This window comes from Varanus komodoensis, unplaced genomic scaffold (genome assembly GCF_004798865.1).
Source record: "Varanus komodoensis strain SLA01 unplaced genomic scaffold, ASM479886v1 scaffold2, whole genome shotgun sequence".
In the NCBI taxonomy this organism is placed as follows: domain Eukaryota; kingdom Metazoa; phylum Chordata; class Lepidosauria; order Squamata; family Varanidae; genus Varanus; species Varanus komodoensis.
Genome location: NW_025335568.1, coordinates 57578333 through 57866690, shown reverse-complemented (window position 1 = coordinate 57866690; position 288358 = coordinate 57578333). Strand labels below are relative to the sequence as shown.

Sequence of the window (288358 nt, the reverse complement as noted above, 5' to 3'; positions counted from 1 at the left end):
CCCCTGAAAGCTTCCCCTTGTGCACACAGGGGTACCCCTCCTGGGTGGGTCTTGTGTGTGTGGGGGGGGGATTATGACTACATCTTATTATTATTGATATTATTCATTGTATCATGAATTACATTGTATTATGTATTGATATTATGTATTGCATTTTGTATTATATTATTGTAATAAGGTTTGTTTGATTTGGTATTGTTTACAATTAAATCTTGTATTGCTTGGTTGTATTGCTCTAATATATGATTGTATTTTTATGGAATATGTTTGGGGGTTTTTGTTCTATTGTAAGCTGCCCAGAGCGCCCTATGGGGTGGCATACAAATGTAATAAATGAAATGAAAATGATGACATTTTAGCTACTTGGAGAACTCAATTTCCTACCAGTATAAGGTGGGGGGGGGCAGTTGAACATTTTTCATGTCAATGCCCACATGCCCTCAGAGGTCGTCCATCAGAGGCCGCCTGCTGGGCAACCTGATTCCTGACCCAAAAGCAAGCAGGGGTTCTGCTGCTCCCATTTCTTCTCCCGTATTGCCCAGCAGGATGTTGGGAGACAGTTCCCTCTTGCCACTGCCCTGAGCTGATAGCCAAGGGCCAATTACAGGCCTAGGGCAGGAATCTACTAGGTACTTAAATGATTCAGGTGTTGCTTTATCTCTATTTATACACTTTTAGAAATAATTTCGAAGATTTCACAGGGGGAAAAGCCAGCCAATTAATTTCCCATCCAAATTATATCAAGCAAAATGCATTCTTCAGTTTATTTATACCCTGACCCAGATCCTCCTAATCAACCTTTTTCCTAAGCTTAACTGCCATGCAAGAAAAGAAGGGTTTTTTTGGGGGGGGGGTAAATTGGGGTGTTGCAACACATGGGATTGAGAGTGTTAACCCTCCATTAGCATGAATTGACACTCAGGGCTCTCTGGAACAGAGATGGTTGTTGCCCACCCTGATTCTAGCAACTAGCCAAATGCAGGCAACAAAACCAAAGGAAGAGAATATCAATGTAAATACAACAACAGATATTCTCAGTCCTATTTCCACCATCTCCTGTTCCCTCTTTCTCAGACTTTTCAAGGTCAAATCCCACTGGGCCACTTAACTCAATGTTAAAATTGTGATTATTTCTAGACTCTTGTTGAATTGGGCACCATAATTTTTAGTCTTGGCTTCAGGCTGCCTAGTTTCCAATACAGCTGAGAAGGCAGTCGCCCCTGTCCAGTTTACCTTGTGCCACTAGAAGCATGTTTTGCTAATCCTCAGCATGCCAGGGAAAGGCCACACAGAAGGTAAAACATCCTCTTGCCTTGAAAACAACGTTATCGAGAGAAAGGTCTGAGTGGCAGGCTTGTGAGCTCTGCTTCAAGCTATCCAAACTGAGAAAAGACTAGATCTCCAAAAATGTAAATAAAGGCATTTCAAAATAAACAGGGCAGGGGGAAAGAGAAGAAAAAAATGTGCTCTGAAAATGTTCCCTTCCTAGCTCGGAGAAAGTTACTAATATTAAGCAGCAGCAGAACAAACAGCGGAAGAAAGACCGATGAAGGGTGTGCCTGGAGGTGCTTTAAGGACATCTCCTACTCTGCCCAAGCACAGGGTTTCATCAAGGCTAGGCACTGAATAGGCTTCAAGAATAAACAGAAGGACATTTATTGATGGATTATTAAACAGATGTTTCCAGAGCCATGTTAGTCTGTAGGAGCAGAAACAAGCAAAGATCGTGGAGTACCTTCATTTTAATATAGTAAATGTTTTCAGGAATGAAGTGGACTGTAATTCATGAAAGCTTATGCAATCATGCAATTATTCCTTTTTAAAGTGCCACAGGACTCTTCTCTGCTTTTACAGTGTAACAGATCTCCTTTCCATGGTACAAAACCCCTGTGTAAGGCAACATACAATTAATTAGTAGCTTTCCAAGTTCCTACCCTCAGGGAACCATTTCCACACTAAAAGTGGGTACCAATGATGTGCAGCACCAGAACTGGAGACAAGGAATGAAAGTGTTATTGCAATGTTATCTTTGTCAGCCAGTTTGTGGATTCTTGGGATTAAGAGATACGGTATAAATATTATGGATAAATTGCTTCTGCTATGCCATGAGTTATCAAATTCTGCCAAGTCCATTCTGAGAGCTTTGGAAATGGGTCCTAAAGGTACTAAAAAGCTATTTCCAGCTGTCAGAATTCTAACACACATTCTTCCCAGCAGAAAATGTTCTAGTCCATTTTTTCCTGCAGAAAATTTTCCATTTCATAAGTTCATTAGTAACAATGAATGGATGCCAGCTGCAAAAACATTAGGAAAGCTTGGCATTTTCAGAGTTGTAATTAATATTTTTGGGTGATTACCCTTAGTAGTAAGCATGTGAGAGACCAGACAAAATGAAACACAAAATGAAACATGCTGCTGTTTCTCCATGTGAAACAGCAGCGACGGAAAACTGAAGGCGCCCCAACAGTCTCAGTGAAGAGAGCTGAATTCTGTTAAAATATAGGATATGCTGTCCACTTACTAGGGTTCCTAAAATTTGTTAATGTGTCAACATTTCAGTGTCATTGTTTTTGTTTTTTAAATTATTACAAGTATTCCAATAAAAATGTCTACATAATAGAACATTTAAATCACCTTTTTCCTCTGAAATATTTCAAGCCAAATCCTTGTGTTGTGTTAGGATAAAAGATTAAGATCGGGTTTTATTTTAGACTTGTTTTCTATATAAAAGTAAAGCAAAAGTACTTAACTAAATCATTCTCTAGGGCATCAGAACATTTTCCCATGCACACTAAATATTTCCTGATGCATATTGTTACTGCTTTACATCTCTGGCTTATGGGAACCCTCGGTATGAATGCCTTCCAAAGTGTTCTGCCTTTGACAGCCCTGCTCAGCTCTTGCACATGAAGCATGTTAGTCTACGCAAACAGGAAAAACGTCAATTTTTTCAGAAAATCCACATCACTATTTGTTGTGCTCTTATGACACCCAAAATAAGTTTCCTGTTGCAGCTGCCTCATCCTACCTAATGGTAGGACTGGTCCTGTGGAAGCACGCATTCAGTTCACTGGAGCGCTAGCTGCGCATGTTGGTCTCCACTGATTCCCTCTAGAACATGCTCGATGCTCTCCTGACATGGAGAGATTTTGCTTTGAGGGGAAATATTCAAAAGAGGGAGAGTACAGTAGAATTTTCTGCCCGAGATTTTCTTCGGAAAAAAATTCTACTCGGCATTCAGTGTCAGCTTTTTTAAAGAAATCAGTCAACTGGTTTATGGGGCAGTCCTATGGCCCTTGAGGCATTGGTTGAGAGGTGATAGAATAGCAGGGCTTCTCTGCCAGCAAGACTGAAGACAGAGCTTCAACCTCCGCAGGGGGAGCTGGTGATCTGAGTCCCCTTCATCTTCACAGCCAGCATCAAAAGACCTGAGACAGCTGGCCACTGAGGCTGGGGATGCAAACTTGTTGTGGGGGAAATGTGACTATTCCAGTAGGTAGAGTGGGTAAGCTGGAAAGGTCTGAGTATGAGCCATACTGACCTCTTCCAGCCTCTTTCCCCCAGAAGTGCTGTCACTAAATGGGAAAAACCCGTAGTGATTGGAGAACGAGGCGTCTTCCGCCAGTTCCCCCTTGGTGCTGGCTTCAGCCCAGCAAAGCACTGGGTGCACCGAAGCACCTAATTCCGGTGGCTTCCACCCTGCAGGGGGGCAACCAGTCAGCTGCATCAGGACCACACCAGAAGCAACGTGGAGTTTGCTATGCTGCTGTCGCTCAAGGCATCCATGGGAGGGGATGCAGTTTGGATTGGGGCCGCAGCACGGCACGGGGTAGATACAATGCTTTTTTCCGGTCCAAAGGATGCTCTGAAACCATTATTAGCCAGGGAGCTGAACAATGCGGACACCCATCTTTTCTCCACACCCACTTGTGCAGCTGATTTAGAGGAAGGGTGATTTAAGTGGGATTAATGGCACAGGGGGGAGGCTTAAGCTCCTCCCCCCACCCACCCACACATCAACTGTTTGGTGCAAGAAAAAGGTATAACCAATCAGAGGTCTCCCTGTGTCAGGTCAAGAGTTTTGCCTTATGATAGAGCAGCTCTAGCCTCTGATTTTCATGTGACTTACTACCATGCAAGTATATTGAAGGTTACAGACGTGTGATTAGAAACCCCTTATATACGCACCATGACGGCACTTGCTATTGTGGTATATTCTCTTGCTATTTCAAATGCTGCTTGTTTGCTTGTTTTTGGATTGTAATTTTATCTTATTTTGCTTCTCTACTGATTTTATATAAGTATTGTTTTTACTTTGAGCAAAAATGTATGGTATACATTAATATAAACAAAATACATAACTATAAATTATTAGTTTGTCATTATAATCTTCAGCTCTCTCTAGCTCAGAGATTCATTGAGCACAAACTGGCCAAGTATATGAAAATTCTGAGTTGCTTTGACATGATATTTGAATTACACAGAAATAAATATACTGCTTTCTCATTACGCCTGTTTTGCACGCACACATGCATTCGTGATGCACATGCGTGCACACACACTCATGTAATGAAACCGTCTCTAAGCCACATTAAAGATGAGTCACAGTTTGCTATTAAATTTTCTCAGACCATTCAAAAAATGTCTGCTTAAAATAGAATTCATCAAACAATAGTGCTATTAGTGCGGGAAAGACACCCTGGGGCAGACATTTCAGCAGAAAGAAGAACCCCCAAATTCAGTGGGGCAGGCCTACCACATTGTTTAGGAAATGAAGTAATACACATTACCCTCTAAAGAGTTCTTCCCACACAGCCCTTAAGTCCAGAATCTGGAATTACACAACTCTACCAATTCTGTTAAGCAATTCTTTGGAAAACAGCTTTCCACGCATTAAAGGCAACCACCATATTTCAAACCATACAAGCAAGACTTATGCACTTGAAGCCAGTTTGCAGCTCAGAAAAGAAACCCGAAATTCCTGCTACGTGCACGTCCAATATCATCTCGACTGTGTTTTCGTATCACTCGTTATAACAATTCCTGTCTGGCTTACCATAGATTCGCTAATCAGGAGGAGGAGGAGAGCTTCTTCAACATTGTCTCGGGGGCTGTAGATGCTGCAAGACAAGCAAACTCTTTTTAAATATATATTTAAGCAACATCAAGAATTAGGCTCATAGAACACACTTGTTAACACTACTGCAGGACTAGTAACTTGAAACATCTCGTGCATTATTCATTTGTTATATAATAGTTTCTTCAGACCAGGATGACTAAAAGCTGTGTAGTGTATCTTAGGAGAAAACTCGGTTAGGACTTTAGTGATTTGCAGATGATGGGCAGAGAAAGCCACATTTCTGCTGGGCAAAACAGATCTAAGAATTCCCAATGTGGAGTGAGGTTTTTGCAGCCTGAGAGCTAATTCTCAATGGTTTGGCAGCCAGCACTCATAAAAGAGGATTTCTTGCAAGTCATGTCTTTACAATTTCTGTGGTATAATAATAAAGCGCCTCCCAGATTTTAAACAAGTGTTGCTACACATTCTTCCTCTTGAAAAAATTCCATCATCAAAGCAGCCTTAATGTTTATTAGACTCACACAGGGCAATTCATACTTCTTGGTACTGTTATCCCAGAGAGTAAAGAAACAGACAATAAAAAGATGAACAGCAGAAATGGCATAATGGACACCTTGCAACTTTTTGTTATGTTTTTGTCTTACTTTGTTTATACTTACCGGTTAAATGTCAATTTTTTCAAAAAATAGAAAAACAAAGGTAAGATTAAATTATATCGTGCACAGAGACTGGCAAGCAATGGGATGCCTGTTGTTTTGAATGAAGATCTGAAACACAGCCTACTTCACACCCGTTTGCTCAGCCTCACAGCCTGGCCATTACTTCCCCATCTAGATGTTTAACAGCTGCTGCCTGAAGTACTTCAGACCCACCAGTAACATGACTTTCTTTTTTCCATCTCAGTCAAAACCATCTTCACTGTGCCTTTAGCACCTAGACCGGATTGTCGGAAATCCGCGAGGGCCTCTTGCCTTTCAGAAAGTAAAATATTCTAAAGAATATTTTAATTTCTGAAAGGCATGGTCTCACGCCAACTCAGCCCATGGCTGGCTAGAGAGAGCCTGCAGACAGCATGCGACAATTGGTATTAACCAGACCCGGAAACCCCTGCTCCCAAACTGTACATACTTATCTCCAGTGTGTAGCTGTAGTCCTCGACGCAGAGAAGTGCAAATATAAGAACTATCCTCTTTGTTCATGAACTCAGGAAGAGGATCAGATAAGGGGCTCCAATAACAGTCCTCACTCAGAGAGTGAAGAAGCAGCTCAGCCAACTGTTTGGCTGCCGTCTGGAGAAAATGAAAAGAAAATGGGGGAAGGCGGAATGAAAAACCAACCAAGGCCCACTTGTTCTTTCCCAGTATCAATAATTCCCTCTTGCTCCATTCCATCCTTCTGTCAGGGAAGCACAATGCCTTATCAACTGTCTCAGGTACCCAGATGTGGCCCAGCCCAAATGCAGAGGTGATAATTAGTTCGAAGAATATGAGACTGTTGGGACATGTTGGGAATTGTTGGCTGCTTTCTGTCAAAATGTGCATAGGATAATTCGTCAGATTACTCAATTTACAAGACGTTTAGTTGACCGAAAGGGTTCTCCAAATTAATCAGGGAGTGTGCATGTGTGTAATTACATATATAAAAATACTATGTATAAAATTATGACATACCAGTTTTATATACAGTATTATAAAATGTTTATTATATATACAGTGTGTGTGATATATATATAAAACTATATTTACAGATAGAGAGAGAATATTATATGATTTTATTTATTTATTTGCTTGTATTCATAGGCTGCCTATAATTGCCGAGGCCTTCCTAGGAGGCTTACAATGCAAAACATACCGACAGTAAAAACACATTAAAAACCAATTAAAACATAATAAATTAGACATCCATAAAAAAATTAAAATTTTATTTATTTGTTATTTGTTATATCTATATCTCATCTTTTTTCCTGCATAGAATTACACAATTCTCCTCCTCCTCTCCATTTTATTCCCACGAAAGCCCTGGGAGGTAGGTTAGGCTGAGAGTCAACACTCACCCTAGGAGCATCATGGCCCAGTGGGGACTAGGACCTGGCCTTCCCTCGTTCATAGCCCAACATTCTAGCCAGTAGCAACACTGGCTCTCAGTGAATAAATAACTGTAGTTTATTCATCTCTGTGTGTAGTTTAATAGATTTATAGCATGCTTTTCAGGATCCAAATCCTGAAAAAATACACAAGAGTTATTAAAAAGTTATTTTATTTTCCTGGGCTCCAAGATCACTGCAGATGGGGACTGCAGCCAAGAAACTAAAAGACGCTTGCTCCTGAGGGGGAAAGCTATGGCAAATCTAGACAGCATACAAAAAAGCAGAGACATCACCCTGCCAACAAAAGTGCGTATAGTCAAGGCTATGGTTTTCCCAGTTGCAATGTATGATGGCTGTGAAAGCTGGACCATAAGGAAGGCTGAGCGCCAAAGGATGGAGGCCTTTGAATTGTGGTGCTGGAGGAGACTCCTGCGAGTCCCTTGAACCGCAAGGCGATCAAACCGGTCAGTCCTAGAGGAGATCAACCCTGACTGCTCTTTCGAAGGCCAGATACTGAAGATGAAACTGAAATACTTTGGCCACCTAATGAGAAGGAAGGACTCCCTGGAGAAGAGCCTAATGCTGGGATCAATAGATGGCAAAAGAAGAAGGGGACGGCAGAGGATGAGGTGGCTAGATGGAGTCACTGAAGCAGTTGGTGTGAGCTTGAGTGGACTCCGGTGGATGGTGGAGGACAGGAAGGCCTGGAGGAATGTTGTCCATGGGGTCGCGATGGGTTGGACACGACTTCACAACTAACAACAACACCATTAAAAACACACATACCAGGGTCCCTTGATTTACAAAGTTTTCCCATGGGAACCATTCCCATTGCTATTCCTATGAGAGCCAGTAAGTGTGCTGGGTTGAGATGCAGAAGATCCAGTTTCTAGTCCCTGCTCAGCCATGAAACTCCCTGGTTGACTTTGGGCCAGTCAGACTCTCAGCCTAGCCTGCCTCACAGGGTCATTGAGATGATAAAAGGAAAGTAATAGGAGAATTACGAAGACTGCCCTGGGTTACTTGCATGCAACAAGCTAGGAGAGCAATAAATAAATATCTGCACTAGAGGCATAAATAATAAATATTTATCATCATGGTTCTGCAAAATGTCAACAGTTTGTGTGGATTTTTCATTTTCATTGAAAATAAATCTCTTTAATGAAAAGTCCTACTTCCTGAGAGAGAGAGAGAGAGAGAGAGAGAGAGAGAGAGGATGTTCTCTTTACTGCAGAATTTGCTAGCTATGTCAATTAATTCCACTTTTGTTAGGAATAAAATAAAGCAGACCTGAATAGCCCTAGCCTTGGATTTATATTTTAGCAGCTTTTGGCCAAACAAAGAAAAGAGCGTTATTCTGCTTGGAATACATGTTGTGGCCGCAAGTAAAATGTACTCACATGTTGCCATTCAGTGTTCCAAATTAATTAAATTACATGTCCTGTATGTTAATCCTAGTGCCCAAAATGCTGTTTCGGCACTGATTTTTAATTATTTTTTTATTTTTTATTTATTTATTAAAACATTTTTATGCCGCCCCATTCGCCGAAGTCTCGGGGCGGCTTACAATTAAAAATATTAAAAATATTGATATTATAAGACTAAAACCCAGGTCTTTGCCATCAAAGGTATTCTAAAACTTCAAATGCAATTGTATCATCAGCAGTTTGCATTAGTGGCTGTGTCCGAAAGTCATGATAAACCTTCGGCTGACATACATTCTCCCTGCTGTTTTCTCATCCTGCAGCATGATTCCAGGGAGATCAATTTTTTCCCTTTTGTTTTAGATTACCCTCAGTTTAGTGTTAATATAACATCTTAACTATGATTTGTTGAAACAAACCACTTTCAAATTCTATGGTTTGAAGTTGGCTTGTTCCAAGCAAATCATAGTTAGATGAACCATAGCTTTTTAGGGTCAGACAAAATAACAAGCTATGTTTAATCAAAATCAAATGTTTCTGAGCTCTTCCTCAAATGCACACTGAGGTTTATTATGGCATCCAAATGCAGCTAGTGCTTTTTCATATTTACCTTCCCACTGATTAAGATCAGGCAATAACAAACTTTGGGTAGTCCTTCCCTCTTTTAAACCAGTGTCAAGAGCTAAATGAACCTTTTTGGTGGCAGCCCCTAAGTTTTGGAATCAGCTTCTTAGTACTATGTAGCAAATCTCTAAGTTTGCATCTTTATGGCTAAAACAATGAAGTGATTAAGAGTTTAAAGTAAGATGAGAGAATTGTCAAATGGTGAACCAGCACCCTCCCTGTTGCCTGCACCCAAAGCTCGTTGCATCCCTTTACCAAACTATGGGGGTGGAGTGGAATGCTAGATTCAGAACTTAAATACTGCTATAAGCATACACATCAGCATCTAAGGCATACTGGGAACTACAAAGCAGTTAGTCCACAACGCATGGAGCCATGACCGCATTCTGGGACACTAAAAACCATGGGAAATTTAATTCATTTTGTAGCCTCTGACCTTGAACACTGAAGCTAGGATTCTACTCACTACGGCAGCTATATCACCTGCGGATCCTGGAATACCAGGCTACTGCTGCAGAATCATGTTGGAACTGAAGGACCTGCCAAGAGGTCCGTCATCTCTACTCCAGCCCACCTTGGTAAATTTGGAGAAAGGGGGCAAAGCAACATTCCAATAAGGGTGCCTTTAAGTCTCGGAGGATTACCAGCATCCTACACAGGGCATGAGGAACAGGGAGAGTGGAGCACCGTCTGGATACATCATACCCTGGCAGACTCAGTCTCTCCCTGCCCCTCTGAAATATCCTCTTCCCCTCTTCTCTGGGGCTGCTCTTACAACTTCAGAGAAGTGGCTGGCATGGATCCTTCCACAAAGATAGGAGGAGGGGGATCCAGGCACAGCTCCCCAGCTAGGAGGTCAAAACTCTTTTCCGACCCTGGATCTGGGAATCCAGTGCAACTTATCACACCTTAGATTCTGTCTAAGAGGATATAGGATTACTCTACTCATGGGGAGGGTTACCACTGAGCTCCATAGCCAAAAGGAATCTATTTCACATCAGGACTAGGCGTTGAACCCCAACACACATACCTCTTTTTCCTAGTTCTCTTTTCCAGCTCTCTCTCTATTACCACAATCTGTTTCCCCAGAATTACAACACCCACATAGCTCTATGCAGCTAAGTGAGACAAGCCTAGAGAAAACAAGTTTGCATTAGCCTGAAGGGTGTCAGTTAAAAGGAACCTCGTGAATCTCCTTAGTCTTGCATTTGCTGCCATGTGGGGGGAAATCTATACAGAAAAAAGAGATGCAGAAGCGTTTCTCATTCCAAACACTGTTAAGGGCTTTTATCTGAATTAAACTCTATTAGATTTGACCTTGCCAGCCAAGGATTAGCAAATGAGCAATTGTAAGGCTCTGCTCCCACTCCATGTCAAAGATGCAGCAAGGGAAGGGAAACAAATGTCCAACAACCCCCCAAAATTTTCTCTCGACCTTTCCAGCTACAAAAAAATAAGGGGGGGGGGGTCCTGCATCTTCTGATGAATTGGCCTTACCATTCTGAAGCTCTGCGTGGCCTTCGTTTCCATGGTCCGTAAAAATTCCCGGAGGTTTCTTATTCCTTTAACAATGTTGCTGAGAGGAAGGAAAGGCAAGATGGGTTTAATCATAAACTAACACTGTGAAGAGGGGAGGAGGAAAGGAAGAACATCTCCGACATTAAAACAACGCACACTCAAGTTAGGCTAATGGCAATAATACAAGCCAATGAGACCTTCACAAGATAGCTTCTCATGTGCCTTATTCCAGATGGTGGCCTATGAGAAGATCGCTGATGAATACAGGGGACATATGGAAGCTTTTTATGGATCGTATATTAAAGCTTTGTTAAATGACTGCATGTTTTTTTCTCTATGCATGGCCGGAAGAGCCAGTGTGCTGGAAGAGCAACAGCAGACTTCCAAATGTGCTGGCCTGCAATTCCAACCTGTCATTCCCGACCAGCGTGGGAATACAAGCCAGAAATGATGGGAATTGCAGTTCAACATATTTCAAGTGCACCCTGTTGGGGAAGCCTGGATTAAGATAACTGAACTGGGGCTGGGGAGATCTGGGTGCAAATCTGCCCTTAGCCATGAACCCACTGGGTGACTCTGGAGATAAAAATTGGTGGGGAGGGGGCAGATCCTGGATCTCACGATAGGTTCCTTGGAGAAGCGTAGGATCTAAATATAACGATAACATTCTAGGCTGCGAAATGCTTTTGACTCGTTTCTCCTTGAGCACAGGATCCTCTACAGTCCAGTTTTCTAAACACATGCGGCACCACATAACAAGCAACCCTGCATGGTTCCCACGGTGCATGGTTTGTTTCCATAAACTACCCACCAAATGATTAAGTGGTTTCTAGGCTGTTGCAGTTTCTATTCTCTCCGCTCAGGCCTCCTACTGTTGGCATGTATCCCATCAGCCACTGCACCTTCATTCAACCTCAGTGGGCATCACTCACTGCTTGTGTCACCTGCCTTTCGCTCACTGGTCTGTACACAGAGGCTGGATGGCCGGAGCAGCTCCTGTAGTTGCTGTTCTTTCCAGGAACTCTGTGGCAGTGGCATACCGGGAACATGGAAACTACAATCCTGGGTTCAGACAACAAAACAAGCCATGGTGGTAACATAGAATAAACCATTATTTCAAAAGACCAATCTTACTGTGGCGAAATACCATGAATGGGTTTGGTCAGCACAACAGAACAATGATGCTGTAAATGTTTTTATGATTGCACGCTGTCTTGAGATTTTCTGCAAAAATAATAGATGGTATAGGAAAAAATTAAATAAAACAAACACACAATGGTAGAAAACCACCATGGCTTGTCATGTTCTCTGAATCCAGCCAGTGAAAGCATGAGCCCGGTAGATATGAATGGGTAGATTCCTGCTAAGCATAAGAAGAGACTTCCTGCGGGTAAGAGCTGCTTAGCAGCAGAACAGAGCATCTCGGGAAAGGGCAGGCTTGGCTTGAATGCAGGCGTTTAAGCAGAGGCTGGGCAGCCATCTGGTAGGGAAGCTGCAGCCTCCAGGGAGTGGACGGCCTCAGTCACATGATCCTCCCCTGAAGTCCCTCCACCCCCCCCATTCCCAAACTAAGGGTCACCTAATCCTTTGTTTGCTTATTTATTATTGGATTTTTATTCCTGAATGGGTTACAAAGTTAAAAAATATACACTAAAAGTAAAATTAAATGTAACAGATAATAGTACAATAAAATCCAACAAGTGCAAACAAGAACCATTATAAAACTTCACAAGAGTGCAGTTCTGTCTAAACAGAGACCTAATAAAAGGCACAGCAGGAGATTATAAAACAAGATGTAAGATGTAAAGTCATCTTAACAATTCAATTGTCAGGAGAATAAAAAGGTCTTTGCCTGGTGCCAGAAAGAGAACGGGGAAGCCACCAGGCGAACCTTTCTGGGGAGCTGATTCCAGAGTTGGGGTGCCACTGCCAAGAGGGCCGTTTTCCTTGCGGCCACCCTCCTTATTTCCAGAGGAGGAGACACCTTGGGAAGGCCCTCTGATGATGATGTCAAGTGCTAGGTAGGCACACAGGGGAAGGAGTACTCCATTGAATACCCCGGTCCCAAGCCATTCAGGGCTTTAAACACGAGTGTTAGCCTTTTGAACTGGGCCCAGATATCAAGTAACAACCGATGGAGATGGCACAGGACTGGTGTTATACGATCATATCCACCAGTCCTCGGCCACGGCATCACTAGTCCACGCTCCTGGACCATCTCCAAAGGAAGAGAGTGTTGCAAAGGAGAGAGCGTTACTAGTGCGGGAATAACCATTGCAAGGTTCTGCCTGTCCAGACAGGCTGTCTGCTTGATGAAGTAGGCTGATGCAGCCAAAGTGCCAACATGCAGAAGAACAGACGCATGGAAGCATGTTATTAAGAAGCATTTGGAATGTGAGGAGCTGCCTTTGGCTGAGCCAGACCACTGGGCCACCCAGCCCAGCACTGTTGAGACTGATGAACAGGAGCTCTTCAGGATCTCAGTGGGAACCTTTCCTGCCCTGCCTGCAGATGGGATCTCAGACTTTCTGCATCCCGAATATGTGCTCTACCACTGAGCCATGGCCACTAATGTTCTAGATTAACAGTCCACTAGCTTGAAAGGTTCCTAGATACCTCCACCAATCACACCCAGAATAAGAACCTTTCTAGAAACCCTGCGACTTCTGGAACCACTCACAGAATCACAGCCAGGATCAAGCTTTCTTCCCCACTTTCAAGACGTTAGATATATGACTTATTAAGAGATCTGTTTCTGCCCCCTCGTGGCAGAAAAAGAAACTCCCCACATGTGTGGCTGCCACTGACACTTTTATGTTGAAAACCAATTATTTTGAATCAGCCCAGATAGGACCAAAATACTTGTGGGTGGTCTGCCTGATTAAGTGGAGTTCAACCTATTCTGGAGGGGGTTATAGTCACCCTAAAGAAGTAGGGTGAATTCATGAATTGAAGGAATTCTTAGATCTATCATTATTGTTTGGCGTTCAGGTGGACAGGCCAGCCAGAAACACCTTTGATTAGCTTAGACCAATATACCAGCTGCAGCCCTACCCGGAGAGGGCTGGCCTTATTTACACTCTGGTGACTTCCTATCTGGATTATTGCAAAGCATTGCATATGGCACTGCCTTTGAAAATGGTTCAGAAACTTCAGTTAGTCTAGCCAAAATGGTCAACCCAAAATAGGATGGCTAGACCGCTAACTGGACTGGCCATGGTGATTCTAGTAAGCCACCTGCACTGGGTACAGTCAGCTTCTGGGGCCCAATTCACGGTAGCTTAAAGCCCTAAATAACTTGGGACCAGGTTACCTGGATGCCTCATACATACCTACCCAGACCCCTCCTCCAGGTGCCCTGGAGAATGAAAGACAAGTTGAAAGACAAGTTGCTACAAGAGAGAAGGCCTTTTTGGGAGGCCAGCTCAGGGGCCACAGGGCAGGTGGGGCGTGCAGCTCTGCCTCCACCTGTGGGAACATCTGGAAAAGGTAGTAGGAACAGCCCAGCATCTGGACCCAGACGCAACTGCTGCACCTGCCTAATGGTAGGACTGGAACTGAATCACACTGGACCCAAGGCTGACACAGGAGCTGGGGTGCTCAGTGCGGGTTCCCAGCTGGATGGAGGAGCCCTACACACAGAAAGCTGTGTGCGCACAGAGCATCTTCCTCACTAATGACAACAATGCTGCTGTAGTGGGTCCCATCCTCCCCCCCCCCACACACACACATTTTAATTGAATGTGTGCATGCTAAGCTGAGGGGTGGTTTGAGCACCCCTTCCTTCGGGTACACATGTTCCCTGCATACCTTGTTCTGTGCCTACCATTTGGTTTGCACGGGGCTGCATCAGAGGCCTCTTCTGCGAAATGCCATTCAACATGAATCATCTGGAACTGCAGACAAATAAGATCCACCTACCCCCGTTTTAAATGAGCCACGTAGGCGCTCTGCACAGCCGCTTCCAGGAAGTAAGGAAGTTCAAAGTCGGAAGAAGATGCTTGGCCACCTTTTATGCCTCTTGCATGTGTGTTGCCAAAGCTCTGGTGGTGGGAGGTTGGGAAGGGCAGTGGGAGAAAAATGAGGCATCGTTGATACAGAGGAACAATAATAGCAATTACAAGTGCCCCATCATGCCCGCTTTTGACACTGGCCCTAACACCTGCTCTGGCTCCTACATAGGCTATGAGACCTACACCTTCCCAGGGGGCCAAATGAAATGCACTTAAAAGCTGGCCTTGCATAAAGCAGAGCGGAAATGAAACACCTTTTCACCTGCCCATCTCCCCCTGCTTCCTGAACCTGAAGTTTGACCTCTAAAGTTTTAAATGCTTTTGAAATCAGCTCCTTATGAGAGCCGTTCCACAGAGGGCTAGGGGCGTGAGATCTGGAAGACCCCAATTTAAAATCCAAGCTAGTCAGGCTCATGACACTCAACTGGGCATTGCTGGTCTGCTTAGTCATATTCCACCACACCTGCCTCACAGAGTCATTGTATGGGTAGATTGGAGGCAGCATCTGGCCAACTTGGAGAAAGAACAGCATAAACCATGTGCTTAGGGCATGGTCCAGAGGGACATCATCTGGCAACTTTGCTGAAACTAAGCAGGTTATCTTCCTGGCATCTTAAAAACGAAGGGCTGGATCCAGGTTTGGTCATCTCTACAGGTGACCCCCTGAAATTATTAGAGCTTAGAAACATAGAAACAGAGTGAGTCAGAAGGGGTCTCCTGGGCCATCTAGTCTGACCCCTGGCTTGAGTCAGTTATCACAATCAACAGTTCTGCTCCAAGTATGTCTAATATGTACTCAACCTTAACAGCACTCTAGTTGTCCCCCAACTTGGTTTCATCCAGAGGTGCTGGATTACAATCCTCATCAACCCCAACCAGCATGCAGGGAGCCAGGCTGGGAAAGGCTGGACCAATCCATGCATAATACCAATAATACCTCAGTGAGTACTGTTGATTTTATGTCAGTAAAAATAATCATAACAATACTACCACTAGCAACAACGGCCAAAGGACCAGCAGGGCTATCAGGTCCCTCCATCCCCCAGCACTTCGGACATACCTCAGGGCCTTTCAGATAGCTTGCATTTACCTTCTCAAGCTCTTGCAGGAACAGCTGAGCAGTCACACAAGCCCTTTCAAAGCAAGCCATGACTTCCTCTTTTTCTGACAGGCGGGCCCGGGAAGCGATAGAATTGGGGGCACGCTCCAGCGCCAGGCCTGCAAGGAGAAGAACAGCTCCCTTTCAGTGAGAGGCTGACCAGCAGCCCGCGAGCGATCAGCTGTCTCCTACTGCATCAGGAGACCTTCCCTCCACCCACCTTCCATTTTCATACATGGCCCTGCCCTGCAGTTTCCCAAGCAGTCCTCTCTTGGCCTGGGCTTGGTTTGAGCTGGATTGGCACAACTTCCCCACGGTTCTTAAAATTATAGCAAAGGATCTATCCCTCCTCTCTTCGTCCTCATGAATGCCACTGGAGGAACTTCAGGGTGTTCTGCAGTTTAGGGATTGCAGGACACAAGTGTTTGTGTGTGACTCAGACATTCTGAAAATCACTGGTTTTGAGTCAACCCCCCACCCCATCCATGCATACATGCCCATGCACAGATGCATGTTTCTAGCTCTCAAGGCTCAGAAGTCAAGCCTGGAAACGTGTTAGCAATGCTTAATGGACTCTCTGGAACCAGGTGGTGCGGCTCAGAAAAGATCCAGGCCAAGAGATGCAGAGGTAGGAGGAGGCCTGGGTAATCTGTGTAGCTCCTTGCCCCTCTCCAGGACTAAAGAAGGAGATGCAATTGGCCACAGAGGAAAATCAAGCACATGCATGTGCGCGCATGCACACACACACACACACGATTGTAAGCTCTTTGGGGCAACAACTTGTTTTTTCTTTGTTTGGTTGTTTGGTCCCATATGCTGCTCTGTAAAAGTATGGATACATTGGTGCCAATGGATAAATAACATGCAAGTGAGAATGATTTGTCCTGGCTACATAATTCAGTGGTTTTGCCTGCACCTATGTGGAATCATATATACATATATACATACATACATTGTTTTTATTTCTGACTTTAAGGATGGGATAGGCACAGGACCACAAGTAAGGCCATTTACGCATCATCCTTTTTGGTCCATTTAACTCAAGTTAGGAACACAGAAACAGAGTGAGTCAGAAGGGAACTCCCGGGCCATCTAGACTGACCCCCAGCTCCAGCCGGCTCCGCTCATGACATGCCTACCATGTGCATGTCTAATCTTGTGTTTCTTTGTTCAATGGCTAAATCACCTGTTCACCTTCTCTTTAAGGAGGAAGGAGAATAGCTCAGTGTATGCACACTGAAGGTCTCCAGATCAAGCCGCACCTTTTCCAGGTAGGCCTGAGCAGGAGTTTGCATGAACAACCCGCCCCCAAATACCACCCACCACCGAGCCACGCAGATGGTAACAGGCCAGATGGACAAAGGGTCTAATTCAAAGTAAGACACCACCGCTCAGCCATTCACACACAGGCTTTCTTCCTCCATCATGTGTCCTCACTTAACTACTGCACAGGATGTACAGAGGCGGTTTTGGGAATGGGGAAAAAGCCCTCCCATTAATTGTTGCCGTCCTTGCAAGGGCCGGTTTCTGCAAAAAAGCACTACCCAAGTGCTGGGGGCAAGGCGTTCCCAGGTCATCCATCTCTGATTCTCACATTTGAAGACAGGTACGTCACAGGCGTGCAAGCCTACACATATGCAGTCCATATGCAGTCCATGGAAAGTGGAAGACCGCAAGGGATGCTCCGAGACCTCGTTTCCCTGCAGCTTCAGAGCTTCAGCAGGAGAGAAGTGGGTAAGAGCAATCTGCATCACATTGAGCTAAAACGCCCGCTGGAAAGGTTCTTTTTTGCCCATGTTTTAAGATGAATTAAATAGGCCATTAGGAATGAAATGGATCTCTAGCTGGACTAAAACAGGGGTGGGCAGACTTCCTGCTAGAGCCACTGAGCCAAATGCAGGCTCAGGTAGGCAGGCATGTGGTAAGAATAGCAAGCAGGGTACCTTGGTTGATACATGCCCAGCCTAGCAATTTGCTCTCCGTTATCCCAGCCATGTTCTTTCACAATTCCTGGGTTTTTTACCCAGGCGTTCTTTTCAGCAACCAAAGAGTCGGGGCAGGAGGGGAGGAAGCTTTTTTTTCTATTGTTGGATTACTCAGTCAGGAAAACCTGCAGATCAACTGCAAATCACCCCCCAAAACTGCTGTTAGATTCCGATCTACCTGCTGCCCGGCCCTGCACTAAAACATCCACAGGGAAGTTCTCCCGCATTCGCATCCATACACATGCTCTGGCATTCTCCCAAATGTGCGCAACATACAGTGTCGTTCACAATGGTCCAATTACACAGAGCTGCGAAGGCACAGAGAAGCGCATTTTGGGAGCTACCAAAGCTAGAACTGTGAATGAAGATTCAGTTCTCCGGACATGACACAACTGCAGCTTTCAATATAGACCACAGACTCCAGATTGGCTCTGCCCCCACAAGCTGGCTGCTGAGTCTTCCTGCATGGACGGGCTATAAAAAGCCTTCCTGCTTAGATGGATACCTTGGCTGAGCAACCGTGGCTTCTCTCCATGCCAGCTCCAAGTTCCTGTGGGCCGTTGGCCAAGGCAACCTCAATGGGCTCCACCATTTAGTGAGCTGACCTTCTTGCCGCCATTGTCGTGTCCTGCACTTGCTCCTCCTCTCCCCTTTCATTAATGCGACCACTTCCTCGCTTGGCAGGCGGCCGGAGCACATGGGCCATGGCATCCATCACCCCTCCCCCTCCCCCTGGGTTGGATGGGGAGGCAGGCAAGCAAGCAGACTGCAAGGAAGAAGGAGAGGAGCAGCTTCCAGCGGATTTTTTGCCAGTGGGCCCCTGGCAAGCACCCAGCCATGCAGGCTCTCTTTTGGTGTGCCCCTAGTCTCTGACCCATTTCTGCCTTCAACCACCAGCAGCAGAATGGACCAAAAGCAAACCTTCTTCTCTGTTAGGCAGGTCAAAGCGGTGCAAGGAGCCGGATGGACCACCATCTGCATCCCACCCTCAAATAACCTGTAAGGCCGGCCCAAGACATCCTGCTACCTGAGGAGGAGCAGCAAAGGGTTCTTCCTCCCCACCAGCCCCACGTCAAGGTGCATAATACCCAAAATCAAGCAAGTTATTTTGGCAACTACAGCAGAAAACCTCTCACACACCCCTCCCTTGGTCTCCTTGGTAACAGTCCCAAATGAAATGCAACAATAGCATACCAAAATAGTTAACCATTTGCTACCTTTTCATTGCACCAAATGAAAATGCTGCTCTGTCTCAGGGCACGACTGGCCCCGAGTAGTTATCTTTTTGAACAGAACTTAGAAAGCACCCACCAGCTCACCGTGTCTCTGGGGGGTTGTGTCTTCATTTGCGGAAACAGGAGCCAAGCTATTCCAGGATCTAGCCAGTCTCTTAATACTACCCCCCATGTTCCCCTCCCCACCAGGTAGGCTCTCCCACATGGTAGATGCCACCTATACCTAAGAAATACTACTTTGCCTCTGACTGACAAGGCCCATGGGGTAGAGCTAGACCTTACAAAAGATGGAGCTCAAAGTAATCTCACAGCGTGAAAAACAATGGAACGAGGGCTTGATTGAACCCACAGGCCTGGCACTCCTTTTCTTCATGCTACAGGATATGGTCCCTTCACAACTTTGGGGACTCAGTGCCACTACAGTTTCTGCCAAAGGCTGATCCCTGAGAATGTAATCTACCAGTGAGCCAGATGCCAGGGTGAGCAAGGGCTGAAGCCATCCCAAGTGCTCAGGGCCACCCCAAACTCTCTCTTTGGGCCTCTCCTTTCTCTCTCTCTCTTTCGGATACCTCCATTTTTCCTTCCCTCTCTTTCTCCCTGTCCAGCGGACTGCCAAAGGAGGGCCAGGTTACTCCTGCAGAGGTCTGAACGGACTGCTTTGAGAGGCTCCATTATGAGGATGAGGCCTGCAGCCAGAGTCAGATTCGCAGATTAGGCTAGTCTAGGGAGCTGCTCCCTAGACAGTGCCTGAGAGGAGACAGGATACTTCAGATTCCCAGCTCTGAGGCCGGAGACAGCACCCCAGCCCTGAAGGGGGGATCCATGATCCATCCCCTCTTGCCTTTGAGTTCACATGGAAAGAACCACGCCAGCTGCCTCTTTGAGGTTGGGAATGCAACCTCAGAGAGTGGGAAAACAGGTGTTTCAGTGGGCAGGGAGGAGAGGAGACTAAAGATACCAGGAGATGAGCTGCAGAGACACCTCTCCAGCCTCCTTCCCTCCCCCTCTGATGTGCCTTAGCTAGAAGGGAGGGAAGACAGGAAGGCAAACCTGCCTTCACTACTCCCTCAAACATGCACAGGATGAGAGTCAGCCCCCAAGCCTGGCACGTATGATCTTCACTGTAGGATTGCACCCTTAAGGAATTACGCCTTCTGCCACAACATCCGACACCTGTGTCTCTCCCTCGAGATCAGCTATTTTTTCCGCTGCTTGTTTGTTGTGCTGGTCAGGATGGTGCCGTTCCCCAGAGAACCTTACAGGATGAAAGCAGGGCAACCGACCATAACTGGTCCAAGAGCTCCAGTCTTTCTGCATATACATGGTCAATGACTACCAGTCCCAGCTTAAATCAGTCCATCTTGTCTTAAGAGTCTCAGACCAATGACCGACACTGTAAGCCTAAGCAAGAGCAACTGAGTTTTTAGGGACTTACCCCACAGTGGACTCTAGTTCACAGAGACACATGCTGGAAAAATGTGTCAATGTAAAACAGATGAACATGGATACTACTCTGGAACGCTAGTAAGTGTGTTTAGGATTGCAAGTCTATCATTCCAAGAATCACGTCCCTCCACTGCAGTCTCATGAACTTGCCCAAATATTGTATGCTCCATTTCTGAGATCTTTCTCTGAGACCTTCTGTCATTACAGGTAGAGCAGGTAGGCCTTTCCAACACTTTTTATGAGTTGTATTGTGTATGTGCATATTTTGGACCCAGATGTACCTACCCAAGAGTAAGCAGGGGAGTGAGGATCAACACAACTGACCTCACATTTCTTGAAGAGCAGGCACAACCCTGTGCAGAATTCAGGGAAGGGCACCTTTGGGATTTCAACAACCCAGTTAAGTTGGAAGCCCATGTCATAAAAGGCTCCCTCCTTAGTCTTCAGGTTTATTTTGCCACCTGGTCATAATGTAACATTTTAGGGGACTGGACTGTTTCCTGCTGCTTTGAAAGCAGAGGACTGCAGTATCCGGATGTGGATGAGGATGGCCCTTTATGCTGTCTATTTTTATTGCTTTTGGATTCGAGGTCACAACCCTATAGAAGAGAACATGCTGTGCATGCAGGAACATTTAATTGCGGCATCTCCAGAAGGCCATATGAAAGGCCCGCTGCTTGACATCCTGAAAAGCCTCTGCTAGTGAGAGCAGCAACTATCTGGCTAGATTCAGGGTGATACATCTCTTTCAGCCTCAAGGGCTGAACTACAGTTTGGAGAAGCTCTCAAATCCAGCTACGGAATGGGCAGAAGGCAAAAGGGGTTAAGACTGAAGGCAAAAGGAACCAATATTTTTAAAACCCCTGTGCTTTACATCACAGATTTTTGTTGTGAATGGCTTTGGACTTTTTAGAATTTTAATTCTGGATTTTTATGTTGCATTTCATATTTGTTTTCTGTTTTATCCTTATGTAATCTACTCTGGAAAGATAGCTGAAGGGCAGTATATAAATCTCTATATATTGGAAGCCAGTGTGCTGCAGTGGCTAGAATGCCAGATTGGGCACCTGGGAGATGTGGGTTCTAGTCCCCGCTCAGCCACAGAGCCCACTGGGTGGCTTTGAGCCAAGCACTCCCGCTCAGCCCAACCTACCTCGCAGGGTTGTTGTCGTGAGGATAAAGCAGAGCTATGCAAGCTGTCTTGGGTTCCTCACAAGAGGAAAAAAGGCAGTATATAAGCATGATATAATAATACGTAAAATCATCATGATCATCATCTATATAAAAATAAAATAAATGCATGCTTTAAACTCTAAGTGGCCAGAGCACCTTGAAATTCTACATACACACACACCTGAGATGCAGAGGCTTCCATGTTCTTTTTTCCAACAAACTCACAAACAAAGCTTGTGCTGCTTCTTCCGCAGCAACCTCAGCCATTCCTCAAGAGCCGCCTCCAGAGCCAGCAGGGAAGCAGACAGATCACACATGTCAAAAGCGCAAAGCTGTGCACTTAATTGAGGGTACGTGTGGCATTTTAGTGTTGATCTTTACATACCAGTTGAAGGTATCTGATCATCCCAGAGTTCCCATCCACCTAACAAGCTGGTAGGCATGCTGAAAAGGAGTAGAAGAGGGTAGAGAGATAGATGGCAACTATGTCAGCAACATTTATAAGAAGCATTGAAAGCAAACTGAAGATGAAGCTTGAAGGAGAGTTTTTTAAAACCCAGGAAAACAGCTAGACATTGCCCCAGCATCCCTGTGACCACCCCCTCCACCCCGAGAAATCACATGCACTGGAAAGGCAACTTCCTACCATGATGCCTGGAACAGAGGATGGCCATAAAGTGTTATAAAGAGGAAAGGAAGACCAAATGCTTCAGGTCACTGGCTAGGCACTACTAAGAATGATTAGAGGCTATAGCGGAGCGCTAACCACTGGATGCTACAGCGCAAAAAGGCAAAGTCATTTTATACTGCATGGAAAGGAAGCAATGAGCCAAGCAACAGTGTGACTCCTGCACCATGCGAGGAAGTCATTCACCAAAAGCAGCTGTCTTCAGACGCTTCAGATCGCCAGCCCCAACCCCAGCTTGGGACCCAGTTGCTACTACATTGACATTGCCCTCCTTCTGCTTCTCATCGCCTCTCTCCAGCTTTCTTGGGACAGAGCCACATTGCAGAAATAGTTATTTAATAGTCATTTCTTCTTCCTTTGGGACACTTAAATAAGTATTGAACACATAAAACTTTGCATAATGGACTTCGTTCATTTTGCTCATTCTCTTCCCCTTCACATTTTCCTATGTTCTAATAATAATAATAGTAATAATAATAATATTTGCTCTTGCTGTCGCTTAAGTAAGCAGTAGAACCATTGTCGTGACCCAGGTGAAATCCACCAGCTGAAGAAGACAGCTGATCTAAAGTGTTGTGTTGAGTGCTGCTGCTTAATTGCTTCAGAAAACAAAAAGGATCCAAGAGGATTACAAGGACCTTCAAGAATCTAAATTTCAAATTATAGGAAAGAAGACCAGTGAGGATACACACAGGGCCTTGCAGAAATTTTCACCACCCCTTTGACTTCTCGGCTTTTTGTTGCATTGCAACCTGGAACCGACATGGATTTAGCTGGCAAGATTACCACTTGGTGTACACAAGGCATTCAACACTGTGAAGGTATACAATATGTCACACACAGGTCAGGTCAACCAGAGTCTAGCACTTGTTGGCTGCATAAGCATATACTTCCCAAGCCAACATTTGCCAGCAATCACAGCTGCAAACCTTCTTGGGCAGTCCCTACCATCTCTGCACTTTGTATTCATGCAACATCTGCCCAGTCTTCCTGGCAACGCTGGTCTGGCTTGGTCAGGTTGACTGGAGCCTCTGGTGAAGAACAGCTTTCAAGACTTGCCAGAGCAAAATGTGGAGCAGCCAAAGGGGGGGTGAATGCTTCCACAGTGCCTCTGCTCCAACATCCTCAGCCTTTTTATCCAGTCTCATGAACAATACATGTATTAAAAACTGGCATACTTATATACAGGGATTAGCCAACTTTTCAGAAGTGATTAAAGTCCAATACAGCACCCTCTAAAATCTGTAAGAAAATGTTTCCAACTTCAGAAAGGACAAATCTTAGGTTTAGGCAAGTCAGTTTTTGCAAATCACCGTAACGAAATATAGGAACAACTCCGGCCAGATGAAGAAATAGTTCCAACAAAGCCATTACCTTTGATGACAAAAGCTTCTGTTAGCAGGCGCAGCATATACAGAGGCTTCTTTTCTACCACGATGTCATCAAGACCAGCTCTTGCATACATGCTGACGGCGTCCCTGTACGAGCCCTCCACGTAATGGAGCTTCGCTAGGATGAGCATTGCTTCTGTCATATCTTTTGGCTGGAAAAAATAACATCTTTGTCAGTAATAAAAAGAGTTGAGCACAATACTGCTTCAGGTGCTCCCATATTTGGGCCCAGGTAGAATCAAGTGCCTCGATTCACCTCCCTTGCGAGCTTGGATGCATGCACTGGCAAAGACCTTTCCATTCACTGACTGAAACACACACACAGATCTCCCTGTTCCATTGCAACTAATGAGGCAGCCATTAAGATCAGGAGAGTTTGATGGACAGGAGCTCCTGCTAGAATAGCAATGATAGGGGATCACTCCAAGAAAGGTGCAGGCGAAGGGTTAATTTGTCCTCTGAGTTTTAAAGGCAGTAGTAGGCATAGTAACAAGGGTTAATGAAACTGTGTGGCTAATTAATAGTGTTAGGTGCAAAAGAAAGCCTTGGGTACAAACGGAAACCACAGTGGGGGTGTGGATGTTTTCTAGCACCCAGATAGAGCCAAGTAAGTTTCCTTCTCAGTCTGTACTTTTTATGTGTAAAAGGACTAGAATGTTCATTCTGTTCTGCAGTAGTTACGGTTTTATTCATTGCAAGCCAGATGTGGCTTGCTCTACTGGTTTATTCCCTGGGCTGTTTGTAATGCAGTGATGTTTGCTTCACCAGTCAGTGTTTGGCTTCAAATACTGGATTCAGTCTATTCTATTCAGCCACTTTAGCTAAAACCTCCTATACATTTGTTACTGGCTAGTGGGAGCATTTTTTTTTACAAAACAAAGAATCGACTTACATTATATGCACAGCAAACTCCCACTAAGTTGTTTTAAGAATCAAAACAGAGGATTGCTCACAGTTCATCCACACAAAAAACCTACTCCTACTTCCCCTAAGCTTTCTTCTTTTCGATGCAATTAATATTCAGGGCCAGGGGGTGAGGAAATATTGCTGCTATTGTTGCTGCTATTGTTAACCGGTTGGGAGCAAAAATTTGTCCTGATATATTGTAAATAACCCAGTAGATCCACATCTACCTCCTGCCCACAACTGCTGCACCAGAACTGGAGGCTGCACACAAGCTCTGTTCTCCACCCCACCTCCACCCACCTGTTCCCACAGCATCTGCTTGCCTGAAACAGCTGCCTCAGTCTGTCTCATGACTGGGCCATACCTTGCACAATATGGTAATTTCCCCAGTTTGCCACACAGACCCACACGGATAAGCACCGGAGCAGATCGAGGGCTCAGAAAGTTGGCAATGCTTAGAATGGAAAAGGAGGGCAACATTCAGCTATGCTGAAATGATAACTGTGGCCCTGGGCAAAATGATCGTATGTAGAAATTAGAAACATAGAAACAGAGCGAGTCAGAAGGGGTCTCCCTGGCCATCTAGTCTGACCCCCGGCTCCAGCTGGCTCCACTCATGACATGCCTACCATGTGCATGTCCAGCCTATCCTTGAACAATTGTCTAACATAAAAGCCAAACTGTGGTGGCCACAATATAGCATTTCATTATTCTTTTTTAATGCAGGGGTCTGAACCATCAGTTTCTAGCGCCTTTAAAAAAAGATCTGTAGAATCTGAGAGAGGTTTGCACTAAAATGAAGTAGCGTAAAACACAACCGTTTCAGGCTCCAGCCAGCCAGCCAGCCATGCCTTTCTCTAGGGCGCTCCATTCCATTCCATTTCCTAGAGCATCCTCCCCCTGGTTTTCTGGGCCTGTCCCCATTCTGTCACCTCTCAGCATGCCCAATCTACACGGAGCTTTTTGGGGGTCCCCCTTATTTAGGGCTTTTCCTTTACATTGTTTTTGTATGCCTGGAAAGCGTGAGGCTCTCTCCCTTGTGTTTTGCGTGGATGGTGATACCGCTTCCGGCTGCATAAGGAGCACCTGGAAGGCTAATGTATCAAACCTAATCAGGTTATATATGTATTTTTTGTATTTTTGTATTTAATGGTAATTTATTATGTTCTATTGTATTTCAATGTATTTTATTGTGTTGTAACCCGCCCCGAGGTTTCGGCAAGGGGCGGCATAGAAATGTTAATAATAATAATAATAATAATAATAATAATAATAATAATTTCTTTCCAGGAATGAAAAATAGTGCAAAGAGAAGACAAATGGCACATTTACCGCTGTCATTAAGAATCACAGGGCTGGTGCAGAAAAAACAGGTGTGACTGAAGGGCTATCCGATCTGTATCATTAGTGGCACCTTAACTGTTCATGTTTTATGTCTCTTGAGAATGCTTACCAGCAACTTCCCTCGGTTTAGAATACCAGTCAAATGCTTTTTGGCATCACTCATTTTGGGCTCGTTTTTTTCCATTAATGGGATGGCATCCTTGATTTTGGCAAAGTTCTCTTTCAAGCATAGCTCCAGCAATGCCTCGGCGACAAGCAGATTCCCATAATCTTCTGCAAGATATAGTGGGATGGAATAAGAGAAGTCACTTACAATGTCAGGTTCCCATATATAGAAAGCCACGAAGATAAACACAGAACTGTAGCCATCCCAGTATAAACATTCCCTTGCCCAAGGAAGTTCTAACACTCAATACAAAAGTTATTTGTCTAAGAAGCAGCTCACTTAGATGCTTCTCTCATTTGGAAAAAAAATAATGCTTCCATTTTTCACCTAAAGATGTTGCCAATCTTGTGCACAATGGGTTCCATCCTTGTTGTTTTCTTAAAATCATTAGAAAAAGAAACTTGTTTGGTACTGTAAGTTCAGTTACCATGCAAGAGAGGACAAAACAGTTTATTTATTATTTATTTACAATATTATTATCCCATCCTACACAATCCAGTCATCCCAGGACGACTTACAATATAAATAAGTAATAAGTAAACATCAAAAAATACAATAACAAAATGCAACTGAGAATATTGATAAAACCAAATTAAAAATTTTTAAACCTTAAAATGTTGGGCAAATAAAAAGGTTTTTAACTAGCGCCGAAAAGCATATAGAGTCAGTGCCAGGCGAACCTCCCTGGGGAGCACATTCCACAGTCGGGGCGCCACCACAGAGAAGGCCCTCCTCCGGGTGTTCACTCTCCTAACCTCCTTCAAGGAAGGTTCCCGGAGCAGGGCCTCTGCTGCAGATCTTAGGGGGCGGGAGGGTGAATAGGGAAGAAGATGTACCTTCAAATATCCTGGCAATGCTAAACAAAGTACTGGAAATAAAGAATGTTCTAGCTGTGCCACGATTCAATCGCCTAAGCCAGTATCAAACGTATAGTTCAGTTCCAGATTTGCACCACTCCCCTATGGACGGTGACGTTGGTGTGCATCAGTGAATACAGTGGGGCAGATCTCCGCAATCTGCATACAATTGCATTGTATGTCAGTTAACATCAAAGAGCTCAGCTGCATCAGACCAAGGGTCCATCTAGTCAAACATTGTGATCACAGTGACCAAGCGTTTCTCAACAGAAACCCACAATCAGGACTGGAAAACAACTGCACCTTCTGGCCCATGTTCCCCAGCAATGGATGTACATAGGCAAAATGCCTCTGATATGGCAGGTAACATACAGTCATCCACAGTAGCAGCCATTGATAGCCTGCTCCTCCATGAAATTGTCCAATCGCCCTTTCAAGTTCTTCTAACTGGTGGCCAAGCATCTGTGCCACCTCCAGTGGAAGCTCCTTTCAGTTCCACCCTGCGTCCTGGTGTGAGGAAACTCTGCCTTTTCTCTGTCCTGAATCACCAGCCAGGTTCATAGGATGACCTCAGGGTCTACCATTACAGGAGGGCAGATGTGGATCTACTGGGAAAAGGTCTCCCGAGCCACTCTTTCCACAGTGGGCATCACATTGTGCGCCTCTATCATGGCTCTCCTCACTCGCCTCCATTCCAAGCTAATCGATCCCAACAATTGTGACCTTTCCTCACAGGGGATCTGCTCCAGCCCCTCGAACATTTAACTGCCCTTTCCCCAACTCAGCAGTGTCTGGTTTGAGGTGCATGGCCACGGATTGGTACACGGGGAGTACAGATGGGGATGGCAGGGAGCAGCTAGGAGCATCTGCCACCTCATCCCCAGCCCAACCAAAGTGGGCAGGCAGCTCTGCCAGTGTTTTCAGCACAGTGCCACAAATCCAATATGACAATCCCCCACCTCACATTGTCAGCAGCAGTGAGCAGAAGCAGCAACGGCAGGTTCTAGGATGGGGGAGCTTACAGACTTGCATCAGGTCAGTCTGGGAGAGCAGCATGAGTCATGATCCCAAGCCAGCTCCTTTCCATCCTACCCATGGAACGCTCCATTTGGGGACCTGCTGTCTGCTGCCGCTGGTGTCTGCGTCCCACCATCCCAGGGACCAGTGGGACCTCTGGTGCAGGGAAGTCTCCCCACTAGTCCTCCCTCTGTTTGCAGGGGAGGGGGGTGCCAACAAGTCATCCAAAATCCCTACGGTCACCAACTCCAAAGAGTTAGAATTACACTCTTAGTTACTATTGAAAGCAATGGTATTGAAATCTCAACTAACTTGTCCAGTTCATTTTAAGAGATGCAATCACAACTAACTTCTCGAGGTTCGATTTTCTGACCCCTGCCTAGCTTGCTCAAAGGGTCTCATGCTAGCTTAAATAACCAAAAATAAGAAACAATCTTACTAACAAAAATAGTAGTGATTTTTGGAATTGATCCAAATTCCAAAAACAGCATCAGTCAGCAGGAAAGTCTTCCTCAAAGCAAGGATGTTTTTACAATTTTATAAAAGTCTCAAACAAGCAAATTAGGTAGGTTTCTCTCAAAAGGGAATTCCAATTTCTAAGCAAGCAAGTAACACATAATGCATTTTTAGTCTGAATGATCAGCAATTTGATCCAAATCATCAAAACAAATTGTAGATCCTAAATAACATTCCATTTTTTAAAGTGTTTAAGCTCCATATATTGCCAGTATACCATTCTGGCCAAAGACATCTTATTGCTGGTTCTGATAAAGGATTAAACTTGGTTTAAATTACATGAGAAGATGTTCCGACTTAATGCAATCTTACATTTTTATTTATTTATTTATTTATTAAAACATTTTATGCCGCCCCATTCGCCGAAGCCTCGGGGCGGCTTACAACAAAAAAATAAAATAACATTTTAAAATACATACAATAAAATACAAATATATAATATAAAACATACACTATAAAACAAGCCGCCCTGGCCAAATAAAATTCAATAATATTAACATTTAAAATACTGCTTAAATAAAAAGGTCTTCGCCTGGCGCCGAAAAACAAATAACGACGGCGCCAGGCGGACCTCTCTGGGGAGCGCATTCCATAACTTAGGCGCCACCGCAGAGAAAGCCCTCCTCCGAGTAACCACCCTCCTAACTTCTTCCATGGAGGGCTCCCGGAGAAGGGCCTCTCCCGCCGATCTCAGGGGGCGGCTGGGCATATAAGGACATCCTACTTAGAGTTGCACTGTCAAATTAATTCCTACACTGGGACCACTTTTGTTCAAATTCCAGAAATGTATCCATGCCAGATTTGGTTCAAGCATGCAGAAGAGGCGCTTGGTATAGTCCTTAAATGCCTATACCACAGTGTACTGTATACTTTAATGCCTTCCCCTCTCCCAGCAATGGAATGCTTGCCCAGCAGGAAGAAACGTTCAGGTCTGCTGGGAGAATGTTCTCCTGTAAAGAGTTTTCCTTTAAAACAAGTGCGCCAGGCATGCATTGGCCCTTCCATTGGGAGTGGTACAGTCTTTCCTGGAGTGCTTCTGCTGCATATTTTAATTGCTCCTCCAGTCTGTACCACTGAGAAACCAAGGAATGCTGGAATGCCTTTAGTGACTATCTGAGTCATTGAGCTTGCGTAGGCAGCAATCCTATTTCATCAGCTGCTTCAGCACAGTCAAATCTAATAAGGGTTCAGATTTGAGCTACCCTGGGGGGAAAATTCTATAAATAAAAGTAGGAAGGAGAGGTGAAAATACATACCTCCCTCCCTACCTCCTTCCCTGTGTGTGTGTGTGTCCTTTTTACAGAAATACCTCTGCTCCAATAGAATTACCTGAGTAAATTCAGAGTGATTTATTGTAGACTCAAGGAGCTATTTAGCCTGCAAGAGACATTCGCAGTGGAACAGACAAGCATGAAACAGTACGCAAGCATCGAGCTTCCGCCTCTGCTGAGGCAAACGGGGATCTTCTTCTGACTCACGCAGCTGTTTCAGGCCCATCTGTCAGGGGTGACGATGAACCACTGAACAGCTGGAGGCAGCTCTCCAAGTGGGGTCGCTTCAGGCCCTGGGCGGCCTCTGCCCAGCTAGGCTGACAGGGCTGGCCCTGACATCAGGTGAACTCCTGCTGCAGGTGACAGATGTTGGGAGGGGCTGTAGGGATGAACTGTGACCCCAACAGCCTGCCCTGGGCCCCTTGGGCTGGCCTGCTCCCTTCAGGTGCTGTGGAGGATGCTGTCCTATCACCAGTGTTGAAGAAATAGTCCAAAAGGCTTCTCTGAACCGAAGAAGAGGAGGGGATACCTTGTTCTTCTGATTAGGCAGCAAAATGTCTGGTTGCCCCTCTGATCCTTCATGGCAGGAAGGAATCTAAGGAGCTTTCTACTTCAGTTGCTACTGCTTGAGCGATGTCTTCCTGGGCTCCTCCACAGGCCTGACTCTTGCTTTTTCCTTTGGACTTGACTAGCTCTTAGGTGCCAGCTCCTGGCTTGTTCCTCAGCCCTGTCTCTTGTTTGGAGTACCAGTCCTCATGACTATAGGCTTGTCCCATGGCTTCCAGTTTTTTTTTTTTTTTAATTTTTAGCCGAGAATGCACTGAGGTTTTATTGAGGTTTTATTGCACTAGGGTTTTATTGTATGGTTATTTATTGATGTTTTGTGAGCCGCCCCGAGGCTTTATTGCAATGGGGCGGCATAGAATGTTTTAAATAAATAAATAAAATAAATAAAGTCCTGGCTTGCCTCAGACTGCTCTCCAAGGCCAGCCCTGACTGTAACTGGAGTGCATGAGAAGCTCTGTGCGTGGTGACCGGTTATCTGGGGGAATGTCTCCTTCCATATGGGCGTGCCCGGACCCTAATGCATCGATACAAGATAGGGAATACGTGGCTCAACAAAACTGACGAAGAAAAAGATCTCGGAGTAATTGTGGACAACAGGCTAAATACGAGCCAACAATGCGATGCAGCCGCCAAAAGGGCAAATGCTATTTTGGGATGTAAATATGTGGGGAAGGCTGTTAGAAGGAGAAGAGTCTTTTCTGTGATAGCGCCCCGATTATGGAACTCACTCCCCAAAAAGGGGTGCCCGGCACCAACGCTTTACTCATTCTAGCACCAGGTGAAAACTTTATTTACCCAGTTTGTTAATTGGTATTTTAATTATTTGGTATCAAATACTGGCACTGGGGACTGCAGGTGGCGCAGTGGTTTAAACCGCTGTGTTGCTGGGCTGGTTGATCGAAAGGTCGCAGGTTCGAATATGCACAACGGGGTGAGTTCCCATTGCTCCATCCCAGCTCCTGCCAACCTTGCAGTTCGAAAGCATGCAAATGCAAGTAGATGAAAAGGTACCCCTTCGGTGGGCAGGTAACAGCGTTCCGTGCACCTCGGTGTTTAGTCACGCCGGCCACACGAGCACGGAGACTGTCTGCGGACAAACGCTGGCTCCCTCGGCTAGGAAACGAGAAATGAGCACCGCCCCCTAGTGTCAGGCAAGGGGAAACCTTTACCTTACTGGCACTGGGGAGTTTTTAATTGTTTTACTGTAGATGTAATTGTTTTTTAAGTCTTTTTGTGTAAACTGTCATGAGATTTTAATGAATGACAGTATAGAAAAGTATTAAATAAATAAATTTAGAGCATGTTGTGGACGGGGCCGACCAGAGACAGTGTTTACTTTGACTTTCAAAAGGCTTTGGACAAAGACTTCTGAGCAAACTTGACAGTCAGAGTAAAAGAGCAGAGGTCTTCTTATAGATGGACAACCAGTTAAAGAACAGAGCAATAGAGGGATATGCACAGCGCAGTTCTCCAAGGAGCGATAGCACGCTCAAACACTAAGTAGGCCGAAACTGGTTAATATCTCCCCTTTCTGGACAAACTGGAAAGTCAGCAAAGTGTTAAAAAGGTGCTGAGATGTGTCAGTTCAATGCTAAGGGGGAGAGATCTTCCCCACCCCTTTTGGTGTACCGTTCTCCCATTTTACTGGTACATTTCAACTGTTATCTTGACACTTGGCCCCTGGGAAATTAACATACATACAGTCTTATATTTCCCCCCTTTGAACAATTTTCAGGGACAAAAATGAGGCTACACGTGTTTTTTAAGGCTCTGTAAAAAAACAAACTAACTTGGCACTGAATTAAGAAAAGGTAGCAATCAGAGCAGAGAAGGGAAGACAAGACGGGTTCTGCCATGAGCTACCAGCTGGAGGACCAAGGGGAAGAGGGGGGAAAACAAGCCACAGCGAGCCCCGTTGTCTTTTGACTGCACCTCAGGTGTCCAATGAACAACCAACCCATCATGACTTATTTATGGGATGGCTTAGTATGACATGAAAACCCAAGGGCTGTCTGCATTACTGATTATTCTCTTTGTGAAATGCGGGATAATCTTTCAGAAAATCCAAAAGTTGATTGGACCACAGTTTGAGAACTGATGAAACATGGAAACTGAAGCAGTTTCCTAGCTGACCAAAGCATTTTCTTTGCAACAATAGGAAGTAAATAGCAAGGGAATGGAGAATGAACACACTATTTACAATACATTAGCCATGTACACATAGTGACTGGGAACAGAGAAGCAACAGATAAGCTTAAAAACAGGGAATGCTTTACACAAGGAAGCCTCAATTCACCCACTGCAAAACTAAATCCAGGGACAGAGATTCCTGAATACCCATGGATTTAGTCCACTACAGGGCGACTGAAATTAAATCAAGATGACAAAAACTGTCCGTCACTTGCATGTAGGTCTGAATCACTTTCAGGCCAGGGGCTGAATTCCACGTCAGACGGGTTTCCGTGGAGGTCCCATTCTAGTGGTTGACAGAGCTGAAGACAAAGTGGGATTGGGCCAGAAATACGGATTTCAGCTTAGAAGCTCTTACCATCAGTACCTAAGCCTTTTGAGGCATTTTAAGGTTGAGGCATTTCTCCCTTTCAGAATGGGGGGGGGGGAAGGGGCACAAACCCAGGAAAACAGCAAGTAGTCAGGCGAAAGGGGGCACGACCCTTTGCAAAATCCCAGAGAGCGGGATTGAAACCCCAGGGGGGGCGGATTATGACCCCAGCATTGAGGTTCTGCCCCCTAATGCAAGAGTGGTCATCCTTGAGATAACTTGCCCCTGTACCATTTAGAGCTTTAGCAGGAATAAGAGCACTTCGGAATGGGCCTGGAGCTCAGCTGGGAGCTAGTGAAGGAGGTGCAAGCTGGGTGGCGTATGTGGCAGGGGTTTAGTGAGTAAGACCATCGCTGCCGCATTCTGGATCAACTGTAGCTCCTGACCCTGTTTCAACGGAGCACGTTGCAAGAGCCCATCCAAGAAGCCAGAAGTGTGTCGCAGACCTTGACTAGAGAACCAGGTCCAAATCCCCACTCAGCCACGCGCCCACTCCCCCCACTTTGGAAAGATCATTGCAAGGATAGAAATGGGGGCGGGGGCTGAGCGGGGTGTTTGCACTGCCCGGAGCTCCTCGGAGGGCATCATAAAAAAGCACGCAAGAAGATTTGTTCTGGTCAGATCAAAGGCCTATGAAGCCCAGCATCCTGTTCCCAGAGCGGCCAACCAAATTACCCAGGGGAAACTCACAGCAGGACGCGAGGCTCCCAGTGCTTTTTCCCAGCAACTGGAACCAAGATGCCCAGTGCCTCTCTTGCTGGTAATAAAGGGCCATCATGGCTAGCAGTCATTAATAGTGATCTCCTCAATAATGGATTTCTGCATCTTGTGAGAATTCCATAATTTAATTAGGTGTCGTATGAAGTAGCACTTCCTTTTGTCTATCCTGAATCTCCCACTTCACAGAATGATTTGGATTCTAGCATTATGGGGGAGGGGGCCACTTTCCCTATTCACTTCCTCCGCAACATACACAGTGGTACCTCGGCTCACGAATGCCTCAGTTCACAACCAAATCGGGTCACGAACAGAAATTTTGGGAAAAAATTGCCTGAGATGGCAAATTCCGCATCAGGTGGTGATCACGATTGCGCCCGTCTTCCCTGCATGAGCACGATCGCGATCGCGGCCATCCCCCCCCCCCCCGCCCACCGAGGTTCGCATTCTCCACTGTACTGTACTTGGTTCCTCTGTTGTTCTTTGTTACTTTGTTTCAAATTTTTGTGATAAAAAATATTTGCAGAACAGATTAACCTTATTTACATTGAACCTTAAGGGGGGATTTGACTTGGCTCACGACCAGTTCAGGTCACGACCAGAGTCCTGGAACGGATAAAGTTCATGAGCCGAGCTACCACTGTAACTTTATACACTTTAAACATTTCTCATCAGATAATATATTATACAGTATGGATGGGCAGCTGGGTGTCCTCCCAATGTTCTGGACTGCAGTTCCCACAACGAATAACCATGGCCCATGCTAGGTGGGGATGATGGGAGTTGACATCTAGCACATCTGGCGAGCCCTGTTATAGGTCCTACTTCCTCTTTGTGAGCACCAGCCCGAGGCATTGCCGCTTCTCCCCTTCCCCACCATTTCTGCCACTCTTCGATGCTGCCCTTCTCTCCCTTCGGCTCAGTCTTTCTGCTCTCCCTTTCCAGGCCCACTAGCAACCACAGCTGCTTGCGAGAGAGAGCGAGCGGCTGAGTGTGCATGCCAGCGTCTACATGCGTGGTGTGTGAGCACACTTGCTCTTGGGCGGGGCCCGCTCGCCAATTTAAAATTGGCAGTGCCGTCCCTCCAGGGAAACAAAATGGCTCCCCGGCCCAGGGTTGAGGCTGCAATTTCAAAAGGAAAAGCTAGTGAGTAATTTCCTCCTCTTTATCCCAGGCCATTATTTTGTACAGAAAGTCTCTCTTTTCAGTGATGTGTAAGACATGACCAAGATAAACATAGCTGCACATTGATTGTCAAAGCTGGACACCACAAACATCTCTCCCCTCCTTTCCTTTCTACCCCAGGGTGCTGCTGGGCAGACAATTCTTCTCCAGATGTGAAAGCTTGAATCACCTCCAGTCTCTCTAATTGCCTCCCTGCTGAGATCAACAGTCTACAGAAGACGAACACAAAAAAATTAAAAAGACACACACTTCCGTAACTAACCTATCTATACACTACAGAGTGAAAAATAGGGATGGCACTGGCTTTAACATGGTGTCCCCCAGAGAGCGCCAAGGACTGAGCATGTAAAGGTGGGGCTGAGAAGATGACCGCTGTCAGGTCGCCATGGAGGGGGTCCTCGCCTGGGGACAGCAGAGGCCACTGAGGAGCAGCATCTGTAGCGATGGGCTCGTCTGAGGAGGGGGTGACTTAAGCACCAGTGCCAGCGCCTTGCTCCAATGGCCCACCCCGTCCCCCGCCACCAACCCTGCAGAGCAAGCCTCCGTTAGAGCCTACACGATAAGACTATAGGAGTAGCAAGACACCCAGAGAGAAGCAGGAGCCTCAGTAGCTGGGATACTGCTAGGCTGAGCCGTGGGCCGAAGTTTAGGACCACATGGTCTGGGGTGAGCGGGAGGGGCGCAAATAACTGTGGCAAGGGAAAAGGACAGCAGACTTTTATTCCTGTAACCATGATACATACTGGTATGCCCTGAGCTTAAAATGCAAAACCTGATTTTATTTTAATTTAAAATCCGGTCGGGGGAACAGTTTTGTTGTCTGACATCTCAGGAACACAGAAGCAATTGGAAAACAGGATGGTGTTTTTAGAGGGAGAGAGAAATCCGCTGTGTGGTTTGCGGCAGCTGAGCCCAGCCCCCCCACCCCCCGCCATGACATCTGCCCTCAAATGCACCCACAGCAGCATCGCCGGGGCGGGCAGCCACAGAGCAGAAGCCCTGCGGGCTCCAGGGGCCGCCCTTTCGCCAGCGCGGGCGCCGCCAGCCTTGCTTTGTCCGTGCAAAGCGGAAGCACCGGTCGGTGCTCAAGGAACGAGGAGAGCCCCTCTGCCACGAGCAGTGGGTGCGAGAACAAGCCGGGAGCGCTTCCCACATCGTCCCAGCGCCACCGGGCGATGGAGCCAGGAAAGCGCCTTCCCGCAGCACGGTGGACCCTGACGCGCTCGGCAAACGGTCCGGGCAAGGCGCCCGCTGCAGTCCTGAATCCTTACGCCCGATCAGAAGGAAGCTCCACTAAGTTCAGTGGAATTTACTTCCAGGTACGTGCGCGCTCCGCACACACTATGGAATCGCAGCTCTGCGAGAGATCGCGCGCCCACGGAGACTTTCTCCCAGGAATCGTGCACCGGATTGCCCGGTTGGTCTCCTCTGGGGCTTCCCTGCCGGCTTGGAGAGCGAGATTCGTGATTTCCCCGTCGGGCTTGCGTGGGCAGGAGCGAGCCTGCGTGTGTCTGTCAAGAGCCACAGACACAGCATCAAAAAGGAAATGACAGGTAGCTGAGAAGCCAGGGGAGAAGGGAGGTTCTCTCCGCAAGAAGTTTGCACGTACGCCCACGTGCATTGTTTAGGGCGGGGGGGTCACGAATTCAGTGGCTCCCACTGCAGCAAAACAGAGGAAAGCCCCAAAATGACCCGCAGCAAAGAGGCGGCAAGAGGGTAAGAGAGAAATGGCCAGCTGTCGCGGTGAGAAACAGAAATGTATGCTGCTCGCTTGCAGCGGCTGACTTGGTGGTGCAAGGCTAGGAGGAAGGGAGCTCCGGGGAGGACGCGCTAGGGCAGCCAGGAACAGATTTTGCAACCCGCCCGTCCCTGCGCGTTTCACTTGGGGAAAGCAAAGGGCAGAGCCCGGCTAGAGGCAGGCAGGCAGGCGCCGCCGCGCCCGCGTCCACTTCCTAGCGATGGTGAGCCTGAAGCCGGTGCGGGGCAATCGTGGCTTACCGGACTTGAGCGACTCGGAGCCAGCTCCTTTGGCCCCCTTGTGCCGGGGGCTGGACGCCCGCGCCCTCATCTGCTCCACCACCGCGAGCTGCATCTCCCACTGGCAGTCCGCCCGGTACCTCTCGACCGCCTCTTCCATTTTCAGGTGAAAATACAAGCCCTTCGCAGCCATCTTAGCGTGGCTGGGTGTCTCAGCATGCAACAGGGAAGTCCCCGACAGGCGGGCGTACGGGCGGGCGGGCAGCCGCGCGCCTGGGGAACAGCCGGGTTCCCCTCCCCTCCCTGAGCATGTGCAGAATCGCGATTTCCCGCGTGCATGTTGGGAAGTGAAGTTCGGGTAGCTTCAGTCGCCGGCCAGCTGTGCAAGCACACGTGGTCCAGCGGCTGAACCGTGGTCCAGCTGTGGAGAACCATGGACAAGCCATGTCCGGAGCACCACCGGGACAGATGGCTGGTAAAGCTATGACGCGCGAGAGATTGGCAAGGTAGGGGTTAAGAGGGCTCCCCCATTAAAAGGCTGGGGCGGGGGCTCCTCTACAGTCCCAGGCAAGGAAATCTTCCTCCACCCGCCCCCCCCCCCCAGAAAGATTGGCTATGCTGGCTGGAGCTGATGGGGGTTGCTGACCAAAACATCTGGAGGGCCAGAAGCTGCTCACTCTTACTTACTTACTTATTTAAGACATTTGTATGCAGTCCTTTGCGAGAGCCTCAGGACAGCTTACACGAATAAAATTCCAAAATACATAACTCTTGCCCTAAACCCCCAGGTTCCTTCATTTTTCCTCTGCTTGATCTGCCCAGTACCTCCCTTTGAGGGGGTCCTTCCTTCCTCCACCCTGAGCCCCAGAGTCTGAGCTCTGGACACTTGGCATTACTGCCCCCTTAGGCTCACCACAAAGGCCCTCTCTGTGCTGAAGATTCCTAACAAGGCCTTTTCTGGCACCAGGAAGAGGAACTCCCTGTCACAGGAGGTTAGGTTGTTGGCTTCTGTCCAGGTATTCTGTTCTTGTTTGAATACCTTCATTTTTCAGCAAGCTTTTGTTTTTGTTTCTTCTGCTGTATAGGTTTTTTAAAAATCTGGCTTTCTAGTTAGTTAATCCGGTTACCCGTTTTTCTTGGTTTAATTGTGTTGTATATTTCTTCCCCTTCTTGTAGATTTCTCCCATGATGTGACTTTCAGTGTTTGTGTGTCAGGGTGACAAAAAAAATAAAAAAGGCAACTTGCTGTTCCCATTGTTTGCACATCTTTAAGAACTCTACCTGGCTCCTCACCATTAACTTTTTCATTTCACTGAAGGCTAAAGTATATGTGAGAATAGTTGCCTCTGCCCTTCAAGAAAGATCCATAGTACACAGTCAGTGAAGGCACATTGTGATGCCTATCCGAACACAGAATATTATGGACATTCCTGCAATGCCAATCCAATATTCATCTCCCTCTGAGGCCTCCAGGTGCAGGCAGAAAGACAACTCAAAGTCTGCGTATGTGTTTCAGAGAAAGAAGCAAAAGCAAGCAACACGAAATAGCAGCAAAACTTCATCAAGTTCCAGAAAAGTATTTGGTGTATGTTCATTACTGAGTTCTATGTAGTGTGATAGGAATTCAGGCAAATGCATTGTAGCAGTACACATGACTGTAGAAAAGAAAGATGCAGGCAGAGTGAAATATGTTTGTGGAATAAGCCAGGATGTTTTCACTCACGTGGATTAAAATTTTTTGTTTGCTTATTTCAGTCTTTATTGCAGATATGAAACTTAGATTAGCTGGAATGTAAATGGCTCTCCTTCACCTGCTGTCTTGCATTAATCATGATTGCATGGACACTAATATTGCAAGAGAAGCTCAAAGGTACTTTTGAGGTCATGTGAGAAAACAGAGAGTCCACACCATTTCAATTTCAAAACCAAAAGACAACCTTTGCACAGTGGTGTCCGAAACAAGGTGTATCCCTTATGCCCTGTGGAACTACAGGGTTATATTATTCAATGCTTAAAACTTTGAACATGCAAAATGAGGGCCAAAGTATAAGTGATGTTAAATGAATCTTTGAACTTAACAAACATTTTAAAAAAATGCAAGTAGCATTAACCGGGAATATTGATAATTATTGGGAGCCTCGAGAGTATTCTTCTCCTTTCCTGCCACAGTCCTGAGGGAAAACCCTTTCAGAGGTTTGTCCACCAAGTCAATTCCAGGTTAAGGAAGATCTGTCCAAGGTCAGACCAAGGGTCCATCCAGTCCATCTGCCCATGGATCTCACAGGCACAATATGATTATAAAAGTGCCCTCCTGCCCATGTTCCACAGCAACTGCTGTACATAAGCATACTGCCTCTGATACAGGCATAGGGACTAGGAACTATGGATTGCATCTTCCTCCATGAATTTGCCCTTTCCTCTTTGAAAGCCATCCAAAGTGGTGGCCATCGTTCCCTCTGGTGGAAGTGAATTCCATGGTTTGTGCTGTATGAAGCCGTCTTTCCTTTCATCTGTCAAGAATCTCTCACCCATCAGCTTCACGGAATGACCCCAGGTTCTAATACTATGGAGAGGGAGAAACCTGTCTCTTTCACATTATGCATAGTTCTGCTCACCTCTATCATATCTTCCCTTACTTTGCTTGGATCGTTTCTAATCCGGACAGTCGCCATTCTTCAGAGGAAGGATTTTCCCGAGGACCCCAGAAGGAGAAAAATGGATTTATTTCTGGCTCTCTTCCTGCTGCCATTTTGATAATTATCAGCCCTGTGTCGTTACTATTTGCTAAATGCAAACACAAAGAGGTGCTTCAGCTCACCTCATATGTAAGTACTCTTAATTGCTAGGCTGTGTTCGTACATAATGACAAGCCACACTGGAAACTGTACAAGCAGGGCTTGTCATTATGTGCAAACTCAGCACCCATGGGGAAGCGTGCCATGCTTGGTTTCCATGAATCCCCACAGAGAGTCAACAGTTTGTTGTAAGCTTGCCGCAGTTCACCATTGCTTGTGTGAATCCAGTTACAATTTTTTGGGATTTCCACATTTCCACTGCCAAGAGCCCTGGAGGCAGCAGATGCTCCAGCCTCCATTTTCATTGTCCTGTTCTGCCTAGTAACTGCAGAAGCAGCTGCACCTGTGCTCTGATGGGCTGCCTTGTGCCACCTTCTCTCTCTGTCCCAGGGTGCCCAGGTGTAGCTTTGCAGCGTCAGTGGCAGGGGGGCCTCGTGCCAGCCCTTTCCACCCACAGCAACTGTGGAAGCAGCCATGCTTGGCACTCCTGGTTGTGCCGTTTGCTGTACCTGGAAATGGCTGTAAATTTCTTCTGCTTGGGGGGTTGTGTATGGACATCGTCATCAAGGCACTTGCCCCAAGAAGCCCAGTCTCCCTCTCTCCACGCTCCCCAACATGCCTATCTTGTCCCTGGCATACCCAAGGGCTGATCACAACATAGAAACAGAGTGAGTCAGAAGGGGCCTCCCGGGCCATCTAGTCAGACCTCCAGCTCCAGCCGGCTCCGCTCATGACATGCCCACCATGTGCATGTCTAACCTATCCGTGAACATCCTCACCAATGGGGCCTCAGCCACCTCCCATGGAAGCCCATTCCATACCCTTGGGGTGCTGTCGGGAAGTACTTCCTGCATCCAAGTTGCACCTTGGTTCCTTGAGCCTGGCTCCGTTGGAGCATGTCCTGCCCTCCTCTGCAGGGGAGAACAGGTCTTCATGAGCCCCACCGCTGCTCCACCACCATTCCTGCATGACACATTCTTTGCGGCCAGCCAGAAAACTTTTCCAGGCAGATAAAGTCATTCCAGGAGGACACACTCCACCTGTCCCTGGCACAGCCGGCCTGTGCAGGTGCCCTTCGTATGCCTGGCTGCTGGAGGAGGCAGCCCCTGGCAGCACGCTCAGTTCTGCACACAGGTGAGGGTAGAAAGGATGCATATGCAGCGAGGGAGGGAAGACAGGTGTGTGGGTGGGTGTGCTTGCACATTGGTGCAGAGAAGGCAATCCTGCAACGCTCCTCTAGAGCAGTGGTGCTTCTCTAGCACATAGACCCCTGCTTTGTGGAGCAGCAGCAGAAAGTAACACAGGGGGCCGGCTGAGGCCACGTCCAGGGGAGCATATGGGCTGCTGAGGCAGAAGCAGGCCGTGGTGCACCCTGAGGCTGATTCTGAGGCTTGGGTGCTGATGGGAGGCATGGTGTCATTTGGAGGCGAGGTGGAAGAGCACAGAAGCCATGTGTGCGTAGGATCTCCATGAAGATGTAAACCCAGGACACAAGGCGAGATACCGTGCCGTGCAGGAACTGCAGGGCATTTCTTTGTATTATGTGCAAACACAACCCTGGAGTTGGAAGTTCATATTATCCCTCTTTTAATTAAGAACCAAAGCTGGAAGATAAGTAAATTTGCCCACATCGCAGAATAAATTAATGCACAGGACTCCAAAGGTGGCTGGTCCTCTCAGGGTCCACCATCTTATTTCCTCATGCCCTGCCCTGCTGCTTGCCAGATCTGGGACTTATCTAACACAATCAATTAAGTACCATGTAGAAACTTTACCTACACCGATAGCACTAGGTAATGTGAAAGGCTACTCCTAATGATAAAATAGGAGTAAGCATAAAGCAAGCAATACTATGCCTTATTAAGAAGCTTGTTTTTAATTTAGGTATGTATTCCCATATGTATGCGTTATTTTTCAAAAAGTGTTGATTGGCCCAATTAAGCAGGCTTCTCTCGTCTTAAAAAGAATTGTGTAGAATACAGGGCAAACCTAGCTGGATACATGTGCTTACTTTCCAAATTGGTAAATTCTACCTTTCCATTGTTGAATTCTATATAACCTGTGTTTTCCAGATCCTATTCAAGGACAGCCCCTCATACAGCACATTGCAGCAGCCCTAATGAGAGATGCCCAGAGCGTGACTAACTATGCTCAGACTATCTTTGTCTAAGGGATTCTGTAGCTGGTGCAGCAGCCTTGGCTAGCTATTCATCCATTCTTGCTGTTCTGTTACTTTAATTACCCTGGAATGTCCTGCAATTTTAAATTAAATGACTCAATTAATTACCTAGAGGAAGACACACATGGGCAGATGGAGCTCTGATGGACAGGGCTATTCATTTTCTGTAATTATAATTGGATGGAAATAGGAACATGGTATTAATTCAGGAGAATCTCAGCTTTAATTCTGTATTTTCCCTTAAAGCAAATATCTTACTCTAAGGCCAGCAAATAGTCTGAATAGTAGCAGGCACTGCCTGGAAATGGCTCCAGCGTTTAAAAAAAACCTCCCACATACACACAGAGCATCCAACCTTCTTTGAGCTATATTATTCTATTTATGGTACATCCTCCACTTTATCTTTATCTTTGTTCTGATTGTCAAGAAAAATCTAGCATCAAACTGTTTTAAATTTATTTCTTTAGGCATTTCTATACTGTTTGATTAGCATGGCACTCTCAGAATGGTGTACAGGATCCTATTAGAACAGTGTACAATGTAACACTCCATTTAAAAGCAAATTTAAAACACAAGGCCTAATGCTCATCTGCAGGGAAAAAGTTGGCTTTTACAAAGCACACTTGTGCATTTAAATCACAATTCATTTTGGACCTGTTTTCTGCAACGGAAGACAGGCTTCATGAATTTTGTGTTGGAATATAAAAACTCGAGAGGTTGCATCATTGTCCTAATTCTGAATTCCAGTGACACATTTTGCACCACTTCCAACCACTTTTCCTTTTGTTTGTTACGGCTCCTGATAGCACATGTCAGGTTTATCCGTGTTGAACACTGCCCAGGACACTCAGGGCACTGTCCAGTCAGAATGGTTGTAAGCCTCCAAACTCTCTCTCTCGTCCTCCAAAATGCTTCAGACAGCACGTTTTGGCCAACCAAGTGTTTTTTACCTGCTTGCGAGGATAGGCCAAAGCCAAATTAGGATCTGTCATATCCTGGCAGAACCTCACTCCTCCCCATCCACCCCCTAATTGCCCCCCAACATGGGGAGACTTGGAGCTGCAGCTGGCCCTCTGCCTTCCCCCAGGGCCATCCAGGTAGCATCTAGTGATCACTAGATTGTGCCATAATTAATCAGAAAGCGCTAACAATGTAATGGTTGCTTATAGAACCCAAATGACTGAGCCTACGGTCCTTACAGTCCTGGAAAAAAACTTGAAGTGATGTGTCATCTTGTAAACAAAAGGGAGTTAAAGAAAAATATGACCTCAGTACAAGATCAGAAATTATGTGGGAACTGCCAGATTGTATTTAATATTAGTTTCATTAATTTCAAAGGGGCTAGTTGAAGTACAATGAGCACTGAATACAACCAGAATACAATTCTGACATTTCAAATGTGCCACTGAAAGTTTAATGCAATGGACACAGAGTTTCACAGGTTGGTTCCCATTCAGGCTGCAACCAAAGCAGTTTTCTGCATGCTACATGTAAATGTTTGCAATAAAGCAGTATTTTTAACACTGAAAAACATCGTTTACCCTTCAGACCTTTCTCAGGAGGAAATCAAGAGCAAGGCTAATAAAATATACAACACTATTCTTGTATGGCAAATTACATTTATCCAGCCCTCTATGATTTTCATGAACTAAAAGTAGAAAAGATGAAGTTAAGAGAAGGACAGTATTAAACAGGTTAAGGTTCAAGTATGTTGGTGTCTGCCATCCTGAGGCATAGCACTAGTAAAATTCAGACTATAGTTGGAAGTAACTTTCAGTATCATCAGTGATTTAAAAGTACAACCTTTGCACGCAAGCTGTACTGAAAACCATAGGATCTATTTCTATTATTATTATATGATAAAATAGAATTGTTGTTGTTGTTGTGTTGCATTTATATCTTGCCTTTTCTCTCTGGCAAGTAACCCAAAGCAGTTTGCATTATCTGGTCTCCATTTTATCCTGACAACGGCCCTTTGAAGTAGGTTAGGCTTAGGCTGAGCGTGAGGACCTGGCCCAAAGGCACCCAGTGAGCCTGGATCTCGCAGGTTCCCATCCCGACCCGACCCTCTCCCCACCACTCCTTCTCTCCAAAGCGCTTATGGATTGGTGCATGGCTCACAGTCCCATTTTCCTTCCAAACAACTCTTGAGAGCAGTGCTGAGGTCATGAGCATCCCAAAGCCGTGCAGCGAGGCTCAAGACTGAGAGGGTGGCCTGGGACACGCAAGTCCCAAGAATCGCTCAGGATGCGACCCCTTCTTCTGTGTAGGATTGCATAGGATTGCGCCTTCAAAGAAAGGTGGTTTTGAGGATACGAGCCTCATTCACACGCAGGCAGCAGCGTGGAGGACCTCGAAGCGGTTCTCGGTTGTGGGGACGGGGCGTGGGCTGACCCAGAGTCGTCAGCATCACACCCAATCACGCCATTCAAACTAACGACCACCGCCCAGAAATCACTTCGCTGCCAGCCCTTACAGTGATTCGCTAGCTCTGTTGGGTAGCTAACGATTGACAGGGAGCGGGCCCTATCAGCGTGAGCGGAAGGAGGGCAGGAGGCTGCTCTCCCCAGCTCCGTTAGGAGGGGGATGAGGCCACGTCATGAGCGGAGAAGAGGCGTGGCAGTTCAGCAGCACACTTCCTCCCCTCTCCGGCCGTGGTGTTCTTCCCCGACTTGTTAAACAGTAGATGTCCCAAGCGGCCAGCCAATAGCCGAGGAGGGGGGCGTGGCAAGGGGCACGCGCGGAAGGTTCAGAGGTGACCGGGCGATAAGGGGTGTGGAAGGTGGCCGAGTAGGTCCAATACTCTGCACGATTCCCTCTTGCTGAGGGGCGTCGTTATCTTGGCAGCCGCCGCCGCCGCCGCCGCGGGTACAGTCGGGGGCTGGCGAGGCGCCCCGGCGGTTCGGGGCGAGCACCTCCGGTTTGCCAAGAGAGGGCGCCTGCCGCCCCTGAAGGTACGTGTCGTGCTTCCCTCCAGATCTCCTCTCCCTCATCCCCTCCTTGCTGCCTGGTTGCCTGCCCAGCAGGGGCTCCTCGCTGCGGTGTGGCTGAGCAGAGCGACGTTATTGGAGGGAGCCGGTGTGGTCCGCGGGCCCTTTTTGGACTGGGGGTCTGGAGATCTGGGTTCCAGGCCCCGCTCGGCCATGCGCCTCCCTGAGTGAAGTGACATTGGGCCAGTCACTGATTCCCACCCTGACCTACCTCGCAGGCTTGTTGGGAGGATAACCTAAACCGTGTGGGTTCCTCGCAGGAGCCAAATATACAGATAAGTTGCCAATCCCTATACCCATTTGATTGAACTCGAGTGGAATGAGTAGACATGTCCAGGACTGTGCTGCTATTACAGGGTTGCACCGAGATTTAGCCGGACTTTGGGTAGACCCTTTGCGGTCGGTGAGACTTAGTGATGACTCAGAAGTTTCACTTAATTTGAATGGGTCTGCTTTGACTATGAATAAATCTGCGTCCCAACCAATATTTCAACTGCTGTGCATAGATTTAGATGGATATCATTATATTTAAGGATGCAAACCATGAACAATAGGACAAATATTTTGAATTTTGGAGTGTTTGCATCAAAACACTTCTGATACATTAAAAGTGCAGTCCTATGCATTCTTAAAGAGAGAGAAGCTGGCTGCGGAATGCTGGATTGGTAGGGGGTTTTTTTAGCCTGTGTAGGATTGTGCACTTAAACCTTCTTGTTAAAACCCGTAAGCAAATTTACCCACATTTTAAAGATTGTCTTGTTATAATGCTTTTTCTTAAGATACTGTAAGCTCCCTCAAGTGTGTGGGCCTTCTGAAATTGTGGGGCTTAAATTTTGATAGATATTTTAAAATTGAGCTGGGATTGTATTAAGGAAGATTGAAATAAAAGCAAATATGTTTTCTTACTAGTTTTAGAGGGCGTCTCCCCTTTAACTTTATATTATATGGGTATATTGTGTTGTCTTTTGGCTGCAATAGTAAGCTGTGTTGATTCTATCAGTAAAAAGCAGGCTAGAAACGAAATAAAAGTTCCACTCTTACAAGTAGACTAAAAATAATTATCTTAAAATAGGGGAGCGATCCTACATGGCTTGCTGAAGGGTTCCTGAGAGTTGTGGTAGGTATTACATCTAAACAGATATAGATCTCAATCTAAATAATATGATTTTGGGCACAATCCAGTGCCCCCAGACTATATGCACTTAACCCTCTGAACTTAGAAACTTGCGTGAATCCCATGACTGCTGCCACACCTCACCCTGTGCATTTTCTCTAGGCAGTCATTTCTCACTATCTAGACGAAGCAACAGGGAGGAAGGCAGCTGGAACAACAATAGGGATTGGTATAATGGGCAGCACTAGCCTCCCCCCCCCCCGCCTCCCAGCACATGCTCCCCCGCCTGCAGGTGCATTTGCAGTTTGGTGAGGCAACTCGTGTGGTTCTTTCCATACTAGCAATGAAGAGGGCAGGGGCTTGGTTGTCAGAGTCCCAGCACTGAGGTTGCAGGGTCTCAGTACTAGAACTCTGAAAAATTCTCATGTCTTCCAGATGATGTTGGGGGGCCACGCGATTGTGCCCTTAGGGTTCATAAAAATAAGTGAGAGAATTGTTTGTTTGTTTATTTATTTATTTATTTATTAAAACATTTCTATGCCGCCCCATTCGCTGAAGCCTCGGGGCGGCTCACAACATAATATAATACAAAAATAACAATATAAAACTAAAAATATAAAATAAATAACAATATAAAAGAGGTTTGTCAATATGTATTGCAAAATCATCTTTCATACCTGCTTTCATATATTAGCCAAATAGTTAGACGGAATTTTATTGAAGAAAACACAATGTGATTTAAGTCCAAAACCATTTGAAGTGGGTGTTCGTTACTTTTTCTTATTTAATATTATGTTACCATTCTAGCTCTTCATAAGATCAGTGCTTGGGCATGTTAGCCAGCCAAAGCTGGAGGGAGGATGCAGGGTTGGTTATAAGCAATTTATGGTTGATAACATTCTGAAGAAGTATGAAACAATATGGTAGAAAGTAAAATAAGCTGATGAGGAGCGTTTACCCTTGGAAGTGAGGCCAGTGAACAAATAGTTTTCAGAAGTTTGCAATTGTGCTTCCAGGTCTAAAGGTTTATTGACAAGCCTTGCAAAATGACAACTCTGGGTTTGAATAATTGAGAAATACTAGTAGTCCTGAGATTTGGCATGCCTTTATCACTTGTCACATGTTGGGTCTTTCCCACCAACTTTTACACAACCTTTTATGTCCTCTCTATTAAAGTGTTTAGACATTTAGCATTCACCATACCTACTAGCCAGTTTTGAGGCCCATTTCTGAATGAGCATAAATCGAGGTATATTTTGCTCAAATATGAATGGCTGAAGTAATACTGGTGAGCTCCTTATTGAGCGTGAAGCCATATGCAGCAGGAGCCCTTCACATAACGAGAATAAATTGGGCACCTTTCATTGAAACTCAGTTTGGGTATTGGAAAACAAAAAAGTAAGAGGCAGAGGAGATCTTTCATATTTGAAAGACTGGTTTGCTACACCTGTTTTTTGCTTACTTTTATATTTCTTTTATGTATTTAACTATTAGCTTTTCATGGTGGATTTGAAGAGGAAGGAAAGCCTGGCCTTGAGTGTGATGTTGTAATACCAGCTAAATGCACATGTTGATCTTTTATTCATACGCTGTCATTGAGTAATCTTTTTCCACTTAACCTTGGCTGATGTGCTTCAGGATAATTGGTGGTTATTAATAAGAGCAATATTTAGAGTCAGGGAAAAAGAACACCTGTAGGCTCACTGTTAAGAGATTAACTGCAATTTAAAGGCCAAATCTGCCCTGGACTTGCCAGCATACCCTCGTCAGCATGAGCAGAAATAGTGGTTAGCCAGCTGGCTTTAATGCTTCTATAAATGTTTGCCGAAGATGCAGTCATCAATTTATACTGCTGAACAATTTCTAATTGCCATCTTTCACTAAAACTCAGTTTGGGTATTGGAAAACAAAAATGCAAGAGCCAGAAGAGAAAAGACCTTTCATATTTGACATGCTGTTTTGCTACCAACATCGTTTTTTATTTTTGTATTTCTTTTTATGTATTTATGTAAGTTAACTAATAGTTATTTATTAACTTCTAATGGTTGCTTGGTAAAAACAGGAGGGATGGAGTGTTCTGTCCCTTCCAGCATAGAAACCAATTAGAAACCCCTCCTCCACATTCTCCTTGTTCAGCCCCCAGCAGGGTAATTTTTAAAAAGTTAGCAGGCTGTAATTGCATATAACACTGGATGAACTGCAAGGCCCGCCTTCTCCCATACCAGCCTGTCCAAAGTCTGAGATCATCAACAAAGGCTCTTCTTAGCTGTCTGCAACCAGGCGCACTTAGGCTGGTGAGTACAGGGCATTTTCACTGGTGGCCTCGTGCTTGTGGGATCATCCTGCACCTGAGGTTCTTCAGGCTGCTGCTCTGTAGGTCTCCACAAAGGTTCTGAAGAGCTACTTGTTTTTGCCGGCCTTTTTATTATCTCGAGATGATCATTTTCATGGGTGTCATTTGTTTTAGTAGTATTTTATAATATTCTTATTTTTAATGTATTGCCTATTTGTATACTTTTGTATTGAGTTTTATTTTGAATGCCACCTTGAAAGGGTTCCACCCTTAATGGTGGCCTAACTTTTTAAATAAATTTTAAAAAATGCATTCCTATTGCCTTGACAAAGAAGGCCAGCACCTCTTGTTTTGTTGTGCTGCAGCAACGCAACTGCCGTAACATCCCGGAATGGTAAGCGTTGCGCAGGGTGTGCATTTCCCCATTGTTAGTGGTACAGTCACTAGGTCTGAGCAACCCCTGGGTTGCCATGACCAAGCAGGAGCAAGCGAATTGGTTCCTGGCTACTTGCCACCCAAGGGTGCCTCATCCCTGCATTGTTTATCCTGATGTCTGAACCCAAAACTTTGGATTATGAGGTATTCCAGAGATTGAACCGTGGGCTGTTTATCACAGCAGGGGTGGTCATCCAGGAACCAGCATGCTTACTTGATTGTTGCAGAAATGGTGGGGTTTATGCTAAATTATTTGTTGGACAATCCCTTTGGGATACCCATAATCCTCCAGATTCAGAGGATGACAGGAGTCCTATGCAGAGCAGAAGGGAGTGACCTTCTCTTCTGCACTCCTCCTGCCCTGCAAGGCAGTTAGATGGCCTATTTTGGCTGCCTAAGTGCCTCACTTCAGTGTGTAAAGGAAGGAGACGGGGTGTTGGCAAGGTACTGTAGTGGTGGTTGTGTCCTCACCCCCAAGACTGCCTAAACAAGCCCTCCTCTGAGCTTGTGCTTGCGACCGCAAAGAAGCAACAGGTGTGGTTCTCTCTGCTTTAAGTTTCTGAGCTTGACGCTAGGACTCCAAAATCCTATGGCCATTGAAATGCTGCCTAGCAGACACACAAGGACATTGTTGGTCCCCATTCCAGTGTTGCTTTATAAATACATGAAAGAAGACTTTTCTTTCATGTGGTCTTTACCCCATTAGAGATGTCTTGTATTTTAAATATATGATTTTATCTATAATTGTTTGTCTGTTGGTTTCTCTCTAGGAGCATGGCTATAATAACACATCTGAGGATCTGTAGGACATATTTTCTCTGCTGCCTTGTCCTTGCATCCTCGGTTGTCTCTTCTGCAGAGGAGCATGCAGGTGGGAGTCATCACTCCAACGCACACCTTGATAAGAAAATGGTGCAAGATAAGGAGTATGTATGCCGTGCATTTGCTGTTTGCAATGTTTATGAATTGCTTATGTTACAAAAATGCAAGTGATATACAAGTATACAGTATAAGATCATAATTAAATATTGTATAGTATTACTGTATGCAGAAGAAAATAATTCCTTTCTGCACCTGCTTGTTAGAAAAAGGATGCTTTCAGTGGGTACCAGAAACACGGGTTCATGCATCTCCTATTTATTTATTTATTTATTTAAAACATTTGTATGCTGCCCAATTGTGCCACAGCACCTCTGGGTGGCTCACAATCACAACATAAAACATAATAAGAACCAACTACCACATATTAAAAATATGATATCGATAAAATATGGGCAAAAATACTAGAGAAAGGTCAAATGGCATTCACTATTAAAATATTTTTTAAAAAAGAAAGGTATTTTCCTGGTGGCAAAAAGAATATAGGGAAGGCACCAGGCGAATCTCCTTGGGGAGAGCATTCCAGATATGGGGAGCAGCTGCAGAAAAGGCCCTTCTCCTAGCAGCCACCCCTTCACCTTCTTAAGGGATGGCTCACACAGGAGGGTCCCCGGCGTAGATCTCAGGTCGGGTAGGCACATACGGGTGCAGGCGCTCCTTCAGATAACCAGGGCATAAGCCATTTAGGGCTGGCTTTATATGTCAGCTCAAGCACCTTGAATTCTACGTGGGCCACAATTGGTAACCAGTTGAGATCTTTCAGGATGGGTGTTATGTGGACTGCTCTAGGGGCTCCCATCACCAACCGAGAGACCCTATTCTGTACCAGTTGTAATTGCTGGATCATCTTTAAGCGCAGTCCCATGTAGAATGCACTGCAGTAATCTGTTTTGGATGCTACGAGTGCATGGGTTACTGTTTTCAGGCTCTGTCAGTCCAGGTGGGGACGAAGCTGGTATATCCTCCGTAGCTGGAGGAAAACACCCCTGGTCACTGAGCTCACCTCATGTTCCAGGGACAAACCTGGGTCCAGGAGCACCCCTTGACTACAGACCCTGTCCCTTAGGGGGAGTGCGACCCCATCAAGGACAGAGCAGTGCCCCTTCAACTTGTCAGATGACCGCCCCCCCCCCCTACTAGCAGCACCTCCATCTTGTCAGGATTGAGCCTCAGTTTAACCTCATCCAATCCATTATCAAGCTCAGACCCCAGTTCAGGATGGCGACAGCCTCACCTGGATGAGATTGAAAGAGAGGTAAAGCTGAGTCCTCAGCCCAAACCTCTGCATGACCTCTCCCAGCAGCTTCACACGCATGTTAAAGAGCATGGGGGACAGCACTGAGCCCTTCAGTTCCCCATGACCACCACCACCACGGTGCAGAGCAACTGTCCCCCAGGACTACTTTCTGGATCTGGCCAGCCAGGTAGGAGTGGACCCACCAGAAAGCAGTGCCTCCAACCCCAACCTGTCCAGAAAGACACCATGGTTGATGGTGTTGAAGGCCACCGAGAGGTCGTGAAGAACCAACAGGGTCGCAAACCCCTGTCCCGCTTCCTGCGCAGGTCATTATTCAAAGTGACCAAGGCTGTCTCCATTCCAAACCCAGGCCTAAAGCCCGACTGAAATGAATCCAGGTAATCTGTGTCCTCCAAGAGTGCCTGCAGCTGCCTGGCCACCACCTGCTCTGACACCTTCCCCAAAAAGGGGAGATTAACAATGGGCCCGTAGTTATCCAGTAACCTTGGATCCAGGCCTGGCCTTCTTAGGCGTGGTCTCACTACTGCCTCCTTTAGTAGGGCAGGGACCACTCCCCCTCTTAATGAGGCATTGACAGCCTCCTGCACCCAGGAACAAACCCCTTCAACCAGGATGGGCACCAGGTAGTGTTAGTGGGTTCCCGAGAGTGGGCACGAGGAAGTTAAAAACCCTCTGACCCTTTGAAAATGTTGGGTTTGACCTCCTCCTTTTTCTGACGCCTGTCAAAGTGGTGCAGATTAAGTATGGACAGCCTGTGAGCTGCACAACTACATTTGGCTCTCTAATGTCCACAGAACACATACTCACTGATTCTTCTAATCAGGGGTAGAACTCAGGATCGTCCACTGAAATGGGCTGGATTGTACTTAAAGGAGGTACTTACTTCATGGAGGACTAGTGCATATACTGGTATATAAGGTGACTCGCATATAAGACAAGGGTGATATTTTGGACTGTTTTTCTGGTGTTTGGCATGTAAGAAGACCCCCCATTTTTGTGTTGCTATTTTCAGTTTCAGGGGGCTCCTATACACCAGTATTTACAGGTATTTGTCCGCTTGAAAGGTTCTAGACTCTTGTAATGTGGTGTTGCCATATTCTAGTAGCTCTGTTCCCACTCTGATTTCATGCAAGGTTTTGTAAAGTTGCAGGGCAGTGGCAGCCTGCAGGGGGGCTGGCTGGTGCCAGTGTTGCGGACAGGCGAGAGGGAGGCGGCCCGCCTGGGCAGGGCTGTGCCTTTGCACAGACAGCCACATGGAGAACACTCCCCTTCCCAGCGGCCGCTGCCACGGCCGGCATGGAATGGTGTGCTGCCTCCCCCGGTGAGGGTGGGGTGGGCACCAGCCTTGGGACCAGCCTTGCAGCTGTGCACAGAGCTTCCAGTGCAGGATGAGCTCCCCTGGTACCAGTAAGATTCTTTTTTTTATGATTGTTAATAAAAATGAGCTTGTAAAGACAATTGTCGTTCTTATCTATCCCATTAAAAAAACAATGAATGTAATACGATGAACATTTTTCACCTGGTGTGTAAGACAACCCCCAATTTCTGCCTCCTTATTTCCAGTTTCAAGGGGCATCTTATATGCCAGGACATAGGGTAATCATCAGTGGCGGTAGCGATGATAGCCAGTTTCCACTTTTGTGGTCAGCAGCTGTAGTTTGCTGAATACCAAAGGCTGGGAAAAATGCAGGAGGACTGATGCTTCTGCTCCCAGCTTGTGAGCTGCTTCAGAACATCTGCTCTGGGGAGAATTTAGTGTTGCATTTGCCATAGCAGTGAGCAAGTTCTTACATCTGGAATAATAATATCCAGATGAAAACGCACCCAGGCCTCTTGGGTTGGGGGTGGATTTTTTCCTAGATTATTTTCCACCATTATTGCCTCTGAACCTGCCCAGGAAGTTCTCTGTCCTGGCTTTAGGGGGGACTAAACTGTTCTGCTCCTTCTGGAAGTACAAAGGCCCTGGCAGTTCAAGGAGAGACCCTGACATGTAAACGGCTCCATCAGGAAGCGGTGTCTGAACCAGCAGGGAGAGAGTTAAGCTCCTCCTTTCCATGGTCCCAAGGATGTGCCAACTTCCCCTGTGGCTGCTGCTTATGTAACACAAATGTGCACACTGTCTGCGTCCGAGCAATTCGTGGTGGTGTCTGATTGGCTCCTTGCAGCAGCACGAGGAGCCGGTGTGCGGAGTGGAGTTGTGGGGAGTGGAGTCATTGCACCAACCCTGCTGAAACTGCACTGACTTTTCCCTCACCCCTTTTCCCGGTTGTGCCATGTCCATTCAGTCCATTATTGGCCCGTGAGTAGGGACTGTTCAGTCTGTACTGATTCTGCGTAAGCTGCTCTGGCTGCAGGGTAGGGCAAAAATATTTTAAGTGGTTAGAAATACAGTTTATTTATGTATTATTTATTTATTTAGGAGACTTCTATGCCGCCCCATTTGCCGAAGCGTCGGGGTGGCTCACAACCATAAATAAACTTCAAAAAAAAATAATATAAATTAACAATATAAATTATAAATAATTATATTTATTTAAATATACATTAAGTCGCCCTTAATGTATTATGTATTCATTTAAAACCACATCATGTGGGGTTGAGTGTTTTGAAGAGTGTGCCATTCTTTTTCTGTAGCCACATCATGGAACATTTAGAAGGTGTCATTGACAAGCCAGAATCCGAGATGTCGCCACAAGAGCTGCAGCTTCATTACTTCAAAATGCACGATTACGACGGCAATAACTTGCTTGACGGACTAGAGCTTGCCACTGCAATAACACACGTGCATAAAGAGGTGGGTGCTGCCTGTTTTGTATGATTGCCTGTAGCGTTTTGCATTTTACAGTGTTTTACAGTGCTAGTCACACCAAAAACTATCATTTTAGGATCGGTTCTCCAGAACAAACCACCCTAAACTGAACTCTACATAACCTGCACATTTCTGGTCTGTGTGGAGAGGGTTTGAGAGGAGGAGTTCATACCAACAGTGGTGCATCGTGGCTTTTTAGTCCGGATCTGCTTGGCCCACTTAACTTTTTCTGCCCTTCATTATCTGTTTTCTAGCAAAGAATGGTATCCAATCAGACATTGCCACTACAATAAGCCACATTGTACTAGTGTAGCAGTCCTTGACAGCCTTAGCGGGTGCAATAGGTTTTCCAGGAATTTCCTTCACACCCACTGAGGCTATCGGCATGATGCTAGTGGTCCCTCATGGTAACACAACTGAATTTACATGAGCGGTACTGTCCAGCTGGATACTCCCAAAGTTAATGCACTCCTAAAGCAACCATCAAGAACAAAATATTGTAAGCGGTATTCTAATTTCCATGCTTTCCGAAGCCTGCTGCTTTACTGAAATCCACCCGTCCTTTTTCACTGCAGGAAGGTGGTGAACACACTCAGCTGATGAAAGAAGATGAGCTCATTAGCTTGATAGATGGAGTCTTGCGAGATGATGATAAGAATAACGATGGATACATTGATTATGCTGAGTTTGCCAAGTCACTGGAATAATATTTTAGTTTATATTTTAGTTCATATGACCCAGTACAATGTGATTCTTTACTCCATTGGTCTGTCTGTTCTACCTTTTGGTTTGCAAAATTGGTAAGGAAATGTATCAGTCAGAAAGCTGCACTTTTATTTCCTAAAAGTTGAGGAGCAAAGGTGGTTATACTGAGAGCTGTTACTTGATGTGATCTTGCTGGCTAACAATGTTGAGTAATGCTGTACATTGTCCCATTAATTATCTAACGGTTGGTGCAAAGTCTTGTTTCAAAGGCTGTTGTCAAAGTCTTTCAACACAGAATAACATTTGGAAAATTCCCATAAACATTATGTATAATGTTTGCAGCCTGTCACAGTGGGTCATTTCATGCTTATGCTAACTCATGTTTTTTAGTTCACCACTCAGTGTTTCTCAAAAAATAGGGACACTCCAGGAAAACGTAAGTATTCTCAAGATCTATTGATGTCAGTGAGATAGTGATGTGTTTAAGTATATAATTCAGCAACACACTCAAGAGGTCCCCCTCAATAGAAATGGGTACCATTGCCCTGTAAATCTCAGTTAAAACTGATGTGATTTAAAAACAGTGTGGCTGCAACTGTACCCTAACATTTCAATTCATGCTTATCAGTGTTGCTGCTTTCTCTGCCCTTTGGTTGTTTACTAGGTTTTGCGCTGTCCTAAATTATCCTTTCAAAGTAACTTTTCAAAGTATATAAACCTATATACTTTGTGTGTACATGCATGAGGGAGATCATCAATACAGTATTTTTCTTCAAAATTCATTTTCAGATAGTTGTTAATTATTCTCTTTATTAAAGCCCTTTACCAATAACTGTTCCTACATTAGCTAATAGCATTTATAGTAAAATGATGCCTTGTCAAGGTTTATACCAATGTACCTTGTCATGAATATATAGTATTAGCTAGGAAGTTATTTTTTGTTTTTTCTAGAAACAACTCTTCAAAAAGTGTTTTAAATACTTGAATAGGCTGCTAATTTAAAATTGTGGTTCTAGAATTATACACAGGTTTTGGTTCCACATTGAACAGTCTTTTTGCAGATTGAAAGTATTTGTAACAGTCTTGATGTTTGCCCTATTGTATAAACCAGATTGGAAAGTGTACTATTATTCAGTAAAAAGCACTATATTCACAAGAAACAAAAACCTCAGAATGTCCTGTGTAAATTATAGAGACCTATTTTCTGTATAAAAATATTCTTATATGAAGTGCATTTGTAAAAACAAGCATCCTTTGTTAATTGTGTAATAAAAAGCACTTGTACTATATTGTTGTAATATCTGAATTATTGGACAGACTTTTAAAATAGTAGTTTATGCTAAACAGAACACAGTACGATCAGATGCTGCAAGTTACTCCTCAAATTCAGGAAAATAAAGTCATGAATATTTTTTTCTGCAAGAAAGAGAAGAACATTTTGTGTCATTTTACAATAATGCACCTATTCGCTCTTGGGACCCACTGATTTAGGGTATGATCGGCTTCCCCACATAGCTGCTTCACACAATGCTTATTTGGCACGTTGCATCCAGGGCGAAAATGTCGTAAAAGCCCACCATAGTGTGATTTATCCATGGGGGCTGTCACACTGTGCCATGTGGGGAGGTGCCTGGGAACTAGGCAAGCCGCACCTTAACATTAAAACAAGCCCTGGGTTATTTGAGAGCTGTCTGACTTACCCAACCCCTGCAGTGTGGGCTTGTGGGACACAGCATGCCAGCTGCCATATAAAAATGCCAGCTGTGAGTAGCTGGTGTCCCATGATAGTCCTCACAGCTCAGCCAAGACCCTGGGCTTGCATGGGGCGAAAACCCGCTCAAGCTGGGGAGAGGACGTTATTTGGCTATTCTCTGCATTGTTGTTTTTCAGGATCCTTCCCAACTCCCCTATCCAGATTCCCTAAATGCTAATAATTGCACTTTGGATGAGACCCTGGGAATGGAGCTCTCCAGTTTTCAAGTTTCTTCATTTAAACAGGCATGAGGAAAGTGTTCTGCCAAGGCTCACATTCCTTCAGGGGAAATCTAGGTGGAGATGCTGCCAAACCCTGCAGGAGGAGGAGCACCCCAGAACAGCTTTGCCAGGGTGCAAACTGATCGCTTGCAGAGGGTTCTTGAAATCGGTCAAGAGTTGTCCAAGCATGATTACTGGTAATGTTAGTATTCCTGAAAAAAAGTGCAAATATCCTTCTAAATTTGATTTAATAAAGGATGCACAACCATGACAACACAGAAAAAGAATGAAGTAAAGCTCTTTAAAACCAGATTTTGTTAAGCTTACACAGAATATCAACACAGCATGGTTTAGCAAAAATTTCCTCTCCCATCACAGCAAATTTGAGCAGAGGTCCCACCCGACTTCCTAAACCTGTTAAATCATTTAAAATGTATCAGTCATGGGGAGTATTGGGAATTGGTGCTCTCTCCTACAAGCAGAAGGTGCCAGAAGAGGCTTTCTTGCTGCCTCCTGAAGAGAAGGGGTGGTCTGAAGTCGGTAGAGCCATCTCTGCTGGGCAAACTTCCTTGACCCCAAGTACAGATTGCTTCTGCCTGATGTGAGCAAAGTACTAGACCAACTCTGCCCAGTGATGAACTGGATACACCTGTGTGTTAAGTGGAATCTGAACAAACAACATGTTTTAGTTACTCTGACCTGAAAGGATGGCATCAGTTTTATACAGTCCTCATCTATGGCAAGATGTGATCATGATGGTTGGAACAGCACAGTAGCAATACAGACGTGGCGAGAGGAAAGGAAAGGGTGAAATGCACGCGGGCCCTTTGGAGATCCAAAGTCGGATAGACGTATGATTGGTTTAAAGTATTTTTATCCCACGCTTCAGTCAAGGAACATTCCCAGAGCAGCCCTATCAGTAAGCAAGACAGTCTGTTTCTGCAGGCTGCAAACCTAAAAGACCAGATGCATCAGGGAAAAGGGACGGGAGGGATGAGGGGAAAGGTGGGTGTTCAGCTGGGCTCGTGGAATGGCCGGTTATCCTCTCTTCTCCCAGTGGGCAGGGCAGGGCAGGGCAGGGCAATCCCTTGGCTTACTCCTTACTCCCTGCCCCCAGGGCGATGCCCATCAGCTTCCTCATCTGACTCAGATGGCAACAGCATTTTCGCTTATCTCCTTAATCTTCATTCCAAATTGTATCCAGGGTTTGCTAGCAGCATTGGCATGCTTTCCTCCTGCTCTTGTCTCTTTCCTCCCTCTTCTGGCCCATGTTAGTGAGGTCCTCCCAAGACACTTCTAAGGTAACACTTCTGTACTATTAAACAGCAGCAGGTGTATGTATGCAACTTATTCCTAACCTTGTGCATTCTCAGGCTAGAGAGCCGAATCTACTGCAAATCATGCAGAGATTTGCCATTACTTCCAGGGCTACATTTGCCCACCCCTGGTGTAGATCACCACAGGGATTAAGGTATATGATACCTTGATCTAGTAAGGGAGATCCATGCCTAGAAATGGTTTCTGTTCATAAATGCTTTTCCTGGAAGTGGAAAAAGCAGGTGTGCATTCAGACGCAAGAAGGCATGTGATGCCTCTTCCCTTGGTGTTTGAAATAAGTGCTTCTTCTCTGCATTGCAGTAGAGATGGAAAGGTTCATTGCCCAAGTATTCGCCTGTGTGCTGCTCTGTGTATCCTCATGGATGCCATGCAAGGAAGGCATGGGAAATTGTGTACATCAGTGAGATGAGTTGACATCATGCAAACATGCCTCTAGCCACCAGAGGGCGCGGGAGTTCACTTTAAACATGCATTGGAACTACTCCGAAAAACAGCTTTTAAACGCAACTTGAAGGAGGACTCAGTTTTATCACCTGTCAGTATTATAGCAAGGCAAATTAATCTTAATCTAACCCAGGTTTCTCCAGATGGGTGTTCTCCAGATGGGTTGGGGAATTATGGGAGTTGCTGTCTGACCCATCTGGAGGGCGCCAGGTTGGGGACAGTTGATCTACTCTAAGCCTGATCAGCCAAAATTTCTCCGATTATGAAAGTGTATGCCCTCACACCAGCCAAAGGGCATTCAGAACACCACATACAGCCCCACAGAACACTCGCACCCCTCTTTCATTAACTTAATAATTCTGTCATTAAACAGGCCAAAAACTCTTCAAAATCACCTCTCCTTGCCAAGACCAATAGATGAAACTGAGCATTTTGTCCCCAGTCCAAAGCACTTGAGTTATGACAAGCCAAAGAAATGTTTAAAAAATGTGCAAGATGACCTCATTTTTCCCCTTTCCCTTGAATCTCTTCGATACGTCGTCCAACTTTCCACAGCACTTAACCACCCCTACTTGAATTACCTGGAATACGATTTCATTCCAAGATTCATGGTGACATTTTGCAAAGTTATGAATGAAGCTTGCTTTAAATTAAACCACTGAAGCACGAGTGAGCAAAAAGCAACCATTTCTCCATAAAATACTCAGCGTGTAAATTGCACTTTAGAAGGTTCCACAGGCATCACATACATTATTTTGACAATCATGCTGAGCGCCCTGTATAAGAGAGATGTCCTCAAGTGGTGGCACCATGAAAACCTCTGGGGACAGAGGACACGGAAGCATCAAAATGCATTTCGGGAAGCGCCGACACCAAACTAGTCTTACGGTGTGACTCAACACAAATCTGCCTAGTTACTTTACTCTCACAAGGTCAGGATCCAAGCTCAAGAAGACAAACTGTGCAGCTTTAAAGTACAAAATATACCTGGCCAAAAAAAAGAGATATCCCTTGAATAAGACTTGCATTCCTCATTGTCACTGAACACACCTTTAGAACATAAAAATATGCTCAGAGGTTACCTTGTAGCACAAATACCACCATTCTTTAATGGGCACACAGGACCAAAATTCCCCTCTCATGGCACATACCTTTTTTAGAGTTGTGTTATTTAAATATTTCCAGTCCAGTAAAAGTGCCTTTTACCATAGTGGTCCAGGGATGTGATGGGGGGGGCAGATGGGGGTGAGTTACTTGTTTGGAAGAGGCTCTGCTTGCCCCCCTTCAGTGGAACCTATAGCCCACAGTGGTGGCAGAAAGTGCAACAGCAGCAAGGCTGAGGTTGTTATCCCATCCACGCCCACCTGGGAGAAAATCCAACTGAACAGACTCAAATGAGCCTCAGTCATGCAAACCTCTTAAGTAGACACATCTAGGTTTGCATTGTCAAAGACTAGCAGCTTGCTGAAGGCCAGCTAGAGAGCAATCTGAAACCTGGTTCAGACTGAAAACATGCCCTTTGACTCCCAGAATTCCTGTGCCAGCCATGTTGCTGGGGAATGCTGGGCTTTTAGGCCATTCTTCCGAGGCCAAAACAATTTCTCTGGCTTTGTGCACAGGTCTGAATCTGCATTCCCCAAATGTCTGTACTGCCCACCGTTATCACTAAGCTGCCTGTGTCTAAAGGATTTGGGTTGTGTGCTAAAATAAGTAGTCTTCAAGCCACTGGTTGGAGTGGTGTGGGGAGCAGTCTTGTGTCTTTCAGATTTTTTGGACTACAACTCCCATAAGCCCCAGGATTGTGGGCGGTGTCATCTAAAACACCCTGAGGATATCAAGTACCTTTTCCTGGTTTGGAGTAGAGACCTTTGCCAATTATCAATGGATTGTCCATGCCTGCTTTGAACAAAAGTATCTTTTCCCTTTATGGTTTTTTCTATGTCTCTCTCATATCAAATTGCAGCCACTGGTCAGGATTCAAAGTGGGCACCTCCCTCTGTGGAGTCGAACTGAACCGCTAACTGTCCCTTGGCTGCATTGCCCACCGCTGAAGAGACTGGCCACCTTTCAATTAGAGAGCCGACGGCTAGTTTCTTCCACAGCAGGAGAAATGCTAGAGAAGCAACACACAGCGATCCCCGCTTGCGTGGGCCGCCTTGCCTTTGACCCACGCCCAGGTGCCCTTTGGTTTTACCGTTAGGAGGCAGTGGAATTTAATCTGGGCACAGTTGCTCAGTCTCAGTACCATCTGAGCAGCGTCGCTTCAAGGGGCCGGGTGCGCTTCCTTGGGGCCCTTCCTGCCAACGGAGAAGTCTGTGGTCACCGGGCCAGGCTCGCGCCATTGCAAGCTCTGGCTGGGGGAGCATGTCAGGTCCTCCCGCGAGATGTTCCACAACCACAGGCATTCTCAACGGCTGCAAAAGCCATTCGGTTCTAAAGCAGTTGGCCTTCGCAACTGCTACAGGACTTAGTCTGAGTTCTTGATCTGTGGCCAAAGCCGGGGCTGCGCTCCAGAAGCTCTGGCAGCGTTATGGGAGGAAATGGAGAACTCTCCCACCTAGCCTGATACCCGGCTAGAAATAGGCGGAAACTTCTGGTTCTCCAGCAGCAGGAGTGGGGCATCTTCAAGTGGTTCCTCAGAGGGCCACTTTCAGGAAACGCAGCTCCCCCTGGAGGCCTGCTAGAGAAGGCAGCCTGGCTTGCTTTGCAAATACTTGCAGGATTAGCACTGGACCTGTAGTTCCTTGCAGGATTAGGGCCAGTGCAATCAAGCAGCCCAGATGGGGAGCCAGCCCTGCTCCGCACGGGGTGCTGCTTGGGGTCAGGGGGGCTCCCTGTGATCCTGCCCTCTCCTCACTCAAGTCTTTCTCACTCTTGCCTCTGCTTTTGCCAGTTTACAGACCTCGCTTCTTCCTGACTTCGCCTTCCTCTCCAGTTCTGCCATGTCTTTGCAGGCATCTGGCGCCTGCCTCCTCCAGCCCAGCTTTGGCCTCTGGCCCTGCTTCATCCCCTCCAGCATCCTCTCCTTGCTGAGTAAGCCGGAGTTCTACTTCCGCCTCCGTCGCTCCAGCTCCGATGGTCCGGCTGAGGATATCCGCTGTTCCTGGAGCTGACAGCTGTGTTCCCTCCCGGATAATCTGCTGGGGTGGGGCTGAAGCCAAAAGTGGGTGGGTCACTCCTCTCTTTCTGGCACTCCACTCTTTTGCTCTTTCTCTTTCCCACACTGATTCATCCCTTTCCCTTCCTACTCAATGTTCTGCCAGGGAAGGGACTGAGAATTCCTCCCAGGAACTCCAGCAGATCGTGTGTCATCTCAAAATCAGGTCAAGGACGGCTTCTGGCATGGTTGGCTGCAGGTTGCCAGCACCTTCACCTGTGGGGTATCTCCTTTCTCTCTCTGCCTGAAGAACAGGCATGATTAATGAAAATAAGGAGCTGCTCTAGCAGGGAAAACTGATGGCAGTGGCCTGCTCTCTCCTCCTCCAGGGCAGCCCCCCCCCCCCCCCCGATGGCTAGCAGTTTCCAAATAAAGCAATGCAAAGAGAGCTTTTAAAAAGCATACTGACAGGGCCTGGTGGGAGCAGAAGGCTGAAACACCTGTAGGGCACCAGGTTGGGGAAAACACGCACTGATGGTGAGGTGCTTTCATCCAGATGCAACAGCAGATGTGCAGATGGGAGATGTTCAGGCAGTAATTTGGGGGAGGCAAACAGACTCCATATTGGAAAGTGCATTTTGTATGTGCAATCTAATACCAAATGACTGAACTGAAAAACACGCTCCAAACATGGAATAACAAACTGGAGGGCGAGACGTTATTGGGCCCTGTTGAGATCAATGGCTGTGCAGTGACAGCCCTGCTTTTCCCCTCAGAGCAGTTCCACTGAATTCTGCAGGGATCCCTTCCGAGGGACCTGAGAGCGATCGCGCGCGAAGCCTGTGTAATGCTGCCCTGGACGGCGGCCAAGGCCTTTCTTCTGTTCTCTCTATGGTGCGGTTGCGGCTACACATGTCTTTTCGTCTCCTGATTATACTGAGCGCCTTTCCATGCTGCTGCCGGTGCCAGACTTCAAGCCAGGCTTTCGCTGGAAGACATTCAGTCCTCTTTGGAAGCATGACAGGAAGGGCAAGGCCGTGTGGGTTGACACCTGGCTGATCGTATTTATTAGCTTGGCTGCTCTGGCCGACTGGAAGCCGGTGGCCGCTGAGGACCGAAGCCAGTTGCAATTGTTGGGTTTTCTTACTGCCATTAATAAAAATGATATTGCCCAGACATGCAAGTCAAATACCCTGGCTGGATGACTGTACCTCTTTCAAGGTTAGCAGCTGCCAGGAAGGAAAGAGCCAACATTTCTTTGGGGGAAGGAAAAAAGAATCCAGCTTCAGAGATTTTCTGAAACACTCTCCTGGGTCCTACGAAAGGACTACCAGGTGTCTTTTGAATACCTCGCAAAGCTTCGTGCCTCCCGGCCATATTGTGCCATTCCGCCCTGAAATTCTTGGGCAGTGCAAGGGCATTGCCCCCCCCCCCCCCCCCGCCGCCGCTCTTCATCTTGGGGAGACGATCAGCCAAGTGTGGTGTTTCATTGCTCCACATCTGGAGCCCCTGCTGAGCACGGAAGAGGCCGGCTCCTGAAGGGACGGTGCCGTGCAGGCAGGCTGCGTGTCGCACAGCCCTGCTCTCGGATTCCTGCTGCTCCCTCCCAGCAGAGGCTGCCTCAGATAAATGCCTCGCTCAGCATCATGGTGGGGCCAGCCTTGCATGCAGAAGACCCCGGCTCGGTCCAGGACAACCCCAAGTGCGGCTGGGGAAGAACTTGGCCCCAAACACTCCATCCAAGCCAGATAAGCTCGTGGTCAGCCGCAGCTGAAGGCAGAGCCTGTGTTCTAATGCACCAACTAATCCAGCCCTTGCTTTGGGAGTCCTCTTTCCCTAAGAGGAAGAGCATGCCAGGCAATGTTTCCAGAGATGATTTTCCTCTAAACATAAAGGAGAACTAGTTGCAAGACTTTTTTTTTCCTTGGGTAGTACAGGTTTATTGGAAAATATATGGAACAGGCAGGCACACAAGCATCTATCATCCCTAATACTGCTTGCTTGTTTTTAATTTGGCCAGGAAAATACTCACATGAGAAAACTATTCTGTGTTTTTGGAGCAATAGCAATAGTTGTAAGGCCCAAAACTGGCTAGACTGAGGGAGGGAGGGAGGGAGATTGTGTTTCCCAGCCCACCTTCCAACCAAAGGTTTAAAAATGTAATATGGTTTTCAGCCCCTTCAGATCAGTGCCCTAAACTAGTTTCTCATTTCATTCCCATGTTCTCATCGTGATCAATTTCCCAAGAGTCTGGGAAAGCCATCTTTCTATCAAGATCCATGAAAAGCAACCTCCTTGTTTGATACCAGAAATATCAGAGTATGCAAAATTGAAAGCAGGAGGCGAGGCGGAGCGGGGGGGGGGCTTCTTTAAAGGGGACAGACCACTCTTTGGAGGACTGCCCAGTTGAAGAGTTTTTCTCTTGTCTGCTCCGCGTCCCCTCCTCACAGCTATTAATGGGTTCTTTAGAAGAGCATGTGACTCCTCAGCTTTGTTTCTGCATGTAAACAGCACTTAACTTGAGTTTTATTTAGAGGAGGGAAAATGGGGTGTTGTTTCTGACTGGTGAAAGAAAGCACCATTTCCTCTTCTGTACTTGTGCTCTTCTGCTCTTCCACGGTGCTAAGGATTATGCAGTGGAAGAGCAGGAGAGGAAAGGTGACTTGCTATAATACTCAGAACTCAGTTCTGCAACAAAAACAGGTGTGCTCTGAAGGGAAAGGAGCACAAGGAGGCAGGGCCTCGGACTCTGAGCTGCTTCCTATTGTCTCAGGGAAGAAGCCTGACTCTAAGCCACTGCTTAAGAATTAAGCCCAGGGAGGAATTTAAGGTGGCAAGAGATGGGGCAAGATTTTTAGAGGAAGAAAAGCACCCACATGGAGAAACACACCTCCCCGACCCTTTTGCACAAAATATTCCTGGCATATTTCATTCAGAGATTTTGCCCTACCTTGATCCCAGGCCTGAGAGTAGCTCCGTGTCCTACTCCAGAGCAGGTTGTCTGCTATTTAAAGGCTCCTTCTATTTAATAGGCTGTCCCAGGTTGAGGAAAAGATACAGGACCCTAAAAAGAATGGGGGAGCGCACAATGAAGAGGACAGAGCTAGCAAAGTTAGAGCAAGAGGGCAGGAGAATAAATTTATAGGGAAATTGTGTTTGCTTCCACCTTATTGGGTTAATAGCATTCAAGGTAGCTTATAACCAAGCCCAATGCCTGCTTAGGGGATTTTTTTATTTTATAAAATATTATAAGTATCCTAGGCACAATCCTATGACCTCCCAGCACCATCTGGGAAGCCTTAGGATCCTTTCAGTTTGCAGCCCTGGCATCATACGAAGGCTGGGCCTTCACAGCTGTTGCAGGAAGAATTACACAGGCAGCCTGTCCTAGCTAGGTCCTAGCTAGGTCTCAGATGGGGGACAGGAACATGCTGGGGGCAGGAGGCTGGGGAGGAGGCCTTGGGGTTCCTATCCCCTCCCTGGTGCTAAGCACAGACTGCGGGGTGGGAGGAAAGCAGGGGGCAGCCGTAGCCAAGGCAGCTGGCGCCGTACCTCACCTTATGCTCTTGAAGCATGCAAGTCCCCTGATGGGAGCAGCTGGTGGCACAGGTGGAAGCTTGCTTTTCCTTAGGCATAGAAGGTTTGGGAGCAATGCTCTTTGGGGCTCAACTCAGAGGGATTCAGGCATGCCAGCTTCCTGTTGTGCTACACACATGCACACACAGAGCAGAGAAGGCTCACATGTCACACTAACCCACCCTGGCAATAAGCCACAGCCAGTTGGGTTCCCCCCGGAGCCCCTTTCCTTAGTCCTCCGGCGTCATCCCAGAGAAGTCTGTGGCGGGGCTGGTGAGCCCCCCCCCCCTCCACCCCCACGACCGCAAGCCCTTTTGGCCACCACAGCTTTGTCACCCATTGCCCTTTTCGCCCCCAGGGGCTGTTTCTCACAGTCCCTGAATTAACAGCCAGGGACAGCTGCTCCAAAGTGCCCAAGCGACGCATCACAGCGGCCGGGCGTTGCTGCTTAGCTTCCCTTTCCAGTGCTATCCTGAAAGATTTGTGAATGCTGCTCCCTGTTCTGGACTGGGCTCCAGAACATGGACGGAGAGCTCCAAAGCAGTGGGAGTCTTTTCTGACCCAGGGCAACATGGCAAATGCACGATTCAAAGACGGATTCCCACCCGGTCAATCATAACCCTTGGGAACAAGGTGCCTCCTCGCTCGTTTCCCCCTGGGCCCCGTCCCTGACCCAGCACCCAGGCCTCTGTTTTGATCTTCAAGGAACTTTTATCTCTCGCCCACCTTTTCTTTGTGATTCCATGCGTAAAGAACATCTCGTTCCTAAGCTTTGTCCAGTCAACATTTGGCACATCCTGAGACACGAAGTGACGCTGGCCTGAACATGCCTGTCTCATCACTCATGTCGGAAGCCTGCCTGGAACCAGCGGCTCAGTCCAAAGTATGCACAGCTATCAGTTCCGAAAATGCAGCCTGTGTCATTTGCAGAACCCACACAGTACAAGCCTGCTTGATTGCGGGAGAAATCTAGTGCATCTAAAACTCAAAGAAGCCCTACGAGGCCCAGCATTCCCGAGGCAGCCAAGCCGGCTCAGGGATGCTGGGAACTGTGGGGCTTTTTTCTGTCTAAACTGCTGAGGATTCATAAGGGCACAATCCTGTCACCTCATGGCAAAGCCTACTCATGTGGGGTTTAAGCGCATCCGAGTCTAAGACATGAAGTGAAGCAGTGGGAATCGTTCCACAGCTCACACCCTGCATCTTCTTTACCAGGCCCTCTGGGGAAGGCAAGGAAGAAACTGGGGCACAATCGGGGGAAATCTGCAGCCCCAGGCTCCTCCCTTCCTGCCCCCTAACCCCCTCTTTCCCCCTCTGACACCCAGCTGTGAGCAGGTGGAGGGAAGCCACCAATGCAGTTCCTTCTGTGCTGCCTGCTGGCGATGCAGCAGGAGCTTGGCCTTCTGAGTCCCAGGATCTTGGAGGCTTGTGGGATCCTGGAGCTGGGACTCTGAAGAATCCTGTGCCCCATCCCAATGACACTGAGAGGCCCAAGGATCCTGCCCTTCTCCATTTTTTGTCATCGTCTCCTTTCTCAAATTAATAGAAATGAAAGTTACTTGGTCTTCTTGGCAAGCTGAGACCACCAAGGTTCGGATCTAGTCATAGCGTAGAACTACCTATGTGATATTTATGAAACTTGAACTAAAGCTGACCCTTCAATCTGTCAGAAGCATTCGGATAAAAACCATGAAATCTAATCTTCTGACATTTACCATCTGTTGTAAAAGGAGTCACTCACCCCATCCCATCGAGTTGTATATTCTTGAGGTTTCCTAAGTTTATTTAAAATAAAGATTGCGTAGCACTTTATGGCCTAGTAAAAGCCACATTTGTTTTCCTTATCCAGTAAGGCCTTCCCAAAAGAGAACTGAAAGAAAGAAAGGAAGATAAGTCTGATTAAATTCTTCAAATTGTACACAGATGAAGAGAGCGCGGGGACAGTTCTGTTCAGTGACACAATCCATTGAACAGACAGACGAACGGTTCATTATCAAGCGGTTGCATTGGGTGCTTCATCCTGAAGTCTTGACTGAGGGCCAAGCTCAAGGATGGCCCTTATAGAATGCTGGGAACCTTTTCATAAGTTTTAATACGATCTATCTTTTGCCGTTATTTTTAATGTGCTGTTGTGGGCCATCCAGAGAGCTTCAGCTGTTGGACGGGATCACCATTAAATAAATTTTTAAAAAGCAATGAATAAATTGTACTTGAGGGGTTGCCAGGGGACAGTCCTCTGTTTCACATGCTTCTTCTCTTTGCAGGGTTCTTGGGGTACCCATAAGAAGGGAGTGCAGCCAGAGCATTGCAGCAGCCTTCGCCTTCTTTCCTACAATGGGTGTGGTGAGAAGTGTTGCATTTCTGTTTAAACCATTGTGTTCACTTCTTAAGGGGGGGGGTGTGTCTACAGCAAGATATGAAGAGCTGCCTCTTCTTATGTCCGGACAGTCGTCTGAGTGGGATGGTGTGACTTGGCGTTGGACCTGATGGCCTTCTTGGGCTCTTCTGACCCTGCTATTACATGAGTCTACGGATCTGTGTCCTCCCTTTGTGGGCGACGCATGAGTGGCCGTCCTGCTTATTGCACAGCACTGGTTCTTTTTATTTATCGGTTTGTTTAAACAAATGTTAATATGCCATCCCAAAGCTGAAAGTTTCTGGACGGCTTACAAAAAATAAAAAATAAAACAACCATATACAACTAACAACATACAACCCACTGCATCCAATAATGATGAAAAAACAGGAATGAAACCAATCAACTGTTAAAAGTAACAGTTTTTCTTTAGCCAATCTACAAGACTGGCAGCAGGCTGGACCAGGGCCAAGGCATGGGGAGGGGGCCACAGTCCTGTTCGGCATCAGGAAACCACCCCCCCACACACACACACACAATGGGTGCTTCCAGTGGGAGGAAAGCTGCTGTTGTCCTCGTGGCACAGATGGGAACTTCCCTTCCATTGTCCATGGAAGTGCTGGACCAGTTACAGAGGCATTCAGACATGCTGGCTTTCTGCACATACGCAGTTGTGCCACACGTACAGTGCACACATGCACAAAGCACCCAGAGGCAGATCTGCATGCCTCCCAACCCGCAGTCGGCCGGGTCCACAGTGGGTTGTTCCCCCATATTCCCCTGATCCTCCTGCAGATGTGCAAGGGAGCTCCGTGGCAGGACTGACTTGTCTCTTCTTCCTGCACCACAACGGAGAGCCCCTTTTGCTCACCGAAGTGGTTTCCCATCAACCCTTTTCCCCCAGAGACTGCTTTTTGCAGTCTCTGAATGGACAACCAGTGACAGTTCCCCCATAGTGTCCAAGCAGCACCCCGGAGGGGCTGCTGCAGGTGAACATTTCTTTTGTACCTCAAAGTGTATGCAAAAGTCAGGCTTCCATTTCAAACCAGTTATTTGATGGGACTAATTGGGGCCTTTCACACACACACACACACACACACCCCAAGTGCAGGGGGAGGGAGAGAGATGCATATGCCCTTGTCAAAATCCTTATTTTTAAAAGGAAGCTTGAGCTACGACAGCTGTCAAAGTTCTGCGCTTGGACAAAAGAGGTGGCTTGCACACTTCTACTTTCTTCAGCAATTCAAGTCTCAGGAAAGGCTGGGAAAGTTGCAGGACACTGAGAGGAATCTGGTGCAGCCAAAAAAGTAGAGAATCTCAATGCAAAGAAGATTAGCTATGGGTGATCTTGTTTTGTGAGCTAAGAGCATTCAAGGCTTTAGTTTCCCTTGACAGCTCCCATTTTGACAGCTGTTGGGGAAAAGCAAAGCCAAGCCAATGTTATGCAACCTTTCTGCTTCAATGTCCAATATGGATGGGTACTGCAGTGTGACAGCCCACAGTTGTCCAGGCAAGGCTGCCCAGTACACACATGTGCTTGCACAAGTCTAACTTTGCACACATTTTGGGCAAAACATGTTTTAAACACCAGTGGCAAACCATTAACAAGCTCTGCAATGTGCCAGTCGTGCATTTCGGAGGAGTTGTCACTGGCTGCCAACTTGGAGATTGCAAAATGTGATCTCCAGAAAAAATGAGGGGCAAAGGGGGCGTAAAAGCTGCATTGAGCAGGACGGGACGCACAACTGTGGCACGGAAAAGGGACAAGTTCCCTGGGACAGCAGCTGGGGCAACTCATGGGGAGCCCAGGTGCTCACTGGGCAAACCACGGACCGCTTCATGGACGACCCTCCCTGCGTTGCGTATCCACAGAGCGGGCTGCCATGTCGTGCAGACTCTCCCAGAGAGAGAATTAGAGAAGGATCGAGGCGGCTGCTTGTGGTTTCAGACGCTCCTTGGGGCCATGGCTGCGCAGACCAAGTGCTTACACTTCACAGCTACCGCTGCACCACCGTAAAAAAGGGTTAGACTAACTCATGGAGGAGAAGGTGATCAGTGGCTCCTCGTCCTCCAGCATCAGAGGTATCATGCTCCCAGTTGCTGGGGGACCCTGCAGGAGGCAAGCATCACTCTGCTGTCCTGCTGGTGGGCTTCCCACTGGGGTATTTGGTTGGCCGCTGTGGGAAACAGGAAGCTGGGCTGGCTAGGTCCGGGTTGAGGGGGGCCCTGGCAGCGCATCATTTGGTGGGCTTTCTCCTTACCTGGCAACATGTGGCTCGAAAACTCCTGGGTTTATTTTCCCACAGTGCCCTGGAACACTCAATGTGGTGTCACTCCAGGGCATTGTGGGAAACTGAAAATGGCACTTTTCAAAGCCCTAGCGACTTGGAATATGGCGGGGGAGGGGCAGATAGTGTGGGGGGAATCTGTGGGGACCGCAGCAACTGCCCAAGGACTTTTGGTCTAATCCAGCACAACATTTCCTAAGCCTTTGTGTTTATGTTGGCTATGTTCTTAGGGATCAGCACTGCAGTTGGGACATGTGCTACATGTGAGCCTAGTCACTCTTGGTGCAAATTCCAGACCCCGGGTGCCGAAGGCAACCCAGCCTCATCCTCCAAGTGGGCCAACATGTGGGATGGAGAGTGGCTAAACCGCAGTCATCAAATGCCAAATGATTGCCTGATGTTTGGCACTAACAATCCCATGAGCTGTCGCACCACTTCCCTTTGGGCCTCGTCAGAGAAGACTCAATAGCCTCTATGACACAGAGGGGAAACATTTTCTTAGAGGATATTCCCCACCCCCATTTGCTTTGCTTTGAACTCTTCAGAGCACTCGCGAAATAGATGGAGCCACGGAAATGACATGACTGATTGTGCAAGCCAAGGGTGGTTTTCTTTTTAAATGAAGCATCCTTGTTACGAATTAAACTTACACAAGAAAATGAGGCAGAAGAAAAGGCAGGCAGTTCCCTCTCTAAAGCTCCCTGTTTTAATCCCAGGGGCCTGGTCCAGCCATGGCACCTCATTTAAATCTGAGGACACTTTAGAAGAAATGAAACCACTTGAGTCAAGGGTGGCATATCATTTACTGAAAACATATAGGAATGACAAATAGATTCAGATCATCCTTAAACAAACAGAACCGCCACTTACAGCATCCCTTAGCCCAGAGAAACAGTTACCTGGTCAGTGGCTCACTTCTGGTTCCAAGTGGAAAGCCAAAGGGCAGCTCCCCTTGCTGCAGATTTTATGCGTTTCTCCTCTCCCACTGTTTCTGAGGCTGTCAGTCCACACAAGCGCTCCCCTGTCGCTGGAAGAGAGGGAAAGGAGGGCGAGAGAAGGCCCAGCAAAACCCCGCTGGTAGCTGGTGATCATACAATTTCCCCGAGGCCTGACCCCTTTCTCACATCAGTTAATTGGAACAGATATCTGTAGCCTGTGCTGGATGCTGGGCAGAGTCCCCGGTTAATGCCTTGTCATAGTGGCTTCCAGCTACTGCTCCCACTGTAATCCCTAAACATCAATCCTTGGACCTTGTCCAGAAGAGGCACCAATTTGTTTTCCCCTACCTTTAGGTTCTTTTGACAGCTGTTCCACTCCCCCAGTCAGTCCACATGCTGCAAAGGTGCACCCCTGCCTTTTTTCTAGGGAAAAGTTTTACAGACAGCTGTCAAAACTCAGGGTCCCTTTAAAGAGGGATTCTTCTGTCTGGGCTGCTTGTTTGTTTGCTTGTTTATTTATTTAAAGTATTTATATGCCGTCCTGTCACGAAAGCCTCAGGACGGCTCACATGGATAAAATACAATAAAATATAACATAAATAAAATTATCGACTCACACTGGCTGCAATAAAAACATATAGGTCATAATATTGAAACTTATTAAAATATTGCTGAAATAAAAAGGTCTTAACCTGGTGCCAAAAAACGTATAATGACGGCACCAGGCGGACCTTTCTGGGGAGCGCATTCCATAGGCGGGGCGCCACCGCAGAGAAGGCCCTACTCCGGGTACTTTGCCTCCTAATAGCTTTCACGGAGGGTTCCCGGAGGAGGGCCTCTGCTGCCAATCTCAGGGGGCGGGAGGGCAAATAGGGAAGAAGGCGTTCCTTTAGGTATCCAGGTTCCAAGCCATTAAGGGCTTTATAGGTAATGACCAGTACCTTGAATTGAGCCCGGACTTCGATGGGAAGCCAGTGAAGCTGGTAGAGGACTGGGGTTATATGAGAATAATGCCCAGTCCCCATCAGCAACCTGGCCGCTCTGTTTTCCACCATCTGAAGTGTCCGGACTGTCTTCAAGGGCAGCCCCACGTAGAGCGCGTTGCAGAAATCCAACCGGGAAGTAACCAAGGCATGTGTCACTGGTTTGTCTGTTTTGCAGCCACACGTCCCTATCAAAAGCCCCCCCATTGCTCTGTCAAAAGCCCTTTTTAAAGAAACCTGGAGTTTTGGCAGGGAGTCAAAGGCACAGACGTTGCCCCTTCCAAGGATTCCAATTGCCACTTACATATTTGTGAAGCTTTGCAATCGTGCAAGTGTAGCTAAGAATATTAAATGTGCTTCATGCATGTTTCAGAGGAAGGTTCTGGTCCAGCCATGGACAGCCACTCCAAGGAATCAGGCGTCTGAACAGAGCTGCCAGTGGCTGTCCCTGCAGGGCTCGTGAAAGCCTCTTCTAGGCCAGGCTGCAGAATCTCGGAGGGAAGGGGGGCATGGGGGAAGCCTGAAATGGCTTTTAATCACCGTGGCGAGTCTTGGAGCCATTCTGTAAAAGCTGCAAAGGCTTTCTGCTCTTCTTGCCAAGGGTTCGGTAGCTGGTCCCCCCTACACACCGTGGGGTTAGTCTCGTGGGTTCAGATGACTCAAGAAGCAATTCATGGGAACAATACTTCCTGCAACAGCCTGTGGGGTGTCAGGGTGACGTGTTGCCCACGGACGAGCGACCCTGAGGAAATCGATCTGGGTTCGCACAACTGGGCAATGCACTGTGGGGAGCCGCCATGCACACGGACGCTGCTTCAGCCAACAGCTCTTCTAATTAACAGCTCTCAGGTTGCAAGTTGTGGGAAAGTCATTTGAGATTGAGCCATGTGGTCAGTTTAAAAAGATGAGCCCATGGTCACACTCAGGATAAGGCTGGCTGTAGCATTTGATACTTGATAGGGAACAATGTTTCGGTTTTGACTCTGTTTATCATAGCGTTTGATAGATGTCATGCAATGTATGTGCTATTTGACAGAAGCCATCAGCTAACAGCTTATGAGATTTTATTTTTGATTCTTGCTAAAAGTATCAAGAGATGCAAACAAGTTTAAAGCACTTGGATTTCAAATGTCAAATTACACTGTGAGAGACAAAATTGAATGTTTCTGCAAAATCCAAATATTTTCAAATATTAAAATCTGCTCCTGATGTAGTCCTTCAGGTATTTTTCAAACCATGCATAATATATTCTGAATGTCAGATCCAGGAGAAGTGTATCAGGGTTAGGTGCATGTTACCAATTGTACATGCAACCATACAGATAAAATGACATTTTTATTCTTTGCTTTGAGAAGTTCCTTTCTCTTTGTACACCGTCACCGCAAGCCTGGGTGTTAGGTTTCAGACAACCTTCTTGCACAGAAATCCTTCCATGGCACAACTGCAAAATACAATGACTACTATACATTTTCTGTTTATGTGACATAAACGTAGGACAAGGTATCTGTGATTAATTAAAATCCATTGATTCCAGTGACCTGAAAAACTGATATGGCTTGTTCTTAACAGAGGTTTGATTTGTAGAAATCCAAGTAAGATTTATGATCATATGGAGATTAAAACATCTAACCCTCTGCAAGGTCTCTGTACAAGCTGCTGCAAAAGGCACAGCTATGAAGACCAGAGGAAAAGTTGGCAACTTTCATTTGGGCAGACCTTGCGTTTTGTGACCGCAATCCTATTACTCGGCATCACTGAGGGAATCAACTCTCCGGAGCAATCCTCAGTTTGGAGTTATTCAAAACGATCAGCTGATCTTTTAGAAAAATAAAACAAATCAAGAGCATGGATCTTGCATCAAAAACTCCATTTAAGAATGAAGCCAGCAAGCAAATGAAACCAGCCTTCACAGATTAGGTGCTTTGCCTGGAAACGTGTCTTCTGAGCTGCTCAGCCAGAGAATATCATGTGTGCTTGATGGGGTCTTCCTTACCCGGATCCCGTGCATAAAGAACAGAATTTGTGCGGACGGTGCCAGCGCCCTGGAGGCAGGTGGGGGCGGTGGAATGAAGGATCCAAATCCCAGCAGTTCAGGCAACGAGCCACTGGGTGCCGGCATGAAGATGTGGCTGAGTGGGGATCTAGGTAGGCAACCTGTGCACGAAACCAGGTGCCCCTCATCACCTCAGCCTTAAAGTATTCGTCCCAAACTGCTCCACAGCACAGAGCAACAGGAGGACACAACGGGGGCCTTGCACAGAAGGCTGCAGTCGGGCAGGCTGGGGACTCTTTGGTCAGCGGGGCTCCTCATTCGGTGCAGCTTTTGTTTTGAGCTTCACAGGAGATATCCGTGGTGCCCATGGTGAGGATCCTATTTTGTGGGTGGAGTTCAGGAGTGGTGTGGATAGGTCCTATGCAGTGCAAAGCGGTGGAGGCAATGGAGGGGAAGCCCCACTGACATAGGGGCCCCGGGCCTCCCCTTGTTCTAGTGTACCGTCTGCTCCTGGTCAGGGTTGCCGCCGGCCGACCTGGCCTTTCTCTGTCCAGGATGCTTTAAAATGGAAGACGCCCGAGCAGGGCCAGCCACGGCCTGCCCACCCCTTCAGGACCCCACTTTGCCTTTCCAGCGGATGCACGCCTTGCCCTGGCTGCATGCTCGGTCTTCATTTGGTTGTTTGCGGTCCCCGCCTGGTCTGCTAGTCCTCTCACAGCACAGGAACTCCCCCAAGGAGGCTAAGAGCCCTCCTGGTTGCACAGGGGCACCCGCATTCTCTACAATTTACTATTTATTTTATTTAACTTCTTTTATACCGTCTGACTATTATAAAAACTGGGACGCGAGGTGGCATTGTGGGTTAAGCCACTGAGTTGCTGAGCTTGCTGATCAGAAAGCTGGCAGTTCAAATCCATGTGACGGGGTGAACTTCCGCTGCATTGTTCCAGCTCCTACCTGCCCAGCAGTTTGAAAGTGTGTAACAGATAGATGCGTATCCACCTCAGTGGGGAGCTGGCGACCTGCGTGGAAGTGAAAAGACCAGCCCACGTTGGACCTGCAGCAGCAGCGGTGGAGAAAGATTCTGGAAAGCCACCAGCGCTCCCACGGACTAACGCTGGCTGCTCTGTGTGCAAGCTGGCTTGCCCCTCGCGGTGCACCATGGAGAGCGCGTGGGCATGAACTGAAGACCTAGCAATCTTAGGCAGCCAAACTACTCTGCATTAGCACTGAGGACTTCCTGACTAATTGTGCCAACGCCATACAAAATAAATAATAAAGGTCATCATGTCCAGCCCCCTTCTGTTGCTGGAAACCAAGTCACACCATCCCACTCAGATGGCTGTCCAGTTTCTTTTTGAATGTCTCTTGTGTGGGAGAGCCTACCACCTCTCTAGGCAGCTGGTTCCACTGCCGTATTGCTCTGACAGCGAGGAAGCTTTTCCTGATGTCCAGCCTGAATCTGGGTTGTTGCAGCTTGACTTGAGTCTTCCATGCCCTGCACTCTCGTATCAGCAAGACGAGATCTTGACCTTCCTCTCTGTGACAGCCTTTGAGGTACACAGGTTCTGTCAAAATGCATTTCTCCCTTTTTTCCCTTTTGGAATAATGCTTTTGTGAACGAAGAATTTTTAAAACTTTGTGTTGTTAAGCCACCTTGAAGAGTCTTCAGAGCGGAAAGTGCAGCATATAAATATTTTAATAAGCAACAAAAATCCCACCGAGTCCAATGGGATTTATTTGCAGGTAAGCTTGCCGAGGGTTCCGGCCTTTCTGTGCTATTCTTATTCTCCCAAGCTGTTCTTCCTTCTCAGCTCAGCTGGTGTGTATAAATACTTCATGCAAGTGTCTGGGTTGAATTTTACAGCTGAGTCTAATAAATTAAGACAATGGACACTCACAGGCCTCGCTGTGAAGTCTTTCTACCCACGGCTGAACTTGACGTGCAGCCCACGGTGGCCCAAGCAACATGCAAATAAAGCTAAAGCGGAGCTGCCTTCCCCAGCCAGAGGAACCTTCCAGAGGCGCTGGCAGAAGTGCAGGGTCCAATTTTGAACTGCAGAAATCACAAGTGCCCTAAAATGCAGAAAGATGCCGGATCCATGTGAACAAACCGATTGCTGCAGCTCTCCTCTCACTTGGTTGCAAGTCTTTTGCAACACTCAAGGGTCTAAATTGCCCATTCGGGACCAGACCACCCCACCCCCAAATACTTCGCATTTCCAGAGACACAAATCACATTATTTTATTGCTGTGGAAGTCCACGCTCCCGCTCCGCCAGCAGCTGCTATGGGAATTGCAGCTGAGATGAGAGGTGGGATGGAGAGTGGAGGGGCTTCAACCCTGAGACCTCCAGACCTCCCCCCCCCCCCCCAGAATGGGAGAGACAAGCCACTGCACACTGGGCTTCCAAGCCAAGCCCAGGGTAGCCCATTCCGCTGCCTGGCTGCAGCCCTTCTTGCCCTCTGGCCAAGGGGTTCGCTAGGTTTGCAGCTTGACCATCGGCTTGGATATTTATTATTATTTATTAAAGATTTTTATGCACCATTCTCTCAGCATATTGCTTTCAGTATGGTTCACAGCAGGTTATAAACATTAGAACAATATAATGTCTCCATAAAATTTGATACCAGAATACAAATGAATGCCAAAAAATGAACAGCCATTACACAGAATAAAATAATAACATTTTGAACCAGTGGAACCGATCATTATAATAAAAACCACTTTAAAAACACACCTCTAAACAACAGTCAAAATAATGGGGAAACAAAAAGTTCTTGACCTGATACCAAAATGTATAAAGACTTGGTGCCAGGCACACCTCACGAGGGAGCTGGTTCCATAAATGGGGCGCCACCACAGAACAGGCCCTTCCCCTCACTGCCTCCTTCCTTGCTTCCTTTAAAGGTGGCTCTCAGAGAAGGCCACCACTGAAGATCTTAGTTTCCAGGTAGATATATATGGGAAGATGTGTTCCTTAAGACATCCCGGTCCCAAACCATTTAGGGCTTTATATATTTTATATATTTTTTTTATTTTATTTATTAAAACATTTTTGTGCCGCCCCATTCGCCGAAGCCTCGGGGCGGCTTACAACAATTATATTAGTATGAGCAACTTAAAGTGGGCCTGGACTTCAACTGGTAGTCAGTGTAATCGGCAGAGAACAGGCTTATGTGTTCGTATGGGCCACTTCCAGCCAACAGATGGCTGTCCCTGTTTGACACCCACTGAAGTTTCCAAACTGCTTTCAAGGGCAGCCCCATGTATAGCACACTTCAGTAGTCTAGACGTGAGGTTACCAGTGTGTGGATCTCCATTGCTAGATGCTGCTCACCCAGATAGATGCGCAGCTGATATATCAGCTGCAGCTGAGAAAAGGTCCACCTGGTGTTCCTGGGACAATTCTGGGTCCAAGAGCACCCCCAAAGTCCACACTCTGTTCTTTGGGGGAATGCAACTCCATCCAGGGCAGGGTGGAGACCTTCCTTCTGGACTGAGGTTCTACCTCACCTCTGTCTTGTCTAGATTAAGTTGCATCCCTCATCCAGTCCAGCATCCCAGACTGGCACTGGTTTAGAGTCAAAACCGCCTCTCCTGGATCAGATGTAAATGGCAGGTAGAGATGAGTGTCACCAGCGTACTGGTGACGCCTCAGCCCAGCCTCTGGATGTCCTCTCACAGCAGTTCCATGCAGAGATTAAGCAGCATGGGGGATAGGATAGAGCCCTGTGGCACTCCATGGCGTGATGGGCGCATAAGAGGTGCTTCCCCTGGAATCAGCCGGTCAGGTAGTGCCTTCAACTCCTAACCCAGCCAGCCTATCCAGAAGGATAGGATACCATGGTTGATGGTATCACGAGCCGCTGAGAGGTCCAGGAGAACGAGCAGGGATGCACTCCCCGTCTTTCTCCCGGCAAAGGTCACACCACAGGGCAACCAGGGCTGTCCCTGTCCCATAACCAGGCCTGAATCCAGACTGAAATGGACCCAGATGGATGACATGCTGAGCCATGGAGGGTTCACTGAGCCCCCTACAAGGCATAGCTAGTGGGGTGGCTTATTAGCCGCCCCATGTTGGCTGATAAAAGCCCTGGGAAGCAAAGAGGACATAGATGACACATGAAGCCACCCGCCACCCCTGTGGCTTAGCCTGTTCCGCAAACTCAGTCCCCAACCAGCGTGGCCGGTTGTGGAAGGGCAGCGGAGACGTCTTGGCGGCTTTCCAAGGTTAGAGCTCCGCTTCCAAGGTTGGCCCTCTCTTCCGCTGCCCTCTGAGAGGGGGGCCCAAGCATATGGTGCCAGGGACACCTTCTCAGAGGCCGTGGGGCTGCAGCCATGCTTTCCCAAGAGGGGGCTGCCATAACGCAAGTCCCCCCAGGAGAATTGTGTTCTGCCATGGAAGCGCAGCCCACCCACTGGTAGCAGTCCAGAAAATCCATGCTTTGTTCGCTCTTTTTCCTTAGCTGCCTCCCCCTGCCACCTTTCTCTCCTCTTTTTTTTTTTAACAGAAGAGCATTTTATTTTCAGAATTTGAAAACCAGCAGCATCCACACAGTGCTTGAAATTGCAAACTGATGCTCATCAGTAAGACCACACAAACTTCTGATGGGAAAAGAGAATTGCAATGTTTCTGGGCAATGCGGACCCAAAGCACTGTGCTTTGAAGTCCCCTGCTGCATCGGAGGACCGTAACTCCTGAGGACCGGAATCAGCGGGGCTGGATGCTGGCCTCAGTGTCGTTCCTGCGTGCCGCGGGGCTCCCTTCACAGAGCCATTTTTACTTGGGTCGACACTGAGGGGAAAGCCACTTCAGGGTGTCTGTTCCAGCTCAAAAAACGACTAGGTGAACCAAGTGAACCCGTGCCAGCCAAGCGACTTCAAGAGGCAGGCCATTAATCTTCCACTTTCTATCAGTAACTCCCATTAAGATGGGAAGCACATTGTAGGCTTAGCTATAACCTTATATGAATTGCAAACTCTGGAAGGCATGTCTTGACCTCAGAAAAAGATAAACGCTAAAATCCAGCTTTGCAGCACCCCTTGAATTTTGTTTTTATGAACATAAACAAGGTGTCCGTGATTAACAGGTTGTCACATGTAGGTGTTCATTAAAGGCGAAGCTTTTTTCTCTCTCAAGCAAATGCCCCACATTACACAACACCTCCTCTTTAAATAAAAATGCATTATTATTGACAATACATTCCTACAATATTTAGGGCAGGATCCGAGGCCTCGTGGCCAGATGCACGCGAGCACCGGGACTTCTGTGCGCCTGACGCTGGCGCCAAGTGCAGCAGCAGCTGCCTCCACATGGACCACGGCTCACGCCGGGTAGTTTTTTGACAGCTGTTTTCCCTCATCTGGATAAACTGGAGGGGAGGAGGCTGGGACACCCTATGGATCGGCAGAGGCCCTCAGCCCCAGCCGCCTCCCTCTTTGCCCCCAGGCACACGGGCCCCTCCTGGGGGCTCAGTGGGAACCTCCATGAGGGGCAGCCAGAGTGGCTCTTGCACCAGCTGCATGGGGAGGGGGAAAGGGGCTGTGCCTTAGAAGTCCCTGTTCTGAGAGCCAAGATCTCAGGCCTGGGGCCACAAGCAATCCCATGACTTCCCGGGTGATTTTGGAAGAATGCAGGATTGTGCCTTTGGTGATTTTCTTGGGGTGGGGAGAGCTTGTAGGCAGGAGGAGTCCTAAAAGCAAATTGGAATACCAAAAATCAAAGCCGGAGTAGCATGGCCTGGGGGTGCAAAGATGAGGCTGCATTCTTGCACTCGCTGGAGTCTTTCCCGCACCCTGTCCTGTCCAGGAAGCGAGCCGGACTGAGATCGAGTTCTCAAACGCTCCGGCACACCAGCAGCTTCTCTGAGCAGAGTACACAAAGCGCACAAGGCACGTGTGCAGAAACCGGACTCTGTGTGCACAGCCGACGTGCGGTGGTGTGTGTGCAGGCCGGCCTCACGGACTTGCTTGAACTCACCTCCTGCTGGATGGCCCCACAAACGGTCGGTCGGCGTGAGGCAGCCCAAGGGCAGCGAGAAAGCGGGCTGGAGCCCGAGAAGCCGAGCCAAGAAAATCGGACGGATTCCCACCCCCAGGCCAGGTTCCTCGCACAGGAGCAGCATGGCTGCGCGCATCGTAATAATATCCCTTCAAGCTGTCAGCTAGGGGGCATCTCTCGCAGACACCTTCTTCGAGTCCTTCTGGATAGAAAGGTTAACACAGTAACTCTTTCGGTTGTTCGCTGCTCTCTGTCACTCCCTCGATCTTCGCCAAACTTAGCGTCTCCTCAACAGTCCGTTCATCAGTGGGTTGCGGGGGGCACAGCAGTACCTTTCCAGGGATCCACGAGTCATCCGTATCTTAAGTACACCTTTAAGGGTTTAGCATCCTATGGCATCCGCGCTGATGAAATTCCCCAGGACTGAGTTCACTCTTGCGCCTGCCTTCAGCCACGCTCAAAGGCCAGTCTCAGGTGCTCGGTTGGCTGGGAATGACTGGAGCTGTAGGAGTTTTTCTGTCTGAACAGGCATCGGATCATGCTCTTCCCATTCTTCATGGAGATGCCTGACTCCGGAGTTTCATAGTTACTGGAGAAAGGCAGATGGAGACCTTCTCTAGATGAGGCGCTTGCCGTGCCCTGGTGATCACCTGCTCTCCAAAGCGTGCAGTGCCTTTTCGTGCTGAGGCTGTCTTCCAGAACCTCTCCTATGCTTTCCAGCTATTCTTATAACGAGAGAGAATTCATGCTTAAAGTTAAACCCACCCAAATGCCCCGGGGATGTGCACAGATCCGCCATAGTGCAGCTGGTCTCCAGTGCCACCTTGGGGTTGGCTAGCAGAATATAAAGACGGGCAGAGAAAAACAAACCCCAGGAAACCAAACACGAATAAAGGGTGCATGTTGACTCCCACAACAACACTGGAAGGAGAGGCCACGGTAAAGCCGCAGCTTAAACCCCTCGTGTAGAGAAGCCCAAAGCAGCTCTTGAAAAATGAGGGGCAGGCTGAGCGTTGTTTCTGTTTGTACTGTCCGATTCAGAGAGGGCCACTACATCAGGGCAGAGCAGCAGAAAAAGCAGAAGAAGCGGATCCGGTCCCATCATCTCCAGATAAGGGCATAAGAGGAACCATGATGACCCACTGTTCACAAGAAACCCACAAGCAGAACGGGAGTGCCACAGCCTCCTCCCGACCGAGTTCCCCAGGAACGGGTGCCTGTCGGTCTATTGCCTTTGATAGCCTCCTCACCCATGAATTTGTCCAGGCCCCCTTTAAAGCCACCCAGATAGGCGGCCATCACTACACCTGTGAGTCCACATTTTGATCATGTCCTGTGACCTCAGGCAACCTGATGCAGCAAGGCAACCCTACCCCTACCCCTGACCCTCCTTCTTCATGTAAGAGTCGGTCCCACTACAAACAGGAAGGATGTGTCATCCCTGCAGGGACTGATCATAGCTCAGTCGTCCAGCAACTGAAGTAAGAAGAGCCAGGCTGGATCAGAGGAACAGTCCACCTAATGCAACATCCTCCCATCCAGGTTCGCCAGTAAAACTTGTGGAGTGCATTGCTGCTGCCGGAAGTAGCATATAACCATCAGGACTAGTAGCCATGATACGCTTTTCCTCTATGAGTTAAAGCCATCCAAAATTGGTGACCATCTTTAGAAGTTAGGGCAGCAAGTTCCGTAGTTTAACTGTATGCTGCATGAAGAGGTTGTGCGAAGGGGCCCTTTCCTTGTTTGTCCTGAATCTCCAAACAGCTCCATTGGATGAGTTCTTTGGGATCAAGTTTTATGAAAGAGGGAGAAAAATGCCTCCCTCCCCACTTTCTCCACAACACGTATATCTTTATCCAGATCTATCAGGTCTCCTCTTACTTGCTTTTTTTCCAAATGCTATCGTCCCAGATTTTTTTAATGTTCCCAACAGGGGAGTTGCTCCAGCAACCCGATCATTCTAGCTGCTCTTTTCTGCATGTCACCCAGTTCCAAAATATCCTTTTGAGGTGCAGGGACCCCAACTCCATGCAGTATTCCAAGGGGCTGCACCACAGACCTGGACAAGCCGAGAACTCTGGCGCGATGTAGTGCAGACAAGGAACAGGGAAGCCGTGGCCCTGAAGACGTTGGGCTCAAACTCCCATCAGCTTCAGCCAGGACAAGCAATGGTTGGGGATGATGGGACATACCGGTCAACAACACCTCAAGGGTCAACGATTCCCCAGCCATGTGCAGACAATACACAAACAGACTCATTGAAGGGCCCCACTGCTCTGTTCTCAATGTTCAAACCTCAGGAAGGTCTCCCCCAACCTGGAGCTCTTCAGAAGTGCTGGACTGCGACTCCCAGCATCCCCAGGCAATGGCCATGCAGGCCGGGGGTGTGGGGAGCTGCTGCCTCACACACCTGGAGGGCCCCAGGTTGGATGCCTTCAGCTCTATTGTCGTGGGAGGTCACCGGTTTGCCGTTGAGGGTGCCAGTGCCCGTACTGCTTTGACAGCTCCATCTGCTCCCAAAATCGGCGCTCCCTTGTTCTCTCTTCACCAGAGCCGCCGGGAGGCTGAGCCCCGGGTCAGAGCAACAGCCCCCATGCGCGCCCTGCCTCATTCAAGGCCAGCAAAGAAGCACACGGATTCTTGCCAAAAAGTGGAGACCGGCAGAAAAGCGCCATCTTCCCCACCCCAAGGGCCCTCCCTGCGGCCAGGAAGTGGCAGCCCTTCCCAGAGCGCTTGGGTCGACTCGTGGGATGATAGTGCTGGTGACTCGAGAGGGCTGTTTTGGGAACGAGGCGGCAGGAAGCCTGCAAGGCCGCCTCCGTTCTCCAGCGGCCAGCCAGAATGTTTGAACTGTCAACCTCGCAGCAGCAGCAGCAGCAGCCTCTCGGTGCTTTCCAAACAGTGCAGGATGTTCTTATTAGCCTGCAATCCCATAAGTGTACTTTGCAGAACTCATGATGCTGCGGTTTAAGTGATCAAGAGAACCATTGTTCCCCCGACTCTTGTCTGCCCTTGCTAAAGAGCCAGTTGTGTAACTTTCTTCCCTTGGCTGCTGCTTACACAAGAGAGAGAGAGAGAGAGAGAGAGAGAGAGAGAGAGAGAGAGAGAGAGAGAGAGAGAGAGAGATCCCAGTCTGAACCAACAGTCATTTACAAATCCAGGGGAATCCTTTGCTTTTGTCACAGCTCCCCCAAAATGTCTAAAAGTATGCCTCACATGCCCTGAAATCCCAGATATGAAGGGTGGTTATAGATGGCCATTCTTGAAGCTAGCAGAAAGAGATAGAAATCTACCAGGTGAGTGAGGTACTTACTCCCTGGGCTGGCTTGCCTCTCGCAAGAACACACACGGTTTAATTAACCCACAGGGCTCTCTAGGCCCTCCACCTTGGTGGCTTTTAGGAAGACCCTGAAAACTTACATCTTTTCTCCAGCCTTTTAGGCTTTAGTGGACCGTTCTAGTTGGGGTCTGCATTTGTGCGGTAGGTTTTTGGTACTGCCTAGGTCAGATATTGCTGTTCTTTGTTTTCTTGATTTTTTTGTTCTTTTATCACCATATCCATCTATTTAATTGCAGCAAGATGCCTTGGGAGAGCTGCTACCCTATAAGGAGGCCTAGAAAGATTATACATAAATAGATAAATGGGTGGGTAGGTGGGTGATGGACAGGGCCACCTCCTCTTCTCTGCCATTCCCTTCTCTCTTGCTCCCTTTCCCCTCCTTCCCCACAGGCTGTCAGGGGAGGGAGTGGTCACTTTTGCCAGATGTCTGAACAGATTGCCAGCAGATAATTTTTAAAATTAGAGCATGGACTATGAAGCTGCACGAAACCTGCACCCACCTCCATTAAATCTGGCCTGAAGTTCTCCTAACTTGCATGGCACTGATGGGTCAGGTTGCCGGGTCTGAGAAAGTAAGTTCTCCTCTCCGTCTCTCTCTGTTTTTCATGAGGCTAAAACCAGCCTTTGAGCCTTGCTCGTGTTTCTTTGTTTGCTCGTTTCACCAATGAATAATGCGTCAGAAAGTTCCAGAAGATTAATTGAAAGAGCCTTGTGGATAAGTCGACTTTCCACTTGCATCAGAATCTAACCCAAAGGCAATTGAAGCCTCATACACGCCAGCGCCGAGAAAGGATGCATGCCCCGACATGTGTAAGCAGGCATTCTTTGGTGAGTCTGTGAGAGATGAAGGCAAGGGTCATGTGTGGCTTACGATGCAAGTCGCTGGCTAATTTAAATGTTGGCAATACAGATCCCAAACAAAACATGATTCACCACTTCTGGTTTAAAGATTTTTCTTTTCCATTCTTTTTCTTTTGCAGAATGCTATTTAAGAAATGCAAATAAAAAGGGGAAGGAGGCTGTGAATGAACACTGTATGTTACACCACTTCTAGAGTCCAAGGGATAAGTTTATAGGCCTTCTACCCTGTACTCTTTGCCCATCCACCCTAACATAGAAGGTGGTGGGAAATAAATCTGGGCTGTGGGTCACAGGAAGCTGGGACAGAACAATTCTTTTTCTTTCATTTTTAAAGCATTCTGTTCACTTAGCCTCTGTGTGGTTCCCACTGCCGGAGCCAAGTTTTTTTGCAGAAAAATAGAAGTTCATCAGACAGAAACAAAATGAAAAATATGCAGCCTGCCGTCTCTGAGAAAAAGGCTGCCAATTTGTGTCAGTCAATCATAGGCTGCCACTTAAAAGAAGACATTCACCCTAATCCCCACTTTCAAGAGCAGCCGGACTCTCCAAAATTCAGCAGTTCAGTCTTCATTTCCCCCCATTCATTTGCTTCCTTGTGCACTTTGTGCCAGCTAGGAACTTGTTAAAGGTGTAGGAACACAGCACCCCTTCAAACATCAGGAGTGCGATGGTGCTTTCCAGATGCGTTGAACTGCGGCTCCCACAATGCTTAGCCATGGTGGCCCAGAATTGTGGGGAGTGCAGGCCAACACACCTGGAGGCCTCCAGCTAGGAGAAAGATGGGCTGTGATGGATGTCCCCTAGGCAACTAGCTGTCCTTTTTATGTTACATACCTTTCTGTTTGTGCATGCCTACCACTTGCATGGGCCACACTGGTGGTCTGAATCTGCTGCAGGACACCCGGTTTGTTCAGTGGAAGAAATGATTATTGTGTCCTTCAAGGAAACAGTGGTCCCCACTGCCATGGAGGTCACAGAAACCTTGCTCTGAAAGCAACCTTCTCTTGATGCCTCTGACTTAAGTAAGTTTGGGGTCATTTCTAATACATCGTTCTTGGCCAGTTTGGGGAGGGTTGTTGGGATGCTTGGGAAGCCAACCCCAAAGCATGCTGGCCAGTGAGTGTTGGAAGTTGTAGGACTTTTTTTGCCTAGGATTGAACCATTAATAACTTACGTAAGTTTGGATCAACCCAGAGCTTATGCTTCTGAAGAGGAGAAAAGGAAAGGGAAGCCAGTGGAGCAGGGTCTGGTTCTTCTCTACATAGCTGCCCAGTGCCTGATGGGCTTGTCACATCATAATGCCCAGAGCTTCTGCCATTTTTTAAAAGTGATGCTTCTGTAGGAACAGCAACAAAAAGATCCAAATGCTTAGTTTCTTTGTGACCCCAAGAAAGGCTCTCTGGAAAGTCCAAGGCAAAAAAATGAGCCAGTATAACAGAATCAAGACCTTGCTGGTCTTTTGGCTTGATCCCTCATAGCAACTCCTCCTGCTGAAAGCAGCGTGTTCCCTGGCTGAATCAGAGCTGCCAAACTTCTGTAAAACTGCTTGAATTCCCAGTGGGGCTGGCATAAAACATTCTGTCGAAACCCGCGGGGGGATGTCGCATCGCAGGCCTCTTTGGTTCGTCAGTCTGGCCGGACTCGTCTGAGCATGGCTAAGAGCTCACTAGCGAGCCTGTTCCACAGGAATAAAAGTGGTAAAATGCCAGTATTTTGCCACTTCTACTGTGACTTAGCAGTGCTGTCCAGCTGAACTTTTCTGAGTCGTTTGGCGTCTCCTTCCGATGGAAAATCAAGCGAGACCACTGAACTCTCGGTGCTTCACTGTGATGGAGTTGCTTACCACTTTGAGGTAAAAATCATTTGAATCCACTGCAGTTTGGACTTCCCAGTTGACTTCATGCCATCGAGAGGCGTCCAAAGAACCATCTTATCCAACTTTGATGGATGGGCTTTGATGGTTGTGGTCTAATGATGAGGCCAAGGTTCTTGGTCTGTCCATACCACCAGTTGTTTACTTGACTCGTGCCCATCTTGGCTCTTCAAGAAACCTAGCAAGGGGGTTTGCGCCTGGATCCAGGAGGCTGTCAATGCCTCGCTGAGAGAGGGGGCTGGGACCACTCCTGAAAAAGCCACACCTGGACCCAGGGACCGTGGCCTGTTGTGAACATCCCAGTTTTGGGCAAGGTGCTTGAGCAGGTGATGGCTGAGCAGCTCCCGGTTCTCTTGGATGAAATGGATTATCTATATCCTTTTCAATCAGGCTTTAGGCCCGAGTTCAGGATGGAGACTGAACCCTGGGAGAGGGGGAGGGGGAGGGGGAGTATGACCCTGTTGGTTCTCTTGGACCACTTAGCCGCTTTTGACACCATCAGCCATGGTGTCTTTCTGGACAGGCTGGCTGGGTTAGGAGCTGGGGACACCATTTTGCCGTGGTTCCGCTCCTAGTTGGCCAACTGTGTCTGGAAGGTGGTGCTGGGGAACAGCTGCTCTGCCTCATGGCAGTTGCACTATGGGATTCCTTGGGGCTCTATTCTGTCCCCCGTGATGTTTAACATACACTAGAAACTGCTGGGAGAGTTCATTTGGAGGTGGGGCCAAGGTGTTACCAGTACCCCGACACCCAGCTTTACATCTCATTTTCATCAAACCCAGGCGAGGTGGGTTCCATCCTGAAGCCTGATAATCGACTGGATAGGGCCAATCAATTGCACCGTGGAAACTGAAGCAGAGGGCCTTGTTTAGGGTTTAGACAGCCATCAAATAACTGTAGAAGAAGCCAGTGGGCAAAGTCAGACACAGCGGGCTGCCGTGTTGCGCAAACCAGGTCAGAGGTAGAAATATGCAAATGCCCACAAGCAGCCACATTATAGCTCCTGCTTGCCTGGTTTTGGCTGCTCATTTTTTACTGTGTTTTTTCCAGTTGACTTTCAATCTTTTTTTCTTTTTAAGTGTGTGGGCTTTTGTATTTGAACTTGAATTCTTATCATGCCCTTCCTGTGTTGTTGTGCTCTTCAATCCTTGCTCACATGCTATTGCATCATTTCTTTATTCTTAATTAATGATACCAGGCCTTAAAAACCTGTTTTATAGGTGTCTTAGGAATGCACATCAGTGCCTGAGCAGGTGCTTTAGCTGTAAATGTGACTGCCTTTTAAAACAAGTGTTGTTTTGCTATTTACTGAGGCAAGGCTGGAGTTCCATTTCATCTTCCCATCAATTTGTTCTCTTCCAGGGCCTCTCCTGTGTTTTGCAGTTGCTTCTGGCTTTGTTTGGAGTGAGTTTGCAATAAGATGCTATGAGAATCTCAGGTATTTTTTGCAAATCCACTACAGCACAGCTAAACCATTGCACTGCCTTGTTGTTGTGCGATGGACTATATAAAAAGACAGAGAAAGAAAACTCCGGGGCAGCAGGGTGGCAGGGACATGTGGAAAGGAGCTGCTCTTATCCTGCAGAGAAGACGGAAGCAGAAGCCTTGGGAAAGGGGCAGATCAAAAGCGTGACGGAACGGAGCCCCCGGTGTTCCTGGAATGATGCTACGGGCACTGGGTTGCTCCCAGGGGCTTGAGGGGTGGGCAGAGATGCAGCAAGAGCCACTGGGGCCTGCATGGTTTCCTGAAGCCCCTTTGGAAAGATGCTTTTGGGGGCTACTGTTCAGTGCTAATTCCAAAGAACTCTGTTGTGGCTGCAACCACAGAAAGTGCTAAAAAAAATTCCAAGGAGAACCCATTGCCGCAGGAGTCACACATCCTTGGGCAAAACCCTCCCTCCCCCTTAAAAAAACTTCCCCTGTCCCAATTGTAGTATCCCTTTCTTACTCCTCCAGTCCTTAAGGTGAACATTCCCACGCAAAAAATGCCCGTTTCATCAGCAGGAAAGGGCCTCTTGGTTTTGGTTCATTGACATCATTTTAAATTTCTTTCCCATTTGAGTGTGGGTGTTCTGCTGTCTGAAATCTGGTCCCTCACTTGTAGTGGCTTTCAAGAAAGAGACTTTCCCAGGCCTCCTGAAGGTGCTGGACTGAGCCGGGAAGATTCTGCATGTGGGAGATTCCTGGAAAATTAGGTGCTGCACTTTACTGCCATAGATGAGTCTGTGCAAAGTGAAATCAAATGCACACCAACTTGCTCATGATTCTCCTTTCTTGGAAGAGGACCTGATCCAGTCTTGCCCAATGCAGGGCCTTCCAGATGCACTAGACTGCAAATTCCATCCTCTGCCACCTTCAAAGGTGGATGATGGAAGTTGTAGTTCAACACATCCAGGAAGCCCTGGGTTGGGGAAGGCTGGATTACATTCCATAGCACTGCAACTGTTTTACACAAGGGATGAGTTTTCCTTTCCATTTTTAAGGCTGCCTTGTCTTTTTTGCTGCCAAAGTCAAAGGGCGTATTTAGCTATGAAGATCAGAAGAAAACACACATATTTCTCCCCAGACAAAACTAATCCCTTTGTTTGTATTTGTGACACTGCATGAAACTTCTCAGCATTCGACCGAATTGCAGGGATTGCCAAACGGAAAGGCCAGAGTGTCACTCTGACAAAATTATGATAACTGCCAGGTTTATTAATGCGTATGGAAAATTACCGAGGGCTCAGCAAATTCTTGAGTTTGGAGAATGTTCCGGTGGAGAGAGAAGAATGGAGAAAGAAAGACAGAGCAGGCAGGGTGCTGGGAGAGAAGTGCAAAAGTAATAATGCTCAGACTATGAATGACTGTTGGCAGATGGAGTCCATATTTCGAGATGTCCTTGCATCCAGCTTTACTCAACAGCGTTATCTTTGCACTGCTCTTTCTCCAACATCCTCCAGAACTCCTTTTGACCCTAAAGCAGAAGTGACAGTGTGGCCTAGTTGTGCCTACACCAGGCTTCCTCGATGTGGCACTCGCCACAGCTTTTAGACCACGACTCCCATCAGTCCTGGGCAGCATGTCCAATGGTCCATGATGGATTGTTGTTGTTGTTAGTCATGAAGTCGTGTCCGATCCATCGCGACCCCATGGACAACACTCCTCCAGGCCTTCCTGTCCTCCACCATCCCCCGGAGTCCACCCAAGCTCACACCAACTGCTTCAGTGACTCCATCTAGCCACCTCATCCTCTGCCGTCCCCTTCTTCTTTTGCCCTCAATTGTTCCCAGCATTAGGCTCTTCTCCAGGGAGTCCTTCCTTCTCATTAGGTGGCCAAAGTATTTGACTTTCATCTTCAGTATGTGGCCTTCTAAAGAGCAGTCAGGGTTGATCTCCTCTAGGACTGACCGGTTTGATCGCTTAGCAGTCCAAGGGACTCACAGGAGTCTCCTCCAGCACCACAGTTCAAAGGCCTCAGTCCTTCAGCGCTCAGCCTTCCTTATGGTCCAGCTTTCATAGCCATACATTGCAACTGGGAAAACCATAGCCTTGACTATACGCACTTTTGTTGGCAGGGTGATGTCTCTGCTTTTTAGTATGCTGTATAGATTTGCCATGGCTTTCCTCCCCAGGAGCAAGCGTCTTTTAATTTCTTGGCTGCAGTCCCCATCTGCGGTGATCGTGGAGCCCAGGAAAATAAAATCTGTCACTGCCTCCATTTCTTCCCTATCTGTTTGCCAGGAAGTGAGAGGACTGGATGCCATGATCTTAGTTTTCTTAATGTTGAGTTTCAAGCCAACTTTTGCACTCTCCTCCTTCACCCGCATCAAGAGGCTCTTTAGTTCCTCTTCACTTTCTGCCATGAGAGTGGTATCATCTGCATATCTGAGGTTGTTGATATTTCTCCCAGTAATCTTAATTCCAACTGGTGATTCATCTAGGCCCGCCTTTCTCGTGATGTGCTCTGCATATAAGTTAAATAGGCAGGACAACAGTATACAGCCTTGCCGAACTCCTTTCTCAATTTTGAACCAATCAGTGGTTCTGTGTCCAGTTCTCACTGTTGCTTCTTGACCTGCATATAGGTATCTCAGGAGACAAATAAGATGGTCTGGTACTCCCATCTCTTTAAGAACTTGCCACAATTTGTTGTGATCCACAGAATCAAAGGCTTTAGCATAGTCAATGAAGCAGAAGTAGATGTTTTTCTGGAACTCCCTTGCTTTCTCCATGACCCAGCATATGTTGGCAATTTGATCTCTAGTTCCTCTCCCTCTTCGATATCCTGCCTGTACTTCTGGTAGTTCTCGGTCCACATACTGCTGGAAACTAGCTTGTAGGATTTTGAGCATAACTTTGCTAGCATGTGAAATGAGTGCAATGGGGCGGTAGTTTGAACATTCTTTGGCATTGCCCTTCCATGATGGATACTGTAGTGCAAACCATCTGGAGGAAGCCAGGCTGATTCTGTGGTCCAAGGCCGCAGTCCTATTGCTCTTGCGACAGATTCTGGCCAGCTTCTGAACTTGGAAGCTCATTTGCATCCAGAGCGAGGTGTAGCACAGGGCACAGCACAGGAATCTGCACCTCTGCGCCTTCCTAGATGGCCACACTCAGCCCTCTGGCGTTAGGGCTAGCAATAAGGCGTACACTGTGGGGAGGCAAGAAAGCGAAGGCTGATGGGCACTGACAGGGAAAGCATCAGGGTGGCCATGTATCCTATTTCATGCAGGGCATCCTTCTTCCTGAAGGGATTCAGAAACAACCCTCTGCCTAAAGGCCTCCCAGCTTAAAGGGAGAAGAGGAATGCCAGCCCCCAGGAAGTCCCATCAGCAGATGGCCGTGTGACAGAAGACCATGCCCACGGTTCTGGGCATTTTCTCTATGGCCCGATGGATTGCATTTCTATTTAAAGTACAGAAATTGCTTCTAAATATGCACAGATACATATAAATCAGCACGCACGCATCTTATGAGAACCGTGTCCTCTTTCCTGATGACAAAATGCAATGCCTCTATTTGCTGGCAGTGCATGACACGGTCCCGAAGCAGTCTGGATTCTTGCAATAAGTCCCCAGAGCTGTCTGTACAGTCTTCTTGTCCAAGAGGAGAAGATGTTGGAGATTTCCAGATCTTCCCCAGAGCTGAACCCAGATGCCACCGTGGGCTTAGGAACAGCCAATCGCATGCATTCCCTTGCTGCAGCGCAAGTGTCTTTTCCCAGCCTTTGGAATGCAGCTGCATCAGCCCTGGGGGAAGGGGGGGGGGGGAGAGAATGAGAGAGAGAGAGAGAGAGAGCAAGACACAGTGTGTCTTTGACCCAGTTTAAGGGGCTACAGACAGAAGTACAGAGCGGTGAGTTTTGCTGGAGTGGCAGTGGCTGTGGAGGTGCCCGTTGCCGGCATTGATCAGTTGCTTTCTTTACAGGCCCTTTCACACAGCTGCAAACTTAGCAATTCATAACATTGCGGCCGCTCCTCACATTACCCAGACCTGGCAAGCATCGCTTGCTGACGTGGTTAACAGCCAAGCTCAGGACCCTGCAGCAGACTGTGGGTCCTGGCTGGTTTGCCAACTCCTGGTAGCACCAGCTACTACACCAGCCAGGAACAGAACAGCAGAACACGGCTTGGATCCTGGCTTTAGACACTAGTCCAAGATGGTCCGCCGGCTCCAGTGCAGAACAGGCAGCCTTCAGCACAGGAATGGTGGCAGCTTTCTTATGCCCTGTCTCCTTGCCAGGCCTGGATAACATGAGAAGCCGCTGTGAGTCACTGTCTTTGCAATTGCAGGCTCCTCCACTCGCAAGTGAGCCCAGTGGGCTCCACTGATGGAACAAGCCAAAAGCCAGATTTCGGCAAGCTTGCTAGCTGCATGCATTGCCAGCCATCCTAGAGGGGAAGTGCTGTCCCACCTGAAATACTGGGAATGGTAAAACTCCTTGGCCAGTCATGTGACGTCGATCTCAAGTATATTTTCCACTGACAACCCTAACCCTCTGCATTTAAGGTTGCGCTTCTGTCTCCAAATCAGGATCGCACGGCAGTTGATGGCAGCAGCGAGACATTGTGTGGCACTTGCTGCTGACGCTGCAGGGCGGTCCATTCTGTTCAAATGGTTTAATGGAAGGGCCAGTAATCGCATCCGGGAATATCAGGGCTGTTTGGATAAGAAAAGACTTGATGCTCAGGGCAAGGGATGCAAGCCTCGTTCTTACAAACCTTCCGTAAGCTACAGGAGCCCTTTTGCTGACCATGCACAAAGCGTCCACCCATAAACTGAACCCGAGCCCTGATAAAACATGATAGCACAGATTAAAGCCCCAATGAAACAGGTAAATCACGGGAACAAGGAGCATCGCAGTCCTTCCTACAGAGCTGGAGGAATGAATCAGTTCTTTACCCAAAGTTAAGCCCTACTAAGCAGTGCAGGTAGGTGGTTCCTAGGTCTAAGAATTGGGGTTTACCTGTTCCCCTTCTGAAGAAGGGGCACATGGCTGGGGGTGCTCCTAGATTCAGCATTGTCATTAGAAGCCCAAGGAGCTGCCACGGCATGGAGCAGCTTTTACAAACTTTGGCTGGTCTGTCAACGGCACCTGGCCAGGGACGGCTTGGGTGCTGGATTATGGTAATGCTCTCTGCCAGGCTGCCCGGGAGGCTGCTGGGGAAGGCAGCCAGTGCAAAATGCGGCAGCCAGGCTGAGCCCACCTCCCCCACCCACCCAACCTGGTGCAGGAAATCTGGAGGCAGCATCCCATCCCTGGCCTCTGCTGGAAGGCATTTGTTGGCAGAGCATCACTGCGCCCTGAGTCGGGGTCTGGACCTTTTCTCAGCCCATGGGTCAAATCCTGCTTTCCAGTGGGCACTACATGCCTTGTGGTGTACAGGGGCCAAAAGCAAATGGGGTAAATCTAGAAGCAAAGGGGCAGGGCCAAAAGGACCCAAGGGGTGGTGGGGGGGCTCAACTTAAAGCTCTTACTGCCGGTAACTAACACTTAGAAGAGGCACTTTAACCAAGGAGAACGGGGGTGGGGGATTGTACAAAAGCCAGCAAACCACCCACTATCACTGCTGGGAGGGGAACTGGGGCAGGGGGGTCAGCGAAAGGTGGATGGTCACATGGGGAGCCCCAAAGGGCTAGACTGGGACTTCAGGCAGGCCAGATGTGACACAGGCCTGAGCTCCTACTGCTGTCCTCTAAGGAGCTCCAGTGTTGCAGGGCTCTTACAGCCAAGTTATTTCTCCTGCTGCTAATCTACAGACTCTCCTCCAATAAGTTAAGCCCATTAGATCCAGTTCTCCTCCCTGAGGCAGCAGAAAGCCAGCTTCTGCCCTCTTCTGTGTGGCAGCACTCGGTCCTTGGAAAGGCGCTCTCAGGAGCCTCCTCCCAGTGCCCAGTCACTGTTTCTTCCGGCTTTGCGCTTGGGACATGTTCTTCATACGCCGGACTGATCATGTTTCAGACTGGCGCCCCAGCAGGAGCGCTCCACCAACGACTACTTTGAAAAATCGGCTGCTCAGGAAGCCAAACTCCTGTCCAGGACAACAGACATAATCTGTAACGTCAGATGACATTCTGACACGGTCGGGGGCGCTGGTTAACAATTGGGCTCAGCCAGGATGTGGCTTTACAGGTCTTGCTCAAGAACCATCATGAAAAAGTGTCCTCTTTCCACGGTCTAAGACATTGCTGTGCCATCCTTGTTGGACTTGGAGAGATGCCGCAGGGTGAGAACATTTTTCCAGCAGGTAGCTGACTTCATCAGAACGCCTGGAATAACACAAGTTGGCTTTGGGACGGGGAGTGACTTTACACTCTCTAATGAATTAATTAGGCAGTGTGTTTCCTTATTAATATTGGCCTCGTGGGGGGGGTGTTCTGTGCATGAGTCCTCGCTTTATAAATCAGTGGCAGATTTGTGTCACGCACGGGCTTCTTTTGGAGTTGTTTCTGTCATTTGATTTCAAAGAAACAGTAGTTAACAGAGAAAAATAGAGCTGGTGCTGAGGTCACGGCTCTGCTGTTGGGTTGTGATCCAGAATAAGCAGCCATAATTCATCCGCCTTGAGTTAAGCACATTCGCGTCGCACTGATGCGCACTTTGGTCTGCACTTTAAGCATGCCTGGTAATAGCCGAATACCCTTGGGCAGGACCAGCGCGACTCCAACGGCAGAGCGAAGCAGCTGCTCCAGGTGGCAGATGCCAAGGGCCGTGAAGGCCACTGAAATACTGCAGGATGGGCCTGTGGGTGCTGTACACCCCCTGCATCCCCGAAGCTGCAGACAACACACGAGAGCTGAAGCAAGCTTTAGCGACCGCTCTGAGCCACTCCTGCTCGTGGAATAAGAGGGGGCAGGTTTTACCTTCACTTTGTCGGGAAGCCTCAATGGCAGCCACGAGACTGGATACCCAGGTTCAATCAGGAAAGACCCCTTTCACCTTGAACCTCAACAATTTATTGAAAGATCACTCAGGACCCCTGCAGTCGCTTCCAACAGCATGCTACCGGGTAGTGGTTCCCTCTGCCAACAATCAGCTTTTAGAACGTACGCAGAGTGTTTTATAGATTCTGAGTCACATGGGCCCAGCAGCTGGGAAGCTGATGATGAAATAAGGGGAACACAGTCAGAAGAAGGTGAGAGGTCTGCAGAGGGGGCTCGACATAATGGCATTTGATAGCAGAATAGTAACATAATGATCACTGAGGCACAGGGATTATTGTGGGTCTTGGCATGCAAACGAGGGTGATTGCAACACTGTTAACCGGGCAGCCTTAGCTGCTCTTCCTGGTCTGCAAAAACAATAGCCCTGGCCGCTTCTCGGGCAAGCTATCAGTTCCCACTTCTTAAAGTAACAGCAAATGCTAAACAGTAATCTGGCTTGGAATTCAGGTGCTTTCTGAGAAAGGGGTGCAGGTATTTTTATAACACTATAAATGCATTTTCCCAACCACTTCCAGCAGCAAAATGTCTTGGCCCAGCTCTGCCCTTGGCTTGCACTGGATCCTGTCCACGGACGACACCTAGGGTGCTCCATGGGTCTATGTCTGGTTCCCTGCTTTGAAGGACAGAGAGATTACTGTCCCAAGCAACAAACATCAGGAGAGGAGCTGCATAGAATGGGAAAGGTCAGGGACATTTCCTAAGCTGGAGGCCTTTTGACTAAAATCCTACCATAGTCACATGGAAAAGTCAACAGCATGGCAGACACGGCAACCCCTGTTCCTCCCTCCCTCTCTCTCTCTCTCTCTCTCTCTCTCTCTCTCTCTCTCTCTCTCTCTCAGGGGAGTGGGCTTGCCCCACATGCATGAGGATTTTCTTCACACCCCACTTGTGCATCACCTTCTGCCACTTCGCCCTCCTATAGAAACCAACGCTTTCGCACAGGGGTGTTGAACCACTCTCAGCCCAACAGCCAAACTACATTTTGGAGTGGAGGAACTGCATTCCTCTGGCAGGTTGGGCCAAAGGGCCAAAATTACCAGGACTTTTTAGCCCAAAGCTCCTCTTGCCTAAGCCTTCTAAGAGGTACTTCCTTCCCCCTCCAGCAGTCCCCAGCCCCTCACTGTCCTTCTTTCTTTTCCCAGAGGTTCAACAGAGCATTTGGTATAAATAAACTTCATCAAGTTACTTTTAAACATGCTCCTTTTCCCATTTCAGGTTTGATGTCATCTGTTCTAGACAGAAATCAGCACAACGTTGCTTCATTGTGTGATGACATTTCTGCTATGTGCTGTCAGGTCATCTCCAACGTATGGCAGCACTGTGAATAACCCCCCCCCCCCCGCCCCGGAATGTACTGCCCTTGACAGCCCGTCTCAGCTCTTGTAAACTCGAGCCTGTGGCTTCCTTCATGGAATCAATCTATCTCAGTGTTGGTCTTCCTTCTCCTCTGCCTTTAGCTATCCTTAGCAGGATTGTCTTCCCCAGTGAGAGGGGCCTTCTTGTGATGTGCCAGAAATTTGATAGCCTCAGTTTTGTTATTCTTGCTTCCAGGGAAAGTTCTGGCTTGATTTGATCTAGGACCCCCTTGTTGTGTGGGTCCAGGCTGTTTGTAAAGCTCTCCTCCAGCACCATGTTTCAAACACGTCCCTTTTATACTTGTCAGTTTTCCTCACTGTCCAGCTTGTGCACCCCTACATAGTGACTGGAAAGAGATGACATTACCAAGCACTCTAAGCACTGCAGACCTTATAAACAATATCACCACTATAAATAACAGTGAAAGCTGGAAGCCGACTGGGTGAGCAAAGATGCGGCTTGGCCCAGGGCATTATTTATCTTAGAACTACCCTTCTGTGCACTCCCTAAAGGCACTCGGTTGGCCACTGTGGAAAACAGTGCTGTGCGATTTAGGCCTTTGGTTTGATTCTGCCCAGCACTCTGTGTTCTTCTAGCTGACTCACTGGGAGCTGCCTTATACCACATGGGTTTCAACTGGTATTGCCTCCTCCAGCTTTCCCCATTTTAACTTTCAGCTCTCATCAGCTCTAATTAGCATGGTCAATGGTCAGGAATTTGGGAGATTTTAGTCCAAAGCTCCTAGTGGGTGCCAAAATGGGGAAGGCTGGTCTCTAATTAGCTGTCGCTCTCCAGCATCTCAGGTAGTTGTCTTTCACACAGGCTGGGTTCAGAAAACACAACAAGCAGTCCTGCATGGTTACCGTGGTTCATGGTTTTTTACCATGATCTACCTGAGGGATGATCAAGTGGTTTCTATGTCATCGCGGTTTCCATCCTCCCTACTCAGTCCTCCAGCTGTTGTCATGTATCCCATCAGCCTGAAATGCAATCCCAAGGTGCATTGCTCCCTGTCCATGTTGCCTGCTTCTTCCTGATTGGTCTGCACATAGAGGCTGGATGGCTGGGGTGGCTCCTGCAGTTGCCACTCTTTGCAATGGACTCTGGCAGTTACATACCAGTGCCATGGAAACCATGATCCTGGGTTCAGACAACACATCAAGCCATGGTGATACAGAGAAACCATAGGACACACAGTTCTTTCTTATTGTGGTATCTAAAGTCCAAATTTACCATGAGGAAATGCCAAAACTGGTATCAGACAACAAGACCAATAATGGTTGAAAAATATCACCATGGCTTGTTGTGTTGTCTGAACCCAGCCACAGACGACTGAACCAGGGCTGTTCAACATGCAAGGTATGTGTCCTAGGATGGCATTCTGTGGTTGCTTGCCATGGAGGGACTTGACTCAAATGAAATTCCAAAATGCTGTAATGCAGACGACATGTGAGGACACCTTGGAATTTGTACACAAGTGTGGACCCAAGCCTTGCACAAGTAAACAGTCACTTGTAGTCAGTGGCAACTTCTCCAGCCGTTCCTTCTGCTGTCGTGCAGCCTCCCACACACGCTGCAAACCTGCCCCAGAGGGTCTCCCAGCCACTGACAGTGGATGCGGACTGTAGGCAGGAGCAACAGAGAGGAAGGCAAACCCATCCTGGAAGAATAGCATTATTGGTTACAATACATGAGGTGCAGACTGGTGGCTGAACATGTCCAGCCAAAGACCATTCCTTTGTCTTTCCTACATATTTTAATTGGGAATGATGATGTCCTACCTTGCTTATGTGGGTAGCCCACAGGAGACTTACAGAAAACCAACACGCCCTGCTAAATAATGACGTGTGAACCACTTTCCCATTTATTTATTCGTTTATTAGAAAGTTCATCTGTGGTTCCAAAAACAGATTCATGTTCTGTGACTAAGAGTCACCTCCGCTTGGAAACGATGCATTCCCAAAATAGATGCAGAGCAAAGTTTTGCCATTTGAGATTTTTTTCAAGGATAGTATGCCTTCTGGAACATCTCCTGGCAAAAGAGCGCCTCACAGCAAGGTTTCTCCACCAGCGGGGGTTGGGGCAGGAAGTATGTGCACATTTCCTGGGGAGAAAATGTCATCTTTTCCCTGGAGGACTTGGTGCAGTTTTCCATATGGAAAACATTGCTTTCCTTTTTCATTACGTTAAACCTCAACCTTTAACTTACAGGTGTCTGCAAAGATGGGACATCTATTTGTGGTGGTGGTAGTGAAGGAAATGTTAAGCAGGGATCCCTGTTAGTGGGCATTGTTGAAGATAAAGCTGTGATCACCATCAGGTTTTAATAGTTTAAATGCTTGTGTGAGTAGAAAGGATGGGAAAGGAAGAGACACTACGAGGGCAAGAACTGTTTAAGAACTTAAGAACGCTAGACGTGACAAGCTGCATCAGAGTGAAAACTCCAGCATTCTGCCCCCACACAGTGGCCAATCAGATGCTCCAATGGGAAGCCCCCCCCCCCTTGACAAAAACCCAGAGAGGAGACCCTCCCACTGGCATTCTCCACCAACCAGAATTGCCTTATACTGTGTCACTTCTTGGTCCATCTAGTCAGCACTGTTCACGCCACCAGACCCTGGTTCTGCAGGGTCCCAGGCAGGGGTCTTTCTGACAATGCTCTGCCACAGATTGCAGCCTGGACCTTCTCCATGCAAAGCAGGTGCCCTGCCATTGTGTGTGGGCCCTTCTATATGGCATCCTCCACCACAGCCGAGGACCAAATGTTTCAGGCTCCTGCCAAAACTGGAGAGAAGATAGGAAAATACTCTAAAAAACAATTGCAAACCCTGTTGTAATAAAAAGAGTTTCTGACCCTACACAGTCTTGCAGGAAGAACTCTCATTGGTGGCCTCTAGGCCAAACTGCTTCCTTTGTAAGGAGAGAGAAAATGCTGGAAACTTACAATGCCTTAAGGGAAGCAGATTCCTAAAGCAGCCCTGTATCTGAGCAACACCTGTTTTGGCCAGTGTAAGCTAAAAATCCTGCTTTCTACTTGTATAGAAAATGGCAAGAGTTTCTCTGCCTCTCCCATTGGATGATGGCTGTGGTAAAGATCCCCAGTCATTACAAGTAACTGTTGAAACACATGCCAGAATTATTCTCTCCCTAACGTAAAAGAGAAGGTGGTCCAAGAGAGAATCTCAGGGAGTTGCCAGAAAGGAGACTTAAACCTTCGCCCTGGCTCAACATTGTAGCCCCTGACATTGTGCAGACAGACTTAAGCCACGGGGAATAGGACTTCCCCTCACATCTGTTCCAAAAGGTCTCCCAAACCTCTGGAGCTGGTCTGAGACGCACACAAGGAGCTGCAAAGGGAGGCAGTGCTGGGGTGACCACAAATGCAAAGACGAGGCGTGCAAAGAAGGAAGTTTTAGTGCTACATCGGTGTCAGAAGGAGTTACACAGCACTGCACTGACATGCTGAGAATGGCACTCCTGCTCGGGGTACAGACAGTTCTTTGCCAGAAGTGCGGAAGAGAAGGTCCCAGGCTGACGGTCGCTAGCAAGGCCTTTTATGTGGGCAGCAAACCTCCAGCCCATCAGAGGCAGGATGGCAGGGAGATGCAGGTGGAGGAGACGGTGCAGGTGCCCCGGCAGGCAGAAGCGCTGAAACACGACAGCACCGTGAAGGGAGGAAGGCCGCCTTAAGACTTGCCTGACAAAGCATCCTATAATCATGCCATTGATTAACGGGGTGAGAGCCATTCATCTTCAATCCATCCAATTTCCCATAATGAATAGCTTACACAGAGCGGTATAAAAGGAGAAGTCCACCAGAAATGTAGGTTGCAGTCTGGAGAGCTGAGCAGAGGGGTCAGGAGCCACGGGGGTTTCCAGATCTCCTCTTCCAAGGGCAGAACATGACACTGGGCACTGGAGAGGGCAATCCAGCCTCGCAAGCCTCCTCTCTCAGGCTGCCGGATGGACTTCCATGGACGCTCCTCTGATGTCTGGACCCCAACATCAGAAAGGGCAAAACTGGTAATATTTCAGAGGCATTCCAGGAGAACCAGTGAATCCACAGGATCCAAAGGGGCAATATCCAGCGGCACCCCAGTGTTGGCCCTGTTGATGCTGCACCAGCAAGAACCAGTCCATGCCCAGCATAACCAGTGCAGTGGGGCAAAGGGGTGATTTGCTGTCCAACGTCAGTGCCCCCAGCAAGCTTTGGGGGGAAATTGCCATTTCTCCCTGTTGTGCTAATTGTATTGGACAAGTGTGTATCTGGACTAGTGCAACATCATTAGTGCTAGTGCTGGGACAACTTTGGGTACTAACCTTTGGAGCCGGTGTCATTTATTTCCCTCCCCTTATTCCAAAAACACTAAACAAAAAAGAGAGAGAAAAGAAAATGAGAAGAGGAGGAAGAGGAAAACACGCCTCCATCCACCCACATGGAGAGAACATAGCATGGCATAGGAAGAGATGACTTCTGGCTCATGCTTCTCTTTCTCCCATCCCATATTACTCTATCTGTGAATGCCAAGTGGTTACATATATTAAAAATATTTTAAAATATCCAGAAGCATTCAAATTATAATTGAGTCTCTGTGTGCATTTATGTGCAGCTTGAATTTCTAGGTACTGATACATGTCATTTAAGCACGGGGACACATTAAGCACTTTTAAAAGACGACCTGGGCAGGCTGTTACCAACCCTGCAGCAGATGCATGGAAGCCTCCAAACCTGACAGCTTACATGGATTTCGTTCCTGGTGCAAGGCAAGCGTCAGGGGCGGCAATCGTTGCCAGATATTTTCTCCAGGCAGCCATTTTTGATGTCTGGATTTAGGACCAGGGAAGGGAAGGCGGCTGGGGTGCGGATTGGCACTGGCTAAATGGAACTGCAGCCCAGCCCCTTCTCCTCCCTGGCTTGGGCAGATCTTCTCCCCGCACTCCAAGGCCCAGTTGCAACTCTGGGCATGGGGTAACAGGCCTGGGTCTTTCTGAGTTGGCTGCCCCCCCCCCCCGGCCCTCCCTCCTTTCCAATGGTCAACATCTCCCAGCCACTGAGCAGCTTCCCCCACAATTTAAAAGGCTGGCGTGTCTCTCCTAAAGCTTAGTAGCTGCCAGTAGTGTTTAAGCTACAGCAGCCTTGCATTCTTGCCCTCCCGTCTTTGCCTTCAGCACCTGCCAGCACTGGAAGCTCCCAAGAGCCTCTCCAAACCTGAATTCAGCTCTTGGGCTGAGAGATGCTTTGCATTCCTGTCCTAGACTCACTCTTACTGCCCTAGGTCAGCATCCCCCGGTCATGTCAAGAGGACGGAGTGTCAAATGATACTGAAACCACGGAGGGTGCCCTGCCGCACTGAAGTGGGATCCCAGTTCTGGAGAAGCCCTTCCCCTCCCCGAACTCATTTGCATGAGCAGCTACACGAAGGATCAAGCCCAGCAGCCACCACTAGCAGGGCGATGTGGGTCATTCCGGGTTGCCATGAAGGCTATTCCTAGCCTGGGGTGCACCAGTGCATCCAAGGCCCATCAGCCCACGCATCTCCACCCTCCCATCTGCACAGCAGATGTGGAAAGTCCTGGGCCATGCGGCGGTGCCACTCTGACACACGGAGGGCTGCAGTCACGAGGCGCGAGCGGGAGCGATCCTGCGCTGCATCACGGCTCCTTTTCCATGACACCGCCTCCGACGGGGAGAGCTAGCGATGTGCTAATGCATGAACAAGGCCCCAGGAATCTTCCTCCGTGCAGATCCCCTCGGGGCCTGTGCTGCTGTGATCCATAGGAATTTGCCTGGGAAAGGCTCTAGCTGAGGTTAAGGCACACAACACCACAAGAGCAACAAGAAAAATGCAAGCATCCATGGAGCAGCGACATGATTTCATTCCCTCGCAGCAGGCGCAAAGCCCTTTGTCGAGAGTTATTTAAAACTTGTCGGGCTGGCAGGTTTAACAACCTTAGCGTGAGGACAGTTTGTCCTGCCAAGAGCAACATTAAAACGAAACTCGCACATGCCTAAGAAGAACCTCAACATGTGTAAATGATTTAGATGCACGCAGCACAGCTTTTACCCCTGCCTTGCCTTTTGCTTTGGATCTGCGAGCGATCGCAAGCGGCCCTTGGAGATAGCGGAAGCGCTTAACTCTTTGGTGAGCACACACAATTGGGGGCGGAGGAGATGCTGTCAAGTTTGACTCCCAGAGGACGACACAATTGCTGCATTGTTCCCTGGCGTGAGGCTCGCTGTCGCTAGAAGGGAGGGGCCCGGCAAACTCAAGTTCCCTCGACGTGCAGACAGCCATATGCACAGTTGTTTGGTCCCATGGGACCAAGTGCCTGGTCCCTTAAGTGGCTAACATCAAGGCTGATCTCGTACCCTGGGCAGCATAACCTTCAGCTTGCAGGATATACTTAGCCGTTTTCTTTAAGCTGAAATCCTAAAGTTCATCAGCTGTAACCAGGGGCAAAATACTGACCCAGACAGACGGACAGATCCTTAGAATTATAGAGCAGGGTTCCTCTGTGCAAATCCTCCTTCCAAGGACTTGTTATCAGTACCAGAACCAAATTTACAGACCCTTTAAAAGAACATGAAAGACCATCTCTGGATCCCCTGCCCAGCATTCCTTTCCCAGCCTGGGTCACAGCTGGTCTTGATGTTTTCAGAAATGGGGTCAAGTGCAGCTTCTTTGTGCTAGAATGCTAGATGCTCTTTGACCACCCCACACCTTGCAGCGGCTCACTCGTTCTGCATCATGTAATCGCCATTCTGGAAAGGAGCCCACACCACAGAGCTCATAGCCACAAAGTTGGGACTAACTTTTTAAAAAAGCGTTGTTACTTTCCCCATCCGAGCAACTCAGCCCAATGAAGAATTCTGGGGAACCGTAAAGCTTGCAACAGTCGCTCGTGGCATTCGCCTGGCCGTAAAAAAAATGCTGCCTGTGAAGCCACCACCTCGATTTTAGAAGAGCTAAGCGGGGATGGTACTTTTGGAGGGTGTTCATTCAAAGGGTCACCCTAAGTCGGGGACGACTTGACAGCACACAGCAACAACCAAGTATATTAAAGGAATATCTTATGTTCCCATTGGGTGTTGCTGGGATCCTTGCAAAGCAACGGGCTATGCAATGCTTGGCCCAATCTTGCAAGCGATGCAGTTTTAGGGAAAAGTATTTTAGGCAAGATTGGCTGATACAGCTCACTTCTGCTTTAACAGCTAAGAGATGCTGAGCATGCATTCTTTGTCTGCAAATTTAGCATGTATCAGTGGCATATGGGGATTCTTGTAAAAGAGGGAAGGAAGACCACCAAGATTCAAGTCTTATTCTGACCGAAGTGCTTGCTCAGGCACAACACGGTACCACTATTCTTGGAAACCCCTTTCCTTTCTGTGCTAAAGATGCTCAGAAGCTTGGGTGGCCACTCTTACAAAGCCCCAAAAGAGAAACTGCATCAGCCAAAGAGAGGACAAAAAAGACACCAAATTACCTTTATAAATGTATGTGTAAAGCTTCACATTGAGAAATAGTAACTATAATTTCAGTGAAAACAAAGGTATTTGTGTGCTTGCACAGTTCTCTGCCCAGCTGCTAACTGAGCAGGGGAAGGATAAAAGCATCTTCACTTCTTTTGGTTCCTTGATGTGAATTCCGATCAGAACAGGACAGTACATCAAATGGAGTACCTTCAAACAGAGACCTGCTGCTCAGTCGGGTTGACCACCTGGCCACTCTACCAGAAGCTGTTAGCAATGGACAAAAAGGAGGTTACAATCACACACAGAACGGGTTGTGCAGAAGCGCCATTGATGCCAGTGGTCCTGAAGAGTGAAGTTGTGTGCACAATTTGTATTACTTCAGATCACATACTGTCTATTTCTTCTTAACCAAAGTAGCTTTCCGTGACTGTTCTGCTGCAGGTTTTAGAAGTGTAGATGAAGACCTGTTCTTCAAATTCTAGTTTCTCTCTTTTCCTCCACATGCTGAAACTTTTGCCTCTTCCTGTTCTTCTCCTGCCGACTTAGCTCTTGTAAATCCAAGACTGTGGCGTCTTTGATGGAGTCAATCCATTTCCAATTTGGTTTCCCTTTTCTTTTTCTCCCTTCCACTCTCCCTAGCATGACTGCAAGGAGTAATTAGCAATCATGTAATTACCATAAATGCCAGGTGCACACACGTGTTTGACGGGGCTGTGCGATTGTGGTTAGCACTGCAGCATGGGGCCAGGGCCAAAGGCTTCCCTCCCTGCCATGATCTTAGGAAAAAAATGTCTCCCGTTCAGCATGACCAGAACAGTGGGGTGGGGGAAGCTTCCATGTGTATCCGCGGGAGTTTTTTTTCTGAACCCAATTGCCATGCAAGTGTTGGTAGTGATGGAGGGGATTTTCACAAAGAGTGTGGCCGGGGATGGAAGCCTTCTGCGTCTGTTCTCCGTGCACTGCGGTGTCTGGCCGCTTGTGTGGTATTTGTTCATTAAACTGCGCGACACAATTGCTAATTCCATGATTAAGGTGACACAGTTAGTGGTTCAGAGATGTCCTCTGACTCTTTCCTAGGTTTTCTTCAGCTTGGCTTTCTATGATATTTGTCATATCAAATCAAATGTTTTTCGTATATTGTGACGGAAAGCCTCTGAAAGTGAGCCATTTGGGGCTTTGGCATGAGCAAGGCAAGTGGATGGATGAAGAGAAAAGAATGGCATTGGATTCCCAAGGTCATTTCATATTATGGGCTGCAATTAAGAGAAAATTGATCACAGAGCCATAGACGTGCTGAGCTGGAAGGGGACAAGAAGGCCATCAGGCCCTAGCGCCTGCTCAGTGCAGACTCTCAGTTAAGGAATTCCTCCAGGATGGGTGTCCAGCAGCATCTTTAATGCCCCCCGTGTGACCGACCCACAACCTCTCTAGGTCATGGCTCCAGGGTTGCACTGCTCAATCTGGAAGGTTTTCCTGATGTCCAGCTTGACTCTGGCTCCCTGTAACTCGAGACCATTATTCTGTTCCTGCACACCGGGATGATCAAGAAGAGATCCTGGCCTTCTTCTGCGTGACAACCTTCCAAGTACTCAAAGAGTGCTATCATATCTCCCCTCTCTTATGCTGAAGCTCCACTGAGAAATCCATAGAGCAGCTTACTTGTCACTCAAGGAATTTCTCCGAGTTTCAATGGAACTGTGGCAAGTGAACACTCTTTGGCTCTGCACCAAACATTCCACGTGGAAACTAGCACTGAATCTGGACCAAGAATATCTGAGAGCAAGTCCAAATATTCATGAAAGCACAGGCTGGATCCTCCTGGGCCAGGCAGCACCATCTCCAGTCACTCTGCCAGCACATGACACAGCCTTTCCCTACCAAGTGTGCTCAGGATGCATTGCACTAAAGCTCTGAAGCCAGACTGCCCCTTGGCCATGACGGCTGGGGAGCTGGAGTCCAACACATACATTGGGCACCAGATGAGGGAGGCTGACCTGGAGAAACAAATATAATCTCACCTTATTCCGACTGCCATGTGGACTACAGCTAAGACATAGACACCGCACCTGTCTTGGCTCAAAGGGAGTTTGCATTGGCGGTGGAAAATTCCAAGTGCAGAATCGTCCGGCGCTTTCCATCACAAGACGGCTTTCAGTAATGAAACAAAATACAGCCATAAGTGACTGGAAAGGAAATGACTCTTCCTCTTTGTTGAGTCTGCCAGTCATGTAGAGAGGAAATTAGGTCAGATGGAGGAGGAAAAGAGGCAAGCATGTGCAGATCTTTTGGCCTTTAAAAACACCGGCATGAAAAGCTCACTCTGTTGCAGGCGTAAGAGCCTGTTTAAATGGACGTAAAGAAGGAAAATGCAAAAGTACCAATTTTATGAGATGGTGACATTCAATCTCTCTCTCTCTCTCTCTCTCTCTCTCTCTCTCTCTCTCTCTCTCTCTCTCTCTCTCTCTCTCACACACACACACACACACACACACACACACACACACACACACACACACAATATTATTTCCATGCCTTTGACTTGATATGGCTGAATTGCTTTAGAACATTTATGCGAAGCTTTTGTTTCCCTCTACTTTTAGTGCATGTAGGAGGATATGGAAGCAATTTTGGTGATGAAATGGCCGTCAGCCACTCTTGGAAATTTTAGCTGTGACTGCTTCAGAAGCTGCTACTAATGCAGAATCAACAGATAGGATGTTCAGCAGAACACCCAGCAATACCTGCATTGCACCTGTGTAAAAAGAACAGCATTGTCTGTCTATGCACTACTGAGTCACATTCAGGGTTATGTTGTTGACACACCAAGTCCTTAATAACTGGAAACCAAAATAACTAGCTGGACACCTTCTTCCATAGGCACACAGTCGACCCATGAGATTTTCCAAGCAGAGCTTACTGGTTCTTCTGCAACCAACACAGTAACACCAGGTAGCAACCTGTGGAGCTGAGGACCACTTCACACTCCCCTTGTCCTCAAAAATACTTAGATGGCCGATTTCAGACATCTACGTTTCTCACCTCCTTGTGAGGGGAGGCTGAGGGATTTCCTGGATTCCACAGGTGAAGGTGGTATCTCACCTCTCCCCATTCCCTAGGACAGGGACTGCCCCAAAGACTATCTTCCATCTTCAGGGCCTCAAATGGTACAGAAAGGATTGTGCCAGTTGAGATGGCAAGGGGCGCTCCCAAAGGGAAGTCTCCACTACCACCTCAGAAGGCTTTTCCAAGGTCACAACAGGACCTGCTTTGCTCAAGAGGCAGAAACTGCGGTGAGCTGAAACACCACCAGGAGATGTGCTTGCTCACACAGGTTTCCTTGCCTTGCAATGGACTATGACACTGTCTCCCTTATAATGCTTTGAATGAATGCTTATTGTTCTTGTACAGTTTTTACTTGTTGCATGTTAGTATATTGTCATATATATGCATTGTCAACCACTTAGCAGTATAAAAGCAGTATTGAGCCTTATAAAACAGTGTGCATGTAAAAATAAATCAGTCAGTGTGACCAGCCCATTTGGCATGGACAGAGGGCTGACCCCTGACATTTTGAGGCACTTGCCAGATAATTCTTTACTGGGCTGGCATCTGGGTGGCCTGCATCTGAGACATCTGGGCTGCTAGCTAGAACTTTAGGGAAGTTGACTATCGGTGGCCTCTGGGGACAGAAAGACATCTCTTTGGAAATGCTCTACCATGAAAGAGCCTACCTGCTGAATCGAGGAGAGAGCTACGTCTAGGCTATTCACCTCGACAGACTGAATTACTACATGGAGAGAGTTCTTTGCATGGGGGAGCTTTCCAAAATATGACCATCCCCCTTGAGTCACAGCTGATGAGTCCAGCATTCAATTCATCTGATCTAGTTTTTGAGTGAACTCAATGGCTCAGGAACAGAACAGGGAATATATGGTGGGACAGGAATACAGCCCAGGAGGAGAGTTTTCCTTGGGCTTTCAGGTCCATGCCAGCAAGCTCGTTGGAAGAACAGAATATACCTGGTCAAAAGGGCCACCCACAGGAAGGACCTCTGCTTCGGGGCCTTTAATAGTGGATCGAGCATCAGCTGTCAACAAGCCATAACAGGACGACATGCTGATTTCAGTATATCAACTTACTGGAAAAGACACAGGAGATAATTTCCCTTGGCATTTGGGTTCCTTACCAGTCTCACCAGTTATCTGCTTGCCAGCATAAATGCTGACATGAATGGCTTTAAAGAACTGGACACAGTCCAGCCCAAATCAAACCCTTCCTGGTCCTTTCCAATGGGCAACAGGTATCCTGCTGATACTGATGCAGCATGAAAGTGCTCTGTCTTGGTCAGATGGTGTGCATCATCTGTCCAAAGAATCCCCAGGAAAGCTCAGAAAGCAATACTTTTTCTACCACAGCTACAGACACGCAGGATCGACACTTCCCTTGCAGAGAGAGATCCAGATTCCTGCCTAAAGCATTCCCAACACAATGCCCAGACACAGCCCAATGTGTCTTCTTAAATGCATCATGATTCATTTGCTTTGGCTCAGACAGACAGGCATGTGATGCAGCAGGTGGTTTCTTGGCAGTCCAAGGTACAAGAGCCCTTTCTATAATCCTTAGACCAGGAGATACACTTGACAGCAGACTGATGGTTCTTGAACCACAATTCCATGGGCTGAAGGGTAGGGCACACAAACACGACTGTTCAATTCAGATCCAGCCAGAATGCAATGCTATGCATGTTTGGGCAGAGAAAAAGCCCTATGGCTCCAGGTGTTCCCCAGCAAGCATAAGAGTTGGAGGCCCTTCTGTTTAAACATGCATGGGATGGAGCCCTTTCTCGTAAAGCTGCCAGGCTGAACTCATGGGACCATTATACTGATCCATTCACAAGGTGGTCCCAGGCTGCTCCTCCCTCAGGGAGGCAGTTGAGGAGCATCTGGATGCTGTCACCAGACCTGCTCCCACAGGTCTCGCAGTGGCATAAAGCTTGACTAGTCTCACACATCCTCCGTTTCAGCTCAGACAGCGGTAAGGGAGGAAAGGATGAGTTGGGGTGGATTGGCAAGGATGTGGATTTGCCAGAACCAGAGGCCCTCCCTATTCCCCTGGCACAACCCTGGAGAGGACAAACTGCAGTGATGACCACATGGCCCAGGTGCTTCGCTTCCTTCCCACCGAAATTAATGGGAGGGGCACTTTCAGCAATGAACATCCAAACTTACCTTGCACCCTGGGCAACACGAGCTCAAGCAAGGATTTGGAAGTGGTGGAGCCATCACCACAGAGTCTCCTCACCCATGCCAATAGGATCGCTACGTTTTTATAAAAGAACTAACTAAATTGAGGACTAACCAATGGACTCAAGCAGCATTTTAAAAAAATATTATTTTTGATTTTCGGATCTTGTAAAAACTGCTGGTGGGCTGTGGGAAACGCACAAGCAGGCACATGGGGCACCGCACAGTCTTCCACTCGTGTTCCCCAGCAATTGATGTTGCCTCCAATGCTGGAGTTCAGAAATAGCCATCCTGACCAGCAGTTGTTGATGGGTTTTCTAATCCCCCTTTAAAGCCATCCAAGTTGATAGACATCACTAGATCTCGTGGCAGCAAATTCCATAGCTTAACTGTGCACGGTGTGAAGGAGGACTTCCTTTGATCTGTCCTGGATCTTTCGCCAAGCAGCTTCATTAGATGACCCCAGGAGTCTGTTTATATACTTTCCCTACACCATGCATAATTTTATATATGCCTATCATATTTATTTATTTAGAAAGCTTCTATGCCACCCCATTCGCCGAAGCCTCGGGGCGGTTCATATCCCCTCTTACTCAGCTTTGGTCTAAGCTTAAGATTGCCGGCTATTGTACTCCTCTTGTTCCAGTCCCTTAATTACTTTGGCTGACCGTTTCTGCTTCTCCTCAAGTGCCACAGTATCCCTTTTGACACGTGATGATCAGAATGGCACACTGTACCAATTGTCTTCATACAATAGTTTCTTAGAAAGCCATTTTGACCTAGGCAGCTTTATTTCCAACTCCTTTCCTCATGAGCCCCAACATGAAATCCACGCTTTCCACAGCAGTCACCCAAAGAGCCAATGATCTGGTCTACACGACATCGTGACCTTCGCCGCAATTTCATGATCCCTTTCCTGGTCATTCCCAGCACACCTCACACTCCCTCTTCATAGATGTAAAACTAGGACTTCGCAGCACTGGAATACATCACTTGCCCTGCTTCTGGTAAACTGCATTTGCCATTCCAATGCCCATTCTCCCAGACTGACAAGATCCTTTTGGAACTCTTTGCTGACACTTTTTGTTTAAACCCTGCTAAATCATTTGGTATCGTCAACAAACTTGGACCCTTCACTGCTGGCCACTCACTCCAGATCATTTGCAAACAAGTTAAACAGCCTCCCTGCTGGTCAGTTCCATAACATATTGCTCTTGGGTACAATTGTTTAAGGCATCTAGAAACTTCACCTCTTTCTTGTCACATTAATCCAGTTTTATATACAGGTAACTGAAGTCACTCAGCAGCCTCCAGTGCTTGCTGTTTTTGATTCATCCCTGATTGTATTTATTTACCCCACTTTTACACCTTCAGTGACCAGTGCTTTCTGGGTGATGCACAATACATGCATTTCTCAGTCTCAAGGACATGCTGAGCACTTTGGTGATGGCATGGCCCCCAGCTGCTTTTGGACTCTGCTATTGTAACTCACAGCTCTTCGTTGGAGGGCTCTCCCCTTTTAGGCTTCTTAGCGCAACTGTGCCTTTGCTGATGTACAGACAACAGCACTTCCATAGTACTAATTCCTCTCCCAAGAACCCAAGGGAAGCCATGCTGGCCCAGATCAAAGGGTCCTTCTAGTCCAGCACTCCATACACATGGTGACAAAGCAGCTGCCCCTGGAATCCCTCAAGCAGGATGGGGGCAAGATGTCCACCGCTCCAAGCTCCTCAGCAACTGGTACATGCAGGTATGAAGGAGGCAGCAAACAGTCAGCAAACCGGTAGCCTTCCCTTGCTTTCCTGTCCAGTTTGTGTCCAGGGATGCCTCTGCTTAGATGCTCCGCATCCATTCAAAGGGGTGTATATTATTCCAGAATCTGTGTATTTAGTATTCTACTAAAACAGGCAGGAGGGGCTCAAATCCCTCCAGATGTTTTGACCTACACTTCCCAGCATCCCTAGCCAGCCTATCCAAGGGTGAGGAATGATGGGAGTCGCAGGCTAAAATATCTGGAGATTCCTGAACTAGGATTTATGAACTACAATTTGTGTGTGTGGATATGGATAGTGTCATTGTAAAGTTTAGTCACTGGGTGGCACTGTTCTTGGTTGCATAATAGTGGAATCAGGAGTATCGTGTTGCCTAAGAATGGTGCGTTCGCTTTCTCTGTGACAAAGCAGAGCTACCTCCCAATTGATCAACAGCACTTCAGTGCAGCTTTAGATAGCGGATGAAGGGACATGCGTGCATATGTGGATTGTATCTCAATAATCTCGGCAGCTAAGGAAAGGATTTGCCCATCTGATTTTGTTTCAAGCATCTTTTAAATGCTCGGCCAGTTCAAACATTACTCTCAGCAGCTCTCCCTGCTCCTGGGAACATGGAGTTATCTACTCAGGCAAGAATGTTACACGCAAGCCAGGAACTTTTGGACCTTCTGCAGTGATGACCTTTGCAATTCGGTTACATCATCAGCACATCAGCTTCAGGCACTTCCCTGCTTGGGTGACCCGAGGCAAAAAGATCATGATTTCTGCATCTTTCACGGTTATGCAGAAGGAGGGGTTTCGGTGGGTATGGCTGCTTTGTCTTGTCTTCTTCTGGATTTGGCTACCCAGCTGGGTACCGAAAAGTATGCATGTTTCCACACTAAAAAAATAAAATGTTCTTTGTTTTGAAAACCCTGAACAGCCTGTGAGCTTCACGTTTACTTTTTTAAACTTCAAATAATGTATGAGCTTCAGGAATTTTTGGAATTATTTAGAGCTGTTAAAACAAAAAGGGATTGTGAGGAGCTCCAAAAATATCTCTCCAGACTGGGAGAAGGGGTGTCAGAACGGCAACCAGGGTTTGATGGAATCAAGTGCATGTTGGGGCAAAACCAAGCTGATGGGATCTGAGCTACTGGTTACGGAACAAAGAAAAAAAGGGGGGAGGGGAAAGGGGAAAAGAAGATCTTGGGGTTGTGTGGACAGCTCACTGAAAATGCCAACGCACCTGGCTGAAGACAAGATGCATGTTTGGTACAATTAGGAAAGAGATTGAAAATAAAGCTGCCTATCTCACACTACCCTTGCACAATTACAATTCTGTGTGCAAGTCTAGTTACCTCACCTGAGAAAGGGTATTTTATTGCTGGAAAAGATGCAGTAAAGGATGGCTCAGATGATCAAGAGGCTGAAGCAACTCTGCTCTGAGGAGAGGTTGCAACAGCTGGGTTTGTTTAGCTTAGAAAAACAACAACAACTATGGAGAGGCATGATAAAGGTGGACAAAATTAGGGAAAGTGGACAGAGAGACATTTCTCTCCCTCTCCCATAATACTAAAATCCGACTTCACCCCATGAAACTAATGGTTAGGTGATTCAGGCCAAGACAACAGGAAGGACTTCCTCATAAACTGCATAGCTAAACTGGAATTCATGTCCACCAGATACACTGATGGCACCAACGGGTGGTTTTAAAAGGGAATTAGACAGATTCATGCCAAGAGGGCGTACCATCCCATCCTTGGATGCATAGCCAGAAGCATGGCTTCTAGATCGAGAGAGGTATCACTGTCACTCTGTATGACTCTGGTGCACCTGCAGCTGGAGTATTTTCAGTTCTGAGCCCCTCATTACAAGAGGGATATAGCAAGGTTGAAATAAGTGCAGCGAAGGGCCACTAGGATGGTGGCTGGTTCACAGGGGAAGCCGTATGAGGAGAGACTGAGGGAGCTGGGCCTTTTCGGCCTTGAGAGGAGGAGACTCAGAGGGGACCTGTTAGCCACATGCAGGCACATGAGGAGGTGCCACACAGAGGTGGGTCATGACCTTTTTCCCCTGCAGTGGAGGGCAGGATTCGTTCCAATGGAGCATAGCGCAGGGAACCAAGATTCAAGGTGGTTGCCAGGAAGTACTTCCTGACGGTTAGGACCTCTAGGGTATGGAATGGGCTTCCACCCAAGGTGGTTGAAGCCCCAATGGGGAGGGTGTTTAAGGACAGGCTGGACATGCACGTGGTAGGCATGTCATGAGTGGAGCTGGCTGGAGCAGGGGTCAGACTAGATGACCCAGAAGGTCCCTTTTGACTCACTCTGTTTCTATGTTTTTGTGCGGAAAAAGGCTATCGGTGGCTACTCATCATGCTGGCTATATGTTACCACCAGTATCAAAAGCAGCCTCTGCACCCCAGTTGCTGGGGAACACGAGCAGGCGTGTGCTGCTGCCCTCGCATCCGATCTGTGGCTTTTTCACAGGCAGCTCGCCAGACACTGTGCGAACAGAATGCCCACCTAGATGGGCCCTCGGTCTTGGAAATGGGCAAACATGTGAGCCAGCCCATTTCACTGGAGTAGTTACCTTTGAACATTGCCAAGTGGAAAGGTCCATTCTCCAAGTGGGATTCAGAGCATGCCTGTGGAGGGGAGAGCAAGCCAGTGCCAGCTGCCCCCAAGTGCCCCATCGGTACTTTCAGGGCAGTGTCACTGCCAGCTACCCAGAAGCCACTTGGCCAAGGCAGCAAAGGGTTTTTGTCATTCTTGCCAAGTGGCACAATAGCCAGTTCCCTGGACCCATAATGGAGCTGACTGTCCAGGTTTGGGCAACATAACCACCCACTGTTGGCACAACGGCTTGTTGCCCACGAACAAGCCACACTAGAGAAATCAGCCCAGCTTCACATGACAAGATGCCCCATTGTAGGTAGCAGCCTAGGACTGGCTGTTGCATCATGTTAGCACCTGTGGTTACCTCAGAGGCTCCGAACAGAAGGATCAAGGATGAAATATGCTGCCAGTCAGGTGTAATCTCTGCAAATGTAATGGCTCCTAATTGGCACTGTGGTTTCTTTGGCTCTCGTAACGGCTTCCCATCTTAATGAGGTAACTACCTCTTCTGCAGAAGGAAAAGACAAGTAAACACTCTCCCTTGAAGCTGCAGGTCAGGAGTGTCAAAATGGTCCCTGGCCTTTTGACTACATCAGTATAGTAACTCTTCAAGGTGGCACACCTGCAAGGAGCCCGCATTGTAATGCCTCCACACCAGCTATACCCAGCATGACGCAACCCCAGGCGTTTTAGACTGGATGCCCATCATCACCAGCCGGCATGGCCAATAGCCGGGGATGGTGGGAATTACAGCCCAAAGCACAGGTTGGGGAAAGGCTTTCCACACCAATCTAGAGTGCGATCACCCCTGGAATTTCATGTACAGTTTTGCTTGCTGCACCCCTGAAAGGGTAATTATGGAGCTGGGAAAACTGCAGAAAAGGCCCAGCACAATGGTCCAGGGGCTGGAGAAATCCCCATATGAGAAAACATTACAGTGTTAATTTTTTAAATTTATTTACAATATTTTTACCCCGTCCTTTACAAATGTCCCAGGATGGCTTTAGGGCTGCTTGGTTCTAAAAAAAAAAAAAAGTTGAGAGGGGAGAAATATGACAGAATCAGGTAATATTATGTGTGTTATGGAGAAAGTGGAGAGGGATAGTTTTCCTCTCGCTCCAAACATACTAGAACATGGGAGCATCCAATGAAACTGAACGTCTAGGGCAGGGGTGGGCAATTAATTTTCCTATGGGGCCACATGAGAAACTCTGACAGTTGTTACTGGCCGGACCAAGACACTTACAGCTCTGCTCAATATATATCTCTATAAAAACAGTAAATGAAACATTACAATGATACAATGAAAATGTGGAGCACAGAACAACACTATTTAATGAATAGTCACAAAAACATCAACATTACATGAAAAGCAGTAAATTCAATTCAATTTTACTTATATAGCGCAAATTTACAACATATGTAATCTCCCAGCGCTTAACATAGTAAGGTACAGACCTTACGAATTATAACAGAACAGAGAAACAGAAAACTCAACAATCCAAGTTGCCTTTGGATTCCCTATAAATGCATCCAGCTTTCTTTGTTTGCATGACCTCAGTTCTGTGTTGTTGTTGTTGTTGCTCAGTGAGAGAAATCTAGTCTGTTTTGGGCTTGAACGATGATATATATTTGCATTGACTTTTACTTTGCCAGTGACCTCGTGCGGGCCAGTCAGGGTCAGCCATCGGGCCGGATGTGGCCCGCGGGCCGTACAGTGCCCAGGCCTGGTCTAGAGAGTCAGGAAAGACGGCAGGAAATACTTCTTCGCATGGCGCAGAATTAAGCAATGGAATTCGCAATGGCACGTAGCGATGGCCACCAACTTGGACTGCCCTGAAAGGAGATTAGGCAATTCCATGGACAATAAAGACATCCGTGGCCAGCCAGTGGTGAAGGCTATACCTTACCTCCAGTACCAAAGCTCAGAATGCTAGTTTTACTCGGGGCAGGTACAACGGAGGATGTGGGCTCTTGCTCCCCTGTCCAGCTGGAGGATGTCTTAGAGGCCTCAAACAAAGCCGAAAGCCTGAGTGGTTGACGGGAACACCGCTGCTGGGAGCCTCCATGATGGGTGTGGAGCCCCTGGGAGCTTCCACAGGGCTCTGCTGCCCTTTTCAGCCATCGTCCTTGGGGGCCCCTTCCCATCCCAGGGGCTCTCAAGGCACAGAGGCAAGGAGCAAGTAGATCTTGCCAGCCCTGGGCCCCAACGCCATGAGACGGTCTGGGTAAAAGGATCTGTAAAGGCCTTCAGCTGCTGCAAGAGCCTTTTCAGGAGCAGTGCTAGACTCCCCGGGTTCACCTTGCCAGCAAGCCAGGAATGTGGAGGCAAGAGCAGGATGGAGGCACGCTTACCGTGGGAGGAGCTCACTGCTTTGTTCTCCAGCATTTCCAGCAGGAAAAACTTTTGTCTGCAACCCTGCAAAACTGCTGCCAGGAAGAGTCAACCATGCTGAGTAGGAAGACCAAGGATATGGCTCAGTCTAAGGGAGCTTCCTACACTATGCAGGGGAGTCAGGCCTCCTGCTTTACAGAGGACAGTCCTCTATTTGAAGCTGTCTCCTATTTGAAGGGGTTTTTAGTCCAATTTCAAGTTCAAGAGAAGAACCATAATGAAGTTGCATGTCCACAAAGAGCACCTGGGTGGCAGAGTGAACTGGCAGGCCCACAGGGAACCACTGCCAGCATGACCGTCTGCCCTGCCCTCCCTCCAATTCCGCCACCTTAGGGTGAGATGTCCTGCATTTCTCTTGAAACTATAGCAATCATTTCTGAATTTGCATCGATCTATACACATTAGCGTACACAACTCTTATGCGACCCTTTCATTGAGAATGCATTTCCACTTTCTGGGCAATTCATAAATTGCCATTTCTCCATGAATTCACCCAAGGACTGTGTGTCTCCTCCAACTTCATGTACCTCCACTGTTCATCTTCCCCTCTGATTTCCTGCATTTCTTAACTGACAGCAAGCAAGGCAGCAGAATGGATGCACTAATTAGGGCTTGTTTCCAAGTGCCTGAAGTTTGCACAGTAACGAGGGATGAATATAACCACGAATCCTTAATGAAAAAAACAAGCTGGCCATGTGTGTATTCCATTAAACCTACCCCCTCTAACGTTGTGGGTTTAATTCCGAGAAAAGTCAGTGCTCAGGAAGATAACTCACTGTTTCTCATAAATAAGCAACATGGCTTTTGTGCCAAGGGTTTCAACAATTTCATCCCCTATTTTTATTCCTCCAGGATACATTTAACCAGAGAGACATACAGAGAAAGTCTCAAGGTTTTTGCTGTCAGTCACCCCAAACAGGCCGTGTTTAGAGGCCATTTGAATTATGTGCATTCCTATTTCATGACAATCGCTAATGCCCTTCATCTCAGAAAACAGAAAGCGGTTCTTTTCCAAGTTTATCAGAGGGACAGCCAAGTGCTGAGGTTATACAGCGAGAACTTGCACAGGGATGCTATTTTAATCAATGGGTCTTCCGGGGAGGTCAAATCAGAGCTCGATTAGTGCTTGTGCCTCCCCGCACTCATGTGGATCACGTGGGCACCATCTTTCCCACTATGGTGACATGTATTGTATTTCCGTTTAATTTACAGCAGTTGTTTTGAAGCCTACCCACAGAAACCTATGAAGGCATACACAGAAATCTGCACATGCAGATTTTTGCAACCCCCTGCCATCTTTTGAGGTGATGCAGTGCCTCATTTTTCTTCCCTATTTCAGGTAGGCAAAAACACAACTAAGGGGATGACCTGAGCCGAGGCTCATAAAATTACGCATGGGGTGGATGGAGCCATTTTTCTCCCTCGCACAAACTGGCTGAGATGCTCATTCAAAGCAACTGATTGACAGCAGATGCAGGTCGACCAAAAGAAGATTCTGCTCCACCTATTTTGTTTCTGAGCTAAAATAAAGGTGCTGGTATCTGAAGGAAATCTTCTTCTGTACCGGCCTAAGCATGCTCTTAGATTTTGAGGGGAGAGAATGGGAGAAGTGGGCCCATGTCATTGTCCCACCATTAGGGGTGGTAGGTATATCAGTTCGAGGGCTGAGGCAGAGCCTTCTCTGGGATGGCACCCTGACTTTGGAGCGTTCTCCATCATGAGGAACACCAGACACTAAATTTAACATGGCAGCATTTATGACTGTTTTATTACAGGCTTCTATTCAATCCATTGTGCTTTATTGCTATCATTCTAGCATTATTATTTTCCACTCTGGGATTTCTACAGAAGTTGGGAAATCAACCAAATTAAATGGAATATGCCACAGACCAGGAGGCATGCATGCCTGCTCTGGTGCTCAGAGCTAATGAGCAACTTCAAGGCCTCTGCACTCCCTTTTGCTGGGTCCTTGTCTTTAAACTTGACCTTGACAGCCCTTCAAATAGAGGACAACCCTCTGCAAACGAGCACCCATGGCTACGCCCGCTTTGGTTTGATTTGGCAGCTCTCTTTTGACCGAGAAGATATTTGTGATGAAAGGGTCTGGCGAGGCCTTTCAACAGTCTGCTGTTGGGACATACCTCTGTGTTATTAGCATTTATTCACCATTGCTTTGACAGCTCACCATCTTCCTTTTGCAAGGAACCCAAGCTAGCTTAAGCGACCCCCCCGTTCCTCTCTGTGCTGTCCTCACAGCATCCCTGTGTAGCAGGTGAGGTTGAGAGTCGGTGAGTTTGATGGCTGAGCAGGACTATAACTTGGATCCACTGAGCACCAGTCCAACATGCTTACTGCTATGCCACCCTGGCTCTCTGCAGACACAGCCCCACCAGTTCTGCCCTCACTGCTCAGAAGTCTCCCCCACAAACACCAACAACAAAACAAAAACAGGAGATTTTGAAGTTCCCAGGTAACGCCTGGTTGAAGTCGGCAGGGTAGGAACAGCTGCAGAGACTATCTTTGCCTCCCTGTCCTCTCTGAAAGTGATCCTGCAAGACGGGCTATTCAACCTGTCTAGCTTCAGTGGGGAAGAAAAGTGCCTACATCACATCTTGGCCTCTCCAGTCTCCTCCCTGCCCACAGGAGACCTTCCTTTCCCCATCTCTGAGTCTGAGAGGCTGGTGGCTGCAATGTCAGGGAGGCAGTGTATCTACTCAGAACTTTAGTCTAAAGTTTACAGGAGCTCTCCATGGTACTGAAACCTATTTCCCACCCTCGATTCAGAACCGTTGCTAGCTCTCAGGACTGTGCATTCTGAGTGCAGGAGTTGGGCAGAGGTCTCCTCCATCCCCTCCTCCTTGAGCCTCCTACCTGGAGATGACAGAGGCCGGCTCTAGAAAGTTCTCTCCGCAGCATTCGCAACATTCATACACTGTGCTCCCTCTCCATTCAAAGACGATGAGCACTAATGGGTATTGCAGACACAATTCACTGCTGTCCATCAGGGCTGGCTGGGCAAAGCTTGCCACAAGAGAACAGGAAAGCTCTCCAAGAAAGCAAAAAATGCCCAGTTTCGCATATGTTGTGGCAGGACTCAAGCTGGCGATGCCTGAGCAAGAAAGAGATTGAGGGGCTGCAGGTGCAAAGAAAATGTCCACCCAAGGTGTGGCTACTGTGAAAAAGGCAAAACCTGCCATGGGCAGGATACTGCCCTTAGACTGCCACTTCAACACCCTTAGAACACTGTACCGTTCTGGGCATCAAACTTAAGAGGAATACCAGAGAGATGGAAAAGGTACAGAAAGAGGCACCAAAAGGACCGAGGAACTGCAGCAGCTCTCCAAAGAAAGGGGAAAGCCTCTGAGACTGCTAAACTTAGAAAAACTTAGAGTGAGGGGAGTCTCAATAGAGGTGCACAAAATTACACACTGAGTGGAGAGGGAGACATGGGAGGCCATCCCATGAAGCTGATGGGTGGGAATTCAGGACAGAGGCAAGGAAGGGCTTCTTCACACAGTGCCTAAACTATGGAATTCACTTCCATGAAACATGGTGATGGCACCAACCTGGACGGTTTTAAAATGGGGTTAGAAAAATGCATGGAGGAGATGACTTTCAATGGCTGACGTTACTATGACGTTACTATGACGTTACTATGCCATCTCCAATATCTCCAAATTAGCCTTTTTACACCAGTAGCTGGGCAAGGTGGGCACACGAGTGTTCTTGCACTTGTATCCAGGTTGTGGCTTTCTGACAGGTGGCTGGTTGGCCACCATGTGAACAGAAGGCTGGACCAGACGGACCCTTGGTTTAATCCACCAGGACTCTGCTTATGTTCCCAAAGCTGTCTTGAATGCGGAGAGGGCTGGATTGATCCAGGTACTACTTGCATAGCCTCACCCCCATTTCTTTTCACTGTGCTGTACTGAGTACTTTCTGATCTATTTGTTGTTTAAACTGTGTATTATTGTACGGCTGTTCCCTGTCCTGGAAGTTCAAAAGACCCGAACAGGTTTGACACAAGGCTGATGTCTGCATCAAGCATTCATGTTGCTGATGAGAATAAGAACCCTGCTAGCGCACCATTCAAGGCCGGGGAGCCAGCCCTGCAGGAGAAGAGGAAGTGGCCACTTGACTGATACTGGCCTGAATCTGCTTATTTGGTACAAACAAGCTGCCTCTCCAAGACTGTCTTCTTCAAACTTACATGACCATATGAGTGGAGTTGGTGACATGTGTCTGCAAAATATTTATACCAAAATAGAAGCATGTTTGCAAAATGAAGAAAGAAAGCCAAATCATCCACCACAATTCTCAGTTGTGCAAATTAAGCAAGGGACATATGAGATGGAGGAGAAGCTCAGTGCTAGAGACCCTGCGCTGCATGAAAAAGGCTCCAGGTTCAGTCCTGGCACTTGCAGGTATGGCTTGGGAAAAGGACTTTTCTCTGAAACACCGGAGAGCTTCTCCTCATCACTGCAGGCAACCCTGAGATGGCCAGACCAAAGTCTCACCCAGTAAGAAGCAACTTTCAAGTCCTCACTTGTCTACAGTATTACTCCTTGATTCAAATACCTCTTGCATCTACGGAGATTTGTCACTTGCAAGGGCTTCTCCATGCATTTCAAGGACAAGGGTAGCTTTGTGTACCCACAAAAGAGTCACAGGGAAAGTGTCCCACGTCATCGGAGCAAGCAGCAAAGACTGCTCACACCGGAGCTTCGTGCAGGGGCCAGAACGAATGTCAAGACACATTTCATCAGACTGCTAGAGGCATGCCTCTAAAGGATTTGGTCAATAACAGAATGCAACAGCGGCCGATACTCTGGGCTGCCTTACCTTTGCAGCAAAAGACATCACACTTCTTCCCCACATTTAATTAAGATAAACTCCTGCGATTATGGAGTGCTGATGGTTCAGGTGTTCTAGAAGGAAGAATTGCCTTTCAAGAGTTCAGCTCCACAATGTCATTGATTGAACACACTACCAACAAATCAGCCCAGAAGTTGGATAAAGAAAGCAACAGTCGATGAATTGCTATCTGCAATAATGAAATAATCAAATAGTAATATAAGATATAAGCCCTGCATGGACTCAGTGAAGATCCTTCGATGCTCTTCAAACACACCAGGAAATTTTGTACTGCATTTTTACTCTCTGACAACTTAGAGATTTGAAACATAGGGGGGGAAAAGCAAGTCAGAAGGGGTCTCATGGGCCATCTAGTCTGACCCCCCCTCCCCCAGCTCCAGCTGGCTCTGCTCTTGTAATCCCCAACATGTGGTCAGTCACACAGTTAGCAAACCTTTTAAAAGCACCTCCAAAGAACCATTGTGGCTTAAATTGATCATAGAGGATGCTTCTAGAATATCTCCCTGATTCCACTTTCTTTTACAGTAGCTCCAGTATGGATTCACTGCAGTGGGTCCACTCCTGTTAAAACGAATGCGGAAAGTCTCTTGCATAAAGCTGGAGCCTCAAATATCGACTAGATTCATGGGCTGAGTATGGGTTGCCAGTGAACTGTACACTGTTGTTGAACTAAATATAGGTTGTTGTGTTTTTGGGATCCAGTAATCCAAAGCAGCCCTGTTTTGTTAACCATGAAAAAACCCATAGTTTGCAACCCAAAACAAACCATTCTCTTCATGGGTTGTTCGTGGCAGAGCTGGGTTCAGACAACAAGATAACCCACGTTTCAACAAGAATCCCAGATAATACAACAACACACACTTAATGTATGCTTAACCCTGAACCATGTCAATGCATTCTTGTAAATCAGCAGAAATTGACAATCCCTCTTCTGAGCTAAGGCACTTGAGGCAGTTCACAAATGAATGATTTTAAAAATGCATAGCATAAGATAAAGTGCCCAGATTTTAATTTTTTCTTTATAATACCTACATAGGTGCCTATATATTCATAGTAATGGATACATATGAAATGGAAACCACTTTCTAAAACCGGGGGGGGGGGGGAATCCAGGTATCCATTTAAAGGTGCCACCTGTATTCAAATATGGAAAGTGTTATAATGAATCCTCAATCCATTATTTTATGGGAGGTAAGCTGGAGCCGTTCCAATCAAAGCTGTTCTTCCAGTGTTCTAATATCAGTCTTTTGGCTGTCTCAAAGGAGCACAGAGAATCTATTTATGTCGACCACTTGTTAATTCTCATGAAATAGGCAAATAATTTAAAAGTGAATATTAAAGACTGCTCCAGTACAAAATTTAGCTGTGTAAGAACCCCTTCCTAAAAAATGCAACATTGCAAAAACATATTTAAATGAAACATTAACTGTATTACACTGCCACTAATTACCGGAATTAGACAATTCCTTATTAAAGAGATGTTGTGGTGTTTGCAGTGGGTCTATCAATATGGGTTGTGAGCCAAGCACCAGAAGAACAAGCTCACAAGGCATGGGGCACAGTGGGTAAGCTTGAATTCAGAAGCCATGGGCTAGCCAGGCAAAGAATGAATGATGGATACTGGAATTCTTACACAGGAAAGGCCATATGAAACCTGAAGGGATTTATCTAAAGAGATCGGACTAACAGTCCGGACCTGAGCAAGTGCAGTAGGTCAACAGGAGGTAAGGAAGATTACTTAAAATTAAATTAAAATTAAGAAAAAGGAAAAGTCACTGGAGACCTGAAAATCACCCTTCAGCAAGCATTCAGCATGCAGAGACAAAGAACACGACTTTTACCCAGAGAAAATAGATGTGATCAGCTAGCCAGCAGCAGATAGCTATGGCCATCAAGAGCAATCAAGCATCAGTTAGGATGAGTTTGAAGAAAAATAAGTATCTTCCCACTCCCAGAGAAGCAAGTTCAGGGGAAAAAAGTGTAAGAACCAGAGAGTTGGCAAATAGGAATGGACAAGCTCAGTACACAAACCTGGATACCAGCCTGGAACGTGGATGACTTGTACCTTAAAGACTAAAAAAAATATTACATCATAAGCGTTTGTGGGTAAGAGTCCCCTTCGGATGCATGAAGTGTTATACTCACAGCTGGCAAACAAAAACACACGATATAAGCAGTGAAGTAGGAAGGAAATGACATGCGAAAAGTAACATCAGGATGATTATTTTGAAGCTTGCATGTAAGCCAAGTTAGTCATTTGCATAGTTTTGTTCACATTTCGGGTTTTGAGGTAATCATCACACACTATACTTTTTGCACTGCATTCCCATTCAACGCCCCTTTTCACATTTTGTTCATTTATAATCGGGAAAGTCGCATGGCCCACAACTCCACAAATCCCCGACTGCTGGCCTTCAGGTCAGGACGTATAGGAATCGCAGGGGGCCACCATGTTACTCCACAACTGGTCATTGGAGGAGAACACTGCACCAGACACTGAGGGGGTGACTCCCACCTCTGCGACTCTGTGCCCCAAGACATGTGCTAGTCACAAAGACAGAGGTGCAGGCCAGTGCATGACCAGACAGAAGAAAGGATGGGAACTGGTGGCCATTTTTCTGCACCCTCAGTTGCTTTCCTTGCAACCAAAAGGGCAGGTTCTGTGGAAACTCTTCCAATGGGAGAGATTAAAAAATACGAGGTTGCCAATGTTGCCAGCTGGGCTGGGGTGAGGAAGAACAGCTTGACCTGCTCTTAATCCTTTTAGCATCTTGACCAGTGGCACAAATAATCAACAATCAGGAAGTTTTTCTTTCCAGGACAGAAGGGAAGCATTAACATTTTCACATGTCTGCAAATCATCAAGTTGCAGCTGAACACCTAGGAGGTTTGTTCTTTATTATTTGTAAATGTAGGTGTTGCCTTTCAGTCCAAACTGGACCCTCAAGGAGATTTACAGTTAAAGCTTGTGACCGTGCAAAAAAATGTTAATTAAAAACTTGGAAACTCTTTGTGTCTAGCCCACTCTTTGTCCAGTCAGATGTGCCCTTGTATTTTCCATTAGTTAGAGACAGCTGCATATGAAAGCGATCATAATGTTAGCTTAAAATATGGAAAAGTCTCCAAGGAACTTCTATACCTTCTTCATGCGCTCACCCTGGCCAAGTCCTGGAACCCAATAAAATTTGATCGGCAACTTCAGGCCCTCTGGATTTCTCAGCGCGTCGGTTATTTTTGCAAGCCGAGTGGCTGCCAAGTGTCACTCCCTTGGCTTGACTTGTGCCAAGCACTACTGGCTGCGCAGGGTTAGCCGATGGCTGAGGGGAGAGATTTCGGGAACCTGCATTCCAGACCACTGAAGACTAGATCGCAGCACAGAAGCAATGCCTTTCAGCTCAGGCAAAGTGACAGAGCTTCCACCCAAAAAAGGACATAAAAACCAACCACCAGTAACCTCTATCAGCTACTTTGACCATTTCCCAAAGGGGGAACGGAGGCTGGCAGGTGGCCACGAGCTCAGCATCACCTGGCTCATCAGATGACCTGGAATTTGAATCCAAGCCTTCAGGTTGCAGGCCCAGTGTCCTTTTTGCAACTCGCCTTTTCTGCTAATCACACACCCTGCTTCAGGGGTGTAGAACCTCAAGTTTGGAGGCCCAGTTCATGCCTCAGGACTCCCCAGATGGCTGAACCCCCGTTCCTGAGCAATGTTCATGTAGTGATTCCCCAACCTTTGTGCAGCCCCCTCCCTCACAATTCTGGAAGGTGGAAAAACCTGCCCAAGGCCGAGTTGCTAGCAATGAGAGCACTTTGCCCTGCCCACCTGCCCCACTCTTTTGCCTTTATCGCATCAGCAGCATCAACATTGTATCCTACCTGTTTCCAATAATAATTGGGACTCAAGGCAGCCAACAACACTGAAAAGTCATACATTTAAAACATCCAGAGAAAGATACAAAAGTTAGAAATATAATTAAATCAGTTAATTATTAAAATGGTACAAAATACTCAGATTAACAACAATAAAAGCAAGATAGAGTGTAACTTCCACTCACAGGCCCAGCTCAATCCCAAATGTCTGCTGGAACAAAAAGATTTTGCCTGCTTTAGAAACAGAACAGGGAGGGCACCAACCTAGCCTTCCAGGGAAGAGAATTCCAGAGTTTTGGAACAGCCACTGAGGTCCTGTCCCATGTTCCCACCAAAGCATGTTTCCGAGGATGCTGGGACCAAGAGACGGCCTCCCCACTGTGGCCCCACCGATGAAGGAAATGGACTTCTCCAAAATGGAATTTGACCCTTGGGCTGAGAGAGCTTCAATAGCTCTGCAGGATTCCATTCTTTTGCCTGAAAAGGACCCGTCTCTGGGCTCTCCTGCAGGCAAAGTAACACAGCGTCACACTGACACGGGTGCAAGCTGACCCTGGAGCAGAAAAGTCACACACAGAGTCACAAGGTGATTTTTTGATGGAGCATGCATGCCTCTCTCAACCTGGCCTGAAATCCTGCATTCTTGTGCATTCTATAAAAATGGGAAGAAAATTACTCCCAGACATTCAGTTTTAATCAAGAATTAGTTATTATTCTCCTGGGAAGGTAGCTGGGCATGGTTTGGCTTGCAAGGCAGACTTTGAGTGCACCTCTCTAGAAAACTCTTGGCTTTCGGCTTCGCTTGTGGAGGCCGAGGGGCTAACTGGAAATCTTGGTTTATTAGTCTGCATTTTAAGCATCGAGCGCATTTTCAGTGTTGACTCCCTAGAAGAGGTTTTGTTGTTGGGTTGTTTTTTTTTAACAGCAGTTAAGTGTTTCCAGATGTGGGTTCATGTTCCTACTTTAAAGGAACACTGCAATCTTTGTCTAAGGCTACAGGGTGGGGGAGGAGATGGACCAGAGATGAAAGCTTTCCCTCTTTGAAATGGAGCTTACCGAAAAACTGAAACTACATGGAATCTGCAAGAGCGTGTGGCTTCAGCAGAACTTGTTTTAGAAAGCATCTATGCTCTGCATGGCTGGAGTGCAAGCCAAGGACCCTGTGACAGCAAGTTCCTTGAAGTAACTGTGCTACACAGCAAATGGCAGTTCGACCTCTTGCTCTAGCACGGTGGCCTTCCACCACTATACTGGGGCAAGTCATCATCTTCCATCCCATTGTGCCCAAAGTTGGACACGATACTCAAGATGGGGCCTCGGCTGGATCCAACAAGGGACTTACGTGGGACCAGGCCTTCAGCCTGTAGCCCTGGCTGTGTTCCCAAAGTGGAGTTCCTACAAAGCCAGTTGGCCAGGGATCTATAATGCACCAAGCAGCCCCAGAGCCTATCCTGACTGATGGAATAATGCTGGTCAGCCCAGGACCTTTGAGATAGATTTGACCACAAACCCCATCAGCCCCAGCCAGCCGGGTTACAGACTCCCTGCTATTCCACAGAAGCCCTTTGTTTGCAGTGTCACAGGGGGCCCTTTCTCTGAATTAAGGGAGTCAAATAATGCTTCCCTGTTGCTCCCAGCGTCCTTCTACTGCCTCAGGTGCTGGCTCAGTATAAGCGTTTCTCCTGCAACCTCAGGTGCACAAACAACACTTTCCTAGTTTTCCTTATCTCAACTTTTTGCAGATGGAGCCACTGCTTCAAGTTGTCAAGCTTTCCATAAGGTACCCTAACCTGTCATATCTCCCCGTAGCCCCGTGTCCTTCTTGGCAGAAGGAGCAGAAGGACGGAGGGCATGAAATGCTAAGACCTCATCGGATCCACTCTGCTGGGAGGGCTGACGGGGACGGGGCAGAGAGCTCTGCATGCTGGCTTTGCTCATTTTTCCCGGCAGCACAATCCTATGCTTGTCTACCCAACAGCTAAGCTTGCAGGTGCAACTGATTTCTTACCCATGGGAATCCCTCTGTGCGTTGGGGTGCTTTGCCTCTGCAGCTGTACAGATGGAGGTCTCACCCAGTAGAACGTCAGTGTTTGTTCCCATGAGAAATCCAAGACTGGAAGCTTTCCACAATGCCATGGTGTTGGAAGGAAACTTGGAGGCTGCCTAGTGCAACTCACTGCTCCGTGTGAACTGCCCAGAGAACTTCGACTATGAGTGGTAGAGAAATGTAATAAATAATAATGCAAGCTCTGTGATACCGCAGAACAGTAGCATCCCTGATCAAAGCCATTTACCTTTCTTAAGCTCCTACAGTAGATACTTCTGATTGCTCAGCTCCTTTTATCTTGCCTCTGGACACTGGCAGTTGCTTGAAGGTGCTCCCAATGGGCTAAGCACGCCATTCTTCCTTTTCACCACCCTTACTCTCACTTACAATGTTTGTTCCTCACTGGGAACACATCTCTCTCTGTTTCCTAATAGTTACATAAGCTGGGAAGAGAATAGTATTATTCAAGGATGGGCAGAGGTCAGACTTGTGGATCAGGTTTTTTGACTGAAACCCTAAGATCCACCAACCTGAACCTGGGGCAAAAGGTGCACACTTAGAATTAAGGGAGTCTGAAGCCAGGATGAGGAGACAGATAAGCACTTACTATAGTTATAGCCTGCCTTATTCCTTTCAAGGAAATGAAGGCAGCTTGCATAATTTCCCCCATCCTCTTGATCTTATCCTCACAACAACCCTGTGAGGTAGGTTGGGCTGAGAGTCTGTGAGTGGCCCAAAGTCACCCAGTGAGCACCATGGCCGAGTGGGGACTAGAACTCAGACCACTTGATTCCCAGTCCTGCACTCTGAACCACTACAATTTCTGGCTTTCACTCCTGCTAACCCTCTTCTCATTGTCTTAAGTGTAGCAGTACAGTTCAGCATAACAGATAAGTAATTTTATGTTCCTACTATTAACAATTGGAAGTCAGGCATCCTTGCCAACCACCTAAACATTATCCAGTGTTCTATCAAGCAGATCCTGATTTACTTTCTGCTCACTCCTGGCATAGGTGCAAGACAGCATCTTTGTCTCAAAGTTTTGTTTTCCTGGCAGGGGTTCCACTGACCTAGTAGTACTGGAGTTTCCACTGACTCTTGTGCTTGCATCATCCTTGGTCCTATCTAAGAAGAAAGATATAATGCTTCAACTTCTGTATGAGTTTTTTTCTCTTTGGCAAAGGAGGAGGAACTTTGTGATCAAGAAGTTCCAGCTACACTTGAAAGTGTCCACACACCCACACACACACAATTAAGGCTGGGTCTCTCAGGATTCCAGCAGTACAATATTATAAGGGCACAGGATGCTACCTGAGATGGCTGAATTGTGAGCCATTTTTGGAATATGAACATTTCTAATTTTGGAACAGATCTGCCCATCTGCTATTATGACAACTATGAAGCAGGACCCTACTGTGGCACCTCCGGAATTTCTTGTCTCCATGGAGTCTTGGGATTGGTTTCTTTAGCTGTCAAAATTTGGCAGCGGGCTAAATATTGAGAGTCTGTAGATAAGCAAGGCATACATTGTGCTGTCCCAGGGCTCTCGTGGGCCACCAGAAATAGCTTGGGGGCTGCTGTTTGTGCACCCCGATATAGACCCCTTCCGCACACTTTCTGCAGGTTTCATTCTGTGATCGTTCAGGCTGTGGAGGCACCCCACTTGCCTGGTAAGCCTGCCCTTTCCCATAGTTCTGCATTATGAAACCAAAAGGATCTGAATCCATTCCTCCCGCAAAGTGCATCCCTCATTTAATCCACTTGAAACCAGAGGGCAAAACAAAAAAAGGAACAAAAAGCAGGTTAAGCCAAAACACTGCAAAGCGTATCATTCAGGAATCTCTTCTACCATTAACGCCAACCCACCCACTGATTACAAGCTAATCTTGACCTTGGATAAAAATATATTCCCTTCCCAAATATGGTGAAGTGCCAGGAAAATGTTATTAGGGTTAAAGCAGCAGCTGCTGAAAAGGAAAAGAATACACACCAGGGAAAGAAGTATTTGCGGTAAAAATCACACACACAATGATCACAAATCCTTCAACTGAAGTACATTAAGAAAGCAAGCAGGCATTCCACCACAAAGCACTTTTTGCCATTATTATTATTACCCTCCTTGTTCGGGACTGAAATCCTGGATGGAACACGGCTCCCAACTACAATCTACCTGGACACAAGTCCACATTCCTGCATCATGGGGTAACTGGCATCCCTCATCTCACATTCTGTATTGTAATTCACCCATAAGTAGTCCTACCAACTTGTCCTTCTAGGCAATTGTCAGAAAGGACCTAGTGTAACAAGTCCCCACATTTTAGCTTCCTGGCTTTTCTATTTTTTTCCTACCAACCAAAAACATACCCTGGATACAAAAGGTTTCTAAAGCCTGCATTAAAACAGTTTCCAGGGCCCAGTAGGCCCTAAGCAAAGGGACACAAGAAGGCCAAGTACAGATAATCTTCATCTGTTTTGGAAGATAATAATCTGAGCTAAAACCTCCAAAAACAATTAAATTGAGAGAAAGTTTTAGGTTTTAGGTTTGTAGGCCAAACTATTGCTATGCAGAGGAAAGGCCAACATAAGGTATTATTTTGCAGATTTTATTGCTATGCATTGCTTCAAATGCAACTAATGGTAGTTTTTGTTGTTGAGACAGGAAGAAGACTAGACTCAGCAACTGAGGCTGCTTATTTATATGAAATGAAAAAATGTTCACAGAATCAAAAGGGGCTATTATGCCACTGGGCCAAACTCCTCACTGCGCCCGTCCAGTTTAAAGTGTCCCTGACAGAGGGCTGCCCAGTCCTTGCAGATCTCCATGGAGAGAGAGCTTACCACCTTCCCAAGCAGTTGATTCCATTGTTTAACTGCTCAGACCGTTAGGACATTTTTCCTGATGTTCGACTGAAACCTGTGTTCCTGTAGCTTCTACCTGCTTCCTTGCATCCCACAGTTTTTACATGCCTTCGTCAGAACCTATGACTAAGAGTTAAAGCCAGAGCGGTAGTATAAAAAAGCATCACCACTGCCTGCCTTCAGACACAAAAAATGCTTGCAGCAAAACTGCTGTCGTGACAGAGCTTCCAGTGAATTGTTTATGAGGAAAGGAGCTTAATGCACAGGTAGCTCATCTGAACCAGTTAAGATTCTATAATGGTATTAACGACAGAACGTTGCAATAGAACTTGCCATGCATAGCTGGGGGTAGGCCATGGTTTTAAGCTTTTATAACCAGAAAAAAATGCATATTGTGCCTTCGGAGGTTAAACGTTTAACAAGGCTACCATTCCAGTGTAATACAAATAATGACATCCCTGTGTCCTAAAACTGCATTATGCTTCATTAAATTCAAACATCAAGCACAGTGCTATTAAAGGCCCAACTTGCTCCCAAGCTCTATTCTTCTAAGGATTAAAAAAATCCACTACATGCCACCACATCAGGGCAACAAAACCGTACAGGCAAGACTCCTAGACTTTTTCAGCAATAAATAGCTCAATGGATCTTTGGGGGACTGAGCTCAATTACCTGCACGCACAAAGTTGAAGAAGATCTACATTAAAATGCATATTGTGTCCTTTCCTCAAAAGGAATCCAGAGACAAGCCACATTAGCCGCAAATTGATCTTTAAACAATATCTGCACAGTTAAGTGGGTCAGCCTGTTTTATAGAGTGCCTAAACCTCCTCAGTGGGACAGGTCACATGTGTTTCCACCTCTTTGTGACATGACAAATAGTGAAGAAACCTCCTGCCAAAAATGCAAGCAAAAATAAGCTGCTCTTCCATAAGTTACTAGAGGGAAAAAAGCATCACAAACTCTAAGGTTACATTAATGCCTCTCTTCCCTGATTAACACAGTGAGGCATGTTCTGTTTTAAGACTAAAGAAAATATTAAGCTACTTGTAGGGAAAATAAGTGTACAGAGATGACCAAAATGAAGCTCAAAGCTACATGTACAGAAATAACCTCAGTTTAAATTCCTTTTGTCAAGGTAGGCAGTCTTCTAAGCATAGCATCAATGCAACATCTTATTTAAGTTTTAGAGTGCAGCACCATAAAGTTAAAAAAAGTAACTGCATTTGTAAACAGCAAGCTTATGACTAAGTTAGTGTTTTTCAAACTTCAAACTCATGCTCCCTTCTACAACTGTAATTTTGAGCATGCGCCTCACAAGCAAGTGCATGAAATCTTTGCAAACCTGCTATTGTATTCCTAAGAATGCTCCTTCCAGCCGTAGTTGTCAAGTGTCCACATTATTGATACTTTGGTACTTATTAAAGATCGATCTACCCAGCCTGGCCTTGATAAATTTGGGAAAAAATGACTGATGTTTATTAGGATAACTTCCTTTGCAGCTGACTGCAGCCCTCCAAACCCAGGTTATGGGCATCCAGTCAAGCATGGGGGGAGCATGAAGGCTGGGACTCTGTGCTCCTTTTGTCCTCCAAAAAATTTAGACAGCTGATTTTGCCCATCCATTCATGAGATGGAGGGGCTGAGGCCCGGATTTTTCCTAGAACAGCACAGCCTCATTCTCCTCCCTGGGCCAGAATGGTCTCAGCAGAGGGCAGATGAAGCAACCCTCCAAAGATGGAGGCCCCATTGCAGCTTTGAAGAGCTTGCCATGGGGATTGATTTTTCCTGTGGCTGCCCAGACAGCATCCACCAGACACAGAACTGCATCTTTAGTTGATTTTGGCTGTTTTGCCTTTCTAATTTTATATTTACGGTTTTATATATACTATAACTGATTTGTTTTTTAATTGATGGCAGGTTGCCTTGGGGCCCTGAAACATACATGATTTTAAGCAAAGTAAAAAGGAAACTTTGGATAGGTATTAATTGATTAGAAGAGAATTAATCAGAGCCCCTCAGACTCTCTTAAAACGAGCCAGCCTGTGAGGAAGGGAAGACAGCTGCTGAGACCAACAGCTTGCATATATTCCCTGCCTCTTTGCAGTTTCTGCCACTCGCATAGCAGTTTTGGCAGTGAATATGCTGAAACACATTGGAGGAATGTGTTATTGCCTCTGCAGACTGCAAGATCCTCTCTCCCCCCCTGGATTGTCAGACTCCCACCATCAGGGACCCTCCTCAGTTTTGATAATTTTTAATTTAATTTAAATTTAATTAAAACATCTCTATGCCGTCCTTTGCAACAAGCCTCAGGACGGCCTACAAAAGATATAAATAGTGATATAAAATACAATTAAACATTCAATAATAATATAGCATAAACAGCAATTCATAACGAAAGAAAAAAAGAAGGAAAAGAAAGAAGAAAATGCAACTGTATAAAATTATTAAAATTATTGATATTAATTTTTAAAATGGTGGTCAAATAAAAAGGTCTTCACCTGGCACCAGATAGAGTCAGTGCCAGGTGGGCCTCTCTGGGGAGCGTATTCCATAGTCTGGGCACCACCGCAGAGAAGGCCCTCCTCTGGGTAGACACCCTCTGTACCTCCTTCAAGTAGAGTTCCCAGAGCAAGGCCTCCCCTGCCGATCTAAAAGGGCATGAAGGCATACAGAGGAGGAGACGCTTCTTCAGGTATGGTCCCAAGCCATTTAGGGCTTTATAGGTTAGTACCAGCACCTTGAATTGGGTCCGGACTTCAACAGGGAGCCAGTGAAACTGGTAGAGGACTGGCGTTACATGAGAATAATGACCGGTCCCCATCAGCAACCTGGCAGCTCTATTTTGTACCAATTGAAGTATCCAGACCGTTTTCAAGGGCAGCCCCACGTAGAGTGTATTACAATAATCCAATTGGGAAGTTACCAGCGCATGTGTCACTGTTGCTAGACAGTGCTCATCCAGGTAAGGACACAGAGGTTGGATCAGCTGAAGCCGAAGGAAGGCACTCCTTGCCACTGCTGTCGGACAGCTCCACGTCAAGGAGCACTCCTAGGCTGCAGACCCTCTCCTTTGGAAGAAGTGCAACCCTGTCCAGGACAGGACCAAAATCACTTACCTGAAAGCCCGAACCACCCACCAAAAGGACCTCTGTCTTATCTGGATTAAGTCTCAGTTTGTTGGCCCTCATCCAGCCCATTACCTCAGCCAGGCACTGGTTCAGGACAGCCACTGCCTCACCCGGATTAGAAATAAATGAGAGGTACAGCTGAGTGTCGTCAGCATACTGATGAGTCCGCAGCCCAGACCTCCTGATGACCTCTCCCAGCAGTTTCATGAAGATGTTGAAAACGATGGGGGACAAAATAGAGCCCTGTGGTACTCCATGGCAAAGCTGCCATGGTGCAGAGCTATAGTCCCCCAGTACCACCTTCTGGAATTGACTAGCCAGATAGGAGCAGAACCACTGCCATGCAGAGCCTCCAACTCCCAGCCTATCCAGAAGGATACCATGGTCGATGGTACTGAAAGCCACTGAGAGGTCCAGGAGGACCAACAGGGACACACTCCCCCTGTCCCTCTCCCTGCACAGGTCATCATACAGGGCGACCAAGGCAGATTCAGTACCGTTAACACGGTCTGAAACCAGACTGAAATGGGTCCAGATAATCTGTTTCATCCAAGAGTGCCAGGAGTTGTCCTGCCACCACCCACTCCAACACCTTGCCCAAAAAACAGAATGTTGGCCACTGGTCTATAATTGGAGGCCTCCTCTGGGTTCCAGGATGCCTTCTTCAGGACAGGCCTGAGCACAACCTCCTTTAAAGGGGTAGGGACCCGGCCCTCCTTCAGAGAGGTGTTGATAACCTCCTGGACCCAGGGACCAATCCCGTGGCTGGCTTTCTTAAGTAGCCAGGAAGGGCAAGGGTCGAGTAAACAGGTGGTTGGGCATACCAGCCCAAGCATCTTGTCCACTTCCTCAGGCCGTAATAACTGAAACTCATCCAACCATGATGGACTAGACATCGCTCTGGACACCTCCCATTCTGGAATCAAGTCAATTGTGGAGTCCAGCTCATGGCGAATCTGAGCAATTTTCTCCTGAAGTGCTGGGCAAAGTCATCACAACATCTTTATTTTGGCCAGCATCTGTAAGGCCACACACTACTCAAAAAAGCTCCACTGGACGGCACTGTGAGGAGGCAATGGAAGCAGAAAAGAATTGCCTCTTTGCCGCCCTCACCACTGCAGCATAGGCTGGATAATGAGCACATAAGTGTGTTCGGTCAGATTCATCCTGTGATTTTCTCCACCTGCACTCTAATCGTCTCCCAGCCTGCTTCATCACCCACAACTCGGGCATATACCATGGTACTGTGTGGGCTCTGCTAAGACGGGAGAAGACTTTAGGAGCAATTGTGTTGATTATCCTGTGCCCTGGTCATTTCTCCATTCTACAAATCGACCAGGGTATCAACAGAAGCGCCAGCGTTATCTACCGGAAAACCCCTGCAGAGCCCTCAGAAAGCCATCTAGATCCATAAGACTCCAGGGGCGGACCATCTTAATGTGGTCCGCACCCTTCTAGAGGGAGAGATCAGCCCTGAGCTCAAACCTCATGAGGAAGTGATCTGACCATGACAAAGGAGTTAAGGTCAAGTTCCTCACTTCCAGATCACCCTTTTCCTGCCCCGTCGAGAAAACCAGGTCCAGAGTGTGACCTCTTTCATGGGTTGGGCCGGTGACATGTTGAGATAGCCCCATGGCTGACATGAAGTCCTGAGCTGCCCCAGACAGAACAGCCTTGGCATGGATATTGAAGTCCCCCACGACCAGCATCCTTGGGGTCAATACCAGGTCTGAGACAATCTCAGTCAGCGAGTATGATGGGCAGGAGGGTGCAAGGTACACCAGTAGAATCCCTAATCTGTCTTGATCGCCCAACACCAGCTACAAACACTCTAGGCCTGGCCTTGAAGGGACAGGAAGTCTTGTCCCTTGTAAGGGAGATTGAGTCTCGGAAAACCAGGGAGACCCCTCTCCCCTTCCCTCTGGGTGTGGCCGGTGCTGCATCCAGTATCGGGGCGGGCAAAGCTGGGTGAGGGAAACATCTCCCCTTTCCCCCGCCCAGGTCTCTGTGATACATGCCAGGTCGGCCCCCTCATCCATGATTTAATTGTGGATGCTTTATTATGGACTAACCTGGCGTTCAATAGCAGCACCATCAGGCCCAGGGGCTGGTTGATATTGCTGCCAGGAACCTTCCGGTTGGGGAAATAACCAGAAGAGGGGACAGATATAAGACCTTGGTCCCTCCTTCTTCTGTACTCACTGATAACTACTATGCAAAGCAAAAGAAAGGCATTTCAGTGGGTGAAATAGCAAGATGCTCCCACACAAATGAAGTGCAACACACTTCTTTAAAAGAGAAACCAAAACCATTCACACTAAATACACTTCCACACTAAATACTTATCCATAAGAGTTTTTAAAATCCTGACCATAGAATCCAACATAAATGATGGAGCATGAACAGGGAAGGTACACTTGGGCACTGTTTCATTATGGTTATTTTTTTAATGCAAACAACTAATTTTAGAGCAATGTAAACATAAAAAGGTTGCATATGCAGTTACACATCCCCACACACAAACCCAACATTTATCACATGCTTGTATTTAACATTAGTGAGAAGTACTTACATTCTCAGAACAGTCAGAAATTCCAAAATGGAAATCTGATAACATTTGATAACAGTTAATGCCAATGAAAAGGGGAAGAAAGCCCCAAATGTCTGGTAAAAGTCAGGTGTTTATGCTGGCTCCCAGAACTGTGATTCCCCTGCCCCCATCCCCGAGCTCAAGTGTAATGAGTTTTCCAAGTAATATTTTAAGGTGCTCTCCAGGAATGTAAGGGAAGTTCTTTTCATAGCTTTCAAATGTATAGCTGTCTTTTGGTCATGAGTAGTAATACTGCACAATTCTGTATGTTGAAGCTATATTGCATTCAAAAAGCAATGAAGAGATGCTGCTAAATTATCTTCATTTTCAAGTTCTGTGAAACTACATTATATATTCAAGCAGGTTATGTTTAAGACACTTCTGTTTAGTGGTTGTTGCTTGGATTACAAGCTTTATGTAACAGACATGTCCCTTCAAGGTCTTTGGTTTAGAAACAAAAACCCCTCTGGCCAGGTTTAGCCACTTACAACTTGGCAATCTTTGAGTTGCATCAATAGTGCTCTTACTTGAGTGTAGAGGAAATAGATGGAAGATTGAATTTCACCATCCCAAATCTGTTCCAGAAGGTTGGGGGACCCTCCAAAGCAGAATCGTGTGGTATAGGAGGAAAAACTCCCATTCCTCTCAGATGTCCACTCCTATGATAGAGTTAGTCCCTTGGAGAGAGGCACACACGCCTCCCAAACACACAGGGCACAGCAGGCTGTCTGTACAAAAGCACCATCCATGCATTTGTTTGATGCACATATCCCTATCTCTAACCCTAACACTGCCCCAGGTCAAGAGGAAAGAATCACAGAAATCAGGATACCATTTGTACAGACCTCCATTGCTTCACATAAATTGTGTGCAAAAGGACAGGCATATGCCCATGCTTCCACCATAGCAGGAGCAATATCCTAATATCTGAACCAGTGCCAAGATTTAGGAGCATTATATACATTAGAAAATGGTTAACATCTAAATCAATAATAAAATAATGTGTCAGCGAAGTATTTTAACACTGGTCCTTAATGCAATTTGCAATGAAATATGAACACAGTCATCCTGTACATATCCATTCACACTAAGACCCACTGAATTCAATGAGCTTACTCCCATGAAACTGGGTAACCATTTGGCTGAAACCATATATTCAAGTTCATTTTTAAAATCAATGATCCAATAGATTTCCCTTTGTTAGTGAGTTTAACAAAATATTATTCCTGATTAAGATGAAAGATACAAGCTACCCTTCCCCAATCTGGTGACCTCCAGAGGTGTATGACTACATTTCTCATAATCCAACCAGCCACTGGTCATGTCGGCTGATGGAGGTTATAGTCTAACACAACAGCCAACAAATTAGAGAAGGCCAGTATAAGCAACACACTTCTCCACTGTCATACATGGCAAGTAAGCAATTTCATCCAACAATGCCACCTGTTCTTAGGCTCACATTAAGCAAGTCTTTCTAGAAAACTTTCCCAAATAAACCAAAGTTAAAATTATTCAGATACATTAATTCAAAGGCATTAAACTGTCTTTGAAGGAGACATCTTGTGCAACATATTTTAATAAAGTATGTGTGCACAGCCATGAGTGTAACTATCTGGGTGTACATGGGGTGATCTATATATGCTTTTAAAAATATTTATTACCCAGAATATTTTGGGTATTCTAAGGGCTAAGTACATAATTTGCCATTTTAGAAGTAGCCACTCAAACTGACACGTGCTCATTTTTGTGTAGCTACAGGTATTCTGCAGTTCTGCAGTTACTACTGAGAGCCATCAATTTACATTGTATAATTTAGAGGTATTTGGAGTGTATTAGATATATGTGTAAGTACAGACCTAAAAAAGTGAAGTGTAGATATAATATACAGTCCCTATTACAGGCCTAATAATCAGGGAGTTGTGATTTGTTCTAGTTCTGTTGAGTATATTGCATGGACAACCCACATTGACCTACACAGAATATGCCTACATAAAAATGAAATAAATATATGGAATGACTAAGATAGCCTGAATTACTTGGAAAGATCAGTATTTTGGCATTACAGGAAAATGAGTTTATACCAAGAACTGGTGCTCTAAGAAGAAATTATTAAACTGCACATTTAAGCAAACTATACTATAAATATATGGCAAAACTTACCTAATATTGTTACAATAGAAGTTATGCAAATATAAAAGAGCAAATATACAAGTATAACACTGAAAATACTGTACTTTATTAGCACGAAAAAGCTGTAACAAGGCACAGCAAGCTGAGGAAAAACACACATATTGATAAACTGGTTAGTGTTGGCATACAAGTATAACTTTTCTTGTATATGCAGCTTTGAAGTTTCCATACCTCACAGTCATTGCCATGGAGAAGAACATACTGCAGCAACTGGTTAAGAAACTAGAAGCACTACTCATTGGTACGAGATACAAAAGCAAAAAAAAAACAAGGGACTCTGTAGTCCAACATAAATTTTAGTGCAAACACAGCTAGGACAAAACAGGTTATGTTCTGTCCACAAAGAAAACAAAGGAAAGCAAAAGAGTGAGCTTTCAAAAGTATTTTGCTCAAGGAGGAACACAATCTACAAGTTACTAAAAAAAAAAACCCATAGTGCTACACAGTTTACAAATACAACAGTACCTATAAAGCCAGAAAGTTTACTTCTGATGCACTGAGTAGGGAAGGGGAACAGGGAAAGAGAAGTGGGACAGAACATTAACTGTTTGAGATCAGCTTGAAGTGATAACTAAGCTAGGTGGCCATTACTATTTTGAGCAGATGGTTAAAATACTGTACTGTTTGAACCATTAAAAATCAGTTAATAAAGCAATTAACTTTTTTTGTAGAGCGCTTGAACAAAAAAAGTTTAATAAGTGAGCATCTGAGTCCCCCAGCATTTTTTCTTTTTTACAAATTAAAGCACATGACTCATTTTTATAACATTTTTCTTTCAGCACTGGCAAAGTCAAATCCCACATCATATTAGGGGTATCATAAGCCAAGGCCAATAAAAAGCCCTTTAAGTGGAGAATGTTTATGGAAAAATAAGGAGACTGCACCAGTGCTGATATGCAAACCACAGGTCCTCAGCCAGGACCTTGTTAGCCTTTTAATAATCCAGCCCTAGTTAAAATGACCTTAATCTCTGTCCTCAGAAAAAAATAAATCATGCGCAGAGCTAAGTGCAGATATCCTTGACTGTTCCACAACCATTCCACAGACCAGCAGAAAGTAGCTTTCTTTCTTTCATACAGAAAGTATGGACTACTAGTGGTCTGTGAATTACTTGGATAATTGCTGAGTTAATGCAGCATTCTAGTAATTACTATCAGGTTTCATATGGTTGAGCAGAGGAGAGCCTCACAAGTACCCCAACTGTAGTAGTTGGCTTAGTTATGAGGAACTGAAACCATTTGTGTGTACTCAAATGTACCGACACTTGCTTGTAAAACTAGGGCTGCAAGGTTGAAATTAATTGATTACAAACGCCTTTGATGGACTGAAGGTGACCCAATTGAACAGATTTGAAAAAACATATAAGTTACTTTAAGTATGCATATAGGTTGCGCATGCCACCTTAGAAGAGGCATTCCCCCTTCTGCGTCATACAGCAGGGCAGCTTTCCTCAGTGTGTTAGCTCTGGCCTCTGTCATCTCCAACCAGCATCAGCCAGGCTGGCTGGAGATTACAGCAACTATAGTCTAACATATCTGGAAGGCACCAGATTAAGAAGGGCAGTAGCAGAGAATGCCTCTTAAGATATGACACAGGCATCAATACAAAATGCTCCTTCTTGTCGAGCTACACTTTCAGTCATATGAAATGGTATGCAGATTTTGCTGATGGATTAATCGTCTCTCACATGATTAATTCACGAAAATGTCTTCAACTGGGAGACAGCCCTATTTAGAATTAGTTTTGCTAACAGAGTAGATGTGTGTAAGTGCTCATTAATGTACATGATTGATTTTTAGAAATGCTAGGTGATGGCACAGTTTCCCTTTTTGCTCATGATTTTTCTTCTTAAAATAGCCTTAATGTGAAAACTAGAATAAGGTAAGAACTGAACTTTGAAAGGTAGTGATTGTTTTGCTGAGAAAGGAACTCTACTGCAACACAAGTGTTGGCATTCAAGTGCTCATATCCAAACCAAACAAAGAAAAAGCCAACAATCTACTTTGTTCTGAATCGTGAAAATGAATGTAAATTGAAGTCAATGCCCAATAGCTGCCTTACATTATTACTACAGGAACTGTAGTAGAAATAATATATTGGAATTGGCAAATTGTGACCTAAAAGACTGCTTTTAAAAACAAACATGTGATTTTGTGTTCTGCATATTTTTCAAGAGGTATTCACAACTAGGCTTGACTAATTGCAGGCAGCATCTGACACACTCGTAAACACAATAGGCTAAAAGTACAATATCGCCCACCCCCCAAACTAAACACTGATGTGTGTGTTGCAGTTCTACTGTAACGCACACAAAAAGTACAGATTTTAGTGAGCTTACTGGGGACTGTGAATTCTGTTCACTTTGCCTTAACTGGTTCCCGTTCCAACCATCGCACTCGAACTTTTTGCTTATAGTGATATTCCTTTAGAAAGTCCTGCAACATTGATGGCAAAGGGAGACAATCAATCCCATCATATGAAGTGTACCTGCAGATTACTGCACGACAGATATATTGCAAACTGAAAGGAAAAGTCCTGTTTAGTGAAACTGTAAGCAATGGTTCAAAAAACATGCAAGAACTAGGATCTTTGTAGTGTTCTAGAAGCCCTGTTACAGTAGATGAGTGAAATACACAGGGGTCATGAGCATCAAAACTGAAGTTGTGGTTCCACTGCTCAATGCGTGCATGCAGAGATCGGTTGTAACGGCGGAAGCTCACAGAGAAGAGGTAGTCTTCCTGAGCCGAATCCCTGAGCAAAAAAGTGCCTTCAGGTTTCCCTTCCAGAAGTGCTTCAGCTTCATAACGGTCCATTACTCCCCAGTAACATGGATTCCCAGTAATCTGAAGTAAGTCTGGCACAAGGCAGTGTATGTAATCAATCTGGGTGTGTACTTTCCAAGCTCCTTGTCTGCTGATGTGGCTGTGGCTCTCTCCAGACATCTGGCGTTGCTTTTGTCTACGTGACTGTAAGCAGAGTGTAGTTGTGTCTTCTTCCAGGTCACAGCTCCCCTGTGCTGTCAAACTACAGTCTCCTGTCAGTTCTGACATGCCAGGAGCCAACTTCGGTCCTAGTTTATATAAAGGATTAACCTGCGCAGTAGCTTCAAAGGTATGTATCTGAGCATTGGGAGGAGGATCAACCCCTTCCTCAATACTAAGCCTCCGTCTCTCTCTGAGTCTATCCTCTTCATCTTCTGTAGAAGCCAGAGGATCAAATGCATCAAAGAGAGTTGAGTGCGGGCTCATTGGAGCTGTGTGCTGCTTTATTAGATGCCATTTTTGGGCCAAATCCGACCCAGGAGGAAAGGGACATTTTTCTAACATTAGTTCAGAAAGATGGATCTTTCTCTTGTTGGAAAAGAGAGGTTTCGATTGTTTGCAGTATGTTTTCATAGGAAAACATAAGCCAACAGTGTCCTGTAACCTTTGCCGCAGCGAACGACTCCCGACAGTTCTGCTTGAGACACTATCTGTATCATGAACAGAACTTACACCATATCGTCGCTCCCTCCTTTGCAAACGAGAACGGCCAAATCTTTTATCACTCTCTAACGAGCTCTGGGTTTTTGTGGAGCAGGAATGTTTCTTTTTACCTCCCCATGGTGCATGTCGTGAGTAGGAATCCCTTCGAGCAAGTCTAGCTCCTGGAACAACACCCAAGTCACCCTCTTTCTCAATGCTTATTTCCACAATCTGTGGGATTTCTGTCGCACAGTTTTGATTTTTCCTCACAGAGCTTTTTGAAGGATTTAGACTCAGTTGTAAGGAAACGTCTCTTAAAGGGCTGCTTGGTTGTTGCTCAGCAGGTTCAGAAACAAAAACACTTTTATCTCTTAAAGATGAACTATTAGAGCTTGCGTCTATATTTTCACTTCTGTTTCCACCTTCAGTGTTGAAAAGATTCTGGCATCTGTATTTGAAGCTGTTCCACATCTTCCCAACTTTACCCATGGACTAGTTTACCTAAATTTCAAAGAGAAAAGGACAACACTTTAGTAAGGTTATTTAATACATAAGTGAATAAAATCATCGTGATTCATTGTTACATTTCAATATCAACTAACAGCCAAAAATGTTAGAGTGGCTCAAAAGAATTAAACCCAGAGACAGTGTTAAGAACTAGCCTACTAGTGCTGAAGCCCGAACTCTGCCCCAACACCCTGTTGTCCATGAATACTTGCTAAAATGAAAGTACTGGGTCTTTGATGATCTCAGCTGCAGTCCTCTCGGACTAGCTGACTTTTCGGCCGTATGTGCCTTTCCTGAATCTTTCTGCTTGAGGTTCTGTTCCAAGTTCAAATGCCCTTCTTTCCCCTGTCCATACAGCTCTTCTTTACAAATAGGAGTGTCCTTTAAAAACACACAGAGTCTATTGTACATATACAAATGTGTGCATTTTTATCCTGTGGGCCTGGGTCTCAGATTTTTATGGTACCTAGTGCCTGCCCTATTAAAACCAAATGCAATATGATAAAATACCATTTAAATGTTAAGAACAGCAGTGTAAAAGAAAAAAAAATAACCAAATACAGCTAGACAACAGCTGTGTAAAATGTATCTGAACATTTAATGAAAAGTTTGGGAAAAACTTGATTTCTTGCCTTAAATGATGAATAGGGTCCCTAGGGGAGTGCACAATTCAAATTCCAATAAAAGATTTTTAAAGTTTTAAAATGGAGAGATGAGTGTGAGTATTCATCATTATCATGCAATCCATGACAGGCACTCTTTATATAATGGAACACAACTCCCAATGATACTAGAATTTCATATTCACTTTAATTTCCAATCTTCAATAAAGAATACCAATGGCTTTATTAGCTTTAGGTGTTCAATAGCGACATATTTAATTACCCCCCCCCCCCCGTTTCTGTTTAAAGAAAAAATAGATACACTGTTTTTCTGCAACATTCTACTTTGAGGGGAAAGATCAAAGAGGAGAAGGCAGTACCAAGAGAAATATGTGATATTTCTGAAAATTAAGTGCTAGTAAAACTCTGTGAAAGAATTCCTACCCATCTGCAAGTGCATTAAAGCAACAATTCTGAACGATGACCCACAAAGCAGTTGGTGATCTGAGGAGTTGGCTGATCATTTGAGCTGGCTGCCTGCTTTCCCCCCCAGCTGCTGCTTAACATCAAAAGACTACTAAATATATATCCCTTTTCTAATATTAGTTTTCCAGGTAAGCAATTTTAATAGTTGCCATTAAAATGATGTAACATTGTGAAAGAGCAGATTTTATTCTCAACCCCCCACACTATCTGGTTGCCCTAATCTTAAGCTACTACTTGATAGATGCTCTCCCCATTTCTCCTTATGGCCATTTTACAGCTTATATCAAGGTAGCCTGATTGCCAGGTTTTTTGTGGCTGACTCTCATGGTGCATTGGAAAGTTGTGAATTCAGGAGCTGCACAGCATGGATAGATAATAATAATACAAATGTTCTACTACCCTACCCAATTAGTTTTTTTCTTTGATAGATTTCCTTTTGCATCTGCATTTGTTTTAAACTAAAAACTAAGTCCCAATGCTTCTAATGTCTGAAATTGCACATTTTCAGCTAGCCTCTATAAAGGCAGCAGCTGAAAATGCAGTCTCCTCTACCACAACATGGCATTTTCAAGATGAACTTTTATATTAACTAAACCCATATTATGTTATTATTATGCACCCCTCCCTGCTACAACTGTATCAGTTTCTTTCTGCTACTGTGATTAATTAGGATAATTGATGACTATAAAGTTGTTGAGTTAAAGCCAACATTGTGCAACAAGCACCGTAAGACTACCCCTTGCTTTCCTTCCCTGTGCCCCCCACCATATATGCTCCAGAGGATCCCCCAACCCCTCAAGGCCAGTTTGGTGGATGAGTGGGAGGCTGGTAGGGGTAAAATCCATTCTGCCAGCACTTTCTTTCACTAGCAGATGACGGACAATGAAAGTTTTCCCAGTTCATGGAGTGTCAGGGAGACAGCAAAAGCAAACCTAGCTGCTAAAGGCCAGGCCAGAGATGCTGGAAATGAAGCGCAACACAGTATTATGAGAGAGTATTGCTCAAAAGAAGAGAGTGGTAGAAGGAAGAAGTTCAGAACTGTCCTAGCCCTACTCAGCATAGCAAGCGTGCCACCCACCACATGCAAACAGGATACACCTTCGCCTTCTAGATATCAGGAAAGCTTCCTCAGTCAGAGCAATACGACGGTGGAACCAGCTGCCTAGAGAGGTGGTGGGCTCTCCCATACTAGAGACTTTCAAAAAGAACCTGGACAGCCATCTGAGTGGGATGGTGTAACATGGTGTCCTGCAACAGCAGGGGGTTGGACCCAATGGCCTTCGTGACCGCTTCCACCTCTACTCTTCTGATTCTGTGATTCTCAACCTTAAGGCTGACTGGGAAAGGAGAATGGGGATCATCCACACAACTGAACTGTACTCTGGAGGCAGCTGGAAGAGCTCTGAAACCATAACATATGAACTGTGGAGATGATGCCTGCCCTCCTGACTCCAAAACTAAGATAAAGGTTTCAGCCTGAGTTTCTCAGGAGACACAAGGGCATCTTCAAACAAAATACTAATAGCAGAGCATTAATACTGGTTAAGCAAATTAAGTAAACTATCCAAATGGTGAAGCGTTATGCATTTGTTTCACACATGCATCTGCCTCAACCTCAAGTCATTTCAGTTGGGTATCTCTTCACTAGTTAATTGCGTAAGCAAGCTTTGCAGCAAAGCACAGCAATGTGGAGTGCTCCAGTTCAGGGTTCCAGCTGCTGTGTCCCCTCCCAGGACAGCATTCTACTGCCCCGTTAGTTTTACATGATTATTACTCTGTTCATTACATTTCTATTCTGGGCATTAGCTCTCTGGGCAGTATAAGGGGCAAAACTTTAAAAGTATAAAATACAGTAACACTGTCAAACTTAGTATCAAAGCCATAACCTTACAATGGAACACAAAGTAGTGACTAAGATGAAAAAATTAACAGGTATTTGAATCTTTTGCAGCTCAAGGGCCAAATTCCACTCTGGCAAAGGTCTTGGGGCCTGAATTTCATCTGTGGATGGGGCTAAAATAAAATGACTGACTTACTTTCAAATAGCTTCCGAAGTACCAAGTTCCTCATGTCTATGCAGATCAAGCATAAGCAGCATGTAAGTAGGGCTTCCTCTCCCTACCCGTGGCAGAAACAAGCTCTTAGTCCATGATTAGCTCATCAGAGAAAAGAGCTTCTCCCACCAGGAGAGGTAGCAAGGCCTGCCCCAGACACTGGGGAAACCCCCATGGGTTGTGCCCAGGGGCTCTTCATTTCTGCTACACAGGTTAAGATGCCTTGTGGGGGTTTTGTTCCTTAAAAGGCAACTTATATTTTCAAGCAAAATAAACAAGTCATGGACTTGCATAAAATTGCACTAGTAAGAATAAATTATTTATTTTGCTCAAATGGGAACATACACGGTCACAGCCGAATTGAGGGAAGAGCTGTCCACCTCCTGCCTTGTGTGCTACTCTGCCTTTTAATTAGTCACGTCTTCCTAGATGGGGACATTATTGGGGTGTGGGGGAAGAAAGGTACACATATACCACCATTTGTGATCAATTGTGCAAGTGACTGGGAAAGTATCAAACCGCCATGATATTAAATACATTAGGTCATCCAGGCTTAAGCCTACGTGCCTAAGTACTACTTGATTATCGGGAAGGCAAAAAGCATCGCCATGTCACATGGAAGATAAACCAATCAAATATCAAGTATACCTGACAAAAGATAAAGTCCAGAATATAAAGACGTAATATACAAATCTTAACTGATAAAGCTGACAGGCATGGTGTAAAGAGGATTTATTATTATGCCTATGTATGCATGGGTATCACTTACATGTTATATCTAACATGAGTAGAACTGGAGGCAGATGCTATCCCACCTCTACATATTAACAGGGCTTACGTGCTACACGGTGGTTTAGTGGTTAGGAGAGTGGGGCTAGGACTCAGGTGATCTGGGTCCTAGTCTCTGCTCAACCATGGAGCCAACTGGGTGACTCAGAACCAGTCACAGACTCTCAGCCCAACCCACCTCACTGTGAAGTGCAGATTGAGAGCTGATGGAGAACGATGTAAGCTGCTTTGAGTTCTTAAGAAAGAGGGTGGGGGAAAGGATAGAAATCTAATAAATAAAATCAAGGTTTAACCTAAATAAATTTAGTCCAAATGTTGGATAGCAGAAGCCATACTATTTATAACCATTTAGTGAGCTAATATTTACACTTCTTATCTTAAGAATGCTCAAAGTGGCTGAAAAGATAACAGCACAATAAAAAATTAGAACAAGTTTTCCCTTCCTTGAACCTGCCCTGATGAACCCATTATTCACAGGTTTCCGTATGTAGAAATATGTACTCCAGCAAACCTGTTTTATGAATCCCCCTGGAAGCACATCTATGTGAGGCTGTATTCTTGCTCAGAAGGAGAAAGCTGTGGGTGAGTCACCAAAATAATGTTTTTTGTACTGCTATATTTAAGTTTCCTAGTTTGAAATCGGCTACAGTTAAAATAAAAACAGGTGGGTAGAGTCAACGGTGTTATTCAGTTTGCAGGCAAAGCATGGTAGTCCTCTTGATGACCTCTTTAATGTGAGCAATAATTTGAAGGCATGTGTGATCTGGTGGACTCATTGACTACTGTCCCATTAAGAGGCATTAAGGCTGCATTCCAATACACTTTTACCTTACAGTTAAGACTGAAGGAAGTGGGACTTCTGAGAAAATAAGTATAAGATTATAACATATGGTGTTGTTTTAAAATTATATATTGATAGAATGAAATAAAAAGTTCAGGTACTTTGAATACTAGATACTGCTGGTGCACTTCTATTCATTTCACTGTCCCAGGGGGACTCCTGCTAGCGCACTGGGGTGGTAAAATGTAGCTTCCATATACCCTGAGGTGCCTAATCTTGGAAACTAAGCAGCATCAGGCCTGGTTGAAATCTGGATGGGTGACTTACTGTTGTGAACCATCCAGAGAACTTCAGCTATGGGCAGTATATAAATGTAATTAATATTAATAATACTAATAAAATCCTGCAAATCAATGAAATACTCAGTTCTGGACTCAGACAGCTAACCAGAGCTTCCTTCTGAGAACTGAGTTATATTGTCATTTGGGCAGCAAAGGATGCTACCTTTTAAAAGTACATCTCCCAAGTACCTATTGTCCATCCATTAACTTCAGATTATGGAATATATACATACCTACATTGAAACAAAACAAAACAAAACAAAACATCCAGCCTGGTTCCCAATAGCAGTAGTAGCTGAAAAGTTTTTAACCAGACAAAAATAAAAATAAATCAAAAACCTGTCCACTTGCCTTTGATAGCAGACTCCATTGACAGAGTCTTCACAACATGACAAACCATCATAGGTAAGAAGCTATGGTATGTTGTATTATGCAGCACTGGAGTGCTTCCTACATTGTGACCTGTTTGAGGACAGCAAGCCACCCTTAAACTCATGCTTTGTCGAACCATGTTGGGCTGTTGTGTTGCCCAGTCCCAGATGACTGACTCAATTATGGGTTATAGGAAATGGCAAGAGTGGCACCCCCTCCAATGCTTTGGACAAGTTCACCCAGGCTCCTACCTTCACCAATTACCAAGCAGAATGGTGGAGCAATGGGTTGTGTATCCTCTGTCACAACTGCAAACTCTTCTGTACTTACTATAGTTCCCCCCCCTTTTCCACTCAAAGATTTCCTTTCATCTATCTCAGACTTGAGTGCAACTGACAGCCCCTCCAGATTGCCCAAATTGCACACGGGAGGGGTTTTCACTGGTTTGCCACCCCTTTATAAAAAATTAAGGGTAAGAATTCATTTTTTAAATAAGTTCTTAACTGGATTTATGCAAGTGCAAAGGATCTGAAATGGAAAGACTACCCTTGGCAATGGTCTGGGAAGTGTCTGCTGTTAAAAATACAGCAGGCATCCACCATATTATTGACCTAGAGAGGCTGCAAATAGGTCTATTATTTACTCTGCACTCTCTTGACAGTTGTCAAAAGGCAAACTTCAATGGAAAGCAAAGAGTGAACCTTCCCTATAAAAGATTGCCTCCTTTATGGCAATATCCTCTTTTTTATTGGACCTGACTCTTTTCTCTTTGCATTTCTCCATCCTTTCCCAGGATTCTAGATGATTGGGAAGATGGAAAAGTGCAAACTACCCCACTTAAAAGTTGCTTTCAGTTTTGACAGGAACTGTCAAAGCTCAGCTTTCCTTTTAAAATGGAGTGGAAGGCCAAATCTAAGCAGTGTTGGGTTACAGGACATGTGTATATATAGCTGTAGAGAGCACAAAGTAAAAAATTACCCATTTGCAGCCTCTCTGCATCAGTGTCAATGGTTGGTACCTACTGCAGCTTGACAACATATCCTTTCAGGCTACAGCTCAGGTGAAACCTCCCATTCCTGCAAGTCTGATTATTTTTGAAATAAAACATTGATGGTAAAAGTATGCAAATTTCTTGCACTTAAAGGGGTGGGAAACTAATGAACCGTCACCAATGTCACAGCTTAGAGTAGCTGTCAATTTGGAAATTCTACATCTTGACATTCCATTGTACATACATAGACTCCCCACATAATTTAGGACTTTAACTGTGCAGTTTCTAAATAATGCAAGGCACCTATGCATGTACAGAAGATTCCCCACTGCAGACCTTGCTTCTTCAGGACAAAGACACCATTTCACCACTCTCCTAATGTGACTGGAGAGCTGATCAACCAAACAGGATATAGTATATAGTTAAGCCAGCTTTTCACATTTTTATGTTTCAAGCTGCTCCTGGATATAGTCAATATCACCAACATTATTTAGAATGGTCTTCTTCAACCTGGTACCCTCCAGTTATTTTGGACCAACTCCTATCAGTCCCACTTAGCATAGCCAATGCTCAGGAATACTGGGAGTTGTAGTTCAAAACATCTGGCAGGCATCGGGTTAAAGAAGCGTGTGTATATTTGGTGTGTCTGTAAGAGTTCAGCTGGGTAGCGATTATGACAAGTAATCTGCCCATCCCATTATAAAAATGCCTGCATTCCCACTCAGAGAAGGGATCTAATGATAAATTGCTGATGCATTCTTGAGAACTTGAGCTTCTTGAAGAGGAAAACAAATTCAATGGTCAGGGCAACGTGCTGCTATATTATATAAGCTCAGTATGTTAGCTAGATACAGAAAATGAAGAGTCTCTAAGGTACCACTTGCGTTTAACTGCACAATCGCAAACCATTAGAAATAGTTAAGAACCTCCTGTTCGACCTGAGTAAATGACATTTGCAATTGTATTACTGTATTATATTGGTTTATAGCACATTAGCGTTTTTCTTTTTAAGGATTTTTATTTAGTTTACTAAGTTGCTGTTCACCCTGGTTTGTATGCAAATAGGTAAGTGCAAGCACGGATCTTTAAGCTGTAAGGGAATGCTGTGTCTTTGCAATTTCTTGGAATTGTTTCACTAATTCCAGCAAATAAGGAAGCTTACAGATTGCAAAAATGTATCTAGAACTTTATATTGTCAGAACCGTAACTGTTACCAGCTACCACAACTATAAAGAAATATTCATGGAAAAATACAGATTAAGAAGTTGGACTATTCTTTAACTTTTTCCAGAGTATAACTGATATTTTTAGAACCTAAATTCTAAATAAATTGAGACAAACAGCTGTGAAACATTATCAATGGAATAGAGCTCCTTCCCATGGATATCAAAGGGTTTTTCTAAAAAGTTTGAGCAGGTACTGAACTGACAGGGTTTTTACAGGTATTCCACAAGAAATAATAGGCTAAAATAAAGAACAGGGGCAAAAAGGAGTATTAGTATGCAAACTCAAATTCTCTTGCTAAAATATATTGTGGACTAGTAACATTTATCAACAGGTTAATTAAACTTAATTGTGTCATTGACATACACAATTTATAGCAGACATATCAGAGAGTTACTATACCACAACTCCCCTTATTAGACTGCCTCCCTATGCATTATTTGTGCACTAAAAGAAAAAAAACACATATTTTTCTAAAACTTAGTTGCTACTTAGCATAGACTGAGAAATAGATTACCTACAAGTCAATTTACATAGTTTAAAGATGATCAACTTCCACATAAACCTTGCAGGGTAATCGTACATATATTTAGATGGAAGTAATTTCCACTGGGTTCACTGGGGTTCTTCCCAGGTTTGACATTTTACAGCTTCTAAATTTTCTGCAGCTGTTTCCAAGTTAGGCCACCATTTTCACAGAAACTGTTTTCACACACACCCTTTAAAAATCACAGCTTTGGCACAAGGATTCCCATCACCACATAAAGCTAGTTTTTTACTTTAACAAGTCATTTTATCTTAATATATTCTACTAAGGTTACAAATCAAAGTCTGAATGAAGACAAGAGTGTTAAAGAAACTTATCCTTGCTCAAAAAATCTCCTAAACTCTTGATTAATGGGCTAAGATTACAGTAGAATGCCTTGGTAAGCAATTCCATAAAACTGAAATTGAATAAAATAGATAATTCACCACTTAATAAAATCCAGTTAGGGTTTTTTATTTTATTACTTGTCTTTCAAAATGTTTAGATGGATGTAGTGCTCAGAAAGTTTTGCTAAAGAGCCTTATACAAATATATTATAAAACCAGAGCCATTTACACCCTGAAAAGTTGCCAACTCCCTTTCTCTATCTTTGTAAAAGAAACCTGATTTTTAGGTCGCAATCCTATACACACTCACCTGAAGCCCCTTTAAACCCAATGAAGCTTACTTCAGAATAGACATGCATGGGACTGTGCTGCTAATCGGCTGAGTATGATTTAAACCTCAATCCTTCTAATGGAAGCAGTTAAAGAGAATGGAGTTGGACTGATTTCACTCTAATAGTTAAGTTGCTGTTCAGTTAAGCAAAGAAAATGCCTTATGTAACCAGAAATGGTTTAGCTTACTTGAGCACTGACACCAGTTACAGTGTGCATACTATTTTTACTTAATTTCAATATATTTGAAAGTGCTGAGCAATTAAAAGGGAAATCTTGAACTAGAATGGCCTGTATAAGTTTCATTTTTCTATTCCTTCAGCACCCCTTTTTAATCCTCTCACTTTCTTCATTTCTTTCTTCCATCATCTTCCTTCCCCCACTTTTCCATCAGTTTTTCTTACCCTTACAAAATATCAGTTGCTAAGATATTGTATAGAACTTGACCAGAAAGAAAAGACAGAAGGCAGCACATTTAATATAATGGATTAGAGAATTCGTACCCTACAATTAAATATAAGATATTGTCCAAAATGAACTGTATTACTGAGCTAAGGATGTACTCCCTCCCAACCAACATTTAAATCTAAAAACGCTGAATTTAAACAGATCCCCATTCGTTACATTGGCTCAACAGCAGCCTCAAGTAATTTGTGTTCAACTGAGGAAGGAGGTCAGGAAATGAGGTATAGAACAAGTTGCCAGGCAAATACATCAAAAATAAAAGGCTCTCTATCTAGAATGAAACCTTCCAGGCCAGCCATAGCTATTGGTCTGAGCAACATAGACAGCAGCAGGAAACTTGGGTGGCCTACAACTCCCATGAACACTCGATCACCAATGCTGCCCAGGGCTGATGGGAGTTGTAGGCCAAAACATCTGAAGGGCCTCAACTTTTCCACCCCAGACTAGGTAATCTGCTTTAATTCTATTTAGAATGAAGCATACCACCTTTGTTTCTGCTTTACCTTCATGTTTTCCTCCACTGCTGCCGTGGCTGAATACTAAGGTTCAGGCTGATGAAATCAAAAAAGCAGTGGCACAGTGCCAACTAGCATCATCACTATTACCATTATCAGTATTACCAAAACCTAACTAACACCCACTTAAACTGTCCTGAAAATATAAAGCATACAGTGCAGACATGAAGAGATGAAAAGGGAAACCAGAAGCCTGGAAGCACTAAGCAACGATGGCAGTGTTGCTTTTTCTGCAGGATGTGACCTCATTTGTTCAAGTCCATCCTCAGTTCCGTGCTCTAGCAGCTCCTTCCCATAGTGCAGCTCCCCTCTGCAGGCAGCACTGAGCAAAATTTAAACTGTGAGGGTATGTATGTATTTATTGCCTTTGAGCAGAATTTAGAATAGATGACTGTTTGTCTCGTTATGATGCAGAACAGACCAAGAAGTGCATTTGAAACTTTCATTACCAAGAGCTGAAAAAGAAAATTCCCTGCCAACAGGGGTCAACTATATCCATGGGGAAGAGGGAGAGAGTGAAAGTTCATCAAAAGTGGGGAAAGTTGCAAAGCCATTTAGAGGCCAAGAAAGGACAATGGAGGAAGTATCCAGGATAGATAGGAAAGCAGGGAAAAAAACTAAACTGTATTTATTTATTTGGGTATTTTTATCTCACCCAATTACGTTGCATCTCAGGCTGTTACAGGCTGGGTTTCCTAGTAAGGTACATAAATATGAGCAATTGTGATATTACTTCATGCCGTATCACCTGCCAGCTGTAAAACAGATATTTTAGACAGCTTGATGCAAAATCTACACAACTGCGTTGAAGGGAAATACTTCAGCAAAATTGTAATAAACAGGTTTTGCAGCCTGATCCTGTGCATATTTTCTCAGAAGCAAATTCCAAGCTCAACAAGAATCAACGTATTCAGTAATTTACTTTCTGATAGGACTTAAAGTTTGATCCAAAAGAAATGTCACCACAATCATAAATAGCAGAGACATCAGCCTGGGAACTTCTGAACAAAATTTTGGTTTGGAAATATACACATTAACTGAATGTGTATTGCATATCCCTGCTTGATAAGAACTTGTGCCTAATTTGTAGTATGTTTACTTTAAAGTCATGTGTCAGTCAATCTGTGCTTATAAAGACTTACTAGGAAATAAGTATGCTTGGAATCATAACCTCTATGTAAAAGATGCTAGACATTTATTGGAACTTTACATTCACAAAGAAATTCAGAAAAGCCTAATGCAGAATAAATGGCTTAGAGGATCAGCATCTATTTGCATTATTTTCAAAATAACGAAGTTTATAAAATTGTGACAATTGATTTAGTTGGTGAAGAATTTAGAGTTCAATAAAGTACTAATGCAGCAAAGTGCAACTGAGGATAGATCTTCTTCTGCCAAGGTCTGGCAATGCCATGCAGGTGACCAATATTAGTGACATGCTGGTACTGAACTTCCACTGCTTTAAGTCCTATTCATGGCGAAAAGAAGGCCATAGCCACTCTTAGAGTACAAGTCTATACATGTTGGATGGAAAGAAGTCCTGTGATTCCCAGCATTCTCCAGCAAGCATCTACACATGTACAGAATTGCGTCCTTAGGATCACATTTGTCCCAAGATTAATGAAAAGTGTATCAGATGTAAATGTTAGGGGGGAAATCCCCTTGAAATATTAGAGGAAAATGTCCTTTCTGCATGGATAAAAATAGTCCCTCGAAAAAATGGATTTTTCAAATATTTCAATTTCCCCTCACCTTAACCCCGCTTCTCTACTCTTTCCAAGTTTTCACATCTTTAGCCAGACTTGGCTCTGTTCCTCCACAGCCATGAAAATGTAACTGGATTTTCTAAAAAATGAACTGCCAGAGTTGCTGCGATGCTATCTAAGCTTAGAGGATAAGGTTTGCTATATACAAAAGATTTAATGGCATACTATGACTTGTTGAGAAATCAAGTGACCAGGGAGGGAATTGAAATTCAAACTTTCAATAAGAACATTTTTATGAGAACAGTTTGATAGTAACAACCAGGGTCTTTGTTCATTTCTACCACCTAGCACAGCCAGGATCCCAAAAATTGGAGCTGAAAACCTTTCATGTGACCATAATGGCCAGTAGTTTAGAACTGTCTGATCCCAATAAATTCAAATAAATTGTATGAAGTGCCAAAGCACTGAAAACATTTCTCTCTCAGAATTATTACCTCGTTTTCTAGGGAATGCTGTTTTAGTTCTCTTCCTGTTTAGAATTTTAAAACCTCTGCATACAATAGGACTGTTCACATGATCACCACAACTTAAACAAGCCACTGTGGCTTGTTTAGGCTGCGGTAATTGTACAAACCAGCAAAGTTTGTCCAAAATTATAAAGCAACTCGGTTGTTTTATACTCATGGATCCACCAAATTTGCTGTAATGACTGGGTTCACATGACTTGCTTAACCACGGGGGCTATGAAGTCACGATGGCTTAGTCTGTTGTCTGAATCTGGTGCAATATACAGGTGGTTTATAAGTCATCACAACAAATCATGGCTTGCTGCAGGATTTACTTGGCTTTGCATGGTTGCTGGGATGGTTCAGATGACACTAATTCCAAGTGGCTACACAGCCACTTTAGAATTGAGGTTACTTGGGGGTTCTAACTCTGCTGACTAATGATCAGTGCATCTTCTCTCCCTGTTCCTCTCATCAGTTTTCTCAAGGAAGCAATCCTACTTTCCTGGAAACCACAAAAATGCAGGGAAAGAAAGCTGAAATGGGGGAGCACACAGGGCAAAGCGGTGCCCCACTCCACTTGGCGAACAACTTGCTATGCCAAGGGAGGGGACAGCTACACATGGAGAAACGCTCTCCCCACTGGCTGGTCTCTGCCCTTGCTTGTTTTGGCAGTCACTGCAAGGGTGGTGCCTTTGCCCTGGCCTCTTCCGGAGCCGAATTCTCTGCTCTTAGCCACTATTGCCCCTTGAATGCAGCAGCAGTTGTCAGAGAGGGGCTATACTCAGGCTGGAAGGTGAATGAGTGAGTGAGTGGGGGGGGGTGCCTTGCAGAATTCCCCCCTACACATTCATGAGAAGCTTCTGAGTTGGGCTGGAGGGAAACAGGGTTAGCGGAGAGGGGTGAAAGGAAGCAATGCAGCAGCTCCTTCCTACTGTTGCAGCACTTTTGGCAGCAGCAGGTGGGAAAGAAGTGTTCTGCTCTTGTGGAAGGAAAAACAGAAAGGCCTGTTTTCCATCACCTCCTGAACTCCAAATGGAGGTTGAGCAGACAGCACATGCTGGACCCCAAGAGCTTCCCCCTCCATGCTTGGTGATGATGGGAGAGTGAGATTTAGGAGCAATGCTGTTCTCCAGACATTGACAGATGCATGGGGGGAAGCTGATGACAACCGCCACTCAGAACAGAAACCCTTTTTGCAGCTCTTGCCAAGGGGCTCTTGTTTTTTGGCTTGTCCATGGCTTCTTGTGCCAGCTGTGTTTGGGTGACAGAATAAGCCACCTAGGATTTCCTAAACCCTAGAACAAGGGAACAAAGGGAAACAATGCATTTTTTTCTTTGGTAAAAATCACTGCTGCCTAGTTAATTAAGAGAATGTTCTGCTCTGTTCCCCTTTGGCAGTTTTACTGGGGGGGAAAAGGCAGTGTGTATCTAGCTTTAAAGATATTAGAAGATTTGAAGGTATTAGAAGCTTTCCACAACTACAGAATGTCTACAGATAGGAGTTGTCTGCTAACATTATCCATTTCTGATCTATGACATTGTATAAATGTTCTATTGTTCACATGAAGAGGGGTTTTTTTGGCTCTGATCTTATTGATTGAATGGATGGCTGTGTTTGCATAAATTGATGTTTCCCCAGGGCACCTCCACATTTCTCGATTCCACTGTCCTACAGGTGACCCAGAATACATATTTTATTTTATGTGACTATTTGCAAAGCAAGCAAATATTGTGCTCCTAATTCACCATGTATGTTGGCCTAAGGTTAATGCATTTTCTGGATATTTTTATTCTTGAAATATCATATATCATATTACTTCCCTGTGAGGCCATTTTGTGAGGTGAAGACCTTAATTCAGTGTTTTATGCACATACTCTACAAGAAAAAAATGGAACCAGAGAAGAAGCTGTTTTATGTCACCAAATATTATATATTAATGAACAGGATTATTTTATATAAGAATGTATTTGGTGCCGCAAATGAGAACCCTACTATTTGACAGTATCATGTCTCTAATTCTAATGCCATGACCATCTGTATACCCAGAGTTTAGAAAGCAAGTGTTAGCCATTAAACAATACTGAGAAATATTGACCAATCCATGGCATATGACAAGTTTCATGAGTAAATTTGCTAATGTGTTACAATGGAAACAGTGGGCCTAATACTTAGAACTGAATTGTAAGGGCTTCACACTCTTAGTCAGATCTGTGGCTCAGACTTAAATGCATACTTACTGGTTCTCAATTTTAAAGTGGGAAAAATCATAATCAAATTCACAGTTTGAAAATAAGACTGCAAATTGTCATTTTGAGAATAACTGGGAGTATGACCTACAGCAGGGGTATAGAACCTCTCACAGCCTGAGGATCAATTTCATTTCTGAGAAGCTTCTGAGGCTGCATTCCAAAATAGCTGGGCCAAAACACAAAAGAAGTAGAGCCAAAAATACAACCCCCAGCATATTTTAATTTAGAGCTCTTATTGCCAGCAATTGAGCATTATGAGAGGCATTTTAAGTGTTTTAGAACTGGGAAAAACTGCACTGAAGTCAGAAAACCGCCAAGTGATCGATGGTTAGAAGGAAGGGGGCATGGCCATCTGAGGACACCCCAAGGGTCACAGTGGGAACCTTGGAGAGTTGGATTGGTCCCTCAGGGTTCTATATCACTAGCCTACACCATAAAGTGGGGCTTCAGATTACATGTTTCATGTGAATAATAGAAATAGTTCGTAGACTATGCTTTATCATAGGAAAGAGAAGTTCCTCCTATGAAAGTCAGAATAAATGTTCTATAAAAACAAGGTAAGTGTTGTTTTTGCCAAATATATATAGTATATGTAAAGTTTTCTTGCTTAAATGGCAGAATACATGCTATATATGTAGGCTTGGGGCTTGTTCAGTTACTGATTACAGTCCAAACAGAACTTCATTTTGTTTTTTAAATATAGACTGCTAAGACATTGTCAAATTGAGTTTGATACTTTCATCAATGACACAGCCAGTAGAGTAACTGCTATCACACTTCACTACAAATGATGCACATCAATTGATTTTTAAAGGTATTAGTATTAACTTTGAATTAAGCATTTTTGTAGATTATGCATAGAGGGTGAAGATATGAAATATCTCTGTCTTACTCACAAAACCATCCTATGAGATAAGGCACTTATTTCTCCCAACTTCTTACACATCAGGAACTGTCACTGAAGGGCAATAGCTCTTCACAATAAGGGACAGCTTCCAACCCCACCACAGAACTTATAAAGTACAGCAAAGTACAGCAATGTAGGATGAAGCAAACATAAAGGAGACAAATCCAGCCCATCACAAACTCATGTCACCATATCCATATTCCTGTATCATTTTGATATGTGATTTGCATGTTTCCCCACACACAGAAGAACTTCTAGGCAACAAACAAACAAACAAACACCATATCTAAAGTTGCTTTCAGCTTATCTATGGCTTGACTAAATGAGACTATGAATATAGGACCACTTCAATTTGGCATCCATCCACAACAGGGGTCCACCAAGGCTCACTATCAGAGACCATACTTCCTGTGCATAAAACTGAATAGTCTCAAGTAGCCAGGCTGTGAAATAAGTGAGATCCATGTCTACCAAGGTAGACAATACCAGATGAGATGGTAGCAATGCTCTGACAGCCCATGGATTTTGCAGCCCTACTACTAGGGTAGGCAATACTGGATGAGTAGGACCAATAATTTTACTCAGCTTAAGTCATTTCATAAGTTAAGACTGCACCTTTATTCATGCATAATATTTACTTATCACAAACAGTTCTTACATAAACAATGCGATAATGGTAGCCACAATCGAAAACACAATATATAATGATGTAGCTCACCTAACTCAATATACGAACATGTCAATGAAGCTTGGGGCGGTTTTAATAAAAAGCTGACTGCTATGAATGATGGGATCCATCCGTTGTGGGATGCAAGCCTAGAATAACCACAAGCACCTCCAGAAAAAAACGTGCCACCAACTCTGAAACAACCTATTGCGGTTCAGTTGTGGGTATTGAATTTCAAAGCCAGACAACTGAAACGGAGCTATAGGAGGCAATAAATAGCCCTCAGAAAAGGCTCCATTTGCAGCAACAATCCTATAAATCTGTCTTGTTTAATTCTTTCCACACATTTGCTTACAACTCTCCCCAACTCTGACCATACAGACACAGACCTGCAGGGCCATAAAAATAACTGCCCCTCCATCTATTATCAATAAATACCGGGGCTGTCTGTACTCAGCAAAACTGTTGAAACGATATTTCTGCAGTTTCTTTCTCTACCCCCACCATGGTCCCCTGTCCAATATATTACCAACATTAACTCTTTATCCACCCAGTCCAGCTCACGACCTTGCAGTCAGCAATACTCAACATTAAGGGTCCTCTACCTATCTGCTCACAATTTCAACATGAGAAAATGAATGAACGAACGAACCACGGGCGGAAATTCGAGGTGCTCGGGCCAAACCCGGGCAGCTTTTACACCTACCCACCCCAACCAAGGCTTTTCAGGCTGTATGATCCAGTCTTAGTCTATCTGAAGCCCCATTCATTTCAAAGCAGTGCGTGTGTGTTTGGGGAGGGGGTGTTTCTCCTCTAAGTAGGCCTAGCACTGGACACCCCACGTACAGCCGGAGCGCATTATTTTGTCTCCCGTCCCTTACGCCGCAAAGTCTTTAAAATGCTTTACGAACCGAGATGTTGAGCACTGAGAAATAATTCACAGCGCGCCTTCCGCCTAAAGGCTGCAAAAAGAGGGAAGGACACCACCAACCTGGGCATTCATAAGTGGGAGAGAAAAATATCTCCGAAGGGAGTTCAGAGACTCACTTGCCCCGCAGTAAGTCAATCGGGCTTTTGTGGGAAAACGCTGGGGGGCACGTTTCCCCCTCCCCTTCCCTCAAAACCTCGCTGCGGGGGCGGCAAGAAGCAGCCAAGGAATGTCGCCCTCACGGCGGCGGGGCCTCTTTGGCGAGAGGACCAAGCGCGAGTGGAAGCGCCCAATCCGGCCTTCCTCCTCGCCCTAGCCAACCTCTCTCCTCCGGCTGCTCAGCCCAGGGCGGCCAGACTTACCTACTCAAGCCCCGGCTGAGCTGCGTCGGCCGCTGAAGCTGGCGACGCTGCGAGGCCGGCGCATCTCCCTCTCTCGCTCAGGCTCGCTCCCTCAGCGCTGTGCCGACTCCCAGCATCGCCTCACTTCGCCCGGGCGAGTGCTCCCACCTCCTTCCCTCCCCTGTGCCGGAGTCCGCGCAGAGCCCCCTCCCGCTGCTGCTGCTGCTGCTGCTGCTTCCCGGGCCTGGGAAACAGCTCTTGCCTCAGGCCCTGAAAGAGAAAGAGCAGAGGGGGCGGGGCAAAGCGGGAATGACAGCGCCACAGCCAATGGTACGCAGCGGCAGCCTCTCGCCCTTCGTCCTACCACGAGCCACTGGGTTAAGGAAAAGGGCGGGGCCGACGAGGAGCCTATAGCAATGCGGTCTTGTCGACGTTCGCCCATTAGAAACCGGAGCGCCAATCCTCGGACACAGAAGGGTCCGAGCCGCGCCCACCGTTCTTCCTCTCCATCTTGGCTATGGGTGGATAGTGCCCGGCCGTGGGGCAGGTTTCCGGCGGAGTGGCCATTTTGGAAAAGGGAAAGGGACATGGCTGCCAGGCCAGCGGGACGGAGGGAAAGAGACTGTTTGAAGGGAGAGCGAGGACGGTCATATCCTGAGGTAATGGGGGGCGCCCTCCGATACGTGTATACCTGGAAGTAAATGCTGTTTGCCGTCAATTGAGTTTCTCTTTCCAAGTAAATGCCTATACGGCTTATTCACCCACTTGGGAGTAAGCCCTATTGAACTAACTAGGTACACGCGTATCGAATCGGGCGCACGGAGCCCGCGGGCGCATCATTACCGACCGAGTGGGCGGAAATCAAGTTTTGTCATCTGCGTTTACTCGGAAGTAAGTCCATCTCGTTCCCATGACACTTGCTCGCGCACGTAGCCGTGCCTTGGGCTTGGTTTCTTCAACGAAGAAGACACAAGAACCCAGAAGAAGAGCCTTGTGATAGCTAGAAGAAAGAGGAGGAGGAGGTTTTATTTGGGCGCAAGCTTCCTTCAGCGACCTCCGCTTCAGCCTCATTTGGAGCGGCGCGGAGAGCCTCGGGGCTCATTTGCATGCGGCCCATGATGCTCGGCGCGGGCCCCTGGGGGCGGGGCAGGTGCGCGCCTCTTTCTCCCGATGCCGTTTGCGCCTTTGCAAGCCTCAGTCACGGCTCGCTCTGGTAGCCCCTTGATCCAGATTCCACTTCAGCTGAGTAGTCACGGTGGCGGGACACCGTAGCGAAAAGACGTTTTGCCTGTTCTGAGGAAATATTTGTGAGAGAGGAGTGGTCTGTTCCGGAGAGCATTCTAGAGTGGGAAGTTTTTTCTCCAAATTTTGGAGGCTCCACGCGGGCCACTTAAGGCTATGGTATGAAACTGGGATGGCATAATTAGGTATGGTTAGTGCATTGCAATGCGGCCTGCCTGAGGAAGTCTTTGGATTACTAGTCTATACTAGGGACGTGTGAAGAGTGCGATCATGTACTAGGGAATTATGAGGAGTCTGGTGTAAGTGGGGGAGATTCATGGACTTCCATTTTTAAAAACTTTGCATTGACACCAGGGAATGTGTGCAAAATTCAGGTCTCTGCTGTGCAAATTGTGGGACAGAAGCACAAAGCTGAAATTATCAGATAATTCAAGGCAGGCAAGATGGGATGTGTGCATATGCAGTGAGAAGAGAATGCTTCCATACTGTCATGTTAAATGCTCCAAAAGAACAGCAAGAACATAAGAAAAGCCCTGCTAGGTCAGATCAGATGCCCATCAAATCCAGCATTCTGTTCACATCAGCACTCTTGCACCCATGATTCCCGGTCACTGAGGTGCATTGGCATAGCAAGAACAATGGCTCCAATCGAACAAGTTGCTTCGGTTTGTGAAAATTGTTCTAGAGAGATACAGTTCTCTGCTTCAAATCTGGTAAACATTTCTAGCATTTTTGCAGAAGGCAGCCCAGACCATTTTTGGCTGTCAGGTCAGAAATGTGTCAAAACTCTTGAGCTTAAACAGAATGAGTTTTCCAGTGTTGTATATCTCTATCAATACACTTTTATGGGAATAAGCCCCATTGAACAGTGCTGCTTTGTTCTGAATTGGCCCATATAGAATTGCTCCTACCCTGTCCCACCCCCAGTGTCTATAAGGGCACATTCCTGTGCATTCCTAGGCCTTCAGTTAACAGCTGGATGGGGCATGCTGGGGTTTATAGGACTTTTCCTCATCTAAACATGTATAAGGTTGCACTTTAAATCTGTCAATTTAAGAGTAACACCCGCAGGCATCAGATAAAATGGCCAGAATAATACAGCTGCTCCTATTGTTATTATGTGCAATCAAGTTGTCTTTGACCTATGATGACCCTATGAACGAAAGCCCTCCAAAATAGCCTGTCCAGAACAGCCTTGCTCAGCTCTTCTGAATTAAAAAGCTGTGGCTTCCATTATGGACTTCTCATAGTTGGACTTCCTTTTCTTCTTCTGCATTCAACCTTCCCAATATGATGGTCTTCTCCACGGAGTCTTGCCTTCTCATGATGTGTCTGAAATATGACAGCCTCCGTTTTGTCATTTTTACTTTTAGAAAAAACTCTGACTTGATTTGATTTAGCACCTTCTTGTTTGGGAATCAAAGGAATAATGTCTTCTGGGTTGCCCCTGTCTGCCTGCTTGTTGACACTCTCAAAGAACCCCAATAGGTTAGTGAGACACCCTTGGTGGAAGGTTGCAGAAGGCATGCTGACTTTTCATCACCTGGCAACAGGGATGACACTGCTTATGGCACATAAGCATAAATGTGACCAATTAAGGGAAAGTCTTTGATGTTTTATATGCTTGTTGACATCTGGCTAAGTAAAAGATCTAAATTTCATTTAGGCAGGGATGGGGAAGTCCCCATCTGGTTGCTGCCCTTATTTCTGGTCAGAGATATTGGATTTCCCCTCCTTCCTCCCACATTTCAAGTGAGACTTTGATGAAGGCTTTCAGAAGCCCAAGAAAGCAGTCCTGTGCTCCCTGGGCAAGGACACCCCCGTCCCCATCCCATCTCAGCCAGCATGGAGAGAACTACATGGGCCGTCTCTTCAAGACTGGAAATGACCTCAGAAGGGAAGAGAGGGGAGTATTCCTTTGGGTGGAAAGGGGAGGAGACCAGATTTATCCAGAACCTCCTTCAGTCTCCATCTGTCCTCTGAAGTGTCCTTGCTAGGCACACTGAAAAGCTCATCTGTGGGGAAAAAAGCAAAGATGGCTTCCATCTTGCAGGCTTCAAACTGGCAGGACACTGGAATCTCGGAAGCTGCCAGGTCAGCAGGTCATAGGATCATGGTAATTGTGATGTGGGAAGCATTTGTGGGGAAGGGGTTTCTGCTGGGAAGGGAAGGGCTCGCCTGCATTACTGAGATGCTCCCTGAAAAATCACTCTTGCCCTGCTGCATTTACGGGTTTTTTTTTTTTTAAGCCTGATTGCAGTTCAGTAGGGGTAATATGTATGCGTGTGAGTATGGCGGAGGAGAGAATGAATGGGCTCTGGCCAATCACACTGGGGCCCCACTCACTCTGATGTCCAGCCACTGCAGCCATACAGCCTGACAAGCTTGCCCAGAACAAATTTGGTGCTCAGGCTGGAAAAATTCTCCACCCTTGATCTATGTAGTTTCATCATTTGTGGGAAACACACATGGCATCTCAACACTCTTCCTTTTAAGGTAGCTCTGTCAACTTTCACGGCACCTGAGCCTGGAAGGGACAGCCCATCAGGCCAGCCCCACTGCGGAGCAAGGTGAGTCAGCGGCATCAGGTGGCAGGTGCTTGTGTGGAGGCACATGGCAGTGACGAGATGCAGAAGGGCAGCTCAAGTGTGTGCTGTGCAGAGTGCCCAAACAGCCTCCCCCCCCCGCCCTGCCGTGAACTCGCCTGTTCCTCTTTCCTCTTGAGATGGAAGATGATGTTCTGTTTCCAGCCTTGAAGTAAAATTTAACCGCCACTCCAGTCCGCTTCTGAGCCTTTTTCTGCGGTCTTTTGGCGCAGTGGGTGACCATGTCTTGGGCCAGCCCTACATCCCAATTTTTACTACAAGATAGTCATTCAATCCCATCCTCTTGGTTGGCTCCAGCCAGCCTAACAGTTTATTTTATTTATTTATTTATTAAAACATTTTTATGCCGCCCCATTCGCCGAAGCCTCGGGGCGGCTTACAACATAGATAAAACAAGTTAAAATCCATATAAAATAATCTTAATTAAAACTCACATTATAAAATAAGCCGCCCTGGCCAGATAAAATTCAATTGTATTTAGCATTTAAAATGTTGCTTAAATAAAAAGGTCTTAGCCTGGCGCCGAAAAACAAATAACGACGGCGCCAGGCGGACCTCTCTGGGGAGCGCATTCCATAACTTAGGCGCCACCGCTGAGAAAGCCCTTCTCCGAGTAGCCACCCTCCTAATTTCTCTCACGGAGGGCTCCCGGAGAAGGGCCTCTCCCGCCGATCTCAGGGGGCGACTGGGCAAATATGGATGTAAGCGCTCCTTCAGGTAACCAGGACCCAAGCCGTTTAGGGCTTTATAGGTCATTACCAACACCTTGAATTGGGCCCGGACTTCAATGGGGAGCCAGTGAAGCTGACGGAGAACTGGCGTCATGTGAACATAACGTCCAGTCCCCGTCAGCAGCCTGGCAGCTCTATTCTGAACCAATTGAAGGTTTAGAAGGTGGCTAGTGTGGCGCCATCTGGTGAAACTTAAGTGGAACCTGCATCTCATTTTATGCATGATCCTCGGTGTACTTGCTGTGAAGCTACTAAAAAATTAGAGTACTTCCCTATTGGAGAATCCTAAACTGAAATCAATTGTTTTCCCTTAGTGATGAGCAAGTGCCATCTCTCCTCTTCGCTTTTGGTGCTGGTTTATACTCACAGTTCCTGTCATAGCATAGGTATAGATTGGGCAGACCTTTGTACGATGGACAGAAACATCAGAGGAGACCAAGTTGCAGGAGGGCAAAAGCAATGCTATGGCCCAGAGATTTAATGGCAATTATTAATAATTATTTTTATCCTGCCTGTTTTCCTCTTGCAAGGAACCCTGGGAGACTTAGATAATCTTCCTCCTCTTCTCTATTTTTTCCTCGCAACAACCCTGTGAGGTAGGTTAAGTGGAGAGTCAATGACTGGCCCAAAGTCACCCAGTGAGCCTTGTGGTTGAGTGGTGACTAGAACCTGGATCCCCCAGGTCCCAGTTCAACACTATTAACTCTTACAGAAATATTTGCCTGTTCAAGATTTATTTTCACATTTCCCATTTTACCTTGCTGGATAACTGTTTGGGGCTGCACTGAAGTATATCACTTTTATATCAGAGATGGGAAAACGCCTGAAAAGCATCCAGTTCTGGCAGTCCACCATCTGCTCTCTTAGCTCAGTGAAGATCAGACTACATTTCAAACTTACTATGTACTTGAGGACTAGCAAGGTATGGCAGCTAGGAGGCGGGCCAATCTCACAATTAGGCAGAGTGAAGTAATTGATTCAATAATTCTGGGTGACATCAGATAGCAGCAAATTGTTGTGTAGCTTATTATTCTTATATTTTTATTGAGAGGGAGGGGGAGAGGCAAAGAGCACCCAAAATAACTTGATCAGCTTTGAGTACCATGTACCATGTCTTAGATATTTTACCATTTTCTGCTCCAGCTCAGGCTGAAAAATATATTGAGCCATCCTCTCTCGGATGCAGAGCCTCCACTTCTCTCCTGGCCTCTGCAGCCAAATGCATCCCAAAATATTTTCTGGTGTGCCTCAAACCCTCCAGAGCAGATTAGGGGTACAAAGGGGAGGAGGGATCCATTCTGCTTGCATTAAATTCAGTAAGACCTGCTGCCAGGTAAGTAAGTATTCCTACGACTGCAACATCATTCACGGTGCTATGCCAGTTTCTGACTTCCTGTGGACTTCTTTACTGCTCTGAATCCTAGGCAATCATGCCCCCCATGTTTACAAGATTTTGCTATTATCGCGCTGTTTGGGACGATCATCTATTTAGTTAATAAAGAGTGCTGATGTTCTATCTAGACCTTCAGCTATTTTGGCTTCCAGCCACACAGTATTCTTATAAAGAAACTGATACTCAGAGTCGACACACTCTGAAGAACTAATGTTATTTTTATTTATTTCACTATTTCTATAACTTAATACCTTTTTTTAAAAAAATGCTCAGAATAGCTTGCAGCATAATATTAAATTGCATCAATAATAAATCTGATACATCATAAACCGTAAGTTGTTAGGCAAGGAACCTCAGAGAGGAAGAAAGGGGGGCGTTTGGGGAGGAAGAGACTGGAGAGGCCAAGATATGAGGTATCTTGCAGCTGCTATAGCCCTTTTCCCTCCCCCAGCAAGATGCCCTCGCTAGATATGAGAAAAAGCCCACCAGATCGCCTCCACCATTCTCCCCACTTGGCTTAGGATGCTTTATAGACATCTCCCATTTCAGGAGCTTACGAGTGATTGCAGCGGGGCTGCACTGCTAACCAACAAAATATCCATAACTGAGTTCTTCTGTTTACCTCTCTGGCAAGCCTTGCTGGCAGAGCTTAGGAAACCATGTTTGGTATGCATCCTATTCTCCCAGGATTTTTTAACAACTATGATAAAATCTCACTATAACATTATGACTAACATTCGCTCTAGTTTCTCATCTTAAGGATCTATGCAGCTTGACTTAACCAGGAGCTGCAGACAGCACCATAGTTCCTGCTTCTAGTCCTACATGCAGCCAGGCTTACAGAAAACTTCAAAAATACCCTTGTGAAGGTCCCTCTTCCGCCCAAGGTAAGGTGCTGTTCCTCCACCTGTCTCTCAGAACTCCCTTCACACCTGCGGCAAGCTTTCTTACTCCTGATTCAAGAACGCTTTTTTCACTTGAATCTAGCACATAACATGTAAAGAACTAAGCACTCTGCACTTAAAAGTTGGCATACCCATTCTATGCTGAATGACACCCCTATGTAATACAAGGAATTCTTGCTTTGTGACTAGGAATTCCAGTGAAAACTGCAACACATTCATATGAGTTCAGATTTTTACTGATCTTCCCTGAGGATTCCACAGCAGACTCCCCCCACCCCCCAGGCCTGTATGCAGGCCATTTTTTCACCTTTTGGGGGCGTGCACTAGTGTGCACTAATGTGCATTTGTATTTAGAGAATCTGCACAATTGTAACAAAATTCTGGTTAAAACACTTCTGAGTCTGTCCACAAGTGGATGATGGAACATAAGGTGCCTGACAATCTGCAAACCATAAACCAAATGCATTTAAGAAAATCCATGTACCTTTGTTTTGGGCACTGGCACACTCTTCTATCCTGCTCTAAATTGTGCTTCCAAAGCTGCTTTCTGCCCACCTATGCACCCTCCTTTCACAGATTTAAAATGCATATTGTAAGAGCACCTTAGGGGCCTGCAGAATGCTTCATTGCGGAGTTTTGGCCTCTCGTGGTGCTGTTAACATTCATAAGGCCTGGCTTGGCCCGACAGTGGGGAAGAGGGGCAGAGTTTGATGTGGCCATTTGGCAACTCCCTCCATTGGGGCTAAAGTACTGAAGCGTTGTTTGGCTTTCCAAAACTCTGTTTCGGCTCTCCTAACACTGTTGTTCTCATCAGTGCCTTTGGCTGTGATCTAAAATTAGAGCTTGCTCCTGAAATGAATACAGTTGCTCTTCAATCATCAAGGCTGCAAATTGAATGATAAATTCTTGCCTCATATATTTCATGCCGAATTAGCCTGTAGTGAGGAGGGTTGATTTACTTCTTGCCACTTTCAAAGGTCAAAGGCCAGAGATGTAATAATAGGAAACTTGCTTTGTTCTTGTTCATCCTCTAGTCTATTTGTTGCTTGTTAGGGATTTTGGCTAAATGACTCAATGAAAGCAGCAGAGCAATTCAACCTAGTGGCAGTGATTTGATAGCCAACAGCAATAAAGTCAAACTCTGGAGTTCCAGTGACTATTTAGAATGCTTTTGACTATAAGAAATCAGTGCCTATTTCTATAATATCCTTACCCAAACACTGGTGTGTGCACATGTCTATATGGGGGTGGTGATGATGGGGATAGAAATACCATTAGTTATTCTCATGTTTAGAATGATATTCTTCAGATTTAAAACTGGCGAACTGGGCATGTTTTGATTTTTCCAACATCCCTAATCTCCAGGTTGTTAGATTACATAGGGCAGTCCTCTGTTTGAAAGAGATAAATATTAAAGTAGCTAAAAGATGGACACTGGTTTGCATGACACTTGCATGACTTCTACGTATGGCATAGAGGACTTCAGTAAAGAATCACAATAAGAAAGTACTTGCATTTGTAGGCTTCAAACTGCAAGATTGGCAGGAGCTGGGACAGAGTACAGGAGCTCACCCCATCTGCGGATTCGAACTGTCAGCTTTTTGATCAATCAGCTCAGTGGCTTAACCCACTGCACCACCGCATCCCAAGAAAGAATTAGTATAATTTAAATAGAAGTACAAGAGATGTCCTCATAGTGGGGAAGGCTGTAACCAGAGGACTGGGGTGCCTCCTACTGAGTCTGCTGCCCAGGTGATGGCAAACACTTTTAGGGTTCTGTACTTTTCAAGCAAGCTTGGACTGGGCTGACCTTCAAGAGATGATGCCTTTGCTCTGAGGATTGCCTTCTGCAGCCATCTCTCGGGCCTTCCATCACAGCTGCTCCTAACACACACATCCTTGCCCCGTCAGATGGGTACATCCCACCTACATGGAACAGGCTACCGTGCACTGTGTCAGGCTGCCCTCAGACTTATTTAGGGTGTAAGTTTATGGGCTGCATTGTCATGCAATGGAAGATTCCGTAACTTGTTTTTATTTATGCATTCCTGCTGAGTTATGTAGTTTGTTTATGTATTCCTCTGGCTATTACTTATATTTTATGCTGTAGTTTTAAACAGTGAGAACCAGTGTAGTGTAGTGGTTCGAGTCTCAGATTGTGATGTTCTTTTTCTCCTTTTTTCTTTCCTTTTTTTTCTTTAGTTATGAACAGTTGCTTAGGTTGTAATTATTGAATGTTTTAATTGTATTTTATATTACTACTTTTATTGTTTGTAAGCTGTCCTGAGGCTTGTTGCAAAGGACGACATAGAAATCTTTTAATTAAATTAACATTAAATTTAAAAAATTAAGTTCTAGTCCAGACTCCGCCACAAAACTGACTTTGGGCTGGTCACCAACTTTCAGCCTAACTGACATCACAGGGTTGTTGTGAGGATAAAATTGAGAAGAGGGGGATTATGTAAGCTGCCTTGATTTCCTTGAAGGAAAAAAGGCAGGATATAGATACAATAAATAAATAGCCTTTTATAACATATATTCTATTGCAGTTAAGATTTTTGTTGCTGTGAACCTTCCAGAGAGCTTTGGCTAGTGGGAGGCATAGAAATGTAGTACAAAAATAAATAAATTTACTATGGAAGGTTATAGCACTTAAGTATGTTTGGGAACCAAAAAAAATCCTACACCTCTCCATACTCCCCAGCCTCCTTTGATCATTTCTGAGACATCTTGAAAGGTATTTCAAGTGGTTTGCTGCATAAAAGTTTATGGTACAAAACATCTCTCTTTGAAAATCGAGAGCTGGCCCAGCTTCCAAGTAAGTGTACTTAAGAAAAAAAGTGTACATAAGTAAAAAAAAAAAGAGTAAGTAACTTTTCTAGTGTTGGTGCAGATCTCTGGGTTCATATCTGGCAACCCTTTCAACTCCAGATTTTACCCTAAGTACGTGTACATACAACTACAGCTTTGGGACATTGGTGGCAACTTGTGGCTCTCCAAAGAGCTTGGCTGTCACTTCGCATCAGCCTTCACAATCGACTGGGCTGACTAGGACTGATGGGACTCGGAAGCCAAAAGTTGTCCACCCCTGCATTACACTATGAGCCCAAGTCTCTGGGTTAATCACTGGCAACTCTTCTCATGGCCCCCCTTATCTCTCATTGATCCTTCATTTTGTCTTTGGAGGTCAGATGTTCCTGGCTGCCCATATTACATTGCCACATTCTTTCTCACAGTGTGCTAAAAGTTGCTGAAATACAGTGTCTGTCAACGCTGGTGCCCTTGGTAATCCGCAGGGAATCAGAAGCAGGCCTTTCTCACAGCTGGCCAAGACAGGTGTACAGCATCATGGTAGCTTGAAACTGCTGAGGGAAACTTGAGCGTGGCCTTGGGGGCCGTAAGGGTCAGGAAGCCCAACAAAGCCATCCTTTCTGGAGGCTTATGGTTAGGTTAAAGGGGAACATGGCTGCTGTACTTCCACTGGAACAGCTGGCTAGTAGGAACTGCTGGCCAGGGCTAGCATCAACAGTGGCCATTGTCAGGCATCTGCCAAGGGTGCGCATCACAGCCGAGCCACTGACACGAGCTCCATGCACTTCCTCTTCACCGTTGCCACCTGCCTGCTGACCCGCTGCTTACTCTGACCCAGACACGGGTGATGGTGAAGAGCAGCCGGTGATGCCCCTGTGCACTGACACATTGGTCCTCCAAACCTGGAGGCAGCATTATTACTACCACCTCTAAAATTATCTCCAGTTCTTTGCCACAGCCACTTGCAGAGAGAAGGGTCTCTGTAGCTGCAGTGCAATCTGCCCCTCAGTGGCAAGAGAGGAGGGGTCGGATCTGCACAATGCACCTAACGGAATGGGTACTGCAGTCACGTCAAGAGACCTACAGCGTGGATTAGACCCTGCATATCTCTGTGGAGACTCTTTCTCAGCGTGGCTGCAAAAGCTGCAGCAGAGAGAACAGGAGGGAGCCTCTAGCCCATGGGGCCCAACCTCCTCTTCTGTGTGGGGAATCCAGAGCAAAAGTTTTCCCAGCGAGTGACTGTCCAGCCCCTACTGGAAGACTTCCATCATGCAAGACCCACACCATCCCTCCAATCATTTACCATCAGGAAGGGTCTCTGGACATCCAACCATGATCCCCCCTCCTGTAAGTTAAACCTGCCCTCTGGCAGAGCAGAGTACAGCTCCTTGCCCATGGCTCGCTCCTTCCTTATAATTTGTGTAACATTGAGGGAAGACATTTTTGCCCCTCACTGACAGAGGAATCAGTTAAGTGGTGGGAAGCACATTTTTATGGAGGAAAAATGTGCTTTGACCTCCGCATTGCAGACAAGCCCTAAGACCCATGTGACAAAAACCTGTAAAAAATGATATGTAGTTGGCTATTGCTAACTATTGAATTTGGCAGAATGAAGAGGCACATAAACCCATTAACACAATCTCTCTCTCTCTCTCTCTCTCTCTCTCTCTCTCTGTGTGTGTGTGTGTGTGTGTGTGTGTGTGTGTGTGTAAAACCTAATTTTGCCGTGACAAATGCAAAGAAGCATGAGGGCCAGAGCAAAATATTGATCAAGATTTACTGGTCTGTCTCCAGGGGATTTGTATCATAGAATCCTAGAATAGTAGAGTCGGATATCATGCCCCCCTCAGTCTTCTCAAGGCTGAATATGCCCAGTTCTCTCAGTCTCTCCTCATACGGCAATGTTTCCAATCTCTGGATCATTTTTGTTGCCCTCCTTTGGACTTTTTCTAATTTTTCTGCATCTTTCTTAAATCTTGGTGCTCAGAACTGGACACAGTATTCCAAGTGAGCAAGGGCTTCTGACTCCCAATCTTTTAACAATGAAAGAGTTGTTTTTCCTCCTAAATTAGGTTTCTGAGATGAAAGCTTTGAGGAAAATAGAAGTATTTTAAAACATCTGTGTGAACTACATCCTGTATTTCCAGGCTGAGGTATTCCTCCCTCACCTTACTCTCTGACTTCCTCTATATTAACCTGTCACAAACAAAACTAAAATTTATTTATTTATTTAAATATATAGGCTTTTATATACTTTCATCCATAGTCAATCTGACTCTTAGTACAGTTTACATGCTTAAAAGTAAGATTGGATTAAAAATACAATACAATTATAGAATAGCAAAACAATCATAATACATTTCAATAACAGTACACTTCAGCAGTCCTGCACCAGATCCAACCAACAAGAACAAAAATAAAGAAAATAATAAAGTAAAAGTAAAATTAACATGAACATAAACAGCAAATAAATGATAAACAGCAATGTGGCAGGAACATAAGAACACATACAGTTTTTCTAATACATTGTTTAGTAATCAAAATACTGGGAGAAAAGTTTTTCCTCGTGCTGGAAGATGTACAGCATCTGTGTCAGGCATATTTCACTGGGGAGTGAGTGCCATAAATGGGGTGCTGTACTTGAGAAGGCCCTTTCCTGAGTAGCCACTTTCCTGATGTCCTTTCATGGTAGCTCCTGGAGAAAGGCCCCAGAGGGTGGTCTTAAGGTTTGGGTTGGCATGTAAGGGAGGAGAATTTAGAATCATGTCCAGTTTGCATGACCTGAAAGTAGTTAATAAACCATGATGGTTTGTATAGCACCCCCAATGCATGTCGGCTGGCCTGATTTATAGAACTGTTTTCACTGGGTGTAGCTGTTTCCTGTGTAACTGTTTACTGTCATCCTCTGTCCAGGGAGGGCAGCTTATTGTGATGGCTGATAAAGTAATAGAACCCATAGCCACACCAAGTTTGGATGATGCAAGAACCCCCCCACACACACATACACACACGTTGATTTGACAACTTGGCACCCATGGATGCTACAACCCATAATCTTTTTTAAAAAGCAATGGTAGGCTGCAGTGATTGTCTGAACCGGATTTATTCATTTCATTTTTATACTGCCCAATAGCCGAGGCTCTCTGGGCAATTAAAAGTTAAAATTAAACATGTTAAACACACAAAAACATTAATTTAAAATGGAACCAATTACCCCAAGAGGTTGTGGGCTGTCCCACACTAGAGGCATTCGATATGCATCTGGACAGCCATCTGAGAGGAATGGTTTCACTGGGGGTCCTGCACTGAGCAGCGGGTTGGACCCTGCAGCCTTCTGGCCCTTTCCAACTCTACCATTCTGTGATTCTATGAAAAAGATAAAATCATCTAGCTAGGCTAGCTATGCTTCTATACTTAATCAGAGCAATTGCAAGATCATCTAGTCCAGCCCCTTGTTCAATGCAGGCTTTGCACTGCTAGGGGCAAGAACATCATCCACAGCAGGCAGTCGCCCAGGCTCTGCTTAAGTACTTCCAGTGAAGGAGAACCCAGCTGCTCCTGAGGCAGCCAGTTCTACTGTTGATCATCTCTCACTGCTAGGAAGTTTCTCCTATTGTTTGGCCAGATACCATTTCCCTGAAATCCCCACCCACTGGTTCCAGTCCTTACAGAGAAAAAGTCCTCTTCACTATCTTTATGGCACCTGGGCACGTATTTAATGATGGTGATCACATCTTCCCTTCATCTTCTCTTCTCCAAGCTAAAGTCTTGCTTTGCTCTGTTAGGACTTGGCTCAGAGCACACACTGACCCTCACTCAAGCGTTGAGTGTGGATTGTGATTGAACTGTGGGTTGTTCTTGAATCATGGGTTATTCTGTTGCCTGAACCCAGCTGTGTCCACCAGCCAATGCTTGTTGACAGACAGATCCCATGAAGAAAACCCATGGTTGTAAACTGTGTGTTGTTCAGCATGGTTTGTTATTTTGGCTGGGTTCAGACAACACAATAACTCACATTTCCACAACACCCATGGCTTAATGACAATCCACACTCAACTCATGCCCAGTTCTTGAGGGTGGATTATTGTGTTATTGGAACCCCATCTTTGTCTGCCGCCTTGCGGCACCATTTTGCATCTTGCTCCCTGGAGCCCCCCAGATCTTGAGGTTCTGGTTAAGAATGAAATAGACCCCATTTGCCTAAAATCTGCCCACTTTGGTATTAGCAAACATCTCATCTATTTGCCTTTGGAAACATGCATTGTATACTCTTGCAGACTTCACAAGAGTCTCCCTTTTTAGTCTCAAATAGGGCCAGCATCAACAAATTGTATAACCCGCTCATTTCTAGTCCTCATTAGCACTTTTTAAAAGCCTTGAATAGTTCTCTAAAGGCAATTAAAGCTGTGCTTTGGAAGAGCTCTCTGTTTCAAGTGCAGGCCTATAATAAGTGTACACAGTTAATCAGCTTGCATAGTGCAAACTTGTAAATATCCAGGAGAGAACCAAGCTGTGTATAAAAATAACTCATTGGGATTTAGGCAAGACTACAAACAATGATTTGTTCACTTAAGGGCCAGAATACTGGGCTTTATTTATCTGCTAGGCGTATTGTGCCTGCAAGAATGCATGCTCTATTTTAACACATAGAAAACATTTTATTTTTTTAAAAAAATCTCCCCCGCCTGCCCCTGACAGCCTCAAATGCCTCTTCAGATTGTCTTTGCATAAGACTCAGTTCACACAACTGGCTGAATCAAGTGGTAAAGCTTTTCCGGGACTGAGGCACTTGAGGTTGCTTGTTCAATTACTCCAACATCTAAACAGGACTCCTTGCACATGCAAAATGTTGGGACAAGGCGAAGGGTAATCCTAAACGTCTTCCTGATTTGCTGTTTTTCTGTGCAGGATGATTTGTCATGGGGATACAGCTGTCATTGGGTTGTTTGGGGACCCTCCCAGACTATGAGGCCCTGACCTGTGCCCTGTGGTTCAGCCCTGGTGGCAGCATTTGTAGTCCACTAGCCAGACCATACTAATGGCATCTTACCCGGGTCGAAGAAACAGAAACTTCCCTTCTGCGATCTGCTGCAGTTCTCTCCTTAAGCAAAAGGTCAGGTGGCAAATGACCTGGCCTAGGATACCTTTAGGCTGAGCACCACCAGCTAGTCAATCTATTCAGTAGGAAGGGACCAGGTGCTTGAACAATAGAAATCTTACAGCCTCCATCTCTGAGCTTGGGAGGAGCCATTACCAGACACTAAACAGAAAAAGTCAAGAGATTCCTTTGAAATCCCTACCTAGGAATGTGAGGAGGGACAAGAGGAAAGATACTCCAGTGAGATGGGAGAGTGCTTTCTCTTCTAGCACCAGTGCCAGGAGAAAGTCTCCTTGGAAGTAAGGGAGCTTGAGGCAGGCCCAGGAGAGATTGCCCAAGGTTTCTCCAGAACAGATGCCCAAGGGTAGTTTCTCCCCAGCCAAAGGAAGGAGCTTTGCCACATCCACAGTGGGTCTTCAAAGGACAGATGGGCAGTTTAGTGCAGAGTTGTGCTAGCTAGACGGTATTTTCCCATATTGTTTGTCCTTTGCACTGATTTCTGACTTTGTCTATTGCTTTGTGTGCGGAATCTGACCAAGCTTTTCCCATTCTGTACTTTGAATCCTTAATCATCATGTTACCCTGTTTTCACAAAAACTCAGATTGTGTGATTTCGAGGGAAAAGCGGGAGGGTTCAAAGGAGATGTACCACATGTTAGGGTCATACAGACTCTTCCAACACCCAGGTTGTGAGGACATAGGTGGCCTGCAAAGAACCCCAACGCAAAAGAACTCCATTGGAATCCTTGGCCTGGCATCCTCATCCGAGCAAGAGCACTTGGGAACTGAGGAGACTGGATTTGTTTTACTGTTGGTGATGGCAGCCAGTCCCTGTGGGTGCTGCTCCATTGGACCCTGTGAGCTCAGATGGAGTTGCCTGCAGGCACCAGGTCACCACACTGCTGCACTGAGAGATGATCAGACATGACACCCGCTCATCTGTTGTGTGAAATGAAACAGTCCAGGAAAACCTTTCCCCCTTGATCCAGCCAAGTGTATAAACTGGGCCTTAATAAAGACCTTCTTTGGGGGTGTCATGTTACCCCATGGCAAAGGAGCACAGAATGCCAATGACTTTGATGTGACATCATATCAACTTGCTTAGTTTAGCACAAAGAGTAACTGTCTCCAAGCTCCCATTCAAATTCAGTCCAAATTTGTATATTTCAGTACACAATGTACACACAAATATGTTGAACTAGCCACGCGCTTTTTCTTATGTGAAAATGAGGTGCGTGTGTGAAACCAAAGTAAATTTTTAAAAGCCAGTAATAAAATCAGACAATTAAATTGGTGATACCTGATGTTGTATAATGATCTGGAAGGTCAGTTCACTCAGTTCAATGGTGTTTATTTCTGACTCAATAGGCTCAACTTGTAAAGCACATAAGCTTTCACAAAAGATCTTCAGTCACCTGATGCAAGTTTCAGTTCATTTTGAACTAGAAATGCAAATAGTTTTGCAAAGCAAAGAAGTATCCAGCTCTGCCTGATTTCCCTCCCAATTCTATAAATCAACTCATTTCTGTCTGTCTTTCTTTGTCTAAAAATATTTTAAGAGTGGAACATTTCCAAGGCAGCAAACAAGATTAAAAACTTCACTAAGCAGATGCAACTTTTTAAAAGCCTTAACATGTATTTCAGTAAAATGCATTAAACATTAGACTGTCCATTAAAATTAATAAAATGACCTCAGCATGTGGAGAGAATGGTGCAGGAGAAGGTGGTCCTTCAAGCAGGATGGGAACAGACCCTTTACAGCTACCACTTCAACTTTAAGAGCCAGTTTAAGAGCCAGTGTGGTGTAGTGGTTAGGAGCCTGGGACTGGGACTCGGGCGATCTGGGTTCTAGTTCCCGCTCGGCCATGGAGCCAACTGGGTGACTTTGGGCCAGTCACAGGCTCTCAACCCAACTCACCTCACAGGGTTGTTGTTGTAGGGATAAGGAGGAGGAGGAGAATGATGCAAGCTGCCTTGAGCCCTTTGTAGGAAAAAGGCAGGATATAAATCGAAAAAAAAAACAAAAAACAAACTTGGAGTTCAGTGTGCACTGGCTGTTCTCTGACTTTCTCTGTGCTCATTTGTCAGAGCAATCCCTTGGCACTCCAGCAGAGATGTTATCGTTCTTCGTCGTGGCCTCTGTGCATCACACATATGGGGAGCTGCGCCTGCGCAGTGCCTTTGGCCGGAAGATTACACACTAACGGTTTTTGGCGGGAAAGCTCCGCTCCCCCTCCCCCATGGCCTATAAAGAGCGGAGCGTCCGCCATTTTGTTCAGTCTTTGCGACCGCCATTCACTGTGCCTCATGCCGCTTTCGCTCTCACTCTGATGGTTGCTTGTATAGCCTCTTCTCAATTGTTCTCCCAGTTGTTATAGCCCCGGTATTTTTCTTCTTGTTCCTGTTAGTTCCTCTACTTCGTATAGTTCTTGTAAGTTTTTCTATCGTTCTACCTTTCTTTTGAACTATCTAAAAAAAAAAAAAAAAAACCAACCAAAAATATATACTTACCCTCTGCACTATCTCTCTCTTTTTCCTTTCCTGCAATGGCGCAGCGAGCGGCTTTCCGCAAATGCGCGGAGTGCGGGTCAAAAATGTCAGCAACCGACCCGCATGACCTATGCCTCCTCTGCTTGGGTGAGGGGCATAGGACCGATAAGTGCTCTCACTGCCTGGCCTTCTCTAAGCAGGCCAGGAAGAACCGTGAGAATCGCCTCTGGAGGCTCCTCTGGGATCGGGCTCTCATGCAGTCCGATCCACTGGTTGCTGCTCCAAAGCCTGGCTCCGCTTCAGTGGCCCCACCTTCACACCCTTCGGATGAAGGCGCGTCTTCTACAGTGGCTCACTCTGCTTCTCCCAAGAAGAAGCACGAGAAGTGAAAGCATGCCAAACCCGACAAATCGGCAGGTCATAAGAAGGCCAGGAAGGAGAAAGTTTCGAAACCTTCCAAGAAATCGAAGGATTTGGAGCGCCCTCAACACCGGGACTCAGATTCGACGGCCCCCTCAGTACCAGCGGCACTCACTGTACCGACTCCACCCGACCCGGTGCTTCAGGAGGCTATGCAGATTACCCCTCAAGGGTCCCTGCACCGTGTGGCTGACCTTCCCACCGGGCCTCTTCCAACTCTTCAAAGAGGCTCGATTTCTGATGTGGAAATTCAGGACTCCCCCCCTAGGGCTTGGTCGCCTACACCTATGCCCGCGGCCACTATGGAGGCGGATGTGGAGATGTCCCCACCTAGGAGCCGGAGGAGCCGCTCCATGGAGCAGCACTCAGAGGGATGGTGTCATCCCTACTATCATGCCTGGGGCGACCCACTCTCCGTCAGATATTATCCTGCTCCTAGAGGTCGAACTTCTCCACCGTCCCGCGACCGACCGTAGTCTTCAGACCCGAGGCGTGCATCTCCAATACCTCCTCGGGATGGAAGTAGCTGCTCCTTCTCCCCGGCGGAGTCCTCGTCATCGGCTTCCCTGTATTACGGCGCCGACTCCGACGATTCGGAGGTCGATTCAACTTCCCTTGATGTCGCTGTGACCTCCCAGGGCCCTGCGTCACCGGACGAATCTCATGTCTCCTTTGCGGAGCTGATGTCCCGGCTTCTCCAGTCCCTCGATATCGACGCCGTCCAGCGTCCGGGACCAACTACGGACAAGTTCTACGATGTCGTCCACGGGGAGCAGTCTACATCAGTCGTCCTGCCGCTGATAACCACCTTACGGCAAGCAATGACGCAACCCTGGGACTTGCCCTCTCACCCTCAACCCATGTCCCAAAGGTATGAATCCATGTACCGGGTTCATGAGGAGGACATCCCCTTCCTCCTCCATCACCCCAAGCCAAACTCGGTTGTGGTGGAGTCCTCCCAGGGTAGAGAGGCGAGAGGTCACACTGCACCATGGGACAAGGAGGGCCAAAAGATTGACTCCCTGGCCAGGCGAGTCTACACTGCTTCAGGCCTGGGGCTGCGTATCTCCAACTATGAGGTGACGTTGGCGAGGTACCAATACTTTATCATGCAACGCCTCCACAATGTCGCCTCGACCCTCCCGGACCACCAGGGTGACCTGGCCAAGGTCCTCATCAAGGAGGCAATGCAGGTTGCTGTCCAGCAGTTGTCCACAGCCAGGGACCATGTGGACACGGACTCGAGGGCCTTGGTCGGTGCCGTTTTGCTCCGGAGACACGCCTAGCTCAGAAATTGTAACTTCCTGGAGGATACTAAACGTTGTATAGAGGAGATGCCCTTCGATGGGTCCGGGCTTTTCCACTCTTGCACCGACCATAAATTGAAGAAGCTGCACGAATCCCGCATGACGGCACGCAGGATGGAGATCCAGACCCAGACCAGGCGTAAGTGGTCATGGACTCATTCATCTTATCGGCAGTCATATCAACCTAGACAGCAGCCCCAGCACCGACAGCAACAGCAGCAGCGCCGCCATCCACAGCCCCAGCAACGCTATCAACAGGGCCGTCGCCATTTCGATGACAGGAGACAGCATTGACGGGACTGGCGAACCTCTCCTCTTCCACCTTCCATACCCATCCCCCTCTCATCTGGGGATCGGCTGCGAAGCCTACTCCCCATTTGGGAGTCCATTACATCTGATCGGTGGGTACTGTCCATCATTCAGCACGGCTATCGGGTAGAATTCGACATTGTTCCTCCTTTGAGTCCGATCCGGTTTACATCATGCTCGTCGGTATTGCATGATGAAATACAACAACTTCTTCGTAAAGGAGCGATTCATCAAGTTTCCCCACCTGACAGACATCATGGATTCTATTCCAGATATTTTACGGTCCCAAAGCGGGATGGTGGTTTACGTCTGATTTTGGACTTACGTAATCTGAATTGATTTATTGTGACAAAAAAGTTTTGGATGACCACCCTTCAAAATATTTTGCCGTTGCTAAGGAAAGAGGATTAGTTTGCCTCATTGGACCTGAAAGACGCCTATTTCCACATTTCGATCCACCCGAGTTAAAGGCGTTTCCTTCGTTTTGCTGTTGCACCCCTTTTCTACAAGTTCACAGTTTTACCCTTTGGACGGGCCACGGCTCCAAGAGTATTCACCAAATGTATGGCCCCTGTCTGTGCCTTCCTATGCCTCCAAGGCATACAAATTTACCTGTATCTCGATGATTGGCTGCTAGTGTCCCAGTCTAGGGAAGGACTCCTTGCATCCATCCGTACAACCTGTGCCTTATTGGATGATCTGGGCCTACGCATTAATACCGAGAAATCTTCTCTTCTTCCGACGCAGACGCTTACCTTCATTGGAGCCCACCTGGATTTGACGTTGGAGAAAGCCTTCCTTCCTTGGGACAGACAATAGACTCTTGCTCGCCACATCCATCGAATGCGATGAGACAGGACAGTCCTGGCGAAGTCCATTCAGAGGATCCTGGGACATATGGCTTCCGTGGTTGCTGTGGTGCCGCACGCCAGGCTTCGACTCCATCCGTTACAACTTCTATTCAACAAAATGTTCCACCCTCAGAGAGACCCACCATCGAAGTTAATTCGAATCTCATCCTCGGTGCTCCATTCTCTACTTTGGTGGTCGGTACCAGCCAATCTGACTGTTGGAGTTCCCTTCAGGGCATGATGTCCTTCCATAACCCTCGGTACCGACGCATCTCTTCTGGGATGGGGAGCAATACGCTCCAGCCTATATACCCAAGGCACGTGGAATCGTCGAGAGTCCACGAATCATATCAACTTCCTGGAGCTGTTGGCAGTATTCAAAGCCCTACGCTCTTTCGAAGACATTCTCCAACATCGGGTCATTCAGATAACTTCGGACAATGTAGCTACCATCTTCTATCTGAACAAACAAGGGGGAACAAAGTCACCGACTTTGGCCAGACTTTCAGTGAAAATTTGGGACTGGTGCATTCTGAGAGACATTACGCTGATGGCTGTTCATCTAGCTGGTGTGGACAATGTGCAAGCAGATCTTCTCAGCAGGCACATGTTCATCTCTCACGAATGGGAGCTAGATCCTCACACACGCGACCATCTCTTTCATCACTGGGGTTCCCCCGACGTGGACTTATTCGCAACCCAACAGAACAAGGTGTGCAATGCTTACTGTTTGAGAGCAGGGATCGGAGACGGATCCATAGCGGATGCTTTCATAATCCCATGGAACAACATGATCTTTTATGCCTTCCCTCCAATCCCTCTTATGATGAGAGTCATAGAGAAGATGGTATACGATCGAGCCTCGGGGATTCTAGTTGCCCCTTGGTGGCCATGTCAAGCTTGGTTTGCGACACTACTCGACATCTCTCATGGGGAATACCTTCATCTACCACTGCTTCCATACCTTATAATCCAACAGGGCGGTACACTTCGCCACCCGGACTTGCTCTCATTGAACCTAACAGCGTGGCGAATCTGATAGCTACCACTGCGCCACCGGTATCGACGACAACTTCAAATGAATCGAATCCTACCATCGAGTCTGATTGATTCGGCGTTTTCTCTTCCCTTCTTCATTCCGCACCATCGGATTCAAGGCTTGACCCGTCGAATTCGACAGCCTTTCATCCTGATATCCAACATATCCTAGATTCTGCTTTAAAGCCGTCCACATGGAGATCTTACGCGGCTAAATGGAGACAATTCTCTACCTTTGCCGAGTCTCGTTCGTTCTCTCCATTTACGTCATCTATAAATCAAATCCTTCAGTTACTATTAGAACTGCACCATTCCGGATTAAAGCCGTCTTCGATTAAAGTGTATACGGCAGCAATAGCCTACCATCGTGGCTTAGTTGACGGATCACCTATCTTCTCTCAACCTATTGTTAAGAGATTTCTTAAGGGACTGCATAATATTAATCCATCAATCAGACCAGTAATGCCTACCTGGAGTCTTTCTGTTGTTCTGCAAGCGCTTACAAGAGCTCCTTTCAAACCATTGGCAACAGTAGATTTGCGTCTGGTTTCCTGGAAGACAGCGTTTCTTGTGGCGGTCACTTCAGCCCAAAGGGCCAGTGAGCTTTGCGCTCTCCGCACAGACCCGCCTTAATTTTCATAGAGAAAAGGTCGTTTTGCGCCTTGACCCCTCTTTTCTTCCAAAGGTGACTACACCTTTTCATATGGGACAGGATATTATTTTACCTGCCTTTTTTCCATCACCGTCGACTCCGTTAGAGAGATCCTTGCATTCACTTGACGTTCGGTGCTGCTTAGCCTTCTACAGATCGAGGACTGAATCTATTCAACGTTCAAATAGACTATTAGTTAAATATTCCACCAGAGATCAAGGCGATCCAGTCACTCCACAGAGACTTTCCAAGTGGATAGTCCATACTATAACCTTATCCTATCAACTGGCTAAGATTGATTTGCCTACAGCCCCTTGAGGCCATTCGACTAGGGCTGTTGCAGCCTCATCCGCCTTTGCATCGGGGGTCCCGCTTGATGATGTATGCCGGGCTGCTACTTGGGCAAACCCTTGCACTTTTGCCAGACATTATCGTCTAGATGTTTGGGCTCGGCAGGATTGCTCCTTTGGCAGAGCCGTTCTTTCATCTGTTCTTCATTGAGGACGCCTCCCTTCCTCCTTTTATGGTAAGCTTGTTAATCTACCCATATGTGTGATGCACAGAGGCCACGACGAAGAAAAGCAGGTTGCTTACCTGTAACTGATGTTCTTCGAGTGGCCATCTGTGCAGTCACACAACCCACCCGCCGGCCCCGCTCGGTGTCGGTGAGTGGACATTTTCGTCGGTACCGAACATTTCCATTTTTTCTTGGTACCAGTATAGTTTACAGTAGGGATATTTTTTCCACATGGGGGTGTACATTCGGTTGTCAAAGACTGAACAAAATGGCGGACGCTCCGCTCTTTATAGGCCATGGGGGAGGGGGAGCGGAGCTTTCCTGCCAAAAACCGTTAGCTTTCTAATCTTCCGGCCAAAGGCACTGCGCAGGCGCAGCACCCCATATGTGTGATGCACAGATGGCCACTCGAAGAACATCAGTTACAGGTAAGCAACCTGCTTTTCCTGCTCTGAAAAGAGTCCCGGAGCTGCACACCCCTGTATCCTCTTGCCACTACACCCCTGAAAATAGACCCAAGAACACAAGAAGAACCCTGTGGGACAGACTGAAGGCCCCTCCTGTCCAGTATTCTGCAGCTGAGCATTTGCTAGGCCCATCACAGGACACAGTGCCAGCAATTACTGATTAGTGTGAATACGGATGCCCTTTATTCCCTCGCTCAGAATCATGTGTTCCCTCTGATCTTTGCTGCTCTCCTCACTATGGGGAAACAGATTTTTTCCAGCAAGACTATATTGAGCCCTGTTGCCATGCAAAATATTTTGGGGAGGCTTGGTTGTGAATGGACCATGAAGACAGAATAGATTTGCAACAGGTCTGCAAAGATGAGGTGAGAATGGCTGGAATTCCTTTGTGGATATGCATGAACCTAGCAGCTTGTGGTTTGGCACTCTTCTGGCCATGTCTATGGGGACAGTTATGATAAGCACCTGTGCTTCAAAATGTATCACTATGAGCTTTGTAAGAGTTTTCTGATATCACCCCCAGTAAAGCATAATAAGTCAGTTGACTAGAACAAGAGAGGACCATAGTAATTAGTAGTTGCTATTATTATTATTGTTACATTATAGTTACCCCTCACCTTTCCTTCTCTCGGAAGGAACACAGAGTGGCTTACATAGTTCCCTTCCACTCCATTGTTATCCTCACAACAACAGCCTTGTGAGGTAGATTATGCTGAGAGGCTGTGAGTGGCCCCAAGTCTTCCAGAAGCATCATAGCTGTTGGGGAAATTAGAACCTGGATCTCCCAGGTGCTCAGTCCAGTGCTTTAACAACCACATAATATGGGCTCAAGTTTAGTGCAGGAATGCACACTTTCCAAACAGAAAGGCTTGGGTTTAGTTCAGGTATCTCCAGTTAAAAGTCCTGGGTGGCAGGGTAGGGGAAACAGTGTGGTGTAGTGGTTACAGCATTGGATGGGGACAAGGAAAGTCTAGGTTCTAGTCCCCACTAGGCCTTAAAGCTTACAGGGTGACTTTGGGCCAGGTACTGATTCTCAGCCTAACCTACTTTAAAATGGGGAGAAGAACCACCTTGTAATCCACCTTGTGTTTCTCAGAGGAAAAAAATGATAGGATGTATATGTAATTTAAAAAATACATCAAAATGGGGAAGCCCCTTCTCCCCCCAAGACCCTGAAGGGCGGCTGCCAGTCACAACACACACAACTGAGTGCTAGGCAAAAAGAGTGAGCAGATGCTCGGGATTTGCAGCTCAGGAAGGCATCTACAAACACAGCAGTTATCTTCTCAGTCAGTAGATGACACTCTACCGCCGTGGAAGGCAACCAGCAGTGAGCAAAGCGTGGAAGCAAGGGACAGGATTATCTTAGGCAGAAGCCTTATCTGCATGGGAGGTGATAGATCCTGAGGCAGAACCGCGGACTGGGCCACTTTGGGTCACAAGTAGGCCTTGCCACCGTTGAACGGTCCCTCATCGGGAAAAACAAAGCCAAACACCTGCTTGTGTTCAAGCCTGACCCACTCCTTGCCATGCTAGCTGGCTGGGAGGGAGATCTTTCCTGCAATTTGTACTAAGGGAACATTTAAAAAGCGAGGCACTCCTCACTTACAGCCCAAATTCTCCTGCTTTCCTGTACTACTCCCATCTTCCTTCTTGGGTCCCCCAGCTGCCAAAAGTGGGAGCTGCAGGCCAACGCCCCTGGAGGGCACCTGGATGGGGACCGGGTGGCCACTTCACTCGCTCCTCATTCTGTGTGTGCAGAAGGTCTTAGGTAGGTGATGAATATTTGTGGGATGAGGCACAGAATACTTCTGGGGGGAGTGCAGGGGGAGGGGATTTCATCCTTTCTTCAGCACCATTTTTTCTGATTTTATCGCTCCCTGGAAGTTGGAGTAGTGGTGACATATTGTATGAGAAAGAAGTCCATACGGTAGACACCCCACACCCTGACTACAATATGACCAATGTCCAGGGTTGCCTGGTTTGTGTATTTTGGGTAGCAGACAGTACATACCAGGTCCAGGCTGTGTTCAGGTAGATTTGGACCTGCACATCTGTTGGAAATTCCTTCAGCCAGTTGTATAATTTCTTCAATGGTTCCTCAGTGGCCTGAAGTCAGGGAGGGGCTTGCAAAACATGCCTCTCAAATTTGATATGTAGTTCAGCACATGACAACATCCTCTATTTTGTTTGCTTATTTATTTCTTATATTTATAACTGTCCTCTTTTCCTTCAAGAAACTCAAGGCAGTTCACATAATCTTCCTGTTCCTTTTCTGCTCCTGTTCTTATCCTCACAACAACCCTGCGTGGTAGGTTGGGCTAAGAGTCAGTGACCAGTCCAACACACTAAGTACTACACAACAATGACTCAAAGTGATTCTGAGGCTGTGGAAGCTGTTATGTTCTGCCTGGCCAAGACGGCACGTGTGGCCCTGCATGCAAATACCTGAGGACAGAGAACGGATGGTTCCATGTATCCCATGTGGAGGCCATGGAAGGAGGGACTCTCACTGTTGCACCAAGATGCACAAACTTTGGTAAATTGGGTTAGATTCATATTTTAGGAGGGGCAAGAAATATGTTTTCCATTTTTTCTGTGCCTCAGCTGAACCATCTATTAATGATGCTGCAGGATGGTTTTTTATTTTAGTTGGAAAATATAATGCAAAGTAATTGTTTTGATAAATGTGTCTGGGCCTAATAATGATTCTCTGGTTAGCTTTTATGAATGTTTCTGCAAATTGGCTGATATTGCTTATGATTATCTGAGTGTGGATAGGGGAAAGTCTATTTCTAGATCTTTTGCTCGTCCCTAAGAAGCAAACCATGGTGAGGTTTATACTTCAGATGTACATAGCTCAGCATTGTTTGACTGATTCTGGAAGAGCCTCGCAACCTGAAGAAACTACCCATTTGTTTCATCTATTCATCATAATTGCCTTCAATTCTATTATTTGTTGGTTTCTATGTAGTTGCTAAGTTACATAAATGTTTGTAAAACTGAAACTTTGGTAGTTTTGGATTATTCCTCAGTTGTTTGTTTGTCATTTTCAGATATTCTCAGACTCCTCAAGTCTGGCACTTAAATATTTCTCTTCTTAGTGGTGAGATGTTTTTACAAAATAATTGACTGAATATTTTAAAATGGATGCATAGTTCATTCCTGTGCCATTGACTGGGAGGCAAGTTAAACTTTTACACAGGGCCAAATTATTGGTCACACTTCATATAAAAACAAATATTTAAAATTGCAACTCAGTGTCACTGACCAAGAAGTTGAAATTTCAAACAGCCAATTTGCTGTTTCTCCAATGGTGCACTTTCCCCTAAAGTTACAGAATGTTAAATATAAATTGAACGATATCCTTTCAGAGCAGGTGGAATTTGCCAGTTTATGAGAGGCATACTGGGAAAATGGTGAACCCCCTAGTAAGATATTGGCACATTCTCTTAAACAAATCATCTTAGACTGAGCAAGAAAGGGACCTTGGGGTAATTGGACAGCTTGATGAAAATTTCAGTACATTACCAAGTTGGAAAAGTACAGAGAAGAGCAACGATCAGAGGGCTGAAGCAATTCCCCTATGAGGAGCAGCTGTAACAACTGGGACCGTTCAGCTTGGGAAAAGGCAAATAAAGAGAGACATGATAGAGGTATATAAAGCAAAGCATGGTGTGGAGAAAATGGAGAGAGAGACATTCTTCTCCCTCTCTCATACCACTCAAGCCCAGAGTTCTCCCATGAAGCTGATTGGAAATGAAGTACTTCTTCATACAATGTATACTTAAGCTGTGGAATTTGCTGCCATGGGAAGTGGCAATGGGTACCAATCTGGATGGCTTTAAAAGGAAATCAGACGAATGCAGGAGGGAGGAGGCTATCAGTGCCTGCTAGCCCCCTGGGCTGTGTGCCACCTCTTCTAGAGGCAGTGTGCCTGCATATGCCAGTTGCTGAGGAGCGTGGGCAGGAGGAGGCCTTGCACCCATCCTGCTCGAGGGATCCCGTGTGCCACCATGTACATGGAGTGCTAGACCGGATGGACCTTTGGTCTGATCTAGCATGGCTTTCCTTACGTTCTTAGAAAAACAGCAACAAGTATTCATCCATTTTTTAAAAAAGAGTGGTATGTATACATTTCTCCCAAAGTTAAACATTTTCAATTTTTGAAGTCTTACACAGATTTGTGTAGTTAAAGGTAAACAACAGAGCAAGATAGGGAATGGGATTTTCCCCTCATCTAAATCTTTTAAATTGAGATTCCACACAGCAGCAATTTCTCTTGGCTTCCCTGCATATTGAGGAAATTATGAAAGCAATTTTCAAAAACAACCATGGGAAAATCCATATGCATTTCCAACTGAGTGATATCAAACATTTTCCAGCCTTTAGGTTCCAAAACTTTAAACTTGCAATTTTGGATCTGGCTTACTTTTGGCATCATTAAATGATGATTATATTACAATGGTTCCTACGCCAGGTAAGGATTATACATATTATGCTAATTATTAATATATTTTGTTAAGTAATGCAGATATGAAAATATTTATAGCAATTTTGCCGGATTGACTGCAACAAGCTATCATAGTAGTTTGTTAATTGGACTAGATGGGATTTAGTAAAAAATTGAGAGGGAGCTGATAATTTTAGATTAGTTCTCAAACCCTAAAATACTTTTAGAAAAGATTTAACTGCTACAATTTCTTTGGATACTGAGAAAGCTTTTGACAAAATTTATTGGAAATTTATCTTCATTACCCTGGTTTTCCTGAAAATTGGGTCAAAATTTATATTCTACCTTACGAGTTAGGATCCAGACCAATGTTTTTTCCCCTCTGTTCTTTATTTTAGAGAAGTATTAGGCAGGGATATCCATTCCTGATTGATATTTGATTTATGTTGGAAACCCCTGCTTAATAGCATATTATATGTAAAGCATATAATATATATGGGTGCATTAGAAGTGTGATTAACACAGTTACTATCATGCATTTTTCTACTGACTCACCCAAGATCCTGCTTTTGTCATTGGATTCATTCTAGTTTCACTGAAGACTTTGTACAACATTCCAACCATCTTTCTTTGAAGTCTGTATCACAAGGTTGATTCTTTGACTGAATCACTTAAAATGGACTCCATGGATATTATAGTCTGTTTTGGCAAGGAAGCAAGCAATTCAACTCCTCCTTGCAAAAAAGGCAAAATATGCCATGCTTCCGGTCTGTGCCTTTTTATTCTAATTTGGAATGCATGAGAGATCGTTAAATGTAAGGCCACGTAAAAGCTACTTATGTGACATGCCATAACCAAAGGTTAATTTGCCTGAAAAGTCATTCTGGAAAAGAATTTGCAATTTCATAGTCTTCTATTCTGTCAATAGATGTCTTTATGAGTAAGATCATAAGGGATATGCCTCTATCAAGTCTGTAGAACATGATACATAATGAACTTTTCAAACCTCCATGTACATAAATAATCAATCTACATACTTAATATGTTTTGGATGACCCATGGATTTGCTCATTTATCAGATCTCCATCGCTGGTGCTCTTGAAGGGCATTCATTCATTCATTCATTCATTCATTCATTCATTCATTTATTTATTTATTTAGAAAATTTCTATGCCACCCCATTCGCCAAAGCCTCGGGGCGGCTCACAAAATATCAATTAAAATATAATACATTAAAAATATAAAACAAATTAACAATATAAAATAAGTCGCCCTGGCCAAAGAATAAAATAAGGAAATAATATTAGCAATTAAAATGACGTTTGAATAAAAAAGTCTTTGCCTGGCGCCGAAAATCAAATAACGACGGCACCAGGCGGACCTCTCTGGGGAGCGCATTCCATAGATTGGGCGCCACCGCAGAGAAAGCCCTCCTCCGAGTACCTACCCTCCTAATTTCCTTCACGGAGGGTTCCCAGAGAAGGGCCTCTCCCACAGATCTCAGGGGGTGGGCAGGTGTATATGGACGTAAACGCTCCTTCAGGTAGCCAGGACCCAAGCCATTTAGGGCTTTATAAGTCATCACCAACACCTTGAATTGGGCCCGGACTTCAATGGGAAGCCAGTGAAGCTGACGGAGGACTGGAGTCATGTGAACATAACGCCCAGTCCCCGTCAGCAGCCTGGCAGCTCTAGTTTGAACCAACTGAAGTATCTGGACCGTCTTCAAGGGTAGCCCCACGTAGAGCGCGTTACAGCAGTCAAGACGGGAAGTCGCCAACGCGTGTGTCACTGTCACCAGGCAGTTGTACTCCAGGTAGGGGTGCAGCTGATGGATCAGCCGAAGCTGAAGGAAAGCGCTCCTCACCACTGCTGTCACCTGAGCTTCTAATGAAAGCTCTGGGTCGAGGAGCACTCCCAACCTGCGGACCTTGTCCCTAAGAGGGAGTGCAACCCCATTCAGGACTAGGCAGAATCTAGGCCACAGAATCTAGGCAGAATCTAGGCCACAAGGCAGGCATTTACAAACTCTGGGATGAATGATGACCTACTAGTCTAACCTGAAGTCATTGGCCGGTGAATTGCCACCTGCCAACTCTTTCCCTTGTCTTGTGACTGCCTCTCCCAAATACGGATCCTTTGATTTGTGCTTGACTCAGCTTCTGGACTGTATTTTGCATCTGATTGTTTAACTATACTCTGACCTTTGTATCTTGCTGGCTCCTGCCTTAACTTGATCCAGACTGAAACCTTTGTGCTTGCTCATTTGCCTGTTTTGTTGCCTCGGCTTTGGGATTGCCCCACCAGTTGCTCTGATGCTGGATCTCATTCCAGCAGAGCAGGACTTTATTGGCCACTGTGCAAAGCCACTCAGTGGCACTTTTCAACAATCCACAATGAAATCACCTTGCAAGGTTTGGACAACACAAGAAGCTATTGTGGCTATGAAGTACATACAGTCTCCAAGTTACATTTGAGTTACAAACTGTACTTATAAATGAACTGCCATAAACCCTGTCAATGTTAAAGGATTACTGCTGGAAATTGGCATCACCACAGAGAGGGAACAGAAAGGGAGAGAAGGAAAGCCTCCAAGGCATCACCATAGAGAGAGAGGAAGCAAAACAGTAGAGATGGAGGCCTCCAAAGCATGCCTTCCTGTGTGGCTCATCCAGATAGGGAAATCTGTGTTTTATTTGATTTTGTCTTATTGTTAAACCGTCCCGAGACTACAGTAAGGGACTGTCTAGAAAAGTTTTAAATATAATAATAAATAAACCTCTCCAATATTTCCTTGCTGCAAAGAGGAGGCACTGGTGAGTTTGGGCAGTGGAGGAAGCTAGAGATATCTGTGGTTCTTCCACTTTCACAGCAGTCCTGCACCCCTGACCCCCATGAATATGGAGGGATGACTATACACAATCCGACTTTGGATCCAACTTTACATACAAATTTGACTTACAGACAAGTTTCTGTTTTCTCAAGAATGGAACTCATTCGTAACCTGAGCACTGCCTGTACCCTAAAACAGGCGATGGAGTCTTAGAATGGCCTGTTTGAGTAAAATATGCTACCCTGCTGAGACTGCCTTTGGATAACCTGAAACCATCAAGGTTGGTCCCCCTTGGTGGACTGCCGTGCCGTCCAAACCAAGCCAGTGTGTGCCAGCAGGCAGCTGCTGAAAGAACACAGGGACAGACATGCCGTGTCATTTACCCTCGGAAATGTGGGTGCGATGTGTGCTTCTCAGAAGAGCACACATTACTCATTTTAAATGCACATGCATGGAGTGCAGGAAAGCAGATTCAATTTTAAACCAGCTTTAGGCTACATCTGTTGATCATCTTGTTGCTTGCGTCAGCTCGGCTGCTACTCACATTTGCGTACTCAGCCCCTGGCCTAGTGAAACAAACCAGAGCACCTCCAACTTGAGTAGGAAACACGTCAAGCTGGGGCTGCTTAAGCTGCCATGTGCCTGCTTTCTGTGGATTGCTGATGAAACTAGTTAGATTATGATGACTGTGTCATTTAGAAAGGGAAGACAAGTTAAAAAAAAAAAAGACATTGTGGAACCCACACACACACACCACTCCCTCTTCATTAGTGACCAAGACAGCTGTATGCTTTCATGTTGCTTCCTGGACTAATTAGGTGGATTAGACTGCAACTATACTTTGCTTTTGCACTGGTCTGTGATACAAATTTCAGTTCAAATGCGTATTCTTGTTTAAAACACACAAAAAAGGCCATCTTTTATGGAACAGTGTATGAAAATACATTTAGGGCCAAAATGTGTATAGAACACATATATTTTTATAAAATACATAAAACATTTTAGGCTAACTGCATATAAAGCATATTTTGTGAGAATATGTTAAAATAACATTGCATTGAAATATATTAAAATAATTTGTTTAAAACAAACAACAGATTAATATGAAAATAAGCTGGCAAAGGGGACTGGGCCTTACATGGAGAAGGCTGCCAATGCCCACCAGTTCTGAGGGCTGTGTGCTACCCCCAGGATCAGAGGCGAAGTTGCTGGGGAACAAGGGGGGCAGGGTGCTGTTGCACTCAGGGCCTGCTTGTGGGTATCTCGTAGTCAGATGGGGGCCATGGTGTGAATACTGGACCTGAATGGACTCTTGGTTCTTAAGGGCCATGCCCACCCTGCCTCATTCACACTGTGGTGGAAACACACAGGGCAGTAGCAAGCACCTGAGCCCCCTTACTTCTTCCGCAGAAAGGCAAAGGGGACTCTGTGGCTTCTCACTTTCCCATCCTCCTTCCCCCATTGTGGGACGGGGTGGTAGCTGGCCATGCTGGGGCAAGTGTTGGCCTAAGAGCTTGCAATGGGCAGCTTGGCTTTGATGCATGTGGGGCTGCTCTAACCATGCAAGCATGTGGAGCAGAGCCAGGTTGCCCTGGGTCAGGTGGCAAATACCTTAGGTGGGCAGGGCGCATGGCCACACCCACCTGAGCTCACACAGCTTGGTGATGGGTAGGTCCGGTCATCCTGTCCATCACCCAGAAGTGCTATATCAGCCCTACTTAGAGCAGAGCCACATAAGTGAATGGGACTGAGCTGGTGACTAACCTAAGCCTCCTTCATTTCAACTTTAGATAGGACGAACCTATTCGCAGGGAAGGCCGGGGGTGACTCCGCTGGGGGTGGGGGAACTCCTCATGCTGGGGGACTACTCATGCATTGCAGCTTTTCTTTTGAGCCCTGTCGGAGCCATCACGGTGCTCCATAGCGGTGAACCTCTTTTGGGGATGGCGTTCAGCACCCTGGCTAGCTCCTCTGAACCAGAAATGGGGAACAGCTCCACAGGAAGCCCCCCAGGCATGGGGTCACCGACTGCTCGAAAGGGCTTCGGGTCAAAATGCAGCCCAAGTGCCTCTTCGCGTAGCTCGCCGCCTCGGAAGGCCTCCTCCAGCCCACGGCCCTTGCGGTTTCCCCGCGTCCCAGCAGAGGGCTGCGCGCCCGGAGTGCGGCTGGCGCGGTTCCTCACGCTCGTGCCCCAAGCTTATTTCCTGCGATTACGGGCGCCTGAGCGGGGGCGGTTCGCGGTCGCCAGGTGACAATGGGCGCCTCAGTGCGGCCGGCGCAGCTGACAGTCTCAAGACGTCGCCCCGAGGCGCCGGGAGGCCGAGCGCCGCGGCCGAGCGCGCCATAAATAGCGCGTGCCGGGACCGAGCCGCCAGCTCCTCCGAGCCAGGCGGGCAGCGAGCGCCGGCCGGAGCGCCACGTGCGCGCTGCGGCGGGCCGCGGGAGCGAGGCAGGCGAAGCGGCCGCTCTTCGCGCTTCCCTCCGGATCCCCGGCCGCTCCGCTAGAGCGCTTCGGGCGGCACCCGCGAGGCGGAGCCTCCTCGCCCACGCAGCTTGGGCGCCTCCCGCGCGGGGCTGCCGTCGCACGTGCGCGGCGATGGAGCCCCCGCAGCGGGCTTCACGGTGCGTCCGGAACGGGGAGCTGCTCCCCGGCCGCCTCTGGAAGGACTTGGGCGAGCTGCAGAGCAGCGGCGAGGGCGAGACGCGTCGGCAGGCGCTGGGCAAGCAGCTCCTCCGCCCGCAGCCGGAGGACAGGTGCAGGCGGGAGCGGGACGCCGGCGGGCAAGGCGGGGACGGGCTGCCCGCGCTGGAGTCCGCCTACGTCTCCATCCTGCAGGGGCTGGGTGAGGACCCCGCCAGGGAAGGGCTGCTCCGCACTCCCCGTCGGGCGGCCGAAGCCATCCAGTTTCTCACCAAAGGCTACCAAGAAACCGTCGGAGGTGAGTCTTCCCCTCCCCACTGCCTTCGTCGTGACCTTAAAAATACCTCCCCCAAAATTGCGCCTGTAGCACTGCTGTCCTTGAAAGGTTTGCAAAATAAACTTTCTATGACTCATGTGAGTTCCAAACCTTTATTCGGCCAAGCCAAGGCAGGAGCTTTCTAGATCGAAGGCAGGAAAGATCTTATTTAAAAGGTGGCTGGGAGTTTGTGTCTCTGACTGGACAGACATCCTGACTTCAACACCAAGTAAACCTTCCAGTGCTGCTTTTCCTAACATCTTACCTGATGGAGACCTGGAAATGTTTTTTGTGACCTGGCCATCCTGCTAGATCTTGGATGTTCTGAAGCACTTTCTTAAAACAGATTTTTCAAGCGCTAACTGGAAGGCATGGATACAGGCTGCAGCTGAACCTACTGGGAGTTAACTTAGTTTCAGGTTAAAAGGATTGGACTGTTAATCAGTGTGACAATGTTAAACAGTTTCCTAATTATCCTTGCCACGGGAAGAACCTTGCAAGAAAAAAGTGGTGCATTTTATTTTATTAATACACTTGGTCTTGGTGTGCATCCTTTTCAGCCATTAATTCATTGGATGCTTTTTAAGTATCATTTCTGTGTAAATGAATAGGACTGTGGCAAATGCACCACTATGTTTCTGGAGTAAATATACTAGTTTTGGAGGGGCAGAACTAGTTCCTGAAAGAGTACAAGCTTGTACAATTGTGTTTTTGTTCCTGATTACTTCCATTGGCTTCCTTTTCCTCTGCTGCTGCTACTCCTTCATTGCCACAGTTTTTCCTGGGTATTTCCAGATACTAGTCAACTTATGGATGTGATGACATTGGCTTTGCTGCCAATCAGATTGGCCATGTGATGATGTCAGCTGACTGAAGCCACAGGGAGTAAGAGTAAGGCTTTCTGGGTCCCCAGCAGGCAGACGCTTATCAACCTTTTGGAGCAACTCCCCCTCCCCCTCACAATTTGGCAAAAGGAGATGGTTCAGGAAAAGCCCCCCACTTTTGGCATGACTGGCTGTGGATGATGGGAGCTGAAGTCCAGCACATTTAGAGGGCACTAGGATAGGGAAGGCTGACGAAGGATGAAATTGACACTGTTGGCTAAGGAAGCAAGCAAAAGTATTGACTTCCCTGCAGTAGATAGTAACATAACAGGGACAGATGTAAAATCTGTTGGGTTTTTTTGGTTGCATACTGACTGCTATCACCTGATAACATAGGTAATATGATGGAATACAGCAAGCAATATCACCTTAACTGCTTTCTGTGCTTAACCATTGGCCCTCTTGTAACATAGCAAACATAAATTCTTCTAACTATTTTTCATTTCAGTTCATATTCATCTCTGGTAATCAGCTTCTTGTTTCTTTTCTTTAATTGCTGCCCAGATTTGGGACAAGCTGAATGGAAATCCTTTTAAATCACCATCTTGTTACAAAATTATTTCTGTAATGCTCTCATTCAATACCCACTGGAAATGGGCCCGGGGGGGGGGGGGCAGTTCTATGCATAGCTCAGGCAAAGTTGAGAATTTTTTGTGTCTTGAAAATCCTCCTTACTATCCATGTGGTCCTTTTAACACAAAAAACTTGTGCACAAAATGTTTCCCTTGCACCCCCCTTCTATGAATTGTTTCCATTTTGTCTTTTCAGAAATACTCAATGAAGCGGTTTTTGATGAGGACCATGATGAGATGGTGATTGTGAAGGACATAGATATGTTCTCCCTTTGTGAACATCATTTGGTACCTTTCTTTGGCAAGGTATTGATTGGCTGACACTTAATAGTCTAAGATGGGGTGGTCTGCTTCTTCAGCCTGAGTGAATGGGGTGCAGATATAGGATGATTCTCTCCCGTCAAACTTCTTTGAGCCTGGAAATTCCCCACCAGCCATGGATCATCTTCTCCCAATCTCAGGAGTATAGATGGGCATATTCTAGCTGCTTGTACTGAAATACCTTTCCATCCTACTGGGTGAAGGGCCCTTTGTGCTCCATCCTCCAAGCAGAAGGGCACCAGGTGGAAAGAAATGTAGCTCAGTGGCAGAGTTCATGTTTTGCCTGCCGAATGCCCCAGCTTCAGGCCCAGTCATTTACAGGTAGGTTTTGGAAAGATACCTGCCTAAAACTCTGGGAAGCTCTGTCCATCAGGGTAGACTAGCCTTCCCCAGCATGATGACCTCTGGATGTGTATAGTTTTAACTACCATCTTCTCTAGACAGCATGACCATGTTGATTGGTGATGTGGTAATTATAGTCCAAAGCATCTGGTTTAGACAGTAGATATATAGATAATACAGTGCATCAAAACAAACCTTTCAAATACGTTTTCATTGCTACTCTAGAATAGATGAAGGAGATGCACTCTTGATTGAGAACCTAATTTTAGGTGGGGCATCCAGGGTCCTTTAAGTATTCCCAAATATTTTGAGAAAGGGTTATCATTGTCGTTCTCTTTAGGAATCCAATTAGACAGGCTGATGTAACCAAAACCCATAATGCACTGCAATGCCAAAGCCACTGCAAATTCTTAAGTCTCTTTGAAACAAACTGGGTGTTAGGTAGACCTCAGAACTGTGCTTTCATGGCTAGAACTACAACCTGGTATCCCCTAGAAGTGATGAACAGCAACTCCTAGCCAGTCAGTCTTGCTTTTGTCCTGACTGGGAATGATGGGAGTTGCCATCCAGCACAGCTGGAGGAAAAGAGGTTGGGGAAGGATGATTCATAAAATGGTTTTGTTCCTACAGGTCCTCCTGTGATGAGATTAATGTGGAATTGGATCTTGCAGAGAGGATCTGGTTATACATTCAGCTTCCCATTCACACAGTTGGGAAACGTAAGCATAGGGAAGGATCCAGTGAGTGTGATGGGAAAGCCAATTTGTGCAACATGAATATGCAGGATAAATCAGGGTGCAGTGAGATGAAGTCCATCGTGTGACTCTCAGTGTCGTACATGGATATTAATCATCCGTCATTTCTTGCTCCTACCTGCAGGTGCACATTGGATACTTACCAAGGAAGAAAGTGGTTGGCTTAAGCAAACTTGCAAGGTTCTTATTATTTGCTTCACCTTTTTCTAATTTGTTTATGAATCTCACTGCCACAAAATATACTGCTGGCTGGCTCAAAGGAAAGGTGGGAAAAGGAGGTTAGAGAAGTTCATGGAGGTTAAGGCTGTCAGTGGCTGATGGTTGGATGCTTCCTCCAGCATCCAAAGCAGTTTGCCTCCAAATCATACTTGCTGGGGAACATGGGCAGGAGGGTGCAGTTGCCCTCATGCCCTACCTGTGGGCTTCTCAGAGGCATCTAGTTGGCTTCAGTGTAACAAGTTGCTGGACTAGATGGACCTTTGATCTGACCCAGGATACCTCTCCTTTATGTCCATCACTGGGCATGCATTTGTTCTATAAGACCAGAGGTTAGATTTCCTCTTGGGACACAACCCTGTATATCCACTGGGATGTTTATGCAGATGGTAGGATGGCACCGATCCCACTTGTCTCCTGCTCTTCCACTGGGGCCTCAGGGCAAGGTTACGGGGCGCCATTCCCCTGTGTTTTGCAGCAGCCTGATGGAGCAAAGCGAAGTGAATTGGTGCTGCGTGCTGCCTTAGCCATGTCCACATTCCGTTACATCAAGTAGCACAGAGATGACAGTGTGATTACAGAGGATTCTGGAGAACTCAATGGCAGTTCCTTGCTGGGAGGAGCCTGGGGGAATGAAAACAGGAAGGAGCTCATAGGACAGTAGAGCTGAAAGGGGCCAGTAAGGCCACCATGTCCAGTTCCCTGAGAAACGCAGGGCTCCATGTAGCACAGTTATAGCACTTCTTTAAATGGATGTTGATGAAGTAATGCAGGGATTGCAAACGTGCAGCCCTCCAAATGTTGGACTGCAGGTCCCATCAGCCCTAGCTAGCATAGCCAATGGTGAGGGATGATGGGAGTTGCAGTTGAACAACATTGTCCCCCATCCCAGAGGGAAAGGGTTTTTAACTGCAGCTTGGGGTTGCTTGTGAACAAGCTCACCCCACGCAGCAAATGTGTGCATGTTCCTTATTCTACTTTGCTAGGCAACTGATTTTTGTAATGCTACATTTCAACAGAAATGAGGTGGGTGGCTACCAGGAGGAGGGCCTTTTTGGTTGTAGCTCCCCAGTTTTGGAATGAGGTTCTCAAGGAAGTATGCCTGGTGCCTATCTTTTTGGCACCAGGTGAAGGCCTTTTTATTTTCCCAGTATTTTAATAGTTTAACTATTAAACTTTGGTTTTATATATTCCATTTTATTTTGTACTGCTGCTATACTTCTGTGCTGATTCATAGCAATTGTAATGGCTATCATGGTTTTATTCTTTTAAATTCATGTTTGTGTGTGTCTTTTTAATGTTTGTTTAATTTTATTGTTTGTTAAACACCCAGAGTGCCTCAGCCTTTGGGAAATACAAAAAGAAAATGCATGCATACTTACATACATACATACATACATAACTGATCTTTTTCTTTCTGTACCCATCTTTTCTCCATCCAGAATTGTTGAGATATTTAGCCGAAGACTTCAAGGTTTGTATCCCTTCTGCTTGCTTGTTATGGGCCATTTTTGACTCCCAATTGCTCCTCTGGGAGTCATTTCTACAACAGATTCCCCCAGCTTTCTGCTTTGCAGAAGATCTGGACATCAGCTGCCATTAGAACCAGTCAGTGACCAGGAATGCTTGGAGTTGTAGTCCAAAGCATCTGGGTGGGGACACCAGATGGGGAGTGCTGCTGTAGGGCAACAGTTTTGGGCACTGTGGGAAAAGAATCACTTTACAGGGACATGGCTGGCTGGAGTTGTAGGACTTTTTCCTGTCTAAACATACATTGGATCGCTCCCCAAGTCTTTTATGGTGAAAGCATGCAGAGAACAAATGCTAAATCTGTAGATCAGCATTCATTGACTTGCTGTCTTTCAGGTAGTTTGGACTACAGCCCCTGTCATTCCTAGTCAATATGGCCAGTGCTTGATGAGAATTATGGGAATTGCAATCCAAGACATCTGGAAGGCAATCAGTTCTGGAAGTGATGGGTATTAGGCTGAGAAATGAACTTTGTCCCTCCGTTCTGCATTTACCACCCTGAGCCCTTCTTTCACCCTTAGTTTTGGCTAGTAGACCTCAGGATTCTCTCATCAAATGGACCACATGCCCCATAAACTTGATCCACTATTTTGCCCCTGGTGCCAATCAGTGAACCTTGTAGTTCTAGTAAAAAACCAACCCCATGGTAGATCCCGCCAACACGAAAGCTACCTTTGCCCGATCCGATGCTCCTGCAACTGTGCAGTATCATTAAAAAGAGAGGCCCAGACCTTCAGCCTGATTCACTTTTCTTGCTGCTTCTCGGCTGCATCGACAATTTAGTCAGTCCTGAATTTGCCCTCCCTCAGAATAGGCTTCCTGTTGTTTCTTGGTGCTGATCCCTCCCCTTAGCGTTCTGCTTTATTAGGAAGGAGACCGTGGACATCCTGAAACCCAGAGGGTGGTCTCCTTGCAAGGAAAGGGCTCCTTCGTGTGTGTGAAGGTGGCATCATAAAACTCAGCGGTGGCTCTTTAGGGTGTTGAGTTTCCTTGGAGTACTCTGACATGATGCTACATGACGACTCAGGGTTGTTGCCAGGGAATTCAAATAGTCAGGGGCCAATGAAGGCTACCATGTTTGCCACCAGAAGGCCCCTTGGGCTGCCACAGCGCCTTCCCAGCAAGTTTTTTCAGGGCATTCAAGGGAAATTCAGCATTGCAGACGTCGGCTGGGAAGATCAAGTGGGGAGGAAGTGAGAGTCTTTGCTTCCCACACCCCAAATCCATCTTCCCGAGTTGGAGACCCTCCATCTGCATTAAACTACAGTTCTCATCATACAAGCTTTCTGGGGGTGAAGGAAGTTGTAGTCTGACACATCTAGAGGCTGCGGGGAACTGCCCAAAATGTGCCAGAGGGGAGGCAGACTTACACCTTTGCTTTGCCTGAAAAGCTCCCCAAATTCACCCGACAGCTTTCAGCCCAGACTTACCCAGATCTGAATTGCCTTCTTTATCCCTGATACGAGTGCTGAATTGACTTTGCCAGCTGGTTCAAAGTATATCTTTTTGCACAAAGACCCATTCTTTTTCCAGTCCAGGAGCGACTTACCAAACAGATTGCCCTGGCAGTGACAGAAGCTCTGCAACCTATTGGAGTGGCTGTAGTCATAGAAGCATCGTAAGTCAGTCAGTCCGTATCAGTTTAGCCCGTTTTGTCTTTGCCCTCCCCATTCCGATTCTGGAGAGGCTTCGCATGGTTATTGTTGAAAAGCTCTTGCAAGCAACGCATGAAAGTACAGACATGGCTGAATGTAGGCTCCAGGGCAGTCCTCTGCAGACCAGCTCCTGCTAAGTTCAGTGAGGCTTACATATTTTATTTTTTTTCGGATTTATATCCTGCCTTTTTCCTGCAAAGGGCTCAAGGCAGCTCACATCTCCTCCTCCATCTTATCCCCACAAGAACAACCCTGTGAGGTGGGTTGGGCTGAGAGTCTGTGACTGGCCCAAGGTCACCCAGTTGGCTCCATGGCCGAGCCAACATATGTTAGCAAGTGGGCAGAGCGATCCTATCAGTGTAGCTGGGAAGACTTGGTACAACTCCCAAAACATCCGCCAGTCTGCCCACAGCATGCTTTTGGATCCCACCCCCTTTTCTGATACCATCCTTGGTGGCTCAACACTGGCGCAGCAAGGGCCTCAAAGCCTAAGGCGGGACATTGCTGCTGAGGTTGGATCTTACCTTCCAAAGGCAGGCATTTCTCTTTGCCTTTGGAGAGAGAAATCTAGTCTCTACCATCTCCCCAGGGAACAGAGGATTGTCACCTAACTCAGTTGAGTACAGCTGGTGTCCCTCCCCTGACAGAAGACCCCTTGACCCTTTGGAGGCTTCTATCAGGGAGGGGGATTCTTCATGATTTCCTTCCCCAGTTGCAGGCTCTGCTGGACCTCTCACACCAGTCAGAAGGGCCCTTTGGCAGTCCGGAGCATATCTGGGGGGTGGCCACAGGGACCGCGTTGGAGGGAATGGTTGACAAACAGCTCCCATTCGCTCAGTCATGGAGCTTTCTGTGGGACACTCCATTGGACACAAACTTTTGTTCTCATAGTCAGTGGAACTTCAGCAAAGTCACAATTGCCTTGTTGCACAGATTTCAGTGGAAAGTGAATTCTGTTTGCCAAGACTACAATACACACATTCCTGGAAACAGACCCCACTGAACTTAACAGGATTTATGTCTACAAAGCACCCACATAGTCTTGCAGTATTAACCTGGGCCAACCCATCTAACACCCTCATACTGATATGATGGCTTTGCTTCCATTTGCAGAAGAGCACTTTTGACTTGCAGTTAAGTGTAAGCCAAGATGTTCCATTTCATTCTGTGTTGTGGAGGCTTGGGGTGGGGGTGGGATTTGGCTGAAAATTCCTCCTAGGTTTCCCTTCTTGGGTGGGCTTAGTGCTAAGCAGATATGTACAGAATTGCATTTTAAAGGAGGCACTGAAGGAAATTTCTCAATATAGGTGCCCTTTTTTAGAAAAAAAAATATTGTGGTGGGAGGGGGGGACATTAAATTAGCCTAAATCTTTTTAGTCTGGAAAGGTTCAGTTCTAGAATCGATAACTAAAGCAACATGTTAGAAATAATGATCAGCAGACACTGCCCTGCAGTTTGCAGTATGGCTGCTACTTTAGTGTGCACATTATTAGCCTCTTCTGCTGACTTTTAAATACTCCCTTTGAATGTTCTCACCAGGCACATGTGCATGATCATGAGGGGAGTTCAGAAAATGAGCAGCAAAACCATCACCAGCGCCATGCTTGGAGTCCTGCGGGAAGATCCAAAAACCCGGGAGGAATTTCTCACCTTGATCAAGAGTTAAGTGGCACTGCTTGTGGCTCTCTGTGGGCTTGGACGCCACACTAAAAACCAATTGCCAAAACCTAATTGCCTTATGTGAGACAGTTTTTCCAGAGCCTGCGTGTGTGGAGGCAGCGGGGGTGGGGGGGGGGAGAGAAAAAGTGACAGGACAAGAAAGAACTGAATCACAGCTTTATTCTCACTTCTGGGTAACACCACAAAATGTTGTTAAACATTTGCTTGGCGATGCAAGCACCTAGCTCTGTTATCCAGAAAAGAAACCAGGCATTCTTGCTTGGATATGTATGGGAATTCTCTTTCTGTTCACAATCCCAAATATGGGCATGAGCATTTTTAAATGATATGTTTACAAATACTCAAATTTGCAATCTTATTTGAAAAATGTGTGTTTTTTAATACAAGTGTACCTTAAAATGCACATGACTTAAAAAAACAACAACAATGGTATTTTTATTCTTTAGTTCGGGGCAGGAGGAAGTATGGACTTTCCCCTTTTCGATAAGCTGACAAGCAGGTTCAGGGTGAAAATGGGGGCGAGCCAAATGAGCTTTGAAGTGATTTTGGACATTCAGATGAGCTTGAACATTGTTGGTTCTCTTTTCCCCGGTCCAGTATCCTCTTATGATGGTCCACTTTGTGCATGATACCCTTAGATATTTCTGAACAAGAGGGAAATGAGAGATGCTCCCCATTTCCTGATTTCTTCACCCTTTATAGAGGGGTACACCTAAACACCTAAAAGGGGAAGGCAACAAACACCTGCTTGCAAATAGGTATGCTATAGGTACAATGGGGTTGAGGAAAGTGGTCCTCCAGGGGTTGTTTTACTGCATCTCCCATAATCCTTCACCATTGGCTGTGCAGTCTAAGTCTGATGAAGTCATAGTCCACTAGTGTCCGGAGAACCATACCTTTGCTATCTGGCTTTGTAGCAAGGAAGGATTAGATGTAGTTCCTTGTCAGGCGCCTGCATGCACATCTGTGTGCATCCCATGCCCTTCCCCAGTGATATTTCGGGCAAAACCATACTTAAGGGAACACAGCATGAGCAATTCTGTAAGGCTGAGACACCCTCAGACAGGAGAAACATCTCCTGTGAAGGAATCCTTAAGATGCCCAGAGCTGCCATGAACTGGTGGCAATCCATTTCCACTTGGCTTTCTTAAATAAGGCTACCAAAATGTTCCAGCAATGTCCATCATGCACAGCAATCTCTCCCTGCTTCTGACACCCTCCAGATGTGTTGTGGTACAACTCCCACTATCCCCAGCCAGCCAAAACCCATGCTGTGTGGGGATGGTGAGACCATACCTCAACACACCTAGAAGAGCACCAGGTTAGAGAAGGCTGTTGTAGAGGGACAGTGGGAAGGGGTCCAAAATGATGCAGTGTAGGAGAAGTAGCAAAGGAATAGACAAAGTGGAGCTAGATCGGGGTGTGAAACCTCAGCCCGGGGGTCAAATCGATCCCAGCACAGTCCCCCAGGTGGCAACAGACCCCTCGCCTCACCATGGATCGCTTGGTGGCTTGCCAGCTTTTGTGCTGTTTCCTGCCCATCGTGAAGTGTGGAAATGCCTCTTGCAAGGGCTTATTTGTTGGCAATAAGAGCTTAAAGCTGAACTGTAGTGGTTTGGCGACCTCTGTTCTGCTTTTGGTCCTGCCTGCCCTGGAATACAGCCTCCAAAGCATTTCTGAAAGGGGGTTTTGCCTTCAGGTTGAAAGAGGCCCTGCTCCCTGGGCTAGACGGGGGCTAGATCCCGTCTGAACTGGGATGAGCCAACTGCTTTATTCCCTGCACACCTGCTATAGATGCTGTTCGGCAAGATGGATCCCTAGCTGAACTCTCTACAAGGCCACTACTTTGTATCGTTGCTGCATGCTGTCAAGTGGCCTCCAACTTAGGGCAACTCTTTGCATGAATGTATGCCTTCTAAAATCTCCTGTCCTTCACAGCCCCGCTCAGCTCTTTTGAACTCAAGTTCGTGGCGTCCTTGATGGAGCCAATCCATCGCATAGTGAACCTCCTCCGCTCCTACATCATGCGCATGCCCAAGCCGCTCCAAGCCATTTTTCTTCCCGAGGACAAGATGGTAGCCCTCCCGGTACAGATGCCAAAGCAGGAGCAGCCCCCACTGGCTCACCTGCAGGCAGCCAGCCAGCCAGCCAGCCAGCCAGCCAGCCCTCCGCCACACAGCTCCCTCTTCCAGAGTCCTGCTGCTGCCTCCCAAGCCCTGCTGCCCCCCAGGGATGGGGCTGGCCTTGTGGATGAGGTGTCCCCTAACATGGCGCTTGGCTCAAGGCGCACTCTGCAGTGGCAAGAAGGGTTCAGACCTCGCTGACCCTTCCCGAGTCCTCGGGCCATGCTGGAGGGCCTGAGGGAGGTACAAATCCTGGCCCTCTGCAACAGCCCCCTGCCTTTTCTGATCTATCTGCATTGCACAGTGATGCAGTGGCAGTGTTTTGAAGCTGAGTGCTCCTCAGGACTGTCCCCATAGCCCTGCTGCCCCCGAGGAAAAGCCATTCACTCAGGCGGCTGGGTCAGGCCCTAGCAGCAGCCCCATCCATGCAGTTTCATTTCCATCGGGAGCAAGGCGTGTCAAACAAGCAGGGTCTAACAGCCCTTTTAAGGCGAGGCCACCCAAAAATAGTTTGCCTTGCTGCACGGACAGCTCGCAGCAGCATATTCTTGCTGGGAAGGGCCTCCCATCAGCAGCTATGAGGATTGCAGTCAAGGTTGGAGGGGACGTGGAAGCTGTGGGGGGCGAGTGTCCATCTGCGTTCCTGGTCATCCCATTGCCCCCGACATTGGCCATAGGAGCCCTGGCTGCCCTACAGTTGTGATGCGCAGAGAATTTGGGGGAAAGGGTTTTCTTGCTTCACTCGTCCACAGATGCAGCTGCTAGGAAGAGGTTTCTGATCATTCATAGCAACTGTACCGGCTTCCAAGAGGACTTGAGAGCTGCACCTCACAAAAAGAGGAACCGCTCCTGCAGCATCCATCTGTGTGCACATTGCCTCATCCAGGTCGGGGGGGGGGGGGGGGCAAGGGCCCCGACAGTCCGTAGCTTTCATGTAAAGTGGGGGGGGTGGGTGGAGAAAATCTTATTGTAAGGCTGTCCTGCTGTGTGTTTACCATGGATTAAGCTGCACTGCATAGAGCAGAACCTGCTTCTGAGTAAAGCAAGCAGAAAATTGTCCCATTTATCAGTGAGTGTTTGGGTTGGAAACCTGTTTTCAATTAGAGAGTCTTCCTTCCATTGGCCTGGTTTAGTTAGAATTTTTGCTAGATTTTTTTTTTTTTTTGTGTGGGGGGGTTGTTTTTGGCTACAGCTCTTTATGTAATGAAAGTACTGTTAACACCACTGTATTATCCTCAAAGAATTGTATAGCACAACTTGAAATGTGCCTTAAAGAATCTGATGACTTAATACTGTGCTGAATATGTTGGCATTTCTTGCAGAATATTCTGTTGTTTGCTGGAAAGCACCAGTCTATGTTCTCTGTTTCATAAATAAGCTTTTAACATGAGCTTAATGCAGTCTTCCCCTGCCTGAGCCCCAGCAGGACTACAGCTCTCTTCTCCCCTAGCCAACATGGCCATTGGCTGTGCTGGCTGGGGAAGCTGGGACCTGTAGTGGAGCACGGCCACAGGGCACTGGGTCAGAGGAAGGCTAATATACTCATTTAAAGAGGATTGACTGGCACGCAGCTGATGACCCTTTCTATGGGTATCTCATTCCAGTCGTTACATTTCTATACCTCCCAATAGCCATGGGTAGTGTACAAAGGATTTTTTTTAATGAAAAGTACTCCATTATGCATCAAATTAAATCAGTTCTGCTAGAGATAAATGAGCAGAGTAGATGCACAAACTCACCCCCCAAAGACTATCCCTTGATCTGGCTGAAAACCTGTCATATGCTGCCAAATGCCTGAGAGCAGAGGAAGGTGCCTAGGCCCATAAAGGTGAGCATGGTGGGCCTCACTGGGGATTTTGTTCCACATTTGGGGGGCTCCCACTGAGAAGGCCCTGTCCTTTCTTGCCACTACCTTTTGAGCCTCCCTTGACCATGAGCATCGTGCACAGGCAGGTTCAGAGCCAGCAGAGGCGCGCCACTGAGCTGCACGGGGAGCTTCACATGCGCAGCTGCAGCAGAAAATTCTGCCATTCTTGAAGACGCGTTGAAGCCCTGTCTCTCCTAACAGTATTTTTTTTAATGTATGAAAATAGCTGCATAAAAGTGGTGCTAAAATGTATATGTAACCAGAAATATATATGTCACTGTACTAGTGGATTTATAAAATGCCTTTACTAGAGAGCTATAGTTTTGGTTTCCAACCTCAGGCTTTGTTTACTGTATAGTCGAAGAATTAAAGCTGATTGTGATAATCGCTGCATAATGCTGCTGCTGCCCTGCCTCCTTTTTTTATTTGCATTATAGCAGGATGACCTAAAATAAATTAAATTTGAATTGGTAACGGTGCACTTTTTCTTGGGGAATGCCTCACTATGAGCAGTCCTTTTTTACATGAGGCCCAAACCAGGATAAACCATCAGCAAAGAGCCCTCTGAATCATCACTACAAGAGGGCCTTCCCCAACTCAATCCATCTCAATCACTTTGGATGGCAGAACCCATGATCCTCAACCATTGGCCATACTGGCTTGGGATGGTGGGAGTTCTCGTCTAGAACATCTGGAGGGCACAACATGGCTTCCCCAACATCTTCTCACCTCTGTTCTTTAAAAAAGCCCCCACCAAAGAAAACATCAAGCCTGAGGAAGCTTTCTGAGGAATTTCCAAAGCTGTCTCTGCTTCATGATTTTAGGAAGTCCTCCTAAAAGGCTTTCTGATACCACTCTGCTAAAACCAGTTCTCAAAGCCAGCACTGGTGCATGTGGCCCACGAGCTGCTTGCCTTCGGGAGACACTGCAGTTGCTCTTCTGGGCAGGCAGTGCAGCACATCTCCAGTCGTGACGGGGATTTTGGGACCACAGGCAAGCCCCCTGCACTCCACGGCAAATGCCCGCTTTGCCCCAGGTTCACTCTCACAGGGGGCTAGAAAAATACCCTGCCCCAAACCCTGGAGAACTGCTGCCAGCTGCTGGGGGCGAGATCAGAGATGGGGTATGTGTGGCCCTCTGGATGCCATTGGGCTGCAGGGCCCATTTTAACTCAGCTGTGCTGGGTGGAGCTTGCAGGGAGCTGCAGTCCAACAACATTTGGGGACCGGGTTGGATAGACCAAGGGGCTGATGCAGTACAAAGCCGTTTGCCTGCTCCTCCTCACTGAATGGAGAAGAGAGGTCTTTTCTTGTAAATTTCCACAGCAAAGTTCATCCTACTTGGCCATCATGTAAGAGTGAGTGTTGCTTTTTCCCCTTCTTCCTGCCCCAACCCTTTCCTCCTTCCACAGGGAGGCAAACAGGCCTCTTCGCCCTTGGTGAGCGCAGGCTCTTCGGGGTTTTCTGGCAGTGGCTGCAGGACCCCAGTGCGCAGCTGCCAGAGCTGGTGCATCTTGACCACAATCTATGCACAGCAGCGTAGAGTTGATACGGATTCATATCAACTGCAAGTGCCTCTTGCTTGCTCTTTAGCTTCAGCTACTGGGTGGTATAGAGGTGTAATGATATGTTGTTCTGAGATATCGATGGAAGAGCAAATCAAGGCAGAACTTGCCCTGGAAGTAAAAACGATGAAGCTGAAGCTGTTGTACTTGGGCACATTATGAGAAGACAAGACACACTGCAGAAGACAATCATGCTGGAGAAAGTCCAGTGCATAAGGAGAAGGGAAAGACCAAGTATGAGAGTGATCAATTCCATAAAGGAAGCCTTGAGCTTCCAAGAGCCGGGCAGGGCTGTCCATTCTGGTGACTTTTCATTCATAGGTTACCATAAGATGGAGATGACTTGATGGCATGTCACCACAAGCCCCTCTCCACTTTTTTATGAAGAGCAGTTTGAGTGTACTTGTTTCTCTGTACTATTTCAGTACTGCAAGATGGTTCCAGGTAGGAAAGCAGAGGCGAACATATTCCCAAATACTTTTTTTGATGCAAACCTATTGGTGCATAATATGCTCTGTATTACGAGAAGCCAACAGCTTGTGTTCAATTTGACTTGTAATTAAACGCCACTTGGCATATGGTTTTTTCTTGTTCAATTAATGTGCTGAGTCCAACAGGTTTAGCACTCTCCAAGGAACAAGCAGTAACTAGGCAAGGGAAAGAACAGATTGGGAAAGCATTAATCTTTCTGCTTAGCATTCGATCTCTATTATATAACTAGTAAACCACAAGCTGGGTTGATCATCTTGGGGAAATATATGGGGGAAATTCTACTACATCTCACAGTTTTCTGTTACATAAAAGTTTGAATAATGCATTGTGCACTAGCAAAATATTCTTCATAAGCCTTCAACCCAAAGGCTACAAAAACAAGCTCTCTGTTTCCTGCCCAGATCTTTCTCCTCTCTTTTCACCATAAGGGATTTCCCCCTTCAGATATAAACTATGCCACATTATAGAAGTACAGCATGAATGCCAGAGCTAAGCTTCTTGTCCAAAATTAGAGCACATGGTCACAATGGAGCGATTGCTTGCAGAAGGAAATTACTCAAGGCCTCTTAAACCGGATGCTGACAATGAAGAGTCTTGTTTGGAAAAGCATGGTGATGTTTGCTGTGTTGCTGTCTTGCAGGCAGGGTGGCACCAACTACTGACTGTGTGAGCTTGTAGAACTGCCCTTTTGCTGCTTAATCCTAAATGTATCTAGGAGCTGTGCTTCGGGCCTTTCCTGCCCTCCGACGAGAATCTCTGCACTTGAGCTGGTCATCCAGCTCCACTGATCAGTCCCAAATGGCTGCTGAAAGAGTTCCGGGATTACGTAGGAGCTGGGGCCACTGCTGTCTGATGGAATGATCTAGTCTCCTCCTGTCTGCAAGTATCCTGCAGATCAAACTCTCCATACAGATGTCCTATGGGGCAGCGGCCCATTTTGCATGGAGGAAGAGTCACATGGACTAGGGCAGTGATGGCAAACCTTTTAGAGACCGAGTCCCCAAACTGCAACTCAGAACCCACTAATTTATTGCAAAGTGCCAACACTGCAATAAAACCTGAATTTGCTGACAGCACAAGGGGGCAATGTTCCACTGACCACCAGCTTTTGGCTGGCCCTGAAAAAGGCATCTGAGTGTATTTCCTACCTGAGTTTATCTCCTACCTTTCCTACTTCTGCTAAAATCACAGTCCAAGCAAATCCCTGGCAGCTCACTGACTGGCCGTGCAAAAGCTCAGTGAGCTGTGCAGCTAATGAGTGATGTGGTTGCCTGGCACCTTTAATCTTTCGGAATATGCGCATGGCTGCTGGGGCGTGAGCCATAGGTTGGCCATCACTGGACTAGGGCTTTAGATGGTGTGCCTCATGCACCCTCTGGGCTGTGAGGGGGTGGAGTAGTCAGGCTGCTCCTCCAGCAGGCAAGGGCAACCTGCCCAGTACATGCATGAGCCAGGACAGGAGTCCCACCATCTGTCCGGAGTTGATCATGGTCTAGTGCAGGGGTCGGTAACCTTTAACACTCAAAGAGCCATTTGGACCCATTTCCCACACAAAAGAAAACACCGGGAGCCACAAAACCCTTTTGACATCTAAAATGAAGATAACACTGCATATATCGTTTTTTACCTTAATGCTATGTATATCTTCATTATGATTTAGCTGCAGCTCTTGTTCAGTCACTAAAAACTGCTATTTTTAATCTTACATTATAAACTAGTAGGACTCCTTTCATATATTTTGAATAGGAGAACACCTTCCTGAAGAGTCAAAGTCAGTGCTAAAGGGCTGCATGCATTAAACAGCAAACCCCATAAGTTCGTTAGCAGTAAAAGCAAATGAATCTACCCACTTATCATTAAACGTTTGGTTTTCTTCAGAAACTTTTCTTCAATTTATCCATGGTTGGCCTATGGGAGGGTGGAGCTCAGTAAATCAGCAAGGCAGTTTGGCTTTGGTGACATGGCATGGAGATATAGGTGTGTTCAGTGACTGATTAGCAGATAAACAGTCAAGTGCTGTGAATTGTGACAGGCCCCAAGCGCAGCTTTTAACATGCAGATGAAGATTACATTGGGACAAAGAGAATCTTTTCAGCAGAGTTTAGTGTAACACGAGAGCCTGCAGGAAGCTTGTTTAGCAGAGGAATGTAATGATTTACTTAATTAGCTACCTGAGTGGAGCTTCCAGCAGATCAGCAGCTGTGCCGTGCCGCCGAGTGATGGAGCCTCAGCAGAGGGGTTCAAGAGCTACGGGCGGCTCCGGAGCCTCGGGTTGCTGACCCCTGGCCTAGGTGGAAGCAGCCTTAATATTTTGGTTGCTATTCATTTGGTGAATTCACCCACAGAAGCTTCTGTTGTGTAAAGAAACACTCAATTCTTTGAAGGGCAGATGACTTGAAGACTATCAACAGCACAGAACAGTTGAGTCATGCAAAGACTTTCATGCCTTTCCAGTAGGTAGTGGAAGTGTGGCCACAAAATGGGAGCAGTGGCCCAAAAACGAGAGAATCAGAGCGAGTCAGAAGTCTGACCCCCAGCTCCAGCTGGCTCTGCTTATGACATGCCTACCATGTGCATGACCAGCCTATCCTTGAACACCCAAGCCACGACCAACACCAGCAGATGCCTGCTGTAGGACAAGTTGTTTACACAGATTTCCCCACTTATATACACAATTGCCTGTAACTGTGACTGCCAGTGCAGTGCACCGTTCAATGTAGTGCAAGGCCGGCATCAAGGTTAGGCCTGGCCTGGTTGGACGCCTGCCAAGGGCCCACCTGCAGCTCAGGAGGGGTCACCAACAAGAGCCCCTGGGAGTTGCTCCTCCTTGCCGCCCCCCCCCCACCTGCTTGTTTCCCCACTTCTCACTCTGGCCCAGACAACGATGGCATTGAGAAGCAGCAGCAGAGGTGTTGAGGACCCACTGGAACTTGCTGCTGGGCTTCGGGCCTATGAAGCCAGCAGCAGCAGCAGCGAGAAGACAGCAGAGGAGGAGCAAGGGCAGCTGCTGACCCCCTGAGCGAGGGACCTCTAGGGCTTTCCAAAACCTGGAGCTGGCACTGGAATCCCTGCCTGGGAATAAAACCTCTGAAAGCAAAGGACAACCCAACACAGTATTATCAGGATTTAAAAACAAAATCGTTTTCTCAACAGGGCAGGAAGAGGGTGATCTGAGGGTGAGGAATTTAGGTCTGACTCCCCTGTCATGGTCAGACCACTTCCTCGTGAGGTTTGAGCTCGAGAGCTGTCTTTCCCCCTGTAAGGGTACGGATCCTGATGGATTCCTGGAAGCTCTGGGGGAATTTCCAGTTGACAAGGCTGGCACTCCTGTTGAAGCTCTGGTCGAACTGTGGAATGGGGAAATGACCAGGGCTATTGACACAACTGCTCCTAAGCGTCCTCTCCCATCGGGCAGAGCCCGTTCATCCCCTTGGTATACACCTGAATTATGGGTGATGAAGCAGGTTGGGAGACGGCTAGAGCTTAGGTGGAGGAAATCACGGGATGAATCTGACCAAACACACTTAAGAGCCCACTATCGGGCCTATGCTGTGGCAGTGAGGGCGGCAAAAAAGAAATTTTTCTCCGTGTCCATTGCCTCCTCACAATGCCATCCGGCAGAGCTTTTTTGGGTGGTACAAGGGCTGGTTCACCCAGGCCCTAAGAAAGACCTGGTACCACCCTCGATGACCCGCTGTGACAACTTTGCCAAGCATTTTAGGGAGAAAATCGCTCAGATTCATCACGAGCTGGACTCCACTAGTGACTCAGAGCCTTCAGGGGAGGAGCCAATGTTGCCATCTGGTGCACAATTGATGGATGAATTTCAGTTATTGCGGCCTGTTGATGTGGAAAAGGTGCTTGGACAAGTACATTCCACCACCTGCTTATTTGACCCTTGCCCATCTTGGCTACTCAAGACAGCCAAGGACGGGATAGGGACCTGGATCCTGGAGGTTATCAACGCCTCTCTGAGGGATGGCCAGGTACCTGCCCCTTTAAAGGAGGTGGTAGTCTGGCCTGTCCTAAAGAAGGTATCCCTGGATCCAGAGGTGGCCACAATTATAGACTGGTGGCCAACATCCCGTTTCTGGGCAAGGTGTTAGAGCGGGTGGTGGCGGGACAACTCTAAGCACTCTTGGAGAAAACTGATTATCTGGACCCATTTCAGTCCGACTTCAGACCCGGGTATGGTACTGAATCTTCCTTGGTCGCCCTGTATGATGACCTGTGCAGGGAGAGAGAGGGGGAGTGCGTCCCTGTTGGTTCTCCTGGACCTCTCAGCGGCTTTTGATACCATCGACCATGGTATCCTTCTGGATAGGCTAGTGGGATTAGGAGCTGGGGACACTGCCTTGCAGTGGTTCTGCTCCTATTTCAATGGCTGATTCCAGAAGGTGGTGCTGGGGGACTATGGCTCTGCACCATGGCAGCTATGCCATGGAGTACCGCAGGGGTCCATTTTGGCCCCTTTGCTGTTCAACATCTACATGAAACTGCTGGGAGAGGTCATTAGGAGGTGTGGGCTGCGGAATCATCAGTACGCTGATGATACCCAGCTCTACCTCTCGTCCTCTACCAATCCAGGTGAGGCAGTGGCTGTACTGAACCGGTGCCTGGCCGAGGTAATGAGCTGGATGAGGGCCAATAAACTGAGACTTAATCCAGATAAGACAGAGGTCCTGTTGGTAGGTGGATCGGGCTTTGGGATGGGGGACTTTGATCTGTCCTGAAAGGGGTTGCACTCCCTCTTAAGGACAGGGTCCGCAGCTTGGGAGTGCTCCTCAACCCAGAGCTATCGGAAGCTCAAGTGACAGCGGTGGCGAGGAGCGCTTTCCTTCAGCTTTGGCTGATCCATCAGCTGCGTCCCTACCTGGAGAACAACCGTCTGGCAACAGTGACACATGCATTGGTCACTTCCGGATTAGACTTTTGTAACGTGCTCTACGTGGGGCTGCCCTTGAAGACGGTCCAGATACTTCAGTTGGTGCAAAATAGAGCTGCCAGGCTGCTGACGGGGACTGGGCATTGTTCTCATATAACCCCAGTCCTCCATCAGCTCCACTGGCTTTCCATTGAAGTCCTGGCCCAATTCAGGGTGCTGGTTATCACCTACAAAGCCCTGAACGGCTTAGACCCTGGTTACCTAAAGGAACGCCTGCGTCCATATATGCCCTCCCACCCCGAGACTGGTGACAGAGACCCTTCTCCAAGAACCCTCCATGAAGGATATTTGGAGGGTGAGTACTCGGATGAGGGCTTTCCCTGCGGTGGCGCCCAACCTATGGAATGCGCTCCCCAAAGAGGTCCGCCTGGCACCGTTCTTTGTTTTTCGGCACCAGGCCAAGACCTTTTTATTTAAATGCTATTTTAATTGTTAATGGTTTATTTGTTCGTTTAAATTGACCAGGCTGGATCCACTATTTTATTTTTTGTATTTTATTTATTTGATTTTTTTTGTATTTTATATGGGATTTTAATGATTGTAAGCTGCCCCGAGGCTCATGCAATGGGACGGCATGTAAGTTGTTTAAATAAATAAATAAATAAATAAATAAATAAATAAATAAATAAATAAATAAATAAAATGCAAATGCAGTTCAGAACTGTAGGTTATAGAGCAGAACTAAGCATTCCTCCAAGGCATAAGAGAAAAAAACTCTATATGCCTTTAAAAGGGTGAAAAAAAAGGTGGGGAGGGAAGACTCCTAGGCCTCCAAAAATGGCAAACTCAAGTCTACGTAGTGTATAAAAACCCAGATCAGTAGGACCAAGAGATGAACCTGATGACTGCTTTTTCCGTACATCCCAAATCTGAACAATTAGATTCTTCGAAAGTAGAAAAGGCAAGAATGCTTTCTTTATTTGAATACAAATATTAAGAACAAATCATACTCACATTTGCCTCTTCCTCACAAGTACACATTTATTTCCCACCTTTCTCCCATAATGGAACTCAAGGTGGCTACACGTGGTCTGCAGGTGGTCTCCCTTCCAAGTTCAGGCCAGCTCCAGACAGGCTTAGCTTCAACATGGTGGATGCGTCATGTGCCTTCAGATCATACTTGGAGCACATGGATTTTATGTGTGTGCGCATATGTGCAACACTCTCTAAGGAAGGGCGATAGTTACTAATATTGCTGCTTCGCCAGGTTGCCAGCCTGAAGGAAGGAGGAGCAGCTTTGAAGCGGCAAAAGGGTCAAAATTAGCTTCTTATAAACATTAGAAAGCAAGAACAGCATATAAGAAAATGCACACTACAAACTCAGAATTACATGGGCTGCCACTCTTTGTTTTACTACAACACACTGGAAATGTTTTACATAGTTTTGTCTTTATATACAAGTAATGCCTCAGCACTTTAAAGTGAAAGTAAAGACTTATCCTTTGCTAAATCGATTAGTTCAAGGTTAAGTTCCTGCCCAACAAAACCAGATTAAAAGTATTACTGCTGTCAGGGTTAAGTGCTGGCACATTAATTACACAACAGGTACTTGGAATGTGTGACCCATCAAGCCAGATGTTCAACCATCTTTTGTTTCTGCAGGCAGGTAATAAAAATAGGAAACTTACTGAGCTCCTAGTAAGTTCAGATTGGCTTGGTGGGGCACAACTTATATAACTGGTATTATATATCCAGATGTAAACTAGCATAATAAATGAATGTCAGTTTTATTTCATCAGCAGCTCTTCTAGTGGATTCAGCAACTCACAATGCAACCTCTAATTCCTGATATCACAGAATAGCTGCAAGATGAAATAAAGCTGAAATATATTGGCTGCCTTTTAATCTTTTCCCAGCATCCAAATTTGAAAATAGTAACATGAATGTGCTACTAAAATTATGCATCTAATTAAGCTAGACACTTGTTAAACATTTTTCCTACTGATACCATTAAGTGCAGATCACTCATGTCCATATCAAATTCCCCAGACGCATCAGAATACACTTAGTGTAAATTCACAAAGCATGAGTCAGACTGTTTAGGTAGATTTAAAAGCACATGTCCATGCAAATTCTGAAAGGGTCTTTAATCTTTTATAATAATTCCAACGTTGATAATGTTCAATAAATGTTTAAGCTTAAGCTGGTCCTTCAAAATATTGAGGTATATCATTAAACAGACGTTTGCTTGTAGTTTTTTGTATCCAAGACTTTCTTCCCACACATTGCGCAGATGCCTATTAACAAAAAGAACAAGGAAGGTGAAACTTTCTTGTCCACTTAGTTGCATGTATATAATCTTGCTCTTTGCTGTATTAAACACTTTAAATGTGCAGTTCTAAGGAGATAAATGTAAGCTCCTGAACTCAGAGACGCATCCAATGCAGAACAGGAGAAGTGGGCAAGGCCATCTTTAGTTGTCTCCCCGCTCTGCATTTTCACTAGACCACTGGTCTTAACCTATAAAGCCCTACATGGCTGCAGAAAGCAACATCTGTTGGAGTGCTTCTCCCAACTCCAGTCTACCCAGATACTACAATCAACCTCTGGAGCCTTCCTCTGGGTGCCGAGCCCTTGACAGTCTCAGAGGGTGGCCTCATTCCCAGATCTCAGTGGAGTATATTGGGAAAGGCGGTCCTTCAAGTAACCAGGTCCCAAGCCATTTAGGGCTTTGTATGTTAAAATAAACACTTTACATTGGTCCCAGGTTTCAACTGGCAACCAATGTAATTTATACAGAATAGGTGTTATGTAGGCACACAAACTGACACCTAACCCCAAACCCGCAGCCCTATTTTGGACCAGTTGAATTTTCAGGATCACTTTCAAAGGCAGCCCTACATAGAGTGCATTATAGTAATCTAGCTGGGATATTACCAGTGTATGAGTAACTGTGGTCAGCCTGTCTGTTCAGATAAGACCATAGTTGTATTCACTGCAGCTGGAAGAAGGCATTCCTGGGCCACTGAGTCCATCTGAGACTCCAGTGTGAGTTTTAGGTGCAGAAGCACTCCCAAATTGCAGACCCTACCCTTTAGGAGAAGTGCAACCCCATCCAAGACAGAACAACGGCCATCTAATCCTTCAGACAGATCATTAACCAGTAGCACTTTCATCTTGCCTGGATTGGGTTTCAGTTTACTGGCCCTCATTCAGTCCATTACTGAACTCTGACAATGGGCCAGCACAGAGATTGCCTCACCCGGATCTGATGTAAACGAGAGGTGAAGCTGAGTGTCGTCAGCATACTGCTGATACATTCCTGTTCTCAGAGAGCAGCTGGCACAGTTCTTTCTGCGCTTGCTGCCAGGAGAAGTGCCTGAGCTTCAATTCCCAGCTCTAGGGTTGGGGGTCTGTTTCCGACCTTGGAACAGGGAATCCAAATTATCCTCAAGCTCCTCAGACAACGTCTAGGATCATTCTTAGCAGTAAACAAGGATAAGTCAATAAAGAAACTTTTGTGGCAAATGTCTCACCTTTTTTGTATGCACAACCTTGGCAATAGTGAGAGCCTGGCTGATGAACTGAACTTTTACAGATCCGGCATACTGCAAATTTATTTTTGCCATAAGGATCAAACCTGGGAAGGCAAAAGTAACTGAGTTATCTGTTTACATAACGTATTCCTGTTTACTTTTATATAGGTGCAGAACACAAGGGGCAGGGGAAAGCAGGCAGGCCAGAATAAAGCTCTAAAAAGACACTTCCCAGTACCAGATGCAATCATTCACAAATGTACACCAGTGATTTACAAAGGTACATTAGTATGTGCATCAACATCTTCCAAACAAGTATGCATTCAGCATGTTTTCCAAAGTTTCCTCCCACATCTCTTATAGAAAAAGATAAACCATCCCAGAGGATTTGTGCATGGCAGATACCGTAAAATGCTTTGAACAAAGGTATAAAAACTGACTGTTAATGCTCCATTTCACTTCTGCTGGGAGGACTATGAGATCAAAATGAAAAACTTCACAAATGGTTGTGAAAAGGATGCAGTGACACTCCCTCCTGCTCTGCCTCACAACATCATTACTATTTGGCCCCCACAGTCCCCAGTTCTTCTCTACTTTGTCAGGTGTTATAGCCACACAGCTTCAGTGTTCCTCTTTCTCAGCTCAAAGAGGTGGCAGTGGCCATCGTGGTAGCCACAGGTAAGGTGAAAAGAGCAGAGGGGCACACAGGAGGAATCCAGCAGGGCATGTGAAAAGAAATGCAGCAAAGGAGGATATAACTATAAGGGTACAGGATAAGCATCATCATTGCAATGAGCATCAGTGGAAAAGTGGGAAGGAAGCAGGAGGACAGCTTTGGACTAAACAACAGTGTGTGTGGGCGGTGGGTGGAAAGTGAAAATAAAGGACAAGAAGGTACTTGTGCGGTGAAACAAAAGAAACAAATATAGGAGAAGGGAAATTCAAAAGAATGTAAGGAAAGGAGTTGACCAATTAGCTATTTCCCCCTCAGAATTTGAAATGTCTTACTTCATATAATAAGACTTCAATTACCTTGCCTTCTTTGATGTCAATGCCTTATTTTCATTTAGTTTTCTTCCACCACTTTCTATAGACAAAAAGAATTGTTTAGAATAATTACATGGAAAATATTATAAATTAAAGCTAAAGATTCTTTTCAGCAAAATTCCTCAGCATGTATCTCTCAAGGAAGACTAATCTACATATGTGTCAGTGGTGAGCAAGCAGGTATAAAGGTACCAATCTGGACACCATCTATATCTTGCCAAGTCTATTGATCAATTGTCTAGTGTTCAGTACTAAACATCAGAAGGAGAAAATTCTGTATGAGATGATTCTATCTTCATAACAAAATGCTGCTCCCTTTCTGAGCAGAGACATACCACAAGTTAACTAACCACATATAAGCACATGACTATTGAGATGATTATAATAAAGAATACACAGCTTGAAGGAAAGAGCTGCAAACTTTATGTACTATTTCCATTTTCAATGGTAAACATAAAATTTAAATATATATTAGACATTTTCAAAAATTAGACTGTTCTGATAAATCGATATATTTGAGACGTACCTGTAGTGTTTCTTGCACCATCTTTCCATGTATCAGGAGTAATTACAGTACCAAGTTTTCTCTCACCTATGCAAAAATGTAGAAATGCAAAATAAAGTCTGTGATAAGCCATTCAGTCTTTACAGACATAACATGCTGAACAGTCATATGACGCCATATGAAATGAAGACTTCCACTGACAATGCATAGACTCTAATTCTACAGGTAAAGGAAGGAAGGAAAGTCCCACTGAATCTAGGAATAGGTACCACTGAACACAGTACATCTTGCTTATCTACTGCAGCCATTTCCACTGAACACAAAGCCCTGTTGGATTAGACCAAAGACCTATCTAGGCCAGTATTCTGTTCTCTACAAGAAGCCTATGAGAAGCACAGTGCAAGTGGGACATGAGGGGCAATCTCCCTCTCCCACTTTGTACACCACCCATGGCAATCAAAGAGTGCTGCTTTTGATTATGAGGACAGCAAACAGTCCCCATTATTAGTATCCCCTCCAAGCTGTTTCCTCTAGGTATCAATGCTACCTTCCCTATGACACTCTTATCAGGCTGGCAAACCTCCTGCTCTGAGCTGAAAGCATTCCAAGGCAGCATTCCTGATCTCCTAAGACAAAAGATATGCGTTTACTGAATCTAGACTGGTGGTTCACCTCACTCCCCAAAAAAGAATCCTTCCTCCTGTGTTTCTTCTACATGAGTCACTCATCCAGGAAGCCTATGCATTAACTCATTCAGGGACCCAACAAATAACCTCCTATGGAGGCGGTGAGTGGAGACACCCCCCTCCCAAGAGGCTAACAGCAATGACGCAAACAAGGAAACAGAAACGAAGCTCTGCTATGGACTTAGGGAGCCGTGAGAGGACTGTGTTTAATTCGTATAGATATTCAGCTACTGGGTAGCCAGGAAACAACATACAGACATACATACAAGTGCCTGCCCGAGGGCAAACCACCACCCTGGGGTCTCACTAGGCCTATTGCAGTCACGGCTTTTTAAAACACCCCCAGCAAGCACGCACTAGCCCCGCTCCCTCGGCAACTCACACTTCTCGCACACCATCACGGAGCCTTCGTGGCGCCGTAAGGTCAGCAGATTGTGACGCCGCCGACCCAAAACACGACACAACGCTCCACTTCCGGCGGCCGCCTAAGCAGCTGCTGCGGCTTCTTCTTCCGGGTTCGTCCACCTCGCGCTTCCCACCTGCCCCCTCTCCCGCGCCTATTGGCTGAGACCGCCGAAGGGGCCGGCCAATCGCGTGACGTATGGAAGATGCTGGGCAGCGCGCGCCGCCGCCGCTTTGGCTCTCGCGTCTCGTAGGAGACGGCGGTGGCTGCCGTGACCCGCAAGGTTTCGCCCCCGGGCTCCAGGCAGACGGGCAGGTAAGGTGCAGGGGCTCGCGTCCCCTCTGGAACCCTGCGCCGGCCCAGCCGCTTGCCTCTGCCCAGCAGGCCGCATCTTGGAACGCCCCCTCGCTTCGCCGGGCGCCGTGGGGTGGGCGGGGTGGTCCGTCCGTCGGGGAACTTGGTCTCTCCTTGCTGTTCTTGACTCGCGTGGGAGCAATTCCCTGTTAGATTACGAAGAGCCCGCTCAGTAGCGCTTTCGTTAGGGGCGCCGTCCTGTGCAGGGCGAGGCAGAAAACGTGCTGGCCCAGCACGCCCCGGCCAGCAGGTAGGAGTTGTGGAACTCGTTTTCTGCTTATGCGTGCCCGGAAATGTGTCCTGGCTCGCTTAAGTATCCTCTGTAAGACAGGAGGAAGTAGCCTTGTGCGCACACTGCTGCAGGCTGCTCGGAAGGGCGTTAGGTACTAATGAACAGTGACTCCTGCAGGGATACATCGAGCTCCCAGGCGGATGTGCTGTGCTGTGATTCCGCACTCAAGGCAGGAGATGTTTGGAATAGAGGACAGGGCTGTTGGAACTTGCAACCACTTCTGTGGACAGATGTTGAGGCACTTGTAAGCAGTGGTTGCCAAATGCTCTTATTCACATGAGCCAACTGAAGTCCAAAACATTCGGGGATCCATTTACTTCCCTGCCTGCACTAGAGAAAGGATATCATCCCACAGAGTCTGATGAAGTACTAATTCCCTGTGGTTCATTTATCTTGCAAATGTAGGATTAGAGACATCCTTAATAAAATTAAGTGCTTGAATTAACGCATTGGCTGACACCTATCCCTCCTTTTGGTTCTGCCGCCAGCCAGAGGGCGCCAGGTAGCCTTGTCAACCACCCCTCCGGCCTAACGGTGCTGCTGCTCAATGCCAGGTCGGTCAATAATAAATCTTCCCTCATCCATGACTTGATTGTAGATGAGGGGGCCGACCTGGCTTGCATAACGGAGACCTGGGCGGGAGAGGGAGGGGATGTTGCCCTCTCCCAGTTGTGCCTGCCCGGGTATCTGGTTCAACACTGTTCACGCCCAGAAGGGAGGGGAGGGGAGGGGGAGTCGCGTTGGTTTACCGAGCCTCCATCTCGGGTCTTCCGGTCCCTTCGAGACCAGGGCTGGAGTGCCTCTACTTGGTGTTGGGCGAACGAGACAGATTGGGGATTCTATTGGTGTACCGTGCACCCTTCTGCCCAGCAGTCTCCCTATCTGAGCTGACAGAGACCGTCTCGGACCTGGTGTTGAGGACCCCCAGGATGTTGGTCCTGGGGGACTTCAATCTCCATGCCGAGTCTGGACTGACCGGGGCGGCTCAGGACTTCATGGCCTCTATGACGGCCATGGGCCTGTCTCAACACGTCATCGGCCCGACCCATGAACGTGGACACACTCTGGACCTGGTTTTCTCGACAGGGCAGGAAGAGGATGACCTGAGGGTGAGGAACTTATGTTTGACTCCCCTGTCATGGTCAGATCACCTCCTGGTGAGGTTTGTGCTCGAGAGCGGCCTCTCCCTCTATAAGAGTGCGGACCCGATTGTATGAGCCCGCCCCCGGAGCCGGATGGATCCGGATGGATTCCTGAAGGCCCTGGGGGAGTTTCCGGCTGACAAGACTGGTGCTCCTGTCGAGGCTCTGGTCGAACTGTGGAACGGAGAGATGACCAGGGCTGTGGACACGATCGCTCCCAAGTGTCCTCTCCCACCGGGCAGAGTCCGCTCTTCCCCTTGGTATACACTTGAATTGCGGGCGATGAAGCAGGTTGGGAGACGGCTAGAACGTAGGTGGAGGAAATCACGGGATGAATCTGACCGAACACACTTGAGAGCCCACTATCGGGCCTATGCTGTGGCGGTGAAGGTGGCGAAAAAGAAGTTTTTTTCCGCTTCCATTGCCTCCTCACAATGCCGTCCGGCGGAGCTTTTTCGAGTGGTACAAGGCCTGGTTCGCCCAGGTCCTAAGGAAGATCTGATGCCACCCTCAAAGGCCCGCTGTGACGACTTTGCCAGGCATTTCAGGGAGAAAATCGCTCAGATTCGTCACGAGCTGGACTCCACTAATGAATCAGAGGTCTCTGGGGAGACGCCAATGCTACCGTCTGGTCCAAAATTGTTGGAGGAATTTCAATTATTGCGGCCCAATGATGTGGACAAGGTTCTTGGACAAGTACGTCCCACCACTTGCCTATTGGATCCTTGCCCGTCTTGGTTAATAAATAACTCCAAGCACGGGATTGAGACCTGGATCTTGGAAGTGGTTAACGCTTCTCTGAGGGAGGGTCGAGTGCCTGCCCCTTTAAAGGAGGCGGTAATACGACCGGTCCTGAAGAAAGCGTCACTGGATCCAGAGATGGCCACTAACTATAGACCTGTGGCCAACATCCCGTTTCTGGGCAAGGTGTTGGAGCGAGTGGTGGCGGGACAACTCCAAGCACTCTTGGATGAAACTGATTATCTGGATCCTTTTCAGTCCAGCTTCAGACCCGGGTACAGTACTGAATCTGCCTTGGTCGCCCTGTACGATGACCTGTGCAGGGAGAAGGACAGGGGGAGTGCATCCCTGTTGGTTCTTCTGGACCTCTCGGCGGCTTTCGATACCATCGACCATGGTATCCTTCTGGATAGGCTAGCGGGATTGGGGGTTGGAGGCACTGCTTTGCAATGGTTCCGCTCCTATCTCAACGGTCGATTCCAGAAGGTAGTGCTGGGGGACCATGTCTCTGCGTCATGGCAGCTATGCCATGGAGTACCACAGGGCTCCATTCTATCCCCTCTGCTATTTAATATCTATATGAAACCTCTGGGAGAGGTCATCAGGAGGTGTGGGCTGCGGAATCATCAGTACGCTGATGATACCCAGCTCTACCTCTCGTTTTCCACTAATCCAGGTGAGGCAGTGGCTGTGCTGAACCGGTGCTTGGCTGAGGTAATGGAATGGATGAGGGCCAATAAACTGAAACTCAATCCAGACAAGACGGAGGTCCTGTTGGTTGGCGGATCGGGCTTCGGAGAGGGTGGATTTGACCTGGTCCTGAATGGTGCAACACTCCCTCTTAGGGATAAGGTCCGCAGCTTAGGAGTACTCCTCGACCCGGTGCTTTCTTTGGAAGCTCAGGTGACAGCGGTGGCGAGGAGCGCCTTCCTTCAGCTTCGGCTGATTAATCAGCTGCGCCCCTACCTGCAGTTCGACTGCCTGGCGACGGTGACACACGCGCTGGTGACTTCCCGCCTAGACTTCTGTAACGTGCTTTGCGTGGGGCTTCCCCTGAAGACAGTCCGAACACTTCAATGGGTGCAAAATAGAGCTGCCAGGTTGCTGACGGGGACAGGGCGTTATGCTCACATGACTCCAGTCCTCCGTCAGCTTCACTGGCTGCCCATTGAAGCCCGGGCCCAATTCAAGGTGTTGATTATGACCTATAAAGCCCTAAACGGCTTGGGTCCCAGCTACCTGAACGAGCGCTTACGTCCGTATATGCCCGACCGCCCTTTGAGATCTGCGGGAGAGTCCCTTCTCCGGGAACCCTCCATGAAAGAAATTAGGAGAGTAAGTACTCGGAGGAGGGCTTTCTCTGCGGTGGCGCCCAACCTATGGAATTCACTCCCCAAAGAGGTCCGCCTGGCACCGTCGTTACTGGTTTTTCGGTGCCAGGTAAAGACCTTTTTATTTAAACATCATTTTAATTGTTAAAACATATGATCTGGCCAGGGCAACTACTTCTTCCTTCTCTTTTCTCCTCCTACATTATTTATTTACTTATTTTATACTGATAATTTTAATTTTATATTATTATGTTTGTAACTCAATGTATTTTTGTATTTTTGTATTTAATGGTAATTTATTATGTTCTATTGTATTTCAATGTATTTTATTGTGTTGTAAGCCGCCCCGAGGCTTCGGCAAGGGGCGGCATAGAAATGTTTTAATAATAATAATAAAAATAATAATTTTTAGCACAGCATATTTTGTTTTAGTTTATTAGAAATCATAACTTGTTGACAAATGTAGCTCAGATAAAATGGATTTATAGGGTTAGAGCCAGGCTCTGCCTTCAGTGAAAGTCAGGATGTGCTTATGGAAGTAAGGTAAAGGTAAAGGTTTCCCCTTGACATTAAGTCCAGTCAGGCCTGACTCTAGGGGGCAGTGCTCATTTCCGTTTCCTAGCTGAGGGAGCCAGCGTTTGTCCACAGACAGTCTCCGTGGTCATGTGGCCGGCATGACTAAGCACCGAAGTGCACGGAACACTGTTACCTGCCCACCGAAGTGGTACCTTTTCATCTACTTGCATTTGCATGCTTTCAAACTGCAAGGTTGGCAGGAGCTGGGATGGAGCAATGGGAACTCACTCCGTTGTGCAGATTCGAACCTGCCACCTTTCGATCAACCAGCCCAGCAGCACAGCGGTTTAAACCACTGCGCCACCTGCAGTCCCTTACGGAAGTACCCTCTGCCTAATTTTGGAAGATGCCCCCTTTCTCTCCCCACCACAAGTCACCCCGCTTGGTGGGGTCTCCTGGCATTCTGGGTAGCACTTTTAGGAGACTAGAGAAACTGTTGTGGGAAAAACGAGCTAGGAAGTTCCCTTCTTGTGCATTTAAGTTTTAATTTTGATCCAACCTTTGTGGAAATCTAGTGAATGATTAATTCATACTTCTGGACCCATGATGAGAAATTCTGCATCTAAAGAGTTTATGTACATCCCAGTCCTTTATTGTTTGCTATTACGAAATACAGTATGTTCCAGAGTGTTTACTCAAGTCTAAATTCCACTGAATTCAGTGGGACTAATTCAGGCGAATTCATCAGTTGTACTGTTAATTTTAGTTGACTTTGAACATTTATTTATTTATTTATTAAAACATTTCTATGCCGCCCCATTCGCCGAAGCCTCGGGGCGGCTCACAACATAAAAATTAAAATATGATACAAACAACAAATTAACAATATAAAATAAGTCGCCCTGGCCAGATAAAATAAGCAAATAATATTAACAATTAAAATGACGTTTAAATAAAAAAGTCTTCGCCTGGCGCCGAAAAACAAATAATGACGGCGCCAGGTGGACCTCTCGGGGGAGCGCATTCCATAGCTTGGGCGCCACCGCAGAGAAAGCCCTCCTCCGAGTACCTACCCTCCTAATTTCTTTCACGGAGGGTTCCCGGAGAAGGACCTCTCCTGCCGATCTCAAGGGGCGGCTGGGCATATATGGATGTAAGCGCTCCTTCAGGTAATCAGGACCCAAGCCATTTAGGGCTTTATAGGTCATCATCAACACCTTGAATTGGGCCCGGACTTCAATGGGAAGCCAGTGAAGCTGACGGAGAACTGGAGTCATGTGAACATAATGCCCAGTCCCCGTCAGCAGCCTGGCAGCTCTATTTTGAACCAATTGGAGTATCCGGACCGTCTTCAAGGGTAGCCCCACGTAGAGCGCGTTACAGAAGTCAAGGTGGGAAGTCACCAGCCCGTGTATCACTGTCACCAGGCAGTCGTACTCCAGGTAGGGGTGCAGCTGATGAATCGGCCGAAGCTGAAGGAAAGCGCTCCTCGCCACCGCTGTCACCTGAGCTTCCAATGAAAGCTCTGGGTCGAGGAGCACTCCCAGGCTGTGGACCTTGTCCCTAAGAAGGAGTGCAACCCCATTCAGGACTAAGTTCAATTCGCCCTCTCCGAAGCCCGATCTGCCAACCAACAGGACCTCCGTCTTGTCTGGATTGAGCTTCAGTTTATTGGCCCTCATCCAGCTCATTACCTCGGCCAGGCACCGGTTCAGTACAGCCACTGCCTCACCTGGATTGGTGGAAAATGAGAGGTAGAGCTGGGTATCATCAGCGTACTGATGATTCCGCAGCCCACATCTCCTGATGACCTCTCCCAGCGGTTTCATGTAGATGTTGAACAGCAAAGGGGACAAAATGGACCCCTGCGGTACTCCATGGCATAGCTGCCATGGTGCAGAGCCATAGTCCCCCAGCACCACCTTCTGGAATCGGCCATTGAGACAGGAGCGGAACCACTGCAAAGCAGTGCTTCCGACCCCCAATCCCGCTAGCCTATCCAGAAGCATGCCATGGTCGATGGTATCGAAAGCCGCTGAGAGGTCCAGGAGAACCAACAGGGACACACTCCCCCTGTCCTTCTCCCTGCACAGGTCATCGTACAGGGCAACCAAGGCAGATTCAGTACCGTACCCGGGTCTGAAGCCGGACTGAAATGGGTCCAGATAATCAGTTTCATCCAAGAGAGCTTGGAGTTGTCCCGCCACCACCTGCTCTAACACCTTGCCCAGAAACGGGATATTGGCCACTGGTCTATAATTAGTGGCCATCTCTGGATCCAGTGACACTTTCTTCAGGACCGGTCGGACTACTGCCTCCTTTAAAGGGGCAGGCACCCGACCCTCCCTCAGAGAAGCGTTAACCACTTCCAAGATCCAGATCCCAATCCCGTGCTTGGAATTATTTATTAACCAAGACAGGCAAGGGTCCAATAGGCAAGTGGTGGTATGATATGGTTATAAATTAAATTGTGGGTCAGTTTAGATTTCCTTGGTTCCATTCTTCCAAAATCTCTTCATTGTGTGAGGAGAGCCTTGTTATAAGTATATATAAGAAAATAAATGCCTTAATTTGCTTCTCAGCCAGGTGGTGGTTGAAGAGGGAAGACCATGAAGGATAAAGAACTGAAGAGGCTGCTGTCTGCCAATGTCAGCAGTATAGCTTCTGTTATTGTAACAATTGTCATTCCCTATCTGCTTGTGGAGAACTTCTCAATCTATGGAACACACCTGACATGGTTGTGCATCTGTTCAGCAGCTGTTGGTGCTGTCACTATAATTTTACATATCATTCTTAAACCAAATCCATCCAATAGAAGAAGTTCCCTTGCCCATAAGGTAAGTGTTGATCCTTTTAAAATGTAATTGTTGTTACGTTTTGCATAAGAGTAATATTTGGTACTTTTCAGAGGCTGAGGGAGTAGTGGCTTGTCTTCAGTTGCCTAATACATGACTGAAAACAGATTTGAACAGAGAGCGTTTAGGTCCAAAGCTCAGTATTTAAGCACTGCTCTATATCAGCTGCTTCTCAAAAGAGTTGAATGTATCTAACTACCATACCTTTCAAATACCTAAGGCTGCAATGCTAAGACCATTCAAATTTACTTCTAAGTAGACATGTATAGGATTGCACTGCATTATGCTTCATTGCATTTCTATTATAAACTGTAAGACTTCTTTTTCTTTATCTACCATGTGATAATTCACTCAAGAACTAGTAAACAGTGGTCAAGATTTCTCTTTTGTGGATTAGTGCTACAGTGATAGAACCCCATAGAGTTTTATTGTATAAAACCCCATGTTCAGTCCTTTGCACATCCAGGTTTAAAGAGGGCCTTATGTGGCAGACTCCTGCCTGATCTCCTGGAAGACCATAACCATTAAGGATAGTCAGGGATCACAACATGGACCACTAAACTCAAGATATGGCATATGCTATGTGTGTGTATATACCTCTAAAACATTTAATAATGCATATTGCTTCCCTGTTTAGCTGTTTCATCACCTATGTTTCCCCGTCTGTATTAAATTTTAGGTTGTATAATCCTTGGGTAGTCCTCTTGTACTCTATGAAGCCCTATGCACACTGATGAATAAGTAAGACATAATAAAGCCTTTCTTTTATTTAAAAGGTCGCGAGGTTTCTAAGATGCTGTGTATACTTCTGCATGTCCTGTATCTTTTACCATGGAATCATTGTTCTTTATGGAGCACCACTGATGGAGTAAGTCTTATGAACCCAATATTCTATGTTTAGCCATTTGGACCTGGGTTTCCATATAGAGCCCTTTAAGGCTGCAATGTTATCCATGGTGACTTGGAAATAAGTTACCATGAGCTGTGGTCAAGTTCTCACTGAGGTGCACTACTTCAGGTTGCAGGTGTGGGCTTCCAGGTTTGAATCAAGAGTGGGATTCTGACTTAAGTAGGAAGGCCCCATAGATGAGACCAGCACTATCAGTCTGGTTCAGTATAATGTGTCACAAAACAAGAACTATAGGCAAAGTCAAGAATTCAAGCACGTGGTTTTATCCACTGGACTATACATCAAGTCACAAAGCATTATGTGTGTGTGTATAGCATATTATCAAGGAATTAAAAATGGGTAAATTATCAGAACAAGCCAGAAAAGTTTGCTTATGTCAGAGATGGAGCACCCCAATGAAATGTAATTTTTCTCAACATTTCTATTGCTTTTTCTGATAACACAAGTAAACCTGTGGATAATGAAACTGTGGATAGAATGCCATATTTCAAATTGCAATGAACAGAACTTCTTCTTGCATGTAGAAAACAAGCATGATAGGAAGAAGGCCAGGCCAGGAGTACAGAATCATAGGCCTGGGAGCCAGATCTGGCCTTCCAGGGTACTCTTTTCTCCAGTTGTGGTTTCCTGGCTTTTGTCCCTATTCTAAAGGGTGGAAATCACTCTCAGGCCTTAGTTATAGCAGTGAGAACTTTAAGCTAAAGCACTGTGGAATTTTGGCCCAACCTGTTTTGCTTCTGACCCTGCCCAGGGTTGGAATTTGCCCCCCTCAAATGTCTCTGAAATAGATTTTGGAATACAGATTTTGTTTGGTTGAAACAACTTTTGTCCTGCCCCACTCTGCTTTTTCTCCCAAATGTCAAACATGTTTATCTGTATGGAGAGGGTTTGAATTCATGGAGAACCTGTCATTCCCTCCATCACCCAGCCTGAAATGAAGCAAGCTGGTGCCCACCAGCAGTTGTTGGACTACAGCTTCTGTAACCCATTTCCATTGGCCAGACTGGCTGAGCTTGACTGGAGTTGTAGTCCAAAACATCTGTTGGACACCAGACTGTGAACCCCTGGTATAGACATACACTTCGTTCTTCATTCAGAACTAGATACTTGCTCTGAAGTAATCCTGAGTTCCTAAAGAATGTGAGTGTGTATCATTCGGAAGCAATTTGCTGAAACAAAGAAGAATTTAAGATGTGAAAGTGTCCTAAAACAATGGCTTATTTTGAAAACACAAAGCAGTCAGTGAAACTTATATTACACAAATTGGTGTAAGTTTGAGCGTGGGTATAATAAGTAAGATCTAAATTCCTGGGGATCTCTTGGTGGAATGTGCTAGAAGTTCTCTGCAATTGCCACTGACTTATGTCTCCAAGAGCAAATAATTAAAAATAGAAAGTGGTGTTTGGGAAGGGGAACATGCATGAGATTCTTGACTGGGAAAAAAGACTTCTTGGTTTGAACTCTCCATGTTTGCAGCACTGAGTGCATTCTGAGATCATAAGTAATAGTTTATCATGACAAAAATCACAAGCCTTTTCCCAGTTGTATGCGCTTATCCTGCAGAGCAATTTGACATGCAGAGCAATTTGAAAACATTCATTGCTGTTTTCTGTCATCATTTGTCATGTTGTCTGAAGCATGCAAACTGCAGTTAGTCTTCGCTGATTTGGTTGAAACAGGCCAACCTGAAAACATGGTGTTTGACACCTGCTTGTTTCATCCAAACACGATTAAAGTGAAACCTCTTTTAGAGTTTGGATGTAATGAGAAAGTGTGGTCAATCACAAATGGAAGCAACAACTTGTAACTGCACTGGAGGAGGGAATGTGCACACACAGGAGGTGTCTAACCACATTTTCATTGCTGTAGCTTTTTGTGGCACCTAAGTACTTCTGCTGTTTAATTCTAACTGATCCTGACCCCTTACTGTCGCTTATTGTGCTGTTTGTTTCCTTTCTGTTGGATTTCCCAAGATATATTTTTAAAATAGCTTAAGGTTGCAGTCCTTTGTAGGTTTAGATATACTGAATGAGGCATGGTCGGAGTTAGGGGATTGTGCCTTCATAGGATTGTGCCTTTACTAATTTTTGTTATTGCATCCCTTCTTTACAGATCAGTCCTGGAGACCTTCTTATTTGCAGTTCTACTGTCCACATTTACCACGCTGCACTGTTTGTGTTTGCTGGGGCCGAACATTCAAGTTTGGCTCAGAGTGTTCAGTAAAAATGGGTAAGCAGCTTGCAGATTTCTCACTTGGCAATGCCATGGATGCAGTTGAAATGAGCTTGGCTTGCATCTGATTTAGAAAACTCAATTAAATTCACTATTGTTCAAAAATGAAATGGAGGGCAAAAACTGGCTGTTGAACAATCTAGTATAGCCCTCCTCAAACTCCATGTTTTAGACTACAATGTCCATCATCCCTGGCCAGCTTGTCCAATGGGAGTGATCAGAGTTGCAGTCTGAAACATCTGGGGGATGCCCATTGGAGGAAGGCTGTAGTAGGATAACTTCTCATAAGGGGATCCCATGTGAGAAGGGACGACTGAAATGTCACTCTTCCTATTACCAAGGTTGATGGGCTAAGTAAAAATAAAGTTTAAGTCTGTGAAAGCTTTTGATATGTTGCCGCATAGGCTTATTTGTAGAAAAAGTAGATCAGATGGAGGCAACTACTGTGAGCAGAGCAAGGCATGTTTAAGTCTCTGCCAATGCATATTTGTGATGAGTTACTAACATCTACAAACGTTGCCAAAGAGCCACTGTACACTGACACCCCTTTAGTAATGGAGGCAGTTCCAGGCCCACACAGACACAAATTTAATGCACACTTGCCTTAGATACTCATTCATTAAAATATTTTAAACTTGCCCTTTGATATCAATGGACCCCCATTCTAATGACCACAGTTTTCACTCTTCACTTTATCCCTTAGAGCATATGGAGGTCACTGCACTTCCCCTCTTCCTAAATTAGGTGCAGAGTCTCTTACAGCTCAGAGGCCAAATTTTGTTTCAGAGAAACTCAAGGGGGAGGCTATTCCACTGTTGTATGTGGCCAAAGGCCAAGTGGGCAAAGCCAAATATACAAAAGAAAAATACTTCCCTGTATTAACCCTCAAGAGGGACACAGTGGTACAGCGGGTTAAACAGCTGAGCTATTGAGTAGAAGGTCAGCAGTTCAAATCCACACGACGGGGTGAATGCCCACTGCTTTGTCCCAGCTCTTGCCACCCTAGCAATTTGAAAGCATGCAAATGTGAGTAGATAAGTAGGTACCACTTTGGTGGGAAAGGCAGCAGCATTCCGTGTGCCTTGGCATTCAGTCATGCCATCCACATGACCACAAAAGCTGCTTCAGACAAAGCTGGCTCTTTGGCTTACTAACAGAGCTGGCATGACAGAGTCTGACATGACTAGCACACATGTGCAAGGAAACCTTTACCTGTTAACCCTGAAGAGGCACTTCTGTCTTTGGGAATGGGGGTGGGTATACAACAGGTGTGAAACCACCCAACCATCAGTGGCTGTGGTTAAAGGGGTGAGGTTGCTTAGGGAGCCCCAGGAAAGCCAGATTTAGCCCCTGCATGTCAGACATTGCATCTAAATAATTCCCCCCGACCCCGTATGCATAGCCCTGCTCTAGGCCATGTTGTGCCCAACACATCACACTGAACTGTGCTTTAGCATTAAGAGGACAGGTCCCAGGTCCCCTTTCTGAAATGGATCAGAAACTCCTTGCATTTCATTTCAGTGATTATGCCACCAAGCAGGTGAAGCTCTTTGGCTGCTTTACAGAAAATAAAAACCTTAAAAATAAAATAGTGTAACACGATATCAAACCATTTGCATGCAACATGTAAGCAGATTAGTATCTATCAATCAAAACTGTTGAAATTACACTGTTGTTTGTTAGCACCTCCTACATCGTATTCTGTTTTGTACCTTTGCAACTAGGTGAAATTGTACTCTGTTGCACAGTTGTGGTGCCCCTGCTTCTCTCTGAAGGGATGTGAGTTTTTTTCCCATTCCATTCCAACGTAAAAAATAAAAAGTCACAACTCGGGGAAATCTGTGTTGTCCACCCTCGATGCAAGTCAGCCTTCAAATATGCTACTTACGTGCATCCAGTGTGAGGTGTAGCAGCAGCAATTGTGGCCTCCTTATTGTGGACACCGTTCAGCTGCTTGCAGCTGAAGCACTGTGGAAGGGGAGGGAAGGAAGCCAGGGCAGCATTTGGATGTCACATAAGCCATCAGCCCCAGCTTCCTCCCTCCCTCCCTTGCCCCCCTCCCTTGCATGCCCCCTCAGCCCTCTTCAGGGTTGCTTTCCAACCTCAGAGATGCAGCTGGGTTGACTTTCTGTGCTTGCTGCAAGGGAGGGCAGGGGGCTCCCTGTTTGGAGTCTCAGCTCCAATTTTGGAGGGATGTAGGATCACACTTCTCATTTATTTCTAATTTTGCATCAACATTTTAAACATGGTTGATCGTAACTATAGTTAATGAAAACATGCTGGTTTGACAAGCTGTGACTTAAAGCTGTTTTCTTTCCATGCATCATCAAGATTAACTGGAGTTTATTTGGATGTCATTATAAAATGTAGTTAGCATAAAAAAGAAACAAAGGTTTGCAACTTTCTCTTCACCATGCCAAGGGGCCATGAGAAGTGTATGAGCCCGAAACTCACCCTGCCTGGTCCTTGGAATACATATCTGGAGTTACCGTTGCGTATTCCTTGCAGCCAGAGGTGGAACTGAGAAATTGGCTTATATGATTAACTTTTTAAATTGATGTATACAAACACAGCAGAGGCTGCACAGGGCTATATTATACATAGTTCCCCCAAAGTATGGAGATAGCAATATGTAGTCTCCAGGCATCATCTGGGGGGCGATAGGATTGTTTGGAGGTTGACCCCCTGAGGCTGGAGACAAGGAGTCGGCAGGTTTATCCCGCCCCGCCCCCACTCCCTCACAGCCAAGACGGAAAGAACTGCACCAGCTGTTCCCCAAGGTCAGAAAAGCAGCCTTGGAGCAGGGAAAGGGAGGATTTTAATGGACAGAGCAGGGAGGAGACTTGAAAGGCCAGGATATGAGATTTCCTGAATCCTTCCCAACCTCCTTCGCTCCCACTCCAGAGCAGCCCAGCTGGGCAGGCAAGAAGCCCATCTAGTGAAAGATGCAGGGTTAGGGCTAGGGTTAGGGTTGGGGAAGCAAACCTTACCTCTGCTGCCCTGTGTGGGATGGTTGAACACCTCAGTCTGGAGGCTTAGAATAACTTAGGGTGGGGTGCAGATGAAAGGGCCTTGTCCTTAGCTCATTAACACGGCTTTGCTTTCCTTGCACTCCACCCCACCCCTTCTTTTGTTAAATTCTGCTGTGTCTTCTTAATGGAAACTATGGTTTTTGGCTGCAATAATGTTAGGTTCCTTTTTTAATGCTTTCTGTTAAATATTTGATGATCCAATTTATACAGTGACTATCCGTAGGTTGTTTAAACGATGATGCTTGCAGCTGCAGGGGCGAGTGTTTTCCTGACCACTTCAGCTTTGATAACTGACCCAGGAATGGCACCTTCACCCCCCCCCCCGCCCCCATTCTTGGTTTGTGCTTTACGGTTTGCTTTTGGGTTAAAACTCTGGGTTGTCTCTCCTTCAGTAAGTGCCCCATTCCTGGGTTGATTACCAAAGCAAAAGCAACGTGGAAGTGGCAAGCAGTTGGGAGTTGCTCAGCCCCACACAGCCCAGCCACTCGAGGCCAAACTAACATGTGATGTGGTGATAGTTATGTGCAAGCTGGATCTATGGAAAACAGTTACCCCAAAACTTTTTGGATCCTTGCACCCTTTTGAGAAAACAAGAGGGGCACAAAATGACTTCCATGGGGGAGGTGGCTGGTCACATAATGCATCATTATGCATCAGGCATGGGGCTTGGCTACTCCGAAGTTGGCTAAAGCAAGTCTTAGAGAGAAATAGCAAGTCTAGAGGCTGCAAGGAGAGGAAAAGAGAAAGGCAAGGGGGTAAGTGGGAGGGAAGGAGGCTGGAAAGGGAGAAAAGGAAGATTTCCCAAACATTTTTACAAGGCTTATCTTTGAAAAAGGTCTTTCTGAAGGGGCAGCAATGAAGAGCTTTGTGGGTGCCACAGCAGCTGTGGGCACCATTTTGGGGTGACATCTGTTGCAAAACTTCCTGTTAAGCATAAAAACGCACCTGCTGTGAATACACTGAACCATCCAGATGCCCTGTTCTCCAGCCAGCCATGTGATGTTCCTTTGAAAATGGACCACGTCTCAATTTCAGTGAGTGCTGGGCTTAGTTTTGTTGGGATGCATGCTGGCAGCTCCTGCCATGTGCTTGGCTCCCCCATTTAAGGCGCCCACCATTCCAGTTCAGCTGGCCTCTGTCCTAAGGGCGAAAATGGCAAGATTCCCTTCAAAATCTCTGCTGTGTGCATGAATGGACTAAATAGCTTGTGAGGTCTGTGGCTAGGAGGCAACTTGTGCCAGTTCAAGTGTGCAGGTTCACGGATGGGATTCCCTGCCTGCCTGCCTGCCTCCACAGCTAGAATGTTTGGGTGGCACAGGCTGGGAAATGGGGAGTGGCGGAGGCCGGCGTTGTCATCTTGTGCTTTTTTGGTGGCTGCTATTTGGCCAGTCAAGCAGGTGGCGCAGTGGTTTAAACCACTGTGCTGCTGGACTGGTTGATCGAAAGGTTGCCGGTTCGAATCTGCACAACGGGGTGCGTTCCCGTTGCTCCGTCCCAGCTGCTGCCAACCTTGCAGTTCGAAAGCATGCAAATGCAAGTAGAAGAAAAGGTACCACTTCGGTGGGCAGGTAACAGTGTTCCGTGCACTTCGGTGTTTAGTCATGCCGGCCACATGACCACGGAGACTGTCTGCGGAGAAACGCTGGCTCCCTCGGCTAGGAAATGGAGATGAGCGCCGCCCCCTAGAGTCAGGCATGACTGGACTTCACGTCAAGGGGAAACCTTTACCTTTACCACCTTTTTCAGGACTGGTGCCTTTGTTCCCCTATCTCTTTATTCTGGTGTTGGGTAGAACTGGGGTGCTGCTGGAGTGGGGTGCTACCCTACCGGGGTTCTTGCTTAAGTGACAAAGCTGATGATGGAGAAATGCAGAATTTCTCCTTGGGACCTGCCTTCTGCTGAGTCAGGCCACCTGGCTCCGTATTGTCTATATCAGGGGCAGTGGAGGACATGTGTCCCCCCCTCCTAGTGGTTGCTGCAAATAAAATAACTTCAGCATCGCTGGCAGTGCTGGCTAGGGATGATGGTAGTTGTGATCAGCAATGCCTGGGGGTTGCCCATTCCCCATCACTTTTTATACAGTTTGTCAGTAGCACTTAGGATTTCAGGCAGGGATCTGTGCTGGCCTTAACTGGAGTTGCAGGGTGGAGGTTTCTGCCCAGTGTTAGTCTAACTTAACTCCCATTTTCTTCAATGAGCCTTATTTATGCAGGAGTAACTATGGATACTGTCTTGAGCCCAGAAAATTGTTTTTATGTTCTGTCTCTGCTAAGGCTCTTTCTTTGATTCTCATTCTTTGGCAGGAGGATAATTGTTTCTGGTACTCCATTTGGGGTCTTGGTCCAGTCAGCTGTTTGTCAACCTCAGCTATTTGCTTCCTGCAATTTTTTAAAAATTAAAGTATTTTAATCTCATTTCTCAGCCAATAAAGGTTCCTGGAGCGGCTTATAATCAATAAGGGGAAAAAAGACAGTCTCTTCCTGCAGGTTTATAATTTAAAGAGACATGGCACATAAGGAAAAGGAGTTTGCGAGGGAACAGGAAAAATAAAGTAGACTTTTAACAGGGCTTATGGAATGGCCCACTTACCTTCTCACCTGGACGGCCATCTGAGAAGTATTATTTAATTTGGAGCCTTGCATTGTACAGGATACAGGACCCAATGGCCACCCTGGCCCCTTCCAACTCTCCTATGATTCTATGATCTCCTGTCAGTAAAGGGCAGTCGAACGGGAAAGGGCCTTGATGTTTCCTTTGCCTTCACCTGTGTGCTCATCCTTTCTTCATAAGTAGATAGCGCTGCTGTAAATATAAGGGAACGTTTAGGGACTCGGACCTCACTGTCACGTTAAATAAACCACTTCTTTTCCTCTAGTCTAGCATTCTCTTTCCAGGAGTGGCTATGGAAGCAGTGAACGAAGGTGGCAGAATCTTGCTTCGAGCAGTCTGCTCTATCCAAATACGGAGTTTCTGCTTAGCTGTTGTGGTTGGCAGGCAGGGCTGCCACAGGTGGAGCGGATGCAGGAAGCTTTGCACGAGTGGGGCTCTGGTTGTTTACAGAGCCATTCTGATGTGGCAGTGAGAGTGCTGGACTGTGTCCGGGATTGAGTTCCCGCTTGGCCATGGACCTCCCTGGGTGACTTTGGGCCAGTCCCTCTCAGCCTAACCTACCTCATAAGGTTGTTGTTGTGAGGATAAAATGGAGCCATGTAAGCTGTTGTAAGTTCCCCACGAGGAAAACAGGTGTGATATAAATGCAATGTGATAATAATACTGATATTTCTTATATCACACCTTTCCTCCAAGGAGCCCAAGGCAGCTTATCTTGCCCTCTTCCTCTCCATCTTATCCTCACAACCACCCTGTGTGGGTTCAAACAGCAAGTTGGTGACTGGCCCAAAGTCACTCATGGAGCTTCATGGCGATTTGAACCCAGACCTTCTCAGTCCCACACACACTAACTGCTACACTACACTGGAAGGTTTTGGATTGCAGGTGATGGAAATCGTAGTGCTAAACTTCTGGCTGGCACCAGTTTTGGAAGAGGCCATAGAAAAGGGAATTATTAACTGTGTTGGAGGATATGCAGCCTTTTTTTTGGTTTTGTTTTGGAGTCACCAGATGTCCTTGGGAATTTGCTGTTTCTAAAACAACAACAACTTGAATTGATTTGCTATTTTGGCGGAAGAAATGGGAACACCTTTTGGCACCCGCACAGTAGAAATATTGCACTGCACAAAGAGAATCGCCTAAATTTTATGCTGTGCTCGCCGCGGGTGCCTGTCTGTCCCACTTTGCCTACGAGGAACGAGATGCATGCTCGAGCCACCCCAGCCTTTGTGTTGCGGCATCTTTGTATTGTAACCTGTGTCACGAAGCTAATGAGTGGCTGTCACAAGCCCAGAGTGGGAAAGAATTGCTGTGAAGAGATTGTCTGCTAATGGAGCTGGAAAAAGCTCTTTGAAAGCCTGTGCTGTCATTACCGGCCAGCATAGCAACTGAAATGAAAAGTCCTGGCTTGTCAAAAGACAACCGCTGATTCCCTTAGGGTTATTGCTTGCATGTTCCTTCATCTCTCTTTCCTCTACCCTTCTATGCTAGTTAGTTACTTTGCATTTCTTAGCCTAGGGGACATCAACTGCACAATTCACTTTCTGTATACCTGTGACAAAGTTGATGTCTCTGCTTTTCTGTGAGACAGACCCAGTTTCCTTCAGTTCTTTTCTTTTTGTCCTTTGGGTCTTTAGCAGGAATCTGCTTTTCTGCCTCCCTGTAATAATGGTCTAATTTGTACGACCTGATAAATCTTCCTTAAAGTTGTGTCACTAAAGGTGCTTGTGCGAGGGGACAGAGGAGTGACTGCTCTTCAATAAAAACAGGAAATCCCCTCCTTGTAGAAAAGATGATCTCAAGATGCTGCCTACGTATCTCTTGGATGCTCTTGCTTTTAGTGCTGGGTTTCTTAAAAAAATGTATTGATCAATATTCAGTCATGTTAAGCTTTATCTGCTCTCTGTTCAGAACAGTTCAGTCCTTCTCATATCTACTTAGAAGTAAGCCCTAATGAGTTCAGTGGGGCTTCTTCCCAGGTTGGCATATATAGGATTGAGATGTCAATTGGTAAAATATTAAAATTGTTTTCTGATATATATATATATCTTATTCCACATATTGCTAGTCTGTTCTGGCATTCCCTATTTGAACCCTCTGCTGCTGTTTGTTAAATTTACCTTTCATCATTTTAAAATTAAATTGTTTGGATGTTTCTTGCTGTTCCTCTTGATACCAGTTACCCTGTTCAGTACCACTATACCTACTTTTATTTGGGTTGGCCATAATTGTATGTGGTGGTAGACAAGATTTGGGTGCACCACAGCTTTTTTAAAAGTCCTGTTTTCAGGCATCTTCTCCCCCTGCCACTTCCTCTTAGTATTTTATTCTTTTAAATATTGTGTTTTATATTTTAGCCATTTTTATTTTGATCTTTTAATTGTTATAATCTACCCAGAAGGTGTTGATGGCTGGGTGAACTGAAAAGATAATATATGTGTACAATTAATGTGCGGGTGATCCACAGTAACTTCCAGGTTCCTTTCTTGAGTAGCAACCTGTTTATTTACTTCAAAGATTTAGATACATCTCTATATTCTTTTGTGAGGCTTTCAGAGTGGGGAACAGTAAAAGATTACTAAAAGGTAAAAGAATAAACATAATACGTTAAACACAAAAAATGAGGGTTTTGTGAGAAAGCATCCTGAAATAAAAGGATTTTCAGGAGACGACACAAACCATAAATGTTGGTGCCTGCTTGATCTCAAGAGGCAGGGAGTTCCAGAGGAATGGAGCTGCTGCACTGAAGGCTGTTCTCCCAGTGGGCACGAGTCAGGCTGCAGACCCGCACGGAACCACCTGGGCCATGTCATCCAATGACCTAAGTGACCAGGCAGGTTGCTGGGGAAGATGGCACTCTCAGGTATCCTGACCCCAAGTTGAGGGCTTTATACACTCCCACTTCAATTGATGCAAAATAGAGCTGCCAGGTTGCTGACGGGGACGGGGCGTTATGCTCACATGACTCCAGTCCTCCATCAGCTTCACTGGCTTCCCATTGAAGCCCGGGCCCAATTCAAGGTGTTGATTATGACCTACAAAGCCCTAAACGGCTTGGGTCCTGGCTACCTGAACGAGCGCTTACGTCCGTATATGCCCGACCGCCCTTTGAGATCTGCGGGAGAGTCCCTTCTCCGGGAACCCTCCATGAAAGAAATTAGGAGAGTAAGTACCCGGAGGAGGGCTTTCTCTGCGGTGGCGCCCAACCTATGGAATTCACTCCCCAAAGAGGTCCGCCTGGCACCGTCGTTACTGGTTTTTTGGCGCCAGGTAAAGACCTTTTTATTTAAACATCATTTCAATTGTTAAAACATATGATCTGGCCTGGGCAACTTCTTCTTCCTTCTCTTTCTCCTCCTATATTTTTATTTTATACTGATAATTTTAATTTTGTATTTGTAAATCAATGTATTTTTTGTATTGTTATATTTAATGGTAATTTATTATGTACTATTGTATTTCAATGTATTTTATCATGTTGTAAGCCGCCCCGAGGTTTCGGCAAGGGGCAGCATAGAAATGTAATAATAATAATAATAATAATAATAATAATAATTATTATTATTATTATTATTATTATTATTATTATTTGGCCCAGTAGCGAAAGGCAGCCTGTGCCATTCCCTCAGCAAAGGAGTTGCACGTTGAAAAGGAATAACGCAGTGCTGCATTCTGCACCATTCCCAGCTTCTGGACCAGCCACAAGGGTCACCCTCGCATACAGCCAGTCCCTGGCTGTAATCCAGTCTTGGGATTACTAGTACCACTGTGACCAGGCTATCCCTCTGCAGAAGAGGGTGAAGACAGGAAATAGTCAAAGCTGCTGGAAGATACTCCAAGCCACCATGGTCAGCTGGATTCTAGGAACAGCGATGGATCTAAGACTGTGCCCAGACTCTGCACCTGATCTTTCAAAGGGAGTGCGATCCCATGCAGAACCGGCAAATCCACTAATTACCACTCCCAGCAGCTTCATTTGGGTCAGGGTGGTGTCTTTCCAACCCCCACGCCTCAGTTGCCAGAGGGCCAGTGAAAAGTCATCCAATATCACTCTCTGAAATTGACTCTGCTGATGCACTGCCTCCAGTGCCCCACCCACAGTGTTGATCCAGGGGGGTGCCATGGCTGATTGCATCAGAGCTGCTGCCAGACTGAGCAAATTTAAGTGGCTTGCATTCCTCCCGTCCTTCTCTCAGTAAAGGTCATCCATCAGCATGACCCAGGCTGATTTGAATCTGTAACTAAGGAGAAGCCTAGGCTGGAGTGGATTTAGATAATCGGTATCCTCCCAGATTGCCTGCATTTGTTCTGCCATGAGCCACTCAAGTACCTTTCCTAAGAAGGCCATCTTTGTGCCTAGGCTGTTTCTTCATCAGTGATCACACTACTTCCTGCTAAGGACGGAAATGCCGTTACCACTTCCTGGATCCATCCAACTTTACTGCCCCAAATGGATTTCACTAGTCAGGAGGGGCAAGAATTGATAGGATGTGTCCAGTTACATTTCTATAAGCGCCTTGTCTGGGTCAGGAGGCCACAGCAATGGGAATGGATCCACAAACTTGGGCAGATGATGATGCCAGAATCCTTGCCAGGGGCTGTGCTAACAACAGCATTGAGTTCATGGAGGCAGCAGGCAATTTTGTCCTTGAAGTGTGGTGCAAAAAAGGGCACACATCTTAGCGAAGATCAGGGCCTAATTTGCTGGGGAGGCCGTGAACAGTTCCAAGACTACCTGAAAATGCTGCCCTGGATGTCTGCACAGAGATGCAGTGGAGGCAGCAAAATGAAACATCTTGCTTCCAGCACTCTGCTCAGTAGGCGCCCCAGAGTGTGCTTGGTCATCTGCACGTTGAATGTTAGGCTGTTTGTATAATTTAGGCTGCAATTCTGCATGCCAGGGATGCGGGACTCCTTTTTCTCTCGGTGGAAGTCTGCGGATCAGCAGCTGCACTTAGTGGTGGGTGGACCTGTCATCCAAAATGAAGCAGATTTTATTGAATGTGTACTTTCTGTGTTTGGTGGATTGTCAAGCCTCTTTCACTCTGTTGTCTGATCATTGTCAGAATCAGATTTTTTGGTAGGACAGTTCTGCTTGTTTGCAAATGCCTACTTGCATTGGCACAAATTCCCTCCACTCCCCTTTCCCTGGAAGTAAAATGCCAGTCTCCAGAGTCTGTACAACTCAGAAAAAGCCAGTCTGGATTCACAGAAATAATTTCTGTCCATTGTTGATTTTCTGACAAACCTAAAAAGTGGAGCCACCCTCTCTCTATCTCTTTCTGATTAGTACTATGAGCAAGGATTTTAGGCATTCTTTCCCAGCCTGGTGCCCCCAGATGTTTTGGACTTTAACTCCCATCAGGCTCTGCCAGTGTGCCCTGTGGTCATGAATGCTGAGAACTGACATCCAAAGCATCTCACAATCAATCTCCTTTCTGCTTACCCCTGATGTAGGAGATGAGTGGGCGGGGCAGGAGGAACGGCCACCTTTCTTTAAACATTACCACCGCTTCCTGCACAAGCTCATACTTGAGATGCCGGCTGGCCACTTCCTGCATAGAAACCCTCCCATGCAGGACAGGTTCGGCTCTAATCAAAATGATGTATTTTCTTGCCTTCCTGGAGCTGCTGACACAGAGCCAGAATTCCCAAGTACAAAAGAAGAGCCCTGCTGATCAGAGGATCAAGCCCCGCATTCAGTTCACACAGTGGCCAGCCAGTTGCCCACAGAAAGCCTGCAAGCAGCCCCTTCCCATTGGTGTTCTCCAGTAACTGCTCTACATGAGCGTACGGCCGCTGATCACGTACCCATCAGAACTAGTAGGCGTGAATAGCCCTCTCCAGGTACTACTGCATGCGCCCAGCCTTGGCTTCCCCCTCCTCCTTCCACTATAAATTCTGGATTCAGCTCTGGGCTTGCTTGCTTGCCTTGGGTCTCTTCTGTGTGTCCTCATGCACATATACAATGCTCTACACTGAGGTCTGAAAGCAAAGAGTGGACCTCCAGTGTCTGGTTAGCCCAGAAAGACCATTGATGGGTTGTGGGCCCTGTGGGCGCAGGTTCTCCCGCCCGTGTATACCTTGGAGTAGCTACCATTGAACTCAACAGGACCTCCTCCTTGCTGTACATGCATAGGATTGCATAACCACAGGCTGAAACTGCAGAATATGCACTACAGAATCTTCTCCCATCTGTCTGTGTATTTGTTTTGCACCTGTCACCTGGAGTATCATCTGCTGTTTCTTTGCCCACTTTCTTTTACTTGCACAATTTGTAGATTTTACTGGTTTAGCTTTATTTATCGTAAGCCGTCTCATGTTGGTGTGTAGTTAGCGAAGATCCTAAAACGTGGCTGTTAATTGGTTCATTTTCTGGGGAGAATGACCTCACGTGCCCCCCATGTGTCTCTTATGCTGGCTGGGGCATAGTGGAATTATTGAGCTTTTTCCCAACAAGCAGTGACTAAACGACTAGAGCAATAAATCTAACTAGTTTTTTGCTGGAACTATGTCTGGCATAAGCATTGCACTTTTTGCTTCGGTGGGTGTGTGTGTCTCTCTCTTACCTTGGTCAAAGTTGGTTGTTCAGAGATCCCATGACCAAGCACAGCACATAATGAGATGAATGTATAAGAGTGAGTGAGAAATACTCCCTTACAGTCTACATAGAAGTATTTGTTTATGCTGGGCTTGGTTTTGTAGGCGCCAGTGAACTTACAAATTTGAAATGTTGTTTCAGCCTTGTGCATTTGGTTTAATTTTGTGTCTGCTGCGCACACTTAGGAGCTAGCAGAAAAGTTGCTACAATCACTCTTTGCATATACAGGCACTGTAATATGGCAGCCAGATGGCAATGCATCTGCAGACTCCAAGCACTGAAGAAACAAATGATGCTTCTATAGACAGCAAAGGATCATTATGGCTGTGTTATTTACTACTCTTTTAAGTTGGCACAAGCCAAAGCAAGGGGCCCATAAAGGATATTGCCCTACAGACAGCGTTGCGCAGCCAAAATATTGGTTGTGTAACATGTGGTCCCAATATTACCTCTATCTGTGTGCACTTCAACAAAGGCATATTAGATTTTGTGGGGGCAGTGGGGTTATTTTTTTCCTGCTTCTAATTTATCTTTCCATTTCTTACAAAATACCTAAGTGGCAAGCAACTCACCATCCAGAAGCAGATGCAATTTAAGGACAAACCTGAACAAAAGCAGAGAAATAACAAATAGAGTTTAGCCAAATGGGTTTCAAATGAGGCAGACTGGAACAAAGCAAAACACGAAGCAAATGCTTTTAGTTGGCACTTGGACGGTCCAGAAAGGTTTCCTGCAGCAGATAGTTCCATGGTTTGGGCACTGCAACATCCAAGATCCTTCTCCTTGTTTCTACCATTCTTACATCATTTGGCAGTGGGACATGCAAAAGAACCTCTCCAGCTGGCCCAGGTGTCGAGGCAGGGCCTTGTTGAAAAGAAATGGGGATCATTTGTAATGTAAAATCCACATGATCCAGGGTGTCAGGGCCCGGGGCTGGGATCTCGGCAGCCAGAGACAAGGCAAGAGTAATAGAGGCACCAGGGCAACAGAACTTCAGGCAAGACAGAGTCCAAAAGCACGGTCTAATGGAAAGTCCCAAGTCGTAGTCATGGTACAGGCCTAGACCAGGAACTAGAAGAATACATGAGGGCAGAACAAGGACGTGGTCAGGAACAAGTGAAGGGTCAAGGAGCAGAAGGACAAGCAGAGGTGCAGGTACCTTGGACAGGATAACAGAGTGGGAAACTGCATGGCAGGATATATGAGCAAACAAGAACCAGATACAGCAAGGGTCCTGTGAGATGCAGGCACTACACCACAACTTACAGGAAGCCCAACATTACTGAGGCAACGTGGCAAGGCAGGATACACAGATGAGGCATGACATAGGTTGGGCAAGAAGCAGGCACAAGAGCAAGGCGACATAGAAAGGCAGGAACCAGGAATGGTGAGGCAAGGAGCAGGCACCAGAGCAAACCTGTGTTGCTGAGGCAACAAGGCGAGGCAGGAGACGTGGCAAGATGCAGGATACACAGCAGGAACCAGGAGCAGGAAAGGTCAGGCAGGATGTAGGCATAGCAGTAAACAGGAGGACCTGTGCTGCTGAGGCAACAAGGCGAGGCAGGAGACGTGGCAAGAGGCAGGATACACAGCAGGAACCAGGAGCAGGAAAGGTCAGGCAGGATGCAGGCATAGCAGTAAACAGGAGGACCTGTGCTGCTGAGGCAACAAGGCGAGGCAGGAGACGTGGCAAGAGGCAGGATACACAGCAGGAACCAGGAGCAGGAAAGGTCAGGCAGGATGCAGGCATAGCAGTAAACAGGAGGACCTGTGCTGCTGAGGCAACAAGGCGAGGCAGGAGACACCACAAAACCAGGAGCAGGTACTACAGCAAACTGGAGGAACTGTGTTGCTAAGGGCAGCTCTGGAGGGAAGAGCTTGCTTTTGTGCAGTTCTTCCTCAGGACTCCCAGCTGCTGCTCATCAGTAGAATGAGAACTCCAGCAAGCCTTGGGACCAATCCTGCAAATACAGTGCTGGTAGTTGTTCTGGTTCTGGCCACCAGAGCAGCCCAGATCCTAATACAGCTTCAGGTTGGGATGAAACATACCAGAATCCATCCCTCCAGCATTTGCAGGCTGGCTTTTGTGTTTTTGCCTGGCGTGGCCTGGCCTGATCTTGGAAAGTGAACTGAGCCAAATGGACATCTGTGAACACTTGCAAAATGAAGGCTGCACAACTCGCAACCTTCTTTTGCCTCAAGCGCAGCAACACAAAAGCTGTGGAAGAGGGATGCTGCTTGCACAGCAGACGGGGCTAGGTACCTGGCAAGTGCCCTGCAGATGCTTGCAAACTTGGGGCCACAAACAAAGCAGGCTGGAGCATGGGGAGCCTGGTCCAGGGAATCTGATGGATCCCATCCCCAGGTGGATTCCGCACACACCAGTCGTCCATCATCGTCTTGCCTATTAAGTATGGGGAAGGATAGAAGATCATGTTACATTTTTGTAAGTGTGTATTTTGTATAGTAAGGACTGGCCTCAGATTGGCCGCTTTAGAGTGGGAGGGATTGCATGAGAAATCACAGGGTTCTTTGCTTTTGTCATTGTAGTCTGAATTCATCAAATTTCCTAACTTTCTCCCCTGCCTTTGTGCATGATTTGGCCTACAGCTTCCAGCATGCTTGTCATTGGCTGTGTTGGTTAGGGCTGATGGGAGTTGTAGGCCAGAATATCTGGAAGGGTCCACCCCACACTTTGAAGTAAGTCTTGTTATTCAGTGACACTTGTGTCCTAATGAACATGCTTAGGATTTCAGTCATTGAGTAGATGTCAAATAGCATGACTGAATGAAAAATGTGTATATTTTTAAAAAAGTTGCCTGCTCCTTTCATTTTTTCCAGAGCCACATCCATCTGGGACAACAGTCTGCAGATTACAACCTTGTGCAGTGTGGTAGGAGCATGGTTTGGAGCATTTCCTATTCCCCTGGATTGGGATCGACCATGGCAGGTTTGTTTTTAATCTCCTTTTGAGCTAACATGACTGGATCAGCCCATGATCCATCTTGTCCAGAGTTGTTTCCAAGAGCGGCCTTCAAGACACAAAAGGGGCTGGAGGTAACAGTTTTTCCCCTTGTTTGTCCTGTACCATATGATATTTAAAAGTATACTGTCACCAGATGTGGAGGCTTCGGTATACTGGAAAATGGCCATCACACAACCTTTCCCGCAAGAATTGATTGAGCCCAGTGGTAGGAAACTTCAGGGGGTTACAGTATTAGCCCAGTCAATCAAAACAGGACATAGGAGTAAAACTTTTTCCTCAGGTTTCTCTCAGTTTGTTCACAAGGAAAGTTTTGTTTCCTTGCTTGAAAGATGATGAGGCTGCTGTCATGATGGGGCAGAGCAAGGCCATTGCCAAGATCTTAAAGATTCAGGATCATAGGACCCAAATCTGCATAAAATGTACATATGCTGACTTAACGTTCCCCAAGCTGTGCACCCGGGATGTGTTGGACTGCAGTTTCCATCATTTGCAGCAAGATGCAGGGCTTGGGCCCTGTGAGTCCAGGCCTAGCCACACCCCAGGAGTAAGGCGGCAGTTCACATGATCACAGCGGTTCTCCATGGGCTGTGCTGTGTGCCAGCAACCTTTCTGAATATTCAGCCCCTGACAGGTGGCTGCTTTGGCTTCTTGGCTGAACCTGCTGAGCAGGGGTTGTTGGAGAGGAAGCAACCCTCTTAGAACTTTACTAGGGACTGGGAGGGCTATACCAGCTTAAGCCATCATGCGCACCCAGCGAGCAAAAGAGAGCAGAGTGCGTGACAGGGCTGAGTGTTTCTGGTTCACTTTGGGCAAACGTCCTGCCTCGTTGCTCAGCAGCAGGGTGGAAATGTCATTCTTGCAGCCCCACCCATGGCCATTGATGTGGCTGCTCTGATGTCAGGCAGGCCATGTGCTCTCATGTCATCCGAGGATGTGGCCTGTGGTGTTGTAGCTTCTGTCCATTAAAACCACTTAGCAGTGTGCACTTGAAATGGCTACTGGATCCAAATTGATCTGCAGGAGTGGCGTGGCTGAGTCCTGCCCTGAGAGCATACTTTGCACTTCCAGACAGAGCTCTGCCAAAGTGTGAGCTTTTTGCTGGTTATGGGGAAGATGTGAAGCTTGCTGTACGTTCAGCATGCCTGAATTCCTTTTGGCAGTTGATGCCATTTTAGAATTTGCAGAGCCTCTGCCTTCCCTACATTAAAAAAAAGGTGTAAAAGCCCCCTTTTAAGTGGAGTGAGGGGAGCAAGAGCGGGCATCAATGGATTCTGTCAACGATGGGAAGTCGGTTAAAATATTCTCACAGTTGGTACAGGCCAACTGGGAGAAATAATTTTTTCTGGCATAAAGTATTTCGCAGCAGAAAAGTTTGAATTGAGTTTTATTGGTTTTGCATAGATTTTATTTCAGATTTAAATGAATATGGGTTGATTCTAACTTTCTCCTTTAATGAATTTCCCCCTTTTCCTCCCTCTCTGTTTCACATCATGGCACCTGCCACTGCCACTGCCCAACTAATTGCAGGTTAACTTTGGTTTTTTAACCCACGATTAACCCATAGTTCACATACCATGAAGCAACCTCCAGTCACTCTGGATGCAGATTGGATATTAAATTGCACACATGACCCTGACAGATTGTGAGTTATGTGTAAACTGGGTTTCTCTCTCACACACAGTCCCCGCCACCAATGAGGTGTAAAGGGTGTGTGCACATTTCTTTCGAAAATGTGGATGTAGAGATCAGGAAAGGATCGGGTCACTGCTTTTCTTTGTTTTGTTATTTTTTAAAAAAAGCAAATGTCCAATTGTCAAGAGTGAATTGGTGTCCTAGCCATTTGTATCCACATACAGAATCAGCAGATGATCGGTGGATGGAATTAGGCAAGGCAGCAAGCCACAACCTGGCATGGACCCCAGCTTGGCCTGGAAGCAGAAGTCAGTGTGAGTGGAGGGGAGAGTAGGCAAAGAGAGAGGCAGAAATTCATGGGTGCCTGAGAAGAGGCACCAACATTACAAAAAAGGCAGGGATGGCAATCAGCACATTGGCCATCAGTGGCCACTCTGGCTGTCAGCACATTGTTGGGCACATTATGAGCAGCCTCCCATCTTCAAAGGGGACCAGAATTGAAGGAACTCTCTCCAGAGGAATGCCTGTGTGTTGCTCTGAAAACAGCAAGGAGCCCTGCAACACCTTAAAGACAAATGGGTTTATTGTTGGCAGAACCTTTCATAGACTAGAGCCCATGTTGGGGTCTGACAAAGTCTACCAAATTTTACCATCACAGAAAGTATGTTTGTCTGTAAAACAAAGGTGAGCTAGAACCCTGAGATCCACGGTTAGGTTCTAGCATGCTACAAAGAGCCAGTGTGGTGTAGTGGTTAAGAGTGTGGAACTGGGACTCGGGCGATCTGGGTTCTAGTCCCCGCTCAGCCATGGAGCCAACTGGGCCAGTCACAGACTCTCAGCCCAACCTACCTCACAGGGTTGTTGTTGTGGGGATAAGATGGAGGAGGAGATGTATGCTGCCTTGAGCCCTTTGTAGGAAAAAGGCAGGATATAAATCGAAAAATGAATGACGGAAGGAATGGTTAGGCTGAAAAAATTGGGAGCTCAGAAATTTGCTTTGAGGACCCGAGCTGAATAGAGCTTCCCATCCATCCACACAAACACTCGCTGCTTACTACCCCAAGCCTCCCTCAGTCCTACAGTGTAATGGGACGTACTTCTGCTTTTCTGCAACAGAAGTCAGAAATCCTTGAACTACTATCTCCTACCAATTGTTCAGAGATCTGCTAGTAGATCCAGATTTCTGTTCTACCCGCTCCTGTTTTAAGGTGCTTGCAAGACACTTTGGTATTTTAGGAAACAGCCTACAACTAATATTTTCCAATGTGACCACTGGAAGTTGCTGGGCAGGCTCCCAACAACATCAGTGGGCTTTGGCAGGCTGCAAATTAGCAGAGCCTTCAACTTTGCCACCACAACAAATAGTCTGAATTTACCCTCTGTTCTCACCAAGTTTATTATCATAATTATCACCATCATCTTTATAGAAAATGTGGATAAATCAGATGTTATGCTGTAAAAGTAACTTGTAAATGGGGCTTGGTATTGCTGAGACAAAGGCAATACAATCGATGATGAATCAGTGGGAGGAAACCATAAAAACCATAAAGATTGGAAAAAGTAAAACTCTTTGCCAGTGGCTGACTTTTTGAACTCAAGAAGTATTTATTAGGGAAGGTTGTATTCTTGTAAGGACTTAGGCTTCCCCCAGTCCTCAAAATATGTGATCATTGAATTGAGGGAGAAGAAACACTGATGTCAATTTGAGAAGATATGAAAAGGTGTCCCCAACCTGATCAAATGGAGATTGAATTGAAATATAAACTGTGTTGTAGTGGAATCGGGGCTTGTGGGGATGCAGCACTAACACTTTTTCATGAGTAGGGTTGCTGGTATCTGCTGCCTTCCTCAGACTCTCCTGTTCCTTTTGAGTGCAGTTGCAATGCTCTCAGAAGCTTGGAGAAATGAGTTTTCCCCAGCAACAATTACATGGGCCCTGTTGTATTTCTGAGTGGTTTGTTGCAATGGGCAATTAATACCCACTAGCTTTACAGAAGACCTGCTTCTTCCCTGAACAACTGGAAAGTTGATTTGGAAATTCAACACAGCTGCCTGGAATCTTGGCCTCTCCTTGGAATTATTATTACACTGTGTTTATATCCTGCCTTGTTTGTTTGTTTATTGCATTTGTATGCTGCCCCATACGAATGTTTATTTATTGAATTTGTATGCCATTTCTCTTGTGAGAAACCCAAAGCAACTTACATAGCTCCATTATCCTCACAACAATGCTAATTGAACTGTACAATCTAGTCCGCTCTTCCAAAACTGTGTTCCCCAACCTGGTGCCCTCCAGATACGTTGGGGCTACAGCTCCCACCATTCCCAGCCAGTACAGACACAGTCCTGTCACTGAAAAATGATTTGTTCTTAGCTTCCTTTTGTTCATCCTCGCTCTCTTTTTGAGAGGTTTCTTCTCTTTTAATATGCCTGTCAAGTAATTTTCAGTATCTACAAATCTGAAAAACTGCACCATTCAGCAAAAATTAGTTCCTTCTGAAATGCCTATTTATAATGCAACATGAGCTATGAAATTAAAGTGGAAATAAAACTGAATTGCCTGAAAACAGAAATACCCCTCACTCTTGCAAAATATATAACCTACTAAATCTCTTCATGTGCTCTAACTTCATGTAATTTCTATAAGGCACGCTATTGACTGAACGCTTGACCCATCTCTGTGACCAGTGCTGCTACCCCCTGCCCCTTACTGTCTCCTCTTTGGATACATTACCCTGAGAATGGCAATTCCATGATCCTTCAAAAGGTTGATGGGATCATGTTCAACTGCATCTCAATTACTGCACCATCAACTATTGTACTGTCATGAGTCTGAAGTCAGGGGAAATATTTAGGGGTTGACAAGTGGGTGCCCTCCAGATAATTTTGAGCCGCGACTTCCATCAGTCCCAGAATGCAGGGCGTTGTAAATGCAAAGTCCAGGACAACATGGACTTTGTTGTGTTGTATATACATGCAGCCTCTGAAGCCCCCGTGTTCCTTACAAAACACATTTTCAGCATCCAACACATTTGCACCTGATCAATATAGGAAACCTGTACGGTAGATTGGTATTACTAGACCCATGCTACTGGAGACTGCAGCAGCTGGACATGAACGAGGGTGTGGCTGTTCGCTTGAAGGCCACCAGGCAACTTCATGACAAAGGAGAGGTCTAAGGCAGCCTCTTCAACCTTGTGCCTTCCAGACACGCTTGGACTGCAACACCCAGAATTCCCAGTCAGTGGCCCTGCTGGATGGGAATTCTGGGAGATGCAATCCAAATGCCTCTGAAGGCCACCAGGTCGGGGAAGGCTAGTCTGAGGTATGGGACATGGCCAGAAAGTGTGTACGTGCAGCCATGTGGGTGGAACTGGTTGTGTGGAAGTTCCTGACCTAGTCAGCCACTTCCTTTGTAGCAGCAAAACCTCTGCATGAAAGATCTCATGTGGTTGCCATATTCACGTACACTGTAGCACGCTCCTACTTGGTTGAATGCACATGTGTGAAACAAGAAGTCGGAGATAAAAATGGAGCCGGAGATTTGGTTTCGTATCCTGGACAGAGTTTGTGATTATTGCAATAGGCAAGATAGTTCTGCATAAATGATCAGCCTGCGTGAACAGAATTCTTATAAAACACCCTACTGATTCCGCTCAGCTGGTGGCCAGGATCCAGGGAGCTACTTACAGGAACCCCAGGGGTTTTGCATGCCCAATGGGATCCTTTTTTCCCCTGGATTGTACACATCACAGGCTGCTTTTGAAAATCTCCTCCTTTGGTTTGGTGGGCAACTTGTGTTTGGGAAATCCTGCTTCAAAGCCATGCTGGAGGCACACCCACCTAGATGGGTGGTTCTGCAGCTCTTGGCCTTAAATTCTTCCCAGACTAGTGCAAAATAAAAGCAAGCTATTGCTCCTGTCAATCTTTTATCTACTGAGCCGACCACACCAAGGTCTTGCTTTGAACTGCCTTGCTTAAAAGCATCCCCAAACTGTCCTCTGTCTGAAAGACCAGACTCTGCACCTCTTAAAATGCCTCTGTCATTTATATGGGGAGGTGTGCATGGAAAGGGGGCATGGGAGAATGGAGCAGTGATGGCTGTAAGGTTGGAACAGCTGAAGAATGCTTTCTGAGGGGCGGTGGTTATTTTTCTAGTTTAGAGGACACCTTTTGTGGCAGGGGAGTTACATTGACTAGAAATCAACTCAGCAGCAATTGGCAAGTTCCGGGCACAAATCAGTGTATAGAAACAAAATAGCAAGGTGCCCAAAGTGTGGATGCATAAAGAAGAAACAGTAAGGGCTCCAAACTCCTGAACTTCCCCAAGCACTGCATTTAAAAGGAGCCTTTCTTTTGGCCAGTTAGGAGGGAGCACAGGAATCCAGTGGTCCCTTCCCTTCCTTGACTCACAAACCCTTCCCTGCCCTACTCAGACATTAGCTGCATGCAACTGAGCAGCCTTTGAAGCTAGGCTGCAAGGTCAAAAGTGAAAGGCATGGCATCAAGGGCAGACAAAGGTCTTGCCATTAGCAGCACATGCCTTCGAACTGGCCCTGAACCCTTCAAGGATGGGGGGGAACTGCACTATAGTAAAAAAAATAAAAAAAAATCAAATAGCTAGTAGCTGGGGGAAGGAGGGGCAATCCCAGAGGGCTGGATAGGGACCCCAAGTGGGTTGCACTTGTCTCACAGGGCTGAGGAACTCTCTCCTTTTGTTTAAGGGGCGTGGAGAAGGAATGAAGCCATAGTCTTGGCTTCTCGCTGAGCTGTGCTGATGAGGTTCAGGCAATTACATTTGTATTGGCCCTTGTGATGGACAAAAGAGAGACGTTTTACCCCACCAATGATGATAGCTAGGAATGCATCAAACCATTGATTGCCCCATTAAGAGAAGGCTTCATGGTTTGGTTGAAATATGCATATATCGCCCATGTCTGCTAGACATGCAACAGGAGTTTTTCAGACAAACGCAAGTACGCAATTGTCCGTATTATTTTTATTATCTTCTCATGATCGGTCAATTCCAGATGAAGTTTATTTTGAATGAAACTGTCCAGTGGAAGTACAGCCTTCACCCAGCCACAGCGCACACTGCACTAGCACTGAGTATACATTGTCTTGCACAGAAGACTCTCTTGACATTTGGTGGAAGGTATGCAGTGCCCCATTAACAAGCAAGCGGATCTTTGGTTTCAAAAGCATTGTGAAGCCCCAGCCTGTGGCTAGAAGCCTGAAGCAAGGTCAGTAAAGAGTACCTAAGGCACCTCATGTAAAAATTAGCGTCACATTTGCTACACTCCGAAAGACCTTCACAAGATGCTGGAGAAAAAGAATGCACTTTGGGGAAAACGAAGCTTACAAGTGGGAAATTCAGATCACAGTCAGTTCCAAAAACACAACAGAAATTTTGGCTTAACGCATAAACAGGCAGTGCAGTGAAAGGTTGAGCAACTAGGAGAAACTAGAACAGTGTGCCAACTCTCTTTCCTCCCCCCTCAGCGTAAAGATGTATTTCTGGAGTTTGTTTATTGCAAGCCTAGGGCAGGACAAGGAGGGACAACTTGCCTTCATTATTTTCCCTGATGCCCAAGGTACATTTCACTTGTTGCCCAGTCGATGATGGGGGAAAAGCAGGGGGTCTGGTAAGGAGTGACATGAATTGTGCCTTTTATTACAGATGAAGGAAATCTAGTGTATCCTTGTCTTAGAATAGCAGAAGGCACAGTGAGGTGAGATGGTCCATACCATAGCGCACAAAAGAGGAGACCTAGATGGCAACACATTTAGACAGGTTGTGGCTTTTAGTGCAAAGTAAATCTCAGCTAGTGATCTCAACCCCCACATTTCAGAACTGGGAGTAACCCTTTTCTTTTTGCATTCAGATCCTGAAAACTGAGTTGTACATTTTGCCCAAATATCCAAGCCCATATTGGAATGGTATTATTGTGAAATTTAAAGGTCTCTGATCCTTAGAATTGTAGTGCTCATGATAGAAGCCCTATGTACGGGTTAGGATTGTGTTGCCCTGCCTCATATTCCTGAGTGCCACCTAATACAAGTGTATTATTCTAATAAGGACTTGTGTACACAGAACTCAAGATATGTAGGTCTTCTCTTTGTGACCCTCATACACACACCTGTGGGAAAGGAACAGGTGCATCTGATCTACACCTGTTAGGGCCTACGCCCAAAAGGCCCCTATTGAAACGTGACTCCAATGCATGAATGCCAGTTGGGCCAAGATGGCACGCTCTCTGAAAGTGTCTTAAAAGGCCTTAGTATGATGGAACAGCGGACACTATGCAGTGACAGGAATCACCAGCATGTTACATCAGTTCGTCAAAAGGGTGCTCAAGGAAGCCATTACGTTGTAACCCAGAGGTGACTGCCATGCCTGCCAGGGTGGAGGGCTATGAGACGCGGCACGCCTTGGCTTATCTTGCATCCCACGCACTTCCAGGAGCAATGTGTTGGCCCAAAGTGATTTCACCACAGAATTCGGCGTCTGATTAATTTTAAGGAACCAGAATCTAGTTTGCATAACTTGGAGATACAAATTGAGCACAGCTGAAATATAAAAGAGCACTGAAGTAAGTCAGCATCCATTAATGTGTCTTCAGTTTTGCTTTTCCACTTTCATGGAAATCTTTTAAGTCAAATCTGAGTGGCATGGCTAGTTGATGTCAACCAGCTGGATGTTCTTTAAAGCATTGTGGACTTGAGGCAGGATTCTAGGGCCAGCAGACACGGTCTGCCTAATCACAGGAAATGGTAGTTTCTGTTGCAACCTCAAAAAGCCTTCAGAGGTCGCAGAGGGGAATCTGCCTTTGAAGAGGGCCCCTTCCGCCCTCTCCACTGGCATGGTTTTTCCATGGAAGATGGCAGACCATCTTCAGGACAGGCTGGGGGGCCTTCCAGGGGGAGGGGGAGGCAAAACCTTCTGCCAAGTCAGGGTGGTGCCTTGGTCCCACCTCCTTGCAAGAAAGGCAAAAACATTGAGAGGGCCAACACCAGCTTCCAAATGTCCTCAGGCTGTGGGACAAGCAGAAGCAACGCTTGCTTTGCTGCTCTTCCCACCCTTGGCAGGATGCCTGCGACCTTCTGAGTTCAGAAGATGATGGGCAGCCACACAGGATGGATCCCTTAATAACTACAATTCAAATCTGAACTCTCCTTGGTGGACTTAAATGCTTTTTATTAATTCAACTGCAATAGAAAGTTGCAAGAAAGCATTTATATTTGTCAAGAGCCAGCCTTTTTCCAGTTGAACATCAAGCCTGGTTTCTTCTTTAGTTCTGGGGAAGCTGCCCTGTGCAGACTGCTTCCTGCACTGCTCTGACAGCTGTGCACAACGAGGGGAGGGCCTATTTGCAGTACAAGCGGGCAGGTGCTTCTCTGTGAAGCCACATTATAGCACTGAGGGTGAGATCCATTTGGGTATATTGCCTGGACAGTTGGTCTGGGCTGTGGGAGAGCTGGGCTGTATCCCCACTCACTGGGTGATTTGGGACAGTCACAAGTTCTCAGCCTAACCTACCTCGCAGGGTTGTTGAGAGGATAAAATGCTGATCAAGCAAGCCTGGCAAGCTACATTGGGTTCCTTGCAATGGGAAGGTTGGGCATAAGTATAAGGTAATACTTGTTAGTGATATAACGAAGCAACCGTCCCATTGACCAAACAGGTTCCAAGGGCAATCCTGCCGTTCCCTGTAGCTGCCCATGTGCCCTCAAAAGATTTGGGGTGGGGAGGGTTGCTGGGGGCTACAGCAGAGCAATCCACTCATGCAACCAATTTCAAGAAATGCCTTTTGCTGGGCTAAAGAGGAAACCGCTTAATTTACTGAACAGTGGGCTTTGCCACCTGACACCTTCCAGACTGCCAGTGGCCATGTTAGATGGGAAGGATGGAAATTCCAGTCCAACACAGTCTTGCTAGAAAGGAAGCAGGCAGCAGGTGACCTTCTTCCTTGCCCCTCACTCCAGCTTTACCTTCCTCAGAAAGCAAAGGAAACCCTGTCTTTTATTCAGACATAAATGTTTGCAAAATCAGGCCATAGGGACCCGAGTTAAAAAAACAAACCTTGTGCTCTCCTCTTTCCTGGCTACAGGCTGTTGGAGGTAGAGTGCTGGCGTTAGAATGGATGGGGTGCTATTTTCACGATCTGATCTCAGCCAAAGGGGGTGGCTTGTGCTTCCAGTCTCCTGGAACTGGCTTCCCCCTTTCGCTGCCTGTTTCCCTTTGTCTGGTAGGAGCTTGGCCCCGTTCAGGCATGGTGGCCAAGCAGGGAATGCAGGCGCAGGCTAGAGGCACGAGGCCGCACGTGCGATCCCTGAGCTGCCCTTCCTGCCTGCTCCACCCCAGCCTTCCTGCACTGAGTGCACGTCGAGGCCGTCCCGCAGTTGGGCACCCTGCTCCATCGGGGCCCTGGCTAGTGTCATGCTGAGGGTGTCTGGCCAGGTGTGCACGGGTGCCCCCTTCATACCAAGCAGGGGACTGAGGGTCGTGTGCACCACCCCACGCTTCCTGCATGAGCTGCGATTCTCTGTTTAGGCCAAATGGCCAGACAGGGTGACTAGCTTCTTCATGGGAAGGCAGCACTGTGGATGGGCTGGGAAGGAGCTCCAAGCGATGGCTAGACTGGAGCCAGCTCCTTTTTCCCAGCGGGCAGCAGCACTTCCCGAGTGGAGCTCCACTCAGAACACGTCTGGCAGGGGAGAAGGCTGGGGCAGAGGCGATTCCCCCACCCCTGCATCCTCCCATGCTGCTCCCCACCCCAGTTCCAGAGCAGATTTGGGTCTGCCTGAGGGACTGTTGTAATGGGGGGAAGACTGACAAGGGCTGCCATCCTGTCTGTAGAGTCGCCCTGCATCAGAAGCCTCCTGCAGACAAAAGGAAGCCTTCTCTCCTCAGGAAGCATTTCAGGAACTGATGCAATGTGCCCCTCGCCAAGATGGCGGAGTGCAGCCATGCAGGCAGGCACCCTTGCTGCAGCCAGGGGAGGAGGCAGCCCGAACCTTGTCCTTGCTTCTGAGCTATGGCTTCCTTTACTCTGCTTCTTTCCATTGTGCTTCATTGTCAAATATTCGGTTGTAGCTATTCCAGAACAAAAGATTCCGATGATGGAGGGGGAAGGCCTCCAGACCATTTAAACATTCCATGATTAAATAAAGGGGGAAAAATAACCGCAAAGCAGGAGTGCCGCAGGCACACAAAGAGCTCCACAAATGCTGCCCCTCTTCTGGGCATTCTCAAGCATCCTCTGTGAGAGCAAAAGCTGAGTTACATTTGAATGCACAGTGGCTTAAAAACTGTACAACATTTAGTGTTTGTAAGAAATGCATGATGGCCATGAACACTTTTGCCATTCTCCTAGAAAGCGTGTGAAAGCCCTGCAATGGATCCAGTATCACATTTTGGTTTCTTCTTTTGATGCGGCTGAAAGAGTGTACCCATAAAAGTACATCAGGGGCTACCTCTTCCCTTTTGCCCAACTCTCCGCCTTACACAGCATTCTTCTCTTTCAGGTGTGGCCCATTTCTTGTTCACTTGGAGCCACCTTTGGCTACATGGCCGGTCTCCTCCTCGCACCGTTGTGGATATACTGGAACAGGAAGCAGCTTACGTACAAAAGCAGATAACTGGCGCAAAGAGAGAAAGCTTTTGTGCCATTGTGCCGATTCTGTAAAACCGTGTAGCAGAGACTATGGTCAAAGCAGGAGACGATCCAGACGTCTTCAAAGCAGCGCTGGGTTCTGCGCCTTCTCTCACAGCAGGGCTCAAACGCTGTGGCAATGCGGTAGTGCATCTGTCGCTTGTCCTAAATTGTGTTACCCCTGAGAGATTGTTCATTCCTTCCAGTCTGAATAAAGTATTTGTAACAGATGGTGCCTGTTCCCTCACACATTTGGGATTTCCTCCCTCCCCTGCTGGATTTCACCAAATGGCAACCCCCAAAATCGGCTTCTCAGTTGATCTATGATCTATTAATAGGGTAGCGGTGTTTTTAAGTGAATATCTGCATGTTATCTGACACTTCACAGTACGCGTGGCTGTTGCTCCGGCGGGTCTCACGTGATCAAGCAGCAATTAATGCATCTTGAGCCTATTCTTTTTTTCACCGTGTGTTTCTTTGGAGTTAAAATGGCTATAATAGCTTCATCAAAAACTGTCTTCAGTCCTTTCTGAGTTAAAGCAGAGCACTCCACGTAGCAGTAGCCCCCTATCTGTCAAGAAAACAAAAGTGTTTAATAGCTATGCAGGTACAGATCTTCTCCCCAAATTCTGTTTGTAAGTTCACAGGGCTGTTGTTTGCATAGTAAGCATCAAGACTGGTTTGTTCCTATTTTGTCTTTGCTGTGTGGAAAAATGTTCTAGCATTTGACCCTCTAAGGAGAAGAATTAACTCCATCACTTTTTGTGACAGAGAGACTCTGGTTCTGTTTCTGAGGAAAACACATTACATGTGGTGGTTTCGCAATGGCAGTGTAATTGACGGGGACATCAGGAAAGTACAATGTTCAAGAGACATTAGATGGCAGTTTTGTCAGCCTCTTCAGATGGGTTGGTTTACAATTCCCATCCTCTTCAGCCAGCATAACCAGTAAGAACTTCAGTCTAACATATCTGGAGGGCACCTGGCTGGGGGAAGAGCTGGATTAAACTCCCAAGTTTATGACCCAGGCAAGCAATTTTTGGCCCTCCGGATGTATTTGCTGGCATATTCCATCAACCTTAACCAGCAGAGCTCAAGGTAAGGAATGACACCTCCATATTTTAAATGCTGTTAATTATGGAATGCCCTAAAAGCATAGCCAAACATTTTAATTCTCCAAGACTCACTTTGTTTTATTGTCTCCTGTTGCCATGAGTTATTTTCTAATTATCAAAAAAGTATTAAATGAACCACACTAATTAGAAGTATTTAATACTATGTTTTATTCATAAGCAAAATGGCTTCATTAGCTACTAAGATGATTCTGTGCTTAGTGCTAATGCAGCAACCTCAAAATACTCCACTGACTACAATAACCTCCACATAACAGAACATTCCTGTTTCCTTTGGAAAGGTTGTCCTCTGATGAAATCAAAAAGTGCTGTTGCCCCATTTGGCATGTTTATTAGAGAATGCAGTCTCTATCCAGCAATGTTGTTTGAGTAGCGGGCTTGGAATTTCTGATCTCTGAACCCTAATCAACAATTTGCTCCCCCTAGATAAGTTCCCCAAGTTTACATCAGAAGCTGGCTGAGTACAGCTCTGGATGGTTATTGCCTGTAATGTCAGGAACCTACTCCAGTCTTCAGGTGCAAGGCTTTAAATTTATGGGTTGGCCTTTCTTTCAAAAAGGTTGTGAATCAATGTTGAAATGAAACAAACACCTTAAAATTGTTTCGCAGGAAAAAGTCTGACATCTGATCCAGGATTTAACACTGGGATGTAGATTTATTATATCAACCTTCCTCACCTGGCACTTCCTCACTTCAGAGCAATACGACGGTGGAACCAGCTGCCTAGAGAGGTGGTGGGCTTTCCCACTAGAGACATTCAAAGAGAAACTGGACAGCCATCTGAGTGGGAAGGTGCAAACTGGGGTCCTGCAACAGCAGGAGGGTTGGACTGGATGGCCTTCATGGCCCCTTCCAACTCTACCATTCTATGATTCTGTGTATGACATACGCTTCCATGCAATCGTAGAGAGAAATTGCTTCTGGTACACCTCAAAGTAATAGAACTGAATGCAAATTACTGCCCCTTTAATGTGGGCTGACGCTTTTCTGTAGTGCTTTCAGTTATGCTATTACACGGCATTTGTGCAACACAGGGTCTTCTCAGTGGAAGCAGCTACATGATGGAATTTCCTTCTAATGAAGGCTGACCTGGCTTCTTCACTAATGGGGCTGAAGCTCTGCTAGTCTGGATGACATTTGGGATAGCAGTAACTAGTTGTTTTCATTTCTTTCTTCAGCACTGTTTAATTGCTCTTGGCATGATTACTGCATTTTATTTTCTTTGTTTTTCTCTTGATAATCTCCTTCTCAGATAATTTTGAATGAAAAGGTAAGAGTATTATATAAAAATAATTCAAATATTATAGGCTGATATAAACAGTTAAAGAGAGAACAAGAATAAAAAGGGCACAGTATAGCTTACCTCTTTTGCTAATTTCTGTCCCTGCTCCATAGATATTGGTTTCTCTTTCATGTCATTCAGTCTTGCTAAAGTTTTAGGGTCATCACGAAGATCAATCTGTTATGAAAATCAGAACAATGTACAAACATTCTTATGCACACTTCAAATCAAAATTCATGTTACAGCTTAGAACTGGATCCATCCAGGCCAAGTCACTCATATTTAGGACATTTTGAAATCAGTGGAATTTTAAGTACAACCATCTTAGGTTGGATTCAACCCAGCAGCCACCATGAATATGCAAGTTATGGTGGATGGTGGCCATGACTTAAATAGTCACAGTGGCTTTCAATAAGCTATGGCAGGTGGCAGTGATCATGCAAACCTGGCCATAATCTGCTAGTTTTATTCGTAAGATCTGATCATTGGGTATTCGTTTATTTGTACGAGTTACACTATATTCTGAATGGAGTTGGACGCAGAGTATACCTTTCTGTGGGTTGAAACAAACGTTACAAAATAGATGGGGGTTCCTAATCCCATGACATGTTCTGGAGGCATGATCTGAAGCAAAGCAGGTCCAGCTCACACCAGTGCCTGGATAGCATCCACTTGGAAACGCTACACAATTGCATGGAAGAAATGGCGTCAGAGACTGGGAGTGCTGAACCCTTTGCTTGATTTTTCCCTCTCTCCTTTTTTAAATTTCAGCTGTATACTAGAAATAATCTAGAGAGAAAAGGGGACTGGGAGAAGGGTTGCAGGGAAGATTAGGCAGGTGAATTAGACAATTTCTCCTCTGCAGAGTGTTGTGCGTGACCATTAACTGGCAAAGTTACCTTTTGGAAATGCATCTTTTTCCATCATCATCTGTAGATCTATTCTGAATCCCAAACCAATCTTACAATTATCTTTTCAGTATGGGAAAGAAGAAAAATAGTCTAGACTCACAATAATAGACCCATTTAAAGCAATCAGTCCACAAATGTTGTATTAAGAAGGGCAGGACTTGACACTTGTCTGGCAAACATCCAAGGGTAACGGTGTGCACACACAGCCTTCTCCCAGGAGGAGGCAGGTATCTCTCTTCATACAGCAACCCCACATTTGATTTGGGAAAGCACAGCATACATTGTGCCGTCTGTTCTGACCCCACCATTCCCACAGATGGGGAAAGAGGAAAAAAGTATGTGGAAGGGGCTTGGAAAAGGCTAAAAAGATGCAAGGACCAGTGCAGAATTAGTTATTTTTTTTTGCATTAAGAAAGATCGGTTGAAGAGCAGTAGGCTCCCCTTTCCATCCCATGGTAGCATGTGATGCACACTGTTGAATTCATCTGCTTGGATCCAACCATCGCTGGTTTATCATTTATGGGTGATGTAACGAGTATTCATAAGCAAGCACATTAGTGTACAGAGCTCAATGAGGAGAGCCTTGGGATGCAATCCAGACACAAGAGCAGCTCTTTCACCTGGAAGCCCCCTTTATAAATAATGCTTAACCGAACAACATCAGTAAAGGCCCCTTCCCTGAAGGGCTCACACTGCACATTTTGACAGTGAGGGAGGTTCATTTCAGTTGTGCGTGGTGGTTGAAGGTTTGGACCAAAGGCTTCTTGGGACAAGATGAGTGTCGAGGAGGGACAGACAGAGATGGCACCATACAGATGTTCTGGGGGGCATTCCTATGCATAATGGATGGCAAAGGAGGATCAACTCAGCCAGTTACGAAGGTAGGAAATGGTTTTGGTAGCCAAGGGTGGTCCAGTTGGAGGAATGATAGGTCACGGGAAGGGAAAGAAGGGCAGAAAGGTGGAACAGACTGAGTCCATGAAGGGCCCAAGAAGTAAAGACAGGGACACTGGCCTGGATATAAGAAAGGATGATGAGCATGATCATGATCAACATCAACATTTACATACTACTTTTTTGCAAAACCCATCAGGGCGGTGTGCAGAACAACAAAATGTTAAAGGCTCATTCCTATGCATGACTAGAGAGGAAAAAGCCAACAGCTCCAAGCATGGTGGGGGCTTGCTGAGAGAGGCAGGCCTTTTTCCTGCCTACCCATGCATAGCATTGGGCCTTAGGCATATTTTCCTCTTCCTTTCATACAAAGCACCCAACATTCAGGCCTACCTGGGTTCCAACTAACAAATAGGGTACATTTGGTGCATGCTCCTTGAGTTCTGGTACCCATTCCTCCTTGACGTTCTGAAAGGAGGCCGGATTTACCACCGAGAAGCAGATGAGGAAGACGTCCGTCATGGGGTATGACAGCGGCCTCAGGCGATCATAGTCTTCCTGTGGACACAAACAGAAATACGTTTTCACTCCTCTGCTAGTCGCTCATGGCATTTCGGGTGTGGTAACTTTTGTCTGATACACATTTGTGAATCGGAGCATCAATATTGCACTCGTGTCTGACTTCTCCTCCAAGGAATGTTGGGTGGCCGGCAGGATTCTCCCCATGTTATTGTTAAGCAGTGAGAAACCCTTGCTGATCTATGGCCAGTCATCCCACAGATCTGCTAGGACAGCCCAGCGTAACTTCTTCCAAGCTCTAGTAACATCTTCCAAAGGCCTCAGGCAGAACTCTGTCCTATCACCTGCTACCTGATCCTTTTTATCCGGAGATGGCAGGATTGAACCAGGGATCTCCTGCACTGCACACCATGTGCTCTATTGTTGTTGTTGTGTCTTGTTGTTATTGCGTAGCCAAAGCGCTTTGGGTGGTTCGCAACATTTTTTAAGTCACCCACCCAGCTTTCAACCGAATGCTCTACTGCTGTGCCACTGTTCGTTGCCTACATTGTCGGGCATATACTGACTGGTCTGTCCTCCAAAAGACAGATTAAAAAACTGTTCATAATGAATTTAGACTATTTTAAGAACCATTATAATAGTTGGCAGATTGTCATAATCTTTTGGCCAAGTTACGAGTGGATTTTGTTAGGCAGAATACCAATGAATAGTTGTTACCTCATTTCTATTTTAACTTTTTCTTAATCTAGTTTAATGAATACTGGGTAAAACAACACTATTTATTGATTTATTTTCTATACCACTCAACAGTCAATGTTCTCTGGGCTGTTCGCAACAGCATATTAAAAAAAAAAAACCAATATAAAATAAATCCTGCAACCCTAAGTACTGCAGAATTTTATAGGTAGAAATCAGCACCTTGACTTGGGCACAGAAACATATGGGCAGCCAGTGCAAGTGGGCCAGAATTGGTGCGATATGATCAGACCATCTGGTCCCTGTTATTAGTCTGGTTTCCCATTTTTGCGCAAGCTGCAGCTTCCAAACAGTCTTCAGGGGCAGCCCCATGTTAAGTGCACTGCAGCAATCTAGCTAAGAGAGTACCACAGCACAGGTCAATGACAGCAGGCTATTTCTGTCCCGGTAAGGGTATAGCTGATCGCAAATTCTCCTGAACTGAACTCAAATTCTCCTTTGTTAATACTTTCTAAGAAAAATTGCATTCTGAATTATCATTATAAGAATGTAAAAAGAGCTCTGCTGGATCAGACCAAAGTCCTGCTTGTCCATAAGTCTGTTCCCAACGTGGCCAACCAGATGCCTGTGGGAAGGGCACAAATAAGACGCGAGTACAACAGATTCTGTGATCCCACTGTTTTCCAGCAACTGGTGTACAGAAGAATGCTGCCTTTGACCCACCAGATTCCATACAGCCACCATGGCTAGCTGCCAACTATCCTCCAAGATGTGTTTGATTCCCTTTTAAAGCCATCCAAATTGGTGGCCTTAAGTACATCTTGGGGTAGCAAATTCCATAGCCTAACTATATGCTGTGAGACATTTATCTTTCTTGATTCTCAACCAACATTATGGGATCCCAGATTCTAGTATTACAAGCCAGGGAGAAAAATACCTCTCCATTACCTCCACACCATACATAATTTTACACATAACTTTCTCATTTGCCTTTTTGCTAAGCTAAAAAGCTTTGCTGTACCTTTTTTCTCCTAGGGAGTTGTGCCAGCCTCCTTCATAACTTTGATGCCTTTTTCTCTACCTTCTTCAGCTCTACCATATCCTTTTTGAGCTGGTTCGAATTATGTATAACCATAATTATATATAGTATTCAGCACTTGAACACCCCACAGTGCAATTACAACAGTTTTTTATATTGGCAAATTTGTTTTTGTTTCATTTCCTAATGCTGCCCAAGATGAAATGGCCTTTTTCACAGCAGCCATGTATCAACTGGTTCCCCACAAAATGGTAACTCACACTCAGGGGTTGAAAATGCTTTGAGTTTTGGTTGCTGTGGGAACCATGGGTTGTTGTGTAGTCCAAACCCAGCCACAATAGCAAGCCATGGTTTATTGTTAGGTTGTTAACTATGTGTTGTTAAAACCATGGCTATTTTGGCTGGGTTCAGACAACACTGATTTCAGCCCATACTTCAGCAACCACCCATGTCTCAAGGACAAACCATACTCCACCTTGAGCATGGGTTATTAATTTGTGTGAACCTAATCACTGGCTCAATGTTTTCATCACCTTACAACTCCAAGAGCCCTTCCTGGTGAGCTACAGCCAGCTCAGATCCACAGGCATAAATGTAAAGTCAGGAATTCTTGCTCCAGGATGCATCACATCACACCTGCTTATATTGAACTACATTCACCATTCTGATGCCCATTCTCCAGTTTACAGAGATTAAACCAGCCTAAATAATTTGGTGTCATCAGCAAAGCTGGCCACCTCAGTGCTCGCTCCTAATTCATGAACATTTATGAACCAATTAAAAAGTATTCAGCCAAACACCGATCCCCAGAGATTATCACCATTTACATCCCTCCATTGAGAGTACTGTCCATTTATTCCTACTCTCTGGAGCATCTCCCCTGCCAGCAAATGACATCCAGTGAAGTAGCACCAGGACACAAGCCACTGACATCATACCAAGTCTTCTGCCTCCCTGAGCATTAATGAGAGAAGGAAAGGCAAGGCCTCTGCTTTCATTGCTGGCTGGCCATCACACACCATTCTGTCTTCATCCCATATGCAAGTAGAGCTACTGAACGGTGCAATTAAATGGAACAAAGACTCCATGATCTTCTCAAAATGCATAAACACTTGAGGCCTTTTAACCTAGTTAGACAAGATAGCCAAGGAGGCACAGGAATATATAAAAATCAGAAAAATGTGTATATTTTTTCAAGATACCATACTTTCACTATGTGCTTGGTTTGAACCTACAGACTTTATGGCTGCTGGATGATGTGGCAGCCTATAATGGCTTTAAAAATTGATTAGATCAATTCATGGAGGACACTAGCCATTAACCAGCCCAAAATGCAACCTTTGTAGGAGAGATGGTTAACCTTTGACTTGTGACAAACAAGCCACACAGGACTCAGCAATTCCCATGTTTGAAACCAAACTCTTCATTCCCTACTTATCCTACTCCTGGAAAGAATGACCTTTGCTGGGTGGGGAGCAGAGGAAAATATGGAAGCAAGCTGCCAATTGCAAATTAGATTTCTTTCCCCTTGGGCTTTTATGAGTTTGAAGAAATGGACCTTGTTTTTCAGAGACCTGGAAGTGATTTAAGGTTTTAGGGTCTGTGCTGCAGATTGTTGTAATATGCTGTGAGCTCCCTTGAGAGGGGCAACTTAGAAATTTGGTCAGCCAGTCAGTCGAACAGTAAGAGTCATGTGGAACCAAAGTAAACATCCTCCAATGCTGTCACCGGCCACACAGATCCTTCTGCTGACTTACAAGCAAGGCAAGAATGTCCCGTCATTTATTATTATTATTATTATTATTATTATTATTATTATTATTATTATTCCATTTCTATGTCGCCCCTTGCCGAAGGCTTACAACACAATAAAATACAATACAATACAAAAATAACAATATAAAATTAAAATTAATAATATAAAATTATATATATATATATATATATATATATATATATATATAAACAATATAAAAGAAGTTATAAAAGAAAAGAAGTCTCCAGTTTATCTCCAGTACCAGGTAGTCCTAGGCACTGCGGGTGGCGCAGTGGTTTAAACTGCTGAGCTGCTGGATTGGTTGGTCGAAAGGCTGACAGTTCGAATCCAGACGGGGTGAGCTCCCGTGCTTTGTACCAGCTCCTGACAACGTTGCAGTTAGAAAGCACTTAAATGCAAATAGATAAAAAGGTACCACTTTGGTGGTAGGTAACAGCATTCCGTGCCTTCAGTTTAGTCATGCCGGCCACATGACCTCAGAAACTGTCTGCGGACAAACGCTGGCTCCCTCGGCTAGGAACGGAGATGAGCACCGCCCCCGAGAGTCAGGCATGACTGGACTTCACGTCAAGGGGAAACCTTTACCTTTTTTACAGGTAGTCCAAATGGACCAGTCAGTCTTTACACAAAGGCTTCATCCAGCTGTCAATGAATTGGCTGGTGTGTCCCCGGATTTGGTCTTTGAACCAGTGTGGCACAATGGTTACGAGTGCTGGATTGCAATAAAAAGGCTGGCTTGTGGCTTAATTGAAACATTTTAAAAAAGGGTTTGACTGGGCTTGTAGTCCCCACTTCGTCATGAAGCTCACGGGGTGACTTCGGGCCAGTTACTCGCTGTCAGAAGGTAAACGCCGCACACATGCGTGTGCACACAGAGAAACGCATCTCTATCTACATCTCATGTCCAGCGTTCTGTTTCACTGTCTATGAAATACCGCAGCTTTAAAAGCTCCATGGACATTTACAGAACCTCACCCATAGGGATGGCTTTTGCAACCAGCTGGCATTAGCTACTAAATGGGCAGAAGGGTTGGCAGAACTGCTCCCGCCCTGGCATTAGGATCCAGAGGCAAGCGAGGTCATCAGGCAGCAAGAGAGTCCGGGTCATCGCCAGGGAAACCAGCTGTTGCGTTTGATTGCCAAAAGCAGCTGCAAGTGGAAGCGGAGCGGGGAGGGGGAAGCCGACTGCTGGCAATGCACAGGGCAGCCAAACACAGTCGAGCTCTCAAAGGGTGGGGACGCTTCCCGGCTGGAGCTCTGTGCTGGAGTAGATGCTTTGCAAGCACGACACTGGAGGGTACCAGGCGAGCAAAGTCATGTGCAAATAAAACTGAGCTGCAATGACCAATGTCTGATTAGCCAACAGGCCGTTTCTTAGCCCCACTGTAACAGACCCCCTTCTCATGCCTGATCAAGAGAACACCTGGCACTCCATGAGGCATGTCAAGAAAAACTGAGTTGTACAAGCTGCATAAATTAAACCAATGGAAGAAAATCCCATTTTCTTTCCCTCTGAATAGTTTATTCTCTTCCGCACCTTTCTTAACCATTCAGTTTCCTGATCTGAATAGTCAGAGCTAAGATAACTGCCAGTATCATCATGTCTGTATAAGCACAGACCTGTGATGACTACCCATGTGCAGCTCCTCTCCCTTAATCCTGGAACATGGAGTCGTCCGAGGAAGCTGAACAATCAGAGATTTGAAACAGAGAAGTGTGTCTTCCCAAAGAGCAGAGCTGAACTACTTCAATTCATGATCACAAGATGTGGTGATGACCATCAGCACAGATGGCTTAAAAGAGGATTAAGGCAATTCATGGAGGATGCCTCTATCAATGGCTAGGTTTCAACTCCAGTACCAATTCACTGGCTGGATTTGTCCCCCATCTTTCCATCAGAAAATGGCGCTCGAAATCGCTTAGAGGCAGCATTAAAACTGATTAAAACAACCACATACAGAAAATACAATAAAGGCATAATTGTGCATAACGTGGTGTCCCGCAACAGCAGGGGTTTGGACTCCATGGCCTTCATGGCCCCTTCCAACTCTACTATTCTATGATTCTATGATACTACAAATAATTGCAACTAATTTAAAAGTTGCTGGGCAATATGAACAGGAGGTTTCTTATGGGCCAGACTCCCTGTGCACCTACTTCAAAGGATTGTTGTTATGAGGGTAAAATGGAGCCACGCAAGCTGCCCTGGCTTCCTCACAAGAGGAAAAGAGAGAGGATGAGAATGCAATGCAAGATTAATAATATCTTTATTGGTTTCTGGCTGGCCACTTTGTGGACAAAACGCTGGCCTTGGTATGCCTTTGGTCTGTCCCACCAGGCCTTCCTCATCTCGCATTCTTATGTGCAAAGGTTATATGAACCTCAGTTCCATGAACTTCTGAAAATATCCCCCTACTTATCTAGCTACACACCCTGATCAATTTTCTGGCTTTTGAGATTTCGAGCAGGCCTTGATTTTGCCTTAAGGACTAGAAATCTGCCTTTAAGAAGGAAAACCAAAATAGTTGACATTTTTAGCAGTCAATTAATATGCTTAGTGCTTTGCCTTTCCTCCCTCAGAACCACGATGAACACTCATCCTGAAGAGAAAAAATCTGGCTACAGTTTTGAACAAATTAATGCATGCATACCATTCTCCTGACAAACTAGATTCTCAAGAGTTCAAACTGGGTGCTGGAAGCAGGTCACCATAAATGCCCCAGCACAGCCGAACACACATGCCCAAAAGTTCAGCTTACATTTCTCGTTTGGAGGAGCAAGTGGGTTTTTTGAGGCATGACAAGTATCTGAAGAACTTGAGTGGAATATGCAGGACATGTGGAATGGAAGCAGAGGAGGAGGTGAAGTCAGTATGGTGCGACAAACAGACCGAACATGAAATCTTTTCAAAAGCATGGAGGCATGTGGCACTTTTCCATTAGTCCCTTTGAGACAGTGTGGTGTAGTGGTTAGAGCACTAGACTGGGAATCGAGAGACCAGGGTTCTAGTCCCTGCTCTGTCATGAAACTCTCTGAGAAGCTTTGGACCAGTCACAAACTAGCAGGCCAAGCTCCCCTGCTCAGCCGTTGGGAAAAAGGGAGGCCCCTCAGACACCTTGGTTTCCTTGCAAGGGGGAAAAGGAGTGGAATGGAAGTAGTAGAAAGAAAAATAAGCACAGCTGGGAAAGATGGGATGTGTGTGTGTAGCTTTAAATGCCGTTTTTCCCTGGGGGCAGAAAACAGGGCTGGCTTAAGACAGTTCACAGGCCCAATCCTGCAACACCTTCCCCACACCATCTCTCCCTAGCAACTGCTGCCTGAAAGCGACAGTCGCCTCCCTCTGCCTATTGGCTGGAAGGGAAGCTGGAGTCCAAGAATGTGGAGAGATGCACCAAGCAGGGAGAGCTTTCAGACGAGGGGATCCTGGTCAGTGGGGATCAACAGGGCAGAGACGATGGTTGGCCTCCCTAACCACCCCACCAAGGGAAGCCCCAAAGTGCGGGCAGCTGCGTAGTTCCGTGTCAATGTGCCACTTCTAGCAGTTTCTGTCAGACACAGGTTGGTTGTAAAAAGCTGAGTCCTCAGTGCCCACACGAGACCAAGCCAGCCCAGGATGCTTTGCCCGTCCTGCTTCCTGGAAAGCTCATTCTCCCCCGCTGCACTGCAGCTACACTGGGGCCTGCAGCTGGGTCAGAAGGAACAGGATGTCCCAAAGGGGGTGACAGGTGACATCCTGCTAATAAAAGTGCTCCTGGTGCTACATCCCTGCAGCCCCTGCCTCCACTACCCCCTGGAAGGGATCGGGCACTTAGCTTCATCCTGCCTTATAGGAAATTTACAGAAAAGGTAAGATTGTGGCAAAGGAACAGCTGCAGAAAAGTCATGTATTTTTGCTGTCTGTGCACAAGCATTTTATGGCCTGGTCAGAGAGATGTTATGTTGCGGCAAGGACTGGGTCCAGGTAGTCAGACAGCAACAGGTAGGCCCCTAAAATGCCCCGGAGCCCACTGCTTGTTGCTTCCAACCTGGTCAGGCCCGGGATTACTAAGCAGCCGCTACCGACAAGCAACAAGCATGGCCACGATGCTGCTGCTGCTGCTGGAGGCTCCCTGCTGAAGCAGTGCAGGACTGCTCTTTAGTCCAAGCCGCGGCTCTCCAGATGGTGTTGGATGACCAGCCCTCCAGCCTCCGGCCACGCTGGCTGGAGCTGCAGTCCAACCACATCTGGAGGCTCTCCAGCCCTGCAGCCAGTCTGTGCTGCTCAATCGTCACGCAGGCATGTGCAAAGCCATCTGGAGAAGGTACCGGCATGCTGGCGGGGGAGGGGGGAGTCACCAGCCATTTCCATTTATGTGGCTGCCTCATTCTGTAGGTGTGATCGAGCAGGAGGTTGTGCTCAAACAAGGCAAGCAAAAAATCAGCAGTCAATAGCCGAGTGCAAAGCAGATGTGAGAGAAGCGATGCGAAAATGCTGGGAGAAAGAGAGAGGGAGAGAGTTTCTAGCTGCGTTCCAGCTCATCCTCAAGGGAAAATTCAGTTGCACACTGAGGTACCGAGGCTGCTTTTGACAAATGGATGGAACACTTGTTGCAGCAAACACAGGAGTCATTGCCAAATCGCTGTGCCTACGTGTTTCACGTTGCTTTCCCCCCTTTGTGTGGTACTGTAGCTACAAACATTATTCTGGGCAGGAGTTTAGCAGTGGGCTCTGCCCCTAAAATAGTGAGTTTGACTCCGTGAGTGACGCTCATACTTTTCAACCCATTCACATCAGCCCCTGTTGAGAGAATCATGTGGCAGATGGCATGGAAGCCTGGAATAGACCGAGGGCGCCAAAGCAATTTCAGCTCAAGGGCCAAACTCCGTTTCAGGGAAGCTCTCTAGCACTGCACTCCAGCGATGGGCAGAATCTGAAGCCAAAAGAGGCAGGGCACCAAACACCAGCCCATTTATCATAAAGCATGTGCGTTTTAGGAGGAGCACGTCAACCTTTTGAAATGAGGAAAAGCTGCAAAACCCAGAAACCAGCAAACAACTGGTGGTTAGAAAAAAGAGGGCAGGCAAAGGAAGCAGGGACATCTGGAGAGTCCCAGGGGTCTGGATCGCTGTGAGGAGACACCACTGACCTAGAGAGGGCAAAACGGTCCTAACCTGTAGCAGCACTGCCCTATTCCATTCCTTCTCCCCACACCAAAGGGTTTAGGGATATAAAAAATAATGAGTGACTCGGCTGCTCTTCCCTGATACTGGTAAGCGGAACAGAAGCAACGGCACCTTTCGCTTTGCTTTATGCAACAGCCCTGTGCCAAGAAAGTCAAATGGAACACGCTGCCAGTAGAAACCACACAGGAAAGAAAGGAAGTTCTTCACATCTGCAGTGGCACATGAGAAGAGCTGGGGCTGGAGACGAGCACTGGAGGGGCATGGCACTCCGGAGCTGGGAAGCTGCATGAGGCACATGCCACGGCGACAGCAATATATGGCCCTACCAACCAGTAATATCAGCGCATCTGGGAAATGCTGTTGCAACCTCTGGACTAGAATGGAGAACAGCCTGACTAGTCTCTAGGTTGGTTTCTTCCATTTACGTTTGCCTTTCAGTTAAAGGAGATGCATCAAGGAGTATTTAACAGGTGTGCTTTTAAAGGCTGCTTTGCAACTCCAAATGTCAGCTTGGACAAAACACGCAGGCCGCGGTGGGAGTTCATGCGGCCTTATGGCCACCAGACGCACTGTGCAAAGACATTTTTAAAAGGAAAAAACCAATCAATATTTCCTCCAATTGTACATATCAGAAAAGGGCAAAATCTCCCACTGAGAACTGGGAAGTAGTTTGTCCAGTAACTCAATGAATGACTCATTCAATTTGGCTGAGGAAGAGTTTTCTAATCTCCATATTTCCAGCAACTGCTCAGAGGGAGTATCACTGCAAAACCTACACCCAGTTCACACATCAATATCTTTCTATAAAATGAAAAGGACTAGAACCTTGAGTTTGATTCTTGATGCCACTGTATAATTCCATGCAATGATCTATTGTATCTTATCTGTTTGGTATATCCAGATAAGGATAAGCACCAGTATTATCCTCAATAACTTGAGTTTTATCCTGACCCATTACTAATTACTATCCACAGTTCTGCCTGTTCCCTACACTTGCCTTGCCTTGTAATTCTTATCTTAAGAAACTTCCTTCCATACTTTCTTTTCTCTTCCCTTGACCCGGAGCTCTCTCAGTCCAATCTTCAGCATTTGCTCCGCCATTACTACTACTACTACATTTCTATACCACCCATAGCCAAAGCTCTCTGGGCAGGTCACAACATTTAAGTCACCCATCCAGATTTTCACCAGGCCTGATACCGCTTAGCTTCCAAGGTTAGACAGGTTCAGGCACTTCAGGCTGTTCCTGCTGCTCCTCTCTTTTGTGGGTTACCAGGCTGTCATGATAAATGGGCTCTCCCACACTAGAGACATTCAAAAAGAAATTGGACAGCCATCTGCGTGGGATGGTGTAATTTGGTATCTTGCAACAGCAGGGGGTTGGACTTTATGGCCTTCATGGCCCCTTCCAACTTTACTATTCCATGATTCTATGAAATTACTGTGCATTTCCAACATTTCAGCTCTGTTCAAACATTTAAGCTCTGCTTCAATGGCCACAGATAGGTTTTTTTGTTTTTTGCATTTCATCTCTATTGAACTCCAACTGCTTCATATACATGTATATCCGACACTTGAAGATTATACCTCATGTATCTGATGAACAAGAAGACCAACTAGGAGATGGACCGAATCCATAAAGGAAGCCACAATCTCCGACTCGGAAGAGCTGAATGGAGCTGTCATGAACAGGCCATTCTGGAGGGCTCTTATCCATGGGGTCGCCATAAGTCAACATCTGGTGATGGGGACTCCAGTCACAAAAGCAGAAACCATCCTACATTTAAATCTTTAAGGTAGGACAAGACTCCTTCTCAGTTCATTTGTATCTTATCTTCACTGTTATCAGTATGCTGGTGTGCACAATGATAAAACACAGGAAAGTGGCAATTTTGGATAAGAATGTATATGGAGTTATAGCAAGATCCATGCTGGCTGGGGATGATGCAAGCTGTAGTCCAACACTTCTGGAGGCCCCTGGGTTGGAGAAGTGAACTAACAGTTACACCGAGAAGAAAATAAAAGCAGGGTCAGGGAACTGCAGAGTTTAGCACCGGGCCCCTTGCTGCTATGCAGGTCTTTGCCATCCCTGATGGAACAAAGATAGGGCAGAACTGGGGAAATTCTTCCCCTCTCAATTACCAAGTCCTCCCCAGAAGATTCTTCTAATTACAATATCTAGAAAAATTCAGAGCCTTCCTTGGATCGAGCTGGTATTTGTTAGGGCTGGTACTTCCCACCCACCATCCTGACTCATACCAGAGTGTGGCAATTACTTTCTTTCTCTCCTACCCTCCAGTTTTCTCCAAAAAATAAAAAAAATCGAAAGACAACCCCCTTGTTCTGAATGTATTTTTCATGACACAAGGATGACTTTCAAAAAACAAAGGCTCTACCAGCTGGGGCGGGGAAATCTAGTTAAAGATCACAAAAAGACAGAGTGCTCTGGAGAAACATCTCTAGGTTTTCTAATCGCTACACTGCTAACCATCTGTTGCTCTCGCAGCCTCAGGCGAGGAATCATAAGAGAGAAGGCTCTCAATCAGAACCATCTGTTTTTAGAAGGGGAACCAAAAATAGATATCGGTCAGAGCTGCTGAAGAAAGCCAACCTTCATGTGCTGAAGGGTAGCCATTACCATGGCTAAAAAGGGTATCTGGGAAGAACTGCTATATACTCAAGTTTGGCTATTTGAGAAGGGTACAGTCCCTCTTACAGACCCACATTATAATCTCTTTCCACAGCAGCACCAGCTAATGAGAACCTCCAAAATCCTCAATTCAGGATGAATCACTGGGTTATTCTTCTATTTTTTATCTTTTTGGAGCTTGAGATTTTCAGGGTGACCTTTTGAGGGTGCTAAGGAAAGGAATTGTTTCCTTCTCTTTTGCAGAAGAGTCTGTAATTTCCTGCATTTGAAACTGAGTTGACAGAATGCTTTCTTTTGAAAGTGGCTATACAAATAAAACGTATTGCTAGAGGCTATGGGAAGCCTTTGAAAAACTGGGTGGAGGAAGACGAGCTAGGGATGGGAAAACTTGAACTGTTTGACCTTGCAAACATTCTCTGGACTTAGCAGCTCAGTCAGTCTTGCTTTCATTGCAATTTGTGACCTGTTTTTATAGGCTTTTTGCATAGAAAAAGTATGTCTTTTGAATAGGGAATGTATACATTTCTGAGTGCATTTTTCAAAACCATGCAGCTTTCTACCATTGACTAGAGCATGAAAGTATGTATTTTTGAAGAATGCACATTTCAAAGTGCTTCTTTTTAAAAGCATTTTCTGAATGTGAACACAAACTTGGGAATGCATAAAACTTTTACATGAAATTGCGCTCCCATCTGTGTTCGGGGTAAACTCAGTTTTGCAAACTGAAACAACATTCTTGAAAAAAGACAGGGTTCCATGATCTTCACAAACACACACAAACATAACAAAAGCTTGTGCCAACATTAAACAAATACTGCAACAAGGAAAGCTGAATTCTGAGACTGTTCCAAGTCATGCCAATTAGAAAAAATATCTTCTGTATTTTTAAAGTTATTTTGCGTAATTTATTCTGCTTCTGAGGCAAGCCCTGAAGCACCAGCCCCCAACCATAAAATCTGATAAAACTCGTATTTGGACTTCACAGAAAGACACCGTTTGCTCCAGCCGTAACTAAGAACTCAAACTACTGGCCAAACATCTGAGAGGGATGGCTTAACTTGAAATCTTGCACTGAGCAGGAGCTTGGACCTAATGGCCCTCTGACCCCTTCCTGCTCTACTGTTCTATGATTCTATGTTCAAAGAAACTCCCTTCAAGCATTACGTGGAGGAGTGGGATCCACATGTTGGAAGGAGCAGCAGGACTGTCCCACTGGGCTTGCCTCCATGGTTGTATGATGGCCTGGTCCCATTTTTTGAACTCGATGCATGAAGCGTGGGCATCCACATCACGGAAGCCCACACACCTACAGTTCTGTGCATACTGTCCTCCATGGAAGCTGCAACCTTATGCAAAGAGGGGCCTTCAATACCTTTGGCACACTGCAATATCTGATGGGCTACAAACATTATCACATCATGATGCTCACCACATAGTCCCTGGCTGGATGGGAATGCTTTTGGAAGAGGAAAGAAACTAGCCAGGGGAATAAAAGGGCAGCCAATAAGTTCCAACATGGAAAGTGCTACTTCCAAAAAGGATGCTCAGGGTTCCAGTTCCAGTGGAAGCCTTTGATGGCAGCAATTGCACAAGAACGTAAAGCAACAAAAAAGCTGCTGGAGCATCCAACTGCGGGAGGCCAGCAGTGAATATCTGAAGGATGCAGAAGGCAACAGGGAGGAAAGAAAGGGCAAGTCCCCCCAGATTCATGAGTGAATTTGCACTCACCTGATTACAGATGTTACCCTCGGTGAGTAATATGGGTCTCATATTTTGGTGGAACTGCATAGTTTTGTTTTGGAACTCTAGCATCCAGCTCCCTCCACCAAAATACCCAGAGCAAGGCTTCGCTGGCAGATTTTAATTAGATCTGTTTAGATTAGAGGAGGAAGGGAACTCTTCAATTTTACAAAAGTTTTTTTGTGGTCACTTGCAGGCAATTTTGCTTAGCCAGACACAGGATTGTTTTAGACTCAGTCCCCTGTCTTTAAAATAATTATGACCTACCACACCAAGTTGTCAGGAGGGTGAACTATGCAGATTGATATGAACTGTATAAATAGGAGCAGGACAAAAGCAGAGGGATAACAATGTCTTCTTTGCCACAGGATCCTGGGACTGAAGCAGAGACAGTGTTCTAAGCCTGGAAAGGGGAGCTGCGAGATCCACCTCTGCTCTCTCGACCCACTGCAGTCAGCAGCAACAGAACCGTTTCCTGAGCCCAGAGAGGGGCAAACAGGCATTCTGGTGCAAAGAGAGGGGACTTGAGAGTTCAGAATATGAGCATCCTGAAGCACCTCGGCTACAAAGGTACTCACCTAATGATAAATGCAAGGTGAGGAGGTAACCTCCTCCTGCCGTCTTGAATGATCAGAAGTCTCTGAGCATGAGGGCCTCCAATTATCACAGTCTCGGCTGATGGGACTGCACCCTCCGTTTTCAAACCAGGCCTAAAGCACAGGCCTCAGGGTGGCAACATGGCCTAATCGTAGTACTTCTTTGCTTCCCTTTCCCACACTGCACTTCCTGTATCATCCATTCTGTCTTTCCTCAGTCTGGTGCACTCCAGATGTTTTGAATGACAAGTCCCAGCATTCGTGACCACTGGCCGTGTCAGCGAGGCCTGCCCACTCCTAGGGTCAGTGACAGGTTCCCTCTGCGCCACACGATCATGGGATGGCCGCCGCCGCCGCCCCGAGCATTGCTCTGTGTTGGCAACAGAGAGAGTGGCATTTCCCACCCACGTCCTAGAAATAGGAACTCGTCCCCACAGCTGCAGCATGAAATACGCTTCCTTTGATGGGCAGGTGTACTGGCTATTTTCTGCTCCACGGAGCCTTGAATATTTATACTCGGGAGGCTACAGGCTACGAGAGGAGACAATATCACTAAGTGAACACTCACCCACGTTTCACCAACAGCCAGAAACCGCTGCTTGCCTGGCAAGCGGGAAGGTGGCGTGAGGACGGCACAGCCTGCTACTCCCACAGCGTTTCCCAGCACTCCTCAAGTTCACGCTACAATAAACACTTAGGTTTCCCAAGAAGGCACTCGAGCGACATCATTCTTTTGGCTTTATAACCCCCTGCCCTGCCATTCTGCACAGTTTCTGAGTCAGTCTACAAAGTGAGAACAAAGCAAATGTTCTTAAAACATAGCAAAGTTAAAGCAGCAGCACCAATGCCACGATGAAACCTAAACCGATCCATCCTTAGATCTCACAAAGGGCAGAAACAAACAGAATAGAAATGTGTTCTTTTTTTCATTCTGCCCCAGGGCTACTTCCCCCCATCATCTTTCCAAAGAAGGGAAATTCCTATTATGAAAGCATTTTCCATTAATAAGAAAAATGCTTATAAATGCAAAATACTTTGTAATGTAGGGTCTTAATAGGTAGCTGCACTTTATAGTAGTTGCACTTTATTTAGTAGCTGCACTTTATTCCTTCAAAAAGGTTTATAAGAACTGTATAAGAAAATCAAGAATTAGCAAATCACAATCCATGTATACTGTAAACATGTATTGTTTGAACCTGATTTCATTAGGCTGGAGCCTAGGCATGCCAGGTTCACACATAACAACAGCCCAGAGTATGGATTTAGTATGGGTTGTTGTTGAATTGTGGGTTGTTGTTATGTAAGGACCCTGCACTAAGGTTTAACTATGACTTAACTGTGAACTACCTAGGAAGACACGCCATGGCTTGTTGTTGAGTTCTGAACTCTTCACCACTTGAGATTAACAACCCATAGTTAAACCATAATGTAACAAGAACCCATGATTTAATGACATCCCATACTCAAGGGTATATTTTTATTTATTTATGTATTTGTTCAATTTATATGGTGGCCTATTAGCCATAATAAGGCTCTCTGTGTGGCTAAAATCAACAACTGCTATAAAACCAGACTAACAATAGGAACAATAAATACAACAACCAACCACAGAACAGTTATTAGAAACAAATAATAATAATAATAATAATAATAATAATAAAATGAGATAAAATAAGGGACATATCCAATTAAAACAACCATGTATGCGTGAACCAAGTCAAATAATGCCACTTATTTATACATGAAATGTATATAATAATCACTATTTTGTTTTGCAGGCAGAAAGCAGTGAATTATCTAAAAAAAGTGATGTACCATTTTTAATTTGTTTTAAAATTCAGCCATATGAAAGCATACTACCATTTTTAAAGCTTAGAAATATTAAAATCCATCAGAGGCCATAGGCCCCCCAACATAACAATTCAATTTTTACAGCACGGCAAAAGTTAATAAGGAAGCAGATCTTTCAGGTATTATAAAGGTTTCCCCTTGACATTAAGTCCAGTCATACCTGACTCTAGGGGGCGGTGCTCATCTCCGTTTCCTAGCTGAGGGAGCCAGCGTTTGTCCCCAGACAGTCTCCGTGGTCATGTGGCCGGCATGACTAAACACTGAAGTGCACGGAACACTGTTACCTGCCCACCGAAGTGGTACCTTTTCTTCTACTTGCATTTGCATGCTTTCAAACTGCAAGGTTGGCAGCAGCTGGGACGGAGCAACGGGAACTCACCCCATTGTGCACATTCGAACCGGCGACATTTTGATCAACCAGCCCAGCAGCACAGCAGTTTAAACTACTGTGCCACCTGCAGGTATTATGCCATAAAGCAATTTATGGCTTTATTGATCAAAACCAGCAACCTGAATTGGGCTTAGAAAAAAAAAATGGAAGCCAACATAGTTGGTTCAAAACAAGAGCATAAGGTCTCCAAAGTATATACCATACATTGGCCTGGACATTGCATTTTGCACTAGCTCATGTTTCTGGATACTCTTCAAGGGCAGTCCCATGAATACGTTGCAGTAGTCAAAGAGCGGTGGGAACATTGTCACCATATGGCAGTGGGAGGTAACTGATACCATCTAGCTGCTCTGGACTACAGTTCCAAGAAGCCACAGTTAATATGACTTGGATTATGGAAGTTTAAATTCAGGTTGCCTTTATCTTATAGAATTGGATGCTGGTGTTGGTTTTAATTAGTCAGTGTGTTTTAATGCCCACCTAATAACAATAATATGGGTTGATTATTGTGGTTGATTATTTCTGTTTTAAACCTTTTCAAAATAGGGAAATTGGTCCCCCTATTTTCCCAATAGGTAAAAACAAAATATGATTAGTACAACAGCTTGCTGCTCCATTTCTAGCACAGGGTGAATTGGCAATTATCCTCTGAATACAACTAAGGCATGCATATTTTAGATGTAATAAATCCAAGGAGCAGCACCATTTTATGTGCCAACTAAGCTACACACAATGCACTTTATGTTCTTAAAGGAGGAAAGCAAGTTTAGAACTTGCAAGGAAATAAGTATGACCTTCTTAGATATTCATTTTCAGAGTATGGATCCTTATGTAGCCAGTAGCCAAGCTACCTCCAGCCTAGCAAAACTGGAAAGTTATCAGCAGTCTTGAGGAATCCTGAGGTTTGCAGAAATATACATTAGAAATATTTAGGGAGAAAACCAAGATGGGGATGGGCTTTAGCAGAAACAACCTGGGAATAACTGAGTAATCTCAATGGCAACAATACATTGGCTGGCTGTAACATTTTTGTGTGGTGTAGCAGTTGGAAGTGCAGGACTAGAACTCAGGACTAGAACTTGCATTCTAGTCCCCACTCAGCTGGAGCTCACTGGGTGACTTTGGGCCAATCACAGACTCTCAGCCCAACCTACCTCACAGGGTTGTTGTTGTGAGGATAAAACTAAAAGGAGGAGAAGTATGTAAGCTACCTTGAAAGGTTAAAAAAAGGGACATAAATATAAGAAACAGATAAATGTTATTGCTTCTATTACAACTCTTTTTACTACTATTCTGATTAATATTACAACATTTACGAAACATAATATCCTAAAAGAGGTTCCAAATATAAAGAATATAATCATCACATAAATACCCTAAGGGGGGAAATCCCACAAGACAGTAAAATTATTAGAGACAATAATAAAATAGAACAAGCCTAATCTAGTACAAAATATCCTAATCTAGTACAAGCCAAGGAAAGCCTACTGAAAACTAACATGCCTTCAAGAGGCATGTAAAGCTCATCACTTTCTGTCTCGAAGACCAACAGAAGAGCATCCCATAAGATGGGTGCCCCAACCAAGAAGGCCCAGTTAATGCTGCCTCCCAAAACAGCCAATAAGGCATCCTCAGAGGTCTACTTGGCATGCATCAGGGAAGGTGAACCTAGCTGGCTAGATCAGCCCCTGTGATTATTCCTGTCCTACCTGTGACCTTCCCATGGCCATTGGGTTGGCCGCTGTGCTAACAGAACAAAGGAGAGAAAGACATTTAGCTCTTTTTGAAGTTTGCTCTAGGCAACTGCCTTAATTCTACCTGGTAGTTTGCCATCAGTGAGATCAGCACATAGCCACATCTGATTATCTACATGATGTTGTTCCCATCTCATCAAATTCACTACACAATACCTAACTGGGTAGGATCCAGGGAAGGGAGATAAACCTTCCCAGGGTGGGGTACAGAGAGGAGAGGCACCAGAACAGCAGCAAAGGGGGAAAACAATGGTAGAAAGCAGCTTCCCGAAAGAAGCAATGAACGTTCGCACTTTTCAGGAGCTACAGAGCATAGTTTCCCTCCCTCGAGAACATTATTTTCAGCTTTAAAATTATGAAGAGCAAACACTCTGAATAAAGTCACTTTATAGTATACAAGGCCAGACAGAGTCTGTGAGCCAAAGCATGTAAGGCAGCTTCCCCTAGTACATTGGTTAGGAATTGGGAACTACAGTCTCACACATCTGGAGCGCAGCAGATTGGAGGAGACTGTGCTGCCCAATTCCCTCTGCTTAATCAGCCTTGCAGATGAAGTACAAAAGCTGAATCAACTCCTAAGAAGTGTTACTAATCCATCTGCCCACACAGACTCATATGTCACAGGTCAGTTTAAGCAGAAGGCCGGGTTAGCTACTTCCCTTAAGGGAACAGCTACTTCCCCAAGGCATGTGACAAACTGCAAATATAGACATTATTCCAACCCCCAGTGAACATGTTCGTTGGGAGAAATTCCTGGTTTTGACATGAAAGGAAGCAGGGAAACCAATCCTAGTAATAGATGCCTGGAGTAGGGGTAGGATAAGCCCCTTGTACCAGCTTGGCCTCAAGCCAGTAAGACCTTAAGATAAATCAGTGGTTGGGAGCTACTGAGCTGCCATCTGAAACGGTTTGAGAAGGCAACTTTGATTATCAAAGGGCTGGTTTTCTACTTGTCTTGTGACCTTACAGATCAGATCAGATCTTTTGACCTCAACTGTTTGGATTTCCTTTCTCTTGCAGGACAAGCAATTTAAAGGCCTTTAACTTGCAGTATGTTCCCGTTGTATTGCAATATATGCATTTTAGTTTTATTTAATTTTGCTGGGAATTGTTGTATAATGCTGGTTGTAATTTTATTGTAAATTGCCTTGAGCACCCACCGAGAGAAGGGCAATTCAGGAGGAAACTCCATCCATTCATCCATCCATCCATCCATCCATCCATCCATCCATCCATCCATCCTTCATGACTTTTTAATTCCACGTTTGTTCAATTATTTGGAAATTTCCAATTCATCTTTTTTCTTGAATTTATTGAGGGTGAATTTGGCAAACAATTATCTCTTGGCCTCAACTCCCTCCATATCTGTAATAGAGGGATATTAATTCTGGCTTACTTCATCAGATTGTTTTAAGGGTTGCATGTTTCCAGACTACTCAGGGATAATCTTATATGCTGTAACAAGCTTCCTCCGATATTGGAAATGAACACAGTTCACTGAGGACTGCGCTTGCTCAGTAAGTGAGAACTGGAAAAGAAAAAAATGGAAACCAAAGAGCAGGGCAGAACAGAGTGGATTGCTCAGGAGAAAGACATGGTTCCCATTCCCTGTTCTGGACTAAAGATGTTGTAACAGGCCATCGAGGCATCTCCAGCTCATGATGACCCTATCAATGAATGTCTTTGACAGCCCTGCTCAGCTCTTGAAAACTCAAGGCTCTGGAGTCCTTAATAGAATCAATCCATCTCCCAGTTGGTCTTCCTCCTCTCCTGCCTTCAACTAGGGCTATGGATACACAACAACATTTTGTTGAAGGTCCCAGCAGTGCAGGCAGTTCCTCATCATTCTTATTTATTTCCCAAGATGCTGAAGCTGATGTGGCACTTTTACTAGTGATTTTGTTTCTCAAGGTCTTATTTCTTCTTTATTATGACTTTTGCTTTCCTCTGAAGAAGCACAGAAGAAAGTGCTGTGGGGACACAACTTTGGGACTCAAGAGCAGTTTAAATTGAGCAGTGATGCACACCCTGAAAGACAATGGCTATATAAACTGGAGTTGGTGAAGGCAAAAGCTTCCCTCTTGAATTGTCTCCTCCACGTTTGTGTTTTCTCTGTTAATACGCCACCTTCTTCACTCACTGCACCAAGGGCAGCTAAGAGGACTGAACCCCCCTTCACCAGGCATCAATTATAGGGTGATTCCTTATAGGATTATGAATTACCCTATAATTGAGGTTATCAGGATACCATATGTAATAAAACAATAAAGAAATATAACCAACATTAAAATATTAAAGAGTATTTTGAAAGTGGCAACAAAAATCTAGCATTTAAAAAAGATAAAGCTAAAGTCCTTTGTTAGTTCTTTTCTCAGAAACCTTCCGGGGCACTGTAGGTCTCAGCAGACTCCCTGAGATTTTACCTCTAGCTTGGTAAAATCTCTCCCACCAGCCTATCAAGCGCCCATCTTTCCTCTTTGCCACCACCACCAGACCCCCAGTTCCCTTAGCTATTATGTTCTCCATCTGTCCTAAGAGATGGTGGCCACACAAGGGGCACCCCTGATTACTGGAGGCACACGTGAATGGGACAACATGCCAGCCCCAGGAAACCAGATCAAAGGATCCACCCAGTTGTTTAACTGAATAGCAACTGTTTATAGCCCTTTTTCTAGCTTCCTCCAGCCACACTAATGCAAGGCAGACTTCCATCAGCAAAATTGGAAGGGTTTCCCTTGATTTAAGGAGGATGGAAGAGACAGAGGCTGAGTGTCCATGCTCTCAGGAGCCCCTTCAGTCTTACTTCAGGCTCCCTTTTAATCTGCACAAGAAGAAAAGAGATTTGGATCTTCACTCTCAGCATTCCTAACCATGGGCTATGCTGGCAGGGCTTCTGGGAGCTGAGGCCAAAAACATATGGATATCTATTTTCGGTCCAGCCCTGCTATAGGCAACATGGGTCGGCAAACTTCAGGCCAGTAGGATCTCCTTCAGGGTTAATTTTGCTAGAAGCTTAACATCTGCCAACTGGAGCCAAACATTTGCAAACTGGCTCAGGGACACTGACACAGGGCCCATCACAGGCTGCTATCAAACTGTGGGTTAATTGACCCACAATTTGCCATAGCACATGCCATCACCATAAGAAATCTCTAGCTGTGCTAAGGTGCTTGTTAATGACATCTAAACAAGAAACTATACATTAACTGTTGATCAAAGAACCCACATTTAAATTAAAAACTAACTGTAGGTTAACTGGAAATTAAATAGCCATCTGAGTGGGATGGTGTAACTTGGTGTCCTGCACCAGCAGGGGGTTGGACCCAATGGCCTTCATGGCCCCTTCCAACTCTACTATTCTATGATTCTATACTGTATGGGCAGCAAACTCCTATCCAAATGTGCAAAGTGGCAGAAGAATGTATCCAACTGACAGAGCAGCAAATCTTGGGTTAATTAAAATTGAAGATTAGAGAAGGATAAAGGTTAACCTCTACGCATGTGCTCAGGCCAGGAATCTTCATTGCAAGTACTGAGAGCTTGCGCAAAAAGCTGCTACTGGTCCTCTTCGCTGTTTTGTCTCAGGAGGGACAGAAATAGTTAAGTCATATTAATGATCCACTTGCACGTCTCCCAGAGATTTGCCAGTAGATCCCAGTCATCTTTTTGTCCTTCTTTTCTCCATAAATGCTACCAACAATTTTATTGAGCCAAGAACCCTGATGAGCATATGAAGCTACGTCATACTCAAATCAGAAGACTGGTTGGCTAGTACGTATCTCTTCAAGTCAAAGTGGTGGTTCTGAAGACCACAGCCTCGGAAGAACTACTTCTTTCCATATGTTCTGACCCAAGCGCTGAGATCATCGCTGGAGGCCCTGCCCCAAGTACCATGTGGTGGTTAAGAGTGTGGGCCTGGGACTTGGGAAATCTGGGTTCTAGACCCACTTAGCCATGGAGCTGACTGGGTCACAAACTCTCAGCTCAACCTGCCTCTGTTGTTGTGAGGATAAAATTGAGAGGAGAAGGAGAATTATGTAAACTGCCTTGAGTTCCTTGAATGGAAAAATGTATGATATAAATATATTAAATGCATAATAAAATAAAATATGGAGTTTTGAAAGGTGGTTCTTCATGAGCAAATCTTTTCATGGAATTCCCACTAGAGGGGTCCACCAGGTACCTGCTCGGTTGTCTTTTCAGTACCTTTGTGTTCTCTCAAGCCTTTTAATTTAGAAAAGGTACAGAAACAAAATAAATAATAATAATATCAATAATTTTAGAGTTGTCTTTTAAAACATTCTTCTTCCTGGTTAACTATTTTAAAAATCTCTTTGGAGGTATTTTTTGCCATTAATACTTAGATGGATTGACTCCATCAAGGAAGCCACAGCCTTCAAAAGATGCAGTGATATCTGGCTTATATGGCTTTAAAAGGATGACTGGACAAACTCATGGAGGATGTGATTATCAACAGCTCCTAGTCACAATGACTATCTATTGCAGGAAGTACACCTTGGAGTACCAGTTGCTAGGAAACCTGAGTGGGACAGAGCAGCTGCCTCTCATCCTGGTGTGAGTTTCCCAGAGGCATCCGTTTGACCTCCATGGGAAACAGGATGATAATTCAGACCCTCCCTCCTTGCCCTGGTGACCTCCAGATGTTTTCACCTGCAACTCCCAGCACTGCTGACTCCTAGCTCAGCTGGCTGGGGTTGATGAGTTGAAATCCACAACATCCAAAGAGCACCAGGTTGTCTAGATGGATCTGTCTGATCCCCTCTTGTGTTGTTATGAATTGGATCTGGTACCAGTCAGAGATGCACAGAGATACTAAGGAAGCAAAACTGGTTCCCAAATATATTTTAGAAGGACCATTTCAGAGCCAGATATTATGGATCCACTAACTTGCTTCCAAGTATATTTTGGATAGACTATTCTGGAGCCAGGTAGCATCCTTGATGATGCCTGTATTTTAAAGCATTCTGGCTCATTACCAAGTAAATTTACTGTTACAGTATCACAAAAAACACATACCATGATGTCTAGAAGAATGCAACCTGGGAAACACCAGTCAGTGGCTATTGCTATTCATCATGTCAGACTGGGATGCAAAAGCTGCAGTTTGGGATTTCCTGATTGCTTTTCTCTCCTCTCCTGGCAGATGCGCTTGGAAGAGAGGGGAGGTAACCTGTCTCATGCTCGAAAACTATTCGGTCATTCCTTGCAAATGTTTTGACTCAAAGGAATGATTTCAGGATGGAAGGCAATGCATCCCTGGGCTGCAATAAACACATCCAGACAAAATGCCTTCCCATAACACTAGATGATGCCATTATTCACCAATCAGACCAGAGGCTCATGTTGCCCGTTCACCAATGAGAAGCAAGACACAACTCCAAAGAAGACCCAGCCATTTGGAACTAAAAATAAAAGTATCTCATAGGGCTGTTTGCTTTCATGGTACGATAGGGGCTGGATCATGCTATAACAGAGCTGTTTGTAATTTGGGGAGGGGGCAGCCAAGGGGAAGCAGGTTCGTTCTCCAAAGATCCGTGACAAGGCAGTAAATGAGGCGATTATTACAAGCTGCTGTAGTGAGACACCTCGACATAAACAGACGTCTCTGAATAATTCAGTGTGTGTAAGTAAGCATGAAAAGAGCCAAAGCTTTAGAAAACACCATATGCTGAATACTTTCTTGCTTTTTCTCTCTTTAAGGCAATACATTTTCCTTCCTGCGCAGAGCTGCTGGATCACTGAATGACTTACCTGTCCTGCAGTATCATAGAGCCCAAGGAGATACTGCTTGCCACCGACAGTCACACTGACTGCAAAGAGAAAGACAGAAAATGAAGCCAGGCACCAGGGGGTGGGGGACACACAGACACAGATGCCCCCCCCTTTTCTCTACAAGACCACACTGCAAATGAGTGGCGTGCATTACTCATCCAGACTCATCATTCCAAAATGTACAGATGCCTAAAAGGGGCAGAGCAATGACAACAAAATAAAATAAATTACTCTTCGAAAATGCCCCTTGCATCTCTGCAAGATAGACATTCAAAAGATTCTTGCAAAGGAGCAAAGCAGAAGAGAGGGGCAAACTATGCATGTTTAAAGGTGCGATCCTATGCATATTTTAGAAAGGGAAAAGTTTAGACAGAAAAAAGTTATACAACTTTTCCATCTAAACACCCTTAGGACTGTACTGCGTGGCACTGAGGGCTGCTGGGGCTCAAGAGATCTGGGTTCTAGTCCCAGGGGAACTCAATGGATGACTTCAGGCCAGTTACAGACTCTCAGCCCAACCTACCTCACAGGGCTGTTGTGAGGATAAGACTGAGAGGAGAATTGTGTCAGTTGCATATAATTCTTTGAAAGAAAAAAGGCATGATATAAATCTAATTAATAAATAAAATACAAACGGCATCCTCACTCCATGTTTCTATAAGAGAGATGTTGACCCACTTGGTGTCCAAGGGCCAAATTCAATTTCAAAAAGGGATCAAAGTCTGCAACTCCCCGCCAATAGAAAAATTAGCCACTATGGGCTGGACCAGGGCCAAAAGGGGTGGGGCCAAAGGAATAAAAGGCATCAGAACCATTTTGCTTAACTCTATGGCTGTGTTAGGGGAGCCATTTCAGCCTTTCTTGGATGGGGAAAACTGCACGAAAGCTGGGAAACCAACAATCTGGCTGGTGAGGGGAAAGAGTGAGGGTCAGCAGAGGGGGTGTGGGTATCTACCAAACCCCCAGGGCCTAATTGGGACTCCGAGAAGGATCCATTTGAATCCCTGGAATCACTCAGCACACAAACATGCTGGTGCCCATACCTGGGATGAATGGGTGCGCAGGTGTGCTGAGGGTTCTTCAGCTCCTCTCCAAAAGAGTATTTCCCCCTCTATGCTATTCACCCTCCCCTCTGAGTCACAGAATATCAAAAAGTCCTATCCAGTGTTGCTTCAGACCCCCTCCACCCTCCCTAACAGCCATTGCCACCTCTTTGCTTCCCTTTCAGGTGACCTATTATGGAAAGGGGGGCAATTCCTGCCCTTCTTCCATCATTCTGGCAGGGATCTAAGGTGGTCAGTCCAAACCGTTCCCACCTCCCCGCCATCACCAGCCACTTCGGCCGTCGAGGGCAGAGGAATCACGTTTCGGGGAAGGGCCATCGAGGACAAAGCTTTGCAAAGGTTCCAAGAAAGTACGAATGAAATAAAAATCTAGGCGCACGTCTCAGAAGGTCAAAGCGGAAGGCAGGAGAGGGACTGGAGGGGAGGGGGGCTGAATCCAGAAAGACTGGCGGGAGGTGCATAGCGCGTCTGGGGGGATCTCAAAAGACTGGGGGAAAGCATGGTTTTGGGGGGATCTCAAAAGGCTGGGGGGGGGAAGAGAGCGGGAATCGAAAACGAATGGGGGAAAGCATGGCGAGAGGGGGAAGCCAAAGGGACTGGAAAAAGCGCGGCCGCGGGGGACTCTCCAAAAAGCCGGGAGGGGGGAAGGAGAGCAAACTTTTCTCTGAACTTCTCGCAGCGAGCGGGAGGGCTGGAGGCGGCCGGGGCGAGCGGGGCGTGGGGAGGGGGCGGGCAGAGACAGCCCTTACTCAGCACTTGAGAACGACCGAGCCACGTTTCCTGGCGCCCCCCCCCCCCCGCCGTCCTCCCGTCCCCGGACCTTTTACCTGCGTAATGGTCAAAGACGGTGGGCACGTATTCCTCCGGGAAGGCGTCGTTGGCATAGCTCATGAGCAGGCAAGTTTTGCCCACCGCCCCGTCGCCCACCACCACGCATTTCAGCATGACCGCCGCCGCCCCCGTCCCATTGGCCATGATGAGCCGGCCAAACCGATCGTCATTTTAAAGAGGGAAGAAAGAAAGAGTGCAAGAAAGAGAGCGGAGGGAGGGAGGGTGGAAGAGGAAGGAAGAGCCCGGGCGCGCCGGGAGGGGTGGCTCGATGGGGGGGTTCACCAGCGGCCGAGCACGGAAGGGCGACGGTCCTGCTGATGCATGGCAAGCCCGAGCAGCCGGGAGTTGTAGTGCGGCGCCTGCCTGCCTGCCTGCCTGCCTGCCTGCCTGCCTGCCTTTCTTGCTCGCTCGCTCGCTCGCTCGCTCGCGGTGGATCCGTTGCTTCTCGGCGGCCGCTTCATTCAGCGGGCGTCACAGAGCCCCGGAGGCGGCATTGCTCGTGCTGCTCGTCCTCTCCGCCGCCGCCGTCCTGCTAATGCTGCCTCCTCCAGTGCCAAATTTGGCTCGGAGGGATTTTCCTCCCCTGCTCTCGCCCCTGCTGGGCGCGATGACACAGACCGTGTGTGTGCGTGCTTGTGTGTCTCCCAAGAGCGGCACGGCGGGCAGGAGCCCGGCTCCCGAAAGAGGAACTTCGGGCTTCACCAAAATCCGCACCGAGGCGACGGGCACCGCTCTCGGCCGCCTCCACCGCTGCGCCGCCGCCGCCGCCGCCGGGCTTGCAAGCCGCTTCCCATGTGCTGCGCGAGTCCACCCCACCCGGACTTGCGAGGGCAGGAGGGGCAGGCCCGGCCCTCCGTCGAGAGAGCAAGTGCCCGGCCGCACTTTACTTTCCTTCGGGGTCCGAGCCGCCTCCTCCCCCGCACCCCAGCAACTCCCCGCCAATAGAAAAATTAGCCAAATAACGAGCCGGCCCCGCGGCCACCGCCGACTAGCTGAGAGCAGGGAAGGAGGAGCGAGGCGCGGAGCCGGAGCGCCGCGGCCGCTGAGGGCTCCTCTCCAAAGAGCCGACCGCGCCGAGAAGCGTTCACGCGGCTTGGACGAAACGCTCCCCGCCTGCCCTGGATGACGATGATGTAATAAAACACAATTAAATTAAAAGATGGCAACAGCCGGGTATGTTTCGGCTTGCTGGGTTTCTTTCTCCCCCTGTTCTGCACTCCGCGTTGGGGAAGCCTTTTAGCGAGCCTTCTTGTTTCCTCTGCGCACCCACCGCCCCTCCCCGGTTCTGCTGGGGTTCGTTTCTCCCTTTGGCCCGGGGCTTGGGCATGCCGAGCGCTTGGAGACCCCCTGAAAAGAAGGCTCTAAAGTGTGCGAGGCGAGGGAAGGATGGAAGCTCCATGTTGAGCATGTGCTTGGATCTGAAAAGATATTTCCTGGCGGCAAAGGAGACAGGCGCCCATGTGCCGCACACGCTGAGGAACCGGGGCGCCTGGTTTGCGGGATCCTGGGGAAGCTGCGTGAATGGACCTTTCGTTTCAGGCGGCGTGGCTCTTTTCAGCTTGTCGGTATTTGATGTAGTTATTCCACCCTTCCTTTAAGGAGCATATTGTAAACAACCTCCCCAGTTGTTGTGTTCACAACAACCCTGCAAAGTAGGCGAGATAAGTCACGTAACTGACCTTTACAGCAAAGCAGACATTCAAATCCAACAAACTAAGGCATTCTGCCCGCGATGTTAAGGACGCAGACCTATGCATAATTTGACAGACTAAATCCTACAATTCCCAGCGTGCCTCAGCCAGCTATGCTAGGAGTTGTAGGACTTTTTCTTCTGTCTAACTAGGTATAGCATTGCACGCTAAGGGTAGGGGATCCCTTGGCTATTATCCGGATAGTTTTCAGTAGCTTTCAGGTTTATGACCCCTAATAGTTACAAAACTGCAACTATAAAGAAGAAAAGCCAGGACTGACCTTTTGCTTCTTTCTCAGCCTCTGTATTTCTCACCTGTAAAACTAGCATCACTTGTTTCCAAGTCTCCAGGGGACTTGAGTGTGAATGGCCTAAACAGGGTTCACAACAGGGACTGGGCAAATTCATGGAGGAGAAGGCGGCTCTAGTCCTGATGGCTCTATGCTACCTCTAGTACTAGTGGAAGGGTGGCTGTGTGCACCAGCTGCTGGGGAACATGGGTGGAAGGGTGCGATTACACTCATATCCTACCTTGTCAGCTTCCCACAGACAGCGGGTCGGTCACTGTCTGAACAGAATACACTCGGCTCCTCTTAGGTTATGTCCATGTTATGTAGTCAACACTGCATAGCGTGACTCTTGCATGCAGATTTGTACTAATATATGCGGACTCACTGAGGAGGGGAGTAAGTGATTCAAGGGTTTCAGTGCCTGAATTTTGCATCAGACTACTAACACAGAGAGCATCTAGCTACTCGTTTGAACTTTTCTCTGGCCTGGTAGACGACTGGTCTCTTGTACAAATTTAGCTAGAGCTCAGCTAAACCAATAGCCTGCAGTCTGCCCACCACTGCATTACACTATCTTTACTCTTTTTTTCTATCACATTTATATACTTATTATAGCCCTAACTTCAGGGAGACTGCAACAACAAAAGGCCTAGAATTAGTCACACTGGGGGTCATTTTTGACCCCAGACAAGAGTGCCTTGAGCAACAAAAATGCTACATATGAAAAGCCTCTATTTGGGCTGAATGCCCCCCGTAGGAGATGCAGTCAACACAAGAATGGCTTTCAACTCTCAGCAGCTATGGGTAATTTAAAGTTTAAACCTTTCTGAGGCTGTGCAAATCAGAAAATCTGCCCAACAGTGCTTATCCCATTGACTTTTTTCTGCCTAACAATAGTTTGTCCTACTAAATTTTTAAAAATCATAGCAAAGTTTTCCTTCCGCAGATGTAAATTCTGCTTGCTGGAGGTTTTAGCTAAGAATCTTAGCTTTAAAAGAGAATAAGATAATCTGCACTGAACTTCTTCTTTTCCCTTCTTGTTGCTTATTGTTTGGGGTATAAAAGTACCCCATATAACATTCCTATAGAGATTCTGGGGTACTTTTGTGCTCAGGCATGTTTTGGTTTATAGGAAAATAACTGCAAAAGGCAGGAGGTGTTTTCGACTACACGCTTTGTCACCAAGGACAAGTCTACAGGACTACCTATGTGTGAATTACAGTACAGCATGTGGGCTGAGGAGCTGCCACATCACATGATGTGAAATGACAACTCAGTTGGCGTACAAGGACTGACTGATATGATTTACCCAATTTTGAGCTCACAACAACACTAAACAGAGGGTCAGGTTGAGAAACAGTGGCTGACACAAACTTACCGAGTGTGATTCATGGCTGGAATGAGGGACACAAACAGCTCTCTCCAGTCTGCATCCCCCCTCTATCCACTGAATCACTGTGACTTTCCAAAGCTACCGTATCAACAATGTTCATAATCCCTAAAAGGCTTTGATGGCAAACTTTCCATAGCAATCCAAGCAAACCATGGACTTGCACAGCCTGGTAATCTCAACCATCTCAACACTTTTTGATATACCTACTCATATCGGGGCTTTTAAGTCCCTACTTTCTGCCTGTTCTGCTGTCCTTAGAAGCATTTTCAGTACAGAAAATATTCTCTTCACGTTGTCTAGACATCCATCGTTGTGTCCTGTAAGTTATGAGAAATCCTGGGTCAGTACTGGAAGGTTTAGTTTCCTTTGGATAAGAGAAAGTTCTAAGGACTTTTGGCATCTGTAATGCCTGCGCTTTCTGTAGAAACATACAGGCAGAACCTACCACAGGAGTATGTAGCTTGGGAGGACTTGGGGGTGATCCTGGGATCCAATCCAGCCCTCCAGAGTTTGCAGACCCTAACCCTAACCAATGTCCTCTTTCACTTGCCCACAACCACTAAATGTTCGGGGGGGGCGGGTCCCAGTTTTTGTGCATTTTCCCCATTCTGAGTGGCTGAAATGGCTCAGTTACTGGGCTTTAAGATAAAATATGCTGGCATCTGGGGTAGTTTGGCCCCACCCCTTAGGATTTTGGCCTTCCCCACACTGGAATGTGGCCCCTGAAACCTTCTTGGGAAGGGAATGGGGTCCCCTGATTCAGAGAAGTTGGGCGCCTCCAGCCTGTTGGAATGGCTACTGCTCCTAATGGCCATATAATCTGGCCCTCATCAGAGGCAGCATATCTGTGAATATCAGTTGCTGGGAGCAAAGGCTTAGGGGCCTGTTCCCCACAAACCCTGCTCATGGGTTTCTCCTGGGCAGGATGGGGGGGGCACCTGCTGGGGGCTCCCACCCAAGGAGGGGCACACAGGCCAAAGTCCCCTGGATTTGGTCTGGTTCACCTCCTTTTTGCTGTGGCCCAGTCTGCAGTGAGTGGCCAGGGACTTCCTCTTTGCCGACTTTCTTAGAGCCCATATTATAGGACTCTGAAGAGGAGGGCCCCGAGGAAGAGGCTGTGGGAGGGCAGGAGTATCAAAGTGGGGTGGGGGCAGAACCCTTTGAAGCCCCATCAACGTTGTGGCCCACAGTGTCCCAGGCTGACCGTGAAAACACATTTTTGGAAGGGGGGGCAGCTTAGGAGAGGAGGGAGAGCTGCTGCCTTGCCCAGTCCCTGACCCCATGACAAGGCACTGGGAGAGCGGAGCCACCCAGTCGAGCTCTCACTGGTTAGCCCTCCAGCAGCACGTCCCCTCAGGATGCAATGCGAGTGGGAGGGGAGGGCTGGAGGGAAGTTTCCAGTCTGGGTTCAACATTCGTTCACCCTGCCTGGTAAAGACCTGTCGAGAGTCTCGGAGTCTCGGGAAAGAAAGGGAGAGTCGGGTTTGAGACACAGGCCATGGTGGGGATGAGAAGGAGCAGCAACAGACGCCATGGCCTGCTTGCTCAGGGGCTCCTCCTCTGCTGTCAAGCCAGCATGCAAGCAGGAGGAAGAGGAAGAGGAGGGGCCCCTGCTGTTGCCCAGCTCGGTTCTCCAAGGCAGATCTCTCAAGAGCCTGGGCCTGGCAGTGCTTGGCAACATTCTGGGGCACGGGAAGAGGATGCTGGGCTGGGGAGGCTCCGCCTCTGCCCCCTCAGGACCCCCCTTATGCTCTGTAAGGAGGCTCAGCATGTTCCCAAGTCCCAGTGAGGAACAGCACCCCAAGGGGGCGTCAGGACCTGCCTGGCTGCACCTCTGTCCACATCCCAACTTACTAGAAAACTCTGTTTCTCAGCCCCTCTCAGCACAGCAGCCTTCCCCAACATGGGCGCTCTCCAGATGTGTCAGAATATAACTCCCATCATTCCCAGCCACGGGCCAGAGACAGAGCAGCCAGCCTCCTAAAGCCACGGTGCACAGGGGCCTTTTTAAGGCAATTCAAGACAAGAAGACAAGGTGAACTCACACTGGGTGAGAACTGGTTTCCTAAAATGTTTGCTCTAGGACAAGCAATGCCAAGGTGGCTTACGGAGAAGCCCTGCAGGATGCAAAGGAAACCAGGATGGTTAATGGTTAGAGTGTTGGGCTGGGAATCAGGTTCAAGTCCCCATTTGGCCATGAAGCGCACTGGGCCACCTTGGCCCACTCACTGATTCTCAGCCTATCCTACTTCACAGGGTTGCTGTGAGAATAAAATGGAGAAGGAGCACCACGTAAGCTATAAGAGGAGGAGAAAGGTACTGTAAAAGTAATAAAAATCAACCTTCCCAACCTCATGGCCTTCAGAGGTATTTGGACCACAACACCCAGAATTCCCATCCAGCAAGGCCATAGACTGGAACTTCTAGATCAAACGTGTCTGCAAGACACAAAGTTGGGGAAGGCTGATATAAATAAATGAATAAACAAATGTGGATCTCAGAGCCTAGCCCAAGGCACCTCTATCTTCCATACCTCTACATTCCACTAGCATTTCATTTCGCATCCT

General features: G+C 46.3%; 7 protein-coding genes across 13 annotated transcripts in view; 3 read left to right on the top strand and 4 right to left on the bottom strand.

The window, feature by feature from the left end:
• TTC7A (tetratricopeptide repeat domain 7A) overlaps positions 1-37048 on the bottom strand; it is a 184363-nt gene extending 147315 nt beyond the window's left edge. For both annotated transcript variants that reach the window (XM_044428394.1, XM_044428395.1), the window contains exons 1-8: positions 36867-37048; positions 26122-26285; positions 23746-23914; positions 15836-15963; positions 14654-14775; positions 10712-10790; positions 6209-6369; positions 5057-5120 (exon numbers count right to left, since the gene is read on the bottom strand). In XM_044428394.1, coding sequence (XP_044284329.1) covers positions 5057-5120; positions 6209-6369; positions 10712-10790; positions 14654-14775; positions 15836-15963; positions 23746-23914; positions 26122-26285; positions 36867-37038 — 1059 coding nt within the window. In that variant the 5' untranslated portion in view covers positions 37039-37048. The remainder of the gene's footprint in view (positions 1-5056; positions 5121-6208; positions 6370-10711; positions 10791-14653; positions 14776-15835; positions 15964-23745; positions 23915-26121; positions 26286-36866) is intronic.
• Positions 36873-55589, top strand: MCFD2 (multiple coagulation factor deficiency 2, ER cargo receptor complex subunit). 6 transcript variants are annotated; one of them, XM_044428400.1, is made up of 5 exons: positions 44572-44773; positions 45882-45926; positions 49422-49577; positions 53423-53582; positions 54173-55589. In XM_044428400.1, exons 3-5 carry the CDS (start codon positions 49426-49428, stop codon positions 54302-54304), a joined length of 444 nt encoding a protein of 147 aa, XP_044284335.1. In that variant the 5' UTR covers positions 44572-44773; positions 45882-45926; positions 49422-49425; the 3' UTR covers positions 54305-55589. The 6 variants fall into 6 exon arrangements, with proteins under 6 accessions (XP_044284336.1, XP_044284332.1, XP_044284335.1 ...); XM_044428401.1 differs by lacking the exons at positions 44572-44773; positions 45882-45926 and adding an exon at positions 36873-37011; XM_044428397.1 differs by lacking the exons at positions 44572-44773; positions 45882-45926 and adding an exon at positions 37294-37351.
• A 78254-nt stretch (positions 55590-133843) lies between these two features.
• On the bottom strand, positions 133844-157573 carry SOCS5 (suppressor of cytokine signaling 5). Its single transcript, XM_044428771.1, has 2 exons — positions 157323-157573; positions 133844-140164 (listed from the first exon to the last, which is right to left on the bottom strand). The coding sequence occupies exon 2, from the start codon at positions 140150-140152 to the stop codon at positions 138557-138559; it is 1596 nt and encodes a 531-aa protein (XP_044284706.1). The 5' UTR covers positions 140153-140164; positions 157323-157573; the 3' UTR covers positions 133844-138556.
• Positions 157574-190020: 32447 nt separating this feature from the next.
• On the top strand, positions 190021-198760 carry LOC123022871 (GTP cyclohydrolase 1-like). Its single transcript, XM_044428968.1, has 6 exons — positions 190021-190363; positions 192034-192143; positions 193380-193435; positions 194914-194945; positions 196535-196619; positions 198196-198760. The coding sequence occupies exons 1-6, from the start codon at positions 190021-190023 to the stop codon at positions 198320-198322; spliced, it is 753 nt and encodes a 250-aa protein (XP_044284903.1). The 3' UTR covers positions 198323-198760.
• Positions 198761-210215: 11455 nt separating this feature from the next.
• On the bottom strand, positions 210216-215564 carry CRIPT (CXXC repeat containing interactor of PDZ3 domain). Its single transcript, XM_044429529.1, has 5 exons — positions 215424-215564; positions 214377-214442; positions 213836-213890; positions 212804-212907; positions 210216-211564 (listed from the first exon to the last, which is right to left on the bottom strand). Exons 1-5 carry the CDS (start codon positions 215437-215439, stop codon positions 211500-211502), a joined length of 306 nt encoding a protein of 101 aa, XP_044285464.1. The 5' UTR covers positions 215440-215564; the 3' UTR covers positions 210216-211499.
• A 72-nt stretch (positions 215565-215636) lies between these two features.
• Positions 215637-252564, top strand: PIGF (phosphatidylinositol glycan anchor biosynthesis class F). The gene is made up of 6 exons (XM_044428553.1): positions 215637-215759; positions 222403-222657; positions 223452-223543; positions 225698-225814; positions 240902-241010; positions 252207-252564. The coding sequence occupies exons 2-6, from the start codon at positions 222430-222432 to the stop codon at positions 252318-252320; spliced, it is 660 nt and encodes a 219-aa protein (XP_044284488.1). The 5' UTR covers positions 215637-215759; positions 222403-222429; the 3' UTR covers positions 252321-252564.
• On the bottom strand, positions 249860-283015 carry RHOQ (ras homolog family member Q). The gene is made up of 5 exons (XM_044428554.1): positions 282415-283015; positions 280503-280561; positions 256948-257112; positions 254831-254926; positions 249860-252905 (listed from the first exon to the last, which is right to left on the bottom strand). The coding sequence occupies exons 1-5, from the start codon at positions 282560-282562 to the stop codon at positions 252750-252752; spliced, it is 624 nt and encodes a 207-aa protein (XP_044284489.1). The 5' UTR covers positions 282563-283015; the 3' UTR covers positions 249860-252749.
• Positions 283016-288358: the final 5343 nt, after the last annotated feature.

What these genes read in the sequence shown, in the direction of transcription:
- RHOQ (XM_044428554.1), bottom strand. Translation starts at nt 282,562, where the DNA reads ATGGCCAATGGGACGGGGGCGGCGGCGGTCATGCTGAAATGCGTGGTG. An exon ending in CGTCTTTGACCATTACGCAG is followed by an intron (nt 280,562 to 282,414) that starts GTAAAAGGTCCG and finishes TTCTCTTTGCAG; the next exon opens with TCAGTGTGACTGTCGGTGGC. An exon ending in GACAGAAATTAGCAAAAGAG is followed by an intron (nt 252,906 to 254,830) that starts GTAAGCTATACT and finishes TTTTCTTGACAG; the next exon opens with ATAGGGGGCTACTGCTACGT.
- SOCS5 (XM_044428771.1), bottom strand. Translation starts at nt 140,152, where the DNA reads ATGGGTAAAGTTGGGAAGATGTGGAACAGCTTCAAATACAGATGCCAG.
- LOC123022871 (XM_044428968.1), top strand. Translation starts at nt 190,021, where the DNA reads ATGGAGCCCCCGCAGCGGGCTTCACGGTGCGTCCGGAACGGGGAGCTG. An exon ending in CTACCAAGAAACCGTCGGAG is followed by an intron (nt 190,364 to 192,033) that starts GTGAGTCTTCCC and finishes TTGTCTTTTCAG; the next exon opens with AAATACTCAATGAAGCGGTT. An exon ending in ATTTAGCCGAAGACTTCAAG is followed by an intron (nt 194,946 to 196,534) that starts GTTTGTATCCCT and finishes TTCTTTTTCCAG; the next exon opens with TCCAGGAGCGACTTACCAAA.
- CRIPT (XM_044429529.1), bottom strand. An exon ending in TTGACATCAAAGAAGGCAAG is followed by an intron (nt 212,908 to 213,835) that starts GTAATTGAAGTC and finishes TTGCCTTCCCAG; the next exon opens with GTTTGATCCTTATGGCAAAA. An exon ending in AGGTTGTGCATACAAAAAAG is followed by an intron (nt 211,565 to 212,803) that starts GTGAGACATTTG and finishes TTTTGTTAATAG; the next exon opens with GCATCTGCGCAATGTGTGGG.
- PIGF (XM_044428553.1), top strand. Translation starts at nt 222,430, where the DNA reads ATGAAGGATAAAGAACTGAAGAGGCTGCTGTCTGCCAATGTCAGCAGT. An exon ending in TATGGAGCACCACTGATGGA is followed by an intron (nt 223,544 to 225,697) that starts GTAAGTCTTATG and finishes CCTTCTTTACAG; the next exon opens with ATCAGTCCTGGAGACCTTCT. An exon ending in AGAGTGTTCAGTAAAAATGG is followed by an intron (nt 225,815 to 240,901) that starts GTAAGCAGCTTG and finishes CATTTTTTCCAG; the next exon opens with AGCCACATCCATCTGGGACA.
- MCFD2 (XM_044428396.1), top strand. Translation starts at nt 45,129, where the DNA reads ATGAGTAGACATGTCCAGGACTGTGCTGCTATTACAGGGTTGCACCGA. An exon ending in AAAATGGTGCAAGATAAGGA is followed by an intron (nt 49,578 to 53,422) that starts GTATGTATGCCG and finishes CTTTTTCTGTAG; the next exon opens with CCACATCATGGAACATTTAG. An exon ending in TAACACACGTGCATAAAGAG is followed by an intron (nt 53,583 to 54,172) that starts GTGGGTGCTGCC and finishes TTTTCACTGCAG; the next exon opens with GAAGGTGGTGAACACACTCA.